The 288358-nt window shown below is 38.0% G+C and overlaps 1 protein-coding gene across 6 annotated transcripts; it reads left to right on the top strand.

Annotated features, from left to right (window-relative positions):
• The first annotated feature begins 58302 nt into the window (after nt 1-58302).
• tmem121aa (transmembrane protein 121Aa) lies at nt 58303-220324 on the top strand. 6 transcript variants are annotated; one of them, XM_015351160.2, is made up of 6 exons: nt 58303-58860; nt 180854-180949; nt 181567-181617; nt 196880-196999; nt 217244-217333; nt 217478-220324. In XM_015351160.2, the coding sequence occupies exon 6, from the start codon at nt 218349-218351 to the stop codon at nt 219285-219287; it is 939 nt and encodes a 312-aa protein (XP_015206646.1). In that variant the 5' UTR covers nt 58303-58860; nt 180854-180949; nt 181567-181617; nt 196880-196999; nt 217244-217333; nt 217478-218348; the 3' UTR covers nt 219288-220324. The 6 variants fall into 6 exon arrangements, with proteins under 6 accessions (XP_015206646.1, XP_015206642.1, XP_015206643.1 ...); XM_015351156.2 differs by lacking the exon at nt 217244-217333; XM_015351157.2 differs by lacking the exons at nt 181567-181617; nt 217244-217333.
• Nucleotides 220325-288358: the final 68034 nt, after the last annotated feature.

Genomic DNA, 288358 nt, shown 5'->3' on the forward strand with positions numbered 1-288358 from the left:
CTCGACTCTTAGAACAAAGGAAAGTTCTGGCACTCGGACACACTGGCCGTTCCGTGGTTGTCGGGGCTGAGTCTCAGGATGGTCAGGAGGCACGCTGCAAGAATGTCCTGCCCTTGGGAGCCTTCTGCTCCTGGGCCGTCCTGCCCTGGAATTCTCCTTTGAATTCCCTTTAGAACAGTCCACAGAATCCTCTCCAGAATCTTACTGAATCTTACTGAATCTCCCTGAATCTCTTTGTTGCCTGTTTTTACCTGGAGGAACTTCAGCTCATTGATTGGCTGAAAGTTCCATGGGCATCAGAGTCCCACGTGGGTTACTCGGCCCTACCAGTCCCTGATTGGTTGATCAAGGTGAGATATGAGTCACTTACTCCTGACACTTAGGAATGCAGTCCAGATGTCCATCTGGCACTCCCTAGACAGATAGGCGCCAATGGATGACCATTGATCATGATAGCCAGGCTTAGCTAACTGCATCCCCCTTTGGGAGCTGTCCTAGGAAACCTTATCAAAGGACCTTAAATCAGCCTGCATGAATAGTTTCTCTGTGGCTGCACTACAGAGATGAACAGAGAGATGAGGCCTAATTTGGGAAAGCTCTGAAACACTTAATTCTGCCTTATTATTAAGCCTCGCCGCTACACTGGGAAAGTGCTGGAGTGATGTTTGTTTGATGTGTTACAGTAAGGCCTACAGTTAGAACTATGACAGGGATACTGTAGGTGATGCTCAGTTGATCCACATACTGTAAATATCTGTATTTGTGAGTAGTAGAATTTACAGTACCTACCAAAAGAAGCACATGGAAAATCACATCTTAATACCTTTAATCTGACTCTAATTCTTAATCAACAATGTCTTTCATTCTATGAATTTTAAAATCCCTTTGACCCTCTTAAATATAATTTAATCCCTCTATAATTCGTGACAATTTAGTACTACACAAAATGCTAATGTTGATTGTTTTTTGTTTAAGTTTTATGGGGCTTTTAGTACAGTCCCTGATACTCCCTATAAGTAGGAGGCTTGTGAGTCTTGAGCACATGAAACTCACAATGGACAAAAAGCAACAGTGCCAAGAAATCTTATTTGTGCCATAAATCTTAGGACACAACCAGCAAAGAACTGCTTTAAAACAAACCAACACACAAATACAGCCATGAGTCCTTTTATATCCTAAAGTCTATATTTTCCCCATATGAGAATGTGGCTCTTAGCCCTCCACCAATTTGCTAATTGTATAAACAATGTACCTTATGCGAGCCTATTCATACAGTAGAAAATATAGGCCTTAATAGTTTTGAATGGTACAGTAGATCAGCTGAAACTACAATCCTCTGTACAGCTGGCCTCCCACAGTCCTGTTATGATTTATTACATGACCATTTCTCAATGTCTCAATGAGTCAATTGTGACAAACATTAAGATTTTACACTCAGCTGTGTACTCGTTGCAGACTAGTTAATGCAGTACTATCTAGAGAGCATCTATAGCTTTGAGCTGAATTGCAATGAAAAAATGTGTGGAACAAAGTTGGACACCAGCTAAGCTTGTGCTTTGTACAATGCTAAGGGCTCATCATTGCTGTTGTTTTAATTGGCACGAATTGCAGGAGGCTCCGAATTAGAACATTTCAATTAATTGTAAGTTAATATGTCGGCTATGGTAATGTAGAAGTATAACTTTGTCTTGAGTTTATATATACCATAACTGAACGTCCCTAACAATTTAATTTTAGAATGTAATTTATTAATTGCATTTATGCAAAAATATACCAGATAAAGGTATATAAATACTAATGCAATATTCAATTGCAATTATTCACAAAACAAATGAGTACAGTAGCTGCTTGTTTGACTTTAAACATGTATCATATTATAGCAGCTTTTATTTCCATTGATAAATTAAATAGATTCATACAGAGATCCTTTAGACAAATAACCAAATATGTACTGCTGTTCCAGTTTTAGGTACTGTATAGGCTACATTTGTGTCTGCAATACTATAAATGTGAGATTTATGCACTTTCAGGGGATGCATTTGTTTCACTTTATCTAAGAGTTTTTTTTTAATTCATGTTTGTGGATCTTCTTCATTTGAGGTATTATGTTAGGAAAGTAAGTTTTGGTATATCGATCAATGACTAACAAAGGCATGCACTGCTAATGTCCAATAGCATTAACAATTTTATATCATTAACAGTATTAGCAATAATATAAGGTGCTAGTACATAGGTGTGGATATCATCTACAAGTAAAAAACAAATTATATTTGCAGCTCTTAAAAGGTATACTTATGAGACTTCTGTAACAGATATTTTCAGGTCATTCCAGTTTATTGCTGTTCCTCTGACCTTGTGAGGTTTTGTAATTTTCAAACAGCATTTTGCTTGCCTCTCATTTGGTCTGTGTACCAGACCATTAAACCCAGCACCATCACTGTGGCAAGTGCAATCCTACACAACCTTAGATATTGGCTGGATGAGCCACCTGTTCCATCTCTGAAACTTTTGGCACATTCTGTCTTTTTCCATTATAATTGGACCACAGCCATATGACAGAGCAAAGACAGTATTTCAAGGAAGTGTAAATCATTTTTAAAAAGACGTCGCTATGATTTTTTAAAATTTAATGTACGTTTGCCTATACAATGTATACAATTTATTCTCTGTACCCCCAATTCCAGAATATCCCTGTTGCCACATAAGAACTCCAAGTGTAGGGTTCTATCACAATCGAAATACTAGAAATCTGTTAAACTGACACCCAGATGGGAAGGAACACATTTAAGACTTAAACCCTATTTAAATATATATTTCCTTAATTTCAGTTCTCTTCACTCCCACATATTAATAAACTTCATTATTAATAAATGCGGTATGACAGGCAAGAAATTTATTTAAATATTACAATAATTTTGCAAGCAAGGAATGCATAAATACAATTATGTAGTAACAATATTATTTCCTCTAACCTTTAGAGGGCGGCAGCTGTTACTTTGGGTTTGTTACCATTGAGAAAATATTTAGTATTAGTAAGTAGTAGTGTTTAGTAGCATTAAGGAGCTGGGAACTAATTTTAAAGGCCTCATTCATTGCAATTGGTCTTAAATTGACAAACTAGTTTAGCACAGAGCTGTGTGCTAACCACAGGATGAACTCCAGTTAGTACACTGCTTTCAGTTCTTTGATATTGACTCTACTGTATATGTTCATCTTTGTTTACACAAAGTCTTTTACCCAGGATTATGCTATGATGCTAGATGATATGTGTATACTGTATTTATCAACAACTTAATCCTCAGTGATGATGGGCTCAACTTCATTCAATCTAATGTAAACGTCATATGCATAATACAATGCATCTTCTCTTCTAGGTTCAATAGAAATATTTTCTTTTTAAAATATTCATATGCATTCCACATATATAGAGAACATCTATAGTGTTGGTTTGACTTCTAAAAACCCTCTTTCATCCCTTCCAGTGATGTCTCATTTTGTCAAATTACAAAGGTATACACTTTTTAGATATAGACATTTTCTTCTATCTTTCACCACATTCCTCCTAGTCTAGCTTCTTAATTTGAAGGTATATTTTGATCTAGTTAGTATCTGGGTGGTAAAATACAGTATACAGTACCTTGACTTCTTAAAATTGACATCACTGCACTAAAATCAAAATCCTGTCTTTTTTTATATATACAGTATCTGTGCCTATAACAGTGTGGAATTGATGCCTTTTCACTGGCGGTTTTTCGATACCTCTGGTTGAGGTAGAGAGCCGATAGTCACTCGGAATTTGTGTTTTTTCAGCCAGAAAGGAAATAATTAGTGGCAAGAATGTACTTGAGTGTGAAGATTTCTCCAGAGAAAAGGTGCTTCCACAGCCTTTCAGCTGGTGCCATGGTTCTGAGACAAAACCACAGGGAGATCACATGAGAATTTAACATAGGGTTTCTAATAAAGACCCCAGGTGTGTTGATATACATTCTCAAGTGGAATTAGATAGAGAGGGGACAGTGAGAGGGCCCCCTAGTGGTTTACAAAGCCTTTTACAGCTTCACCCCAGAGTTATGAAAGATTAATCTTCATGGTTGAATTGATGTTTGAAATTCACCACCTGAATAAGGAACCTTACAGAAACAGTAGTATTTATTTTGAAATGATGTGAATCACTATTATTGCATTCAGACAGAGGTCATTCAACTAATTGTCAAAAGTAATTTTGTGCACCTGAAATAATTTAGGTACTATATGTTGTAGAAAAGGGTTAATACTTATGTAATCAAAAAATAGTTTGTAATTTTCCTTTGTAGCTTTTACTATGTAGTTTTTGTTGACCTTAAAATTTTTCACCCATAAATGTTCAATTTTTCAATTTATTGGCAGAATGATTTTTCATTTTATTTTTTTATTTTCCTTTTTAAATTTCATGAAACAAAAATATGATTTCTTCTAAGCAAAGTTTCTTGCATTATGATTGACCAGAAGCTTTTCAGCTTTTCAGAGCAAGAATCTTTTAACTTCACAGGGCAGGACTGCCAGCAAGAAGTGTTAAACTTTTTATCAACAGTAAGTCATTCAATACGGATCAATGTAATAAGTCCATTACTTATTTGCAGAGAAAAGGGAGTAGCAGCTTTTAAACTCTTAGTGATTAACCCTATCTTGATGAAGCCTTTACAAAATCCATTAAATCTTCTGTAGCTATGTTAAAATATATCTGTACACACTAGTGTTGAGTTTTCATGAAACTTTCCTAACACCTGAGACTATTGTTTTTCTATGTTATAGTCATGTTATCATTCCACCAACATATAGGCATGGAAGAGAAGAGCTTGAGTAACCTAGGTAGAGTAGATCAAGGCTGAATAAAACATACCAAGGGCTGATAGCAACGTTAAAGTTTCTTGTCTCTGAATAAAAAAAAAATATCTTGCTATTCACAGTCATATTCTGCAGTACTGTGTAATACAGTGCCTTGCGAAAGTATTCCGCCCCCTTGAACTTTTCAACCTTTTGCCACATTTCAGGCTTCAAACATAAAGATATAAATTTTTTATTTTATGTGAAGAATCACCAACAAGTGGGACACAATTGTGAAGTGGAACGAAATCTATTGGATTTTTGAAACTTTTTTAACTAATAAAAAAATGAAAAGTGGGGCGTGCAAAATTATTCGGCCCCCTTGCGTTAATACTTTGTAGAGCCACCTTTTGCTGCGATTACAGCTGCAAGTCGCTTGGGGTATGTCTCTATCAGTTTTGCACATCGAGAGACTGAAATTCTTGCCCATTCTTCCTTGCAAAACAGCTCGAGCTCAATGAGGTTGGATGGAGAGCGTTTGTGAACAGCAGTTTTCAGCTCTTTCCACAGATTCTCGATTGGATTCAGGTCTGGACTTTGACTTGGCCATTCAAACACCTGGATACGTTTATTTGTGAACCATTCCTTTGTAGATTTTGCTGTATGTTTGGGATCATTGTCTTGTTGGAAGATAAATCTCCGTCCCAGTTTCAGGTCTTTTGCAGACTCCAACAGGTTTTCATCCAGAATGGTCCTGTATTTGGCTGCATCCATCTTCCCCTCAATTTTAACCATCTTCCCTGTCCCTGCTGAAGAAAAGCAGGCCCAAACCATGATGCTGCCACCACCATGTTTGACAGTGGGGATGGTGTGTTGAGGGTGATGAGCTGTGTTGCTTTTACTCCAAACATATCGTTTTGCATTGTGGCCAAAAAGTTCGATTTTGGTTTCATCTGACCAGAGCACCTTCTTCCACATGTTTGGGGTGTCTCCCAGGTGGCTTGTGGCAAACTTTAGACGAGACTTTTTATGGATATCTTTGAGAAATGGCTTTCTTCTTGCCACTCTTCCATAAAGGCCAGATTTGTGCAGTGTAAGACTGATTGTTGTCCTATGGACAGACTCTCCCACCTCAGCTGTAGTTCTCTGCAGTTCATCCAGAGTGATCATGGGCCTCTTGGCTGCATCTCTGATCAGTCTTCTCCTTGTCTGAGCTGAAAGTTTAGAGGGACGGCCAGGTCTTGGTAGATTTGCAGTGGTCTGATACTCCTTCCATTTCAAGATGATCGCTTGCACAGTGCTCCTTGGGATGTTTGAAGCTTGGGAAATCTTTTTGTATCCAAATCGGGCTTTAAACTTCTCCACAACAGTATTACGGACCTGCCTGGTGTGTTCCTTGGTCTTCATGATGCTCTCTGCGCTTTCAACAGAACCTTGAGACTATCACAGAGCAGGTGCATTTATACAGAGACTTGATTACACACAGGTGGATTCTATTTATCACCATCAGTCATTTAGGACAACATTGGATCATTCAGAGATCCTCGCTGAACTTCTGGAGTGAGTTTGCTGCACTGAAAGTAAAGGGGCCGAATAATTTTGCACGCCCCACTTTTCATTTTTTTATTAGTTAAAAAAGTTTCAAAAATCCAATAGATTTCGTTCCACTTCACAATTGTGTCCCACTTGTTGGTGATTCTTCACATAAAATAAAAAAATTATATCTTTATGTTTGAAGCCTGAAATGTGGCAAAAGGTTGAAAAGTTCAAGGGGGCCGAATACTTTCGCAAGGCACTGTATATCCCAGAAATCCCATTCTTTTGGGGACAAATATATATAGTATATGTATACATTATGTTAGGTCACTGGGAATAATGACAATCAAGAAATAAATACATCTGAGGATGTTTATTCAGTATTTAGGTATAGCAAAATTTGGCTTAACCTATTTGGCTGACAGCCAGCCCCCTGGTCATAAGAAAAAGACGCTATGAGAAACTGTAGTCAGGAGTTCACTAAGGGGTAGCTGCAGAGGCAGAATGAGGTAGAAGAAGGATGCATGACCTGAAAATTGACGAGGGAGGTATTTGCCTATGATACATATATAGCTTTTTATAAGTGTAATTACATTTATTTTAAATATAATGGCTTGGTTGTTATCATCCCTCCCTATCTTCAGTTAAGAACTTACATTTCAATCAGCTTTCTAAATTACATTTTCTACCTAATACACTTGAAAAGTGGAGACAATACATTTTTTTACATTCACATTCTTCTGTCTCCACAAAAGTGATGTTGATTAGTCCCAAGCTTTTCCTGCACCACAACCTGGACTCCATTGACCAATACTCCAAAGTGCATATCCCATTTACCTTTGAATTTCAAATGCAACCCTGGAAAATATTTTTTTAATAACATTTTCTTAACATTTAGGAAAAATAATCTCAAAATGTTCAACACGTGTAATTGCCTTTGGAAATCCAATATTTAAGCTTCGAGGAGATAATCTCTCAGGAAGAGAAAAATGAAGAATTTAACAAGCGATAAAAACAGACTTAAACACTTTAATCTTCTTTTGATAAAAAAGTAACCTACATTAATTTCTTATATCATATATTGAACTTGATTAATTCTTACAAAATGAGAGACCCCCACCTCTTTGGAGGCTCTTTTACAAGAATTTAGTTGGTCTGCTGGGTCATCAACAACTACAGTATTACAAAGACCGATTTAGTTCAGCAAACTACAATACAGCTATGAGGTTAAGAACCAAAGTCCAAAAGTAATTTAGCAATTCTAAATTGTAATCTGTTTCTGAAGGTCCAATATTTAAATCTACTCATCAAAAATCACACAGATTTAGAGAAAGACAGGGGTTTCAACACCAGTTACAAACTGACTATTTGATATCCATTAAATATGGTCTTTCCTGTGAGTTCCATGAGCGTTGGTTAGGAGAGGAAATATAAAAAAATACTCTTTGATATGGTAAACAGGGCTAATTATCTTTTTTTTAAACCAAGCAATGATGAAAGGAGGTTGTGAGCAGATACACAGGGGAAACTGGATTTCTGAGAATGGTATACATTTGCATCAAATGAGCTGCTGTTTGGAACAAGGAACTTGTCAGCAATAATGATCACAAAGCAGAGTGAAAGGCCTTCCTGTGGAATACTCCTTTGACTTTTCACAAGACAGCCAATGACAGATTGTAGAACACAGGGACTGGTCTCTGCCTCCCTGCTCTGAGTATTTGAATCCACATAGCCTTCCATGTACTTGTGACAGGTGACCCAATTACCTAATATTTCATCGTCATGCTCTCTGTCTTAACAGAAGGGAAAGAGAAAAAACAAATGACATTGCAGAGGATCAGCTGCCCTCTTTGAATCATAATCTCCTGAACATATTAATAAATTAAAAGAATGAAAACCTTAGAACTATGTAAACATTAAGCAGTGACAACCGCTTGTGATCAAGGCAAGAAATGATCTTTCACTCAGACACAAGACTCCATGACATCATGACATATTGTAGTGCCTCATGAGAATACTTCTGTCCAGAACTGTGTTTATTCCATATAATAGGAGCTTAACGACTAAGTCTGTGTAATTGATTTTTAAAAGTACGTAATTTAAGAAACAAATAAATATCTATAAAAGCAGGATGAAGTGCATAACTTATAGCTGTGTATTCTGTATACCTACTTTTCCATTGACTGACAGTTAAAAGTGCTCTTTGTACATTTCTTGTTAAGTATTTTCTGGAGCTTGAAGCCTTCATATCAATTAGTCTATTAGTTTTCTTGGTCTACCTCCCTTTCAGTTTTAATTGACATAATTAAACAGGCTGCATGGTCACACAATTATTAACGTATTGGTACAAAGGAAACATTTTTAACATTTACTTATAAGTCTGGCATTGTAGTATATACTGGTAGCTGGGATTTTGATATAAATTTAGTATTAAAATGGTTGGCTTATCTAGAAATTCAAAGCACAAATTGAACTGCTGTGAATAAAACACTGTGCTGTCTACTAGCAGAGGGAAGTGTTGACAGCAGTAGAGCTTCTTCCTGTTCCAAAAATGATTTCTACATTAAGAATGGTCTTCAGGCCTGTAATTTGTGATTGTGGAATATATGGAATATCATGAAAGGTTTCCTGCAGCTAAACCTTATCTGTGAAAACTGCCATGAAATTTAGCTCCTCCTTGAAAAAAAATGAATGCACTGGAGCTGCAGGGATTGAAAGAGGATAGAAGAACAGACAAAACCCACATTCATAGAACAATGTGCACCAAACCCTCCAAGTGCCAGAACTGAGACACTGACAGAGAGCACCCTAAAGAAAAATACATGAGGCTATCCAGACAGCCTCCCTAACATCACATCAGCTAACGTGAGCTCCATGCCAAGACTTGATCACAGACAGTCAAGATTTGGAAACTCGATGTAGCAGTTCTCAGGACTTTGATGTTTACAGAGATCCTGCCTATACCATGCATATGCAAAGTAATTTTAATGTTAAAATGTAAATATAACACTGTAATGAAAGTGTTCTTTCTGGACCCTATGCGGACGACACGATCCAGGGTAGAGTGGGGAAAACACGAGGAAAAAGTATGCAGGATACGGGGATGAAAACAGGGTGCATGTCCTTGGTACGCTGGTGTTCGGGGGAGTTGTGGCCGAGGCAAACAATCCAGGAAGAAGTCTAAAGGAGAATCCAAAAGAGGCAAAAGTCCAAAGCCGGGCGATCCATCCTAGACAGACGATTAAAAACAGGAACCGGGTCGGAACTGGCAGGGGAAATGGGAACAGAAAATAAAACCTTAATGGGGCCAGGCGCTTCCAGGTCCCTGACTCGCCTGGTGCGAAAACCAGAGCAGAGCCCGGATTAATGTCATAGTCTGGCTTTTAAGGGGGGCTGGAAGGAGGCTAGAACAAGTGGCAGGTGCACAAAATCAGGTCAGGAGTAAAAGAGCTGGAGCACCCTTAAGGGGGAGGGACTGCAATCGTGACAAACACAGGCTAAGGACATCGCTTGCAATAAATTGCTTATGCTTTGTCTTCACAAACCAGACAATGACCAGCTGTACAGACATCTATCCACTTCTCAGTCACCTCTTCAACAAATACAGAGTCGTGGTGAGCCAGACACACAAGCACTTACATAAGACAGAGGACAATCTATAGATATCAATTAACCTTGACTACTTAATTATATATTTTTACTGTAACATAGGGGGATGTGAGGAGATCTGATTCAAATATACTGTATGAAGCCTTCAAAGGCATTGAAAAGACACCCCAATGGACTTCTTCAGAATCAATAGTGAAACACCAGCAAGAGCACATTAGTAGACATTACATAATGTGGAAGTGCAACGGACTTCCATGGATGGCAAATTACATGAAGGGTTTTAGACATAAAGAACTACAGTATGCTAATCTGCTAGCCATGTCATAAATGCTGATACTGTGGCCAAGATAATGCTGGATGAATTTTTCAGATTATCAAAAAAAACATGGTACACTACTTGATCTAGTCTTAAATGTAACCTTTCTTGCATTCTTATATTCTTTAATATTTTTATCTTTAATGCTTCTTTAAAGTTAAATGATTTAACATTTAAATTTCTCTTTAAGCAAATAATTCTGATTTCCAAGTAACAACAGTCAAGACTAATATACACTGCTGCTATGTACCAGCTGTAATGGTACAAATGTATTAAACTTTTAAAACGTTATTTAATTTATCTTCCATCATTTTTGTAGAAAGTCAAATGTTTAAAAGGCAATAAAATTTCACAGATGTTCATGAATTGTCAAGAGACATAATTAGTATCAAGTTTATAAAACAAACTAAAACATTCATTAAGCTACCTTCAACAAACTGAACAAGACAGGCTAAATAGGATCATATTCTATTTAGCCTTTCATGTGTTCATAAATTTCCAATTAACCTGACAAGTACAAGATTACTATGTGGATTATTCAATCATTTAGAAAATTGTAAACTTTACAGCAGTTACTTAAAACATTGTTCAGAATTATTCAGTCCATTTAGGAAGTTAATTACATGTGAAAAGGTCCCTCAGAAATATTAAAGACATATGAATTCAAAACTGGGCCAGTCCTAATACCTGTTTAATAATTCAGTAATCCAATAAGGCAATATAACATGAAGTAGTTCCAAACATCAAAAGGTTTTAGAGAATATTAAAGAAAAGGTTCCAAATGTCAATATGGATTTAGAAAAGACATTTCAACATTACAAGAGTAATGGATACAGTGCATATACAATATATGTAAATGTGATATATTTAGATGTGAAAGCTTTCGATGAAGTTCCTCTTAAAAAGATGAATTCTCAAATTGCAGATAATAATAACATTGAGAATTGCTTGTGTTTTTTTCTATGTATTAATCATTTCTCAATCCAGAGCGCAGATAAGGGCTGAATGCTTAAATTAGGATCCCATTAAGTAGAATTAATAGAGTACCACAGGGATCTGTACTTGGACCACTGTTCCTAATTTACAGCCATGATCTAGATTCATGTATACAGCATCTAGTAAACTAGTCATGACCAATCTAGTTACAGACATGACCAAAATAGGAGGATTAGCAAATACTGTATATGCAGCAAATTAAATTCTACAAATATTTTGAAACAATTCAAGTCTGCACAAAACTCCTGGTCCCTTACAATAGACAGGTGGATGTATTAAAAACAAAATGGGAAATGCTAAAGTGGAAGAGACTACCCAAGATGTCATCAGCATGCAATTGTTGGCTTATATACTGTATACCCTGTTCAAATGTATGAATATACAGTAAGTTGATCTACCGGTAGCAGGTGCACCTGAAGCTGCAACACTCCAAGCACTGTATTGTTATAGCTGTGATCTGAATCTGAAGAAGAAAATAGACCATGGTAGGACCTGAGGCTAAGAGAAAAAAGAAAGTATCCATAACTAGACCCGATGCTGAAAAAGAGCACATAAGGACCTAAGATGAGCAAAGAGAACTGTAAGAACAACCTTAAGGCTTGTGAGAGAGGATTTATACTGAATGAAGACTAATGAGTGGAGGAGGATGCTGAACAAGTTATCAATCAAGTAAAGATATACTGTATATACAGTAGTATATAGTGAGACATTATTTCTGTTTTGGGATAAGCAGTTTTTCAAATGAAAACATACCAGTGGCATATTTATTCTTTTTGTTTGTTGTTTTATTTTTCCTCTTATTCTTGATTTACTTATAAACACGATTAAACTGCCTGACTGGCCCTGTATATGTCTATGCTAGCCCCCTCCTATTTTAGTACCAGTTTGATGTCCATGCCCTCAGCAACATTGTAATATTTAATTAAAATTGAGACCAAGGGATGGGATGTTATGTTAAAATTATATAATGCACTAGTAAGACCTCGTTTAGATTATTGTGTATAATTGTATTCATTCTTGCACTAGAATGAGTCCTGATTGTAAAGACAGGTTAAAGGAAGAGAAGCTTTTTAATCTTGAACGTATAAGGTCAATGGAGGACTTGATACAGAAGGTATAGTGAAACATGAACCAAACAAAAAAGGAAACTACGTAGAAGCACATTTAACTCTCAGAACAGGATACATTACTTGATACAAAAGGGCTGTGTGAGCATAGTAAAAGATATCCAGTCATGTTAATGATACAGTTTCTTGAAACGTATAGCGGAGTTACCCCAGTATCCTGGGGATTCATAAATCCCAATTTATGAATTGCTTTAATCAGTCTGTTTTCTGCCTTACTGATAGCTGATGTGTGGTGAGCGTTCTGGTACACTATCGCTGCTGTCACATTATCCAGGTGGTTGCTGCACATTGGTGGTGGTGGAAGGGAGTTCCCATTACCTGTAAAGTGCTTTGAGTGGAGTGTCCAGAAAAATGCTATAAACTCTAAGTATACTGTAAGCTATTATTAATAATTATTATAATTTACAAACTAATGGCCTGTAGGAAAGCAACTATTTTCTTTGGTTTATTTTCACTGGGAGTTTTTGTTTTCTACTCTTCCATGTCTACATGGCCACCTGTTGCTACAATGTTAATGGCTGTATAATTCTGTTAAGTCCTGTTATGGCACGTTGTTGTGACAGGCATTATAAGAAATGAATTGATTGATACCTGAGGCTAATACGTGAATTTTCAGAATCTTTTGTCTTTAATTGTTGTTTTATTTATATAGGTTGGTTAACAGGCACATTTTTGTAGTATGTGGATCAGCTACACCTATTTTTCTTTAGTTTTAGAAGTTTTTCCAGATCCAAAATGAACCATACTTGCAATGGCATAAGCTGAAGCATAGGGAGTTTTGTTTTACATGGCTCTTTGTTATAAGCTATATAAATCCATTTGGCTATCCAGATAATTGAATGTGGTTTATTTTGTGGGACCATGTGGAGGACTTGTACGCTGTGAACTATATTTTATTGTGCAAATTAAATTGTGAGTCTGGGCACAGCAGCTTAATGCTTTGCACTGTCCTTTTATTAAGAATGAAATCAATTCTAACAGCTGAACAGAGCATTTATCCATTATACACAATTTCTGACTCATTGCTTTTCATATGCATACAGTATGTTCAATGTTAAAAATATATTTTTGTATGTGTCACTGAATTGTTTTTTTCATCAAGCACAATTCAGTAGGGCTATCTTGTTCAGTATAAACGTGCTGTTATTTTTCCAGTTCTAATCTAAACTGTATTATCTGTTTTCTTGTATTTAATGTGGGCATTAAGTTTCGATTCTTAGGTATGGTTATTCAGTCAGAGCCATTTGTCACACGTGGAAAATAAAAACCCAATCATTGTTTAAGGAGTTGAGAGGATTTCAATATAGTACTTCTTTTTAAATTCAGTTTAACATTAATATAATGTAATATAATTAATAACATTAACATTAATAGATTCTGGAAACAAACAATGAAAATATACAATCTTAAACAACAATGACATCTAAGCACCTTAAAATTAACAATGAAAGTCAGTTGTAAAGCTGTTAACCATATTCTTTGTTATTTGTATAAGGCCTGTTTCATACAAGTGGAACCTTTTTTGAAAAGCCTAATTCTTTTATAGAAATCATCTTAGCAGTTTGTATATTCTTTTAACAAAGAAAATATTTGCCTTATATTTGTTTTAACAAGTCATACATAGTGGCTTTTCATCTACTTCATTAAACACCTGTGTCTTTAACAGGCACACAGAGGCAACTATTGACAATTTGTTAGTTCAGACAAAATCTAATCAAAGCAACACAGAGACATAATGCATTGAAAGGTTGGAACATATGAAAGATTTATTTGGTGTAATTCTCCTGGCTGAGGTAACAGCTGACTGTCTGTGAGGTTGACAGGAACCCTCCTTCAGAAGGAGTGAGCCATGGAGCGAGAACAAAGCACAATGGGGGTGTTCAGCAAGCAAGATATCTATAGTATGCATGTGATAGTGGGTGAGATTAGAATTCTGAGCTCATCTCAAACCTTTGTTTAAAAACATCATTTAAGTAGTTTGGCCAAATCCTAATTAATGTGAAGTAGGGATTAACTATATTGAGAGATTATATGACAAAGCATGGCTGGCTGAGGGGAACAGCAGCCTGTCAGTGAGGAGGAGGCTGATGGAACAGATTACAGGATGGCTAAACTTGTGATGTGGGTGGTGCTGTGGCTCTGTGGCTAAGGCTCTGCACCTGTGGCTGGAAACTTGCCAGTTTGTATCCTGCGGCTGTTAGAGGAATCCTACTCCATTTTTCCCCTGAGCAAGTCCCTTCACCCCAACTGCTCCAGGGGTGCTGTATAAATGACTGACCCTGTGCTCTGATCCCAAGCTTTTCTCCCTGTCAGAAACAGGAAGGAGACTCGGAGACCGCTTCAGAAAACACGTCAGGGCTGTGAAGATTAAAGATCTCTCCAAGCCCATTGTTTCTCATTTCACCTCTGACGGCCACGACCACTCTAATCTCTCCGTCTGTGTTCTCAAAGACAGTTTTCCGAAGTCATACATCAGAAAGACCACCGAAACCAAAATTATTCTGCAGCTAGGATCACACATTCTCCCTTCTCTTAACGACAGACTACTGTTCTTTTAAATTTTCTTAATTCATTGGAAGTTTAATTTCACACCTCTCTGCACCCATTCTGACTTCTGACTTCACACCTCTTGATTGGCCTCTCTTTCTGTCCCCTGCCTCTCACTCCTCCCTCCTCCCAACCTTTGTTCTCCCGCTACTTTACCTTTGCCTACTGCCTTGTCTCTCTCACACCTGAAGAAGGCTCCATGGCCGAAACGTTATGTTCTTTTTCTTCCTTTTTTCAGCATGGAATAAACCTATTACTTGTTCCTCTGCAGCCTACGCATGCTGACGCAGCTACCCACCTGAACTACTTCTCTCCCTGTCTGTGTGTCTCATGGAGAGCAAGTTGGGGTATGCAAAAAGACAAATTCAAGAAATTCTAATACATTCTAACATTCTAATATTCTAAAATTCTAATATTTCTAATACAAAAAATTGTATATGGCCAGTAAAGTGATCTTAATTATTTTTAATCTTAAAGCATTTGGATATACAGTATGCATGCGTTTGGAGGAGCACTGATGTAGAATTTAATGGAAGAGCTAGAGATTCAATGAAGGAGCTGCAGAAGATACAGTACTGTTCCAGTCCGAGAGGGGTACCAATGCTGATGACAGCATGGAGGGCTGATACTGAATTGGTGCCAGAACTTATAGACAAAAGTTCCATGATGAACTGAAGGAGCAGAGCGCCCCTCATTGGTGACATCTGAATCACAGAGCTAAACTTAATATATCTGGGGGGCAGACGTTTATACTTATTTTCTCAAATTCAATGAAATATAAATAAAATGGAAATAAAAATAACCCACTCTCTTTAAACCCTACTCATCATTACTACTTTAAGTTTCTAAGTTTCTACCTAAGGACCCCTACAGAATGGTCAATACTTTCTTCAATTGGGTGCCAAGATGTGGTGTGTAAATAAAATCTGAAACCTAGAAAAGGCTGGCTTTCCAGCAGAACTTTCATGTCACAGAGTGGAAAACTTAATACATTATTGCTTCCCTTTTCATATGCATTTTAAAATGTTAGAAAGTAAACTATCCTAATACCCTTAGGGGGGAGACAACAAACCGAAATGGGGTAATATTAGCCAGTATGAATGACAAAAAGTTCACCAGTCTAGTTAAGGAGAATGTTTAGGAAAATAAGATTGTTAAAGTCTATATTTAATAACCAAATGATCAGGAACTTAGTTTAACATCACATCAGGTCCAACTTTGCTTAGTATCTGACATCAGTGGTGTTATTTAATTTGTTATTAAAATTTCAATCATAACTTTTCTTATTAAAAGTTATTAAAAGTGGTGTCATTCACTATTCTTAGGACCCAGGAATTAGGACCTAGGTGTGAGTAATGTCTGTTTTTGCTCATTCAAACTGAATGTTGGCTATTCTTTGGGTCAATTAACTATAAAAGTGCAATTATCTTAAGTGTACTTGTATCCAAATCTACACGGTACAGGGCTGATGTGCAATTAATCAAGCTCTAAGAAAGGGTCATAAAATGCTCCTATAACTGTAATTATGCTAATAATCTGAAAATCACTATGGAATTTAAAAAATGTTCATGAATCTTTAAAGTTCCCCCAGTAATCAGTAATCCCATGGTCTGTGACCAGTGAAGTCCTTATGAGGTTTTGGCCTCTAGTATTTCAAAAAAACAAAGCCCTTTAAATTTGAACCATAACATTAGGTCCAGATGATCTATATACACCTAATCCTATTTCTTGGTATGCATATTTAAATAGCATATTAATATTTTCACTGTGTGAAGGACTGTTATCTGTTACGTTCCACATCCCTCCTCTAGAGGGCTTTCCTACATTTTTGTTATCGATTAGGTTCTATTATTTCCTGGTGTGTCTCGTTTGTATTTTGGTTTAAAAGCCTAGCGTCTCTTCAGTTCCTGCCTCAGCTTTGGAAGATGGATGTCTGAAGGCCCACCTACCACCAGGCCTGGAGATAGCCTGAGGGCATAGGCCTTCTCCTGGAGCCTGACCTCTGATCCATGTCCCTGTTCTTGTTTCCCCTTCCCAGGGATTTTAATTGTCTTCATCCCAGATGGACCTCTCGGATCCTGGATCTCTCAGACTGTTCCTCGACTACCACCCTGGATGTCCATTGGACTTGGTTGTTTTGATTTATTCCCCGTCCACTGGATCACAGACTGTCACAGCTCACTGTTCTCATTAAATGAACCCTCATGTGTCTATCCCTGATGTCCATCTCCAGCCCTTTCTAGATTAAACCGTCACGCATAGGGTCTTTACTGGACACTCCATGGGAGGCCGGCCCGGCTCCTGAAACATTATCCAATCCATCAGGGGTGGAGCTATGTTCACTCAATCCAGCCTTGCACCCTGTGCTTCCAGAATAGGCTTGTTTGCTATGCCTCTTACCAGGATAAATCTATGCGTTTGCCTTAACTGGTAATAACAATCTCGAGGATTAAAACATTAACCCAGTTCCACTCAAAAGAAAAGCTAATGTAAAGTACTGGTTTGCTCTGTATTTCCACACAGATTATGTGTTTTAAAAAAAACATATTTCTGGTCCTTTCCTTTTGAACCATGTCTAAAGATGGTTAATGTTTCTGAGGTATTTCTATTGGTGATATTCATTCTTCAATTTGGATCAAAATTCCCTGCATTGTAGGCTACAAGTAGACTTTTAAATCAACAAAAACCCTCCTGATGTGCAGGTCTGGAAGTGGCCAGAATTTAATGAAAAGCTCATCATCTTGCTAACAGGAATTTCTTTACATTTCCATAACTCAATAACACTCAACAGGAACTGACCTAAAATAAAGAGGGCAAGGACAAAACGGAAAACAAGATCCAGGATAGTTTGGGTATAACTGTGGAGCTAAAGCAGACCATCCAAAGAGCAAGCACTGAAAAGAGACTTAGCAACCAGTCTAGCTCTACGACTTTTGTAGGTTAGAGGCTGCATGGAGTCGCTGTTCTATAATGGGATTGAGGTCTCTGTCTGTATTGTCATGCCAGACAATCTGGCATCTCAATGGAGTACATGCATTAGGCAAATGAACTCAATACAGACCAGCAACCTGCCATGTCACAACACTTTAAGGGACTGCAAAATTAAAACACATGTCTGTATGTTATAAATTATCAAACGGTCAGTTTGTTTTACAGATGCAGCCATTCAAAGTGAGCGGTACAGACACGTACCGCAGGTAATTGGCTGCGGTGTTGCACATCATGACGCAAGATGACGCGGGGTACCGCGGTATGTGATTGGTTGACCGACTGGGGCACTCGTGGTCCGTTGGTCTGTCGTAGAAAGATTTACAGTACAGTAAACGTCTTTACTGTGCCCATTGTAGATATCGAATTTTACCACTGAAGGGAAATCTTAGTAGCTGAGCATAAAAAGAATAGGAGCATACTGTAACGCGTGTAAAGGCCATAAACGATATTAATTTAGGAACATAAACATACAGTACTGTATATGGCTGGTCTTGGTACTTTAAAGTAAAAAATACACACCAGTATTCCATTTCTCCCTAAACATTTTAAGCATCGAAATCTTTAACTAAAGAGATACCAGAGTCAACAAGCATACTTTTAGAATTTGATTAATAGGGAATATAATATGGAATCGCGTATCTAAAGAATTTAATAACGATATGATTATATTCGTGTACTGCAACAGGGCTGTGTAGGGCTGTTTCGCCTCCCTGTTCATGCGACTTCCCCTGTAGCCTACTGGTCTACATGCCTGACTAGCAACTCACAGGTTGTGTGTTCAAATCCAGCTGGTGCTGGACTTTTCTTTTAACAAACATTTCTTCGAAAAAATAGAATAGCGATATTATGGACAATCAATTGACTTTTATATTTCAAAATATCACAACATGATCGATTTTAAGTCATTTTTGATAACAATGAATAGTCACCTTCTTCCCTTCTGACAACGGTCCCTGCTTCTGCTTCCTGCTTCTATTGTGTGTGTGTGTGCAATAGAGTAAATTTTTATAGAGAAATGGAGGCTGGACAGTATGCGTTACAATATAAACATTTATATTGATTTAAATCGTGTTTTGATTTAACTCTCAAACGCGTGTTTAATTATGTGTTTTTTAATCATAATCAGGCTAATGCATTTCTACATTTCTGTATGAACCAGCTTAGAGGTACATACAGAAAGACAGCTTGTGTTTAAATTGAGTGTAAGGTAATTTATGCTTCTAAAGTCATGGTCAGCATTTATTATTGTACTGTGCTGTAAACTTGTTCTGTGCCTAGTCACATTATTTTATAGCGTATTTATAGCGTTATCAAATTTGGTGGCGCTGTGTGTTAGTTTCCTGACTCCCATGTTACATGGTCTGTGATTGAATCCCATGGAACTATGACTTTATTTTTTAACAAACATTTCTTTGAAAAAATGAAACGTTTCCTTTGGTCAGAGATTAAATAAAACCTCACTCGCACCAAACATATTGATATTTCTAAATATCACAACATGATCGAATTTAAGTCTTTCTAATAACAATGAATAGTCACCTATGCGTTACAAAATAAACATTTATATTGATTTAAATCGCATTTTGATTTAAATCGTAAACGCGTGTTTAAATATATGTGTTTAAAGGCGATATACCGTATAAAAGCACTGATTCTTATGGAGTGTGTTCCGCCGGAGATTCAAAAAAATTATTTTAAATAAGCTGATAAAGCTTAGACTAACTGTATTCTAAACTGTATTACAACAGAACATTGGACAATGCAACGTAAATTGCAAAAATGCACTTAGAATCTGTCCAAGCCCTCCTACAAAAATTATTTAAACTGCGACACTGATCATTCATCTCTAAATAAACTTTATTTTATATAGCGTTTTAAGTGGATAGGTAATTAGATTGCTCATAAACCTAATCGCTTTATCTACATAAACACAGCGTGATTGCTCTCTGAAAATGCTTTTCCTTTATATTTAGGCTCAGATTTCAACTATAGATCGTATTATTATAAACTTTCTTGGAAAAATGTATTTTATGTAAACCATGTTTGCTATTAATTCATTTAGGGCTAAAATACGTTCATTGTCTTCCAATCGAGTCAAGTTGACATAGGAAGCTTGCCACACCCGAACTGTTAAACCAACACATTAGCACGTCAAAGCCCATTGAGGGTATTTAGCCAGTATTGGCTTTAGTATTAGCCATACAGAACATTAAAGTGCCCCTTTTCCATTCGGCGGGTGCCTGAGCCGCCGTGTCCTATCTTCTGACAGTCGCTGTTGTGAATGTCTGTAGAGTGTATCTTATTTTTAGTACTATATTTTTGTATTATATTCCCTATTAATCAAACTCTAAGAGTATGTATCGGCTTGTCCCCTCCTCCCGCCCCTCTCTGTGTACAGTGGAACCTCCTGTCCAGCCAGCACATGTCCACAGACATTCACAACAGCGACGTATCATAAAACTAATAATAATAACTAATAATAGTTAAATTATTAGTTGTTTTTCAGGAAGTTAAAAAAAAACACTTGAATTACTTATCCAGTCTCTCGAAATAAAGTTATTTTTCAAGCAATGCAACAAACGTCGGGCAATGTGTTTTTTTTAATCCAACATTGACAGCCACATCTTAAATCTTGTCAGTCAGCTCTTTTTTTCTCTATTTGAATTGTGGTTTACACATCGCACGACTTTAAAAGCTAGAAAGACAGGTTTCGATTCACATTAGCTGGCGAGCCTTGTTAACAAAAAAACGAATAATAATGTAACATGCCACTGTTTGTTCATGAACAAAGTTAAACTGAGATTTCCTTAGATAAGCGATTAAAAGAAATAAAAAAAATTTGAATCCCTGGCAGAACACATTCCATAAGAATCAGCGCTTTTACAGTATATATCGCCTTTAAAGGTGGCTTCTCAAAACGCTTTACAGGATAAAAACAACAAGAACAGCAACAACAACAATATTGTATTCCATTGCACTTTGAAAACAAAGTAATAACTTAGCTATACGTGCAAACGTTTCATATGTTGCTGTTGTGAATGCCTGTGGAGTGTATCTTATTTGCCTTGAGTCCTGGTTATCTCTCTCCCCCTCCTCCCTCTCTCCCTCAATTCAATTCAATTCAATTCAAGGTGTTTTATTTGCATGACAGATGGGTACAATCAGTGTTGGGTATGTATATTTTGATATTTACACCCGGCGTGGCACCGAGGGAGCGTCTGCATTTATAACTTAGTTTTTAAAATTAGTCAAGCAATATTAAGCATCTCCTTTTACTTTTAAGTCCCTTAAATACATTGAGCACAGCTTTCTCACCACTTAAGATTGCTTTTTGATACCATCCTTACACAAAGCAGAAACTTTCCGATGACTTGTGGGAAAGATTACAGATTTTAATCGTCTTTAATTTTGTTACGTTATACGTTTTAGGAACGTTTCATCTAAATAAACACCACAAAACTATTCTCGATTGTATTTCTGAATGTTATGTTACACCCACAGTAGTTCACTGCTTTAAAAACATCGAATTAAGAAAGTTATGTGTAGCACTTTAGATCTTTTTTTCTGAACCAGGGAAAATCTGATCATGTTTCTCTATAAAAATAATAAAAGACTTTATTTTTATTGTTAGTGGGGTGTTAGTGGGGCCAGCAGGGGGCGCTCACCCTGTGGTCCATGTGGGTCCTAATGCCCCAGTATAGTGATGGGGACACTATACTGTAAACAAGCGCCGTCCTTCGGATGAGACGTAAAACCGAGGTCCTGACTCTCTGTGGTCATTAAAAATCCCAGGGCTCTTCTCGAAAAGAGTAGGGGTGTACCCCGGTGTCCTGGCCAAATTTCCAATTGGCCCTTACTAATCATGGCCTCCTAATAATCCCCCTCTATGAATTGGCTACATTACTCTGCTCTCCTCCCCACTGATAGCTGATGTGTGGTGAGCGTTCTGGCGCACTATGGCTGCCGTCACATCATCCAGGTGGATGCTGCACATTGGTGGTGGTGGAGGGGAGTCCCCATTACCTGTAAAGCGCTTTGAGTGGAGTGTCCAGAAAAGCGCTATATAAGTGTAAGCAATTATTATTATTATTATTATTATTATTTTACATATCACCTTTAAAAGTGGTAGTACCTTTTTTAGTACTATATTTTTGTATTATATTCCCTATTAATCAAACTCTAAGAGTATGTATCGGCTTCTCAGTCAGGTCTTTTTTCTCTATTTGAATTGTGGTTTACACATCGCACGACTTTAAAAGCTAGAAAGACAGGTTTCGATTCACATTAGCTGGCGAGCCTTGTTAACAAAAAAAAACAGACAATACCCATATAGGTGGAGGTCAAGCCAGAGAGAGAGTTTTTTACCCTCTGTCTAAAAACCCAAATAACCCGGGGCAGAGACTCCGGGGGGATCATTGCGTGGTACACTTAAGCGGAGCTCAATCAATTCTTATGGAATGTGTTTGCTTTCTTCTTTTTTTCAGCATGGAATAAACCTGTTACTTGATTCATATGGATGCCCGGTTCCGCCGGGGATTCAAAACATTTTTTTTTTAATCGGGTATCGAAGGGAATAGGCAGTATAACCCTGTTCATGCACAAACTGTGGCATGTGACATTGATTTGGGTGTCTCCTCTTGCCAGAAAGCTCTAAATTGCATTTTGAGCACGGTTTTTGACTTTTTTTTAATTGCATTTTGGGCGCGGACAGCACATACAAGGGTTAATGAACTGCGCCAAGAAATTTAAAATAGTATTCTTTAGGTGTGTGGGTAGGAGTGGACCGCAGCAGGCATAATCAGCAAACCAGGAAAACAAAGAACAGGACAGGTGAGATGTGTATCCAGAAAGCGAGTGATCAGAAAAAGGAAATGGTGTCTTTCCCTGGCATTAGCTTATCGGTATATTGTAAGTTTACCCTTACTTCCTGCGACTGGAAAAGAATTCGTGATCGGATCAACAAAATGCTTCGTAGAAGGAGGCGCTCTTTTCCTCTAGTCTAACAGTCTGTCCACAAACAAAACATTACTGTTAGACAAGAGGAATTGAAAAAAAACAATTTTGTCAATGGAAACAGGTGTGTGTGTCTCTCTCTGCTGGATGTCCCTCTCACTCTCTGCTGAATGAATAAAAGCATCTTATTAAAAAACGCATTTGCGTTTGTCTGGTATTTACTTTGGTCCCTTTTAACTGTTTTTCGATCTACTGTATTGCTTTGAGATGCCACTTTTAAAGGTGATATGTAAAATAAAGTTTTTTATTAATGTTATAGAGAAACATGATCAGATTTTCCCTGGTTCAGAAAAAAAGATCTAAAGTGCTACACATAACTTTCTTAATTCGATGTATTTAAAGCAGTGAACTACTGTAGGTGTAACATAACATTCAGAAATACAATCACGTATTTGACAAATAAAAACGATTACAATCTAATCCTTCCACGTTTGATCCCAAAATCCCAAGAAATATACATCTAAACGGGTAGAAAGCTATGCTGAAAGTTTATTAAGATACTTAGAAGACAAAGATACTGTATCAAGATACTGTAAGATTGGAACCTGACTATTCCAATCTTAAGTGGTGAGAAAGCTGTGCTCAATGTATTTAAGGGACTTAAAAGTAAAAGGAGATGCTTCATATTGCTTGACTAATTTTAAAAACTAAGTTATAAATGCAGACGCTCCCTCGGTGCCGCGCCGGGTGTAAATATCAAAATATACATACCCAACACTGATTGTACCCATCTGTCATGCAAATAAAACACCTTGAATTGAATTGAATTGAGGGAGAGAGGGAGGAGGGGGAGAGAGATAACCAGGACTCAAGGCAAATAAGATTGCCACTCCACAGGCATTCACAACAGCAACATATGAAACGTTTGCACATATAGTTAAGTTATTACTTGGTTTTCAAAGTGCAATGAAATACAATATTGTTGTTGTTGCTGTTCTTGTTTTTATCCTGCAAATCGTTTTGAGAAGCCACCTTTAAAGGCGATATATACTGTAAAAGCGTTGATTCTTATGGAATGTGTTCCGCCGGGGATTCACATTTTTTTAAATTTATTTTTTAATCGCGTATCTAAGGAAATCTCAGTTTAACTTTATTCATGAACAAACAGTGGCATGTTACATTATTATTCGTTTTTTTGTTATCAAGGCTCGCCAGCTAATGTGAATCGAAACCTATCTTTCTAGCTTTTAAAGTCGTGCGATGTGTAAACCACAATTCAACTAGAGAAAAAAAGAGCTGACTGACAAGATTTAAGATGTGGCTGTCAATGTTGGATTAAAAAAAACACATTGCCCGACGTTTGTTGCATTGCTTGAAAAATAACTTTATTTCGAGAGACTGGATAAGTAATTCAAGTGTTTTTTTTTTAACTTCCTGAAAAACAACTAATAATTTAACTATTATTAGTTATTATTATTATTAGTTTTATGATACGTCGCTGTTGTGAATGTCTGTGGACACGTGTTGGCTGGACAGGAGGCTCCACTGTACACAGAGAGGGGCGGGAGGAGGGGACAAGCCGATACATACTCTTAGAGTTTGATTAATAGGGAATATAATACAAAAATATAGTACTAAAAATAAGATACACTCTACAGACATTCACAACGGCGACTGTCAGAAGATAGGACACAGCGGCTCAGGCACCCGCTGAATGGAAAAGGGGCACTTTAATGTTCTGTATGGCTAATACTAAAGCCAATACTGGCTCAATACCCTCAATGGGCTTTGACGTGCTAATGCGTTGGTTTAACAGTCCGGGTGTGGCAAGCTTCCTATGTCAACTTGACTCGATTGGAAGACAATGAATGTATTTTAGCCCTAAATGAATTAATAGCAAACATGGTTTACATAAAATACATTTTTCCAAGAAAGTTTAGAATAATACGATCTATAGTTGAAATCTGAGCCTAAATATAAAGGAAAAGCATTTTCAGAGAGCAATCACACTGTGTTTATGTAGAAAAAGCGATTAAGTTTATGAGCAATCTAATTACCTATCCGCTTAAAATGCTATATAAAATAAAGTTTATTTAGAGATGAATGATCAGTGTCGCAGTTTAAATAATTTTTGTAGGAGGGCTTGGACAGATTCCAAGTGCATTTTTGCAATTTACATTGCATTGTCCAATGTTCTGTTGTAATACAGTTTAGAATACAGTTAGTTTAAGCTTTATCAGCTTAATTAAAATAATTTTTTTGAATCCCCGGCGGAACACACTCCATAAGAATCAGCGCTTTTATACAGTATATCGCCTTTAAACACATATATTTAAACACGCGTTTAAATCAAAACGCGATTCAAATCAATATAAATGTTTATTTTGTAACGCATAGGTGACTATTCATGGTTATTAAAAAGACTTAAATTCGATCATGTTGTGATATTTAGAAATATCAATTTGTTTGGTGCGAGTGAGGTTTTATTTAATCTCTGACCAAAGGAAACGTTTCATTTTTTCAAAGAAATGTTTGTTAAAAAATAAAGTCATAGTTCCATGGGATTCAATCACAGACCATGTGACATGGGAGTCAGGAAACTAACACACAGCGCCACCAGATTTGATAACACTATGAAAACGCTATAAAATAATGTGACTAGGCACAGAACAAGTTTACAGCACAGTACAATAATAAATGCTGACCATGACTTTAGAAGCATAAATTACCTTACACTCAATTTAAACACAAGCTGTCTTTCTGTATGAACCTCTAAGCTGGTTCATACAGAAATGTAGAAATGCATTAGCCTGATTATGATTAAAAAACACATAATTAAACACGCGTTTGAGAGTTAAATCAGAACACGATTTAAATCAATATAAAAGTTTATATTGTAACGCATACTGTCCAGCCTCCATTTCTCTATAAAAATTTACTCTATTGCACACACACACACAATAGAAGCAGGAAGCAGAAGAAGGGACCGTTGTCAGAAGGGAAGAAGGTGACTTTTCATTGTTATCAAAAATGACTTAAAATCGATAATGTTGTGATATTTTGTAATATAAAAGTCAATTGATTGTCCATAATATCGCTATTCTATTTTTTCGAAGAAATGTTTGTTAAAAGAAAAGTCCAGCACCAGCTGGATTTGAACACACAACCTGTGAGTTGTTAGTCAGGCACGTAGACCAGCAGGCTACAGGGGAACTCGCATGAAGAGGGAGGCGAAACAGCCCTACACAGCCCTGTCGCAGTACACGAATATAATCATATCGCTATTAAATTCTTTAGATACGCGATTCCATATTATATTAGCAGAAAAGCTTAAAACTACCACTTTTTCACACGCTATTTCACATGCTAGTTAAATACTTCGATGCTTAAAATCGTTAGGGAGAAATGGAATACCGGTGTGTATTTTTCCTTTAAAGTACCGATTCCTGGAATCTGACTGGCTGACACCCTTCTGAAGTGGTTCCATAAAATCTGGTATACGGAAAAGAAAGCGTTGATACATACAAGTATCTTTTAATACAGTCTATGCTGTGCTCTTGAGGACCCTTGTGATATTTTGAGCTATAGTTGAATAATAAGTGTCGCATTTTAAATCATTTTCGTAGTTAGAAATTATGAAACACCCTGTTAAAAGCAAGGAAGTTTTTATGCCCATTGAAGTAAAACAAAATGCCTGACAAAGTATAGCTTGGACAGATTCCAAGTGCTTGTACAAATGTGCTAAAGAAATTATACTTTGAGTATACAGCTTGTCCAAAGTCATCCATTATTAATACTATTAGTAATATCTTCGGTAAAGGCTTTGATGCATAAATATTTCTGATAAAGGTAGATTGTGTACTTTTGTCCAACTGAGCAATCTTGCTTTCATAAAATATACCAACATTTTAATGTCTGATGATTAACATGCTGTAATACACAGTTCAAAATATAAAGCTCAAATGCTGTACATGAGAAGTTAAGCTCCCCCTGGCGGTTTTACAAGGTGACGCCGGATAGTTTCCGGCAGAGCGTCAAATGACGCGCGATTAACCGCGTGACACTGCGTGATACCATGACACGCCCACCGGGGTATGCCGTGAAATACCCCACCCATTTTGAATGGCTGCATCTGTATATGTACTGTGGCATATTGCCAGCATAATCTCCTGCTGCACGATCTCCAAGGTGCAAGTCCAGGTTAAAAAAAAAAAACTCTCACAGAAAAGAGCCAGAGAGGTGCTTGAATTGACACCATTTAAAAAAAGTACCTTAGCTCATCATTATGGTAGTGATGTGTTAAATTATTTTGCTGCCATGAAAGCTCATCTGGGCAACTGTCAGTGGTGCAGGTCCCAGTCTTCATTGGACTCAAGTAATCTTTTAAAGCAGATGGAGATGGTGCCCCACAGCATTTCCTCAAGCAAAATGTGTCCTCGAGATAAAACAATTCCTTCCATCTGTTTCAATGTCTACTTGAGCATAGAAAGTGATAGCTGCATTCTCTGATTTTAGTGCAACTGCGAAACATAAGATAAACACAGGTGCAACAAATCCAAAGGAAACTTCTTTAAGAATTTAAATGGCTCCTAAGAGTCATTTAAGGAGATATAAACTTAAAGTTAAGCTATTATTTACTTCTGACAGCTTCCTCTTCACTTTTAACTGCTGTGATAATGAAAGGTCCATTATTATAAGGAAATCTCATGCAGCGTCACTTGAGCACATCTGATTCAGTATAGAAAATCTTTGCATTGTAGCATTGTATCTGCAAGTCCAGTGTAAGAAGCAGGTTTTTATCTTTTGACTCAGACTTCTGTTTATAATTTCAAGTGGGAAGAAAACGTTTACCAGATTTGGCAGCTTTTACATGGGAAACAACAGAAACATAAAATGTACCAATTCAAGTCAACCTTAACTCTGTCTGATCAGATCAAATGCAAATGCAAAATTTCATTAATTAAATAGACAGTAGCAAAATAAGTAGTTTTGTCTTCATAAAGAAAATAGCAAATATATTTTGGAAATCACCCAAGGAGTGTTTTGATACCATAATCAAAACAGTGGTATTTTTGTTTCCAGTTCCTTCTACATTATTTTTTTATCAGTGTTAAGAACTATAAATACATATAAAATACTTCTTCTTTATTCCAATATGTGAAGATGAAAATCATTAATGCTCCTCTGTTTCAGCTAAATCTTATCCCAACAATTATTGACTCAACTTTATAGTAGAGTACTGGCAGTGCAGGTTAATAAGGAAGAGGACTAAACCCTTTTCAGTTATAATTAATCTACTGTACCAGCATATTTTAAGGATTAAATTAGAGTAGCCAAATAAAACAAACATACAGTAAACATAGGAATATCACGTAAAACAGCTTGAAATAAAACTTAGGACCCTAGAGCTCCTGGCTCCTGTGAGGCAGAGGGGTAAATTGTGATCACACTGTTCATAAACACCACTGGTAATTGTTAGGGATTCGGTAAGAAAAACCGAAACCAATTAATGAACCCACTTGCAGGAGCTGATAAAGCCTAGCCGTGATCCAAAGAAAACAGTGGTCGAAGAAATGAGCCGAGAGTCCAGGGGAAGCCAGAGATCAAAACAGGGAGAGAGTTACCAAAGCCAGTCTGTAATCCGAAACCGAAGACGATAGAGCAATCCGAGAGTCCAGGGGAAGCCAGAGATCCAAAACAGGGAGTGAGTACCGAAGCCAAGCCGCGATCGGAAAAACCGTAGTCAAAAGGGGAAAAAAAAGTAGTCCGAAAACCAAGAAAGACACAAAGAGGAAGAAGGCGAAGCGTAACTAGGAAGCTCGAAAGGAAAACCAATACTGAGCGATGAGGTAGGAAAAGACTAGTGTTTAAGTACAAGATGAGACAGTGGTGTGGTGGTGAATATGTACACTGATAGGTAGACTAATGAAGTAAGACTACGCCTTCTTCTGCCTCTTCCGTTGCCGGGAGGCAGGGATCGTAACAGTAATATTTAGTAAAAAAATGAACTGAAGAAAATATAGGAGCTTTGCAAGACAACACTAGATAACTATTGTCAACATCATTAACAGTAAAAAAATTTGATGCAGTTTTGTTTCTGTAATTTAGCATTGTATCTAGCTAAGATTTGTGTTACTTTGGTTGATCTAATCAAGTGGTTGTTAGCTCAAGGTTACTTGAGTATGAAATGGAACATGTAAAGGTTTATTCCATGCTGAAAAGAGAAGCAACACAACATTTACTATGAACTGGAATTGTGATCTGATTATTGATCTTTGAATCTCCTCCAGCTATTTCTTTAAAGGTCTGAGAGACTCAGCTTCAACAATAGCACCCTGCCACTGTGTTTATTTAAATACCTAGGTCTCTCCTTCAAAAGTGTTTTTCACTGAACACAAATGGAGTCATAAGATGAAATCAAAACCCTTCTTTATAGTAAGGGAAAATATACAGTAAATAACTCTTAATTGAGGACTAGTTAAACTTCTTCATCTTCTTGTCATCTTCTTTTAAAATAGCCAGGCAGCTAAGCAGCTAGGATGGTCATATGCTCTATTTAACAGTTACACAACACCAGTTAAATGTAATCCTTCACAAAAAGTGCAATACAGTAAAGACTTTCTAGAAAAGAAAAATCAAGATTTTGGTTATTCAGGCATCCCCAAATGCATTGTACTGTACAGTAGTATGTACCCTATATTTAAAAGAATTCTGAACTCCATCTCTTCCCAGAATTCTATTCATTTAACATGAGTTACATTGCAGATACTTATCCATTCCCTTATCAGACCTATACAGGTTCCCTCTGGAGCTTGTTCAACAGAGTGCAGAAATTTCCTTCACCATCATGTTAGGTGTATGTCTTAACAAATTTCCTAGGCAATCACCTGTCTGACATTCAGAGGCTGAAGAACTGCCAACAGAGAGTCCTAGGAGTGAAAGATCAGTAATTTTCAAACCAAAAAGAGAACTTCTTACAGATATTAAAGTTAATTCTTGACAGATAGTGGTCTTCAAAATGTAATTTTAGCCAGCTGTCTCTAATCACACCTATTGACATATTGTACAAGTATCTATCCATTTTCTAATCACTTTATCTAATACAGGATCGCTGGAAAACCGGAGCCTAAACCTGCAAGTAACAGGCTCAAGGAAGGTTACACTATGGATGGGAGCCTAGTCCATTTTAGATTATACAAACATAAACTTGATAAACATATTCCAAATATTTGGTACCGGGTACCTGCTTGTACCCATTCCAATTCCAGAAACAAGGTTTAAACTCCCCCAGTGCATAATTTATATTGTGTGATGTATTTGTTATACTATTCTGTAATGGTTAATTCGCACTGTGTACTGTATATATCCTGTGCACACTGCCTCTGTTCCGGTGTACACTTGCTTAGTTTGCACAATCTTATTATCAATATTAGTATTATTACTCCAGTCTACTTTGATATTTCATTCCACTGTATACTTGTAAATGGCTGGAATCACAAATAAACTTGAACTTGAACTTGATATTTGATGAGAAGATGCATTAACAAAGAGAACAAGAGAACAATATCACCTTTTTAATAAAAATACAAGTTTTAAAGACTGATTTGAAGTGTTACCCACACTCTATGTGCAACTGTTTTCTAAATCTGTTTGAATTTCATATACAGGCAAACACATACTGTACTGTAACGTACAGTGTAAGTGATACTTTTTTAGAAATTAGATTTCAGTTTTATTTATAATATTATAACATGTCTACTCAGGCCTTTGAGAAAACAACATTGAAGATAAAAGGTTTTTTTCCCTTTGATGGAAGTGTTAAGCATTTTTTCATTTCATTCACAATTTCTACAATGTTACCCTACAGTACCTCATCACGGGATGGAAGACTATGTTTCTGTCAATAGATGAGTGAATACTAAAGGTGTTATGTCAGAAAATAACTGTTTTCAGCACTGTTTCAGTTTACAGAAATCATTCCAACCAAACACATTAATCATCTTTGATTTTTTCACCTCAGTCTAAAAATCTACTACAAAGCCCAGTGTCACGATCATAATCCCTCCTCTTAATTGTGCTCCTGCTCTTTCCCATTTTAGTTGATTTTGTGCACCTGCCTACTATCCAGCCCCTCCCTATTTAAGCCAGACGCTCCTACCATTCTGGGCTCAACTTTGGAATATGGACTCCTGGAAACCCGCCTACCAGCAGGTCGAGGAGGGACCTGATGGCATAGGCTTCACCATCAACCTGCCCAGTTCCTAGTTGTCTCCTCCCGTGTCTGTTTCACTCCCTTCCGGATTCTGCCGTCTGCATAGGGTCCTGATCTACGCTTCTTAACACCCATCTCTGATTCTGTATAGATTTTATATTCTATATACATTCTTAAGGAAAGATAAACCTAGAACACTTATATAAGCTTGAATCCAGCAGTTGTCCCAAGGATAATTCAAGTGGAGAACAGGTTACATGTGAAGGAGAAGTTGCAAAAGAAAGGCAAGATAATACTGTATGTTTAAAAGTAAGATACAGTAGTTAAATTCTTTTAAAAAATGCAAAAAGGGAATTATATTATAATAAAGAAAAGTATTTATTTCATTATTTGGAGGACAAAGAAAAAGATAAACAAATGGTATTATTCAGGAACAAAGAATTAAGAAAATAGAACTCAAAATTTTATCTGACCAGCCTTAATATAGTATATACAGTGAGGAAGAAATATATCATTCACCCTCCTTTTGAAATAATATTTGCTAATTAGTTTAGTTTAATATTACTACCAGTGTTAAATAAATGCAGTTTAAAAAAAAATGTTTAGATTATTATAAATGATTCATCCCATATGCAGTCTTCACATACATAAAGCCATCACATGATAGTATGGATGTACTTGATGATGTACTGTATGATCTTTTTATTACAATGAACCTGAAAACACCTCCACAAATACAGCTCACAAAAGCACACCATCAGATTGTTAAAGGCCATACGCTCTGTAGTGTTTATTCCCTGGGCTTTTTTCCACCTGAGCAGTATCAATTAACATCTTGTGCTGCTTTGTCAATGCTCTCAGAACAATAGAAATACAGCAGTACTTACACTACACTTTTCAATTGATAAAAAGACCAATATTTCACACTATTAACTTTTAGATACCTTAAATAACATTTTACTAAACCAGTAGGTCTCAACCATTCAAGAGGTATCTCTTGATACTGTATGTCAAATATCTCTTAGCCATTTTTGCTCTTACAACTTACTAACTCTTTTATTGTATTTTATTTTGTTTCCTTGTTAGTTTTCTAGTAATGCACCACAATGAAGCACACAGAATATTTCTCAAAGAGAAATCAAATCATTTGTAGTAAGTGAGCTTTGACTTAAACAATTCTAATACATTGTCTGTATTATACTGTATACCTGATATTAAATTCTGGACAACAGTTTTCTTGATCTGTGATTTATTTAATTTGACATTTAACCTGTTCTAATTTAATCTAATTCTGGATGAGCACTTCCTTGAGTACAGTCTCAGTAAAAGACAGGATCATTCTAGTAAAGGATATATGCTCTGTCTCACATTCAGAGAATGATGTGCTTAGAATTCTGTTTTTTCTTCTTGTTATCTACTAAGGCATGTTGTTACAGGGTCTGATACCCCATAATTTTTCAGCTTTTCAGACCCTTAAATCAATTAGGTACTTTTTACCAAATGAAATTGATGGCATTATTGACTTTCTGATGTCTGTATGTCTTATGTTCTTAAGTAAATATTTATGATAAAGAATCTTTAAAAATTCAGGTATAAAAAACATCATATCACAGTTCCTGATAGAAATCCACACAAATATATTTTCAAGCTGCAGATAAAAATTAATTATGGACTGCAATATTTCTGTGCTCTGTTACATACAGTATAATACCACACCTGAGAGTGAAAAGGCCATGATTAGCCATTGATACATGTGGTTACTATAAATGAAATTACTTGTGAATGTTTGTTGCAGTAACAATTCATGGATTACAACTGAAAAACTGAATTTGATTATACATCTGTAGTAAGTATACTGCTTATTGTCGGCTTTTAACTGTGTTTTGTTTTGCATTTCCTGGCTTTTGGACTTTTAGAATTCACCCCTATTTTTCCCCTGGATTCCCTTTGCCCCCCCAAGCACCTTCGTCATGCCCCCCTGTTCGTAGACCAGCCCAGTTACTCATCTCCTCCCCGTGTCTGTTCACTCCCTTCCAGATTGTGCTGTCTGCATAGGGTCCTGAAAGACGCATTCAGTATAGTGTGCCTTATGGCAGCATTTGTTTGGCAACACTTTTGGGGTTCAAAGGTGAAGTTAAGCTTTCTTATTGTTCTACAGAAGTTCATCATCTTTCCTTTTGGCATTACTGGATTTGTTTTAGAAAGATACAACATTGTGAAGCAATCAAAACATTTTTGTAATTTTATCCTTTAATTCACCAAAATGCCAATAAAGTGCTTGGCAGACAGCCATAGATGATTTAGAACAAGGTAATATTTCAAGATATTGGAGATTACTTTCATACTAAGAGAAAATTTGTATTAAATTTATATTCAGGACACATTTAAACATGACATTTCAAATTAAAATGTGTATGCCATCCAAAACCATTAAAACTTCAACCCCCTACTTGTAAAACTTTCTTTTAAATTATTTTTATTGAAATGATTTGATAATTTTGTTAATAACGCACATAGACAATAACATTGTAAACAATAAAATATGAAGGAAAAGACACAGACCTGCCATTAATTTTCAGTGTATTTGTAAGCACGGCAATGCTTTTGGTTATTTTTTCATCTGAAGTTTACCTCAATGTACCCACCTTACATTATGAGATCTAATAAAATTAGACTTCAAGGTGGTACCTTTTCATAATTTAAGATGGAGGATATTGCCACAATATTGCTGGAAAGGGCTGAAGGACTGTCAAGTGTGAACAAAATAATCATCCCTGGGAAACAGGAAGGAGACAAGACACGTTAAACAGACAAGAGAACAAATGAACCCACCATCCACCTAAGGTTAATGCTTTTACTAAATATCCTGTACATAGAATATTATATGTGAACCATTGATATTTTATCTATAATTTTATGTTGTGCCTCTCTGTAAATTCTACCTGTATATTGTAGTAGATCTTCAGAAGGCTGTTGGAGAAAAAGAAAAACATAAGAATTCAAAAAAGAATATGAACGAGGGGAATCCATCTAGCCAATTTGGTCCATTTGGCAGTTAGTAGTTTATTGATCCCAGGAGCTCTTCTAAAGTTTCTTGAAATATCAAAATCACATTAGAATAAAATTATTTTTTTTAGGATACATCACAGTTTGACCTTTTTTCAATTAAATCCTGAAGAAGATTTTTAACAGCTTGGGTCGGTGGGGTAAAAGTAAATGAAAAGGAAATTTAGATAAAGATTGAAACACCACAAACACTCAAATTATGCAGATTTAGTCAGAAAACCTAAGGAGACATGAATTTTGTTATAAACATCAGTCTCAATTTTCACACTTGCCTAATGATTTCACCTATAGTTACAAAACAAACCTTGTGTCACCACAACCGTAAGCAACCTTCAAAAATTTCCCATAAAAAAACATAACCTAATAAAACTTAGCAGAGGGTGTGGTTCTACTATTTTTTATAAGCAAAGGATACATAAATCATTACTCATTCACTCAGTTAAAGGGGAAATGTTTAATAACATAACTTTAAAATCTTTTATGTTGTATTCCCCATGTGGTTTAGTTTTACAGGTATTTGAAAAGTAAGAATGCAACTAAACTTTTTTTTTGCTTTTGAAAGGTGACAGTCTAGCTTTTGAATGGAACAGAGTCTGCCTCAGTGCCTAGTAAGGAATTCTAATTTAGCCAGACAAACAGGTTTACAAGCAGTCTTTTGCATTGATGGTGAGTTACAGTAAATGTTAATGCATCAGAACATGAAAGATTTTTCCTGATTGTTGTCTTACAACATAAAGATGGGCAATCCCAGGAAATGGAAGAAATGGAGGAGATGATCATCATCATGGGGCTTTTTACATTTTCTTTTTGTGTCGAAGTTCAAGGTTTGAAGAATGTGTTGTGGAAATCTCCCCTCTATCAGTGTTATTTCACTTGTAGCCTTTGTTAGAGGATGCATTGTAGTAATTTTGGTACCCTTCTGAAACCATTTTTAAGTGGTTCTCACTGTAAGAATCTGGAAAAAATAAGTCTGAACTTCACTGGGATTGTGACTTGATTGATTGTGCCTTTGTTTCTATCAGAACTGTGCTGTTGTTATAGTTATTATAAGACCAGATTGAGAATGTTTCCTTAATTCTAATAAGCCAGAAATCAAGTATTTTACTTTCAATAATATTGTACAAGCATGGTGCTATTCTAACTACATTCTACAAGAACTTTATAACATAATATCAGATGGAACACTACATAAACAGATAAGGAGAAAAGAACATTAAGCACATCAAAGCACAAAATGTCCCTGTTAATAAGTGCTTTGATCACGTAAATGATTCTGTTTCTGTCCTTGCTTTCACCTAAACAGGCATGGTTTGAAATAATAATTTGGAAGAAAATGTATTTATTCAGTAGAGCTCCTAAGTGTTTCAACCAGTGAGAGTGCTCTCTCAGTGTAAAGGTTGAGCCCTGCAATCCAGACCTCACCATGGGCCAAAAAGAAACTACTGTGACCTGCTGAGCACCTGCAGTCTTGCAGTAATACCAGCAAGAGACACACTGCTTCTCTAATTGGTGCCAAGTCTGCTGTCAGTCATTGTGGTTTGTAACATGTCAGATGATGAACAGCTCTGCGGGCTAGCATGTTGTTCTAGTACATCTGCATGTCTCACACTCTCCTGAGCAAGTACAGACATCGCTGGAATGCTGAGTATAAAAATAAAAAGGGACAAATATGTATTAGCTTTTGTAAAAATTAAATTATATTTACTGAGACAATTATGCACCTTTAAACTCATACTGTAGCTTTGATATCTTCAACCACCTGTTTTTTTATTTAATTCATGCGCACATGTGGAGATTTCCCTTTGCCCTAGTTCAATTTTCCAAAGCACAATTTCATTGTGGTTTACTATGTGCATTCTATTTTACAATGGTTTGACAGAACAAAATTGTAGAGGAGCACTATAATAATGTGAACAAACTATTATGTTTATAGTCTCAACATAATATTTCTTCTGAACATTTGATATTAAGTAATGTACACAGTACACTAACTATACTAATGATTGAATCCATTAACTCAGCATCTTCAGGTTTTAATACAACTTGTGCTCTCAACAAACTAAAATCTCATTTAAAGGATTTACTTCATTTGCCTTTTAATTGTTTCCATTCTTTATTACAAGTCTTTGCTTACAAAGCATGTGGGGCTACATACTGATTTCTATTGCACTCCACTAATTAAATCACACAACTGGAATGTTGCTCTCCTTTTCAGTCCATTCTGGTAACCATAACCCTATATATATATTCATATATAAGTTCAGTTTCACACACTTTTCATATTGATAATGTTGTAAGGATTTTTCCATAATTAGAATTTTCCAGAAAAAAGACCTGCCTTGCAAACATATCCCACCCCCTGAAAAATCCCCACATTTTGTTGCTGTTTGACCTTGTGATAATTACTTCTTGATATGTAAATTAATTATATTTTTAAAGTAATGAGAAGACTATCTTTTTTAGAGGTATTCAACCCTTTTGCAATGACAACCCTAGTTCAGTTCAGCTGCAAAGGAATAGTTTGAAAGGTCCAAAAACTAGTATAATGGTCCACGGTTCAGTACAGAGAAAAAAAAAATTTGGTGTAAATACAAGCAAATCCTAGAAACAAACCTTCCTGACTTTACAAAAATAAAGCATTTCTGCAGGACAATTATCTCAAGCACAAGTCTAAAACTACACTATAGTTGTCTAAACAGAGCAAAGTGAGCGTTCTTCAGTGACCCAATCACTGAATTAATTGAAATCCAGTAGAGAATTTTATGGTGAGACTTGATGATTGTGTTATCTCTAATGAATTTGTCAGAACTAGGTTAATTTTGGCATGAAGAATGGACAAAATTACACAATGCCACTGTGCAAAACAGGTAGACACCTATTTGGAAAAACATGACATCATAAATTACTGGCAAAGGTGTTTCCACCAAGTATACTGTACCTAAGCAATCAGTTAACTTAACTTTTTTATATCTTCTTCACAGGTTTTGCTGACATTCAGGTTTCTTCACTTACAGTAGTCTTCACTTTAATCTTTACAGTTTGGAATAAATGGTCATTTAAAAAAATTAGATGCATTATATTTAATTTATCATTGTATCATAGTAAGGGGTGAATACTTTGGCAAGCACTGTATAGTGTGTAATGTACATAGACCTTGTCCATTGTGCCAATTGAATCATTATAATTATATAACAGGTGTGAATGGGAAAAGATTTCTCCATTTTAAGCATGGAATGTTCATAATGCAGATAATCCTCAAATTATTGACTCCATGATCTTGCATTAACATTGTTTAAAATATGACTATAATGTGTGGATGTATGTTACAGACATAGTTTTTTCAAACAGTCAGTCCAGCTCCTCTTTTCTCTATTTAATAATAGATTTTTGGAAGGTGGTATACAAAATGATTACTAATTTTATTTTAGATTATCTAACTCCCTGCAACACCTCAACCCCCATTTTGCAGGAATGAGATGGGCTTATTATTTTTCCTCAAAATGTTGTTTAGTTCCCCTTATATTGTCTGTTGTCAATTAAACATGGCTGCTGTTCTGCAGGGCAAGTTAGCATTAGAATGGCAGCAGGCCTCTACTCCACCCAACTGTCTCTCAGTGCTGGTTGCCATGGTCACCCACTGACAGGAGACCAGATCACCTGGAGGCAATTACTGTGTTGCCACTCCAGGTGATTCAGCGATATTTAAGGACTGCTTGAACGAGTCTTCTCTGGGCTTCTGAATGCTTGTTCCCTAGCTTTGTTTGGATTTTTGAACCCTGTAAGCATTTCTGGATTTTGAACTCTAACTTCCCCCGTGGGTTACTGCCATGCTTCCCTGGACCTGAACCAAATGCCATTTAGACCACACCTCCTGGATTCCACTTTGTGCTTAGAGCTGTGCTTTGTCTCAGATTCCCCAGCTTTTGACCACCGCCTGCTCAACAACCAACTTTGTTGCCTTCCTAAGCCCCCAGCCTGGTACACCTCGATCACATCTATGGCTTTCTACTCCTGCCTGTGTGCAGCTCTGCACTGGGGCCTCTGTCAGTGCACTGCCTGCAGTTTCCCCAGGACTGATCTACCTTTCGCCCAGCAATTGGGTTCTTCTACAGTTTATAACTCCTGATCAGCTTAGTTTCACTGAGCAGCGGGATCATTACAGTGTGTAGCTGAATTATTGAGGCCTTTCAGTTTTTGACTGTTTTATACAATTCGATTCTGAAACAATTATTTTATGCAGTTGTGCTTTACATTTTTTTATTAATTTAAAACAAAAACACACCCTTCCTTGTTTTTATTCTTGCCTGTCATTTAAGTATTACATGCACCCATTAAAAACATGCTGATTTTTAGGATCTGGGTATTCACGTTTTTATTAATCTGCTGTTTTCATGGTTATGGGGTAAGAAGGTTATACTTTAAGAAAAGACTGCAGATTTTGACTAAACTAAATTTCCAAGAAAGCATTGGGGAATGATCTGCTGTCCTTTATCATCTTACCAATTAAAGGAAGACAATTGTTACGGTGACATTTAGAAAACAGAAAATGGAGGCTTCAGGTAGCCCTCTGCTCTTCTAAGGACTTTTTTCTTTCCAGCCTCAAGAAAATGTTGAACAGGGATATACAGTAAGTAAACATTCCCAGAGCTACTGGAATGGGAGAGACTGATGAATGGAAATGTTCTGTCATGCTCTGGTCCTTACAGAGGTGGTATATCCTAAAAGAGATCCTCAGGCCATTGATTGGACCATCAACTAGACAAAGAGAAGAAAAATGCTGAGTTTAAACTGAATCAAGGGCATACCAAACTAAATAGAGAGCTTAATGAGAAGAGACAACCCCTGCAGGCTACCTAGCAAAAAAGGAAGAGCCCAGAGACCAAAGTGATTGACTCTGAGACATGGATCAGCTTACTGCAGTTCAGTCAGGCTGAGACAGAGTGCACGTTGCTGAACTGTCTGATTGAACTGAGTGAACAGCTGAGGAAGTCCCACAGAACCCCTCCTTATATGATGAGGGATGTTGCAGAACATCAGCTGAAATGGTGCCAGAGGATGACAGTAGGCTCTTCAGATGCATTTCCCTCAGGGACTCATAGGAATGGTGAGAAAAACTATTTGCAGGAATTCAAGGAGAAAGCAAATGTTTTCTGTATAAACAATGAAGGAATGTTGAAGAACCTTTATAAAAATGTAGAGAGAAGTGAGGAAGACAGAGATACTGTAACTAAGACTGAAGACGTGGCACAGTTAAAAATGCTCATCAGAGCCAGAGGTTCAGCTAGAAGCCAAGCAGAATGAAGAGCTGGCTTTGGTCTGACAGTACCTGAGTGAAATGATGGAGCAGAAACAGGATGGAGAGGCAGCTGGAACTTGGAGAGATAGAAGCTCAGCGATTTACAGTTTCAGTTGAATCAAACCTTAGCAGGTTTGAATGCCACCCTGGAGGAACTGATTCTGACTTATCTGTTTTTAACTCATCTTGAATGCTTTACTTCAAATGATATTCCTACTTTATTCTCTAACTTTGATGTTTCTGAACCTCTTTGAAAATTCTTTTTCCAGGTTAACTGGCTTTAATCTCATTTAGTGACTGACATTGCTTTAGAGTGAGAAGCCATACCTGAAACACATACAAGAAAGAGTCAGGGAATAGATTTTGGATTATGATAGCCTTATCCACTGATTAGCACCTGTTTTTACATACCATGGCCCACTGAAAGGCCAGCATCATTAAGCTGTTAGGTAGTTGCACAGCTTTATCCCATACCTTAAGTGAATAGACAAAAAATAAATACAGATAAAACAAACACATGAGGAGATTTTACATGATGCAAAATTAATGCTCAAGAATTATTTTTAAAAATGCAGTAACTTTCTACATTTTTCCTCAAAGCTTCATAAATTCTATTAAAAAAATAGAAAATGGGCTTTTATTTTTTTTAAACTGTACAGACATAATATGTCAATATAAGGCAAATGAATGGAGACACATAGGATTTGCATATGTTTCCTTTATGCCCTAAATAAATGTGCTGGTGCAGCACTGTTTATTTTTGGTTCATTTGTAAAATATTCACAGCACATCATGCTGCTTGCCCTGTAATATGTAATTCTTTTTGAAGATGTTATTTGTTTGGTCTATCTGGAAAAAAAGTTTCCAGCATTTAATCCAATCACTCCCCACAACATAATGTGAACAACATTATTTTAAAACTCTCAAATTGTAATGACAAGGCTGATTATTATTCTTCGACTTAAGTATTAAGAAATATTTATTTCATTTATTTCTCCCCAACATTGTCTTATTTGCTGCTTCACTCAAGTCATCGGTTTGTACAAACTGTAAGCCATTCAAGACACTAAGTGGTATCCTTTCCTTCCTCTTCCTGATACCGACACAACCACCTTTGACACTGAGACAGTGAGAGATAGAGAGATCACTGTAGACATTGCATTAGTAATTTGTCTTTTTTCACATACTCCAGCTTGCCCTCCATGAGACATACAGAAGGGGAGAGAGAAGCTTTGGGTCAGGGCTCAGGGTCAGCCATTTATACGGCACCCCCGGAGCAGTTGTGGTTAAGGATCTTGCTCAGGGGCCCAACGGAGTAGGATTCCTCTGGCGGCCACAGGATACGAACCGTAAACCTGCCAGCCAAAGGCGCAGAACCATAGCCACTGAGCTGTCCACCCTAGCCACCTTTGGACACAGCTGCAACAAATGCCTCCTTAGCCATCTTTCAAATGTCTAAAAAATGGCCCAGCTAGTGTGTTGCTTGTGTTCATTGTTCACATTGGAAATCTCAAGAATTACTAAACATGGTTTAATAAAGTTTAGTAAATACATATTTACTTGCCCTTATGTATATGAAAGTTATGAGTACTGTATTTGAGTAGGAATGCATATGATACCAATTTAAAGTTCAAGGCTGAAAATAACAAGTGTGACATTATTTTGTTACAGCTTTAGGTGAATGAAAGTGCCTCTTAGATTTCAGATAAAGTTTCTAACACTTGGCAGAGTAAACACTTCTAACTTCAAAGCAGAGCAGTTGTTTGTTTAGATGTGAAGATCCTCTGATCAGAAACCACTTTAAAATTTACCATGGCATACCTAGGGAAGTTATGGATTAATGATCGTCAATGAGACACAATATAAAATCTTATTAAGAGAAAGAAAGATAAAACAACAAGAAAGAGAAAGAGACAAGAAAGGAGAATGGAGGAGTTAGAACTTGAAGCTTGCACCAGACATGAGCCTCTAATTCATGATCATCCAAATAGAACCTGTCTGGAGCTATTTGAAACTTGCTAGAGAGAGCTTGCTATTCTGTGTTTTTAGGGAACTTGGGGTTTCCTGGGTAAATGATGCCTCAGTTAGATACGTTTTTCCTGATAAGGATGCATTTTTATTTTGTGGTATCTGGGTTGCAGAGAGAGATTTATCTGCAGGTTGTATTGCAACTACTGAATGGTAACTACAGGGTCTGAGAGAATAGGATGGATATTTTCTCAACTTTCTGTTATATGTTTTCATTTTCAATTCACAACACTGTGCATTCCTAGAGCAATGAACGATTTCATTTAAATTTTTTTCTACAAAGCACCTATGCATATTTTATTTGGGAAAAATGATCTTCTTTTCTTAAGAAATAAGACATACAGTAAGAGCCTTTAGTTTTTTGCCCAGTGAGTTGAAGACAGTCTTTCTCCATTAACTTAAACTTTCATAAGTTCTTTGAACAATTCATTTTCTAATCCAGTACAGGCTCACACACAGACAGCAGACATGCACATACTGTACTGTACATACAGGTACACTAGAGCCAGTTTTCCCAGAAGTCATTTAATGTACCAGTAATGTACAGTCTTTGGACTGTGGGGGGAAACCAGAGCATTAAGAGGAAACCAACATGATCATACAAACTTCATTCAGATCACACTCCAGGAACTAAACCCTAGATTATAGAGGTGCGAGGCAGCAATGCTGACCACACTGTCACAGCTTTTTTGCTTGGAGTGGCAGGAGGAATGTCTTCAAATTTTGTAACTACTGTATACAAATCTATTGTCCATTGACCACAATAGTGTGTGCAGATCTGATGCAAGCCAAGAGACTTCTTTATTTTAATTATTTTCTCTGTTAACATTTTATCTAAATGTTAAGAAATATGAAAGTGTTCACAAGCTATATAGTATAAGAAGATGCTAGTTGAACAGCAATACATAAGACAGACAATAATGACTAGGCATTATACGGTATACATGTTTTTAATGGCCTAATAAGAAATATTCCTCTATAGAAAACTGATTTCTACCAAGCTAATTGTGGCTGGCACATATTCATGGTTCACTTTACTGTTCTGAAGTTTAGTTACTAGGGAACAGAAGATGAGTAATAGGAGCTGTTTAATAGTATATTATTTTTCCTTCATCTCCTCAGCAGTTAAAAAATTCCAAACTGGAATTGAATGCAGTTGCATGGTTTCTGAATGTATTTGTAGTCATGAATATACAAATATTAGTTATTTCGGAGCTAATAAATCAGAGAATAGGTCTATTTTCTTCTTCAATAAACATTCAAGTGCACTATGATCCTACATGTTCAGTTATCAGTGAGGTAGTTTAATATGCTTTCTAAAGGCGCTTATGATTTCATTAATCTCTCTATGGCTTTCAAGGACTTTGCAGGTTTGCTAATTGCAAGTGACTGGTGCAATAGATGATAAGGCACAAGAAGGCAACTGTTACGACCCCAAGTGTCTAGGGGTAAAGGGGTGTAACATTTAGGATAATTCTTTTGGAAGCAGGGGGATTCTGGTGAGGGACTAGGAAGCGTGATAACAAGGGTAAGGATCTAGAGTGGTGCCAAAGAAAAGAAAATAACACACAAAATGGAGCTGGCTAGGACAGTGAGGGAAAGCTAATCTGACTACAAAAGAAACTCCGAAACACACGGTCTTCGGCGTCTTCAACACCCTAGCTAACCTGCACTGACTACCCAAAACCATACAAGACAAACGGCACTCACCCGTACTAAACTAGTGTACTAATACAAAGTCAACTAAGTGTGTAAAGTGTACCCAACAACCTAAACTAACCTTATATACAAAAGTTCACACAAAAACACAAGTGAACAAGGAAGACAAATAAGGGAAAACAAGAGTAATAAACAGGAGCAGGGTACAAAAGAACACAAAAGTTGAAAATGTAACACTGGTACAAGGTAATGACAAAACAAGGATGAACACACAAACAAATGAAGGTACAAAGAAACTAACAAAAAAACAACAAAACAACAAAGCCAAAGCTATACGAAAATACACACACACAAAGCAAAACAAACCAATAAATGAAGCCGAAGCAATAACAAGAAGTGAAGCGAAGCGAAGCGATAACCAAAACCAAATGGGACCAAAGTCAAACAAAAGGCCTTTTCTTTCTGAAAGCCTCCATGTTATATAGTGAATAAGAGTGTTCTGATTGGCTGAGGGCTAATTAATGATGACAGCATACTGAAACAGTGGAGTGATGGTGAGCCAATGGGCAAGGGAGAACAATCAAGGGTCAGCAGTGTGGAACATAGAAAAAACACACACAGAACACACTGGGACGTAACAGCAACACTGAGACATGATACAGTATTTCTTGCATACAGAATGGCTAGTGTTTTTTTTTTTATTCTTGTAAAGCTCTGGGGTGCAGCTAGAGAAGACCCTGTCACCCATAGAATGTAGATGTTCTTGAGGACAGCTAGAAGACCAGAGTCAGATGGACAAAGGTGGGGAGTAGACAGATAATAAGCCATATACTGCAGGTACAGAATGAGGATGAGGAATTTGAAGTTGACTCGAAACCTGATAGGTAACCAGTGCAAGGACTTGAAAACAGGTGTAATGCATCCCTGATGGGATTCTCGCTGTCATATTCTGAACATATTGAAGATTGCTCAGTGTGGATTTAATTTCCCCAGTGAACAGGATGTGCATTTATTAATTCTAGGAAAAAAAAGCCTTTCTTAATTTCTCTAGTTCTTAGTTTCTCTAGTTCCCCTTTAAAATAAACTATTATCCCACAATGCAGAGTATTAAATGGCCAGTATTTACACATGATATTTGTGATTTAAAGAAATTAACACAAGCAACTTTTGGGGATTTAAGTGTTGGCTGAGTTATTGCAGGATAAAAGACTAGAGATGTTGGTAAGAAGAAGATAATTTTGGGAAAGCTAAGGAATACACTGATAACAAGAACACTTCCTAATGGGGTTAGGCATACTTTTGATGAAGATGATGAAGTTAACAGACTGTATGTTTACATAGATACTGAAATGAGGATTGTAGTTTAGATTTTGTGCAGTTACTAGTATTGAACTGTGTGTTGGATGCACATGAATTGAAGGAATGGGCAAACATAGCTGATGCGGATCCACAGAGCCAGCATATTAAGGTGTTTATAATTAGAGGTAATTTGTTTAAATAACTAGGTATGGATACTGATGTGCAAGAGAGGTGAAAAGGCCAGCACTATAAAATATTTTATTCTCAGTGAGATGCTGCCATTTCATAGTGGGTTTCTAACACTGTGTATAGTTCCATCTATTTCTAATCTCTTTATCCAGTACAGAGGATTTGGAGCCTATCCCAGTAAGCAACGGACACAAGGCAGAATACACCCTGGACATAGCGCCAGTCTATCACAGGACAGACAGACACAAACACACACACACCAGGGCCAGTTTTCCCATAAACCAATTAACTTACCAGTATGTTTTGGAGTGCGAGAGGGAGTCATATCACACATATGGAGAAAAACCATGTAACCCAGAGAGAACATGCAAACCCCACACACACAGGATGGCAGGAATTGAATCTAGGACCCCAGTGCTCCAAGATAGCAATGCTAACCACTTTGCCACCATTATAAATGGATGAATATCTTAGTTATCTTTCTAGTTCACAGGTTTGCATGCATAATTTAATTTTGAAAGGCGCTGAGACATCAGGTACTACTGTTGTATTTATGAAAAAGAAACAAAACAAAAAGCATACTAACAACTGTGCCATCCTACTCTTTAGTTAATACAATTTATTATTTATAAACAGTTAACATTGTTAGCAAAATATTTTGAATTATATTTAACCCTATTTCTTCTTTAGTTTTGTATTTAACTTATTATATGATAGTCAGATTTAATGTATATTTGAACAATGAGAATATATTTTTACAAGATGCGGGGGAAAGTGCAACAACTTATTACAGTGCTAAATTTAATATTGATTGCTAATAGTTTATGCTAACACCTAACTTTCTTAATTAGGTGTAATTAAAACAGTGAACTAAGTGTAACATACCATTCAGAAATACAATCGAGAATAGTTTTGTGGTGTTTGTATGGATGAAACGTTTCAAAAATATATAACGTAACAAAATTAAAGACGATTAAATTCTGTAATCTTTCCAATTGTAATGTCATTAGACAGAACAAGAAGTTTCTGCTTTGGCTAAGGATGGTATCAAAAAGTAGTCTAGGTGGTGAGAAAGCTGTGCTTAATGATAATTAAGTGACTTAAAAGTAAAAAGAGATGCTTCATATTGCTTGATTAATTTTAAAAACTAAGTTATAAATGCAGACGTGATCTCTGCCATAAGAGCTCCAGGCAGTAGAACGTTCGTTCTGTACTGCTGAGCTCCGCGCCTCCTCCCTCTCTCGGTGCCGCGCCCCTCTCTGACGGAGCGTAGTGGGCGGTACGCTATTTTCAGAGCCTCTGATTGGGAAAAAAAGACCTGCTGATGAGTTTCACACAACAGGAAGAGAAAAGAATGGGATTTTGTCTCTTCGAAACGTGTGTTGTCTTTATGAAATTCGTGTATTTTAAACGTTTAATTAAGAAGTAAAAACCTTACAGCGTACACAGAGATTCTGAGCTGATCACGAGGAAAAAAAATCACCCATTTTTCGCGCATAAAAAGTGGTTTTTAACTCTCGAAACCCATTTTTATAGGTTTTAAAGTCGTGCAATGTCTAAGTTAAGCAGGAACACATCATTATATCTCATTTTTTATTTCTTTTTAAAAAAATTTAAAAATCGTTTGCCCAGCCTACTGAAACAGTGGAGTGATGGTGAGCCAATGGGCAAGGGAGAACAATCAAGGGTCAGCAGTGTGGAACATAGAAAAAACACACACAGAACACACTGGGACGTAACAGCAACACTGAGACATGATACAGTATTTCTTGCATACAGAATGGCTAGTGTTTTTTTTTTTATTCTTGTAAACGAATGTATTATCCACAAGCGCTGGATAATCTATTGCGTGATACAGTGTTCACATTAAAACAAATTAAATGCAAAAATACAATGAAATGTTTTAATACAGATGGCAAAAAAGATCTGGAATTGGTGTTAACCACATAATTCATAGGTGATGGGCTGTTTAGATAGATCAGAAACAGGACATATGATAAAAATGTTTTTTATACAAGCTATATGATACAGGCTGATTGTCTCTGCTTATGCTAACAAACTGCAATGTCAAAATAATTTAAAAGAAGCTTGTCTCAATACCGCTGGACTTATGTTTTAAAATGGTTAATACCAATTCAGTATCACCAACATTCATCTATCTATTTTCAAACCCACTTTGTCGAGCTTAAATCAGCAAGAACAGGCACAAGGTAAGACCATAGGGATGCCATTCCTTTGCAGGGAACACATAGGTAGACAAACTACTCACACAGGGACCAGTTTTACAGAAGTCAATTAACCTAACGGTATGCTTTTGGATGTAGAAGGAAACTCGAGCACCTGGAGGAAACCCACACAAATAGTACAGGGAGCATATATAGTACAAACCCCATGCATACAGCACCCCAGGAATTGAACACAGGATCCTAGAGGTATGAGGCATCATTGCTAACCACTGTTTCATTGTGCCAACTGTATTACCATTCTTTTTTATCATTTTCAGAATTTTTAAAAATGTTTTTGCTGAAATTAATACAACCTCAATGACATTTAGAAGGGAAATGTCATTGTTGTATTTAATTTATTTTATAGTTTTTGTGCATGATTAAATGATTGTTTATTAATTTGATGCTGGTTTATAGCCTTTGACACACAATCTGATGAAAGTGGTCTCAGTATAGACCCTTTCTAATACTTCTGTCAAAATCAATGAATTACACCAGATATCCAGTTGTTGGTGGAGGTTCTTTGCATCTGGAAGGTGAACTATGGGTGGTCAGTAAGACTGAAAACCTTGCCTTCCCTGATATACAATATTTGGTGTCTTCATTCCACAGATTCAGCACTGAAGGGGAGATAACATTACAGTATGTCTGCCTATTACAGGCCCAATTGTATAATTTTAGAGTCAGGTTTTCAGTTCTAGTAGTATCTTCACAGAATCTACCACAAACATTCATCATACATCAGTACCTCAATAATTAATTTCAAACAACATTCTACATGCAATTTATCGCAATGTTACTCCTCACATTTGGATCAGTTTGGAATCAGTTTAACTGTAAGAGTAATGGGTTGTTATGGCATTAGAGAATATAATTAAAATAATTAATCTATAGTCAGTTATCTTGTTCTTAGGTTTTGCAAATTTAGTATAATGCCCAGATTAATTAACTAGGGTTTTAGTCATAAACTGGGTACAGAGGTGGAATTCATTTAAACATGAAGAATTCACATTAAGAGAAAAGAAAAAAACTTCCCCGTGTTATGGTCTAGTCATAAAATTCATGTAGAGGAGATGATAACAGTTTCTTTAGGTTACTTTAAAATTTGCTCCACTTTTTCACAAAGATACGAAATTGGTTTAGGACAGTTAACTTTCCATTATTTTTCCTTTAGAAAATCAGTAAAATAACACCATTGCTCTGTGTTTCCCTGATTTTGTATGACTGCTTTTTGACTTGAAAGGCACAATCTTAATATGCTATTTTTCAGCAGCCATTTTTATAATAGAGTGGTGACACGAAAACTAAATTCTGATGTTCTATGCACATTAACAAAAACAGTTGCTGTAAACTAGGCTGTACTAGCAGTGCACAAACAAGTTATCTAAAAAGGCAAAAACATTTCACTTCTTTCTCAAAAACAACTTGATGTGCATGATGCTCCTTAAACAAAACACTGAATCTATACAGTAGCTCATTCCAAACAACTCTTCTTCTCACTCTCTCAGCTCCAACTTCCCAAACCCTTGGGGACACAGTTTTAAATCCTGAGCTCCACCAATTCAATCATACAAAGATATCAGACAAGACAAGATATGAGAAAAGACCCTTAATGGAGAAGACTGTGTATCATGGATGCAGAGATAATTCAATCACACAAGAGTACAGAACACAAACACAAATAACACAATGTATTGGCCTGGAGTAATCAAAAGCTCACATTATATTAAATGCTCTGTTTACAAACCTCAGCTTCAATTGTGTTTTAAAATTAAAGCTTGTCTTTGTATTTCTGTTAGGATTCATGCATGTGTTGCATTTGTTTATGTAATGCAACTTCACTCTCACATCACTCATTTAGTGGAAATCCCATAGAGAAAAAGAAAACCTGAAATAATATGAAGACTGCAGAAATTTAATACCGCTTAGCTGGTATTTATTTAAATACTGTAGCTGGTTTTATTGATTGGCATGCTTATGCAAAAAAAAAACATTATACAGTAACAAGTTTTTATTTTGATTTGTAATCTTTGTGCATTAGTAGAATAGCAAAGTATTTATTACATTTGGCATGTTAAACCAATTTAAAGTATTTTTTTTCAAACTAGCTAGAGTCACACAAATGTAAATAATCTGTATCTTAAATAATAACAGATTAAACAGATCTGTATGTATTTTATAATATACTGTAGATTATTTCAAAAGGTAAAACACTTTAAAATCACTTAAAAATTGTATGGCTTTGCACATAGTATAAGAACTGGATCATTGAAAGAGCTAAGGTGCATTTTAATGGGCAAATGGTTTTGCTTGCCTTATTGTATAAATTCATAGAGCAGAGGTAGCAGTTTTATTATACTTCTATTGTCATATTGTGTATTTAGGTGGGTGTAATGAGGTGGCAGGAAGAAATCTGTACTATGCTAGTTGTTAAATTTGTTGAGAAAGCAATCTCTCCTTAGTAATCTAAAGGCCAGAATTCAAAGCTCTAAGACCTCTGAGCACAACCATAAGTTCAAATAGAAAATCCTATGATAGAACATTTAATTATTTTTTGGAAAAGGAGCTTAATGTCTGTACCTCCATGGGCAATCATTTAAAGATACCATCTGTAAAAATTGCTTTAGGATAAAACCTGACTCCTAAGAACCTTTTTCATTGAAAACAACACTATCACAAAATTACCAAGCAGCATACTTACTGAAATTTGAATTTTGAGAGTTTAGTTTAAGGTTACATAAAGCACCTGTACAGTATAGTTAATTTTATTCTGTATTTTTCCCCACAGATCAAGCTCTAGCACAGGTTTTCATTTGCATGGTTAGGTAAAAATAATAATGTAAAAATAAAGCATCATTATATAGCATCTTTAAACCTAATCATCTCAAATATGCACATTACCAAAAGGGAGTATGTTGTGTGTTTGCACATGAACAGTTCCTCTTTATGGTAAATTCTGTTTCTGCACTCTTACCATTCTGATGACTCACTGCATTACAGCCCTGAAGCTACAGAAAACAAAGTTTAAAAAATCTGCCTGTTTGCTTCTTAGGAAATAAGCTTTGTTTCAGGCAGACAGCATTGTCTTAGTCATTCTTCCATTTCAAAGTACTGTACTGAGGTGGCATGCAGCAATTACAAGCAGGAGAAGTCCAAATTGGTCCAAAGATAGTTTGATTACTTCTAGGCTATGGATCCAAGAATCCTCTGCACAAACATTATCATGAAAGAGACTCCAGCAGTGAATCAGATCCAAATTTCAGTTGCATTAGCTGGAAAAATTCTTGCCCCTGCGATAGAATTTGAAAACAATTATTTTTCCATTGACACAGAAAGATACAGTAGGTGGAATATACAGTAGCATGTCTATCAGTTGTTCCCCTTTTTCTTTTGTTAGGTAATGGCATCTTTAAACTAATCATTAAAGTAACAGAGAAGGATAAAAAATAGTTTTTAATTGAATGCAGCTCAAAATGAATCATTCCAGAAACATACTGTGATTAGACTCCAACTGATCAACTTTAAAGCAGGAATAAAATAGATTTTAAAATGCCTTATTGTGTATTGATGTCCTTTCCACACAATAATTGTAATCTGAATACATAAAGTATTCTATTAAGCCACAGATGTACTAGCTCTGTATATGCCTATGCTTTATACAGTATACCTCTGAACACTTCTAATGAAATGAGAGGATTGCATTTAAAACAGGGCATTATGGAAGGAACACATATAACCACTTTCCAGGCAGTAAATGCCTAAAAGCATTTCATGACATGTAAATTATGTAAAGGCCTAATTTGTGCTCAAAGATAATGCTGCACATTTGGGGAAGTAGCACAACAGCACTGTCTGATTTGTTTTGCCCTGTCTATGGTGATAAGGAAAGGCTAAACCATTCGTGCCTTTATGTTTTTACAGCTGTTTTACAGTATATGTGGTAATTGGTAAAACTTCTTTACTTAAAACATTGCCTTGGTCTTCTTCAGTTCTGAAAACAGTTTTGTGAAGCTCCGGTTGTCTATTTTCGAATGATAAAAGGTTTTCTGTAAAGCTTTTTTGGTTTTGTTGGTGTTGGTGTGTCTTAAGTAAAAATTGAATCCCTCTGGCGGTTCCACAGAACATTATGAGATACATTATGAGACACACTTCCTGTAAACAAGGAAGTACTTTTAATTTTTATCCTGAGACTATTTATACCATTCAAGGGGATTCTATTAATTTATGCTTTAACTACAAGTTTGTATTGCACGAGGATATTATATTAATCAATTATGATCAGAATGATAATAAGGTTCATTTCCTACTACCAGCATGGTGTTTGTAGGCTCTCCCTGTGCTTGGATGGGTTATCTTTAGGTGCTTCAGTTTCATCCCACTGCCACAGGCGTACATTAACTGGCTTCCTGGAAAATTGGCCTTGGTGTGAATATTTGCTCTTCAATAGACTGGCGTCCTATACAGGGTGTGTCCTGCCCTGCTCCTGTTACTTGCTGGGAAAGACTCTAACTCCCCTGCAATCCTGTATTGAACAACGTGGTTAGAAAATGGAGGGGTGATAATAAGGATAACAAGGATAAAAAAATAAATTATTTAAATTCATGAAGCTCTTGAAGTCCAAAAGGGCTTCACATAGAGAAAGGAATCCACTCTTGACACTGAAGTGTAGTTCCATCCTCAGTGATGCATAGGTGCCATTATGCACCAGCAGCCCCACTACACAGCAGATCCAGTACATAAAGTAAGAAGTTGTATCATCAATTAAATTAAAGCAGGCTCTAGAAACGTTAAATTGTGCAAGTTGAGATTCCAGATTTTCAGTATTAATGCATTTCTCCTTTATGAATCTTTATGTCATAGGATCACAACTTGTATTCCTGGAAGTTATGCAGGTAAAGCATTCATACAGTATAATGTATGTACTGTATTTGTAGACATACTGTAAAAAGTGTATCAAATGTAAGTGTATTAAATGTCTACTAAAATACTTTCTGCATTTTTGAATGTGGATGACAGGATATAAAGACTAAAATGAAAGCAGAAGGGAAATATTTTTAATATTTAACATGTTCAATAACATTACTATTACACTCTTGAGATTGTCAATGATCGTCTTTACATGTTCCTTTGCATCTCAGATGGTACAAAAAATATTTTTAAATATAAGTACATTTGAAAAGAATATTTATTTTTTAAGAGATCAAATACATTATTTTGAAAGATAAATGTGTCACGCCCTATGCAGCCAGAGGGCGCTCCTTCTCTGTCCTGTCCCTAGTTTCCGGTCTGCTGTCCTTCCTGTCCCTCTCTTTCCCTTGGGCTATATATTTCCGGGTCTTGCACTCTGTCCTTGCTCAGCATTGTGTCACGGACGTCCAAAGGGACTAACCGTGGGGAGCAGGAGAGCGGAAAAAGACCCATATGCGTAGCAGCGAGACGTGAAAAATGTCCGGGTTCATAGTGCAAAGAGTTCAGGAGTGCCGTATAGAAACCTATGCCCTCAGGGAGCGGACGTGGGGCGCCCTGGTGCTAGGCGGGTCTCAGGACATCCGAACGTCAATGCTGAGCCAGGACAGAGTGCAAGACCCGGAAATATATAGCCCAAGGGAAAGAGAGGGACAGGAAGGACAGCAGACCGGAAACTAGGGACAGGACAGAGAAGGAGCACCCTCTGGCTGCAGAGGGCGTGACACATTGACGTTTGGATGTCCTGAGACCCGCCTAGCACCAGGGCGCCCCACGTCCGCTCCCTGAGGGCATAGATTTCTATACGGCATTCCTGAACTCTTTGCACTAATGAGCCCGGGCCTTTTTCCCGTCTCGCCGCTACGCATTTGGGTCTTTTTCCGCTCTCCTGCTCTCCACGGTTAGTCCCTTTGGACGTACGTGACAAAATGAAATACATAACTATCAGGGTAACTGAGAAATTTGGAACATATTATGTTTTGAAACTACCAAAGCTACTGTACAGTATGTACAATATATATAAATACATATCTATAAATACAGCATTTCAGGGACCATTATTCAGTACCTAAAAAGAAAATTACATTTTTATACAGATGTCATGACTTCCTATTGTCTATATGTCTGTATGCCATCATTGGATGCATTTGCATTTTAAAGCAACGACTGGTCAAATGAAAACTACAGTAAGAGAAGTGTTAAAAGTCAGTGACCATCTGAAAGACCTTGTATTGCATATATGCAACAAATTTGTGACATTTTAAGCATGTAAGTTTTTTTTTCTCAATTTCATGAATCTCATGGGCTCAATAAGCAAGCCAAATTCATAGAATGTGTGACCTTTACAAAATGTAGAACCAGCAGATAATGACCCATTAGTATCAGCCACTTAATAATTACAAGGTTTGGATTATCACATAAAAGCAGCTATAATCAAAACAGAAACTTCTATTACTTCAGATAATTTTCTTGGTCATTACATCTAACACAATTGAAAGAATGTTACCCGGACCTCTTCCTTGCATTCTGTATTATACAGTACCTCCCACATAATAGTACAGTAAAAGATCAAATAATTAATAAAAAGTTGTGCTTTGACTTCAGTCATTAAAATTGCAAAACTATTCAGAGCAGGCCAGACTGTCAGTCTAAAAAACAATGAGCATTATAATGAGCTGCCACACTACGGAGCAGATCCGGGAATGAGCAAGAGATCTTTGGTGTGGAGCTGGTGTACCTTATCTGCTTTGCTCACAGTCACTGTAGGCACCAGGCCTATCAGAGTTATAAGTAGCTTTGAAAACATAAAGGCCCCTTTCAGTGAAAGCTGAGGACATTTTCCCTTTTACACAAAATACAGAAAGTTGCATTTCTTTTGAGAAATTAGGTCCTGTAGGAGCACTGCAGTATAAGCAGCTCTTGAAGGTATTATGTTTTGTTGAATCTTATGTCACTTCATTAAAATATCATAATGAGTTTTGCAAGATTTCTAAATATGCAAAGAACAAACTGTGACCATGAGCACTGCTACCAAAAGACATCAGTTAAACTCATATTGGCTGTTTATCTCCAACCTTAAGGTGTCTGAATGACTGTCAGTTTAGCTTCACTCTGGCTCAGACTCAGATAATGTAAATCATGGCAGCAAGACACATCCTATGGTAAGTGTTTGACATTTCTCAATAGCAGCATTTGATCTCAAGACACATGAATTAACACAGTTATAAATTATTCAAAAAGCTCCCCAGGACACCATGTTTTGCAGACACACCTTATATGGAAAGAGGTGGAAGATGACATTCAAGCTTTCAATTTCAATGTTTACCAGTAGGGTAACCATACAGATCTTTAAAGATAGTAACTCTAGTTCTCCCTCGTTAAAATTAATCAAATTAAATACTTTTTTATATTATTTCCATGTTGCATTTATTCCAGTAATTTAAATAAAGGCAACAAGTGCTTAATTGGACATGATGCACTAATCCTTAGTTTATCTGGTGTGAGACTGAACAATTATGAACACTGTATCATGTCCAGGAAACTAAAAATGAGGTTTGGTTAAGTAACTGAATTACCGTTTTCAATAAAGTCAGAAGAACCGTAGATTTGCACACCTCCTTTAAGTTTATCTTTAAAGCTAAAAAAGAAGAGAGCAACCTCTTCCATTATAGCTAGTGAACATTTTTGTGTGTGAAAAGATTAATCTATAATCTATAATTAGATTTTTAAAGAGATTCACAAAGAAAAATGAGTATTACAACATACACTCGAAATTATTTTTTTAGAAAGAACTTAAACTTCTGTCACACTATATATAAACTTGCTTTTCAAATACGGAGTTTAAAGAAAGAGCTCCACCACATTTCCTAATAACGTCTTTTGAAATCACTACTTAGCACTTAATTGAGTTGCTTGTCGCAAGCTTGGACTCCTTTCCACTTCTTTCATCGTCAGTTCTGCCGTTTCCTTCAAATGCTGATGAGCACAGAGAATTTCTTCTTCCCAATGTTTAGAGAAGAAAGTAACACAAAACAATGACATAATTAGATACATGAGCAGGGAGTTTAAATAAAGTGTAAGGCAAGCTTCTCAACCATGCTATACATTAAAATGGTCAGCAATTTGCTATCTATTGGATGTTTCAGTACCCTAAACTGAGGTAGCAGATTTGATTGATTAGTGTATTAATCAGTTATCCCTTTGGCTCTTATGATTGTTCTTTTCTTCATGCACCTTAAGAGGCTGTTCAGTCAAAATGTTTTTTTTCCTATTTCTACTTTCTAGTGTGGAATTAACCTATACATGTTTCTTTGCAACTCACACACTCACACAACTCCCCACTTAATCCCTTACTTGAAGATGGTGTGGAAAAGGGGAAAGGGGAAAGATACCTGTCCTTGCAACAGAGGAGAAAAAGGGTTAGGGTCTGTCGATTCCAAACAAACAAAAACACGGATGACACAAAATAATGAGAACAGCATAACCTTCATTCATCTCCTCCTGCTCATTATGAATCAAAACAGGACTTTGCTTTACTTACTTGGCACAGTTTCTTATAAAGCTGCATGGTTTCTTTTTTATGCTATGCACAGTTTTGTTTTGTAAAGGTTGAGTAAATTGTTTTGTTCATCCTCTCATTCTTCCTGTTTAAGACTGTCATAATTATAGAGTGGTTCTGTGGGATCCAACCATATTTATGCATTTCTCTATTTAATTTTGAATATTATGTGAGACTCTTTTCCTATAAGGCACTAGCTGAGAATAGGAAGTTTGTCATCCATTCAATGATAGTGGAAAAATAAAGCTTTGACCAGCAGGAGCATTTGCACTTGACTCTAAAATGAAAGCTGCTTAGCTCTAATCTGTGTATAAACAGTTCAATGTTGTTGCATGGATTCCAAAAGGTGCTGTTGAATGATTGAATATAGTTAATCTGGTCAGTCACTGCCATTTATTTAGTCAAAGTTTATCTAATCAGAGCATGGGATAGTGAAGTAAGTACAGTACTGTATGTATGAAGGCTGGTTTTATTTTTTGCATGCCAGCCCTGGCCAATGTTTTATTGCAAGATTATTCAAACCAGGGACAACCCTGGGCATAAGCGAACTAGGCAACTTCCTAGGGCCCTGAGTCAAATGTGAGCAAACAATTCCTTGTAGTGGCTCTTCCTGTTGCTGCTGTGGATTATCTTGTGGCCCTTCAGATTGGAATCTCTCGCAATGACAGCAGCAGGAGCAAAGAGGAAGCTCAAGGTTATTAAAACATACTGTACCTGAGGTAAAAAATATAGGCCGATTGATTTATAGAACTTTTTTTATAAAACTTTTCCATCTGCACAGCCTAACTGATTTCACTTAGCTTGTCATTGAGTGCTCTTGTTACTTATTTGCATACATATTTCTGTAATACCATTCTACAAAGGTTCTGGTGCAGTACTTTAATGTTATGATTTGCTTAATAGTTTGGAAGTAACAGAGATTCTGTTTATCATTATTTATCATTGTTAATGCTGTTTTTTGTTACTTTCAATGTTAAAATATGTTATATTTGCAAAATGCCTGCTTCCTGTTTTTGTTTATGTTATTTATTATGTGTTCTTCACAGCTAGGCGATAAACGTTTTCTAGCTATATAATTACTTTATTTTGTTGTTCTAAAAAAGAAAATTGTATTGGGAACTGATAATACTGTACTTGTGAGAGTACTTCAAATATGTAGAAACAGACCAACTTCATGCACCCCAGAAGTGAAGCCCCAAACTTGGATGAGGCATGATCGCAATTATAGTATGTGTCAGTCCCATTACATAACAAATCAAATGATGATGATGATGTTATCCGGTCAGTCGGATCCAACTCTCGGCAATTCTATAGGCCATCTCTCGCCATGCTTTCCGATCTTGGACTTTCCCTTTCAGCTGTTCTATACCTAAGCCAGTGTCCGTTTTGATGGCATCAAATAATGAAGTGTAACAATTGAACTAAGGGAGACGTTTAGGGAGTTCTGAAGGTGCAAGCCTAATGTAGAGTGCAGTCAGGACACCAGAGATAAACCTCCTGCCTTACTTGTTACAAGTGTCATGCAATCTTTAATGATGAAAAACTTATAACTATGGATTAAAGTCTCATCGAAAGGAGAGAACCTCCTGCAGCAAAGTGTCCCTAATTACAATAGTGGCACATATGTCTGGAAATGCTTATTCTAAAGGAAGAGCACCAATTACTAGTCTACAAAACACCATTGACAACAACCTGGTTTTCCTTATAGAACTCCCATTCTGGCACTGACCAGGCCCAGCCTTGACTTGTGTCAGAGGACTGACTAGATCAGGCTGTGTGGTGGCAATGTTGCTTATGGTCTATAATAATGGAATAGTCTGAAAGCTTTCCTCAATGGGATGTCACCCATTGCATATCATACATCTTATATTTACTCAAAGACTTGTGTGTGTATAGGAAAAGCTGCCCAGCTATGTTTTTAGCATGATACCCTGGTTTCATTCAGGAAATGGCTGCATGATATCCTAGCATCAGTTAGCTGATGAGCTGCATGGCCTCCTATTGTTTGTTACATTACTTTCCCAACACTGCTCCATTAATCACACAGTGTATGTTGAAATTGACATCTATCTAGGTGAACTGTCATGGATGAATTGGTGTTACATACAGTATAAAGTAAGTATATTTGCACATATACTTGATGGACTTTGAAGGACTAACAAGCTAAAACAAGTATCTATTTGGCATGAAGGGAGAGTAACATTAAATCAAGGAAGTTTAATCTAGCTCACTATAGCACGCCAGACTTAAGTGGCCACTGTACGGGTTACTTTGTTTAGATCGTTGCTGTAGTATTTAGTTGATTCTCTTATTTATGAAGGTATTTATTTTTTACGATTTAAATACTTTGCTCAAAGGATCTATGTGTGATTTGAGCTCACAACCTTTTAGTTACACCTTCAGAGTTGTTCCCTTTATTCCAAACAGCGTCTTGTAGAAATCATTGGATTTACTGCAAGGAGACTTAATTTGTATTTTGTCTTTGTGTAGACTCAAGAAATAAAGTGTTTTTTAGATTGAAAATTAAGGAGACAAATGCATTAAACATCACTTCGAATTAAGCTTGAATTATGTTTTTCTGAGTAAAATTAACGAATTCAATCTAACGGAACAGTCGGTGTTATACAAATGTTACCTTAAAGACCCAAATTATTTTTTTCCTTAGCGGGCGCAATTCATTCCAATATCGCATAACTAAGGGCACGATCCGCACTCTGCAGTATGTTATGATATCAATCTGCTTCTTCCAAATTAGAGCTATAGCTCTGGTGCCGATCTCGCCTTAATGTCGCTTATAATAGATTCTGTCTATAGGTAAGCTAATGTCATTGCACAGTCCCCTCATTGTCCGATCTCCCATAACTGCAACGGCGACTCTCTAGCACCACAGCATACCGCTTCAAACCCCGACCTTTCCCCCTGTGCCGAATCCCTGTCTCGCTGCTGAAGGGCTTCCCTTTTATGACAGCCCCCGGGTATGGTCCTCGCAAAGCTGTTTATTAGTAGCTTTAAAAAAGGTTTAAGCTACAGCTGTGGAGCGAGGAAGATAGAGAGCAAATAGTCTGACAGACTCTACATAAGCAAATTGCCAATAAATTATGCTTTCTTCTGAGAGGGCGGAGGAAGAACAAACGCAAGAGAGACGGAGAGAGAGAAGTTATGTGTTAAGAGTGCGCCGATGAAAAAAGGGAAAGGAAGCGAGAATGTGAATCGCAAACCCGGCCACAGGAAGGTGCACGTTGTCATTACAGTGCTTTGACGGGTTTAAAACGAATTTTTGGATTTGCTTTATTTACTTACCGCTGCTGATGTTTCCTTTGGTACTGGAGAGGCTGATGCGGACGTAGCGTCTTCTAACCCCTATCAACTGCGCTGGATTGCAACCCACATCTGCGTTTCGAAAAACCGGAATTTAAAAACACTTTCCAGTGCCTAATAAAGGAAAACGAGGTTTCAGCACCTTGGAGAGTATCTTGTTGGACAGGTAAGCATGCTACGTATGCTGGTGGCTTCATTTTGATCTTTAAGCCGAGGAATACAAGATCTGAAAGAAAAATATAAAAAAACAATTAGGGTCTTCTTTTTGTTCCTTATTTCTTTTTTTTTTGCGTCACTATTACACAAAACCTGTGATACGGATTACATTTCACTGTTTTCGATACGAGTAGTCTGTATCCTAAAGTGTGGTTTCGCTTTGTGTGTATCCGAAGGCTGCAGTTAAATTAATTTCAGCAGCAGCGACGTGCTTTCAAGTTTATGAACGGCAGCACTATTCCACGTTGGAATATAACTGATGAAACCTCTTAATCTTGATATATTATTTTTAAATAGTAGCTGGGAGAAAATATAAAACAAAACAAACTTTAAAGTTTATTTCGTTTTCGTATTTGGCAGCGTGATGTTGCTTAGCTTGGAATTGCCAAATGAGCGTTGTTTTTCTTGTCTTTAAAGCGTGAGTTTATTTCTTGTCAACGCCATGACTTTTGAAAATAGAAAAGAAAGTGTCCGCCACAAATGTCATTGTGGCGTGGTAGACGTACAGTAGTAGACCTTTCTTCTCGGAATGGAGAAAAGGCATTGTAATAACAATCATTTTAAAGAAATCCGTGGTTTATTCCCTTCTTAAAGATTAACACGGGCTGTCACAGTGAGCATTGAGATTTATGTAGCATGGGAGGAGAGATAGCGTTAGTACGGTTTGGTGTGAGGATATCTAACTTCTAATTATGAACAGCCTTTTGCTATTTATGGTATTTTATAGGATAGTCGTTCTTCTCTTTTAACTTGCTGCATTTGGTTTTCTGCCCACAAGCATTTTTCATCCTGCTTAGAAATCTTGACAAATACTGCAGCAACATTCGCAGACAGTTCGGGAACTTCAGATCTCTAAAAACAAGACGGAATAAAGCTCGGTCTCGCTCACATCACCATGAAACAAGTCTGTAGAAAACTTACAGGGCTCTTCTAAATATTGGCAGTTGGTTATCTATGAGCCCACCTGTCAGCCCATTATTTGTGTTTCCAAATGCTAAGCCGACGTTCCGTGTATCTCCGTTTCTGCTCTGCCTTTTTTGGATTCAATATATATACTGTATCTCTCTGTGAATGGCAAATGTCTCGTGAACGAGTGCTATTTTATAATCACTGAAAATATAAAAAGGAGTCTTTTGATTTTAATATACTGTAGGGGCAGCTATTCATGGATTTTCATTAATGGTAACTTGCAGGACACAGTTGAGGTGTCAATAAGCACATTGCTTGTAAACTGCTTTCTTTCAAATTGATCTAAAGTTTAAGAGTTCATTTTTGTTAACTTTAAACATCTCCATATCTCTGAAGATTTCACTTTTCCAAAATATATTTTTACATTTTTGTCTGTATAACCCCTTTCACTGACATACTTCAGATAAACATATTCTTAGACCCCAATCCTGCATCAAACATTGAATCAGATAAATCAATTGACCTGTCAGGCTTTCTTTTATTTCTTTTGAGAAACCCCTTTGCATCAAAGGTCTGTCTGCCCAAATACATTAATTTATTTCTTGAAATACCCATAACCATAGGTCCTTTGGTCATATGCAATGGTTTCACTTCTCAAAATATATGTGCACACACCATTGTACTGTATCTACAGTGCCAGTAATGGCAAGTGGTTATGCAGCAGAAGATGTACTGTAGATACTATACCTTGTAATGTAATTCCTATACATGTAAGTAGTACCAAACAGTTTAGTTAAAGCTCCCTGAAGTACTCTTAAATCCTCCAACCCCCACGCTGTTTTGCACTGAACTCTAAATACTGCTACCACTTGTCTTTTGCACTGAACTGAAAATATTGCCACTGCTGAATTTTGCACACAGCTGGTATCTAAATGCTGGCTAAAAATATTGCTGCTACCATGTTCTTGTCTCCAAGAATTAAGATGTAATTTTGTTATGTCATTTTCTATGTCAATGTTGTGTCAAGTGTTAAAGTACAGTATATCATTTGTCATGTCAGAAAAAACACAAGTAAGCATTTCTTTGTACAGTACTTAGGTACATACAGTACTGTATAACAATAAACGTGAACTTGAACCTGAAGTACTGCTCTCTATTACTACAGTATATTATTGAATTTATTGCATATGCATTGTATATGTAATCAATTATCAAGCAATCAAGCACTAGATAACTGAGCTGAAATATTCTCATGATGTTCTTCATCAGAAATCTCATGTACTTTTTCATAATAAACAGCAAAGCTGAAACCACAGGACACAAATGGAAACTACATGAAAATGCATTCAAAACTGAGAATGGGAGGGACTTCTTTTCTCAAAGGGTTGTGGGAGTATGGAACAAGCTACTCAACCATGCTGAAGAAGTGAATACCCTGGTTTTCTTTCATAATACGCTTGCAGAGATCCACAGATCAATTAGCTACTCATTACCAAACATGATTTACTGTATGCCATGTATGATGCATGGGAAAGAGAGCAGTGAAGAGAAGGGCTTTTACAAGTTGCATATAAAGAATAAGCATTTCAGCACTGCCTTTATTGCTTCATGCCAAAGTATTATTAAATGATAATAAACAGATTCCAGGGATTTTTTTCTTTGTTTTTATTCCATTAAATACAGAGCTTTTAAACTATAAAATAATTCTCATTCCATTCTAGTCAGACAGAAAATAACAGGCATTATGTACATTTATTTACATAGAATGAATTCACCATTCTAGCACACACATTCAGCTGTGTGTTTTTATATAGCACAATCTCCAGTCACAGGCATAGCTTCAACTGTAGGTATGTCATATGCGTATCATGCAACCTCTGCTGTGAGGCACACTTAGTTTTACAAAAAAGTGGGAGTATATCCCTAATACATTTACAAGGTTAAAGAGGAGAGATATTAAAATGTGCGAGGGTGCAAGCATTTTATGTTAAAAGTATGATAAAAGTAAATGGTATTATGAAAAGTGTTATATATGCCAGCAGCCATATCACTCTGCAACTCACAATTGGCAACCCACTGAAGCTAAGCAGGTGTGAGCCTGGTCAGTACCTGGATGGGAGACCTCCTGGGAAAAACTAAGGTTGCTGCTGGAAGAGGTGTTAGTGGGGCAGGCAGGGGACCTCACCCTGAGGTCCATGTGGGTCCTAATGCACCAGTATAGTGATGGGGACACTATACTGTAAACGGGTGCCGTCCTTCGGATGAGATGTAAAACTGAGGTCCTGACTCTTTGTGGTCATTAAAAATCCCAGGGTGTTTCTCAAAAAGAGTAGGGGTGTAACCCCAATGTCCTGGCCAAATTTCCCATTGGCCCTAACCAATCATGGCCTCCTAATAATCTATGAATTGGCTTCATCACCACTGATAGCTGGTGTGTGGTGAGCGTTCTGGTGCACTATGACTGCTGTTGTATCATCCAGGTGGATGCTGCACAGTGGTGGAGGGAGTCCCCATTACCTGTAAAGCACTTTGAGTGGATTGTCCAGAAAAGTGCTATATCAGTGTAAGCAATTATTATTATTATAGAAATCAGGGTACTGTAAATCTTGGCAAGTATAATAAAAGCATGGGCTTCCCATGAAAAAACTTCAGATTTACTATTGAACATTGTAATCTTCTTTTGTAAAAGACTGTTATACATTATTACGTTTGATCCTTCCTCCTTGGAGGTTCTGCAGTGGTATGGGAACTATGTGGGATTCCATGTACTTTTGTATCATTTGAAAGATCTGACATTTTCAGTAACTATGTAATATAGTATTTTTATAGTATTTTTTGGGAATTACATCTTTTATGTTCCTCAAAAGACCACTCCAGGAAATCTGGTTTCCATGACTCATTCAATTACCTTAATTAATACTGTTGTACCTAAGATATGCAGGTTAATATTTAATGGGTTACCCTATCAAATACCTTATAAAAGACCTGTTTATATAAAATCTTTTAGGTACCCATTCAATATCATTAATGTTTATCTGGCAGGACCTGGCTTTGTGAATCTTATAATGACTATTCCCAATAATACCTTTTATCAGTGTGTCTAGCAGCTGTAGTTGCCTATGTAATCATTCCATTCATTTACCAGTATACAGTAACATATCCAGGTTTTAGATAATAGTGAAATGTGGTGAAGGCCTTTGGACTTGTTTCAGGAGTCTGTGACATATTAGCTTTAAAAAGCTCACCAATGTCTGGTTGTTCATTTGCTTAAGTATTAGTGCAAAGCAAGCTCAAATCATATAACACCTCTGTTTTCAATGGTCAGCATTTGCATAAAATATGCAACACATAATAATTTCCACACTATCATCTCTGTTACTTCAGAACTCTTACTGAACAGAAAAAAGTTCCTTTTTGCCTCAGTATCTACATTTTTCCACATGTTTTTAAGCAATATTACTGTACTTCCCTTCTGATTTTTTGGTGCAAAAATGAATATTGTGCCTGAATGGGATCTTTCTTGCCAATCAATATACAGCTCCACATGTCCACGGAAAGCTCCGTATTATTTTTAGATTTATGTTTTGTGTGTTATAAATAAACTTGATTATCATATAAATCTAGACATAACCCATTTTACATCATTACCTTATTGTAACTAGGTTTCCCCCAGAGCAGAATAAAATTTCCCCTGAACTATCAAAGGTGATCAGAGTTCCATCATTTTCCTCCAGATAAATACTGTAACACCCGTGACCTGGTAGTCACCTCTGAGCTGTACTGTTCTGTCAGTGAGAGCTGTATTGCCCCTGCGATTAATGCTGACTCTTCAGGAGGCACTATGTCCTCTCAGTATATTAAGTGGCAAATGGCTTTGGCAGTGGATTTTTCATTACTCCTGTACTGATGATAGGATCAACCATAAAACAAACTGATAAAAGTCCATTATTGTTTTTGTTTTAAAATGTTGATACTAGAGATCCATAAGGAACAGTTTTACACTGTATGAATCAATATGCAAAAGAACCATGTGACTTTTTTAAAGTTAATTTACTTAATATCAATTGAATTACAAAACACATACTGTACCTTAACCCAAATCCTTCACTAAGAATTTAGATTAGGGGCTAATAGTTAATAGTGTGACATAATAGTGATTATAGCCAACCACTATTGAAGATTAATTGCATGCCGTTAACAAAACATAATCCTGACCATAGCTTGAATCATACTTCTAACCATAGCCCTGTCTCTAGAGCTGTGGTGGACAGTAATGTTTTTATGTTTTATTAAACTTTTTATCAAATCACTATTGACATCTCAATTTATTGTATATAGACAGTTATCAGATACCTAAGCTAATACCTAAGTGTTTACAATCCACCATCAAACTGTATCTTCTTACAGATCCTCCTTAAAGACCATGAAGTGTTTTAATGAAAAATAACCCTCATGTTAAAATAAATTGAATTGCTTATTTCAACAAAAAGAGTAACCTCTGTTTTTTTTTACTAATTTCCTCATCATTTTTCATGATGTGACAGTATACTTCTCTGTTGTGATCTTTGAAAAGACTGTTGTGCATTCATGGGCTTCTGTCAATTAAATGTGATCAGCTGACAGACAGATGTCATTGTTTCTGAGTATGATAATACTTTCTGTCAGCCTTTTTTTTAACACATAACCAATAATGGCACTAACACAGCTGCTATTTCTAAGAAAAATATTTTTTAAATGTGAACTTACTAAAATTAATTATCTGAAAGGAACATGACTACATAAATAAAACCTGTTTTCTACCTTTCAAAAGTAAGGAATAACATCCAAATAATCTAGTTTTTTGCCAATAACTTTCAAACAGCTGAATGAAGAAGTTTTACCTTACAAGAGCATATGCCACAGGTGTAAAACTGTAAACACAAAAAACAGCAACCAAGAAAATAAACTAAAATGGAAACTGAACTTCCTGACAATTCATTGATTTTTGTAGTTTGCACATTCTTCAGTGAAGGAAAGAAGATACAGTGATTGTTTTTAATTAGGTTATTTGGTACTTGTTTTTTTTCTGCACAATACTGCCCCAAGGCAAACTCAGACCCTGCAGTTGGCAACTGAAAGAAAAATTTGAAAGGAAAGTTAACAAGCTTATAAAGATTAATTAATAAATTTACAAGCAGATAAATGATGAATAATCTGGGCCTTTACAATAATGAGCTGGTATTACATGTTACAGGATCTGCAAGGTTAATATAATTGATTAATATAGCACCTGACAAAAAACAGTATACAATAGAATGTCCATGTAATTTCACTAAGTCCAACACACCACGTCAATGTATGTGAATCAATTAAATTATACAGTTACTGGTACTTTACAGGCATTTCTTTTGTAAGAAATAGGCCTCCTAACAATCCCCCTCTATGAATTGGCTACATTACTATGCTCTCTTCCCCACTGAAAGCTGATGTGTGGTGAGCGTTCTGGCGCACTATGGCTGCTGTCGCATCATCCAGGTGGATGCTGCACATTGGTGGTGGTGGAGGGGAGTCCCCATTACCTGTAAAGCGCTTTGAGTGGAGTGTCCAGAAAAGCGCTATATAAGTGCAAGCAAATATTATTAATAATTATTATTGTTTACATGACATGACTGTAATGTACTGGTTTATCATTAGGGGCAAGGCTGTCTTGGCAATCATGATGAGAGACCTTAGAAACTGGTGTTATTCCTCTACCTGAAGGATAGATAAATGGAGTTTCAGCTGGGGGCCGTCAGTGCTTTTTCTAGTTTCCTCTTTGGATTTACAAAATGTATACTTCGGGAGACAGGGGACCATTGCTCAATTAGGTCAAAATGTTGATACTTGTGTTGTGGAGATAAGAAGAAACAATACATGCATATTAAGCCTTCCAAAAACTATTACGGCAAGTGAAAGGCAAAACAAAGCTGTCTCTGTACTACATACTGTACTGTATCTGTGAATTAGCCCTGAAATAGCAGATTGGCATAAGCAAAGGTAATCTATACAAATGAAGATGAAGAGGCTTAAAATCTTCTCAGATGAAACACCTCTTAGCAGAATGCCCACCTCAGAAGTCTAGCATGAATCCCACTTAATCTGGGAATATGATGAGACTGTTGGGCCACAATCTAACACTGACATGGTGTCTCTCAAACTAACTGTCACGCCCTCTGCAGCCAGAGGGTGCTGCTTCTCTGTCCTGTCTCTCATTTCCGGTTCTTTGCTGTCCTTCCGGTGTTTCTCTCTCTCTGGGACTATATATTTCCGGGTCTTTCAGTCTGCCTGGGCTCAGCATTGAGGTTCACGTGTCCTGAGACCCGCTTAGCACCAGGTCGCCCCATGTCCGCTGCCTGAGGGCATAGGTTTCTATATAGCATTTCCTGAACAGCTGAGCCCAGGCTAACCCCCGTCTCACGGCTACGCATAGGGTCTTTTCGCTCTCCTGTCATTCCACGGTTCGTCCCTTCCAACATCTGTGACACTAACATTGCAGACATGGCTGGAACAGGGCATGGGTGACAGACTTTCAGACTTGCAGTACATAGGTATTTCTTAAGAATTATATTGAGACATGGACCTTGTGATCTCTTGCAACTGTTTTGCATTGAGCATACATTTGCTTGTAATGAGTATTCAGTGCTGATAGTGAGATACAAAACATACAATCACTGATATGGTACATGAGCCAACAAACATCAGATGATTAAATGTGAGAAAATATGTTATACAAAAGTATTCCAAACATGTACGAATTTTACTTAACTCCAAATGACGTACGGTGTATACACATTTTCAAAGTAAATATTTGAATAAATGTTATTTTCTTTGCAGTTTGTGCTGGCATTTCAATTTTTCTGTTTGTTCAGTTTGAGCCAGTTATGATTACAAATAACAAAAATGTGTCTACATTGTTAAAAATTCAACAGAATGGACAGCTTTGGAAGGAGTAAATACATAAGATTCTGTACTCCTGTTTTCATTTGAGTTCCTGTAGCGCTTCCTTTTGCACTTTTACATTTATATCACATGGTCTCCAAAAGTGACAGAATGCATGTCCTGTACCTGTTCCTTGTTACAGTATATGTAAGTACTATCATGATCAAAGTTTCATCACTTGACATCTAAACTGAACATAGTGATATAAATAGACCTCCAGCGAATGAATGTTTTCATTCTACATTCTGCTTCATTTGCTCTACATGTCAAATATACATCCCATCCTTACTTTCATTTTCCATATTCTGGGGCATCTGCAACTGTGCTCTGAAGTGGAAGTCAGCTCAATTTTATGGTACGAAGGAGAGAACTACTCAGGATATTCAACTTCTAGCAACAAAACAAGTTGCATGATTTCTCATGTGCAGGCTTGTGATTTCTCAAATTAATATCTGCAACAAAACAGAAGGGAAAATTTTACTTTACAAAAGCTGAACATCTGGAACTCTATTCTTGATTTTGGAATCCAAGTCACTCGCTTACACTACATGTTACAATTGAATGTAGATAGAATAAATGATTACTGGCCAGGGGGGTTTAGAAATCCCATGCTGGTCAGTAATAAAGGGAAAATGGCTTTGCGCCAGTCTGCGGAGAAGCCAGCTATCTGTATCTCAGGTGAGATACAGTGGAAAGAAAAAGGCTGGCACGGCAGAATGCCAAATCTTCAGTGAAACTGTTCAACTAAGTCTACTGTACCAACCAATATGAGGGAGCCACGGCTATTGGGAGAGCACATGAGAGCAGGAAAGAAAACTGCCTTGGACTGGATCGATGGGAAAAAGAGGCCAGTAGAGAAGGGTCCAGTATTGGATACAAAAGCTTGGATCTGCTATGCAGGGTGAAGACTAAAGAGGCAGTGCTGCAGGAGGAAGTACGGAGGAGCAGCACTGCAGGACATAGGATCAAGACTGGAAATGAGGAGCAACACAAGATGAGGGCAGAAGGAACAGGGCTGCAGGACAAAGACATGAGACGCAGCACTGTATGGTGAATACTTCAGTGGAATTTCATGGCAACCAGTGCAGGCTGATGACCGACAAGGAGTTCTGGAGCTCTGGACAACTGATGCTTTCCCTGAGGAATTTAGATATTTCAACAAAGGTGGGGGCCAGCAGAGGAAAGTCCAGAAAACCAGGGCAGAATCGACTGTATAGTATAGTAAAGGCTGCTTCAGTAAAGTGTGATGAGGGTAGTAGGTGAGGAGCCCTAGGGTTCAGGATAACAGACACTGCCCCTGACAGAAGTCGGGAAATTGACGAAGGTGGTAGCCAGCGGAGAAGAGTCCGAGGTCCCAGGGTGGATGAGTTGCCTGAATTCAGCCAGTGAGGAGAGTGTGGAAGGACAGTACTGCCTGGAACTAAGTAGGAAAAGGATAATTATGAAGCACAGTGAGAGAGTTGCATAGGCATTATAAAGGGAAAAGGAAATGAAATGCGAATGGGTAATTAAACCAGATCAGTTAAAAGGGGATCCAGTCAGAGCGGAAAGCCTGGAAAACCATGAGTCCTCGTGAAAATGCTCTGGTTTCCCAGGCAACTGAAAGACGCCGAAGGACAGCTGTCATAAACCCACTAACCCCATCACTGTTAACTCCTTTCATTCTTCCCCTTTCACCTTTGCTTTGGAAAGCTGAGGCATTGTTTGGTCAAAGGTTAGCATTCAACTGTCATATAAAATGAGTGAAATGTGATGTAGTTAAGTGATCCTCAATTCAGCAGGATTTATGTTTTTTTAAATCATCATCTGTTGTTGACCTAGAATAAGTATAATCCAATCCAGTTTAATCAATAAAAATTCCAACTGGGTAAACCTGAGCTCATTTGGAACAAAAAACACTATGCTGTTAACTAGAGTTGGAAATCCCTGTCATAGTTCAATGGTGGATGAGAAAAAGTTACTGTACATTCAGATTTTTAGCTTTCATTTTTTTATGGAATACTGATTGAGCTGCTTCTTGGTGCTTACAGATCTGGCAAAAAGAGCGTGGCAAAAAAAAACATGCAGTAAACTTAGTGAAATCTAAATATATCAGGCATACTGCTAAAGAAGTAACATTGTTTTGAAGTCATTTATAGCATGGATTTAATCTGCAACAGTGTAAATGCTTTCACATCGAAACAGCAAGATACTTTATTTTTGATCAAGATAAGTAGCATGCTATAATGGCAGAAACATTTTTTGCAAGATGCTGACATAAGACTCCTACTAAAAGTGCATTACAGCAGTCTGTTCTGAATTAAGTGAAAGCACAAATGAGTAACAACAGTGGTTGTAAATTGAAGTTCTTGCTTGGAAAGTTACCTGAGATGATAACAGATTAAGATTCAGAATCTGTGGACTTTGAAAGTCATTTCTGACAAAAGCAGACCATCACATCACAAAGCTCAAAAACATACCATCACATCTTAACGTAGTTAAATTGTCAAACTTTATTAGATTATTATTCTTTTGTCATGATGCTATCACAGGATTTTTGTATTTTAAAAGACATCAAATAGACCTTTGTTTAGTCAAAAATTGTATTTTTTTATTTAAAGAAAATTCAGAAAAAAAATAAAATACTGATAGTTTATTAACCCAATCCCAGAACTATAGGAAACTACATTGCAGACACAGAAATAAGGAATGGCATTGCACTTCTTCTACTTTCCATAAATAATTTGTAACAAAGGGCAGGTAGGAGGTATGGATCCTGTGCAGGACTCAGGAGAGAGAGCACCAGTCCAAATCGCTAAGCAAAAACGTATACCAGGAAGCAAGCAAGAAGGTCAGGAAACAAGAAAGAGAACCAGAGAGCAACAATCCAAAACCCAAGACAAAGTCGAAAACGAAGTGCAGGCTAAAAGATCAAAATCGAACGTAAACTAGTAACGATATAACGCGCACTTGGGAGCTCTAGGATAATCCGCAATAGTGAGTGGGAAGTGAGGAAAGAGGGGAACTAGAATAGTAACGAAAGTAAACGGTGATAGGTGTATTACTTGCGGCGTGAGTGTTTGTTAAACACGGCGCGCATGGGAATGCGAGACAGGACAGAGACGTATGTGGAATGCGTAACAGAACTATCATTTTTACACGATGCAATTAAATAGGGAAACTATTTTATAATCAACAAAATATCAGTTTATAAATTACTTTTCCAAACGTATTATTGCGATACTTACAAAATATAAGTGTATATAATTAAAATTTATTTATTTATAATATAAATAAATACACTAACAAAATGTATATTTAAATATAAATATAATATAACAAATGTAAAATATGTGTTTACATTTTACCTTTATGAAGAACCGTGGATTGCAAAACCCAAATTTAAAAATAATATTAAAAAATAGTCATACACTGATATTTCCGGAGTGAGTGGAGGACACAGACTTTAACTCCATTGGAGAGAATGAGGCAGGATAGATTTTATTTATTTCTTTAGAATTTTGTCCCTGGCACCAGAATTAAAAGACCTGTCGCTCATGGAAAGTAACAAGAATCTTTAATCTCTGCATTGAAAACAGGACTCCTTGAGATGATTTACACTAAAATATTATTTGCTTATATTGATGACTAGTGTTAGTGTTCTTGTTACAATGGTATGTCCTTCAGTTCAGTGTGCCTGAACCTGGCGGTTTTATGTTGCTTGTCAGATGATTAAATCCAGGCCTAGGCTTGCTGAGGTTCAGATAACTGATAATATCACGTTAAAGCATAGTGCAGCTACTGGAAATCCTAATGGGACAAAAGGTTCAACAATTCTGAGAAAAAGCCTAAAGTAGTCATCACTTGTACATTGCAACAGGCTAAGTTGTACTGTATATCCTTTTTTTAGAAAAGCAAGATACCAAAGGTACTGTATACTAGTACACAAAGGGGAGACTCTACAGTATGTAACATGACTCTGCATTACTTTAGGGCTTAGCTTTATCTGCCAGCTGTAATCTAATCATTCCGAAAGTATGGCATCTGTGAGTGCTGTCACCCATATGTCGCTTAAGTAAGAACAAATTGCCCATCTTTATTACTAAAGATGCCTGAGTGAATAAAACCAGGTGTTTTAACAAGTTCTTACATTTCTAGGAAGAACAGTAAATATCTGTGCTGCTATTTTATCTAATAGAAGTTTACACACTCTATCAAAGCGAATCACAAGGAAATTCTTATAACAAAGTAAACCTGTCTTGTGTTCTTAGTGAACAGTGAGAAAGAAAAAACACACAATTGTTATGTATACTGTTTACATAGCCATGAAAAAAAATGGAAATGCATGGAGAAATACAGTAATTTGCTCATGTCATTTTTTTAATGAGAATTTATGTGGCAATTATGATGCATTGATGTGCCTTGTATTACCTAACATTTCTGCTCTATGATCAAATGGTGAGACAACACTAAGGGAACCTTATTACATTGGTGACACTGTTCAGTACTGCTTTATGTAACTGGACCTACTCAGGGGTCTATACAGGACATTAGTCATTCTTACCTATAATACATTTATTTTTTCAAGTTTGTGGTTCAGTATTAGAATCAGTAATACATCATGCACTATAAATCTGTTTTTAAATATTTTATTTAAACTTAAAACAATAAGTGTATGCTTGGAAACAATATAACAACAGCAAACAATATTAGCTTGGAAATAATGAAAATACCCACCCCGCAGTACTTCGAAGAGATAGGCAAGCTAACAGACCTGATTACTCTAACATCTGGGAATGTAACAGCTTTATTAAAGGAGACAAGTAGAGCTACTGTTGTTACTTCAGATGAAGTTGTTCATTTTGTATTTTGCAGTTCTCTAGCATAATTGTATTTCAATGAGAGAATGTCAAAGAAAACTACCAGCTGCTGTGAAAGGGAAGTAACTGTGTGACAGCAGTACAGGAGTTCATTTTAATATGCTGGGAGATGGTGAAAATGTTTTGCAAAAAAAAAGACATCAAGCATGTTATAGATTTAGTATTCACACAGAAAAGTAACTAATTGTTTCTCCTGATTTTATAAAGGCAGTGACAGGGAGAAAAAAACAATGGTTTGTGATAGGTTGTCAAAGATAAAAGGAATATATGGATTCTTTAAAAGTGCACATATTTTGCACTAATATATGAAATGGAATGACATGTAAACAATATATTGAGATCCATTGTAACTATAGGACATGTTGCTGCTGCTCTAGAATTAACAGTTTATAGTTTCTCTGACTACTGCCTACTGAAATAATTTTATGTCTTATAAGATAAAAAAGGCATGTTAAATGCGTTAAAAGGAGCCTTTAAAGCAACTCAATGAAAGAGAGAAGGGTATTATAAACTTATAGGCTCATGTAATTGTCACGGATGTCAGAAGGGATGAACCATGGAATGGCAGGAGAGCGAAAAAAGACCCTATGCGTAGCAGCAGGACAAGGGTTAGCCCGGGCTCAGCTGTTTAGGAAATGGCGTATAGAAACCTATGCCCTAAGGCCACGGACAGGATGAGCAACCTGGTGCTAAGCGGGTCTCAGGACACCTGTGTTACGATCCCTGCCTCCCGGCAACGGAGGAGGCAGAAGTAGGCGTAGCCCCTATCCATCAAGTTCACCTAGCAGTTTTCCTATTCACCACCACACCCCCGTCTCATCCTACTTAAACACCTGTCTTTCCCTACCTCTTTGCTCAGTATTGGTTTCCCTTTCGAGCTTCCTGGTTGCGCTGCTCCTACTTCTACCCTGTGTTTGTCTTGGCTTTCGGTTTTCGTTTTTTTCCCTTTGGACTTCGGCTTTTCAGATCACGGCTTGGCTTCGTTACTTACAGTCGATTTCGGATCACTGGCTACCCCTGGATTATCGGATTGCTCTACTGTCTACGACTTCGGATCACGCTTCGGCTTCGGTAACTGATTCCCTTTTGGATCTCTGGCTTCCCCTGGACTCTCGGCTCGTTCCTTCGATTACGGCTTGCTTTTGGATCACGGCTTGGCTTTGTCAGCTCCTGCAAGTGGGTTCACTCACTGGTTTCGGTCCCTCTTACCGAATCCTTAACAACCTGAACCTCAATGCTTAGCGAGGAGCAGAGCAGACGCATGAAGTAAATAGGCTACACAACAAGACACACCAGAAAGACATGAATAATCACAAGGAACTAGGAACAGGCCAGAAGTAGGGTGCCCTTTAGGTGTACTGGGCGTGACAGTACCACCCCTCCCCTCTTCAAAGGCGGCTCCTGACGCCCAAAAAAGAGCTGCACAGCACTGGGGGGAGGAAAAACCTCTTTTAACTAAAAGGAAACCTCCGGGAGTCCATGACTGAGCGCTACCCCCTCCTCTGGGGTAAAAAACCTTTATTGAGTAGAGGAAGGGGGGGCCTGGACTGGGCTCCGGAGGAGCAAGACAAAAAACCAGGCCGAACATGTAAAAAGTCACTAACAACAAAAATAAATCCTGACAGAACAGGGGGACAAACAACACATAAGGTTATGGAAGCCCAGACCAGACTGCATGGGAACCTGGGACAGAGAGACTAGAGGGCATGGGAGCCCAGGACAGACAAAATACATAAAAAAAGTCACACACAACAAAAATAAAGCCTGACGGAACAGGGAGACAAACCACACATAAAGGCATGGAAACCCAGACCAGAGGGCATGGGAGCCCGGAGCTAGGGAGACCAGGGGGCGTGGGAGCCCGGAACACGGAAGCAGCAGGGGAGTGGGAGCCCAGGACAGAGACAGCAGTGGCGTGGGAGCCTGGGACAGAGGCAAAACACACAACAAATATAAAACCTGACAGAGCAGGGGAACAAACAACACGTGAAAGAAATAAGCCACAACAGATAGGGAGAGCAGGGGACATGGAAGCCCAGAACCAGGAGTAAAGAGAAAATAAAAATTACAAAAGCCAGGAAACAAAAATAAAAAAAGCCACTCTCGGGGTCTAGAGTAGGCTCAGCACTCTGTCACGGATATCGGAAGGGACAAACCGTGGAACGGCAGGAGAGCGAAAACAGACCCTATGCGTAGCGGCGGGACGGGGGTTAGCCTGGGCTCAGCTGTTCAGGAAATGCCATATAAAAACCTATGCCCTCAGGCCACAGACAGGCGGGTCTCAGGTCATCCGAACCTCAATGCTGAGTGAGGAGCAGAGCAGACAACGGAAGTGAATGGACTACACAACGAGACACTCCAGAATGACATGAATAATCACAGGGAACTAGGAACAGGCCAGAAGTAGAGTGCCCTCTAGGTATACTGAGCGTGACAGTAATAACACTTTCTACTTATTCAAGAAGAGATTTTCTCAATAACATTAGGGGTTGAAAAACTCGGTCTGCTGTATTTGTTCATTCATCCCAGGGTTGAATATTAATTATCTTTCTCTGTTTCCCAAAGCTGAAAAGCAGACCCATCTAAATAGAGTTCTAATTCCATTTAATCTATAAAGCTGAAGTAAGCATCTACAGATGCAGCCATTCAAAATGCGCGGTAAAAACCCGCGGTACAGTAACCTACTCGCAGGGCACCGCGGTAAGTGACGGACAGGGGCACTCGTGGTGCATTGGTTGGTAGTGAAAAGATTTAATCATTTAATGTCTTTACTGTGCACATTTTAATCTGCTTAGTTTTGAATATTTATATGGAATTTTACCACTAAAGGGAAATTTTAGTAGCTGAGCATAAAAAGAGGAGGAGCATAACGCATCTGAAGGTCATAAACGATATTAATTTAGGAACATAAACATTACTGTATGTACATAAACTGTACTGTGTATGGCTGGTCTTGATAGTTTAAAGAAAAAATACACACCAGTCTTCCATTTCTCCCTAAACATTTTAAGCATGAAAGTTTTATGAAACGGTACCCAAATATGTGATTGCTGTACAGAATGAATTTTAATTTTTAAAAATTATTTAACACGGAAATTAAGCTGTTTACATCTTCCGCCTGAGAACAGTCACCCGTTGCTACCCAACGCAGAAACACAGCCACTAACTAGCAAAGAGAGGACATTAGCTAGCCAATATGATAAAGAAATAAATGATTATTTTGTTTATTTCTTTTATACATTTATTTGAACATTTCCATCGATTGTACAAGCACTTGGAAACTGTCCAATCCCTAGTTCATCAGGCATTTTCTTTTACGCTGCGGGCATTCTCCTGGTCTGTGTCTTCTAGGATATAATGCCAGAAAACTCTTGTTTTTATGTCCACTATAAAAGACAATCTCCTTTGCTTTTAACCGAGTGTTTAATAATTTCCTAAAATGAAAATGGTTTACTTTATTTCCCTCACGGGATCAATAAAAGTATCTATCATCTGTCTAAACTATGGGACAGAATTCTGGGGTCTCCCCATACCAGAGATTATGGTAGGGCTTCAGAATGGTGATTGGCTGACACCATCTGACACCCCTCTGATTGGAGAAAAAAGACGTGCTGGTTTGCTATACATACAGTACTGTACCAGGAAGAGGAATTGTTTCTGTTCGAAACGTGTATTTTAAAAGTTAAAGAAGTAAAAACCTTACAGCGTACACAGATTTCGTCATCTTTGTCTTATGCATAATAATGTTCAACGCTCTGTCTAGCAAATTAATAATAAACTTTATTTTATATAGCGTTTTAAACGAATAAGTAATTAGATTGCTCATAAACCTAATCACTTGCTTTTTCTTTTTATTTAGGCTCAGATTTCAACTATAGATCGTATTATTAATAACCATGATAACAACCAACCAACAAAAACAACCATATAAACATAATACCAACCAAAAACATAGATAACGACCACAATACAAAATCAAATATATCAAACCATTATACTCTCGCAAATTCCCCCATTTAACATAATCCCGCCCCTTATGCAAAACCAAACCCTCCTCCCATCCCAGTTTATCCTCTTTATCATCCTCAAAATCTACCTCGATTTTCAATTTAAAGCATTACTGCTTACTGGGTTTTTGAGGGGGGAGGTGTCTTTCCCTGGAAATCTCGCCTGCTTCCACTTTACTCAACCCCCTCTCTGCCGGAGTGCTGGCTGTGACGAATTAAACCGGTTTCACAGGTATTTTCAAAGTAGGAAGTACAGTGTTAAGCGGTAGCTGGGCTCCTCCCTCAATAGAATCGCTTTAACATGCTAACGCGTTGGTTTAACAGTCCGGGAGTGGCAAGCTTCCAATGTCAACTCGACTCGATCGGAAGACAATGAACGTATTTTAGCCCTAAATGAATTAATAGCAAACATGGTTTACATAAAATACATTTTTCCAAGAAAGTTTATAATAATACGATCTATAGTTGAAATCTGAGCCTAAATATAAAGGAAAAGCATTTTCAGAGAGCAATCACGCTGTGTTTATGTAGAAAAAGCGATTAGGTTTATGAGCAATCTAATTACCTATTCGCTTAAAACGCTATATAAAATAAAGTTTATTTAGAGATGAATGATCAGTGTCACAGTTTAAATAATTTTTGTAGGAGGGCTTGGACAGATTCCAAGTGCATTTTTGCAATTTACATTGCAATTTAGAGCTTTCTGGCAAGAGGAGACACCCAAATTATAATGTAACATGCCACTGTTTGTGCATGAACAAAGTTATACTGCAATTTTCCTTAGATACGCGATTAAAAAAAATTTTTTTTGAATCCCCCGCGGAACACACTCCATAAGAATCCGCGCTTTTATACAGTATATCGCTTTTAAACACATATATTTAAACACGCGTTTACGATTTAAATCAAAACGCGATTCAAATCAATATAAATGTTTATTTTGTAACACATAGGTGACTATTCATTGTTATTAAAAAGACTTAAATTCGATCATGTTGTGATATTTAGAAATATAAATTTGTTTGGTGCGACTGAGGTTTTATTTAATCTCTGACCAAGGGAAACGTTTCATTTTTTCAAAGAAATGTTTGTTAAAAAATAAAGTCATAGTTCCATGGGATTCAATCACATTTATGCATTTTAGAAACGATTCATCCATACAAACACCACAAAACTATTCTCGATTGTATTTCTGAATGGTATGTTACACTTAGTTCACTGTTTTAAATACACCTAATTAAGAAAGTTAGGTGTTAGCATAAACTATTAGCAATCAATATTAAATTTAGCACTGTAATAAGTTGTTGCACTTTCCCCCGCATCTTGTAAAAATATATTCTCATTGTTCAAATATACATTAAATCTGACTATCATATAATAAGTTAAATACAAAACCAAAGAAGAAATAGGGTTAAATATAATTCAAAATATTTTGCTAACAATGTTAACTGTTTATAAATAATAAATTGTATTAACTAAAGAGTAGGATGGCACAGTTGTTAGTATGCTTTTTGTTTTGTTTCTTTTTCATAAATACAACAGTAGTACCTGATGTCTCAGCGCCTTTCAAAATTAAATTATGCATGCAAACCTGTGAACTAGAAAGATAACTAAGATATTCATCCATTTATAATGGTGGCAAAGTGGTTAGCATTGCTATCTTGGAGCACTGGGGTCCTAGATTCAATTCCTGCCATCCTGTGTGTGTGGGGTTTGCATGTTCTCTCTGGGTTACATGGTTTTTCTCCATATATGTGATATGACTCCCTCTCACACTCCAAAACATACTGGTAAGTTAATTGGTTTATGGGAAAACTGGCCCTGGTGTGTGTGTGTTTGTGTCTGTCTGTCCTGTGATAGACTGGCGCTATATCCAGGGTGTATTCTGCCTTGTGTCCGTTGCTTACTGGGATAGGCTCCAAATCCTCTGTACTGGATAAAGAGATTAGAAATAGATGGAACTATACACAGTATTAGAAACCCACTATGAAATGGCAGCATCTCACTGAGAATAAAATATTTTATAGTGCTGGCTTAAGGAAACAGCCTTTCCACCTCTCTTGCACATCAGTATCCATACCTAGTTATTTAAACAAATTGCCTCTAATTATAAACATCTTAATATGCTGGCTATGTGGATCCGCATCAGCTATGTTTGCCCATTCCTTCAATTCATGTGCATCCAACACACAGTTCAACGCTAGCAACTACACAAAATCTAAAATACAATCCTCATTTCAGTATCTATGTAAACATACAGTCTGTTAACTTCATCACCTTCATCAAAAGTATGCCTAACCCCATTAGGAAGTGTTCTTGTTATCAGTGTATTCCTTAGCTTTCCCAAAATTATCTTCTTCTTACCAACATCTCTAGTCTTTTATCCTGCAATAACTCAGCCAACACTTAAATCTCCAAAAGCTGCTTGTGTTAATTTCTTGAAATCACAAATATCATGTGTAAATACTGGCCATGTAATACTCTGCATTGTGGAATAATAGTTTATTTTAAAGGGAACTAGAGAAACTAAGAACTAGAGAAATCAAGAAAGGCTTTTTTTTTCTAGAATTAATAAATGCACATCCTGTTCACTGGGGAAATTAAATCCACACTGAGCAATCTTCAATATGTTCAGAATATGACAGCGAGAATCCTATCAGGGATGCATTACACCTGTTTTCAAGTCCTTGCATTGGTTATCTATCAGGTTTCGAGTCAACTTCAAAATCCTCATCCTCATTCAGTACCTACAGTATATGGCTTATTATCTGTCTACTCCCCACCTTTGTCCGTCTGACTCTGGTCTTCTAGCTGTCCTCAAGAACATCTACATTCTGTGGGTGACAAGGTCTTCTCTAGCTGCACCCCAGAGCTCTCAATTTGTATTCCCAGTGATATCAGTCACGTATCCTGAGTGATTAGATTTAAATCTAACCTCAGAACCTTTCTTTTCAGAAGACTTAGTGTCTGTATCTGCTTCATTTTCTAATTTTGGTAGCACCTCTAACTGCTTGTCTTTCTTATATGTATTTACTTTGTAATCTGTGGTCCTTTTATCTGTTTTTATATCTACTGTATTGCTTTGAGATGCCACTTTTAAAGGTGATATATAAAATAAAGTTTTTTTTATTATTGTTATAGAGAAACATGATCAGTTTTCCCTGGTTCAGATAAAAAAGATCTAAAGTATACTAGTTTGTCACTCTTCTCATTCCCTTTGTTAAATAACTTTTCATACTAATCTGATCAATCTAACTGCCTGTTTTCTGTGCTTTCTCTATCCTGCTAGATTTGCAATTATTCTGAAAATTTTCATCTTGAAATAACTCATTTCTAAATACCCTTTTCACTGTTAACATCTTGCAACTCTGCGACAAAATATACACTTAGCTCAACCTGACAGTTCATCCTGCTACCAACATTAAATAAAACAAATCTTAAGATTTCTATATTTATGTCTTTATTTAGTGGTTTCATTAGTGACAAAGGCTAAACTTTCTTGGAAAAATGTATTTTATGTGTTGTGGAAAAAACTGACTTGCTTTAACAAAGTATGTTTACAAATCCTTTCACCTGGCAATCTACCTGAATGCCCAACTATCTGAGAAGCCCTCCATGAAACCATGGTTGCTATTAATTCATTTAGGGCTCATTGACAGCATTGCTGTTTTTTATGCATGCTAATTTTCTGATTCCTCACTCTGTTTCATGTTTATAGATAAGACTTTATTGATTGCGAAGGGAAATTGATGTACATGTTCATGTACATGATGAACATGTTTGCATGTTCTTTTGTAACATACACCTTTTTGTGATTTTTTTGTATATCTAAGCAAGTGTTCCTGCATCCCTCTTCTGCACTATAGGCATGGCTTTTTTTCTGTTTGCTCCATTTCTAAAACTTTTTGCTCATGTGCATTTTTGTATTTTTTTACACCTCTAGCACTTTAACGTCCTGAATTTTCATTTGCCTTAATTTGTAGAATGAATTTGAGTTTTAGCCTTAACAATCTTAAGTTTTCACTATCTTTTGTTTCTTGTCCTACAACTGTTATTATTGATCACCGAATTATTGTACTTGACATGACTTCATTCAGCCTTTCCTGAACGTCTATGACAGGCAGAGAGAGTGCTGTTTCCGGTGCGATCTTTTGCAGCTGACATTTCACTGTTTTAAACGAACAAGAAATTAGATTGCTCATAAATCACTTATCCTATATAAATACAGCGTAATTGCCCTCTGAAAATCCTATTTTTCTTGTTCGTTTTAGAGACCTTGATTGAAACTGATTTTAGATGTCAGAAAGGATTTATTTTCTCTGTATTTCCTACATTGCTTTGTCGAGATTTTAACTTTATATTTAGGCTCAGATTTCAACTATAAACCGTACACTAATTAATAGCAGTAAATACTGATGTTTTGCTCACTCTTACCACAAAAATATATATGTTTTGTAGCTGGGATGAACTTTATTTCGTACGCGTAGCTACTACCATTCGGACACAAAGCGGTTAAAGATGGCAGCAAATCAGACACCCAGAGGGGGGGGTGGGGGGGGGGCGTCTTCTCGCCTCCATAACTAAAATGCCAAATAGGAGTGGCTTAAGCGACATACACAGTCGTGTAACTGACAGTTTGAGGTAGCCTATCGTGTAAATTTCGCTTTGTTGCTGATAGGTTAAGCTTTCGAAACTCTGCCCCAAAGTCATGTGACTGATTTTTCGCCCTGTTTTGTTGGTTAAACGCAATGATCACAAGCACCACCATGGTAACTGGGATGTGTAGTTTTTAATTCCGTTTGAATTATAACTGTACGTACTGTCTTCATATTTGGCCAGGGCTTTAAAGAGAAGGCGCGCCAAAAAATTTCGGTGCCGTCGTCTCCGCTTTAAAGGTACCCCCGTGCTGGAAGAATTTGACCTCGGAACGTTTGCCCAGCGTACTCCTAGGTACTGTAACTGTCGTGTGGATAGTTTCACAAGAATCAGACAAAGGTTTAAGCATCGCTTGTTCTAGATAAAACTGCAAAAAAAAAAACAACAACCCATAATGTACTTCTTTGCAGCTCTGTTGCCCAAATCATATATTCACAACATGAAATCTAGAAAATAATATTACGTAACCAAAATCCGCAATATGGAAACAGAACCTGTGTAATTGTTGATAGATGATGTACTCGTAACATTTTTACAAGACAAACTACAACATTTAAAAAATGACTTGTATGTACTTGATATCTCTAATCAATCCACGGCGACAAAGCACAAAAGAGTCCCAGCACAAAACGAAACTAAAACGCATACCGTTTCGCGCTTCTTATTAGTTGCTCAAAAGTAATTTGACCGTATGAAATGCATAATATAAACCTAGAAACATATACGTGAGCAGTATTTACGCACTGTAGTATCGGTGTTAAGACATACCTCTCAAATACTATAAATCAAGTTAAAAATATCTCAAGACCGATTCTGGTCATAATGAAACCATGTTTCGTGTATGTTTTCTTTAAAGTACCGAGACCAGCCATATACTGTGTGTTTATGTTCCAAAATTAATATCGTTTATGGCCTTCACACGCGTTGCAGTATGCTCCTATTCTTTTTATGCTCAGCTACTAAGATTTCCTTTCAGTGTTAAAATTAGATATGAATATTCAATACTTAAACGGGCACAGTTAAGACATTAAATATACATATACATACTGTATACAGTACAGTTTGCATACGGTAATATGTTTATGTTCCTAAATCAATCTCTTTTATGAGCATGTGAAAGGCATGGTGAATCACTGTACTTTGCATGATTGGAAACAAATGCATGATTGCGAAATGCTGTGGTGTTACTTTTACAAAGACGGTCAATGAAAAAAAGAATGTTGACCAGGGCAATACTTTGAGTTTACACTTACAGCTTGTCCAAGGTCATTCATTATTAATACTATTAGTAATATCTTCGTTAAAGACTGATGGCCACAGCTCAAACATGAGAGGTTGAGCTTTATTAGCTCCACCTTGCGGAAATTCCGGATACTATTATTTTGCTTGTCGTATTATAGGAGAATTTACGGTAACTAGCGGTATTTACCGGTAGCTTGCGGTAGACTGCGTACATCGTACCGGAAAATAATGCGGTATCGCCCGCGCATTTTGAATGGCTGCATCTGTATGGGGGAGAGGTACGTTTTTGTGAAATGTTTGTGGACTCTCCTTTATTGAATACTGTATCTTATGTTCAGTACCTAATGGCAGCAGCAGCAGAATGAATTCTGAACTCTACAGAATGTTTAAGCTGCTTTGTAGAAAAAAGGTGTCCCTACTTATTGGGTAGTATCCAATGTATCCAGATATCCCAAAACCCAATGGCAAATGCAACCCAGGTGTCTATAAGGAGAAAAAAATGCTGAGCCATGTTTGATTCCAACTGAGCTTGTAAAAACAGTTTTGAGTTTTGAGAACACCTAAAGTATAAGCAAGAATTCAAAGTGGCTGCAGCTAAAGCTTAGCAAAATAAAATAAAATAGTATGCAGAATTCAGAGAGCCATATGCAACCAAATTCAGAATCTTACTTCTATAAGTTTACCTACTTTAAGTCAAATTTACATTAAATAGTACTTATGAACCTTATGATTATTTGAAATTACTGGTTTGTACACAAAGTATGTTTTTGTTCCAATATGATCAGATGTGTGCATTGATTTACTCAAAAATTAAATGCATATAACATTGTACTTCCCATTCATAGTAATCTTATAAACACAATTACAAATTACATAACTATAAAGCAAAAAGTTGTGTTTTGACTTTGCTGTCTTAATACTTTTGGAGGGCACTACTGTATATATGCATATCGCAATAAGTAAAGTTGGTAGTTACTTAGTTTGCCTGGAAGTGAATCTTAAGCACCTGTAACAGAAACCTCCTGATTCACAAGAATTACAATATGGCAGCAAGTGACACACTTTGAGAATTGATCAAATTCCTCTTGCTTGGCATGGATTTATGCATCATATATCACTGTTCAGTTTAATTTCTAATAAGAAATTAATAGAGTGAAGTTGCAAAGTGTCACATAAATCTTTCAGGAAGATAATGTGCTAGTCCCCATTGACAGTTTAAATGTTTCTTTTTGATTTTGTATCATTAGCTTTTTTTTAAAATCAGCAAACTTAATTCAGAAGAAAATTAATTATTACTTTAGCTTTATCAGTGAAATACCATGTTCGAAAAAAAACAAACTAACAGCAAAAATAAATAAGTGGTTTTATGTTTTTGCTGCACATCTACACAGAGAATTTAATTCAATGTCTGCTTTCATAATACATACAGAATGAGCAGGATAGCAAACAACCCATCAGTTACCGTGGCTACAAGAAAATGTCTCACCCAGTACATCTGTGAGAGTTTGTGTATCTCAAAACATTTCCAACATACCTGTAGGTGTACCTTTCTGAAAAACCATATGGGAAAATAGATTCTGGAGATTCAAGACCTGAGATAAAAGAATATAATGGCATCATTCATAACAAAATTAGTACATTACTAGCACTTATTGTGGTTGAAAAATGTATATAGCCAGCATTAAACAGTAGCATTTTCCATCAGATTCTCCCAGTTGTAAAGAAGAAACTCTTATAAAAATAGTTTTCATGATCGATTTTTAGGGAAAAATAGATGATAGATTTTTTGCACTTACTGTACATGAGCCTCTTAGAAAACAGGATCTGAAGGTGGATTCTAAAGCCAGTGTTTTGACCATAGCCATAAAATGAATAAAAAGTGTTGAGTAAAATTCTTTGAGAGCTATCTTTTTAGAGTAAGTAAAATAAATGTAAATGAAAAGACATTATGGATAAACTGCAATCAAATCTCAGTGTTAAATTAAACTGGAAAATCATTTTTTTTATGTGACCTGTTTCTCAAGGCCCTGCTTGATGTCAGGGTTAGATAGAAGCAGAAACAGTTTTCCTCTAAGATTTCAGTGACCAGTTATAGTGGAAATCAACAATATAAATTGTATTTTCTTACCAGACAATCTTTAAAAAAAAATTCAAAATCTTTTGTAGTTTAGTGAATAATTATTTCAGCATATTCAGACACAATAATAAAACTAGCACGAAGAGAACAGATGGATAGTCTTGACCTCTCAGCTTCTACAGTTTGACCACATTAGATATTAGTTACTATAACACCATGTATTATGCAAAAAAACTTCAGTGCATCATTGTATGGTGAGATTTATGTATTGTTGGATGTGTACAACACACCCAAATTTTGTTAAAGAACCTGTACTTTAAGATTTAGCCTGAACTTTTTGTTTAGGAAAGGTGTTCTGCTTTCTGCTAAGTGCATGTCTTTGTGACTTTGTGAAAAACACATAACTAAAAATAATAAACCAAATAATTTGTCAAATGTTTCAATAATCTCATAGCATTTGTATCTTTGTGATCAAAATGCATAATGCCTTTTTTCAGGCATCAAGAAATTCTTCAGAAGTAAAGAAAATACTGTAGAATTCATCCTTAGAGGAAATTCTAATGGAAACTGATTAATTAATTTAATCTTTCTTCATCCAGAGACAAGCAAACATAAAAACATTTTTTAAAACAGTCTTTACTGAGAATGCTTTCAAATGTTCATAGTTTTCCTTTTATTATTTCTTTTTGTGTGATTGGAATGTTTTTTATCAGACTTAAATGATGATGTTTGATTATGGAAAATGAAAAAAAGTCTTTATGATTGTGTTATGATCACTGTCCTGTGGCACCTCTTGGCCCAGGGTTGACCTGGGAAACTGTCTCCTTCGCACAGGGGTTAATGGTTCTCCTGGGCTTCATGCTCTGAATGGATCCCCTTTTGGTATCTGTCTTTATAAGCAATTATATTTTCAGTTATTCAATTGCTGATTCTCTATTTAATTCCAAGGCACTGATTCGGCGGTGCTTCATTATTATTCATTTCTACTCCACTTTTCATACTGGTTGCAGTATTATTTCTATTTTCTCTCCATGTTTCTCCAGTCCACCAGACTGAAGCTGTGGTGGACTGAGCTATTCTGGGTAGTTATGCCGCCCTGGAATGCCAGACCCGTTTGTCCTGCTTTTCGTGGGAGCTCAGCAGCCAGAATCCACTCCCCAAAGCCGAGTGAGTGACAACCCAAGAGCCATGGCTTCCCAATCCCAGCTGAAGGGCTGAGCTTCCAGGGCTCTTTAATAGCTACCCTCGCTCTTCTTCACTAAAAACAACTCGTGCTTATAAAGCCCACTCTGTGACTCCTCCTGCACTGCAGCTCAAGCTTTAAGTCTTAACTTTGCCCTGCACTGTAGCTCTAGCTTCAAGTCTTTACTATGTCTTTGCTGCAGCTTCATAATCAAGCCTTCACTACACCTATGCTGCAGCTTCAATTTCAAGATTTAACTACGCCTGTGCTGCAGCTTCAGTTTCAAGTCATCACTCTGCTGCAGCTCCAGCTTCAAGTTTTGACTTCGCCCTGCACTGCTGCTCCAGCTTCAAGTCTGCACCTTGCCCTGTGTTGCAGCTTCAGTTTCAAGATTTCATTCTGCCTGTGATGCAGCTCCAGTTCCAAGTCCGCACTTCGCACTGCACTGCAGCTTCAGTTTCAAATTTTCCTTTTGACTTGCACTCTAGCTTTAGTTCCAAGATTTAACATCGCTCCACACTCTAGACTGCTCAGTGGCTCCTGGCCTTCACCCTCAAGCCCTGGATTCCCTTCGCTGGCCTCCTCTTCCCCAGCAGTTCTGACTGCTTCAGGAACAAGCTTCTCTCTGTGCAGTCATGCTTCTCTCTGCCTAGCAGTGTCATTCCTGTTCCATAGAGAGGCCTGCACTTTAGTCTTCTCTCTGACTGCCCTCATTCCTTCTACCTTTCTAGTTTCTCAGTGTTATTCTCCAGACCTTTAGGACTCTTTTTTCTTTCTCTAACCTTTGGATTGTTGGTCTTCATCACTTTTTCTATTGTGTCTTTTATTTTTCATACACATCAGTCTGCTTATTTGCGTGCCTGTACCCCAGGCTAATTAAGAGGACTACCCACCAGACCTGTGAGGTTTTCCTTTTTGGGGGGAAGCTCGACACTTGTTTCCTCCCCGAAGCCCAGGCTTTCTGATTCCAATTGTCAAGTTGAGGTTAGACTATGCCTCAGAGAACTGGTGCTCTTGCAAGAATTCTTGCCATGCCAGGCTTTTTTGCCTGGGATGTGGACAGTTGGCTTCTTTTCAGACTGTTTTATTTTTGCTCTGGGCTATTACCCCATTGGCCTGTAATCTAATAATTTATTATTCTATTATCACTCTTCCTTTCACTCCAATTTACCTCCATCCTGGAGCACTGGAGCTCCACCCAGTCGGGTCTATTTGGGAATTTCTGCCACTTTCAGGTTCCTTGTGCTTGGGTTTTGACAAATCATCACCTGTGCGGCTGTATCTTCTCACATTGTTACAAATTGAAATGAGTAATGTGTGTGTTTTATTTATATTCACCAAGTGTGGAACTGCATTTTGCTTTGTACATTTCTTTATGTTACATTTTAGCTCACAGCAGCAGCTCCTGTACTGTTCAGAGACAATGAATATTGGCACTCCTCTGACATGCCTGCTTATCAGAATTATTCCAGTTTTGGCATACTTCAAGCTCTGTGGTGCCTGAAAGGAGAGCTGCAAAATATTGGTGGATCAGCATATCTCTCACTACATGATAGTGACTTGACATGACTGCAAAACAGTGGTTTCCTGGGTAATGAGTTGGTGCATCAAGTAGATTAATCCCAAATTATCCCAATTGTGATATGAACAAAGCTCTAACTCACAATGCCTGGATCTTATTCTGAGTGAGCTACTTAAGTAGCTGAACCATTTAGGAGCCCAGAATCAAATACCTTAATTACTTCCTGCTATGTAGTCCTATCATCAGTAGCTACTAGTCATACACTGATGTCTAAAATACAGACTTTCACTGTTCTCCCAGTACCACACAATACAAGCCAATTACAAGCCAATTATATAAGCTGTATATTATTGCTTAGTCAATAATATACAGCTGCTTGTTTCAGAGATATATTTAAATAAGTAACTTTCTAGGAAGAAGATTAAATTTGTTTTTATAAGCAAATCGTGAGTAGTTAAATAAATATTAAGTCTGTAGTTTTCATATGTAAAGAAAACCAGTCATCCTTTCAGTTCTTAAGGAATAGATTTATGTTTTTTGTCCTAACACAAATCAGCATTTTTAAAATGCCTGATTGTCACTGCATAGCTAAAATACAATTTATTTGTATCAGTTGAGCATACATTATCTTCTTTTTACTTTTCACATTAATTGGGCAGACATTAATGCCCACTTTATTATGTTTTATAAGTTAATATTGCTTATTCTTTAGAGATCTGTATCATTAATAACCAAGTAGAGCCATCTGGCATGGGAAAGCATCAAAATTGTAATCAAACAAGCAAACAAGACTGCTACATACCAGTCTAACAATTTTTAAATGGTGGCTAATGAATAGAAGCATGGCTTTGATTTGAGTCTGCTTATGTACTTGTCACGTAGCAGTTCCTTCCGGGCCTATGCGGATGACGCGAACCAGAATAGTGAAGATACACGAGGGAGAAAGTCATGCAGGAAAGGGTCAGGATACAGGGGGGCGTGTCCAAGTGAGCTGGTGTCCTGGGGAAGTGAGTCCGGGCGAACAAACAAAGCCAAAGTCCAAACGGGGAATCCAAACGGGAGAGAAGAGTCCAAAGCCAGGAGATCCATCCATCCAGGGGTTAAAACCATGAGCCGGGTCGGGACCGGCGGGACCGGCGGGTCAGGGGATCAGGAACAGGAACAGAAAGTTAAAATCATAATGGAGCCAGGCACAGCATGACCCCGGGCTCTCACTATGCAGAAATCAATGAGGAACCAGGAGTGAGGTCAGCGTCTGGCTTTTAAGGGGGAGCGGGATTATGGAACAGGTGCAGACAATGGGAGGGAACAAGGAAGGGCTGGAGTGCCCTTAAGAGGAGGGGTTAGCGATTGTGACAGTACTAACATCAAGATGCTGAACAATCACCTTCATGAAATTTGGTGTTTGCATTAAATTTAAGATCTAATGTTATAAAACTTAGTCCACTGTTTCTCAACCTTTTCCATCACATAAATAACATCGCCCCACCTCTCACTACCCACTCATGAATTAATAATTCAAAGTACATTATTAATATTGTAGCTTTTACAGGTTCTTTTCAGGACAAAGGACCAGTGGAGACGCGATTAACAAACCAAGCGCTAGCTTTATTCATTAACAACCACACAAAACCAAACACAGGAGTACATGCACATGAGGAGACTGACGGAACACGTGCACATCTTTAGGGTGGTAATTACTTAACAACACGCTATACTTTTATAAGACTACACAGGGCACTAGAACTACTAGGACATTATTTACACAGGTAGGGTCAGCCGCTGGTCATTGTGCTGACCCTCAGACTCTCCCCGGCTACCACTCCCAGCATGCCCAGCCTTACTATGAGCGCCTAGGGGCGCTTCCTCCTCACCACCAGGCGAGGGCGTTACACTGCCCCCACCTGAAGCGTCTGGCGTCTCGCCGACGTTGAACACCCCCCTCAGGCTGTACTCATACTCGGCTAACTTCTGTGGAACCCTGCGTGAGCGGCCGCTGCGCTACGGTGACGGCTGGCGACCCACAGACGCCCCACTATCGGCCAGCTCCAGCCCCGGCTGCTCCTCAAGAGCATCCCCACAAGGCTCCTCCTCCCGGGCCTGGTAGGGGGCCAGGCGGTCTCGGTGCAGGACCACCACTCTCCCCCGTGTTCGCAACCATACACGGTAGCAGACCTCGCCCACCACCCCCAGTACCTCAGTGGGCCTCAGTGGGCTGCCGCAGGTCCTGCTCGTAGTCCGGTCCGGCCGGCGGTGCCGACCCATCTCCGGGCGGCGGGCCGAAGACCAGGTCCACCGGGGTTCGCATTTCCCGGCCCAGCATAAGTGAGGCCAGGGTGCACCCGGTGGATTCCTGGACCGCGGTTCTATACGCCCAGAGCACAAGGGGTAGGTGGCGGTCCCAGTCCCGTTGGTGCCGGGACACCAGGGTGGCCAGCTGGGTGGCGAGCGTCCGATTAAACCGCTCCACCAACCTGTCGCTCTGGGGATGCAGCGGTGTGGTCCGCGTCTTAATGATCCCCAGGCGCTGGCACACTCTGGCAAAGACCTGGGACTCGAAGTTATGCCCCTGGTCACTGTGTAACTCCTCCGCCACCCCCAGCCTGGCAAACATCCCCTCCAGCAGTGCATCGGCCACCGTGGGGGCACTCTGGTCCGGGAGGGCGTAGGCCTCCGGCCACTTCGTAAAATAGTCCATGGCCACCAAGACGTAGCGGTTCCCGCCCTCGGTGCGTGGAAACGGACCCAAAACGACCACCCCCGCCCACTCCATAGGAGCCCCCACCTGGTGTTGTGATTTTGTGATTGAGGGGGGCCCGAGAGCACTCGGGGGGGCCACACACACCGCACGTGTTCGGCAATACCGCTCCACGTCCTGGTGGCAAAGACCCCAATAAAAATGGCCTCGGAGACGCTGCAGGGTTTTTTTACTGCCGAAGTGCCCCACGCCCGGCTGGCCGTGCACTGCTTGGAGCACCGCCCCGCGGAGCGACCGTGGCACCACTAGCTGCCACCGTACCTCGCCACTGGAGGGTACCCGCCACCCCCGGCGCAGCACCCTGTCCTTTACCTCCAAGGCCTCCCACAGGGCGCAGAGAGCCTTAACGGACTTTGGGTGCGGGGCGAGCTCCTCTCTTGTAGGCCACACTCCTGCCCTCCAGCGGAGCACCGGCCCCACGTCAGGATCAGCTGCCTGACGCTGCGCCAGGTCTGACAGGCCCACCCCCAGCGGCCCCTCCCGGGCCGTGGCCGCGGTGCTTGCCTCCGCCACGGTGCGGACAGCCTCCTCACGCTGCTCCCGCCGGGCACAGTGGTGGCAGTCCACGGCCTCGCAGGGGGGCCGCGAGAGAGCGTCGGCATTGAGATGGCGAGACCCCGCACGGTGCACGACAGTGAAGTCGTACTCCTGCAGGATCTTTATCCTTCGCGCCATCTGTCCCTCCGGCTCCTTAAAGTGGAGCAGCCAGGTGAGGGACGCATGGTCGGTCCTCAGCCAGAACCGGGTCCCGAACAGGTACGGCCTGAAGTGGTGGACCGCCGCCATCACCGCCAGCAGTAGTTCCGTTCCGCCCTAGTCAAAGCCCGATTATAGTAGGCCACTACGCGCTCCCCATCTGGCCCCTCCTGCGCCAACACCACACCCACCCCCGAGTTACTCGCATCGGTATTGAGAACATATGGTAACCGCGTGTCGGGGTAGGCCAGCATGGGGGCCCCCACCAGAGCTTCACGCAACCGGCCGAAGGCCGTCTCACCGCCTGAGTCCCAGTCGAAATGGCGGCCCTTGTCGGTGAGGCGGTGCAGCGGGGCAGTGATGCTGGCAAAGTCCCGGACGAACCTCCGTTAGTACGAGGCCAACCCCAGTAAGCTGCGCAGCTCAGCGACGTTGCATGGAGTCGGCCAGCCCCTCACTGCGGCAACCTTACCTGGGTCGGTAGCCACCCCTCGCGGTCCAACAACATGTCCCAGGAAGGTCACTTCCCGCCGCAGGAGCTCGCATTTGCGGGGGTTGAGCCTCAGGCCAGCACGGCGGATGCAGGCCAGCACCGCCTTGAGGTTCATCAAGGCCTGGTCGAAACCCTGGGCATGAACCAGCAGATCGTCCAGATACAGCACACACTGGTTCCGTGGGACCGATGCCAGCACCCTCTCCATCAGCCTCTCAAACGTGGCTGGGGCATTGCACAGGACAAAAGGCATGACAGTAAACTGCCAGAGGCCCTGGCATGGAAAAGGCCGTCTTCGGGCGAGCATCGGGAGCAAGCGGTACCTGCCAGTAGCCGCAGCGGAGGTCCAGGGAGCTGAACCAGGTCAACCTGGTGATGTAGTCCAGGGCGTCATCTATCCTTGGCAGGGGATAGGAATCTTTCCTGGGGACCTCGTTCAGCTTGCGGTAGTTGACGCAGAACCTCCACAAGCCATCTTTTTTTTTTACCAGTACAGCTGGCGCCGACCACGGGCTCGCGGAGGGCTCAATGAACCCCGCTGCGGCCATCTCCCGGATCTTTTCCTCGGCGGCGGTCCGCTTGGCGTGAACCATGCATCCCGGTGGGATGCGGATGGGCCGAGCATTGCCGGTGTTGATCTCTTGTTGGACCAGGGCAGTGCAGGTGCAGTCCTCATCTCTCGCCGCACAGAGATCCTCGTTATGGGCGAGTAGCTCCTAGAGCCGCTGCCGCTGGTCCTGATCGAGGCCCTCGCAGCTCCGCTGGTAGAGGTCCTCAACGGCATGCCTCGCTTCCACGCAACGCTCGGCCCCCGCCGCCACCGCCTTGTCTGGCCCCCCGGCTGACTCTGGGGCAGGATCCGGCACTCTTGCTCCCCGGCTCGCAGGCCTGGACTGCCCCGGCGACTGGCGGCACCGCCACCGCCGCCGCCACTGCCTCTTTTTCTCCCAGCTCTGGCAAGCCCGTGTCCCTCGGTCTTCGCCGGGCCTGCCCTCCACCAGGTGAAGTCGCTCCCCTTGCCACACCAACTGCCGGCTCAAGTCCAAACTGGCCCCCACTTGCTGCAGCACTGTGAGGTGCTAACCATTATATCAGTGTGCAGCCCTAAAACTAAAATATAAATTTATTTTTCTTATTACATGACTTTTCCAAAATTTGTTGACACGGTACTGGCCACTGCACAGTGGCTGAGCAAAGCTGATATAGTCTACGCATATTAACTCTTTAAATGATCCTTGCGTTTGATCTTAAAACAAAGAGTGTGGGATACAAAAGTAAAAAAGCTACAGTAAAATAAAAACTGCATAAAAGCTGCACTTACCAAATTATTGATGTCAGTGATAGAGCTGCAATACAAGAAAATATATTTTGTTGCAGGACCAAACTCCATTTCTAAATACACTGTATCAATGAGCATACTATAACATACTGAAACACAGTAACACATGAATGTAGAAGCATTAATTGTCCCTGTATAATTTAAAACATTCTAGTCTAAATCCCATAAACTGTACCGGACAATAAAAATACCATATAGCAATTTTGACCAGGTTTCGGTTCAGGTTTAGTTCCAATTTAAAAAATAACAAAAAAGTTAAAAAGGTCATCCATGTTTTTAAAAATGGGAAAATATAAATGCACAGTAATCATTAGAAAGAAGTGAGTCAAAAATTGCACGTGCTGTACTGTACCTGTAGCACGTTTCCTGTCCTCCATGCAGGAAGTGTTCACCCCTTCCTTGTTCATCCAGTCCCTTTTACTGCGAAACAAGATTTTACAACATCTTTACGTCATTAAAGAGCACATTACTGTTATACAGTTCACTACCACACCACTAAAGTAAAAGATGCATTAAAACTACACATCGCAAAACTAAGGAAGAGATATAGTAAGATAAGCTCAGACTACCCATTGCAGTAAGTGTTCTCTTTCAAATAATACATTCAGTATCAGTTCTTTTTGGAGCTGCCATTGAGTTGTGAACTCACAAGTAAAGTCAAAATGTTTTCATGGATTGTACCAACCTTGATGATCTTGTACTAACAAACTAATGGCTTATCCATCCATCCAACCATCAAATTAATGGTCAAGTCAGATAGACAAAGCCTATGCTGCTAAGCAACAAGCACAAGTTAGAGTACATCTTGGACAGTACACACACCAGACCAGTTTTCACAGAAGCCAATTAACCTACAGTACCAGTATCTCTTTGGACTGTGGAAGAAAATCTCCAATGGATTGGGGAGACAATCCAGTACAAATACCTTGCAGATAATATCCCAGGTCCAAAATTGAATCCAGCACCCTAGTGTTGCGAGAGCATTTGCAAGACTACTGCACCACCGTACTGCCCTCTAATGGCATATATTTTATTGAGATTAAAATAAAAACTGTTTCTAAACCAACTGGACATTTACGAGAGCAACATCAAATACATCTTTATTGCATTCATTCATACACAGTCCATAAGTTTTCATTGTTAACACATGGCAGTACACATTTGCTGATGGAACTGCAACACTTTGACACTGACATACAGTAGCACTAACCAAACTTTCTGTTATACCATCAGCTACCTCTTTTGTTACTTCCTGTTAACAGAAACATGCAAAATGTAGACAATAGGCATGTAGGCAGTTTTCATCTCAAAGCCCTTTGCACATACTTCAGACACTCAAACCTTTGCCAAAACATGGGCATATCTTTATATAAACCTTAGTACATACATTTGCCCTTGAGAACATTAATGCGGCAGGCTTATGTTTCTAATACAGAAAACTAGCATCTTGTTTCTGGCATGCCTTTTGGATGCTTGTGTCTTTATAGAAGCAGCTCAGCTTGCGTTGTGTAGTCCCATAGGTGTCTGAAACTTGTCACTGCTGAGTTCACACGTACATTACCCATCACAATGCTTGCAGTGTGTTTCCCATGGCTGTCACAATTTGTGAAAGTTTTGTATATCATACAAAAGAAACTAATGCAGACCTTGTTCAACAACCTTAAAAAAACTGATGCAGCTTCAGCTGTGGTCTTTCAGACCCTTCCACAGCAGTATAGTACCCAAACAGGTCCTTAGCCATTTTGCTCATAAAAAGAGGTTCAATTAGAAAATAAAGAGCTGGTTCTTTCAAAGCCATGGATTTGAACAGTGTCATAATAATTATCTCTCTTTTCTTTTAACGGCACAACAAATTTGTCAAATGATTCTTCAAAGATGTTGGGTATTACAGTTTTTTTATGAGACTTGAGCAAAACATTTCTGAAATGAATACATCAAATTTATTACATGAAATGAAATCTAAAGCATGGCTATGTTTTCACAAGCCAGATGGGATTTGTATAGCTCTGATTGTAGATGACTTTTCTTCAGCTTGCCCCTTCAGTGGATTATTTTGTTGGTCTCCATCTGCTTCTCCAGAACAATTACATTTTAAATCTTCTTTATTTTTCTGCCTCTGTTTCCATTGCCAACTTTTACCAGATGTTTACAAAAACTCCTATTAATACTGACTTTGTGAAAAGTTGCTGAATGTTCCCGAGTCAGTTAGTGAAAGTTCATCATGAGTTTTACAAGAAACTGTAAATAACATTTTACACTTTTTTGTCCTCCCCTGAAACACACGACAGAAAGTTTCATTCAGTTCTTTAGTTTTCCTCTCAAAAGCAAACTGCTTTCCTAACTCTGATACTCACTAAACAGTACAGATAAAAACATATCCTACAAAGTTACAGTAGGTCCTTATATATATTTATTCACTGTATATTAGGACCTATATTATATAAAAAGTACTTTTAAAAAATTATAGCTCTGAAGCAGATTTCTTTGCGCACTTTAAATATCTATGTACCATTTTGTTACTGTAAGTATAGTCATGTATGGTACACAATACTTTTAAAATAGCATAGACAATTCCCTTGTTGTATAAATATATTTAACCATATACTGGATATATTTTGTAAATACATTTTTGCATGGAAGTCAGACTAATATCTTCATAGTGTATTAAAATTCTACATATTTTGTATTGGGTATATCAAAATATGTAAATTCACTTCATAGTATAAAATTCTTTAAGATAAAACATTGGGCTTTATTTAGAATGCTTGCCGAGCTGCCCTTATCTCATCCTGTCACAATGGCCAAACTCCAGAGGTCAAGCATTATTATTAATATTCTAAAATGAGGAAAATAGGGATATGTAGAGAATCAGAGGCAAAGGAAGGCAAGAGAACATTCAGAGGGCTCTTTCTCAATGAGAGGGCTCTTTCTTTATAGACCAGACACAACAAGTCCAGGCAATCTGAGCACTGAAATTTGCCCTGAAAACTGAAGCACAGTCTTCTTATGCAGGTCAGACATAAGACACTGTTGACTTATGTTGAGGAAATATTTATTTCTTGTTTTTGGTTTTCAGCAGGCTAAAGAAATCTATAAGTTGTTTAGTAATTGCTATTTGAAATAGGCAGAGTGGTTCCCTTTTGTTTAGCATCCAGTTTAATGAGTGTTTTAGTGCTGTGTAGAACATTTTTTTTTATAAGAAACAGGTTCCCTTTCTTTTTTTCTGTTTTCCTGGTTCTGTAGAAGGATGGGTCTTGGTACTCATATGCTTGTAAATATCTATAAATAATAGGTGTAAATGTAGTTTGTTGGTTTTTTTAAGTGAATGTTAATAAATATTTGTCAGGATTGCGGTCTAATTGATGTTTTTTTGTAATCCCACTGTGCTGGAGAACATACTGTAAGAAATATATGCTTAGAAGTGAAGGATCAAGTAAAAAGTTTATTCCATGCTGAAAAGAGAAGAAAATAAACACAACGTTTCGTCTGTGGAGTCTTCTTCGGGTGTGAGGCTAAGGAATTTTTACGGCTAACAGCCCCACTTCATCTTTATAAAAGCTCACCACAGCTGAAACATTGTTTCCTTTCTTCTCTTTTCAGCATGAAATAAACCTTTTACTTGTTCCTTTGCAGCCTACACATGCTGACACTGCTACCTACCTGAACTATTGTACGTGCTTAGAAGTGTTCTACTTGGTATTACTGGACAGACAGAGGTGGTGTAATTGTTAACTTCTATAAATTGCTTGCAAGACAAGCTGGTGTTAGGACCTGATATTTATATTTAGACTTTAATCTCTTTTATTTTATAATTCCTACTCCATAACTTGTTACAATGTAATGTACTAATATGAATGTAATGTACTGCACAAACATTCCCTATTTTGTCATACACATAAATGTTTTTCTAGGAAAATGTTAAAACAATATTACTTTTAAATTCAGATTGAAACTCTTGGTTTCAAAGAAATGACAATAAGACTATCAAACAGAAAATTAATAAAAATTATAAAAAATTATAAAAATTAATTATAAGTTAATGTTATACCTCATATATGTGTATGGTAATGGTAATGGTATCAATCACAATGAAAGACACTTCTCAAGGATATACATTATAGGAATACACCAGTATATATTCAAATTTAATTCATCTTTGCCAAAGAGGAGGGCTAACAGGAGGCAACCCCACATGTTCCTTTCCTCAATGGAAATCTATTCATGTTACAGACAGGAGGAGGCCATTCATACACTTTTGTTGGTAGCTTATTGATCCATATACCTCATCCAGTAGCTTTTTGATGGATCCCATGGTATTAGTGTTGTTAAGGCAGATTGTCTTAACATTCATGTTTACTTTAGAATTTTCACCAATTTTCTGTCCTAAATTCACACAATTACATTTTTTTTCTTGTTATAGTTTCCTTAAGTCTGGTATTTATTTTTCAGAATAAAAGAAAGCTACAAATTAGGGGAGGTGTCCTCCTTTTGTAGTTGATTGTAACTAAATGAACTAAGGATCTCATCCAGCTGTTGAGTTTTGAAAGAAAGTTTCAGCTTCCACAACACGGTGGAGTAGCTTGTCCAATGCTCTCACAACACTAACTTTGAGCAGAAAATAAGTTCATTTTTATGTAGTAGTTTATTTAATCAGATCATTCAATTGATGTCAAATTGTCATTTGCAATGACCTGGAAGGCCTTATACAGTAAGATGGTTACAGGAGCAATCAAAATGAGATACTGTTACTTGCTCAAGGGTACAAGAAGCAGCACCCCATGTGGGAATGAAGCCCATCACATCCTGGTTAAGAGGCAAGAGTCCTAATTAACACTTCACAGTGCTATCTATACTTCACCTCCAATTGCATGTGCTTATTTTATTTTTTAAATATATTTTTTCATAAAAAATGTAAAGATCTTACAGAATTATTATTTTGTATCTATTTAAATTACAATATCTGCTTTGAGACTATTTTAAGTTCGATGATGAGTTTGGTTCAAATTAATGATTTGAATGCAATAGAATAAAAAATGACTGGTCTCTACATCTTTTTGTTTTGCTGCCTTTCGTGTAGAACAGTATTATATACTGAGAGGCATTAAAACAAATGCATATCTAAAACAATTTTAATGCATTTTTAATGTTCTCTAAGTACACATTCAGTTTCCCTGTCTATTTGTGAAACATCATTTTATACTGCTTGCTGGAAGATATATGTTTATTTTGTCTAATATCCCTAATTTCTTTACTTAAAACTACATACACATGCTACTGTATTATCCAGTTGACATGATTGTTTGAGGTGATCCCCATCTCTACTACACTTCAGTTTTATTTATATTGTAATCAAGTCAGAGTCATTGTAGTTAAAAAATCTTAATTAAGGTGGAATCCTTTTAGTTAAGATGGAATCATGTTTAACCTAAGGCATGTTGTTTTGCTTATTCCTCAGTGAACATATTAATAAAATATTCATTAAGTATAACCTACTTTCTAGATGTTGAAAAAAAAGTACTTCAACAACATTAATAAGTATAATTTTAATCATTCATTTATCCTAATACTATATGATTGGTCTGTTGAATTCTGCAGTCCAGCGCTTTTTAGATGCAATTTAGTTTCTTGTGGAGTTAATTTATTCTAGATCAAGAGTGTAAAATTATGACTCTGGAGGCAGGTGTATCTCCAGGTTTTCTATGTTTCTTTAAAAAACTGACTTAAATTGGACCATTTAGGCCATTGGGTTGATTTAATTAATTCAGAGCTTAAATGAAAAACTGCAGACACATTGGCCCTCCATGACCAAGACCGGACATTCTTGCTGTACATACAGTAGATTGCAAAATGAATTTGAAATTAGACTTCCCATTCATGGTATTAAGCCTATTATTCTACCCTGCATACCTATCTCATCTGCAGCTACACCTTCTGGCTACAGATAAATAGTCTGAAGCCAGAAAATTGATTTTTGCTAATTCTTCCCTTTTAGTTTCTAAGGCTATTTAGCTTTTTAGCTTCTATCCCTGTTCAGCAGTCTGCTTCTATACATGCAGATACACCATCTGTTACTACAGATCCAGCCATTCAGAATGCGTGTAGGATAATGTATCACTTTGTGGTGTGTATGCTCCATCGCACCATATCACAATTTTTTTAATCTGTTTTTGGACTGCACTATTTTGTACAACCGCCAGGTGGTGCAGTAAATGCTTAATGTTGTATATGGAAGCATTTGGGCTATCTTCAGAGAATGCCTGGTTTTGAATCTGGTCAATGCTGAGCCCCTTGAGACAATATTTTTTCAATTACAGAATTTAAGCTATACAGTATGCTGTGTAGAATTTTAATGGAACGTCACGGTTCTGTACAAATTACAGAAAAGTGAACGCTGAAACTACACTAGACATTGTATGTACTGTTTAACTATAATCAAGGACCGATGCACTCTTCCCATTTGTTATAGGGCTTCTCCCTGGAAATTTGACACAGGAAGGGCATGGACAATGTTGTGTGGCTCTGGGGTAATTTTTCTGTAAGCTGAAGAGTTATAGTGAAGACACATTTAGTCTTGTCATTTCAGCTTGGAATTAACCTTTAGAGTGATCCTTTTGGCTATATTTTTTACATAGCCAGATGTATACAAATAGTTTATTATTATGGCTTGTTGTGAAGGTGATGTGCCTCTTTCAGGTTTACATCTGCATTAAGTATATCTAAATTTTGTCTTAATACAAATTTCAACAACAGGAAATTGGCAATTTAAACATACTGTACTTTAGTGGCTTTAAAACCATATGGAATCAATAAAATGGCAATAAATTAAATTATCAATTAAATTATATAATGAATATACAGTATATTTATACAATCACACTGTAGTTCATTGATCTGTATGCTACTCTTTCGGTACATCTGTGGATCTGAATTCATGGGAATCGCATGTGTGGAATGTTAGGAGACAAGACCCGGTGGGGGGCTTTTATTTGATTATACTATGAATAAGTCCCTGAGGCATACTGCCCAAGGTTTCAAAATGTAAAAAAAAAAACCTTTGATGAATTTCCATGAGAGAGATAGCTACCTTTTCAGAAGTCGTGTACTGCTTGCAAAGTAGCTGATTTTGACAGTTAATTTTGCTTAAAGAATTTAAGATCTGCCTGACTGTACCGTAGCTTTCATTTAATTGAGCAGAAAGTCATCTTGCTCTTACAAGCAGCTCTGTTAGCAGAGGTTGTGTTAATACAGTGCGCACTTTTGAATGGATTTTTATCGCCTTTGTCACCTTTGTCTGTCCGGGGGTTTTGGGTTGTATCCCTTCCTCAAATTAAAATCTGATACGTCCTCAGTAAACTTAGAGACTAAAACTCACTATCAAAACATCTGAAAGCCAAGATGGACATCACAATTGTCCATAATACAAACCATAATACCATAATACTCGTAATACTAAGGACCACTACAAACTAAAACAACTCCAAGTGCATGCGTGAGCCAAGGAAACAAGGAAAAAATATTGTCTCCATGAAACAGATCAAAGATCCCAAACAAGCCCCCTACTATAGCTACGGCAAGGTATAAGAGGGGAGATGATTTTTTTACAAGAAAATCAAAAATAAGAAACTATTAGAAATGCCTAACTTAGAAATTGCATGACTTTAAAAGCTAAACAATGGTTTTAGATAGTTAAACACCACTTATGATGCACGGAAAGTGGATGTTTTTTTTTCCTTCTGACCACCTTAAAATCTTTGTGAATGTTGTAAGTTAAAATAATTTTGCTAATGCAACACAAAACACATACACAAAAATATCCCATTCTTCTCTTAAAACCAGGAACTTAGCTAAAGCTGTATCAGTGACTACTGGGAATGTGTATTGATGGAGAGTGAAATTAATCCAGTTTCCCTTCCCCCTACTGTGAGGTGATAATGCACTAGCTGGCTGGCATGAAACAATCCCTCCTGGAGATGGTCTGGAGGTTCATTCATTCATATTATTTCTAACAGACTAATAATAATTCATATTATTACTAAAAGGGGAGAATGTGTTTTTTTTCTGTATGAAATGTGTATTGTGTTTACAAAATTAAAGTGTTTTAAGTATTTAAGTAAAAATAAAAAAACGTACGGTGTGCACAAAGATTCTAAGCTGATCACGAAGAAGAAAAAGCACCCATTTTTCCTGCATAAAAGGTGGTTTTTAACTATCTAAGTCTGTTTTTTATCATGCAATGTCCATTTTAGGCAGGGACAGGTTATTGTTTCTTATTTTTGATTTCTTTAAAAAAAATTAAAGCATCAGTTGTCTATTGTGCCATATAGTATTATGTTACATTTTTAATGTTTTTGAGAAACTTCAGAATGCTTTGACTGATGCATAACTGATAATAACAAATGTGGCATAATGGGTTCTTGCATTATGAACTTGTTTACTCCTGGGATCCACTTTATTCCAACTAAGGTTTCTAAAAATGCAACCAGGTACTAGAACTAGAGGCTCTGAAAATGTTCACAAATCGCCATCTTTAAAATGCTTGTGGTTTGAACATTCTGAGTCATTTTTCAAAGTAATTGACATCTGAAACATTGTGTCTCATAAACAGGCATTTCAATAAGAAAGCGAAGGTTATAAAAAACAGAGAAAACAAATTACCCTGAAAAAAATCCAAGAAGTGTGAAATGATTATTATTAATAAATTAATATTGTTAATAATGATCACATGCATTATTATAGTTTCATTGGTCTTTTTAATACCACTTTATTATTCTCGATTATAATTATTGCCCCCACTGGGATGAATTAACCGGTTAAACTGTTTTTTACTCCCACTGTTGACAGTATTTATGTTTGCTCATTCATGTTTTTATTAATATAATTACAAATGATATTAATGATATTCGGCTCCACAGCTGAAATGTTGTGTTTTCTTTCTTCTCTTTTCAGCATGGAATAAACCTATTACTTATTCCTTTGCAGCCTATGCATGTTGACGCAGCTACCCACCTGAAATAATAATATTTTATGTTTTAAAAAGGAATCTTTGTTTTTTAGAAGAAACACTTATGTCCTTAACAGGATTCAAACCCAGAGCTCTGAGGTCTGAGAGGCATGCACCAAACCCACTACACCAATGTGCTGGTTGGAAACATCTCGGCAACAGACAGGTCAAAATGTTTCCAAAGTAATCACGAGTGAATAAGTCAAAGAAATTGATGCAGATTTTCACAAAGAAAGTGGAATATGGTAATACTAACAGCTATCTAAATATATTAATTTAGATCCTTAAATTAATATCTTAATTAATTTCTTAAGTGATTCCATTTTAAATTCCCCATTAAGCAGATTCTAAAAAGTACATATTTTGCACTGCAATGACGACAGCAAGGATTCATAGAAAAGATTAAAACATTATAGCTTTTTATAAAGTACATAAACTTAATATAGTCAGAATGAGCAGGTCAAAACATTTAGAAAACAAATGACCAAGTTAAAGACTTTGATGTATAAAATGTTTCTGAAAAAAGTGGAATACTGTTTTTAAGCTACCACAACCAGCCATATACAGTACATTATGTATAATATATTTATGTTCCTAAATTAATATTATTTATGATGCTCAGAGATGTTATGCTCCTGTAATTTTTATACTCAACTACAGAAAAATTCCCTTTAATTGTAAAATTCCATATTAAGTGGATTTAAACATGTACAGCAGAGATTAAATAAAGCATTCGTTTCACTACCATCTGATGCACCACAAGTGGCACCTGTCGATCATCTTTGGCTAGTAAATCACGTCGCAGTAAAGTGCAGCCCCAATTCCACGTTAGGTGGTTTTTGTCTGTTACCACATCTTTATTAGTAGTTTTAGTTTATTTAGTTGACACTTTATGCGGAGGCACCTTATGTTCAGAATGATCAATTAACTACAAAAGCTAAAAAAGTGCAACTCAGAGGGGTATAAAATAATACAAAATCAATAAATAATAATGCAACATAATATAAAAACTGAAAAATACAAGATACAGAAATTGCAATAACAGAAATAACCCTTGAAGCTCTGTTTTTAGTAAGCAAAACAAAAATCCTTAGAATATACAATAGATAAAGAAAATGCATCAATACATGGATGATTGTAAAGGTATAATTTGAGAAGATTTGTATTTGAAGGTGCCAGTAGGCCATCAGAAATGCAGGTCAGATATTTTTAGATGTCTGGTTTCAGGTGTGAAAGGGAGAAAAATGAGGAACATCTAAGAAACTAGCATAATTTAGAGAAAACAATAGAGAATGTATAAGGAAAGGGGAAGAACTGGAATTAGTAGGATGTAGGGAGATGAAGAGAATAGTAGGCAAAGACAAACTTAAATCGAATGCAATCAATATTAGCTATATCAATATTAGCTGGTTGTGTGAGAAATACACAGAAAAGGGCTGGAGGAATATCTCCCAATATTTCCAAGTATCAGTTATAATAAACTCTCATAAAATTATAATAATCATAATTATTATACCATAATTATACATGTTGTGTTTAATGTTTTATCTATCCACTGTATATCTTTCCAGCTCTTCATTAATTGATTTATAGAATAATTAATTTAGCATGGGTATAAAGAGAGGTCTGCTTTGAACTGAAAGTGCAGTTTTTACTTCTTATGGAAGTGTTTTACACAGTGTATGTGATACCAGTCTGTGTATCACTCATTGCTAACCTATTGAGACAGCTGTAAGGGATCAACAATTTATTAAACAAGCTTAGGATGTCTTATTCATTGTATGTCTGCAGTCTTATTTCACAAACCAATACCTCAGTAAAAAGATCGAATTAAGAAGTAGTTTAATTAAGTGTTCATTTAAACTAATTAATGAAATGCTGTTTCAGTAATCTTATATTAACTACACAAGCTTGTGGTGACTTATCTTATGTAGGATTTAGAATGTAATTGAAATTAGCAGCAAGTCTGACTCATTAATCTCTAAACATCAGAAAAGCAACCGGTTTAGAGGGAATCCATAAGATGTAACTGCTTACAATAGCAATGTGCTTTCAGTAAATTAAGCCTTTGCTTAAAACACATCTTGCTTTTTTGGGCTTTCATACCTGTTGTTACTATATTCAAAGGTTTGCATTTCTGTATTCTAATGGCAGTGCCTTCTTGTTGGTTCAAATAGGAATAGGATATGTATTGCTCCAGAAAACTGAAATAACAAAAAGTCTCTAGTCACTGCAAATGGCTATGAGATAACTCTACAGACCCTCATAATCAATCCACCTGAAGATTACTGTAATTACAATAAATAATTGTAATATAAATAAAACTATATCGTTATTAATTTCTTTAGATACGGGATTCCATATTATATTCCCTTTTAATCAAATTCTAAAAGTATGCTTTGAAGAAAGATGTGAAGACGGGGGTTTGAATTTAATCCTTTCTGTATGGGGTTTAAACTTCTAAGTCACAAGCTGGGGTTTATGGCAGGAAAGGGGGTTAACTGATAAGGATTGCAGATGCAAGCTAGGAACCCCCCTGGGTGTAATCTTAAACTGACCATTTGTCCAGAACATCGTAAACTGGCCAAATACCATGAACCCCCCTCTTTACCATCAGACCGAGTGACGTCAGAAACAGAGAAGAAGACTCTATATAACCCAAAAGTTTGAAACAGTACTGGGAACAATACTTCGGTTTTGTTGTTTCTTGCGGGAAACAAGACTTCGGCTTTATTGTTCCTTGCATGCAATAAACTCATCTGTTTTACTTCATCTCGGGATCAAGAACCTTATTCTTTCTGTTACAACAGCTTGTTGACTCCGGTATCTCATTAGTTAAAGACTTCGATGCTTAAAATGTTTAGGGAGGAATAGAATACTGGTGTGTATTTTTTCTTTAAAGTACAGAGACCAGCCATATACTGTATGTTTATCTTCTTCTTCTTCTTCTTCTTCTTTTTCTTCTTCTTTTTCACAGCCTTAGTCCCAGACTGTCCTGGGGTCAGCTGCTTTGGTTGCTCTTCTCCACTTGTCTCTGTCGAGCACATCTTCCTCACTCACTTCACATACCTCCATATCTTTTCTCACACAATCTATCCATCCCTTTCTAGGCCTGCCTCTTCTTCTGTTACCTTCCACCTCAAATTCCATTACCCTCTTTGTTACTTCCTCAACGTCCCTCCTCATGATATCGCATCTTCTCAACCACATCCACCACCCTACATCGTCTACGGATTTCTTCATTTCTGATCTTATCCTTCATTGAAATCTGTAGAATCCATCTCAACATCATTTCAGTTCTTCTCATCAAGTTCTCTTCCCTCTTTCCAACTGCCAAGCATTCAGCGCCATATAGTACAGGTTTAATCACAGTCTTGTACATTTTGCACTTTAATTTTCTAGGAATTTTCCTGTCACAGATTATTCCAGTTATTTCTCTCCACTTGTTCCATCCAGCTTTCACTCTTTGTTTTACTGCCTCCAGTGTTTCTCCTCCCTTTACCAGTTTTGATCCAAGGTATTTAAAGCCATCAACTTGTTTCAGTTTTCCTCCATTTATCTCCTCAACATTGGTCATAGTATCTCCTCTTCTCTCCATTACCATTATTTCAGATTTTTCTGCATTCATTTTCAGTCCACCCTTTTCCAGACTCCTCTGCCATTTAAACACTTTCTCCTGTAGTTCTACTTCTGAATCTGCCATCAGTGCCACATCATCAGCAAAGATGAGTTCCCAAGGCACTTTTGTTCTTACCCCCTCTGTCAGTGTGTCAATAATGTTTATGAAAAGGAAGGGACTTAGTGCTGATCCTTGGTGTACTCCAACTGTGATTTCAAACTCTTTTGTCTCTCCCCGTTGTGTTATCATCTTCGTAGTTGCATCTCTATAGGTTGCTTGAACTAACTTCACCATGCTTTCTGGTACTCCTTTCTTCCTCAAGCACCAATACACCACCTCTCTGGGCACACGGTCATATGCCTTCTCCAAGTCCAGAAAGGCCACATACAGCTTTTTCCCTTTCTCTAGTGTCTTCTCCTGTAACTGTCTCATCACAAAAATGGCATCTGTTGTGCTTTTCCCCACTGAGAATCCAAATTGTGAGTTGTGGATCCTGACTATCCTCCTGAGTCTCTTTGTCCAGAATTTTTTCCAGGATTTTCAATCCATGTTCCAGAAGTTTTATTCCTCTATAGTTTTTACACTCCACTGGGTCTCCTTTCTCCTTGTAGATGGTAACCATACTGTTTTTTGTCCATTCTTATGGAATTCTCTCCTCCTTTGCAATATTGTTTAGCAATCTCGTCAGCCACTGAATCCCCTCTTCATCGAGGTTCTTAAAGTGTTCTGCTGCTATTCCTGATGGTCCAGTTGCTTTGCCCACTTTCATCTCTTTGATAGCTTCTGTCACTTCCTTTACTGACATTTCTTGGATTGGTCCACACACTACGTCTGCCTCCACTAGTTTCTCCCTCTCATTTTCTGCATTTAACAGATTTTTGAAGTACTCCAGCCATCTTTGCTTGATCTGTTCTTCTTTAATCAAGACTCTGCCTTCTCCATCTTTGAGTACTGCCACCCGGATAATATATTTTTTCTGTCTCGCTCTATGTTTAGCAATCTTGTAGATTTGGTCCTATCCTTCCTTTGTTTCAAGTTTCTCATACCATTCTTTCCAGGCTCTTTCCTTTGCTCTTGCTACACTTCTTTTTGCTACCTTTTTTAGTCTCTTATATTCTTGTAATTCCCCAGTGCCATCTTTCAGTGCCTTGTATGCTTTTTTCTTTTCCTTCAGTGTTTCCTGAACTTCCATATCCCATTCATTTTCCCTCGGTCTGCCTCCTCTTGTCTTTCCACAAACCCTGGTAGCAGCCTCTTCTAGGATGTGCCTCATCTCAGTCCACTCTTCTTCAACTGAAGGCTCCTCTGTTTCCTCTGTGTTGTTTTTCATTTCTCTCACCAGCCTGTTGAAATCTATTTTGTTTTCTCTCAGTTTCCACACTTTTGTTTGTGCTGGGTGTTTCCTCTGCCTTATTCTTCGCTCCTTCAATATTGTGATGTCCATCACCAGTAGCCTGTGTTGTCTGGTAACAGCCTCATAGGGCATGACTTTAGCATCTTGGACTTTCACTCTATCAATTCTTCTCACTAATATGTAGTCTATTTGGGTATCATGGCCTCCACTCCTGTATGTCACCTTTTGCTCATAATTCTTCGTGAACCCTGTTCGTGAACAATTCAAGAGCTTGGAGTGTTTCTAGTAGCCTTCCTCCTTCTTCATTTCTCTCTCCTAGCCCTCTCTGACCATGTTCATCTGGATAATCTGGGCATTTCTCTCCTAAATGTGCATTGAAGTCTCCTCCAATTACCACCATTACATTTCCTGGGATTCTGCTAACCACTTCTTCAAGATCTTCCAAGAAGCTATCCTTTTCCTCCTGTGGTCTTCCTACCTGTGGTGCATATACAGAGATGATATTCCAACCCACTCTCAAAAGCCACCTGTACATTGATAATCCTGTCTGAGTGTCTAACCACCCTCACTATCTTGTCTGCTAGGTCTTTGCAAACTATCACACCCACTCCATTCATTTTTGTACTCTTTCCAGCGTATAGAATCTTGTATCCCTCTCCTAGGTGTCTTGATCTGTTTCCTTTCCTCTTGGTTTCTTGCACACACAAGATCTCCACTTTTCTCCTTGCCATAGTTTCAACCAATTCTCTCCCTCTCCCTGTCATGGTACCAACATTCCAAGTCCCCACTCTCATTGACTTAACATTCCTTCCAGGCCCCTTCACCTTGTTTCTTTTCTGTAGCCCCCACTCTACAGTTTTCCCCACAGTAGCATAATTTCCATTAGTACCCTGTTGGGACACAGCACTAATGGCGGCCGTTGTTAACCCGTTATTAAACCGGTATGTGCTTTGTGTTCTTTGCAACCGTGGTTTTGGCAAGATGGTTTACATCGGATGCCCTTCCTGACACAACCCTTTTAGTCGCCTCTTACGACAGGCAGGGATACCCAGGAGGTATTCTGATTCCCCTCCCGAGGGATATATACTGTATGTTTATGTTCCAAAATTAATATCGTTTATGGCCTTCACACGCGTTACAGTATGCTCCTATTCTTTTTATGCTCAGCTACTAAGATTTCCCTTCAGTGGTAAAATTCCATATAAATATTCAATACTACAACGGGCACAGTAAAGACGTTTACTGTAAATCTTTCTACAACAGACCAATGGACCACGAGTGCCCCTGTCGTTCAACCAATCATGTACCACGGTACCGCGCGTCGTCGCGCGTTACAATGCGCGACACCGTAGCCAATTACCTCCGGTACGTGTCTGTACAGCGCACTTTGAATGGCTGCATCTGTATGTGTACTACAGTATAAAGTACTGTATACACGTATCAAACATTGTACTGTTGCAGAAATTGTATTGACTGCATAATGGGTACAACCTGTGCAGTATAAACAAGTAAAGGTTAATTCCACACTGAAAAATAGAAAGGAGAAACACACAATTTTGTGGAATTAACCTTATTCCTTCGTAGCCAGCACACACCATCACAGTTGCCACTTGAACACCCTTACGTATTGTTATAGCTATTGGAAGTGACTGTTGAGGTGTCATAATCAAAGGGACAATGGTCAGCACCTGCTTCAAACCAAGTACATGACAGATTCTAAGATTCATTGATCAAACAAATGATAAGGCCTGCATTGGTTTTTCACCTTATCTAATTCAATTCTTGGTAAATCATTAAAAATGTCATCAATAATCCATGAAAACAGGATAAAACACAGGAAGTAGAGATAAAGAGAGACAATAAAAAGAAAGACAGAGTAGAGAGGGAAAAGTACACAGAGAAAGAAGAAGTGTCAGCAAGAGCTCCTTGCTCACCCTTAAAGACCCGTTTTGAGTTACGTAACCTTGTTGAGAGAATTTGTCATTCTGTTTTATTGCTAAACTCTGATTTATATGTACTGTACAATGTACCTCTCGGTTAAAAATGACTTCTGGTTTTTGAATGCATTTTAACAAATAGCAGATAGATTTCTAGAGAAAGATTTAACTGTACAGTAGGTTGTATTTTGTGACCTGTGTAGGTGTTATGGAGGATTTATATTTGGTAGTAGTCTGGGGTTTACTGGTTGGTCAGGACATTGACCTCTGGGGCACCTTCTTTGTAAATGTGTTAATAGCATACTGTAACTTGTATGTTGAAAGTTTATACTGTCTGTTGTTTGTTGTTAAGTTGTTGTTAAATATTTGTTTAATCTAATGTGCCTAATTAATATTATTTTCACCAAACCTGTGCCAGAGAAAGAAGAATTTAGGAGCCTCTCAATCATACTGTACCAAGTGCTCAGGTATATTCTTGGCATATATTTTAGAACTTGGGGGGGAGGGTATGATTATGTAATTTACTTATTGATTAATCCATTCATTTTATTTCTGATATTCTCTATTTTCTAACTTTTAATTTGTAACAGTATAAATCACTTATTACCCACAATGCATGAAGATGGCATTAATACATTATCAGTTTAATGATTAATTGCATGGTTATAACATGAACTTATAACATGAATTGCACTCTATAATGCATTATCTGATGTTACTAAATAAATATTGTTTTTAAAAAAGCAGGTATGACATATTTAATAAAATTATTTCTTAATTGTGTTTTATTGTAATTACAGTAATCTTCAGGTGGATTGATTATGAGGGTCTGTAGAGTTATCTCATAGCCATTTGCAGTGACTAGAGACTTTTTGTTATTTCAGTTTTCTGGAGCAATACATATCCTATTCCTATTTGAACCAACAAGAAGGCACTGCCATTAGAATACAGAAATGCAAACCTTTGAATATAGTAACAACAGGTATGAAAGCCCAAAAAAGCAAGATGTGTTTTAAGCAAAGGCTTAATTTACTGAAAGCACATTGCTATTGTAAGCAGTTACATCTTATGGATTCCCTCTAAACCGGTTGCTTTTCTGATGTTTAGAGATTAATGAGTCAGACTTGCTGCTAATTTCAATTACATTCTAAATCCTACATAAGATAAGTCACCACAAGCTTGTGTAGTTAATATAAGATTACTGAAACAGCATTTCATTAATTAGTTTAAATGAACAACACAAGAATAGTACATGCTGTACATTGTCTGTTGATGTTTCTGTAGTGCTTTTTCAGCACTCTGCATGTGACCTTGCTGGTGGTGCAGTGGGTTAGGTTCCTGACTCCCATATCACACGGGCTTTGATTGAATCCCACTGTGGGACCATGACTTTTTTTTTAACAAACATTTCTTTGAAAAAATGAAACGTTTCCCTTGGTCAGAGATTAAATAAAAGCTCACTTGCACCAAACAAATTTATATTTCTAAATATCACAACATGATCGAATTTAAGTCATTTTAATAACAATGAATAGTCACCTAGGCGTTACAATATAAACATTTATATTGATTTAAATTGCGTTTTGATTTAAATCGCAAATGCAAGTTTAAATATATGTGTTTTTTGATTCACAATCAGACAAATGCAACATAAATTGCATATCTTTGTCTTCTAAGTATATTAATAAACTTTCAGCATAACTTTCTCCCCATTTAGATTTATTTTTCTTGGGATCTTGGGATCAAACGTGGAAAGATTAGATTGTAATCGTTTTTAATTTTTAAATATGTTGCGGAGTTAAAGAAAGTTAAAGCCTTGATTTTATATATCACCTTTAAAAGTGTAATCTCAAAGCAAAGCAAATACCCAACAGCGATTGTACTCATCTGTCATGCTAATAAAGCACCTTGAATTGAATTGAATTGAGGGAGAGAATGGGGGAGGGCGAGCGAGAGAACCAGGACAGACAGGCAAATAAGATACAGTCCACAGACATTCACAACAGCAACATATCATAAAACGTTTGCACATATAGTTAAGTTATTACTTGGTTTTCAAAGTGCAATGAAATATAATATTGTTGTTCCATGCTGAAAAAAAGAAGAAAGAGAACACAACGTTTCGGCCGTGGAGCCTTCTTCAGGTGTGAGAGAGACAGGGCAGTAAGCAAAGGTAAAGTAGCGGGAGAACAAAGGTTGGGAGGGAGGAGGAGTGAGAGGCGGGAGCAGGGGACAGAAAGAGAGGCCAGTCAAGAGGTGTGAAGCCAGAATGGGTGCAGAGAGGTGTGAAATGAAACTTCTAATTAATGGAGAAAATTTAAAAGAACAGTAATCTGTCGTTAAGGGAAGGGAGAATGTGTGATCCTAGCTGCAGAATAATTTTAGTTTCGGTGGTCTTTCTGATGTATGAGTTTGGAAAACCGTCTTTGAGACCACAGACGGAGAGATTAGAGTGGTCGTGGCCGTCAGAGGTGAAATGAGAAACAATGGGCTTGGAGAGATCTTTAATTTGCACAGCCCTGACGTGTTCTCTGTAGCGGTCTCCGAGTCTCCTTCCTGTTTCTCCAATGTAGATGGCTGGGCATTTACTGCAAGAGATACAGTAAATAAGGTTGCTGGAGGTACAAGATGCTGTCTGGGTGATCCGGAATTGTCCTGAGGGGCCTTGAATGAGTGTGGTGGTGGCTGTGTACTTGCAGGTGATACAGCGAGCTCTGTTGCAAGGGAAAGTGCCTGGTGTGGATGGTTGTTGAGGGCGGTCAAGGGAGCTGTGAACAAGGAGGTTACGCAGATTAGGTGGTCGGCGGTATGAGATGATAGGGCAATCAGAAAAGAGGGCCCCAATGGAGGGATCATCCTGTAGGATGGAAAAGTTCTGGTTAATGGTCCTGGGGATAGGAAGTGTTTTAGGGTGGTAAGGAAGCACCAAAGGAATGCGGCTGTTACGGCGGGAGTTTCTGATCGGGTTGATGGTCCGGGGGGTGTTTTTGGCTCGGGCAAGGGCCCTGTCAATCACACTGCTGGGGTATCCTCTGTTGATGAAAAATGAGTACATTTCGAGGGCTTGGTTCTCGAAGTCGATGTCGTCGCTGCATAGTCGTCGTAACCTAAGGTACTGTGAAAAAGGAAGAGAGTTTTTAGTGTGGTTGGGGTGAAATGAGCTGTACAGGAGGTAGCTGTGTGAATCCGTGGGTTTGTAATAAACTGAAGTGGACAGTCGGGGGTAGCTGATAGACAAGTGGATGTCTAGAAACGGAAGAGTGGTGGAAGATATGTTAACTGTATATTTGAGGGATGGGTGGAAGTTGGTGAAATGGTGCAGGAAGAATTCAAGTTGATCATTGGAGCATGTGGCGGCACCGACGCAGTCATCAATATATCGTTTGTAGAGGTCAGGGACATAGCCAGTGTAGGAGGCGAAGAAGCGTTCTTCTACCCAGCCGACAAAAATGTTGGCATAGCTGGGTCCCATTCTGGTGCCCATGGCAACTCCACTGACCTGTTGGTAAAAAAGATTATTGAAAGAGAATGCGTTCAGTGTGAGGACCAATTCTGCAAGGCGTACCAGGGTGTGGGTGGGTGGATCAAGCATTGTGCGTTTGTCCAGCGTGTGCTTGAGGGCTGTAAGGCCATCATTATGGGGAATGACGGTGTACAGAGATGTGATGTCCATGGTAAAAATGTGGCATTCGGTACCCTGAAATTGGAAATCATTGAAAAGTTGGAGTGCGTGGTTGGTGTCTTTGATGTATGAGGGAAGATCTTCAACCAGCAGTCTTGTGAGGCTGTCGAGAAAGGCTGAGATGTAAGTAGTTGGACAGTTACATGCTGATACGATGGGGTGTCCGGGGGTGTCCGGTTTGTGGATTTTGGGGAGGAGGTAAAATTGAGATACCTGTGGATGTTCCATGATGAGCCGGTTCGCCTCCTGGGGGAGCTCGTTACTGCTGATAAGAAGGGAAATGGTGGATACCACTTCCTTTTGGTAGTCAGTGGTAGGGTCCTGTTGGAGAGGGAGGTAGGCATAAGTGTCAGTTAGTTGTCTAGAGGCTTCAAAGATATATAGATCCTTACGCCACACCACAACAGCACCTCCTTTGTCCGCTGGTTTGATAATGATATCATCCCTGTTGCGGAGAGACTGGAGCACCTGATTTTCTCCTTGGGTGAGCTCCACATCTGGGTACAGCTCCACATATATCCATCTCCTTGGGTACAGCTCCACATCTGAAAGACAAGCTCTCCTACTTGGATATCTACAACCAGGTATCCATAACCATAAGGTTTTAGGAAAGGACAGTTTGTCTGGTAATCCACAAGGAACTTATCGCTATACCTGCCCTCCAAGACGCTCATCCCCAGGTACATTGGTCCCTTCTGGATTTTCTCTGGGTTCACCCCAGTCACATATCATCTCATGCTTCCTTCCACCTTCAGAATCCACCCGTCATTTCATGTCTCTCTCCTGAAACCCTTCCACCGTTTGCCTCTGGCTGCTCCCCAATGTCAACCACTGCCCCCATGTCTTATCCAGAAGCACCCAGCATATACGGTCAACAAGATTCTGGACTCCAGATGGCACTGTGTTACCCTTCAGTATCTAACTGACTGGGAGGGTTATTGACCTGAGGAGAGATCCTGGGTTCCCCACTCTAATCAATAATTTTTACAGAGACTTTCCTGATCGACCTTCTCGGGCGTCGGAAGCTTCCCCTGAGGGGAAGGGTACTGTCGCATCCACCAGTCATCAGAGATCTATCTACAAATGAGCTAACCAATTTCAGCAGCTGACTAATCACAACAAGCACCGCCGCACATGGTAACCATCACCGCCTGTTGTGCCGTTTTCACTCAACTGTATTTCACATCATATAAACCCTCAGAACTCTCTGCTTTTCACTTGGTATTGATTTCTCCCCTCGAGAGCTCCTACCTCGCCCTTTTGGAAAATCCTTTCGAATGACCTCTTTTGGCTTTGACCACGAACTCGTCTGATGATTTGGATTGGACACCTGTGTTTTTGCTGCTTCTACTCTCTCTCTCGTCTGCATAGGATCATTCTACTTCCTCACTTACAGTTTACAGGATTCCTTACAGTATCTGCTAGTGAGAAAGAGCATGAGCTGCAGCATTAGAAAATCAGGGGAGGTATTGAGCTCTGATAAGGAAGTTATGGGTAACAGAGTTCAGGTGACACAGAGAAGGAGGCTTGAAATTAGATGAAAAATAGGAGTATTTTCCATAATTGATCAAATTACCAAATGGTGTATTTGTTATCATGATGGAGCATAATTCATTTTCCCATCCACTTGTGTCCCAGTAGGTGGGCAGCAGCAACAATAGGGTCAAGCTTCAGAAGGGCAGAGGATCATACAGTATATGGGGAGAGAGCTCTTGGATTTGAGAGGGCCACGAACTACAAAACGATTGCACATTGAAAATGGCTGCAAAACTGATGGTGGAAGCATTAATGCAGAGTTAAAGATTGTGAGAGGAAGATCACCAATTGATGTAAAACATAGAGAGGTTGTTCCAATGGCAGAGTAAAAGACCACATCCTGATATCCTTTAGACATCAGGTTATATAGCAACATGGGAATTGAGAGACCTGATGGTTATAGAAAGATTAAGACATGAAAGATGTACCTTAAGGTATAATACGGATAGCATAATTAAAATGTCCAATCAAGGAAAGTAAGTTGCATTTAGTGATAAAATTCAAAATATAAAAGTAAGAGATGAGGGAACAGGAGGAAGGCGGGCTTCAAATTTAACTGTTTAACTGTATCAGGTAATGCCTAAAAATTCCAGAGTGGTGAGATTTGTTGAAGCAAGTGTGGCGAATCAGATGGCGGAGAGTTGAGAAAAAAAAATAATTCAGGAAGTGGAGGAGAAAAGGTACTTGGTAGATGTTAAGCAAAATCCTACAGGGAGCTTACAAGAAAGTGTCGAAGATCATAGGGCTGCTGTAGCAACTAAAGGTGAGCCATGAAGCAAAATAATATCGTCCCATTGCATTACCAATAGATGACGAAGAGATGGGTGGATAGACAGGACGTTGAAAGTGTCTGAAATATCTGCTTTGGCTAGCTAGGCAGCACAGCCTGCCAATTTGTTGCATCGTATGGCATCCTGGATAGTAATGTAGTGGATAAAGAACTGATCAGGCAGCATTATAGAATGAACGCTGCTGACAGAACAGCCTCTAGGGGCAGAAAGGTCAATGATAAGATGTTTCTTGCCGGAAAGCTTAAAGTAGCAATGCCAATTGGGTTGTTCTGGTATGACAAGAGAGGAGGCTCTAGGAAGGGACTAAAGAGAAAACCATTTAGGAATTCAGCTTGAATCAAGTCAGCTCAACAGTAGTGGAACAAAGGTTGGGAGAAGAACAGGACGAAGTTGGAATTGAAGAGAGACAAGTAGAAAATCCAGAGGTCATCTAGAGAGCAGTTGACAAAAGGGTAGTCTGGATGATCCTGAAGGGTGTGTTCCAGGACAGTAATACAAGTATGTGTATGGACTTAGAAGAGAGTAGATAATTATTCAAACAGGACAGATGAGTCTAAAGTTGACATCACCACAGAAATTAAGAATGTGCAGATAAAAATATACCTTAGCTGAACAGGAGGAATAGTATGAAATTACAATTATTACAAATCTGCTTAGACCTAAAGAATTTAATCATCTGAACAGAAGTTGGATAAGAAGGTTGAAGTGGAGGAAGAGACAGAATTTGGTAGAGTGGGCTGTAGAGGTGCACATCTTGCAATTATGAGATCATTAAGATTTTGGTGGAAAAGGTGAGTAGTGGGAGAGGACCAGTCAACAATATGATTATGTGCAGGAAGGATAGCCACAGCATTTGCTGAAAAAGCGTTGTATTATTCATTAAATAAAGAACCACCATTCAGTAAAATCATCAATACGTCCCAATCAATATGTTCTAATTTCTGGTGCCTGAGAGGGTAGATAGAACATATGGCATCTCTGAAAATAGATTTAAAATAAATTTGCCAAGGGTTAAACCTTTGAGTAGACACAAATGACACAATTTTAGAGTAACAGCTAGATTTCCACAGTCCAACACATGGTGATAAATACATTTAAACCTGGCTAAGGGCTCTGAATCTAACACAATATAACACAAGATTGATATCTTTACTTCTGAGAATCTGGCAGCGCAAATGAGGAGCAAGTGTATGACAGTGGACCATAGCTGAATGCTGAGAGCCTGAGACTATAGCTGTGCTGAGAGTGAAATCTGATTCAGCAGTACAGTATATCGGAATTCACCCTCAACACAGCTAAAATGGGGGCAAGAAGACAGGAGGGGCTGAAGCAGGAGGTGGAGCTCAATGGAGGGAGCTTTCATGGTTAAGCCGACAGGAATTAATGTTGGCTACAGAACAAGAAAGGGGTTCGAAATCTGAGAAATTTGAGGAGAAATGTCATCAACTAGAGAGCTTGGTGGCTGTAAAGCAGGAGGAGGCAGAATCATAGAGGCTAGAGAAGCAGGAGGAGCTGTCTATTTTGCAGAAGGTAGAACTGGAGAAACTGTAGCTGAGAGAGAAGGATTGAGAACTGGTTCAGACTACAGTAGATCAGGGGAGGGCATACTTTTTTGTCCCAAGGGCCACATAAAATTTTGAAACTGTATAGTGGGCCACTTCAGGCTGCTGTTACAGATAGCCTATGCCCTATATAAGTTTAGAATCTAACATAGGCTTATTAGTTCAAGGATAATGATAACCTGAGAGAAAAAAAAATATATAAAAAAATTAAAATTGAATAAAACTTGATGTTCAACTCACAAGCCAAGTCTTCACCGATTACCTCGACTGGACAGGTAACTGTTCTGCGTGATAAACGTATTTTTATCAATTTTGTTCTTGCTATCTGGACAAAGAACATTTATGGTTTCTATCATACACTCCTTCAAAAGCTCCCCTTCAGAGAGCAGCTTGCTTTGTTTAGCAATTTTATATGCAGGTACTATAGGAAGCTTGTCTTTGTGCTGGCCTCTTAGATAGTAGAAAGGCGGAAAAATACATTTTGCTGAGCCTGTAAACTAACAGCTAGTTTAGAAGCTCTATTAGCCCACGACTTGCATGGCAGATTACTAGCAAAGCAAACTTTACTTACAAATTAAACATATAGCCTTTGTTCCAACCTTTGTGAAAAAGTATTTTGCAGTCCATTCTTTGTTGAACACTCTGCATTCACTGTCAACTTTCTGCTTCTTCAATCCCCTCATTTTGGCGCAAGATTATAAATTTGAAAATGAAATGATGGGTCAAAATAAAAACAAAGTTGATCCAATTTTTATTATTTTGATCATTTTCAAAACCAATAGGCTTAATCAAAATAGTAAAAATACTTGACAACACATTTTACTGAAATTATTTGAATGTGCAAACAATTTGAAACATTTTAAAATAATCAAAATCTTTGTAAAATGCAAATAAAATGACTAAATAAAAATGTTGAAATCTAATATCAATGTTTTTTAAAAAGGGGGGAGAAATACAATGTATTTTTGTTTGTGCCTTTTAATTGGTAGGTGGGCTTGTATTATTAACATAATTCACCAAAAATACTGAGTAGTATTTTTTAAATGGAATGTGCATATCCTTCTCAACATTTAGTCTTGATCTGAACTTGGATTAGATAACCTCAAGTGCTGAAAATCCAGCTTCACAAAGGCAGGATATTGTAAAGAGAAGCAGAACTCACAGAGCTCTGTTGCTTATTCCTTGGTTCTCCAATATTATTTGTTTTTTTGCATTGTGCTACTCGTTATGCTACTTTGTATGATGAAAAAAGAACTTTGATGGGGACTGTAGTTTGGTTAGAAAAAGCAGCTTTCTGTTAATTCATTAAACTTGTGTGAAAAATACTCACAAGGTTTACTTATCAAACTACTGTGAACAGTTTCCAAATGCTGTTTCAATTTATTGGGGAGCATGCTCTCAGCAGACAACACACTGAGGACATTTTTCAGTGTCCACAATTGTGTATGTGAAACCAAAATTCAAGAAACTATCTTCATACTTTCTGTATTAGTGTTTTCATTACTTTAGATCTAGTCTCCGTGTCCTTCACATTTTTTTACTCATATTTAAAAACCTCTCAATTGTGATTGTGCAACAAAAAACTCACTCATGATCTCACTCACAAAATGACGACTAATGGAAACATGAAACACCAAAGCCACGGTCAACTGGTAAGCTGCTAACAGACTGCCGACTGTGACCAATGTCATGTGACACAATTTAGCTAGGTAGCGCACGATTAGTACATTCTGTGTGCACGAACAGCGGGTTTTGCTCGTAATAAAATTTTTGACTGCCAATACTTGAGACACCCCTGACCGACAGGTGGCGCAATGCACAGTTTGGAATCACTGTGGTAAAATTTCTGTGCGCCATCTAACAGCACAAATAATGAAATGTAAGAAAAAATGGGATAAAAAAATGTGGAATATGGTGAATATTGACTAATTTATTTTTTATCTCAAGCGCCGGTTAAAACTGGCTGGTGTGCCGTAGTTTGCCCACAGGTGGACTAGATGGAGTCGCATAAAAGCAGAAAAAGGCCTAAACAGTCCAACTGAGGTGGAATAGGGATAGACATGTTGAAAAGTGAGCTTGAAACAAGTCATGATATCTTTATTTTTGCAACAGAGATTAAAGCGGTCAAATCTTGGAGACTGAATAGGGGAAGCAGAAATGTCCAGTGAGGGAGGTGGATTAAGTTGAATCCTGGGAGGTTGATGGGCAAAACAGCAGAAAAGGAACACTGAGGAGAATCTCCAAGGTCCTTCAGAAGCTGAAGACCGTTGGATGATGACAGAGAGATAGACATTGAGCCATTTGATGTCTGGCACTCAGAACTCAAGAGACTTGAACTCAAAACTTTATATACGAGTGTTAGTGTGGATACAGTTTAAATAGAAAAAAGAAAACTGAATGATAGAGGAAGGGAAGGAGTGCCCCCAAACATCTCCCAAACTTTCACCTGTCAGTTTCCATTTAAACGGAAGGCTTGCACAAGCTGGAAGTGCAGTGTAAGCAGAGCTAGGCAGATTAACACAGAAAGATTTAAACACTATGCTGGATACCAATCAGCAATGAAGCAAGCCTAGAGGCATGTATTAGTCATCCATAGTGAACACAAACAATAATAAGGAGAAGAATCAAATTAGTTTGGCAACTAAAGAGTCAAGAACATGACAAGTATAATTCAGCGCTAAGAGATCACACGTGTTGTTTTAAATCAATGAGACCTGAATGGCTGCCGAAGTGTGGCAATATATAAGTACAGTATACTGTATATGCTGCCCTACAAATATGCATGAATCCATTTTCTAATTGCTTCTTCCAATTTAGTTTGAACACAGAGCTCCAGTGCTATGAGGCACCACTATGCCAACCTCCCTATGAACATGTCAGACAACATTAGAGAATACAAAGTATACAAATAAAGTTACCAAGCAGTGGTGTGATGACTAACTCAGAGGTGTAAATTAATTTTATTCAGTTTTGTAAATATTTGTTTTTGAAGTTGAAGAGCAATGAGTAGAATTACCAGACACTGTACAAGGTACTCATAGCTCAATGTTTCTTCACTATACCTTGAAAACAAAACAGTTAAAAGCCAGTGCAAGGACGGGGAATAAAAACTAAAATTAAAAATTAACGGGACCAGGTGCTCCAAGTCCTGGACTCGGCCGGTTCAGGACGCCGATAGGAGGCCTATGCCCTCAAGCTGCAGACGTAGAGCAACTTGGTGGTAGGCGGGCCTCTGGGCGTCCATGTTCCAATGCAGAGCCCGGAACAGAGTGAGTGTCTGGCTTTTAAGGTGGGCAGGAACAGGGAGCAGGTGCACAAAATCAACTAAAATGTGAAAGAGCCTGAACGACCTTAAGGGGGAGGGATTACAATCGTGACACCTTGTGCAATAAAGATGGTACTGTAGGTACTGTAAGATATCATAAAACATCATCTGTGAAGTGGAGACTTCACAAGGTTTTAGGCATCAGAAACTATTTAGAAACATCAGAAAGAAATGGGAAACTTCCCATTTGTAACAGGTGGATGCTGCACATTGGTGGTGGTGGAGGGGAGTCCCCATTACCTGTAAAGCGCTTTGAGTGGAGTGTCCAGAAAAGCACTATATAAGTGTAAGCAATTATTATTATTATTATTTAGGCTTTTGTATAGAGCAAAGTATCAAGATTTTTTGATGGGGAATCACTCCAACCAACAAAGGGTTCAGCATATTGACTAAAATAGTTCAAATTCATTACCCATGTTAGAAATGTATAAAGAGGATACAGCTAAGACATTTAGAAGACAGCTAATCATAACCACCAATGTGAACGTTTTACTGAGGATCCATTAACGTCTTTATGTACAGTATGCTTTTTGGCATCCTTCATGACTTATACACTTGTGACTTCTACTGCTGAAGGAGTACTCAGTTACATCATTAGTGAGTTAACTGGGCACTGGTGATGAGGTGATCTAAAAAGCAGAATGTCAAGCCTGGTGAAAATCAAAGAAAATCAATGGTTAACTATTTATTAAGAGAGCAGTGATATGCTGAAGTGTGGACAAATATAAGCTCTGCTATTGCTGTTAATATAAACTACTGTTACAGTAGAAGGTAAGGAGGAAGTGTCTCTAAAAGTAAAGTTTACATAAAGTTACATAAAGTTTACCTTGGTAATTAAGTTCTGAGTAAATTATTAAGTGTAATTCAACAGTCCAGAAAGACACCATAGAAGATCAGATCAAGACAGAGAAAAGAGGCAGAAAAAAAGAGAGAGGAGACAGGAGGAGAGAACTCCAACTGGAGCAAATGTACCTTGCTAAAGAGCATGCTACTCTGTGCTTTTAAGGGAACTTGGATTTGCTGAGTGAAGAATACCTTGGTTAAAAATGGCCTTTCCTGTTGAGTGTGTGCATTTTTAGAATAGGGAGACAGGCTCACATTTTTTGTGGCAAGAGGGTGTGCAGAGAGAGATTTAAGATTGTATTGCATTTACTTTAGAAGGCTCCTTATCTCCTGTTTTGGCCTCTGTAGGTATTTTTCTGGGTAACAATCTGGGCTTTTCTGGGTAGTCTAGATGTAGGTCTCTGAAACACCTTGACTGTAAGCTTGGAGAGAAACTTTAAATATTGTTTAACCAGTTATGACTGAATTATTGCTCTTTTCACCAAAACTGTGCCAGAGAATAAAGGATTCACATGTCTGTAATTAAACTGACCACTTGGGTACAGTCTAGTGAAATAATAATAATTTATTAATAATAATTGCTTACACTTAAATAGCACTTTTCTGGAAATTCCAGTCAAAGCGCTTTACAGATAATCGGGACTCCCCTCCACCTCCGCCGATGTGCAGCCCTCACCTGGTTAATGCATTAGCAGCCATAGTGCGCCAGAACGCTCACCACACATCAGCTATTAGTGGAGAGGAGAACAGAGTAATGAAGCCAATTCATTGATGGGGATTATTAGGAGGACATGATTGGTAAGAGCCTTTGGGACATTTGGCCAGGACACCAGGGTCACAGCCCTACTGTTTTTGAAAAATACCCTGGGATTTTTAATGACCAGAAAATCAGGACCTTGGTTTTACGTCTCATTTTTTACAGTACAGTGTCCCCATCACTATACTGGCGCATGAGGACCCACATGGACCACAGTTGCAGGTTGATATGGCCGCTGGAACTTTACTTACAATCAATTTGGTTATGATAATTAATTTTACTTATTGACTAATCTGCTTGGTCAGTTCCTGTTATTCACCATTTTCATAACTTCCCATTTGTAACAGTATAATGTTACAGGCTAATGTATGTGCAAATGCCAGCAGCCATATCACCCTGAAACTCACAACTGGCATCCCACTGAAGCTAAGCAGGTGTGAGCCTGGTCAGTACCTGGATGGGAGACCTCCTGGGAAAAACTTAGGTTGCTGCTGGAAAAAGGTATTAGAGAGGCCAGCAGGGGGTGCTCACCCTGTGGTCCATGTGGGTCCTAATGCCCCAGTATAGTGATGGGGACACTATACTGTAAACAAGTGCCGTCCTTCGGATGAGATGTAAAACCGAGGTCCTGACTCTCTGTGGTCATTAAAAATCCCAGGACGTTTCTTGATGAAAAGAAACCCTGGCGTCCTGGCAAAATTTCCCATTGGCCCTTACCAATCATGGCCCCCTAATAATCCCCATCTATGAATTGGCTTCATTACTTTGCTCACCTCCCCGCTGATGTGTGGTGAGCGTTCTGGTGCACTATGGCTGCTGTCAGGTGGATGCTGCACATTGTTGGTGGTGGAGGGTAGTCCCCATTAACTGTAAAGCGCTTTGAGTGGAGTGTCCAGAAAAGCGCTATGTAAATGTAAGCAATTATTATAATTATTAAATGGAGGGGTCTAAGAATCTAGACACAACGATTATACCTAACTTTATTTCCACTTCCAGACCAAAGGATGTTTACTTTGTTGTGCTGGTTGTGAGAAACCCTGATCAAAAGAAACTTCTGGTATAACCTAGTTAATTATATTCGTGGTAAATGATTGTCAATTAACAGTCCAGAAAGAGACCAAGATCATATCAATAGAGAGAAAAGAGAAGGAAAAAAGGGATAAAGAAGGTCAGACCACACAAGAAAGAGGGGACAGAAACAGACATACAGTAACTTGAGTCCCTTCATCATGATCATCTGAAAAAACCCAATTTGAGCTAAGTACTGTAATTGAATCTTGCTAAGAGAGTTTGCTATTCTGTAGCTTTTAGGGAACTTGGATTTCCTGAGTGAAGAATCACTCAGTTTAAAACTGCCTTTCCTGCTGAGTGGGTGCATTTTAGAATTCGGAGATAGGCTCCCATTTATTTTGTGGCATCCAGGTTAGAGAGAGATTTAATCATAGGTTGTATTCTATTTAGTTTAGAAAGCAGCTTATCTCTTATTTGGCCTATGAAGGCATTAAGAGTCAAATACTTGATAGCAGCCTGGGATTTCCAGTTTGGTCTACATGTACAGTAGCTCTCCGAAACGTCTTGTCTGTAAGCTTATAACTACAGTAACATGTTGAATGTTTATGTTGTTTGTAGTGTATGTATGTCATAAATAATATTTAATAAATATTGTAATATTTATTATTTATCTTTGCCTTAATATAAATAGTCAATAAATATTTAACTAAGTGTGCCTGAATTATTACTCTTTTCACCAAAGCTTTGCCAGAGAACAAAGAATTCAAGTACCTTTATTGTAACTATACCAACCACTAGAGTATATTCTTGGCAGAAATCTTTACAAGTTGGGGGTAATGCTAATTTATTTTACTAATTGACTAATCCTCTTAGTCATTCCCTGATTTTCTCAATTTTTCTAACTACACATTTTTATCAATAGTAAATATATAAAATAGAGTAAACTGTAGCACTACCAGTTCCAGTGCATGAAAATACCAGGTGGTATTGACCTCCACATCAACTTTCAGCAGATGGCAAAACAATCAGTCACAGCCCACATTTCCAAACAGTGGCCCAGTGCTCATAAATGTTCATAAATGGAACAGATTTAGAACATCTGGGGGTGTGGTACAAAATGATATGATAATTATGTACAACAACAGATCCATCAATAATGAAGTCCAAGTATGAAGGCCTGGGCAGGAGGGTCTAGTTGCTACAGAATTCCACTGCAGTGACTTTGGCAACATGGCTGCATAACAATACTGTGATGAAGTCGTAGAAATTTTGCTTTGTACTTATTCCATTGACTCATACTGATCTAACATTTCAACACATACCGAAGAGATAAACCCACTATCTAATATTTAATAATATCTCCACCTGTTCTTCTAAAAAGGATTTCTTCATAATTGCATGTGAATGTTACACTGTAGATGCCCCACTCAATTTGGCTAACTCAAGGTCTATTGTAACTTGATAAATTTATTGTAAATTTATAGGATGAGATGGGATTTGTAGAAAAGACAATAGGTACACCTTTAATCTGCCTTTACAAGATGAATGAGCCATTTTCTGCAAGATACAATCTGTAACTTGATGAAATGCATGTTTTGCAGATGTATAGATTATAGTCTTTCAAATATTGGCTACTTGCCTAGAAAAACCTAGAAATCAAGGTCAAGGAACTGGTATTTTCACCGTCGACCTCTCCCCCACTCATTGATAACAAATGTTAATTACCACAATTAATTTTCCTCTGTATTGTGATGTCTGTTCAATAAAAAGTCACTGTGCTTGATAATGAAAGATTTTTTTTGCTGATCACTTGTAACTACAGCAAATTAAATTTATTTTCATGTTCAGTTTAGTTTTATCCAACCTAGTGTTAAATATATTGAATTTAAATTTGAAAGGTTGTCGTAATCCCAATACTTCATTCAATGTTTCATCAAGTAAAATTGTATTATTCCTCAGAGAAATTACACGTGACAGGATTGAGGTGGTAAACAGTAGATCTCTCTACTCCACACAGAAACATGATGAAAGTGTCATGATTGTAGTCCCTCCTCCTTAAGGGTGCTCCGGCTCTTTTCACTTTGGACTTATTCTGTGCACCTGCCCCTTGTTCCAGCCTCCTTCCTGTTCCCCTTAAAAGCCAGACACTCAGTCAGTTCTGCACTCTGCATCTGATTTAAGTAATGTGCGAGCCTGGGTCCGGATGAGCCTGGCTCCGTCATGGTTTTAAGTCTTTGTTCCTGTTCCCCTTGCCAGTTCCGACCCAGTTCCTAATTTTATCTCCAGGATGGATCACCTGGCCATGGACTCTAGCTTGTTTTTGGATTCCCTGTCTGGATTATTTTTGGATTGTTTGCCTCGGCCACACATCTCCATGCACCAGTGGACTTTGGATACGCCCCCCTGTTTTCATCCCCGTATTCCTGGATGACTATTTCCCTAGTGTTTCCTCACAATTCTTTTGTGTCGTCTGCATAGGGTCCGGAAAGAACTGATCATTACAGAAAGAATATAGAAAGACTGTAACAACATGACCAGCCTTTGTATGGATCAATAGAGCACACCATGACTTACATTATGGCCAGACAGGTCAAGTTCTATATCTATAAATCTTTTGTAAAATATCTAACGAATCATATTTATAGTGAGATCCCAGGGTGGACTTTCTTTATACAGTATAGGGGTCCTCTCTGAAATTCATCCTTCAATTCTCTGGTTCTGTATTTCATGCATTCGAAGAACCTTTGCAACTATTCATTAATTTCCCTGTCACTGTAATTTGTATATTATATACAGATTTGTAAGGGATAGATTATATAATTTATATGTGAAGATACAGTATATAGTGTATAATACAAATGTTAGCATTAAATCTTGTTTGATTCTGACTAATCAGTTGTAAACTTAATTACAGTATGTATTGCAGTAGATGGTATAAATCCAAGTATAGCAAATTTTGAGCAGTCAAAAAGGAAATTCAGTTAGATATAATAATAATAAACTTTATTTGATATAGCGCCTTTAAAGGTGGCTTCTCAAAGTGCTTTACAGGATGACAATAACAATAAATAAGAAGAATTCAAAAGATAAGACACAATTACAATTACAACAATACAACAATAACAATAGAGGAGACCGTGGAAGGTGGTACTAAGAAGAGCAGAGGGGTGAAGAATGGAACCAGTTAAGTAAAGGCTTTTCTGAAGAAGAAAGTTTTGAGTCTGGATTTGAAGGAGTTTAGAGAAGGTGACTCTCTGATACCTTTGGGCAAAGAGTTCCAGAGCTTGGGGGCATAGCAGGAGAAGGCCCTGTCGCCCATACAATGTAGACGGGCTTGGGGGACAGTAAGGAGGGCAGAATTTGAAGAGTGGAGGTGGGGAGTAGGGCGATAATAGTTCAGACAGGTATTGAGGTGTCAAACCATGTAGAGCCTTATAGGTGAGCATGAGGATTTTAAAGTCTACGCGAAATGTGACTGGAAGCCAGTACAAGGACTCCAGGATAGGAGTAATGTGAACACTTGCACTAGACCTGGTCAGCATTCTGGCTGCTGAATTTTGGACATACTGCAGTTTGTTCAGAATAGATTTAGATACCCCAGCGAGTAGAGCATTGCAGTAGTCAATTCGAGAGAACACAAATATGTTGATCAGCTTTTCAGCCACAGTTAATAATAGCATAGGGCGTAGTCTTGCGATATTTCTAAGGTGAAAAAAAGATGTTTTGACAGTATGCTGTACATGTGGGTCGAATGTTAAGCCAGAATCGAATATAACCCCAAGGTTTTTCAATTTTGATTGAAGCTCAAGTACAGAGCCATCTACAGATAGGGTTACAGGACTGGCTTTATGAAGTTGATGGGGGGTGCCAATAAGCATGACTTCAGTCTTGTCACAGTTAAGATGAAGGAAGTTTTGAGTCATCCAAATTTTTATGTCAGAGATGCAATTAGATAGAATAGAGACAGCCACATCAGTGTCAGGTTTGGTATGGATGTATATTTGAGTATCGTCAGCGTAAAAATGAAAGCTGAGGCCATGTGATCTTAAAAGCTGACCAAGTGGGAACATGTAAATGGTGAAGAGCAAGGGGCCCAGTATTGAGCCCTGGGGGACACCAGACTTGACAAGACCAAGTACTGGAATAAAGTGGTGGGAATGAGATCTAAAATAGATGTGGTGGGTTTCATATGCATAACTAGTTTGTTTAGGGATGCTGAGTCAAGAAGAGAGAAGCTGGAGAGACGGGAACCAGAGAAGTTGGATGAGGAGGGAGGAGGTATGGAAATGATATCCGTAGTGGAGAGAATGTGATGTCGGATGTTGTCAATCTTAGAACTAAAGAAATCTAAGAATGTGTTGCAAAGTTGTGATGAGGCAGGTAATTTGGTAGGGCAGTTTGGCTTGAGTAGTCTGTTGATGGTGGAGAAAAGATGTCTGGGGTTGTTTTGGTGATTTTCAATGATGTGAGAGAAGTAGGTTGATCTAGCAGACTCTATGGTAACCTTATAATCAGATAAGTAATCTCTCCAGGCCTGATAATGGACATTTAGGCCGGAATGACACCACCTACGCTCAAGTTTGCAAGAGGCTGCCTTCATGAATCGTAGATGGTCATTGTACCAGGGTGCAGGGCGAGAGAAGGAGATGGTTCGAGTTTTCAAAGGAGCAAAGGTGTCGAGGGTAGATACAAGAGCATTGTCAAGTAACTGTATTTTGTCCTCTAGAGGGTCAGAGGAAGAGAAACAGGATAAGGAGGCCAGAACAGAATTTGCAAACCTTGGGTGATCAATTGATCGCCAGTTGCGGAAATTTACAGAGCGTGAGGGGGAAGTGTTAGAAACAGGTAATTCCAGATTGAAGAGAATGACTAAGTGGTCAGAGAGGCCTAGATCAAGGGGAGAGCAGTGGGAGACAAAGGAGTCATTTGCAATAATTAGATCTAAGGTGTGTCCTTTGTTATGTGTAGGGGTACAAACGAACTGAGTAAGGTCAAAGCATCCCAAAAGAGAAAGGAAGTCTTTAGCCAGACTGGAAGAGCTTGAATCAATGTGTATATTAAAGTCCCCTAGAATAAGGATCCTTTTAAACTTAAGGGATAAGAATGAGAGAAAATCTGCAAACTCACCTAAGAAGACTCCACTGGGTTTGGGTGGTCTATAAACTGTGGCAATAATAGTAGATTGGGGGATAGAAACATTTAAAACAAGACACTCAAAAGGAGAGGGAGGAGGTATAGTTATAGGACTTAGACTGTAAAAAAGGTTGTAAATAACAATGATGCCCCCGCCTCTGCCTGAAAGACGCGGAAGGTCAAACAAACCATATCCAGGAGGAACTAGTTGGTTGAACAGGAGTCCACCGTTTTGTTTGTGCCATGTTTCGGTTAAACACAGAAGGTCCAGTTGTTTTTCTTTGATTATGTCACATAAAAGAAGAGCCTTGCTGTTAGCGGAGCGGGTATTGAGTAGCGCTGATCTGGCCAGTCTCGGGGATGCATGGGGAAGCGGAGTGCGGTCCAGGTGCGGTAGTGAGAGGAGATTTTTTAGATCGGCGCCGGTACATGATGGATTTACAGACGTGCGCTGAAAGGCAGGGATAGAGACTCCGCAGGCAGACGAACAAAAAAACGGCGTCCTGTGCTGCGATGGATGTAGCTAGTCGGTCGTAAAATCCCAGTAAAACGGCAGTAATCGAATGTGTCTTTGACCAGGAAGTAGCTTTGTTGTAGTTGAAGAAGTTGCAGTGCAGTGTACTTCAGAGACATGATTGATGAATCGAGACGGGAAGGAAATCCAGAGAAGGCGGTAGCAAGTGGTGAAGGTCTTCAGTTGATTAAATTCACGATGCAGTGGAAGTCGCATTTGTGAATTTGTAACGTGGAGCGGATAACGTGAAGTGGATGAAACTAGATAAATTAGAAATCATTGTAGTCGAGGAGAAAAAGGGAAAAAAAACACAAATAAGTAGATAAAAATGAAAAACTGGTGAGAGGAGCGGCAGCCAAATGCGCCAGCGTTCCCTCTCGACAGGAACCGGAATGCCAAAGCGAAGCATTGTCAGGGTGGTATGGAGGCTAAGCAGTGCTCTTAGATATTGGGTTTGATTATAGACTGGGGTTCCTTTTGTGTAGAGTTTGCATATTTGTCTTATATTCACATGATTATTCTTTAGGTGCTTTAGTGTTTTTCATCTTCCAAAAAAATGCCAACTAAGTTAACTGGTGTCTTTAAATTCTGTGGGTTAACTGGTGTCTTTAAATTCAATGGATTGCCATTCTGTCCAATGTAACCCATCTGTCTTAAATTTGTTCCATGTTGTCACTTATACGAATAAGTGAATATGTGATAATAATTGGCTTTTAAAAAAAGCCAAATAAACTGCTTTCCCTGTAATGTTTTCATGTAAGACAATTTGGGATTTTAGTGATCTTGTACCAAGGCCCCAACTCCAGAATCTAATGCACTATTTAGATCAACCAATTTCTTTCTCTGCACTCTTCTGTATAGGTCCCTCACTTTTCCTCAGGTGGCTTGTGTTCATTAAGAATCTTGACATAACCATGTGGATTTTTGCACGCACGATTAAAAAAAGGCAGAGATAAGGAATGAATCTTGTAGGATCTGACAGCTACTTAATGTTCACATAATTCTGCCTGCTGTAAGAAAAAGAAGTGACAAATGGAGAGGTACCAGGAAGATTACAATGAGATTGCACAAATTCAGTTTACATGGAGCAGATATGATTTCACATGTAAAATGAATACAGAGAACAATTAGAAGGAATTTACAAGAATTATAATTATTGTCTTTCATGAAAAAATACTGCCTCTGACACTGAATAAGCATTCCACATTAGGGCAACATGTATCACTATATTAGTTAAGTTATTTTGATCCTACACTAACTTATATTTCCCTAAATTATTGGTTTAAATAAGTTTTATTAATGATTCATTATGCATGTGTTCCCTTACTTTTGATTAAAGCAGAGCTTGTGCTCCTTTTATATCCTTCCTTTTGTTAATTTACTGTATAGCTGCTTTGTATTATAAAAGAAAAGAAATTTGCTTCAGGGACTTAGTTTTGTTTCAGTTTAAAAATAACTTCACAAGGAAATGCTAATGAACATTTATTATCTTCTGAGCTGTTAACCACAACCAAAAGATTTAAAAGATTTAATGCAGCTTTTTTCAAGTGCATTATTGTAGATCTTACATGTATAGTAAGTCAGAGATGGGAGCTGATATTTTCAGGTTTGCTATCTATTTTTTATTTTGTTTCTTTTTGCTTTCCACAGTTTTGTGTTACGAAATTCTCCTTTTTTGTGGGGGGAGGGGGGAGTGACTGAAATAAGTTATTATGATCAGGAAACAAAAAATACCTATTTACTTATTTTCTGTTTTCTCCAAAATCCCTATCCTCTATGTCTCTCACAGAGGGCCCCATGAAGCACATTAGATGTGTACAGTGGTACTGTATTTATTGGAAGTCCTAAAGCTTCAGTAGTGTCTTCTGGTGCTCCCTATCCTCTTTAATCCTCCATTCTTTGACCCTCTAGACACGTGGCAATGGAAAGTTGCAGATATATTATTGAATTATTTATTATTGAAATAATTGAGATTCCACTGATTATCTTATTGTAACGAACAGTTCTTTCCGGACCCTATGCGGACGACACAGTCCGACGCAGTGGGGAAACACTAGGGAAACGTCATGCAGGAAAACGGGGCTGAAGACAAGGGGGCGTGTCCAAGGTGCGCTGGTGCACGGGGGAGGTGTGGCCGAGGCGAACAATCCGAGAGTAATCCTTAGGGAAAATCCAAAACGCAAGGGTAAGTCCAAAACCAGGAGATCCATCAGAGGAAGGAATTAAAAACCACGAAGGCCGGGTCGGAACCGGCGGACGGGGAACAGGAACGGGAACAGAGGTTAAAACCTTAACGAGACCAGGCGCTTCCTGGTCCCGGACTCGCACGATATGGAAATCAGATGCAGAGCCCGGATGAGCGTCAGCGCCTGGCTTTTAAGGTGGGCTGGGAATAGGGAGCAGGTGCATAGAATAAAGTCTTGAGTGATGGGGCTGGAGCACCCTTAAGTAGGGGGAACTAATATCGTGACACTTATTCTGAGAGCATCTGCAGAGACAGATACAGTATACTGAATAAAGTTAGTATTGTATGCTCCATTTTTCAGAAGACTGAAAACTGCCATATGGAGATGAACAAAAATTAGATCTCCTTTATGTGCTTCCAGTAGCATTTCAAAAAGCCTAAAACACAACTCTGCCTAATGTACAGCCTGAAGTTTTTCTTAAAATAAGCATTAGATAATGTGCATGTTGTCTTGTTTCACCAGACTGAGGTTTTAGTACAGTACATTCAGTCTGTTAAGCACCCATAAATTCAAATGCACCCTTCTCGCAATTTAAATCACCTAAGAATGCATTGATCAGGGATATTGTGAATGGAAATATGGAATACCTATATATTTTTTTGCAGGAAGATCTCCTCTGTAGGGTATTACAGAGCAGAGTGAACAACTTTCTCTCATCCTAATTTCCCAAATTTCTCCAGAAGGTACATGACCACATGCAAAAAGCTTCACATTTTTTCTATTGTTTTAAAGACCTGTTGTAATCCCATTTTTGAGGCTTTGCTGAGCTTATTTGTGCAGTGGTAAACTACTTTCTTTTGTAAAACACATCCAAGCATTCTATTTTCCTCCACTAGATACCTGTGCTCCATTGTGTTTCCCTGTCTTGCATTTTTTTTATGGTGCTGATTACAAGTCTGTCAACTGAAGTACAGTATCAATGCCATCTCTTTGATAGAGCTGGGGAAGCATTGTTAGGTTTAAAAGCTCATCCATTAGAAAGCAGGTCAGAAAGCATACATTTCATATGCTGAGGAATTTATGCCTCAGGCTGACCCTTGGTTACTTCATTCATTAAAGCTGAACATAATGTTAGGAGAGGTCATGAACACCTGGAACATGAAGTACAGACCTAGAAAAAGAATGTTAACCTTTACTCTTTATTATAAATGACATTGCATACAAAATAAGGGACAAAAAGACATTTGTTTTAAATATGCAGTATGAAGAATTGCTGCCACAACTACTGATAATAGGTTTATTTCAATGCCTGTGCAATCTGTGGAGGAATGAAACCTTTTCATGATCGTCCACTTTTGCAATATTTTATTTCCTTTATTTTATCAAATAATTTGCAAAATTGCTTTACTAAATGCAAAAAATATCCTTTTCTATGACATTTCTTTGGGAAAGTTGAACCTATTGACAACTTTAGAATCAACAGTAAAGCACAATACCAGGGGACATGAATAGGAACTACAAGGAAGTGCATTTAAAACTGAGAAAGGGAAAATAGAGGCACATCATTACACAAAGGGTTGTGGGAGTCACAATTGGGAACACGCTACATAGTTGTGTTATTGATTTGAATGCCATTGCTTCTTTCAAGAACAGGCTAGAATCAATCCTCAGATCAATCAGCTACTAAAAACCAAATGTACTGAATGTTCTTATGACCTAGATCAAGGATGAACACTGCAAATGAAAGAAGAGACTAAATGTAGGGTATAATACCTATATTTAATTAAAATATTTTATAAAAAGTATTTTATAATAAAAATGGATGAAAGAATTTCACCCATTGCTTGTATGCTTCCAATTTTATATTACATTTCAGTTGCTCTTCAACATTTTAAAAATGCAGTCATTTTTCATTTTCAGTTTTTTAAATTTTAGCTGATGATGCAAACAGCAGTAAAATTAGATATAATCTGAACATATTAAATACAAATACTACTGTACAACACAGCATGAAAGGCTTTGAAAATTGGTATGTTTAGTGTTGTCACTAAATTGATTTTGTCCTCTATCACTATGTTATAGTATTTGCCTGAATTGTGAACAAAAAAACAATGTTCTTTAATCTTGTGTGATTGCTTTAAAGACATTGGATTTTGCTTTGTAACTAGAAGAATTAATTATTCTTATGTGTTAATGTCTGCTCTACAGATAAGATTCATTGAACATAAAATTTTGTTCCAATTAAAATTATTCTTTGGCCAAAATGCTCTGCCCACTAATGAACCATCACTCGGGTACAGACAATTACTAGGGAGAATCTGGAAATCATGGTAAAAATGTTCTCATGCAAAATAGTATGAAATCATATAATGCATGTAAATGCTGAAATGTAATGGCCCAGTAATGAGCCCCAAGGAACACCAAACTTAATGAGTCCAATTTCAGACCTAAATCTGCCAAGAGAGACAAAGTGACAGCAATCAATGAGGTAAGACTTGAACTATTGAAGAGCAGTGTCAGAAACTCCAGACAGTCTCATGACAAGAAATAAAGATATCATGGTTTACAGTGTCAAACGTAGCATGGAGATCCAGAAGAATGACAATAGCAAGAGAACCCGAATCAGAAACTATTAGAAGATCGTTAGTGATTTTGACCAGGGCAGCTTCTGTGCTGTGAAGTTGTCGGAATTGGAGGGGTTTGACTCTGTTTACTCTGCTTATGACTCAGTTTACTGATGGATGCAGAGTCAAGAAGAGACGTTAGGCAAGCAGGGAGGAGGAAGTGACGTATTGTGGAGAGGATGTTGTCGATCTTGGAGCTGAAGCAATCAAAAAATGTGTTGCAAAGTCCGATGAGGCAGGTAATCTGGTAGGGCAGTTTGACTTAAGCAGTCTGTAAATGGTGGAGGAAAGGTGTCTAAGGTTGTTATGGTTATTTTCAATGATATGAGAGAAGTAGCTGGATCTAACAGACTCCATTGTATCCTTCCTTATATTCAGAGAAGCAATCTTTCCAAGCCTGATAATGTACATTTAAGCCTGAAAGACGCCACCTACTGTACATTCAAGTTTCTGGGAGGATGCCTTTATTGATTGCAGATGGTCGGTGTACCAAGGGAAGGAGCGAGAAAAAGATGGTTCAAGTTTCTAGAGGAGCAAAGGTGTCAAGGGTAGATAAGGGAGCAATATTAAGCAACTGCATTTTGTCCTCAGAGGTAGAGAAACAAGATAAGGAGTATAGAACGGAATTTGTGAACCTAGGCTGATCAAGTGATCACAGTTGCGAAAAATTACAGAACATGAGAGGGAAGTGTTAGAAACAGGTCATTCCAGATTAAAGAGAATAGCTAAGTGATCAGAGAGGACTAGTTCAAGAGAAAAGAAGTGAGAAACAAAAGAGTCATTGCAATGGTTAAATCAAGGGTGTATCTGAGTTAGATCAAATCATTCTCAAAGAGCTAGAAAATCCTTAGTTAAATTGGAAGACCGTGAGTCAATATTAAAGTCACCAAGAATAGGATCCTCTTAAATCTGAGGCATTAAAATGAAAGTAAATCAGAAAACTCACTTAAAAAGGCTTCTTTAGGTTTGGGTGGTCTATAGACTGTGGCAATGATGACAGAGTGGGGAACGGGGACATTTAAAACAAGACACTCAAAAGAAGAGAGCAGAGCTACAGTAAAAGGATTTAAATTGTTAACTCTACCTGAGAGACGATGGAGGTCAAACAAACTGTGCCCCAGAGGGACAGGAGAACATCATTTTGTTTGTGCCAGGTTTCGGTTAAGCACAGAAAATTTCAATTAAATTAAATTTTAATTAAATACATAATACTTATTATAGTTTTTTTTCTATAATAAGATCCCATATGAGAAGAGCCTCACTGTTCATGGGCAGGGTGTTTAGTAGTGCTGATCTTGCCAGTCTCGGGAAGTCAGGGGGCAGAAGAGAGGGTTCCAGGCATGGTAACATTGGCACCGATGTGGGATGGTCTTGCAGCCTTGCGCTGAGAGACAGGGATAGTGACTCTACAGGTGAGTGAAGGAAAGAAACTGCTTCCTGTGCTGCAGTTATTGTAATTTGTCATTTGTATTGTAATTGCATTGGTTGCAGGATCCCAATATCATGGCATTAATCATACATGTGCCAGCAACCATATTACCCTGCAACTCACGACTGGCAACCCACTGAAGCTAAGCTGGTGTGAGCCTGGTCAGTACCTGGATGTGTGACCTCCTGGGAAAAGTTAAAGTTGCTGCTGGAAGAGGTGTTAGTGGGGCCAGCAGGGTGCACTCACCCTGCGGTCCATGTGGGTCCTAATGCCCCACTATAGTGACAGGAATACTATACTGTAAAAAGGAAACGTCCTTTGGATGAGACAGAAAACTGAGGTCCTGACTCTCTGTGGTCATTAAAAATCCCAGGGCATTTCTCAAAAACAGTAGGGGTGTAACTTTGTAGCAGCTCACAACTGTCAACACACTGAAACTGGCCAGTACCTGGATGGGAGACCTCCTGGGAAAAACTAAGGTTGTAGTGGGGCCAGCAGGGGGCACTCACCCTGCATTCCGTGTGGGTCCTAATGTCCCAGTAGAGTGACAGGGACAATATACTGTAAAAAGGCACCATCCTTTGGATGAGACAGAAAACTGAAGTCCTGACTCTCTGTGGTCATTAAAAATCCCAGGGCATTTCTCAAAAACAATAGGGGTGTAACTTTGGCATCCTGGCCAAATTTCCCATTGGCCCTTACCAATCATGGCCTCCTAATAATTACCATCTATGAATTGGCTGCATCACTCTGTTCTCCTCTCCACTAATAGCTGATGTGTGGAGAGCGTTCTGGCGCACTATGGCTGCCGTCGCATCATCCAGGTGGATGCTGCACATTGGTGGTGGTGTAGGGGAGCCCCCATTACCTGTAAAGCACTTTGAGTGAAGTTTCCAGAAAAAGTGTTATATAAGTGTAAGCAAATATTCTTATTATTATGTTTTTTTCCAGGAAATAATTCTATTTCAGTGGCAGTAGTTGCAGTGAGGAGATTAGACATTAGACATTTTTGTGGAATCTGTAACAATGCAACTAAAACCAGGCAGGAAATGTGTTGACATCAAAACAATAGCAGTTTGCTAGAGAGGGCCAGAAATCCATTTCTAAATCAGTACTTGGCATATTGTGCCCCTTGGAACAGAGATACAAATCTCACAAATGTGCTAGATGACCTGCAAGAGGTTATGTCGAAGCAAAGCACTACATCTTTGACTGACCATAACAAGTTACCATGTGACTTCCAACACATGCATGTTGCACTTGCAGGAGAATAGGATTATTTGATTGCAGAGAGCATGTGTAGACAGGTGAAAACTGTGTAGACAGGGTCTCAGGACATCCGAACGTCAATGCTGAGCGAGGACAGAGTGCAAGACCCGGAAATATATAGCCCAAGGGAAAGAGAGGGACAGGAAGGACAGCAGACCGGAAACTAGGGACAGGACAGAGAAGGAGCGCCCTCTGGCTGCAGAGGGCGTGACAGTACCCCCCCCTTCATGGGCGGCTCCTGACGCCCATACAAATAAATGAGCTGCCCAGCACTGGGGGGAGGAAAAACCTCATTTAACTGAAAGGAAACCTCCAGGAATCCACGGCTGAGAGCTACCCCTTCCTCCGGGGTATAAACCTTTATTGGGTGGAGGAAGGGGGGGTAGAGAATAGCTCCGGAGACTAAAAACAAAAAAGTACACAAGCACAAACATAACAGACAAAAACCTGGGAAAGACCAGGGAGACAAACCACACAAAACAGGTAGGAACCAAAGTTCCGAGACACAGAGAGCAGGGGGGACCAAAAAGGAGGGGAAACCAGAAAGAAAAAAAAACCCAGAACAAAAGGCAAAAAAACACAAAAACCCCGGGGAAAAATACCGCAGACTGGGCAAATGGCACGTTCACATTCTAATGCTGATATCGGAGTGGACAACCTGAGGAAAGCCAGACCGAAGTCTGCTCACACACACAGATGCCCAGAGTGATATCCAGCGAAAAGAATGGAGGAACGGCAGAAAGCTAACCATTCTATCACTGATATCGGAGAGAGCAAGACCAGGAAGAGCCAGCCACGAGAACCCGCTCCAGACACAGAAGCTCGGAGTGATATCCAGTAATAAGAATAGGAAAGCCAGCTCAGCATTCAATCACTGATATCGGAGTGATCTACCCGAGGAAAGCCAGGTGCAGGACCCGCTCACAGGCACGGAAGATCGGAGTGATATCCAGTGATTAGAATAGAGGAACTGAAAAAAAAAACAGCCCAGAGAACAAGAAAAAAAAACTGAGGCAAGACAAAAAAAAGTGCCGCTCGCGGGGTAAGTAGGTGGCTCAGCATTCTGTCACGGACGTCCAAAGGGACTAACCGTGGGGAGCAGGAGAGCAGAAAAAGACCCATATGCATAGCGGCGAGACGGGAAAAAGGCCCGGGCTCATTAGTGCAAAGAGTTCAGGAATGGCGTATAGAAACCTATGCCCTCAGGGAGTGGACGTGGGGCGCCCTGGTGCTAGGCGGGTCTCAGGACATCCGAACGTCAATGCTGAGCGAGGACAGAGTGCAAGACCCGGAAATATATAGCCCAAGGGAAAGAGAGGGACAGGAAGGAAAGCAGACCGGAAACTAGGGACAGGACAGAGAAGGAGCGCCCTCTGGCTGCAGAGGGCGTGACATATACAATGTTAATGCCAGGCTGGATACTCCATACATTCATTTTCAGAGTCTCTTTATCTATGTAAGGATCAAGACAACTTGGAGGGTATCCCAAAAGCATACAACACAAGGTAGGATGACAACCTGGATAGGCAGACAGGTCATTCTAGTGTATACAAGCACATAGGGACTTTAGAAATACCATTTAGCTTATTCTTCACATCTTTGGTAAAATTCAAAAGCATGTGAAGAAAGCCAATGCAAATGTGTGCTTGCAAGAACGTGCAGGCACCAAGAGCTATGAGGCGGCAATGCAAATTATTACATGCCACCTATTACATGATACTGATAATATTTTTACATTTATGGAAAGATATTTGACCACTGTCTCATCATAAAACACTATGATTGCTATCTTCATTACATGTGTACAATTAGCAATAATTATACAATCAAGAAAATAGTCAATATCTTTAACATTGTGTGAGCAGTATATAATATTTTTTCTTTAAGAAAGCTATTCAAAATATAAACTAGCTCTTACTATTGTTACTGTATATAAAAGACTGTTGTTGCCACAATGTTTAATGTCTCGTCACAGTTTCAAATAACACTGCAGATCATTTTACTGTTGAGGTTCAAAGCAATCCTTAACATCCAAAAATGTTAAGCAAGATGAAGGTATTTATTTCAGAATTACACCTCACCACAGAAAAGCAAACCATGTTAAAGTTTAATAGCAATAATCTTTAAACAGAATATCATTTCTGACTATGAATACTCAAACAAACAAAGCATTATCATATAAGAAGTAGCAAGTGTGTGTAATTGTATTCATTGTTGAAAGTGCTTTTTTGATTCTATTTGTCTTACAAATTAGAGTGTTCTTTCCTATCCTTATTATTCTATTGAATTCCATTCTATTTAGGAAATGGTACATAGGGTTCTTTATGTGGTCATGTTACCTCTGTCTTATTAATACGTTAATATTTTTTAATATTTTCTATTGTAGCTTTTTCTTCACATGACCCTATTCAACTACATTCTCCATCTTTGTGCTCTAGGATTGTGCACGTGATCTGCACATGATCTTTGTGCACATGATCTTTGTTTTACCAATGTATTTCTTTAAATAGTCTTTTAAAGGAGCTGTCATGTTCTTATTTAGCACTCTGGCCATGAACATAAACTGACGATTTTTTTATTGTGCACAGTAGGAGTGCATTTGATCATGGATGTGTCTTCCCAGCATGCCCATGAATTCTAATCTGATGATCAGGGTTCAAATACCAAAATAGATCTGCATTGTCTTTGAAAATATCAATATTTATAAAGGCCTTTCTGTGGCTGTGATGAAAAGAAAGAGCTGAGGACTGGGTAAAGATGTATTCTTATTTTTAATCACAGATTAAACTAAAGCCAGATCAGAGTTTTCCATGGTGTTCCCTGAAGGTTAACCAAACAAATAACATGGCTGCTCTTCCTTGTTTGGAACAGTGTTGGAGGGCTGAAGCTAGTTGGTTCTGTGAGATTACCATTGGTCTTGGGGTGGGTTTACATTTGGGACCCTGCTTCCTGAATCATAGAGGTGCAAAATGGCTAAATTCTTTGGCAATGGCAAAATGTCCCCTTCTTTAGATATCTTAAAAGTGATTTTCTGTAATTTTAGGTTCTTGTATTGTTTCAGATTAACCTTTCAGATGAAAAAAAAAATAAACATGGAAATGATCTGCATTAATGAGTAGAAATAATATGCCTAATAACCTTATGTCTATCTATAAAAATATGCTACTTAAAGAAACCTAAGCTATAAATGTTCTGCTATGCACCATGTAAAAGGAAATACAAAAAGGATACAAAGCTATACTAATTCCTATGTGATGGTGCAGGAAAATGGTCAGCCTTTGATTTCACTAATTGACACAGGAAGATCTTGGTCTTTGACTGTCACATTACAGGGTCATACTGATTATACACATGTAACTCATATTATATTTGCACATGGGGATGAAAGAATGTTGTCGACATAGCCATCACCCTAGGTGAGGTTTAACCTCTGTTCAAGAGGTCATATAGTTACAATATTTCTGTTTTCTTAAACCACATTGGATGTCAATCTGTATGTCAAGCAGCATCTACCTGCAAAGCTGTGTGCTTTGGACAATTTCATACTGCTATATGACAGTACATTTTTTATCTCTGATGAACCTGTTGTACTGAACATGTTCTTATCTGAACAATGTGCAGACACATTTCTCCTATATACTATATTTCACACAATGTTGTATGGAGTAAAGGAATTTACCAGCCAACCAAATGACCTGTAGCTATTGTGGTTTTGAGTTTTTTTTTTTGTTTTGGAGCCTTTAGGTAGCTTAGCTGTCTGGCTATTTATAGAGGGGATAGTGTAAGAGATTGATGGGGGTGAAAACATGGGGAAAAAAAGATATTGGCTTTGGAGTGGATTTGCAGTCCATAGATTCTACTCTAGCGGGATACAGAAGGCAGAAGGCAGAAAAATATGCAAAAATGATCCTGCATTTTTCTAAGATAGATGAGAAAATCCATACAGTGACAGCTTTCCACTCTCCTTCAAGCCCTCAATACCATGACAGAAGTGATCTGAGAGTTGGACAAATGCAATTTGTGCTTCATATAGGATGGAGAATAGCCACAGTGCATCCATATGCCTTTAGGGATATGAAAATGCAAACCTGAATGAAATGCTACATAAGGCTCCCAAAAGTCCAGGGCTGGAAAGCCAGAAGCCTCGTAACATGCTCTAGTAGAAAGGAGAGATGAAAGATGACGGGGAAGAGGAGGGGCAGTTAGAAACATTAGAGTAGCACAGGAATGATTATCTTATGGAAATGCATGAGGCCAACTAAAGGAAGAAAAATAATAAAATATGTTACCTACTGTATAAGTCTACAGTGTTAAAGAAATAACAGATATAAGTAGGTCCTTCCCCCAAAGAAATGTGACTTTGGGTCCAAGCTACCATTCTCAACACGCATAAAATGAGAAGACAGAAAAACTCGAACAAACCGCCGTCCTTGGAACTGTTGATCCCAGGGGTGAGGAAGGAGCTGCACCAGTGTACTGACAGTCCCCAGCAGTGAGGGAGGACCAAGGGTCATGGCCTGAATTTACAGAGAAAGAGGGATGACAGTTGCCTTTGCCACCATTGCCTGAGCTTCCTAAGGATGAAAGGACTGGTGAAAGGTCACCACTCTTGTCAGAAAAAGAGAAGGATATTCCCATACCTGAAGAGGATCAGATAGTATACAAATATTGGCCACTGCTGCCTTATGAAAATACCTGTAAACCTATAAAAATAGTCCACCTATAGAAAATGCAAAGGTTTCAGAACGTGGTGTACAATAATTATACACCATATGGGGACCCATATCAGAGTAGATTCTAATTGTCACACTTAACAATCTTAAGTTCCAGTGTCTATATACAGTACATACTGTACTGTAGTATTATATTAGACTTAATTTTGTCTTTGCATTTTAATATCTGAAATTTCCGTAATCTTGTAAAGATGATGGTTGTGCACCTAATTTAATTCTTAAGTTTTCCCACCAGAACTGTGGAAGTGTGATCAGAAATATCACAATATAATGAATCTGTCATGAGCTGATCTATATTCAGTACCTCTCATGTGTTAACTGTTACAAGAGTAGTGTGCTGAAGTTCAGTGATGAGAGAGAGCAGAGTAGAAGTGAGTTAATAAGTGCAACAATACAGAGCAGTGGTGAGGATTCCCAACTACTGTACATGGACAGCTACAGTACTTTGATGCTGTTTTGGTACCCTTGAGCATGGTGTTTCACTCAAATTACTCTCCTAAATACCTAAATTACTCTCTTGGTGTAAAGGACACAAGGTTCAGAGCATCTGAATATGATCTCTTTGATTGAAAGCTGCAGAAATCTTTTTCTAATTTATACACCTTGAAGAAATACTGAATTTATCGTTTAATTTTACTGAATTTCTTGTCAGGCAAGTCATGAGAAATCTTTGTGAATTCCTATAATCCCTGAAACAGTAAAGTGACTTATATGACTTCATAATAATATTTGCTTACACTTATATCTCGCTTTTCTGGACACTCCACTCCAAGTGCTTTACAGGTAATGGGGACTATCCTCCACCACCACCAATGTGCAGCATCCACCTGGTTGATTCGACGGCAGCCATAGTGCGCCCGAACGCTCACCACACACCAGCTATCAGTGGGGAGGAGAACAGAGTGATAAAGCCAATTTATAGATGGGGATTATAAGGAGGCCACGATTGGTAAGGGCCAATGGGAAATTTGGCCAGGACCCCAGGGTTACATCCCTACTGTTTTTGAAAAACGCCTTGGAATTTTTAATGACCACAGAGAGTCAGGACCTCAGTTTTCTGTCTCATCCAAAGGATGGTGCCTTTTTACAGTATATTGTCCCTGTCACTCTACTGGGACATTAGGACCCACACGGAATGCAGGGTGAGTGCCCCCTGCTGGCCCCACTACAACCTTAGTTTTTCCCAGGAGGTCTCCCATCCAGGTACTGGCCAGTTTCAGTGTGTTGCCAGTTGTGAGCTGCTAGCAATAAACTAAGTTCATAAGTAACAGCTTGGAACAGTGTTGGTTCACTGCAATAATATATTTGTGGCTCAAACACTTCTGCCTTTTTTATTAAGTAAAATAACTCATCATTTCTCTTATCTGATGTAATAATTGGAAAAAATACCAATATGTTTTGTTTTTACTTTCTTGGAGATGGTGGGGTCTCCCCTCAGGTATTAATCTTTTCTTACAAATTTCTCCCCACAATATTTACAGATTATTTCCTTTTTTAGGGAAGGTGGTGGTGGGAGGCTATCCCTTCCCACTATTTTCTATGTTTCTGGAAGATGTGCGGTAATCTCAAATACTGCTGAAAATCATTAGATACAAATGTATGCAGTTTTGAAAAAGGGCATGGCAAATTCATTATACATTTACAGTACATAGTAGGTTACTTCTTTCACAATTGAACAGTTCGAGCTGCAGTGTCAATACTAGTTTAGGCCATTAAATGAGGGAGGTTCTGCATTTGCAGAAGGTTATGAGAAGAATCAAATTTAAATGACTGCAAAATGATTCCTCTATAAAAAGGTTAATCACTCAGAAATATTTTCTATGCAGGTTTAGAATAACTGGTAATGTCTGGTGGTGCATCAATGTTTTTAGTGATAAAAGTCTTGGAGGGACTACATTGACACTGAAAGGAAAGTCTCGAGGTGTGGCTAAATAGTTAAAGTATCTATGCTCTGATTTGGGATTGATGTTAGCAAAGCTATAGTACAGTGTGTCAGGAGAGATAATCTTGCTTGTTTAAGGTATGGCTCTGGATCCTTTTGAGTTTGTAAAAAACTAGATAGATAAATTTAAAGCAGGAACTTATGAAAGCATGAACCAGCAATTCTGCATGCTTCCTCTTGTTATTAGGCAAAGGACAGCAGTTCCAGTCACAGGATTATGATAACCATATGAAAGATCACTTCTTAAGAAAGGGACATCAGAATAAAAGTGCTGTGAAAGGCCATCCTTCATATTCGAGGCTATCAGCACTCTCACAGTTTTGTCTGAGTTTGGATGGCCATTCATGAATTGATTTAAGTTAAGCCGGAATCACACTACACTACTTTTCCTAGGATTTTCAGTCGTAGCCTTCACTTACATAGTCGTAAGAAAATCACAGCGAGTTGTAGAGAGTTGCAGTGCGCGCCCATTACCATCAGTTATTGTGACACCCCCAACGACTCAGTCATAGCGTACTTAACAGCCCCTACGACTCTCTGCGACTCACTATGATAAAAACAAACTTGTTTGATTTTCTAATAGCGAGTCGCAAGTCGTAGGGGTGAGCTCTTGTGTCTGTGACAGTCATCAGCCAATGAGCGCTCAACCGGAAGTACAATGCATACAATGCGGCTGCAAGGAAAGAAGGAAAGCGAGTGTTTTGGACTGTGCAAGTGGAGGAGAGGCTTGTTGAACTTTGGAGCCAGCACAGATGTCTGTTCGATGTTTTGTGTTTGTTGTTTCATGTTTGTTGTTTATTTACTTTTGTATGGTGCTCCTCATTGATTGGCTGCCAAAATGAGGCGATCTCACGGTACTTTTAGCGGCGCAATACGAGATTTGGAACCATGATGAAAAGTTGTGATTCCTTGTTGTATAATCTGACACCCTCTAGGACAGAAAAGGCAGCGAGATTCAGCAACTGCAGTCGTTAAATTTGACATGCTCTCCAACTAGAAGTCGTGTCGAGTTATGTAATGTCACGCCGGCTTTAAACAGTCTGAGACTCTTGGTTATATAATATTTATATTTGCTAAAAACAAAAAGTAGCACAAATGCCCTGAATAGTTAGAATTCCAGGACAGAAAATTAGGGTGCACTGCATGAAATAGTTACGAATTGCTCATTTAACTGAAACAAAATGATACTGCAGAAAAGACAGACCAAAGTAAGGATTTCTCCGAAAGGTTAATATGCAACTGTAGGTGTTTTAACAATCATTCATGATTAATTATATCAAATGCAGCATCTGTAGCTCTCATCAGTGGACCTTGGAAAATAACTATATTTTAAAGGAGGCTTCTTGACTTTTATTTTTTAATAAAGGAACAAAAAATAAAAGTCTTCTCAAAAGCATAACGCTTGTAACGCTTACGGCCGACAGGCACTGTGTAAGAGCCGGCGTACCAGAACAGGTGACGTCACCGCCCTTCCCAGTGATAGCAGGACTACAGCTACTAGCTCACGGGGCTGGGTCGCTGCAGAGTGACGCGGGAGTCCCGGGTTCGAGCCCCCGACGGTGGGGGGGCGTTACAATATGAATGCTAATACAACATAAATCAAAAACTGCTTTTGAGAAGGTGGCTACCACCACTCAACAGCTCACAAAGTGAACCCCCTGCATAAACTCCAACCTCTGCTTCTCACTGACACACCCCTACTCTATATACTGCATATATATATATAACACACTTATATAACCATACAAACCATATGACCAAAAATAGATTAATGGAGTGTAGTTATCCTCTCACGAGGCACCAGTAAATGTAGGGCTTTGTGCATAACTGGGACAATTATTAATTGTAGCAGTACTGTAAGTCACAAAATGATTCTTGTGATGGTATTAGAATCCAACCTTGCAGGATAACACAAACAATGCACACACACGGTTACTAATACACGAAATACATTTATTGATACATAAAATGTGCATATATACATAACAGATCTTATCGTGAGGGTTAGCAGAATACAACAGGTATATATTCAATCACGAAGAGTTACAAATACTAAGAGGGACATACGTTCAGCATATCATTCATTTAAACCGTTTCGTAAAGGAACTTGGTTACAACTTCTACACTAGATAATCAAAACAAGTATATCACTCATAGGAATTAAATTGATATCAACTCAGGTTGAGCTAACAATTTAATTCTCGAGCGGTCATGCAGAATGTTGAATACTCATCCAATCTGTGGGGATTCAGATCTCCTGCAGACACAAAGAAGCAGTGGCAAGCTTGTTGCTATCCAACCGGCGCTCGGTGTGGCTTGCGACGTGGTGGGAGAAAAGAAGTGACTGCGGGTCCCAGCAGATCAGGAAGAAGACCGGTTCGTTCCTGATGAAGCACTAGTTCCTGAATACTGATTCAGCTATCCACAGTTCTGACCTGTTCACAAGGCTTGCTGCTGATGCTAACCTCGGGTGGATCCTTTGGTTACGCGCTGGCAACCTCCGTCCTCGACTCTTAGAACAAAGGAAAGTCCTGCACTCGGACTGCACTCGTGGTGGTCTGGACTGGGTCTGAGGATGTTCAGGAGGAGCCCTGAGGCTGCATGTCCAGCAGGCGCGCTGAGAATGTTCTGGTCCTGGGAACTGTTTTACAGGCGCTCTGTGTTGCCTGTTTTGCCTGGAGGAAATGCAGGTCGTTCATTGGTTGAAAGTTTCATGGGCATCAGAGACCCACGTGGTGTTAACCTGCCCCACCAGTTCCTGATTGGCTGATGATGAGTAACCATTCTCTCTGACCTTAGAGTTGTAAACAAAGTTTGAATCAGACTCTCCCTTGGAATCTCAGACCTTAAGGTGCCAGATAACCATTTGTTAAGGTTGCTGGAGAATCTCAGGAATCGGGGATCTGTTCCTTATCAGGACACTATCAGGACAATCAGCTAGAAAATTGTAGATTAATTGTAAACCAAATGGAATGGCCTCTCTGTATCAAGCACCACTGAGATGAAAGAGAGAGAGACTGGCAAGGGAGCAGAAAACGTAATTCCTGTATTTTAATAAGCCTTGCCGCTACAGGAGGTTATTACAGACTCCCAACAAAATAGCCTCAGTACTGTTACCAGAACAAAACCCCTAATTTTTTCATGATTCTAGCAGGTTTGAGGAGTTGAGCTGAGAGCTGGTTGGCAACAACTTTTTCTAGTACTTTAGTAAGTGAAGGAAGATAGGAAAAGGGATGTCTATGGCTTTGGATAAGATATGGTAATTTTGTCCCAGAAGGTTTCTAATTTTTTAGCACTTTCACAAACAGTAGTGGGTCTATTGGTGTTGTGTCTGTATTTTTTATGGATCTCTATCTTGAGACATGACATGCCAATTCAATCACTGGTTTAGGATAAGCATGGGAACTTTTGGATACTGTATCTCCTTATAATATTGCATACCACCCCTGGTGGGTCAACACCATAAAGTGAAATGTTTGCCTTGTTTTCAGTGAAACAAAAATATTACAAAAGTCCCTTCGTATAAAAACAGCAAAATATTTATCTGAAGTAAGCCGATATCTCATGCACTATTACACATTTTAAAAGTCAATGTGTAAAAAATTGCATTAAAATAACATTACAAAAGCAAAGCCTTGCTGAAATATAGAAAACTAAAATACCTCATCATAAGCCTGCGTAAATCAAGAATGTGCACTTACTGTACAAAGGCGGTAAGACTCAGACTAACCTGCTGTAATTTGGCTGCCCTAATAGGAAAAACAAGTTATCATTCAATAAATTAATCTCTGACCATTCAGAGATTTAGAAGAGGTTTATACCTTGCTATAATACAGCTTGAGGCAAAAAAACTTGCAAAAGTTCACACAAATGTTCTTTTGTCTCTGCCTGTCAATCAAGCGAAGATCAAAGACCCTTGCCCTCTTGTTTCTGCTTTTTATCACCTTTCCTCCTTCAAGCTAGAAAGTTTGTTTTTACAGCCTAAAATAACTTTTAAATAAAAAATAGAACTCTTATTTTTCTCTTAATAATTTTATCATCATTTTATTTTGGAAGCTAATCATGCCATGACCTGGCTTTACAATACCTTATAAAGATTTTTTTGTTCTATCTGCTTCAGAGTTTTTTCCAGTAGTAGAAGACATATTAAAGAAGCATAGGAAAAACATTGTGCCTTTTTATGTGATATTTTTGTGATACTTATGTAGCGGCGAGGCTTATTAATAAGAAAGAATTAAGTGTTCTAAGCCTTCCCAAATGAGGCCCATTTCTCTGTTCATCTCTGTGGTGCAGCCACAGAGAAACTATTCATGCAGGCTGATTTAAGGTTTCCTTTGATAAGGACAGCTCCCAAAGGGGGATGCACTTAGCTAAGTCTGGCTATCATGATCAATGGTCATCCATTGGCGCCTATCTGTCTAGGGAGTGCCAGATGGACATCTGGACTGCATTCCTAAGTGTCAGGAGTAAGTGACTCATATCTCACCTTGATCAACCAATCAGGGACTGGTAGGGCCAAGTAACCCACGTGGGACTCTGATGCCCATGGAACTTTCAGCCAATCAACGAGCTGAAGTTCCTCCAGGTAAAATCAGGCAACACAGAGAGCCTGAGAGATTCAGTAAGATTCAGAGGGGGATTCTGTGAGAATTCTGTGAAGTTTTCTAAAGGGAATTCAAAGGAGAATTCCAGGGCAGGACGGCCCAGGAGCAGAAGGCTCCCAAGGGCAGGACATTCTCGCAGAGTGCCTCCATGACCATCCTGAGACTCAGCCCGGACAACCACGGAACGGCCAGTGTGTCCGAGTGCCAGAACTTTCCTTTGTTCTAAGAGTCTAGAGCGGAGGTTGCCAGAGAGTAACCAGAGGATCCACCCGAGGTTAGCACCAGCAGCAGGCCTCGTGAACAGATTGGAACTGTGGACAGCTGAATCACTATTCAGAACTAGCTCTTCATCAGGAACGAACCGGTCCTCTTCCTGACTTGCTTGGACCCACAGTCATCTTTTCTCCTGTGCTCAAACTTCGCTAGTGAAAGCCAACACTAACTAGCCGGTCAGTGAGCATCAGCAGCGCCCTGTCGCAAGCTGCACAGCAACAAGCCTGCAACTGTTTCTTTGTGCCCGCAGGAGATCTGAATCCCCAGAGATTGGATGAGTATTCAACTTCAATGCATTACAGCTCGAGAATTCAATTGTTATCCCAACCAGTTGATATCAATTTAATTCCTAAGAGTTATGTACTTGTTTTGAGTATCTAATGTAGAAGTTATAACCAAGTTCATTTACGAAACGGTCTAACTGAATGATATACTGAACGTATGTCCTCTTGATATGTGTAACACTTTGTAACTGATTGAATATATATCTTTTGTATTCTGATAACCCTCTCGATAAGATATGCTAGGTTTATATGCATATTTTATGTATTAATAAATGTATCCTCATGTATTAGTACCTGTGTGTGTGCGTTGTTTGAGTTATGTCGCATGGTTGGATTCTAAAGCCATCAAAAGAATCAACTTTGTGATTTACTGCTACAATTGATAATTGTTCCAGTAAATGCCCAAACCCTACAGAACTGGTGCCTTCAGAGAGCCACTACATTTAATTTTGCTATGGCAACATTACATATTTGGTGTCCCTGAATGGCTATGAATGATTACACTTACTTTTGAAGACAAAAAGGAAAAAAAATATTTCTTTATCTTCTTTTCTTTTGGATATTTCTTTTTAGTGTATGTACTAAGTAAGATAAAAAAATTAGGTTTAAGCTCTGAAGCTCAAGGGGTTAAATTGAATCCTGATATGCACTATAAATGCTTGACCTGTTTTTAAAATACTGTACATTATAAGTATACAGATCCAGCCACTCAGACTGAGTGGGGATACGTTAGTAGTCTGCAGTTCATTGGCTTTGGGGTACCACAGCTTTTTTAAAGCGCCCAGTTGTGGGGCTGCACAAGTTTGTAAAACTGCCAGGTGGAGCAGTGAAAGTTTAACGTGGCATGTGTATTTGGGCTGTCGCCAGAAAATGCCTGTTTTTTTTTATCCCAATCAATGGTGAGGAACAATTTTTTTCCAGTTATAGAATTGAAATTTTATACTATTTAGACTTTTATTAATTTTAAACTGTGTATTACAGCATGTTAAATATTGAACTAATTAAAAAGTAAATATATTTTATAAAAGCAAGATTGCTCAGTTGGCTATATAAAAGAGTCTATTATTATACTGTAGCTTGTGAACGTGATGTGCCTCTTTCAGGTTTACATCCACATAGAGAAAATCCAATGGTAAATTTTGGTAGTGAAAAATAAAAACAGTAGTATAACATAATACATACCAAATGAACACACAGTAGACGATAGTGGTAGCTAAATATAAAAAGTACACAATAGTGTTCCATATTTTATGCATTAAAGTCTTTAACTTGGTGACTTACGATGGGTGAAGGTTTTATCATGCTTGTTCTAACATTATAAAGTTTTCATACTGTACTTCATAAAAAGTTATAATGTTTTATCCTTTTTTAAGAATACATATTAAAAACACCCCTTGCTGTTATTTAAACACCACTTGTTGTACTTTTTATGTACAGCACAGTATATAAACTTTTTTATATTTAGCTACCACTACCATCTACAGTGTGTACATTAGGTATGTATTGCATTATACTACTGTTTTTATTTTCCTCTATCAAAATTGACCTTTGGATTTTCTCTTTGTGGATGTAAACCTGAAAAAGGCACATCACATTCACAAGCTACAGTATAATAATAAACTCTTTATTAAGCCACTGAACTCCAAACTACTACTGCAGTAGCATTCTGAATGGCTGGATCTGTATACTGTATATCTGTATATCAACTGCACTGTTAAAGTCTTAGTCTTTTTATATTGTTGAACCCTTTACACTTGATGTGTTTCTTTAGATAATTCTACGTAACTCTTCTACTGAAGTTTTAGCCATTTTGTTGACAGTGTATAGATTATCCTGATTGGTATCCTATAGCACAGAAGTAATCTTTTATGTTTATGGATGTGTATAGAGGTACAAATGATGTTAAGTATACTTGACAGTTAACCAATTCAATCTGATTAGTGAATGCAATCAATGAGGCTTCTGCTATGCTTTGTATTAGCTACTCATCCATAGTTTATCATAAATTGTTTTGGTCATGTTTTTAAAGATTCTGATCAATGTGAATTAAAAATTGCTAATAAAAAACTAAGTTTATAAGCTCCCAAAATAAGCTGCCTGTATTAAGAAAGTTGTAATAGTAGAATACTAGAATACACTAGTGGAAGTTTTAAGTAATGTATTGATGCTGCTAACATACAGATGCAGCCATTCAAAACAAGCAGACAATACCGCATTATTTTGCGGTGCCCTTGACGCGGTATACCGCAAATTACGGTATTAATACCATATATTCTCACATAGAACTGCATGCTTCCGCATGATAACGCAGGTAAAAATAATAGTATCCGGAATTTCCGCAAGGTGGAGCTAATAAATCTCTACCTCTCATGTTTGAGCTGTCGCCATCAAAGATTTTACCAAAGATATTACTAAAAGTATTTATACTGAATGACCTTGGACAAGCTGTAAACTCAGTATTGCCCTGGTCCACATTCTTTTTTTCATTTACCGTCTTTGTAAAAGTAACACCACAGAATTTCGTTGATCCAATCACGCATTTGTTTCCAATCATGCAAAGTACAGTAATTTTTTAGATTCTCCGATTCACCATGCCTTTCACATGCTCATAAAAGATATTGATTTAGGAACATAAACATATTACTGTATGCAAAACTGTACTGTATACAGTATGTATATGTATATTTAATGTCTTTACTGTGCCCGTTTAAGTACTGAATATTCATATGGAATTTTACCACTGAAGGGAAATCTTAGTAGCTGAGCATAAAAAAATAGGAGCATAATGTGTGTGAAGACCATAAACGATATTAATTTTGGAACATAAACATACAGTATTACATTATGTAAACTGTATATGGCTGGTCTTGGTACTTTAAAGAAAAAATACACACCAGTATTCCATATTTCCCTAAACATTTTAAGCATCGAAGTCTTTTACTAACGTGAAATAACGTGTATAAAAAGTGGTAGTTTTATACTTTTCTGCAAATACGTTCGATACCGGAGTCAACAAGCATACTTTTAGAATTGATTAAAAATTGATTAATAGGGAATATAATATGGAATCACGTATCTAAATAAATTAATAACGATATAATTATATTCATGTACTGCAACACAAGAATAGTATATGCTGTACAATGTCTGTTGATACTGTTTGTGTAGGGCTGTTTCACCACTCCTCATGTGACCTTGTGGGTGGTCCTGTTGTCTAGGTGCCCAACTACTAAACCACGGGTTGTGTGTTCAAATCCAGCTGGTGCTGTGACTTATTTTAACAAACATTTCTTTGAAAAAATAGAATAGCAATTAATTGACAATAAATATAGAAAAGCACATATTAAATTTGGGAAATTTGGTTTCTGTCAAAGCGCAATTAAATCTATAACTTGATTCTTATGGCCGCCTGGTTCCGCCAGGGATTAAAAGAAATAACAGTATAACTATGTTCATGCACAAACAGTAGCATGTTACATTATTAGTTTGGGTGTCTCCTCTTGCCAGAAAGCTCTAAATTGCATTTTGAGTGCGGTTTTTGACTTTTTTTTAAATTACAACCCATAAATAAAGCTGATACTGTTTAGACTTTTAATTATTTTAAACTGTATTACAGCAGCACAATGCACAATGCAACATAAATCGCTACCTTTGTCTTCTGCGTAATAATTTTCAGAAATAAGAAATTAGATTGAATTAAATAAGAAATTAGACTAATCACTTATTCTACATAAACACAGCGTAAGTGCTGAAAATGCTCTTTTTCTTGTTCGTTTTGGAGAACTTGTTCGAAACTGATTTGAGATGTCAGAACAGATTTATTTTCTGTGTATTTCTGTGTGTACATTTCCTACATTGCTTCATTTGTCGAGATTTGTATTTAGGTTCAGGATTTCAACTATAAATCGTACACTAATAACTAGCAGTAAATACTGATGTTTTGCTCCCTCTTACCACAAAAATATATATGTATTGTAGCTGGAATGAACTTTTTTTCGTACATGTCTCTACCTACTGTGACTCGAACAGGCACCCAGAGGTGGGGGGTGCGTCTTTCCGCCACCATAACTAAAATGCCAAATAGGAGTGGCACATGGTGGTTTTCATCACTCTCTGCGGGAGTGCTGGCTGTGATGAATTAAACCGGTTTCACAGATATTTTCAAAGTAGAAGGGTTTAGCAAAGTCATGTACCATAAAAGTATGGTAGTTAAAAACCATCAATACTTTCGCTTGGGTTTAAATAAAGTCGATGTTTTCTCTTTTGGGTAGTCTTGACTATTTAGCCATGAATATATAATAGACTGTCATTAAACAACCTTATGTTTATTCATCTTCCTTGTTATGCACAGTGGGAATGGAAATGTAATGGAATTAATTGAATCACAGAGATCTCTCTGGTCCGGGCGCGGGAGAGCCGGCTGGCAGGTGGTGACGGACAAGAAAATAAAGGCAGCTTTTAACTGCAAATGTTTTTGTGTCTGTCATCATTACACTATCATTCTGTCCATAAAAAACCTATTTATATGTGACGTTTCAGAACACCTATCTGTTTTCTTCCTAGCACAATTTATGTGCTAAATGTGATTAAATTAATTCTCATTACATTACCATTAGCAAGTTAAAACAAATTGTGTCGAAAAGCCGGGCGTAACAATTGTTTCCTTTTTCTGATCACTCACTGTTTGGATACTCGTCTCACCTGCCCTGTTCTTTGTTTACTTGTTATTTGCTGTGTATGTCTGCTGTGATCTACTCCTGCCCTAACACCTAAAGAAGACTATTTTATATTTCTTTATGCGGTCCATAGTGCAATTAACCCTTGCTAATACATTTGCGGCCTTTTCAAAGTCTGTGCTGTCCTTTGACAGCGAGATGATCTCTGGTTCTTTGACAAAACAAGGCTCGCCAGATAATGTGAAAATGACATGAATCGAAACCTGTTTTTATAGCTTTTAAAGTCGTGCGATGTGTATGCAGGAACACATCATTATATTTTATATATGAAAATATACATAATATAGCTCCCAAACAAACGCAAACGTGTTTTTAATAAACTGTTTTTATTCATTTAACTCGCATAACTCACATTCCGGAGTGCCCCCCGCCCCGTCTAAAAATTTCAGGAAGACTAAGGAAGTATTAAAGAAGTTGTCATCTGTTGTTGATGCTCTGTGAGCTCGGTGACTTTTAGAACGCTTGTTATCCCAAGTTATTTGAATCACCACAATTCAAATAGAGATAAAAGAGCGGACTGACAAGATTTAAGATGTGGCTGTCAATGCCAACACATTGCCCGACGTTAGTTACATTGCTTGAAAAATAATTTTATTTTGAGAGACTGGATAAGTAATTTAAGTGTTTTTTTAACTTCCTGAAAAACAAGTAGTAATTTAACAATACAGTATGTGCAAATGTTTTATATGTCGCTGTTGTGAATGTCTGTGGAGTGTATCTTATTAGCCTGTCCTGACTGGTGGAGTTCATCCAGCTGTCTGGATATCTTGGTCAAATATTCGGCTAGTGTGTATTGTCTGTTTAGGGTTCTGTAGCATTCCACACAGTTGGGCAGCTTGTTCCCCCCTCCTGCCCCTCTCTGTTTACAGTAGAGCCTCCTATCCTGGCTGGTGGAGCTCATATAGCTGTGTCTAGAGAGAATCCAGGGTATCAGCTTCAACCGCACGGCTGGGCAGCTTGTTCCCCCCTCCCGCCCCTCTCTGTGTACACTAGAGCCTTCTCTGCACACGGAGGATGTTTCTACAGATCTCCATGTGCAGAGTTTCTGTGGGGTGTTTGTCCCATTGAGTGTACTCCTGGTCTGTGAGGGGAACCCACACTTCACTGCCGTATAGGGCAATGGGTTGGACTACACTTTCAAATATTTGGAGCCAGATTCTTGTTGGTGGATTGATGTTGAAGAGCCTCCTTCTTATTGAGTAGAAAGCCCTGAGTGCCTACTCCCTCAGTGCCTTCACTGCCAGGTCAAAACTTCCAGATGGGCTGATGGTATATGTGATACAGTACAGTATGTGATATACTGAGATATGTGTTGCTGGATGAGTGCTCCAATGTGTTGTTGTTAAGTGTGAATTTGTACCTGTTTCCCTGAGGTCTGGCTTTTTTCTGGAAAACCATAACTCTGGTCTTGTTCAGATTGACTGTCAGCGCCCAGGTCTGACAGTGCTGCTCCAGCAGTGCCAGGTTCTGCCGTAGCCCCTGTTCTGTGGGCGACAGCAGGACCAGGTCATCTGCATATAGCAGGAACTTGATTTCTGTGTCGTGTAGTGTGAGACCAGGAGCCGCAGACTGTTCCAACATTCCTGCTAAAACGTTGATATAGATATTAAACTGTGTTGGGCTCAGGCGGTCTCCCGACTTCAGCAAAAGGAACCTGTCTTTCATTAGAAGACAATGAACACATTCTAACCGTACATGAGAATATAGCATAGATACACCAAGGGATTGGGTGAGTTCCCATCACAAAAAAAACTGTGAGCCTGCACTACAGTGACCATCGTACGGTATGGAGACAAGACCTTTTACACAACATTTACAACATACCTGACAGAAAGGTTTAGGGAACTTAACAGGTTTTAAGGCTTTCTGTGTTTCCCTTCCAAAGTTCAGAGAGGACATTGAGGGTTTCCTGGATTTCGCTGGTTATTTAGATTTATTAATTCCATCACCACCACTGGCCGTGGGGCCATGGGGTGAGACAGGGCTGCAGCCTGAGGGCACCTGCCACCCCCGGCGCAGCACCCCTCACCTCCAAGGCCTCCCACAGTGCACAGAGTGCCTTCAGACTTCGGGTAGGGGCAAGCTTATCTCACTGTCCTGGGAGTCAGCTCTGGCATGCTTTCCCCGACACCCGCAGCTCCGACAGGCCCAGGCGATGCCCGCTGCTGCCACCTCCGCTTCCTGCTCCGGTCAGCCCACACACCCCGGATAACTCCTGCCCCGCCCACCATGAGACTGATTAGTTCCCCCTGCCCCACCAACTCTCGCCAGACCAATTCAAGGCAACTACCCACTTGCTGCAACCAGTCTAACCCCAGGATACAGTCCTCGTGGACTGGGGCAAGGTAGAAGGGGTGTTTCACCCTCGCAGCCCTGGGGTGAGGGCCCTGGGGGTCCGGCTGCCTCGGTGCCCGGCAGGACACCAGGCTGCAGCAGGGTGATGGTCGAACCGGTGTCGAAGAGGGCCTGGCAGGTCTGTCCTCGATGAGGCAGGGAAGAAATAAGCCCCGGCTGTGGCCAACCCTTCCCACAGCAGGCGGGGTGAAGCACTATTTCTGGCTTTCCAGAGCAGGGGTAGCATCGCTCAAGGGTGGCCTTCCCCCCTTTAGGCTGCCCCGCTCCCATTTCCCAACAACCTCCGGAGTCCCCTGGGATCCAGCGCCTAGCACTCCCGGGCGATGTGCCCCCTCTCCCCACAGCGGTGCTAGATGACCAGCTGTCTTCCCTCCCCCAGCATCGTCGCACTGGCCGTCTCCTCCTCCCCATCTGATTCCCCGTGCGCCCCTCCATTGGTGCCCACCAGTCTCCTTGAATACAGCATCAGCCTGCTCAGCCAGAGCCAGGGCCTACCATAATCTCTGGTATAGGGACACCCCAGAATTTTGTCGCATTTTCATTTTAAGAAATTATGAAACACTTGGTTAAAAGCAAGGGATACCAAGACCAGCCATATACAGTACAGTTTACATACAGTAATATGTTTATGTTCCTAAATTAACATCGTTTATGACCTTCAGATGCATTATGCTCCTCTTCTTTTTATGCTCAGCTACTAAAATTTCCCTGTAGTGGTAAAATTCCATATAAATATTCAGTACTAAGCGGATTTAAACATGCACAGTAAAGAGATTCAATGATTAAATTTTTTTACTACCGACCAATGCACCACGAGTGCCCCTGTCTGTAATTTTTGCCAGCCAATCACTTACCGCAGTAGACTGCGGTGGCTTGTGGGTAGTTGCATACGGTACGGGTTTGTACCGTGCATTTTGACGGCTGCATCTGTAAATCTTTCTACGACCGACCAACGCACCACGAGTGCCCCTGTCGCGTTCCGCAGTATGACGTGTTACGACACGAGATGACGTAACCAAATGCGCGTGGTACGTGTTTGTGCCGTGCACTTGGAATGGCTGCATCTGTACATATAATGTGCCTCCTGATTGTGTCTAAGAATCTAAGACTTTTGTACAGTACAGCAGTCAATTTTATTTAATTTGCTTATACTGTATCTAAATTTCCCTTTGTACCCAATGTAAAACTTTGCACATTGTAAGTCACCTTTGATAGGGGCATTTGCTAAGCAGATACTGTAATATATATGGATGTGTTTTTTAACATATATACTGTAAGTGAATTGTTGTGCTGGGACGTGTTAAGGAAATGAATGAGCACATGGACATAGTACTTGTTACCTAGGGAGGAGGTGGACTGCAACTCTAGTAATTTCTTGAAAGCATCCTGGGTGGGTGCAGCATGATCTAGCCTTGTCTAACATTATTACGCTACTGTATGTAATATCTGTCTTTTTGACAATGAATGTCTCCCCAGTGCCCTACTCCAACATATGGAAGCCCATTTCTGCAAGGGAGTAAAAAAAATGCGCTATGGTATCTCGCAATTGCGACTTAAAAACTCAGAATTGCGACTTCATATCTCAGAATTGCAACTTAAAAACTCAGAATTAGTTCGTGCCTCACTGCATTGGCTCGAACCCAGGTCTTGCCAGCTGACCTAAAGACCTTCTTTTTTATGTAAAAAAGGACATATAAGTTTCAGCTTTTATAATTGTGAATTCCTCTGGATTTGAAGTGTCTATTTCTGTATCTTTTTCATATTCTATGTTTTTGTATTTCTGGTGTATTTATAGTATTCCATCTGGGTACTATGGAAGCCTCACTGGCAAAAATGGGATTCCATAAAAATCAGTCTAATTAATTTGATTTTTATCAGGGCACTGTACAAGACAAGTCTTCAGGCCTATAGATCCTATGATCCTGTACGATTTATGAATATAGTGTAATGGAATTGCCTACATACAGGTTGTATGATCTGGTTGCAGTGTGGTGACGGCACCGTCCTCCCCTGTGCATAACAGGGATGCTAGCCGCTGGGGCTAAAGAAAGTGTTCTTTAGGTCAGCTGGCAAGACCTGAGTTCTGTCACGCCCTCTGCAGCCAGAGGGCGCTCCTTCTCTGTCCTGTCTCTTGTTTCCGATGCTTTGCTGTCCTTCCAGTGTTTCTCTCCCTCTGGGGCTATATATTTCTGGGACTTTCATTTGCCTTGGCTCAGCATTGACTTTCGGATGTCCTGAAACCTGCCTAGCACCAGGTCGCCCCACGCCCGCTACCTGAGGGCATGGGTTTCTATACAGCATTTCCTGAGCAGCTGAGCCCGGGCTAACCCCCATCTCGCCGCTACGCATAGGGTCTTTTCACTCTCCTTTCATTCCACGGTTCGTCCTTTCCGACATCCGTGACAGGTTCGAGCCAAAGCAGTGAGGCACGAACTAGGGTGGGAGCGGCGAGGGCACAAGCCCTACAACCCGAATCTGCTACAATAACAAAAGGACAGACAATGAAATGTGGGCTATTTTGAAGTCGCAAATGTAAGATAAGAAGTCTTACTTGCGAGATATAAAGTCGTTATTCTGAGTTTTTAAGTCACAATTCTGAGATATGAAGTCGCAATTCTGAGTTTTCAAGTCATAATTTTGAGATACTAAGTCGCAATTGCGAGATATCATAGCGCGTTTTTGTTTTACTCCCTGGCGGAAACGGGCTTCCATACCAACAATCCAGTCTAACAAGTCAAAAGAAATACTTATAAACTCTGAAGCTGCGTGACTTTCCTTTCTGTTTTGCTGAGGATAGAGTTTCTCCTTAAATGGCAACAATTCTTTATGGTATACTTCAAAGATAAAAAATAAAAAATTTCATTTAACAAGTCTGTTTACTTAAAGGATTCCCAGTTTCTGTATTTACAAGTTCAAATGTAACAGCCCTCCTCACATGAATCAAACAATTGCACAACTGTATTTTTTGTTAACCTTTCAGTGTCTACTTTCATTGTGGGGAATATCTAAAATTTTACTTTGACCAAATACATTAAGTCCTGTAGTTAGCACAGACTCCAAATTTATATAAGGTGTCTGAACATACTGTACATTTACAAAATTGACAAATGCAACAATAAACAGCACAAGAGATCTTATTTTAGAAATCCTGCATATTCTACACTAAACTATTCTCTTTAGCTAACTACTATCAAATACCCAATCTCCAGCTGACACTGGATTGACCCTTTACAAACCCCAAACATTACTAATCACAGCCCATGCGAAAATGTGGACTTAACCACTATCAATAATATCCTGAACTAATTATCACCTGCTGTGCCTTATTCCAAGTAATGATGGCCTCTAGTGCTACGTCGGTCTTTAAGGTATTTTTTACAATAGTGTTGTCTGTATCTCCTTAAGTTTAAATTATTTCCTACAATATCAGAATCACCTTTACTTGCCGAGTATTGTATATTTCATGTATAAGGAATTTATTTAGTGTACTTGCTGCTGCAAAAACTACAGTCCATATGTAACTATATATTTGCACATTCTGTATCAATACCAAAAAAAAAACAGAAAAAACAGTTTGGTACAAATGGATCATCATTTTCTATTGAAAAAATAATATTTAAGCAGGTAACAGAGAACCCACTCCCAGCCTGACAGAAATGAAAATGTCACTACGGACATTACTGATGTAAATTATGAAGGTACTCAGAGAAGACTATGGAGAACACTTTTTAACACTCAAATACTGCTAGGAATTTTTATTACCTTTGCATATCAGATCACTTTTTTGGCCATATACTGTATAATTTGTTTTGTATTAGGAATTTGGCTTTTCACATACCCCAACTTGTTCTGCATGAGACACACAGACAGGGAGAGAGGCTTGGGTTCAGAACGCAGGGTCAGCCATTTATATGGCGTCCCTGGAGCAGTTGGGGTTAAGGACCTTGCTCAGAGGCCCAATGGAGAAGGATTCCTCTACAAGCCATGGGATATGAACGGGCAACCTTCCAGCCACAGATGCAGATCCATAGCCACAGAGCCATAGCCCATTGATAAAAATGTAATTAGGTAATCATTGACTGTTGTCATATTAAATGGTAAAATTGTCAGTATGGTAACGTTTGCCATGTTAAAATATGCTAAAGGCTATTAGCTATTGGCGGTATATAAAACAAAGTGTTCTGAGAAATACAAACTAGAACTTGGTTGATACCCTTAAAAGCTCTACAAACCTGTAAACAGCATACAGAGAGACCTTTTTGGGGTGATTATGAGGATAGTAATAAGAGGAGAGTTTACTAAGTGTCTTTGAGATATATTTTGGTTTCTCTTTTTCTGATTATATGAGACCACATTTTGAAAAACAAAAAAATGGCTTTACAATTGAACTACTTACAGTTGTAGAAATTTGCTACTATTAATAATTTTATATTACATACAAAATTTCAACTTCCCAAGAAATGTTTGATTATTAAAGGATATGACACATAAAATGCCTCTGTAACTAAATTACCTCAGGTATATTGAAAAATGCAAAGCAAGTCAATAGGAACTTTTGACATTGATTCACTAAAATATAAATCCACTTAATAAGGTTTAAATATACAGGTTACGAAGTGTTACTTTTCACATAGAAATAAGAAACTGGAGTCATCCAATCCTTAACACAGAATTAACTTTCCATAGTGCTTGGTAGTTACCTAAATATAATCATTCAGGTGGGTAGCTGCGTCAGCATACGTAGGCTGCAAAGGAACAAGTAATAGGTTTATTCCATGCTAAAAAAAAGAAGAAAGAGAACACAACCTTTCGGCCGTAGAGCCTTCGGCACACCTGAAGAAGGCTCCACGGCCGAAACGCTGTGTTCTCTTTCTTCTTTTTTTCAGCATGGAATAAACCTATTACTTGTTCCTAAATATAATCAGCTACTGTACAGTATGTCCCTGGGTTCTCTTTGTTCAGTAGTATCCGTTAGTAATGTTTTCTCCCCTCTCTCACTCTGACCATATATTACCTAATCTGCCAGTTTTGGCTAATCATATATTCCCCAGCTACAGTATCTCTTTACTTAATGACAGTCTCAAGCTTGAATAATTCCCCACCATTTTTTCCATGTTTTGATCCCTGTTTTCACTAACTAGTGTTATGGAGCTGTCTGTTATATTGTAATATTGTTTTCTGTGTAAGCTTTCATAAAAATGAACATGAACATGTGTGGACTTTAAAGTAGTTCACTAAGCTAGTTTTTTCTCTGCTCTCATCTCCACTGTCTCAAGCTATACTGATCCTCAGTCTGATTTCGCTTTCTTTCTGTCACTCTCTTGTAAGTGAATACTCAAGATTTTGTGTCCTTTTTTTGGCCAATGCAACTATACAGATTTCACCTGACCTGCCATCTATTCCCATTTTTTCACATATAAGTGTGACTTTAACCTGTGATTGTCTCCTGTATACAATTATCTGGCTACTTTAAATATTTCCCCTCCAAGCCAAAACTTCTTTCCTTGTAGTTCTTCATTCTTGTTTGGATTTTGTTTGAGAAAATGTGTGAAAATAACTGTCACAATAATACTACAGGAGAGTGTGGTTCTTCATGTTCTTTGAGCCATTATACTGCCAATGAATTTTATAATGATCATCTTTACAAATTATGTCCACATATGTTTACTATTTAAAGTTATTAATTTAACTTTTGTTCTCTTTTCTGTTAAAAGAAGCAAAAGCACTATCACACCTTGTTAGAGAAAAGCCTTCAGAGGAGAGCACAGATTGCTATGCACTCTGCCTGATTCACACCTTGTATAACTAGTGATAACAATAGTACAGTATATGTGGAAATGTCCCATGCCTATTTCCTTTGCCAGGCCAACTGTCAAACGAAACCTAGAGTACAACTGTACAGTATATGATCCTTTTTCTTGGCCTCTTATAGTGATATACAGTAATGCAGGGTCTAGGGTGTAGTGTGCTCTCTGAAGGCACCAGTTCTGTAGGGTTTGAGCATTTACTGGGACAATTATTAATTGTAGCAGTAAATCACAAAATTGAATCTTTTAATGGCCTTAGAATCCAACCATGCGATATAACTCAAACAATGCACACACACAGGTACTAATACACAAGAATACATTATCTTATCGAGAGGGTTATCAGAATACAAAAGGTATATATTCAATCAGTTATGAAAAGTTACCTATATCAAGAGGACATACGTTCAGTATATCATTCATTTAGACCATTTTGTAAATGCACTTGGTTAAAACTTCTACATTGGACACTCAAAACAAGTACATAACTCTTAGGAATTAAATTGATATCAACTGGTTGGGATAACAATTGAATTCTCGAGCTGTAATGCATTGAAGTTGAATACTCATCCAATCTCTGGGGATTCAGATCTCCTGCGGGCACAAAGAAACAGTTGCAGGCTGTTGCTGTCCAATCCGCGCTCTCTGGCTGCGTGCCAGGCTGCGCTGTGCGGCTTGTGACGGTGCGCTGCTGATGCTCACTGACCGGCTAGTTAGTTTTGGCTGAAACTAGCAAGAGTTTGTGCACGGGAGAAAAGATGACTGTGGGTCCCAGCAAGTCAGGAAGAAGACCGGTTCGTTCCTGATGAAGCGCTAGTTCTGAATAGTGATTCAGCTGTCCACAGTTCCGACCTGTCCATGAGGCTTGCTGCTGGTGCTAACCTCGGGTGGATCGTCTGGTTACTCTCTGGCAACCTCCGCTCTCGACTCTTAGAACAAAGGAAAGTTCTGGCACTCGGACACACTGGCCTTTCCGTGGTTGTCCGGGCTGAGTCTCAGAATGGTCAGGAGGCGCACCGCGAGAATGTCCTGCCCTTGGGAGCCTACTTGCTCCTGGGCCGTCCTGCCCTGGAATTGTCTCGCACCCCTGGAATTCTCCTTAGAATTCTCTTACTGGAAAAGTCCGAATAGTTCTCCCGGCCCTCTGTGTTGCCTGTTTTTACCTGGAGGAACTTCAGCACATTCAGTGGCTGAAATTTCCATGGGCATCAGAGTCCCACATGGGTTACTTGGCCCTACCAGTCCCTGATTGGTTGATCAAGGTGAGATATGAGTCACTTACTCCTGACACTTAGGAATGCAGTCCAGATGTCCATCTGGCACTCCCTAGACAGATAGGCACCAATGGATGACCATTGATCATGATAGCCAGGCTTAGCTAAGTGCATCCCCATTTGGGAGCTGTCCCTTATCAAAAGAAAACATCTTTAAATCAGCCTGCGTGAATAGCTTCTCTGTGGCTGCACCACAGAAATGAAGAGAGAGATGGGGCCTCATTTAGGAAAGCACAGCAACACTTAATTCTGTCTTATTAATAAGCATTGCCACTACAAGGGTATGAAAAAGTTTATACCCCTTGTAACCCTGCTAAGTTGAAATTTGCAATCCTTTGGGTACAGTTGTGATGGCTAACACTACAACTGCCATAAAGCTATGGTTCTATTAGATAGCAAACTAATACATACAGTACTGTGACAGCTATTTACTTGGAATGGTTTTCTTCTCCTTTTGTTTTGCTTGCTATACACGGAAGTGTTACTGAAGGAAACTAAAACCTCTGAGAAAACTTTGGAATCCTGGTCACAAGAAAACTACTGTCTGAAAGGCAACTGGAACATTTGGTGGTTTCCAGTAAATAAATAAACAGTATTAACCACCTCCTTTCAGAGGACAAACAATATCAGCTGTACACTTGGTACCCCAAAGTCAAAGATTTTGTCCATTCAGCCTTTATGAAGGAATATAATTGGACTTTGAATTAAGTGAAAAGAGCCAGTTTGTTGTCACCACCAATCCTGAAGTATCAGATTTAAGTGGGGAGCATCATCAGCATGGGCTGCAAAGGAGCAAGTAGAGGTCAATCCCATGCTGAAAAATAAAGAGAAGATACATTTAATTTCAGTTACGGAGCCTTCTTGTGAACATCTGAAAAACAATGAAAAACATCCACAGGCAAAACAATGTTTTTTCTTCTTTTTACATTACTGCACTGAATATAAACTACCTCTATTTCTTCTTATATATATATGCAGTGCATTTCATACAATGTTGTGACAGCACAGTCAAATCTATTATTTTGGCTTTACAGTTAAACAAATTGTATTACGATCATTAAATCAATAGGAATGATACATACAATATAATACATTAAACATTTTTACCTTGTGTGATCATGGAGTAAAAGTGGAATCTCATCGTTTACACCTTAAGAAAACAGCTGGCTTAAAGGAAGAGTAAAGCAATTTACTAGTTTTCAGCCAGACTATCCGTACTTCCGTTATATTCTTTAATGTTCAGTGCCCTTCATTCTCTACACTCTAAATGGATTTATTAGTTTGATAAGTCCATTTCCCAAAATAGCTAAAGTATCTGAAAGTCTATTACTAAGTAAGATTATAAAGCAAGCACAACCTAATCTTTTCTGGATAGTGACAATTGGTTTATATTTATTTGGTTTTATTTTGTGTCTTATCAAAAGTACATTTGATACATGGGGATATCCTAAGCTGATACTCCATCAGAATGTGAGGGCAGATAACACTAAAATTTTGACTTCTGTGAAATTTGTTCTGCATCTGTAGCTTGTACTACACACAACTATACACTCATCTCAGTTTGCTCTTAGTCGAAACATTTGTACTTTAACCCAACCTGATTCTCTTTGACAGCATCACTCCACAAAAGCAGATAAGCAACCCACTACTCTGGTTTGGATGGATGGATGTTTGCCCGTTATGCCTTCCAGCATGTAGGGGCAGCAACATCCTGTTGCTGTTACTGTAATATTAGTGTTTTTTAAGCCTTCTGCCCAACCTCCAACATGGAGGACCTGGCGCCTGACATTGGACACAAGCCCACTACCCTGAGAATATGAGTCTTATGCTCTACCAGCAGAGCTAGTTGGGGCCCTACTCTGGTTTAGATAAAGTCTAAATATCATTTCTCAGAGGCAGTCTTTAACTGCGTATTCCCCATAATTGATAAATCAATAGAATGTAAATACACAGAGCTAATTTCACAGGGGATAAGGACTCACAATTTCTTTTAATGTTGCAGTGCTTCATGCTAATTGTAATCAAGTAAACTGCACCATCTCACAGTCTCAAATGTAGTTGACAAGTACAATCTTAGGATCTGTTTTCAAATTAAATATTCTGGAGCTGTCAAATTCTATCCTACATTTTAAGAAAACACTCTGCTTCTTCTGTAACCAAAAGAGAATTATGCTTTGCTTCCACTAAGATTGTTATTTGAGCAAAAGACTAAGACTGTAAGAATTGTTATAGATGAATAGAATCACAAAGTAAATATAATTCATTTCATTTCAGTGAAAAAATAAAAGAAATAAAAAACACATAAAGTGGCTGAACCAGTAAAGACGTTTGCTTAAAGTAAAGGTTGAGCAATGTGGCCCAAACATTTTCATGACAATTCTGTCATGCCCGGGCTGGAGCTATCTTATGTACTCCTGTTGCCCCTGGCAATAGCAACATTCCCATGAGCTCTCAAACTGCCATTCAAAATAGATCAGGACACCTTTCAATCAAACCAGAACTTTTTCAATCAGGCTCCCAATATAGTTCCCAATCTCATTAATTAGACTCCTTAATTCAAACAGCCGTATCATTCTTCCATCATTAGAGCCTTAGTATTGTCCCGCCCTCTGCATCCAGAGGGTGCTCCTACTCTGTCCTGTCCCTAGTTTCCTGTGCTTTGCTGTCCTTCTGGTGTCTCTTTGTCTTGGGCTATATATTTCTGGGTCACTCATTCCTCTTTGCTCAGCATTGACGTTCGGATGTCCTGAGACCCACCTAGAACCAGGTCGCCCCACGTCTGCTGCCTGAGGGCATAGGTTTCTATTCGACTCCTGAACTGCTGAGCCAGGGCTAACCCCTGTCCCGCCGCTAACGCATAGAGTCTTTTTCTGCTCTCCTGCCATTCCACGGCTCGTCCCTTCCGACATCCATGACAAATACTTATGCAAGTATTTTCTTCTCTTTTCCTAGTAATCTACTACATTCTGTTCCCTTGTTTTCCTATGCAACTATCTGGTTCATATGTTTTTTCCTTGTCCTTGCCTTTTTGTTTTTTCTTTTTTTTAATTTTTACTTTTTATATTGGCTGGAAGCTTCCCTTTTCTTTTTCCAAATAGACAGATCTAAACAGAATCTTTCCTCCTCCTGTCTGCATCACATCTCCCTTTAAGTACTGGTCTTTCCATTCCCCGCTTCTATAGAAATATTTTTTGCAGTGCACTGAGAACTGCACTTGTGCTTCAGCCAATCATCATGCCGCAGCACACCTTACAAGCGGCTCCAGTATAACAGAATTACTGTGCTACAAGAAAGATCTCCAACGGAATCATCATGCTGCACCAGACCTTACGAGCGGCCCCAGTATAACAAAATGACTGTGCTACAAGAAAGATTTCCAAACAGACACAGAGAAATGGCTGGAATTTTGTCTCATCGTAAAGCTGCCCTGCATCAGCAAGAAGAGAGAAATTCTGAAATGAGTAGCATGCTGGATGTCATGAGACAAATGAGGGAGATGATGCAGACAATCTCCGCACTGTCAGTACCTCCTACTTTTCAACCCTGATAATTCCTCTGGATACTCATCTGAGGGAATGTTGCCAAGAGAAAGGTTAACTTGGGTGAAAAAATCCCAGCCACAAAAACCTTCCCTTCATTGATCACCTCTTCCCAAAAGAACTCAGGAACAGACCACCTAACAACTGAGGAATTGATCGAGCTCAGGAAGATGGCCTGTCTCCAGAAGAAAGGAGCATAAACAGGAAGATCTCTGTGCTTACATGGGGCAAAATGTCATCAGCTGAGGAACTGTCCGACTCTTCAGAAAACATGTCCATCTAGTAGAAGAGAAGTGTCTATGGTGTAGGGCAACTAAATCTCCTCTCAGCTCCACCAGACTCACTCTAGCCCAAATGACAAGCAGAGGCTTTCATTGACTCTGGCGTAGTGGGGGAATTTCATAGACATATCAACAACACGAAAACTCCAAATACCCCTTAAACCCTGTATTCCAGGCCTGGCGATCCAATACATAGACAGGTCCACGATAAAGATGGTAAGGCTGAAAACCAAACCACTCAGGCTAATTGGGGGAGTATTACATAAATAAATCATTGAACTATTGTGTTTCAGATCTCCTCGCTGCCTACTCATCATCAGATTCCCATGATTAAAGAAACATAATCCCATTCAGGACTGGACTACCCAGCAACTAACCTTCTGGGGATAAAACTGCCAAATAAACTGCTTGGCATTCGAACCCCTAATAGGAGCTCTGGTAATAGATCTGTCCAGTCTGCCTAAACACTATCAAGACTAATTTTTAAATGTAAAAATTGATGTTTTAAAAAAAAGTCTTAAAGTCGTCCACCATACTGTGAATAAGATTGTCTTATTCTTGACCCCAGAATCCAAAGCCATTAAAGACTACATTAAAGAAAACCTTAAAAGAGGCTTCATCTGAAACTCACCACCACCTGCGGCAGCTGTTTTTTTTCTGCCCAAAGACATAGCCACTGCATTGATTACACGGGGTGAAATAAAATCACTCAAAATAACAGGTACCCCCTTCCATTACTATCATCTCTCTTAAAAAAGGGCCAGCCAGGTGACCATCTTTTCAAAGATCAGCCTACGGGGGGCATATACTGTAACTTGATGTGGAACTTGATCACCTGGAAGGAGGCAAGCAGAGGAGGGCTTTTAACAACCAATCAGGACACTATGAATACCTACTTATGCTTTTTGGATCATGTAATTACTCAGTCGGTTTTCAAAATTGTAATTACACATTTTGGACAAATTTGTGGTGGCTTAATTCGACAATATTTTGACTTTTTCTCATAATTCCCAAGAATACATTCAACGAGTTCGGCAGGTCTTCCAACTCCATCAGGAAAACCACCTATATGCAAAATTAGTTTTTTTTTTTACATATCTGTGATAGTTTCTTGGGACATATCTTTCTGGACTTCAGATGGATCCCCATTAGGGGCCAAATTAAGGGAAATTGAATCCCTTGATTTGGCCCCTAATGGGGATCCATCTGAAGTCCAGAACAACAGGCTTTTGAAGCCCAGAACAACAGGCTTTTGAAGAGCTGAAGTAGTTTAATTCAGCCCTTTTGCTCCTACGACAGAATCCTTCCCAGCCCTTTGAAGCAGATGTAGACGCCTCAGAAATAAGTGTTAGAGTGATGCTGCGCCAAAGCCTAGGATCTCCCATCCAAACTCCATCTATGCGTCTACGTCGCCAAAAAATTGTCCCCAGAAGAGCAAAACTATGGCATTGGTGACAGTGACCTTCTTGCAATAAAAAATGGCCCTAGAGGAATGGATACACCTGCTGGACGAAGTGCACCATCTGTTCATGGTATATACTGACCACAAGGATCTGGAATATCTTCCGGTGGATAAATGCTTACACCCTCGACAGAAGCAGTGGTTCCTTTTCTATCCCTGGTTCAATTTTACGATCTCATGTAGAGCAGGAAGCAAAAAAGTTAAGACCAGTGCTCTATTACCATTGATTCAATTGATGTTTCAGCATGATTGTGGCCCTATCACCCTGTCCTGATTGAATTATTGAAGTAACACTGTTAGAAGTCAACCAAAAGGTCACTGCAGCCCACTCCACTAGCTATGTAAAAAGTTCTGCCTAAAAATATATCCTGACACAAACCAGAAGGACATCTTTCAATAGGGTAATCTAGAAATGTGCCCATCTCTGATCGACTGTGGCAGCACATCTCCTTGGATTTCACTACTGTTTTCCCTGTTTTTAGGGGTATTCTGTAATTTCAACTGGTTTTCCAAAGCCAACCACTTCATAACTCTGCCTGAATGGCTGAAATTTAAATTGAATAGGCGTTCTGGTTCTATGGATTCCCATGTATGTAACCCCAATTTGTTTTCTGATTCTAGGATGCCTTTTGTCAAAAACTGAAATACAAGTTGATCTTTCATCAGGATACCACCTGGAGACCAACAGCTAAACCAAATGGGTGAATCAGGGCCTCAAAACATATCTGTGCTGACATGTATCGACATTTCAGGATGATTGGGAACCCCTTTTTCCTTGGGCCTGGTTTTCTCAAAATACTTTGGTGAATACCTTCAGAGGGAAATCTCCATTTGAATGGCAGTATGGGTTTCAACCTCCTCTCCTTGTACTATTGGCACAATCGACAAATGTACCAAGCAGCTAGAGACCTGGAGGGAGTTCGGAGGGTTATACAGTAAGTGCAGCAACAAGAGAAGGCAGCCAACTGTCGTTGGTGAGATGCTCCACCTCTTGCCAGGGCAACGGCTTTTGACCAGACATCTTTGACTCAGACTGCCCTCTTGTAAGATGGCCCATATAAAAAATTATATTGGCCCATATAAAATCCTAGAAGGTGTGAATTCTATCACTTAAGGCTAGCCCTTCTGCGCTCCCTTGGGCAAAAAGCATCCTCAGCATTCCATATATCCTTTTTAATACCCAGACTGACCATTACAAATATAACTACCACAACTCCACCTGTGGAAAATTTTGAAGAGCTTGACCCAAAACAAACAGTCCAACCCTGTTTGCAGGATTTGGTCCACTGGTAGGAAAGACAGCCCGAAGAGCAAACCCGGGTCCCTGCCTGGCACTTGAATTGCCCTTGGTTGATCTGGGGATTCCACTCCCAATTCCCCTCTCACCCTTGAGATCCATCCAGAGATTGCCTGTGCTGGAACTGACTCACGTCCAATCAGGCACCAATCTATTTCCCAATCTAATTTATTAGGCACCTTACTTAAGACACTTCAAACCACTGTATCGTTACTCTGTCCTTTTCCTTGCCTTTTTGTTTTTTCCTCTTTTTAAAATTATTTTTACAACGCCGACTCGCCAGCCTCTTCCCACTTTTTATTTCGGTTGGGAGCCTCACTTAAGTTTTTTCAAATAGACAGATCTAAACAGACTGTCTTTCCACCCTGTCTGCATTAAATCTCCTTTTTAATTACTGGTCTTGCCATTTGCTGCTTTTATAGACATGTCCTTACTGCATGAAGAACTGCACTTGGGCTTTGACCAATCATCATGCTGCAGCACATTTTACCAGCAGGTGCAGTATAACATATTCTGGATTATGTTATTAGCTGACTTTAGCAGGGATTTCCTTAAACAGTGGCACACAACTGTACTTTGTTGTGGCTGGGGAACATCAGTGCAGTAAGGGCATCCTTATAGTATCCAAATAGTGACTACTGTGACTTGCTGGGCACCTGTAAGATTGCAATGTTATTGAGGCTATTGTCAGTCCCCCAATCAATACTATCCCTCCTGTGGGTACTGCAGGAAGGTGTAGGATGAAAGCTACTCATTTCTATCTTGCTAGTAAAAGGTCAGTTCTAAAGGGTGGCTGTGTAGGAGTGCATGTAAAAGGTAAAAATAGCAATTAAGACTCCCAGATAAACACAACTGATATTGTCACTTAGAGCACCACTTAAGCTATATGGCCCAGAGTGTCCTGATTTGAAGCCTGGGCCCTGACAGGAGCTGATCTGGGACTTCCTAAGCAGCACACAACTGGTAGAGGGCTGCTGTCTCCCCTGCAAGGTAATATGGAGCAGATCTGTAAGAGGGAAAGAACAAGAACTTCAATACCATTTTAATACCTTTAGCCGTAACTAAAGTTAACCACAACTTTTTTTCTCCTCATAATCATAATTGTAACAAATTGTCATGTTTCACTTCCTTGCATAACAATCATGATGTTCTCATCCAAAGGTTTTTTTTTTTATTTTGAAACTTTGGCTGGTACACTGTGATCTTTCACCCGAAGAAGGCTCCAAAGCTGAAACATTGTGTTTTATTTCTTCTGTTTTCAGCATGGAATTGAAATTACTTTATAGAATATGTAGTCTATTTTACATAATAATATAAAAATACAATAACAAGCTAAAAAAATAGAGATTACACTAAGTTATCCAGATCATATTTTATGGCACTCAAAAGCCCATGTATAAACTGAACAACTAAATTTAGTCCCCAGTGTTTTCGTGTTAATTTTTTTAGAATAGTCCTAGAAAAGGATCCATATGTTTAGTGCTGATTTAATTCTAAAAATCTAAATGGCAATATTTTTTTCTTCATGTAATTAATATCAAATATTGATACATATGCAGCTTCTATCATAAAACTATGGAAAAGGTAGATTTAATTTCCTTATATGACAGATAATGTAAGAAGTTTGCACCATAAATTAAGTAAACCTTTGTTACCACTACTGTACAATCCTTTTGGAAGACATACACAAAACAGTGTTTAGCAATAACACAGCTTCATTGTAAAACCACTTTATAGTCCAGTGACAACAGGAATTTTGGTCTGCAACATTCTCAATAAGAAATTTTCAGCTAGAAAGTGTGAAATTCTGAAAGTGGTTCCAATAATGTGTAATTACTCATAACAAAGTGAGTCCTTCTTCTGCAGTTTTATGTATGTAGTGATTCAGCACTTGTCTTTTTAATAAACTCCAGATTAATCATTTCATATTCCTTTGGCCAACACATATGGCTTATGTAAAAATAACATCATATTTATTTCCATCATATACTCATGGAAAATATGAAACCAGAACAGTACTCGAAAGCATTTTACCTGTATATTATATATACTGTACATGTTTGTGCTCAGTGGTTTATTGGTTTGGTACTGTAGGTATGAAAGAAACTGCAGGTTTGCAATTATGTAGCACAATGGTACTCTCAGTCACACACTACATGCAACATTTCAGAGGAGTTTCAGAGTAGGATTGTACCAAATGTACAGTGCCTTGCGAAAGTATTCGGCCCCCTTGAACTTTTCAACCTTTTGCCACATTTCAGGCTTCAAACATAAAGATATACATTTTTTATTTTATGTGAAGAATCACCAACAAGTGGGACACAATTGTGAAGTGGAACGAAATCTATTGGATTTTTGAAACTTTTTTAACTAATAAAAAAATGAAAAGTGGGGCGTGCAAAATTATTCGGCCCCCTTGCGTTAATACTTTGTAGAGCCACCTTTTGCTGCGATTACAGCTGCAAGTCGCTTGGGGTATGTCTCTATCAGTTTTGCACATCGAGAGACTGAAATTCTTGCCCATTCTTCCTTGCAAAACAGCTCGAGCTCAGTGAGGTTGGATGGAGAGTGTTTGTGAACAGCAGTTTTCAGCTCTTTCCACAGATTCTCGATTGGATTCAGGTCTGGACTTTGACTTGGCCATTCAAACACCTGGATACGTTTATTTGTGAACCATTCCTTTGTAGATTTTGCTGTATGTTTGGGATCATTGTCTTGTTGGAAGATAAATCTCCGTCCCAGTTTCAGGTCTTTTGCAGACTCCAACAGGTTTTCATCCAGAATGATCCTGTATTTGGCTGCATCCATCTTCCCCTCAATTTTAACCATCTTCCCTGTCCCTGCTGAAGAAAAGCAGGCCCAAACCATGATGCTGCCACCACCATGTTTGACAGTGGGGATGGTGTGTTGAGGGTGATGAGCTGTGTTGCTTTTACGCCAAACATATCGTTTTGCATTGTGGCCAAAAAGTTCGATTTTGGTTTCATCTGACCAGAGCACCTTCTTCCACATGTTTGGGGTGTCTCCCAGGTGGCTTGTGGCAAACTTTAGACGAGACTTTTTATGGATATCTTTGAGAAATGGCTTTCTTCTTGCCACTCTTCCATAAAGGCCAGATTTGTGCAGTGTAAGACTGATTGTTGTCCTATGGACAGACTCTCCCACCTCAGCTGTAGTTCTCTGCAGTTCATCCAGAGTGATCATGGGCCTCTTGGCTGCATCTCTGATCAGTCTTCTCCTTGTCTGAGCTGAAAGTTTAGAGGGACGGCCAGGTCTTGGTAGATTTGCAGTGGTCTGATACTCCTTCCATTTCAAGATGATCGCTTGCACAGTGCTCCTTGGGATGTTTGAAGCTTGGGAAATCTTTTTGTATCCAAATCCGGCTTTAAACTTCTCCACAACAGTATTACGGACCTGCCTGGTGTGTTCCTTGGTCTTCATGATGCTCTCTGCGCTTTCAACAGAACCTTGAGACTATCACAGAGCAGGTGCATTTATACAGAGACTTGATTACACACAGGTGGATTCTATTTATCACCATCAGTCATTTAGGACAACATTGGATCATTCAGAGATCCTCGCTGAACTTCTGGAGTGAGTTTGCTGCACTGAAAGTAAAGGGGCCGAATAATTTTGCACGCCCCACTTTTCATTTTTTTATTAGTTAAAAAAGTTTCAAAAATCCAATAGATTTCGTTCCACTTCACAATTGTGTCCCACTTGTTGGTGATTCTTCACATAAAATAAAAAAATTATATCTTTATGTTTGAAGCCTGAAATGTGGCAAAAGGTTGAAAAGTTCAAGGGGGGCGAATACTTTCGCAAGGCACTGTAAATGTCTCTGGATACAATATGTTATTTACTGTTATAGAAGTTCTGAAACATGTTAAATTCTAATACCACACTTCTATATCTCCTAGATATAAATACTTGTTGATTGCTCAAACTGTATGCACATCTTTTCTTGGCATTTCGGTCTCATCGGAGACATCGAAATTACAGGCTTTGCATAAACCCATAAAGGAAAAAAAATGGTTATTACTGGACAGTTTAAAAAATAATTGACTCTGAAATAAGATAGACAACCCAGCACTTAACTTTGAAGTGGAATGCAACAGTGGAAAATAATTTATAAGAAACTAGAAACATTTAAATTCATTACAGTCCTGTTCAACAAATGTTCACAGCTCCTTCACCTGCTTCTTCATAATGCAACTGCTTAATAATTAAGACACAAAGCAAACTGCCAACATTGCAATGTGTGTCTTTATTTTATACTGTATCTAATAAGCTAATGTAGCTGCTGCCCCTCCAAAGATTATTTTATTAGCAGACATTTAAACTATTTCAGGAATTGAATGTTTTCAGACTTTTCCTAAGTGGGAAAACTTTGGGTGATACATTTGCTTCTACTACATTCACACCACTTCCAAAGTCTTGCCAACAGAAATGTAATAAAAAAGACAAGAGGAATAAAAAATGAAAAGAGGTAGTAGGTTACAGGAGCTCTAACTCTGGGTTACCATTCAGCATCATGGTCACATGACCTTCTATAAAATTTTTGAAAAAATAGAGTAGCCACAAGACCTATAGAAGGGAATCAGAAACAATCAGATATTTAATCACCAAACACCAGAATATTCAGACAGCGTAGGTTCTGGGGAAGAACCAAGGGGAAAGATACAGGATTTTACTTTTCAGTAATTTTTCCAAGCATGCTCAGCTTTCATGTTTTGTTTATTTATTCTGTATGTATTCGTAGCTAAACTTGATGGAATTTGCTCTATCCAGAAGATTTTTAACTGGATCATCAGCATTTATCTGCTTGCATCTTGATAAATACAAATAGAACAAAACATAAATTATGAAAGTAAAACACAGGGTTATTTTCTTTTGTAATGTGATTAAACAATTCATATAATAGTAGTTATTAAATATTTGAATAACTAAAGAAAACACACTAACTGAATGTAAAGGATGTAAATGATGCATAGTACCAAAAACTGGCTTCAACATAAAATGAGTAGGAATTTTGATAGAATGCAATTCAAACTATATTTTAACAGAGTAGCATCTTGCTAAAATTACAAAACTATGAATAAGTCAAATGAATGCCTTTTTTCATTCATATCTTGAGGTACAGGACTTTTTCATTGAATAATTTTAATATACAACAAGAAACACACAAAAAAGCATAAACACACACAATAAAAAAGTAAAAGGGGCACTTTAAAACGTTCCTAAGAAAAGGTCATTCTTCTGTTGTCTGGGGTTTTGTGCCAGCAAAATGTATTCTAGCCACACACAGAAGAATATCTGCAATTGAACACAGTCATAGATATATAGTGGACATAATATATTTTTTCTTTTTTTCATAAGACTGATATTTAACTAAACCCTTCAGAAAAGGTAATTGTGTCTTATGCTGAATCACAATTTGAATTCATCACTTTGAAGAACCAGTTATGGATTGAGTGAAATAGCCACGACAATCCAATCGGACAATCCAATCTGTATATTAGTTACATACTGTATTCCCAAAAGCTGTATTACAGGACACTTCCAAAATAGTTTTGTATAGTAGGTGCAGAAAAAACAACAGAGAGTGCATTTGTAACATAGATGATTTGCTCTTATCAACCTTCACCTCTATTTAATATAAAATGCAGAAGGTTTTTGTCCGAAAAATAATTTTGAAACAATCCCCATTTTGTCTTAAATATCTGTGATGTTTAGTTATTTATGTGTGCATTACAATGTGCACTCTCTGGTTTAATAGTTACTGAAATCTTATTTTAGCTCTGCTTGGTCAGAGAATTCCATTTAACAAATGAATGAGACAACATGATGCAAATAGTAATGAATGGTGAGTTATAATGAAGGATTTACTGTACAATAAGAAGACCTGGTGGTACTCAAAGCTTTCATCTGCTTAGATGAGGTAGAGAGATGTGAAGGTAGGGAAGGTGGGAGATTGAGCAAAGACATTACAGAATCTGAGCATATTAAAACACACAATGACAACAGTCATGTGATGCAGGACACTTTATTGCAGTCGATTTTTTGGATCTTACAAATCTTACAATCATTCTAATGAAATGCCCACCCACTCACGTTACAACTAACCTCTATCAGGAATCTTCGGCTGACCCAATCACTAACAACAGGAAACCCAACTGTGTAAACAACACTAATCAACACTATATTACCAGTAATAAAAAGATTAACTGGTCACCATCTGGTTAGCTTATTTTAACATTATTTTAAGTCATACAGTCCTTTCCAACTCTCTTCCAAAAATCATATGCCAATCATATTGGAAATATGTGGTGGGCAGTACAAAATGCTGGGAGTGAACTGGAAGAGTAGCTTGACACAGAAGTAATGATTGCTGGAATAGATGGAATGGATGATGACATATTCTAAGGAAAACACCCAAAAATAAGATCAAATATCAGCTATGTTCATGGATGAAAGCTAGGAGGGGGAAGAGTCCAGACACATTTTTGTTTTGCACTTTCAGTAACCTAACATGAAAAAGTTGAAGAGAAAGTATTACAGCCTTTACTTGTGATACAGACCCCTGGTTGTGCTGAATAAAGGCACTGCCCTGAAAAGAATATCATGGCATTGATTCATGTTAAAAGCCAAATAGTACTGTTTATTATGCACAGGTTATCTTGGAAACAGTGACCCCATCTTACTAGGTGTCTCTTAAAAGCTAGATAAATATACGCTAGGCAAAACCTTTTTCTTATGGTGATGAAGAATCTGGGAACTTCCATTGATTCATTTATCTGAACAAAATAGCAGGAGGCTAGGCAATGATACTGGAGTCTAGAATACTGATTATCTCTAAAGCAAGGCACAGAATACAGAATTCCTATAATAATACTTCAATTTAGCCCAGATCTTTCTCTGAATTTTGGACTTTGTTTCTGCCAGCTGGAGAGAATAATGAGGTAATCGAAATTGGGTACACTTGGTTAATTCATTAATAGAACAGTTGTATTCCTGTTCTCTACCATTTTACATGTAACAGAAGTTGTGACTCTGTGAATAAAACAGGTCCAGTTAAAAAAATATGCAAATAAATGCTGAATGCAAAAATCACAGTAGAGTTCATATTCCCATTCCTCTAAGCAACTTTATTTATATGTAGCTATTTATTTTTCTGTTGAAGAGTTAAAGTGAAAAGGACTGCAGAGGAAAGACTTTTGTCATCCCTGTCATAAAGATGCACATTCCCTAGTGCTTGTGACTGTTCATAAGAAAACAGCAGATTGTGTGTGACAAATAGGGAGAGACTGAGTGTGAAGATGAGCTAACTTGCAGAGGCAAAGCCAGAGTGCATGTTGATCAAATTTTGAGGCCTGATTAAATGGGACACTAAGCACTTTCATTCTATATCTTTGCAAGCTCTGCACTCATATTTTTCTCATTTGAAGAGATACAGAATTATAAAATGAGATGAAATGTGGCTAGCTTCTTAAACACGGCGAGGCAGAGGAAGCCAAGAGAATTTGAATAAGGTGTGAAGAAACAGATACTCTGCCCGTTTGACTTTGGGAGTTGAACAGTTTATTTGGAGTGGTATAACAATAGTAATTAAAAAAGAAATTGACACTCAAAATTAAATTATAATTTTATGATGCACACATTAAACATTGAAAACACCAGCTGGAGTTTTATGTGTGATACCTGAATTGTGGGATAAAATGATAAGAAGATATCATGCAAATGATTGTAATGTACTCAACATACAATAATTATACTAAGGCCTGTAAACCTCATGCTTTAGTATTTGGGAATGAATGTCTACCAGCAAAAATCCTCTAGACTGAAACCTGCACCTGTTTTCTTCAGTCAATATTTTTTCATTGTTCATGTGTGATTCTATAGTACCTTTGCATTTTAGCTATTAAAAAGCGTTAAGACAAAAAAAGTAAAAGAAACATGATATTAAGGAATATGCTAATTTTAAGAATGTGGTTGGTAATGGGACTTTTATGCAAAAGTAAAACTATAATCTTTTTGGCTTAGAAAGAAAAATGTGTCTTTGTCCAGGGAAAGGTTTGAGACATACACCAAATCACAGAAGCATCACTAGAATCATTATTTTAAATCCTTAACAGTTCTGAAATATATATGAATTTAATTTCATTCCAGGTATTGAAAACTTCTGTATTTGAAATGGAGCCTTGGATAGAGCTAATAACGTACAGTATATTAAAGAAACTCTATTTACGTTTTTGAAGCAGGTGGCTTTTCTCCTGAAGTCTGAATTATCAAAAATGATTTGTAATCTTACTGAAAAGCTCCAATAGCTGATATTTAACTAAACCCTCCAGAAAAGGTAATTGTGTCTTATGCTGAATCACAATTTGAATTTATCACTTTGAAGAACCAGTTATAGATTGAGTGAAATAGCCACAACAATCCAATCGAACAATCCAATCGGTATATTAGTTACATACTGTATTCCCAAAAGCTGTATTACAGGACACTTCCAAAATAGTTTTGTGTAGTAGGTGCAGAGAAAACAACAGAGAGTGCATTTGTAACACAGATGATTTGCTCTTATCAACCTTCACCTCTATTTAATATAAAATGCAGAAGGTTTTTGTCTGAAAAATAATTTTGAAACAATCCCCATTTTGTCTTAAATATCTGTGATGTTTAGTTATTTATGTGTGCATTACAATGTGCACTCTCTGGTTTAATAGTTACTGAAATCTTATTTTAGCTCTGCTGGGTCAGAGAATTCCATTTAACAAATGAATGAGACAACATGATGCAAATAGTAATGAATGGTGAGTTATAATGAAGGATTTACTGTACAATAAGAAGACCTGGTGGTACTCAAAGCTGTCATCTGCTTAGATGAAGTAGAGAGATGTGAAGGTAGGGAAGGTGGGAGATTGAGCAAAGACATTACAGAATCTGAGCATATTAAAACACACAATGACAACAGTCATGTGATGCAGGACACTTTATTGCAGTCGATTTTTTGGATCTTACAAACAAATCATTCTAATGAAATGCCCACCCACTCACGTTACCACTAACCTCTATCAGGAGTCTTCGCCATTGAAAACATAGAATAGAATATTTTAAAAAGTGTCACAGCCACCAATTTTATATCTTTTAATTTTACACTTATGGCCTCTTAAGCTTACAATCCCATTGAATGTAAAAAAATAATATTTTATACTGTGATGCAGTACATTGATGAATAAAAGTTTATGATAATTATGAGAGTTAGAGAGGTTACCATGATAGCCTTGTTTATTAGAAACCAGTCTTTTCTAAAATATTGAAGTGTTTATATTTACCAAATCAGTGTTTTTGAGGTGTAGTGGTATACAGTATGAAATATAAAATATAAATATCTGAGCATAAGTGTCTATACTTAATACAGTAATTGCACCCCTAGTTTAAGGGGCTAAGTAGAATCAGACGGTTAAATACTTTGGTAACAAGATTTTTATAATGGTCAGAATTATTAAGGCTTTACCATACCGGTTAGTGAAACATGACACACCAAAATAAAAAGATTTTGGAGTGTTTTGTGACCATCCTGGTCACTAAAACAAAAGAATAACATTTAAGAAATTGCACGTCTCTCTCACTGGCTAATGTCAGTTTTCATAACCACAGGGAAAAGACTAAAAACAAATGGTTTTCATTGGAGGATAGTCAGGAAGAAACTATTGTTCTTTTAAAAAAACATTACCGCCTATCTAAGGTTAGCCAAAGAACACCTGTTTGATCCATTAAGCTAATGGAAACATGTTCTCTGGACAGACAATTCCAAACGTTGAGCTTTTTGGCCATAATAAGAAATATTTTGTATGGAGAAAACCAAACACTGCTTTCCAAAAAAAAAGAGAAAAAAACATCCTAACTGTCACACATGGTGGTGGGAGTATAATGGTTTGGGGCTGCTTTGGTACCTTGGGCCTAGAGCTTGCCATGACTGAAGGAACCATGAAATTGTCATTGTATTAGCATATTCTGGAGGAAAATGTCAGGCAATCGATTCATCAGCTGAAGTAGAGCTAAACGTGAATCATGCAGCAAGACATAGACTTCCAAGGAGATCTACAACAGAAAGACTGAAGAAGAACAAATTTCACATTTTCCAAAACAAAGTCTGGACATTAATCCCATTGAAATGTTATGGCAGGCCCTGAAGTAAGCACTTCATGCAAGGATACCCCCAAATTACTTTAAGCAGTTCTTAAAGGAACAATGGGTCCAAATTCATAAAAGCTGATGTACTGTACCCTAAGTGGCTGAGAAACAATTACAGTAAATGTCTCGGTGAAGTTATTGCTGCTCAAAACGTCCCACCAGCTACTGAATATAGAGATTCAGTAATACAGTATATAGTAATATTCACTTGAGAATATTTTACTAATCTTTTCCATTTTGTTTAACTATCCCTAATATATATTTTCTGTCTTTATGTTTATTTATGTTTGGAACAATTATAGAGGGTTCAAGAGAACTTTTTCTCTGCACTGTAAAAAACACCCTCAGTACTTTATGGAACAGGGACATACTGTACATATGATGTGGGAAACCTGGGATGTGGTTGTGTTTTGGGAAGAGTTTCTATCTGCCATTTTGGGGAAAAGTATCTTGTGTTTCTTTTGTTCAATGATGACTCATCTCTACAGTAGATGTACTGTATCTGAGCAGCAAAAGCAGACTGACTTGCATAATGACTGATTGGCATTACTGCTGTTGATAGGATGGTCACTCAGCAATAATAATATATTATTGCAAGTGATCTTGTTTAAAAAGTTGGGCTTATGAAACCACTCCCAAAAATAAGAGAAAAGGGCATTTTCTGCTGAAGTTTCACATAAGCAAAGGAAGAAAGAGGAGGTGGATAACAAAAGTACCCACAATGAGAAGATGACCTGATCATTTAGGAGCAATGATAACAACTCAAATGCACAATTCCTCTGTCCCTAATGTGCAGTACAATTCAAAGGATATTACAGTCAATAGACCATACCGTAAGTGTTTTCCTCCTTACTCATGATTTATCTGACCAGGCAAACTCCCAAGGAAGAAATCCAGATGGGATTCTACAGAGGAATTACCACAGAACCTCCCTCAGTTCCTTCACATATACTGTCACTGAAAGGTTATAAAATCTATGTTCCTATTTTCCTACCCTGCAATAGACATTGTTATGTTCCACAATCAAATGTATGCTATATGTTTCCTAATACTAGCACCAAAACAATTGAAAAATGAAACTGGATAAAGATAAAGATTCTTCTTTTTTGCTCATTATGAAACAACAAATCACATCTTACTGGATTTAACAGTGAATGAGTCAGCAGTAAACTGAATCACATGAAAATGCATTTTTTGTGTACACCTGAGGTAATGCCTATCTTGTGTAGGTCCAATAAGTATCAAATGATGAACTTAATGAAATGATGAAAAATCACCCCTTTTCTTATCCTTTCCTCTGCTATAGTGTCACAGAGTCAGCTGGAGCCTAACCCAGCAAGCAATGTGCATAAAGTGAGATACACCCTGAATGGGATCCCAGTCTACACACAGTGCACAAACAGATAAAAACACATACTGCACCAGGGCAGACTTCCCCAGAATCCAGTTAACCTACAACTTTTTAATGTTGAGTCAAGTCTGAATTCAAACATTCAAGGTCCTGAGTCTGAATTTTCATTTCATTTTCTAACTGAACTGAATCTGGTTCAGTGTGATTTGGCCAGTGAAAGATCCAGTTTAATGTGAATAGATTATCTTTAATGTACAGTAATTGCTTATACTTCTTTGTGGTGCAATGAACCTTGGAAAACTCATATTGGTATTCACTGCAGTGTTTCTATTAAAACAAAGTATGATATCCCATCACATAAAACACAGCTTAAGCAACATTTTAATATATTACCCTATAGGTTTGTGAGTTTTACCAAAACAGATAGAATATACTGTATTCTGTATATAAGCAATACATTAAGTAATGAAGACATAAACTGCTTAATTGCTTCTCCAGAGTTACATAGACCTATTCAGTCACCCTTTGATACTGTTGATACTGGACCTAGAGACTGTCTTTTAGGAATCTCTTTAGTCTCTTTTAGTCCTTTACATTTTCTATGTTAAGTTTCACCAACTCGCAACAGAACAACACAAATCCCAGAGTGTATGTAAATCAGACAATATCTAGGTCATCAAGGAATGTGGCTTGCCATTTGTTTCATGAACTTTCAATTACAAAATAATCTATTAAACATAATACAGAAACTAAAAAAGGAAGTTATTCTAAAATGATTCCAAATCGATAGTTAATAATAACATTTAATAATAACAGTCTAATGACTCATTCACAATATAATAATAAATTATACTTATTTACAAGCTGCTTACATTTCTCTTCAGAACTCATTAAAGATGTAGTGTTCTCTACAGCATAGGTACAGTACTAGAAATTATTATGGAAACATGGGGAAAAACCCCATGTTTCCATATTAAAAATGATACACATTAAATGTTTTGGATAAAGGTATTTTGGGTTACTGTAATATATTGCCATAATACAGACCTATATAATTTGTTGTCAGACCAATAATCAGTTAGCAAGAAATCTGGCATGGTAAGCATATGGAATTAAAAGTTTTAGCTAATAAAAGCCTATCAATACATTACCATCCAATATTTAGTTTTAAGGCATGTTTTAGTGTTTTTGAAACTAGTGCTGGTGACAATTGATTTTGTAGAGGAAGAAAGGTCTCCAAAAAATGGTATTGAGTTCCTTAGATTAATTTCTTGATGTGATGTGAGATCTTACATATGAGTTTGCTACAAGTACAAGTTTGCATTTATTTGCATTTATATATTATTTAAGAAATTAGAAATGCAAATTGATGTCAAATGGTCACAATTGACCTGCAGCTGCATGGAAACCTTGGCTCAGAAGAGGCAACAAATCAAAAAGCCGGAAATGGGGGAAGTAATAAAACAACTGAATTATCAAACCTGCAAAATAGTATTCTTTACAAACGAAGCTGACTTCCAACTGTTTAGTGGCAGATCCACTGAAGCACAATGGTGTAGGGTAATTATATAACACATATAAGACATATTTGAAATTCGTTGGAAGATCACTTTACCTTAATTTTATTTTAAATATTGTTTTTATGTTAGTGTATGTTTAGTACATTCATGTGAAAAATGTTATGTACAACTATACACAACCACTGTAATTTCTTAATACACAAGAATAAGGAAACATCACAGATATTAGAGGAACTGAAAAAGTAGTGCTTTGAAGTGCAAATGCATTTTCTGCACATGTCTTGCAGGATTGGTGTCTTGGGTTACAAATATCATACTACCCCCAAAAGTCAAATGCACGGGGTGATCTCTCCTCCACGGTTTGCGCTTTGTTCAGAATGTCAAACGAGATCATATGTGTTTCCCTCTAACTTTTTAATTAATTAACAGAAACATGCCTATTTAACATGCTCTATTTAATCTGCTTCTTGTACATACAGTACATATATGGTGAAAGCTGGCTAGGATTGAAATGGGATCATGATATTTGCACTGACCTTGCATTTCACCTCTGCATTTAATGTAGTATTTTATAAAGTGATATCTTATATACTGTATACACATCTGCCACCAACCACAATATGTATGTAAAAGCCTTGATTACAAATCAAGTATGGCAATGAGAAATTAGTTCACCAAATAAATTAAAGGGAAACATTAAGGAGTCCCCACTGTACTAGTTCTCAACTTAGTCTAGAATTAATACACAAGTGTTAACACTCAAATCTTGTTTGATTTGAGAACATTTAGAACTCTTATATTTTACAGTTGTATTATGTGTAAAAAGGTGTAAAATAGATTAGAGAATCATACTCTATCCTACATTTTTTTCATTCATCCAATTCAAAGTCATGAGGTAGAACCAGGACATGATACCATTCCATTGTAGGGCACACACAGAAACAAATAAACATGCACCCACTTACTGTATATCAGGGTAAATTTTCCCATAACCAAATGTCACGAAATGTCTTTCAGGACCCTATGCCGACGGCAAAATCCAGAGGGGAGTGAGACAAAAACAGGGAAAAAGGACTAGGATCGGGGCTGGAAGAACAGGGGGGCATGTCCAAGGTGCGCCGGTGTTTTGGGGGGGACGTGGTCCAAGGCAAAGAAGTCCGAAAGGTGTTCATTAGGAATTCCATGTGGAGGCAAATGTCCAGAACCGGGTGGTTCATCAGTGATGAAGACAGACGAAGTTAAAAGCCGGAGCAGGATCCGGCAAAGGGTCGGCGGAATAAAAAAGGGTAACGGGGCCAGGTGCTCCAAGCCCCGGACCCAGATGGTCAGTATGCCGTTGCGAAGCCTATGCCATCGATCCCCTCCTGGGCTTGCTGGTAGGTGGGCTTCCCGGCATCCATCTTCCAAAGCTGAGCCTAGATTGGTAGAAGCATCTGGCTTTTAAAGGGGAGACTTGAACAGGAGGCAGGTGCAGGAGATCAAGTAAACGAGGAAGGGCTGAAGCATCCTTAAGAGGAGGGCTTTACAACCCAATTAACCTATCAGTATGTTTTTGGACTGTTAAAGGAAACCAGAGCCCAGAGAAAACTCAAACGCAGGGAGAACTTACAAACTCCACACAGATAGCACCCCAGGTCTGGAATTGAACGAATGCCCCTAGTTCAGTGAGTTAGCAATGCTAACAGCCACACCACTGTGACACCCACAAATCTTTTTTGTCTTTTGGGAAGAAAGGAAGCACACAGAAATAAGATCGTGACGACTGGATATATTTCAATCCTGTAAGTTTTCATTATTTATTGTTTTAACATTAGCATAGGGTGAAAGGCCAAATACATACTAAAGCATATATAGTAATCAATCATTTATGCACTGTGTTTGTGTAATATCTGACTTGCACATTTTACTTTCTACATTTTTCACCAGACAAAATTTGTTGATTGTTTTTTCAATATGCTCAAAAAACTTCAAGTCTAAGATGAAAAGGGTAATGAAATAAATGCTTTCTTGGCTAAAATGGGCCCTTGAAAAATGACTCAGCTGGAGCCAGACAGTAATTCCAGTAAATATTTCTTCTGCATATTTATTACATCACAGTGCTTTTGCTCAAATGACAATTCTTGCCTTTGGAGCCCTGCCTAGCTGACCTGCTCTCTGCACTTTGTATCTTCATTGAAGTGAGTTTGACAATTCTCAGGATAATCTAGAGTAGCTCCTTCCAACTGTTACTCAGCATCCAATTGAAGTGAATAATAACTCAGAGATTCACTGAAGTACAGGATTTTTTTACCTTCAACACGTGCCTGAAAAACCTCAACAGTATTTTCTGAGGAAATTACCAAAGTTATGTACACCTAATGCACCATATTTCTTAAGAATAAAAGAATGTTTATACCACACCAGGGAGACAATTGTTGTTAGAACCTGTGAAGTTGTAGAGAGATGGGTGCTTCTCTCAATGTTGTTTAAAGTGTAAGACCCACAAGCAATTCAGAAATAAAACCTCCTGTACTATTAACTGTCACCACATGTTTTATGTTCACAGTTCCCTTGGACTGCCATAGTTAAGGATGAGGTCCTCAGTGTGGAACAATAGAAAGGTCTTTAGTAAAAAAATAAGTTCTATACTATATAAAAGTACTTTTGGATCCTCTTAGACTTGATATAAAATTGTTAAAAGCTCCACACCTATCCTGTGATATTACACCTTTGATGAACAGTTTCATGTTAGGTTTATTTTCAATAAGATGTTCCACAGATCAAAACAATGAATGTGGACGTTTCAATAAAATCAATCATTTCAAATCAATCAAATCTTCAATCCTTCATCAAAGTCATAACTAAAAACTTGGAAAAAAATAAAAATATGATTCAGTTAGAAATTGTAGGACAGTGTCACAGCAAGGTTACCAAGGATTATCAAGGTTACCAATTATTTTGCAGGAGTTTTGTGAATTTACTGGGACAATTTATTTATTGTAACAGTAAACTGCAAGGTGGTTCTTTATAGCTATTAGGGAATCAAACGTTAGAACAATCAGCAATACACACACATGGGTTAAAATCCACTAAATACATTTATTAATGCATAAAAGTGTGCATATAAAAACATATGGCAGATCTTATTGTATTCCCAAGATATAGAATATACAGCATATAATCACGAAGAGATATAAAACAAAGAAATATGCATTTAGTATACCATTCGCTATACTATTTCATTAATCAGTCTCATACTAATACTAATTCTATATTAGATACTAATAAGTAGATACATTACTTATACGAATTCAATCGATATCAACCTGTGTTAAGATACAATTGAATTCTCAATCGACAATGTAGAATATTGGATTTACTTATCCAGTATGAATTTATATCTCCCGGCACGAACAGCAAAGAACAGCTGACTGGTGCTTGGAGTTGCGGGGAGATGGAGGGAGAGACATCTGCTGCTGTGGTGTAAGACAGCATTGCTTTCCAAGTACCTCTCTAGTTAGCACCCGGACTGAACTATGGAATCTCTCTGTGCACAAAGCAGTGACTGTGTCAGTCAAAGAAAGTCACTCTTTGGGGGAAGAAACTTAGTTTGCTTCCGGCTTAGTGGCTACTTCTGAATAAGGTATTCAGATGTCGACAAGGGTCCAGCCATATGCTCCGTTGATCAGGCGGCGTCCACGGCAGTTTGCTGGCATTCAAATTGGTCTGTGCTTCCTCTGGCTCAGTGCTTGGACCAAAATTAGTCCCACATTCAGACAACAGTGCTGGCAGTCACAAGTTTAAGTCAGAGAGCGCAAGAGTGGACGGAGGAGCAAGGTTGCGAGTTCTGCATTGTCTTTTAACAAGAACACATTCAAGCAGTGATTGGTCAAGAGTATGGTGGGCATTTAAGACCCACGTGCCCTTCAGGTTCCTGATTGGTTGGTCAACTTGAGGAATGACTGACCATGACCTCTAACCCTAGGACCATAAACCGAGTGTTTGTAGGGTCCAAGTTGCTCTGACCAGGCATCCTGGTGCCAGGAGTAGGCCATCAATTATAATAGCTTGCCTGTTGCCTCCCAATCCTTATCAGAAACACAACATTCCTAAGCAATGAGCACATGAGTGGCTTCTCTGTGGCTGGATCACAGAGATGAGAGAGAGGCATCACTAGGAAGGTACAGCAACACTTAATTCTGTCTTATTAATAAGCATACCCGCTACAATGAAGAGGTTTAGAATTCTTAAAATAAAGTTTCTTAGCTTTGATAATATCTAGCTGCAGGAAATATAGTTAAATCTTAAATTAATTTATTGTCCCTTGCTGTAAATCATTGTATTTGTGCTGTAAGCCCCCTATTTTAGCTTTTTATTTGCTCCAGAAGACACCCAGCACTTTCCATGGGAAAATGGAAGTAGTGCGGCTTTTTTTTGTTAAATACCACCAGTACATATAGAAAACATCACCCAGCTCTGTGTTACAGGCAAGGTTTAATTGGGGACAGACACTGAAGCCTTAAAGCCATTCTAGACCAATACAGTATATATCAAAGTTATTCTATGAGGAATAGGAAAGAAAACTCCTGCCATTAGAGACTGTAGTTAAAGTACATGAAACAAGCTGTTTGGGCACATGTTCAGAGTAAAATCCCATCAGAAGCATCTATCCATTAGCTGCACATTTGTTTATGCATTTTTCATTGTTTTCATATTTTAGCTGTAACTATAAACATTGCAGATTTCATATAACGCTTTCTAAATCAGATGCTACATTTAGCTAGTTAAAGAGTGGTTCCTTGGAAATGTGAAAATGGACACAGGTAAATAGCCTGTGTGATCCCTTTGTGATGTAACATTGTTACTTTGTGTAAAATACTAACTATACATGTTATACAAATATATACAACACCGATACATTGAGAGTGATAATAACTGTAGTTCTCCCTGTATAACTGTGGTTTAAGGTATTGTAATAATATTTAGAAAAAATGCAGTAACAAGATGTGATTGAAGCATACTGTACCTTGCTTAAAAGCAACTAGCAAATAAATTCCAAAACTGGAATTTTAATATTTACTGATGCGTTTACTCTAATCCTAATACTTTTTCTGTTTGTCATACACTCTTCCCTTCATGGGTGGCACAGTAGTACAGCAAAAATTGAAGGTTTGTTGGAAGAAGAAGGGAAAATAAGTTAGGGGGAAGAAAAGTGCTTTATTTGACAATTTATTTATCTTATTGCATAACAGGTGTTAGAAGTACAAGTGGAATGGTGCTTTTGGTAAACCTTTTCAAACCTGGCATCAGGACTACCATTGCTTCTGTTGTCTTAATCCTTTCTTAAGTTTAATTCACTATAAATGCAAAATATTACATCTGAACTCCCCTCTGTAGGGTTTTGTGCATTAACAGGAACATCCACAGATTATTTTTATTTATACCTTTTTATAAAGAGTCACATTTTACTCTACAATACTGAATGAATACTTTCGAATCTTCCTAGCCATGCAACAAGGGCCTGCAAGAACAGGAGTATATTGGTTTCATTCTAAATTTTTTGTCCCAGGTCTGAATTGTATAAGTGTTTATCATTGAATTGTCCTCAGTAACTCTTAAAACGGCCTATAATGGAAGAAAACTATTAGATATTTTGTAAAGCAAAGTATTCTACAAGCAATACCAATCATTACTGATCTGAGAACTCAGAGTTTGTTAAGTATGAGTAAGTATATTTCTTAAATATATTACATATATTATAGACATTCACTGTAATTTCACTGGTTTCAATGGCAAATATTTCTTTTAATATTGTTGTGCTTCATCACTGAATGTTTTACAGCATAATTATGGTGTAACATTTTCTTTTACAGTACAGCTACTGTATGTATTTCAGCATAAGCCACTTGTCCTTGCAGAGAAATAAAAGAAATGCATCCTTCATTACTTTATTCAGACCTTTACTTTATATGTCATACATAAAGAGGTCTTTAATATTGTTGGTCAAGGAAGATAGGGAGAGGCAACTTTATTTTATTAAAGTTTTTCTTTGGTAAGTTGTTCTTGTTCTCCAGTTTTACAAATGTATTGATATGGTGGTTTTTAGAAATAGTTTTCTCCATCTTGCCATCAAAGACATTCTCCTGGATTGCTCTACCACAGCATCAACAACATATTCTGACCTATAGCTCAGAAGAGCATTTAATTGTAGATAATTTTGAAATCACAAAGAAAATGGACACCCAATCAAAAAGTACATTATACTGTAAATATAGACAAAGACAAGGTATACAGCATACAATGGAAGGTCTAGGAAGGGAAGACATGGGCAGTATAGGGGTTTTCACAGTAGGCACGAAGCTGAGGTTGTGATTGATAGTCTTCACCAGATGTGTAAGGGTGCTGGAGAATAGGGACTTGTTTGTTGGGAATGTTGGATAGAAATAATAAAAAAAATCCTTCTTTAGGTCATTTCAATGAAATGCTATTTTTATGGAATTAATTTGCAGTTCATCTATAAGAGAGGAGAGACATGAAGATATTAGTCCTTTACACAGTGTAATAATAACTTTAGTGATTTGAGAAAGCCTAAACAAGCTGATGCAGTGGTAAAGTTGAATGGTACTGCAAGGCAGCTGATTAATAGGATGCTGTGGAATTGTGACCCAAAGAATCTTGTCTGTAATTGAATAGTTTGGTGTCACAGCAGCAGATCTGAAGATCCATGGTAAAAGAATTTCAAGAAGAAGATGTGGCAGCAAAAGGAGATTAGAACCAATGATTGTAAGAACAGTGGTTGGTGCATACAGTACTTCACACATAAGAAAAAATGAGCAAGAGCAAGGAGAGGGACTAAGTGTGATTTCTTCTAACAGGAAGTGATTTTTTGGAGGATTACAAGTTACAGCAGCAGAGGTGAAGGGAAACTTACTGTCATTATTCCTGAAGTTTCATTTAAGACTAGCAAAAATTAGTTAAAATCACCCATGCCTTATCAGAAAACTGTTTATTCCTTGTGCAGTAAGTGTTGCAACTTTGCATCCTGGAGCTTGTCTTGGAATGATACTGTAGAAACTATAACGTGTATGGGACAATAGTGTATTGGAGGCTACATACAGTACACGGGGTTAATTTAGAGACATAAATTAATCTCGCCAGAATATTTTTGGAAGGTGGTAGGAAATTGACTTGGTGAGAACATGTAAACACAGTCTGGAACGAAACCCAGAATCCAAGTATTGTGAATCAGTAGCGTGAATCACCATGCCACTGCCTAGGTTCTGTAATTAATTGGTCCATGAAAAATCTCAAGAAAGTTTAAAGTGCTTGCCAGTGTCCATAGCAAAACTGAAAGGGACATCTGATGCAGGGATCTATTACTCTGATCCTGAATAACCCCAGTCCAACAGGTGTGTTCAATTAAATAATTTAGAAATAATTTGTAACAAAAATAAGAATATCCTTCAGCCCTCAAGAACCAGCAATTATTTAAATATTTCTTGATTTATTGATCAATTACTTAAACTAGTGGAATTAATCTTTAAATAAGAGGTACAATAGAGTGATAATTTGGATTAGGATTGTCCAGGACAGGCAAATCCTTGATTCAATCAGATGCAGTTTTGTAAAGTTGAAAAAAAATTCTTTAACTGTGCAGCACATTTGACATTATGTCTCTGATTTTAATCTCTGGATACAACTTGAAAAAGTGATTACATGCCAAATGCAAATCCCCTCCAGGAAACTAAAGACAGATAGCTGATAAATCAGTGAACACTAGTTAAAGTTTCTTAGAGATGTGACTGTAAATATGGTTTATACAGTATGCTGTAGGAAAAACAAAATAACTTAAGCTGGAAAGCTGTGGAATAAAATACCCTCTGCAGATTCACAAGCAGCATAAGTTAAAAGTAATGAGTATTCTTTAGCCCAGTTTCTGTTGATATATTAATTAAATCTTGATTATTTATGAAATTGAAAAAGCAACATTTCTGTTGATCAATGAGTTTGCGTTCCACTACTGACCACTACTGTGCAAAAAGATATTGCTCACTTCCCATAGGCATGCAGGTACTTTATTGACTCAGCCAGGTTCTCATTCCTCATTTATTCCTCCAACACCCTTTTATTAATGCACAAACACTTCTGTAGGCTGCTGTCTTGTTCTAAAAGACAGATATGTAGTATACTAAACGAAGATATGGATTAGATTAAGAGATACAAAATTATTTAATAAATTTGTCATCTGTGATTTAAAAACAATGATACAGAAGTCTCAATAATCAATAATATTATAGTAACAACAACTAATTATTAAATTAATTATTAGATTCTCATATGTACTGTATACAGTATATGATTTATTTGTGCATATGTGGAAGTCAGTATGTTTGTTTTTTCATCAGTTTGGATTTAATGACTATGTCCTATTTTTCTTTAAACATGCGCATACTTTCTACAACTGAATGTAGCTCTAAAAACAACAAAGCATGTATTACAGTTCATGCTCTGTCCTTGATTAAGCTCTATAGTGGAAAACAAATGTACATTAATTAAATCCTGGTTTAATCATATTATACAGTATCTCTCACCAGGAAGACTTTGGTGTGACATTCAAGGCTCTTCAATGTCATTAATTTTTTTTTCTCCTCCATTTTGGATAACAACCACAATCTTGAAACAATGTAAGAAAAGGTTATTATCCAATGATAACAATGATCCCATTAATTCCTTCACCTTAGAAAGCCTTTTTGGATGAGTTTATCAGTTACAATTTTCAAAATACATTAAGCAGTACAACCTAAATGTTAAAAATTGATTTTCCTAACATGGACTCTGCCACTTCCACTCCTTTTAAAGTACTTACTTCATCTCTTGCCTCCCTCTGTCTACATCTGTCCATGCTCTACTCAGCCAGAACAAACTGCTTTCACCTGAGAAACAAAATGGAGATCTACGCCACCCTCTGTCATTGACTCTAATCCTCCCTTGTTCTTTTCTTCAGCTCCTGTCTCTGCCAAATATTCCTATTACGAATCAAACATTCAGTATTGTACTAACAATATGCAGACATTCTATCACGCCCCGCACTCACCCTTGCAAACCCCATTAAAGTCCCAAACCCACCATTTCACACTCTCATTTCTAACTAAACCCATCACATTCTCACAGGCACCAGATTCCTCAGATTCGCACTCCTGAACCCATTATCCAACCATGTTCCTCTCCCTTCAGTATTTAAAGTTTCCTCACACACCAAACCCTGCTCACTATTGTAAAGCCTCTTAGAGTTTTCTAGTGCGCATTGTTTTCTTGTCGGCTTTCTCGGTTTTTGGATTTGACTTTTGCCTTTTGATCTCTCCTTTTGGGTTACAATTTTGGATTGTTTGCCTCTGCATCCCACAGAGCCCATGTCTACGCACAGGATCCTTGGAGAACTACCTGCCAGATCCCTGACACATTCTCCTTCATATCCCTTCTCAGTTCCTCCCTTTCCCTTACTCTGTCTTGATTGATGGCTTTGCTTTCTTCTTCAATGACATCACCTACATCCTTATCTCCCACACTCTACTCACTCCCCACATTTCCAGTCCTTCACTGAATCCTCCCTCTTTCTTCTTCTTCAGACTCCTATCTGATCCTTTTACTACTGTACTTATATCCTTCATTCTCTATCAGGCTGTTTTCTGTTTTCTTTTAAACAAGACCCCATTACACATCTCTTCAGAAATATTGCTCTATTGCTCTTCTCCACTTTCACTTTAAAAACTTTGAACAAGCAGCACATTATCCACTCTATTAGATAACTGGTGATTTTCAGTTATTGATGCCCTTCAATCAGTTCTTGCTACTTCCCTCTCATCTGCTTTAATCCTTTTTGAATATTCTGCTGCATTTGACCTATGGATCACACTATGATTAGTCAAGACCCATAGAATGTCTGGCACCACATATGCTTATTTCTCCAGTAAACACAATCACTGTCTATTGGTGCCTGTCGCTCTCTGTGCCTCATTTACTCTTCACTCTTTCCCTCAAGGCTCTGTGCTCTGTTCCCAAATGTTCTCCTTTTACACTACTGATCGACTTACTCCAAAGTCTTTTCACAGCCCTTCTATGCAAATGATGCCAAATTCTCATGTCTCCTCCCGTATTAATGTCTGTCTCTCAATTATCGCCTCCTGAATGTAGTTCCATAATCTCAAAGTGAACATCTTTTTAAACTCAACCAAAACTGAATTTCAGTTTTAGATTTCTCTAAATTGGTTTCCCTTTTTTCTTTTCCTCTTCTCCTTGTGTTGATCTCTCCACCCTCAGCCTTCATCTACCAGATTATTTTCCTCATCTTCTTTCCCTCACCTACAGGGCCTACTCTATCTCATCCCAGGCTTCACACTAGTAGAATGAATTACCTGTTGAAATCAGAACTGCTCAGTCGCTGACCACATTTCAACCTCTCCTCCAGACTCATCTGTTTTTACTGCAACTGTGATTTCTCTCATGCTGTCATGAACTTGTAACACCAACCAATACAGCACATTGCTTAGCTGCAATCGTGCTTCACTGTAATCAATGATTTTTCATCTACATATCATTTACCACTTAATGGATTTTTTTTACTCTATGCAGCTTGAGAATTGCAATGTTTTTATCACTTTTGATTTTAACTTAGTATTTATATTGTATTTGAATGATTTTGTTCTGTAATTACTGATTTTGTTCTGTAATTGGATAAAGGCATCTGCTAAAAAATACAATTATAATATGAAAATGGGATAAATGTATTACATATCCATACAGTACAGCTGCTGTGTAAAGACTTTACTGAAGACAGCAGATAATGAAACAAGAGAGTTGCGTGTTTAACCTGGAATTTAAAAGAGGGCAATTAAAATTAATTGTGCAAGAGATAATACCCCACTTCGATAACCTTTTCACAGTCTCTTTTCACAGCATGAACCATAGAGATTTGATTGCAATTAAAATAAATAAGTAATGTTCTTTAATATTGTACTGAATTCTACTGGAACCAATGTATTGCAATTCAACAAAAAGCGAATCAGCTGGTAACTGTATATGTTTTAGATTGTGCTACCTTAAGCATAGTTTTTCTTTTTCAGTTGGATCAATCATGTATCCTACTTAATTAATCTCTGGGCCATATGGTCAACAGGGTTTCACGAGGAATGTCAACGCCCCAAAATCGAAGCGTAATGAACTATTGTGGAGTGACTATTTGGGTTAACCCACTTGGCTGAGGGCCGACCTCCTGGCCGTAGGACGAGGAGGCCAGGACCCCCCCCGCAAGGTAACCAAGGGGTAGCTGCAGAGGTGGAGTTGGAGTGGAGGTACTGTAGAATGCAAAAAAGTCACACGCGAGGGAGAGAGATATCGCATTTGCTATTTATAGTGTTCGGTGGAGGAAGAACGAAGGCTGGGAATGATTGAGCGTGGTTGTTGTCATCCCTCCTGAACTTTAGTTAAATAAACTCTATTAAATGTCATGGTAACAGTTAAAACATAAAAAAAAATATGGCTCAGTGATGACACTAAACCAATCCCGAATAAATGCACTAGTCAGGAAAAATGTCTAAGAAAGAAACAAATGTTTATTTAATTAACAAAGAAACAGATCATTAAATTATCACAGCAAGATTATTATGTACTTTTTGTGAGACAAAAATATCAATTAAACAAATAACTATGATGCATTGTCTGTATACCAGACCAAGTTTATCTGAAACAATTTTTAGCAAGGCCCTGTAGATCATGGCAAAGACACAAAAGTGCATAGTGTAGTTACTGTTTGTGCTGACCACTATCAAATGTGAAAGGGAAGTCCTGAAAGAGTAAAGTGGCAATTAGACAGCTGGCTCAATTTAGAAGCCTACCAAGCTTCAAAATCAAAAGAGATTGATGGTGGTGGGGGCACTGTGGATCAGTGCTTAGGATTCTGGATTTTTTATATTTGTGAGCAGATACTGTATATCACTCAGAATTGGTAACCGTAGGTCCTAATTCCCAGATGTAGTAATGGAGACACTATACTAGTATAAAAACAGGGAGCCATTCTTCAGATGAGGTGTAAAACTGAGGTTCCAAATCTCTGTGGTCATTAAAAATCCCAGGACATTTAGAAAAAAAATGTAGGGGTTTTATACCGTTGTCCTGGACACATTTTCTCTCTTGCCTTTACCACCTATCCTGACTTCTTAATAATTCCTGTCTATAAATTGACTTCATTACTCTTTCCCTTTCCCTTCCCCACTTACAGGTGTGTTATGAGCATACTGGCATACTTTGGCTGCTGTCACATCATCCAGGTGGATGCTGCACATTGGTGGTGGTGGATGGGAGTCCCTATTACCTATAAAGCGCTTTGAGTGGAGTGTGCAGAAAAGAAAGAACTATATAAGTGTAAGAAATTAATGAATAATGAAAGATGAAAGATTAACTGGAAGGTTGTGGGTACACCAAGTGAGACACTACCGTTGTACCCTTAAGCAAGGTACTTAGATTGTTAAAATGAAATACCTAACTGTATAAATGGGTGTAGATGTAAGTATAAAATGCATTAGCCAAATAAATTAGTAGTAATAGATGGGGATGGCTGTCAAGTACGTTTTGTATTTTATCTTCTGCCATTTCCTAAAGATGATCTCCTAAACATGGTTCGGTTCTCCTACATGCTGACCTGGAGATATTCCTTTTATGATAGCTACATTACAAAAGTAAAGATAATTTATTTGAAAGTGACAAAAGCACCTAGCAGTCATTTGCATTGGCTAAGTAATTAGCAGCTGAGTTTGTTTGCCCGCATTGTAAGAAATTTAAAGCTTCAATGCTACATGGGTAAGGGTACCTGACAAAAAGAAAAAATGAAACAGTATACTGTATAAAATAATTATAATGTTGTAAATTCAGTGGACTTTTTCCAGAGTTGTCTGCTTAATTTCAGAGGTAACACTATACTGCTGAGTTGCCTCACTCTCGCTGCAAACTAAAGCCCCTATGTCCCACAGGAGATTCACAGCTTTTACAGTATATTTAAAAGAAATTAGTAATGTGAACTTTGAGCACTTATTATTATAAAATAATTATTAACTAATTTATAAAGTGCCTTTAAAAGTAGCTTCTCAAACAGCTTTATAGTAACAAAAAAGGAGAGGAGCTAACAGAATTATAAAAAATAAAACAAGGGTTTAGAATGCAGTTGAAGATGCAAAGAGTTAGAAACAGACACCAATTAAATAAAGGCCTTCCTGAAAAAGGTAACTATCTGATATCCCTGGGGATATAATTCTTTGGGTTGTAACAGCAGAAGGCCCTGTACCGTACTGTAGATATGTGGGGGATAAACAGGACACCAGTCAGATAAACAAAGGTAGCCAGGTGGGAAGCAGGAAAATAACAAGTCAGACTGGTATGGAGGTGCCAAGCCATGTAGAACTAGGCATGCAGGGAGTAAGTGTAGTAGTAACATGCGTTGTGGAGAGCTGCCAGATATTGTCAATCTGCAACTGTCAATTGTCAGTCCTGCTGGGATTTGGAACTTCTCAGCCCTCAGAGCCACACCAAATCCAATGCCAATATACTACTGTAATTCCACAATGCCAAAACACTGGTCCTCTGGCCAATGGAGACTTCAATAGCTTTCTTAGTAGTGTAGTAGGCCTGTAGATGGAACTCTTCCTTCTCCACTACAATTTCTAAACCACAGCCCCAGTATGGTGAGTGGGGATACTGTGCTGTATCAGGTGCTATTGTTCAGATGTGACATTTAAACGAAGTGCTGACTGCTTGGCCATTAGAGATCCATTGTCATTGTTTCCAGTCTGGAATTTGTACAATCTGGCATCCCTAAGTTCCCATATATTCATTAGGTGAAGCAATTTCTCTCTCATTTATCTGTTGTGCTTTATGGCCAAACATCACCCAGGTGGGTCCTGCAGTTGAATGGGTTCTGCAGCCAATGTGTGGATGAAGTGTGTCCCTTCTCATATAGAAAAGTGCTTTGAAAACCTTTAAGACGAAAGTGGTATAAACAGTAAATACCAAAAATGATACCTGATAATCAGACTGACTTCATTTCACAACCTTTTCTAGGCAAAGACAAAGTTCAAGCAGCTACTGGAGAGTGACAATTAATTTGTAATGAGGCGTGAATGAAATTACTTCTAAATGTCTGAGGTGTGGTAACTTTACTATAATAGAATTTACTGTTGAGAATAAATTTGTCCTAATACATTATTTTCATAGTTATTTTTTAACATTAATACAATGCAGAACCGACTGTTATAAAACTGAATCTTTGTTAAGCTTTCTGTACTGTATATTGCTTATTTTGGTGAATAATTCCCTTAATGAATACAGTCTGACTAACCATTTGAACATGTATCCCACAAGTATTGAAACGCTTATAAAATTGTTTTTTTAAGGGATTGTCTTTTTCAGTTTTAAAATTTGAATTGCTGGGCAAGACTTGAAAAATACCAAGTTGTTCTTTTTTTGACATTTGTAAATAAACTATTCAGTATGTGATACATAACTTAACAGCTTTCAAAAGGCAGGGTCATGCTATTACACTACTGGCAGGTAGTTTTGTCTGGATTATGTAGGCACATAGTAACACATAGGGGCCTGATGTGTGGTTTGGAATCTTTTACAGACAGATTCAACACAAAAAAACAAAAATAAAAGAGTGGGAAAAACTGAAAACCTACAGTGCTATTAGACTGCAAAACTGAAAACTATCAAAAATAAATACGGCTCAATCTTTAGAGCCCAAAATATGATAATATACTGTAAATAATATAATTAGTGTTCTGTCTATAGTTGAGCAGCTGAGCTGCTTACCAACACAAACTCTTTGTTAAGGTTGAATGCAAAAGGTTTACACCAAGTTCATGTTCCTTAACCATTCCTAAGTCGATGACTATTCTTGTTTTTCCTGCAAAGATCTAGATGTTTCCATATCAATACTTTTGCTTATTTTCAATTGGGAGCAAAATGTTTTCTTACCACAATAGTATTGAAAAGACAAACAAAAGCCAGGTCTTCTTCTATTTATACCTGCCTCAGGCATCTCTTCTAGGTGTGCCTGGTTTACCTTAAAAGAATTTCCTACTTTAGTCTTACAACCATAATTAAAACCATTATTTATGGTAGAAGCTTCATAAAACCAAAGTAAGCTACTGTATTAATCTTCTGTGAAGTGTTTAAAAAAAAATAATGAAAGTGTAAAATTAACAGGCCACCACAAACTTTCATAAAATGAATAAATGACTACTAAGAATTAATTATATTATTTGGCTTCCTAATTATTTTTATGACCATTTTTTTTGCTTACAAGTAAATCCATGTACTGCCAATACAATTACTTCCTACTTATTGGTATCTTTTAAATGTGACCATGTCCCTGTTTTTTTCACTTTACTGTAGTCACATTCTCTCAAAATAGTATATAAAAAGAAATTTTATTTTCTCAAAATGATCCCCCTTTTAATAATGTGCAAACAAAAGTATTTACTGTATGTCTGTGAATTTAATAAGATAAGAAATATTACTCTCGAGAGCAGGAAATCTAACTTAGCTTGCTTATTTGGTTTACTAGTATACATGTATTATTGATTCAAGGATTACATTCTCCTGTTTCATTTAGAATGCCTGGCAATCAGCTTCCACAGGATGGCTGGGCAGTTTGTTCCAGACCTCCACAATACTTTGTGTACAGAAGTGCCTTCTGATGGCAGTCCTAATAATTCCAGTCAACACAACCATCATTGATTATAGTTTTGAAGCATTCTTCTTTTCTTCAATATTGGATGCCTTTTGTGAATTGTTATCTACTTCCCATTCCTTTTTATTTAATCACAGCCTGAGATTATGAAATGGTGAAAAAATTAATACAGTGGAAATGTGAGATACAGATCATACCTGAGAAAACACACCAGTGTGACCTCTACAAATAGGTATTTGCTTAAAAACAATTGTTCTTCCACCTTTATTTGACATTGCTATCTATTGTTCATCATGTACTGAAAGTATTTCATATGCACAGTTTAAACTGTACACAGAGTATCTTTATCATTCTCCAACTGTGCCTTACAACAACTCTTAAAAATTAACTAGGTTTATTATGCACTATTTCAGGCCTCGGGGCACACATATTTACTTTTGTGCAAATCCTTTATCTTTCATGTGCTTTCATGTATGCTCAATGTGCACCAAATTAAGGATTTATAAACAATTAAACATAAACATAATAATGATGTAATAAATAATAACAGTAGACTTTTAGAGCTTTTATTAAGACTTTTCTAAAATTTGCAAAATATCATTACTTAAACTCCTTATTAGTTTTAAAATGCCATTTTGGAGAATTTATTTTCAGTTACCATTTTGTCTTTGGAGAGTCACAGGTGACCCAGAGCCTGACCTGAAATGACTCAAAGCAGGACAAAACTCTGGATTTGATACCAGTCCATTGCAGAATCCATGCATTTGGCTCACAAACAGGGAACAATTTAGATTTGTAGATTTCTCTGGACAGTATGTCTTTAGACTTCTGAAGCTAGACCACCCAGGGAAAACCTATGAGGACAGGGGGAGCTCATGCAGATTCCATATAGAAGACACTCCGCCAAGAACCCAAGAACTGTGAGGCTACAGTACTAACCACCATGCAACCATGCTGCCTACAGTTTTTTCAATTACTTAAAGATATGCAAATGTGTCCATCTGCAGAGCCGTGGATTAATGATGTTATAGCAGCAAGACATAATATAACACTGAATTATTTTTTGTTATTAAATATTTCTAATAATCTTTCTGTTGGGTTGACAAAACAATAACCCTAGTAGCTTAGGGCTCTGCATATTGTATAGCATTCGGAACGCAGGTGATAGCAACCTCTCCGATAAGCATCATACCCTGAGGCTCTAACACAAACCAGAACGTCATAAAACATGCTCTCATCCATGTCCATGCTGTTACTTTTAATGATAAATGCTCAGCTGAGATGTGAAGCTTCTCTGTCACTGCACGTCTTGATAATGTTTCTAGCTGCAGGTCATGGTCAATCATCCAAGTAACCAACCAATGTGAATCCTGCTGAGTTGAGAAGGACATTACCACTGATGATGTCACAACCAATCAACAGAGATGATTATCATACTTTAAAAGGTATTGTAAGACCATACACCATACACTTTGCTCACTTTCTCTGACATGAATTATTTTCTTTGCGATCCCTAAGTGAATTAACAGCCATTTATATAAAGGCATTGTTGGTTTACTGTTTTTTTCATGTTTTGTGGTTGTATTAATTATTGAATAATGTACATTTTGAATCTGTGAAAAGGTATTGACTTAAAACACTCTTACATTTTACTGTTACACTGTTTTATTGTACAAGTAAATTCATTCATCACATCAGTACGAGGTTTACATACAGTACAGTAGGTAACTACAGTTTGTCTTGATGTAGCTCTGGTGGAATTACCGGCATTTCCCCACAACCAAAAAGAGATGTCACAGTGGTGAATACATACAGGCTTCTGCCATACTTAACATTTTAGCAAAGAGTAGTCATACTGATTGATTCTGCTCAAATGCGGAAGTTAATTAGAAAACCTGTTCAGGCAGGTTCTCCCCATTTCTCCTCTGACAGACACTCTCAAACTTCCTTAACACAATAGCTCTCCTTGTAGATGTGGTTGGCTGCTTCCTGTAGTTTTACAGCTGTGAAAGCAGCTGGACGTTTCTTATTCTACAAGGCTGAAGTCCAGTGACAAATCCTTTCTATGTACTGTAAGTGTGGGAAACAAAAGTGTCTAAGTGAAACAATGCCAATTTGGATTTGTCCTGGACAAAAACTAAACTGGGTCTTTGTACTAAGTGTAAGCATTTGTTAATGCTTACACTTAGTCTGCCTTTTTTCTGTAAATGAAACTCTTTAATAAACATTTCTCTAATCTTTGAGGAAGACCAACATTTGAGCAAACACATCATAAAAACAATAATAGGAAAAATGTGGGGGAATGATATCCTGTTTTTTTGCCCCCCCCCAAAAAAAAATAGTGATATTTTTATCCAATTTAATTTAACATTTCATAGAAATGGAATAGAAATGGAAACATTGAAAGATTTGCCTGAATTCAGAAGTCTGTATTGATTTTGTGATGTTAGCAAAGGAGGCAAAGGTATTTTTGAAAAATGTGCTGGCCTGCAATTGTAAGACATTAGTTGTTACCAAGTCTGGGCTGAAACATTTATTAGATAGTGATGAATGCAATGGATTGTTGTCAGAGCTGATGTGGGCTAACCTGCCTCTGGTGCACCTCAACAGAGGCACTAGAATCAGTAATGTGACTACTGTAAGCTGCTTGTGTCTGACAGAGAACTGTGGATGCTCTTTAATTATCTTGTACGTACTGTAATACTCTAAGGGGACAGCGAAGAATAATTGGTTTCTCAATGTCTTGTTCAACATTTGTAGAGAATGTTTTGAGAGGTTAGCAAGCCCTCTTCATCTCTTCATTGCTACTGTATTGTCACACTTTTATCCACTGACTGGGAAAAAGTTTTGTGCACATGCATTATCTGTTTTAGTTTTCTCATGTTTTCCATATATTTTAATGTTAAATTCTGATTGGCCTTATTCCTACAGTGATATGAAAACGAAAGTACACCACTTATGATTCTATGGTTTTACATACGGTATTAAGACATATCTGACCTTCATCTAGTCCTCATCAAGTCCTAACAGTAGATAAATCGAATCTTATGTGACAGAGAACACAAACAAATTTCACTTTGTCACTTTGTCATTTTTAATTTAGTTAAAATTTTAAAGGATAGCAGCTTATACAGAACAGTATGTCTAGCCACTGTACTGAGGCATTGGTTTGGATATTGAGTTCTAGAAGGAAGAGTGTCACCTACTGGTCCACCAGCACCACTTGCAGTAGCAATATAGGTTTCCTTGGAGGTCACCGATCCCAATACTGACTAGGCCCAGCCTTGTCTGGCTTCTAAGAGCCAAAAAGATCAGGCTATAAGATGGTAAAGATGCTGTAGTTGCCATATTAGGCTCTAAACTACAGAACTTAAACCCAACCTTATCTCCTTGCCCAATAGGAAGGAAACTTTGTAATTGTGAAAGCATGATAATGTTTACTTGCAACATCTTCAGTTAATGAAAGCGTCTCCCTAAAATATATTTTACACATGGTCATAGCAATGGGAAAGACCTGATTACTGTTTGATTATATCATCCAAATCAAGGAGACTGATGTATAAAACCTGTGATGAGGCCATACATATTTTTCTATGAAGAAAAGCATGTCATTCTAAGCAGTAAAATGAGTGAAAATCAATGGTCCTTGAAGTACATATATCACCACTTGATGAATCACTTATATGAGAATTTAAAAAGAAGTACTGTACCATGGTTTTTAAGGTGTTTCTTAAATTAAATGGTCAGTTCAGGAAGAGAAATCTCAATCTGAGTCAAGAGATTAATATGACTTTTTAACTAAAGATGGACCTAAGAACAGTCAGAAGAATGCAAAGTGTGCCAATGCTAGGTTCATAAGTATTTGGAATTGTGTCCTTGTCTGTGGTGGGTTTGATTTTTTTGATTGCACAACTAGTCCTCTCTTTCAGCTATAAGATCTTCTATTATGGGTGACCAAATCACATCTCCACAGGATGCACAGGTATTATAATTATCATTAGGCCAAGGCCCAATAAAATTATTAACTTTTAAGTTGTTCTTACCACATATAATCTGCTTTTTAACATACAGAAACTTAAGACACACACAACAGACAACATAGTTTAGTTTTTCAGCTCTTATAATATCCAATATTATCAAGAATATTGGGAAAATTGACTTTATTACTGTATCTTTAATATCTTTAAGTATTTCAGAAAGGGTTTTTTTTTTCAAAATCATTCGTTTTTATGATACTTAATACACAAAATCTGCTGAATGCTTTCTTAGTGGCTGTCTATAATATTTTCTCTTACCTTATGAAAAGCCATAAACACTTTGGGACTTTTTACATAAATAGTTCAGTGAGTACATGCAGAACAAAATGTTTACATTTTAAATAGTGTGCAGATGGGTTTGTTAATTGTTTTGAGTACAATTGTTCCTTGGTATACTAAAATAATAAGCTTAAGTCACCTTTCAGAATAATGCCAGGTGACTGTTAATCATTTCAGTTTACTAAAAATTACCAAAATCAATTCATTAGGAATCTGTACAAACTGCCATTCAAATATATATTATTTTAACTAAAACAATGAATCTGTGTGGGATAAGCCAAAACTTGGTACAAGGTACAGTAGATGTTCACCATTTTCAGACTACAGTTGCTACAGCATGAGAAATGCCAGGAAGAAATAACTGGCATGGTGGTGAAAGCATGCTGATGTGGGGACTCTTTCCCTTTTAAACAATAAAACCTTATAGTGTGAAATAACAATGTGGATGGTTGAGTAAGATTCTATATGTTACTATATCAGATATTGTGATGCTTCGTGCGTGGCCATAATTTAAGGATGTAATCCAGGCGGGCCCGTGTTGACAGACATGTCCATTACAGTCTGTTAGGGAACGTTTGTTATTGTTACAAATAGTGGGTTATGAAAATAAAGAATATAGACTAAGCAGGTTAGTCAATAATTAAATTAAATAACCATAACCATCAAATGGTTAGATTTTAACTAGATACTTGAGTGATTGAGTATAATGCCTACGAATGCTAAAACCAACAGACGTCTGTAAACCCAGATGCTACAAAGTGAATGTGAAACCTATCTTCTTGTTCTAAAAAATGCACACTAACCAGGAGAGGCCATTTTAACCAGGGAATTCTTCATACCAATAATCAGTTTCCTTAAAAGAACCAAATGGCATGGTCTCCTCACAAGATTCAAATGCTTGACTCAAACGTGGTGTTTATGAATGACCCGGACAAGGACCTCTCACCTTCTGTCCTACTGGTTCTTCTTGTGTCCTCCCCTCCTGTATCTGGCTGTTTTATACTGTGTTTCTGGACTATTGATTGACCCTTAATCAGTTAAGAAGTTCGAGTAGGTTGCTGCTTCAGAGTATTTATATTTTTATATTTCAGTGCAGGCTGCAAAGGAACAAGTTAAGGTTTATTCCATGATGAAAGGAATGGAAAAGAGACACAAAATTTCACCCATGGAGCCTTCTTCAAGCATACACCATTAGGAATAAACCTTTACCTGTTCCTTTACTTAATCGTTTACCCAGATCGTAATTAACCAAGGTAAACCAGATGAGTGATTTGATCAATGTTTCTCACACCCAAAACAACTAAGTAACCACCATAGTTCTCTCCATGCTTTGAAGCTCCAGGTGATAACCATTGTATCTAGATTGGTAAAGAACCTTCAATAGTCACTTACCATACTGTAGCTGTAACACTATGTTTATTCTCTTATACTTGCACTCTCTTCCAAAAGAAGCGCTCTTAATCTCCCCCCATAGGGGTATCTGGGATGAAGAGTGTCACCTCTGGGATGAAACATGTCACATCGATTTCTCACACTCACTCAATTTGAGCTTGATTACATATTAAGACCATGGAGCCCTCTGCTAGCAGTCCTGTATTCATCACATGCCTTTTCACTCTATACTCTCCCATGCCTCAGTCCTGTCCATGACCTCCTCAAATCAAATCCAATCAAATCAAAGTTAATTTATCAAATGCACAACAATACAGCGTGCAGCAGTAGTTGCTGGCAATGAAATGTCTTTTCTGCGAGCTCACAAAAATCACAAGAATCCCAGAAATCACACAAACACAAAAATCACAAAATTGAGGTTATGAAAATAAGGTTACATAATAATAGATGTAATAGAAACGGAATAAAACTCAATATGAGTAGAGCTGCTATGGGTCCATGGTGTATGCAATATATACAAGTAGTGAGGATATGCTGAATACAGTGAAAACTGTGTGTCCATGTAGCCATTACAGGTGATTTGCTAAAGGAGCTGCAGGTTGGCTATTTATCAGTCTTATTGCCTGGAGGTAGAAGCTGTTCTGTAGTCTGTTGGACTTGGACCGAATGCTCTGGTGCCGTTTACCAGACGGTAGAAGGGAAAACAGTTTGTGACTGGGATGACTGGGGTCCTTGAGAATGGACCTGGCCTTCTTCAGACATCTAGGTGAGTAGAAATCCTGGATGTTTGGTAGCTCACAGCCGGTAATGAGCTGCACTGACTTCACCACCCTCTGCAGTACCTTGCAATCCCGGGCAGAGCAGTTCCCATACCAGGCAGTGATGCAACCAGTCAGGATGCTCTCAATAGTGCACCTGTAGAAGTTGGCCTGGATATGTGATGGCATGCCAAACCTCTTTAGCCTACGGAGAAAGAATAGGCGCTGCCGTGCTGTTTTGACCACGGTGTTGGTGTGGTGGGTCCAGGTTAAGTCCTCTGAGATGTTAACTCCCAGGAACTTAAAACTGCTGACCATCTCCACTGCAGTCCCACTGATGTAGATAGGTGTGTGATCTCCTCCCTGGTGTTTTCTATAGTCCGAGGTCACCCTGAAGTCCTAGAAGCCCCTCAGTCTTAAAGACCTGTTGCTGCTCACGTCCCTAGCCCTCACTCACAAATTCAGGCATTGGAACATGTACAGCTGCCTTTCAGACTAGTCTCTTGTGGGAAGCAGCAATGGAATCTCGCTCAATTTGGTTGCTCCCATTTGGCCAGATGCACTCTTACCATCTTTTTTACCTTACATGTTAACTTGTCAACATGGCAACAGCCGAAGCTTTTACTGTTTGGAAGCCTTCCTCCACACCATGATAGCACTTTTACTAGGAGCTTCTTTGCTTCTTGATGACTCTTTCTCTGTCTACGAGCCTTCCTGCTCCTAGACACCACACACTGAGTCCAGTCCTACTCAATGGACATCTACCCCTTCCTGAAGTAACTTATTTCCTGCTCCATGATATTAATTTCACAGAGCCTCCTTGCTCCTTGTGCTAACTTACAACTTTGCTGCTGATTTCTTGGTTAATCTGCCAGTCAACCCCCATATTTTCCACCCTCCATATTGCAGTGTTACACCCTTAGAGTCAGACCAGAGGCCAGTAGCAGGACATCGTGTCCTCCATGTGTAGAGTTAGGGTCACATTGCTATACCTCAGCACTCTGGTCTTTACACACTAGTTCACATTTACCACATAAACTCTCACATGACTGGCTTCTAATAAAATAGCCCTGTTTCCTCGTACTTTTAGAAAAGTGTTACGATCCCTGCCTCCCGGCAACGGAAGAGGCAGAAGAAGGCGTAGCCTTACTCCATCAGTCGACCTATCAGTTTTCTTATTCACCACCACACCCGTCTCATCCTGTACTTAAACACCTGTCTTTGCCTACCTCCTCGCTCAGTATTGGTTTTCCTTTCGAGCTTCCTAGTTGCGCTACTCCTTCTTCTGCATTGTGTCATTTTTGGTTTTCGGATTACGGTTTTTCCCCCTTTGACGACGGTTTTTCGGATCATGGCTTGGCTTCGGTACTCACGCTCTGTTTTGGATCTTTGGCTTCCCCTGGACTCTCGGCTCGTTTCTTCCACTACGGCTTTCTTTGGATCATGGCTAGGTTTTGTCAGCTCCTGCATGTGGGTTCATTCACTGGTTTCGGTTTCTCGTACCGAATCCGTAACAAAAAGGCTGTCTTCCTTTCTGCTCACTCTCCTTCCAGGCCATCTTTTCCATTACCAGATTCCCTCGGGCTCCTCATTCTAAATACTTGCCCTTTTGTGAGTAACGTCTACACAAGGGGCACCAGTGCTTTTGTGATTGTTTTTCTAAACCTAACCCCAGAAGGGGCAGATGCATATAATACACCACATAGAAAGATGCAGCCTGGCTAACCTACCATCTTTCACATATTGACCACTCTCACATACAGTATAGAGCTAGCTCACTGACAGGATAGAGCCTGCACTCTCACCACAGAATTTGACACCACACAACTGTACTCCTTCAGCTTTATTCAGACACTCTTATTGCCATTCTTCAGTCTGAGCTATAGTAGGTGGACACCTATTTAAAGCTCTTATTTATCTGAAACAATGAAAAGAAAAATTAAACAAAACATTGTAGTTTCAAACTTGTACAACATTCTTGACATTAACTAATAGACATCCAATTGTGTATATTCTGCCTTTTACACATGAATGACTTTCCTTTCCAGTAAACTCTGAATCACAACCTTCTAGGACAAAATGCCTAAGTGCGCAATTTAATCAATATGCAAAACAGTCTACAAGTACTGTACGTATTTCCATTTTGAACACACCATGAAGTTGGTTCTCATTCCTTTTTCCTCCTTACATATGCAAAATTATAGTCAGATTTGATGGCGTGATTTACAATATATAATCTGTGCTTTCCTCTTATTGCCTTTGGTATTTGATGCATGACCTTCAATGTGGTATATTCCTTGTATGATACTTTGTTGTCTTGTGATTAGTATTTGACTTGCTAAGTATTGTTGTAGAAAATAGAATTTGTTTTTTAATTTGGAAGCATGTGAGAAATATATATGCTGTATTTCACACAGACTTAAATATTGTATATCTCTCATGTCAAATACAGAATTCCTTTGCATAATTTATTTTGCTTATGAATCAAAATTAATGTAGCACATGATTGGAATGCTGCATTATCTACTGTACATGGAGTTTGTATGTTTTCTGCATATTCTTGTGGGTTTCCTCCAGGTGCTCTGGTTTCTAATCATAGTTCAAAGACATACTGGGAGATTAACTGATTTCTGGAAAAACTGGCCCTAATGTGAGTTTGTACATTTCTGTACTTGTCTGTTTGTGTTTGTATGTGCCTTATGATGGACTGGCATCCCATTGAAGGTGTATCCCATCCAGCTCCAGCTGACACTCTTGCCCTCTAGTCACTTCAAATACCACCAGTGACTTAGAACTCAGTCAGAATGAGAATCAGCGGGCACAGAGTTTCCCCAGGACCAGGGTTGGAAACTCCCTGCCTAGAGAAGAGGTTATTATATTATGGGCTGCAACCCATAGTGGGTTTTGAGGATATTTCTAGTACACAGGAGGTTACACTGGTTAAAGTGGAAGTTATGACTCCAAGGGTACTACAGTATGTAGGAGTTACCAGTACATTCACAAAACAAAGGGCAAGGTCTGGTTTCGCTTCCACTGCAGGGAATTATAATATCATTTTAATTAGTAGTCTATATATATATATTTAAATATTATATACTGTATAATGATTTTTTGCAGTGGAATGGAAAAAGCAACCCATACAGCTGGCTTTACAGCATTAAGAGCTTTTGGTTTGAGCTTCTTCACACATCAAGGGTTATAAAAGGAGCATGACCTATCCCCCGCTTCCCCGACTGTAAGGAAACAATGGAAACACAAAGGCATGAGACACTCCATTCAGTGTTACATCAAAAAACTTAAGATGAAATAGAAGCTACATGAGAAAGTTCTTCAACAACTTTGGTCAAGCCAAATGAATATAAAAACTATAATAATGTCAACTAATTCAAATTAAGAGATAAGGGCAGCAAAAACAGATCATGTATATACATACATTTTAGATTATAATAATTAAAAATGGCTATTTCTGTTTAAGGACATTTTAAAATTACCCTAGTCTCTCTAAGCATTCTGGATATTGTTAGTTTGTTCATTTTAATACTTCATTTTTTAATATTATTTTAATATTTAACATACTGTGATGTAAAAAAATAGTTTTAAAATAATGTTTTATATATTGTACTTTACTGTACACTATATATTGTACAAAAACTGTTTATATTTTATTATTGGAGAAAGAGTATTATGCCTTAGGGACAATTTGTTGAAAGGAACAGAAAAGAGACACCTTTGGCATGGAGCCTTCGTCAGATTAACTTGAAAAAGAACACCTGAAGAATGCTCCACAGCTGAAACGTTGTGTTTAGTTGCCATGAATAGTTATAGTTTGCAACCATGGCCATCCCGGATGTTGTTGAAAAATACTCCTACAGTACCTGAAGAGCCTGGGGCCCTGTTATTGAGTTATGATTCTTTATCACCTCAAGTCTTCATTCCTAGTTTTCCCCCTAGCTTGTTTGGTAACCTGTATCTCAGATTTCACCTTGGCTTTGTTGTCTGCAAAAGCTTGCTATCTACTCGTGTTTACCAGCCTTTGGATTTGGATTCAAACTAGATTTTGAGTACCAGATTTCCCCTGTCTCTCTGAACTACTGTATGTCTATCTGCATGCTTGGTACAGTACATGCAGCTCACTAGTCAGCAAGTAGCCTGCCTCGCATCTCCACAGTGCACATCCTCAGCTCAAATTCCAGTAACACACAGCTCTGGGCTGCTTGTGGGTTTCCTACTCTACCACCTTTCATGCAGCACATGGGTTCTTTTACTTTCCTTGATTGTGCTACTATAGCAGCAGTTTTGCAACCCATGTACTAGTACTCATGTAACTGATTTTTGCTTCAGTTGAGCTTTAACTTGAAGACCAATAAACAAACAGATTAATTAAAGACTTTGATTACCACTGGTGAGTTATAGCTCAGTGGGAATAAAAAATCAGCAGGCACACTGTTTTCATCTGAGTAGCACATCATTAGAGAAGAGGCAACTCAAGTAAATAACTGGAGATTCAATTCTTAAAAATGTGTATCTTTTATATTTGAGTGACATTCAGTATAATTTACTTTTTGATTGTGAAGGTACAATGGTTTTGAGCCAGAAAAATGTATTCTATTGTTTTGTAAATTAGTTATGTAGGTGAGACCTGTAAACAATGATTAGTCCTTTATTAAGCCATTAAGTCATATGAATCATACTGTACAATAGCATTTAATTTACGATCTGTATTTTATAGATTTCAGGGAATAAGTAAAGGTTTATTCCCTGCTGAAGAGAAGAAAAAAAACACAAGGGTTTCGGATGTGGAGCCTTCTTCAAGTGATATATATACTATAGATACTGTATCTACAGTTTTATCAGTGAATGAATAATTATTTTGATTCCTCTGTTATGGGCACTTTTTATAAAATCAAGTGCTCATAAAGTTATTAAACTTATTCAAAGAACTGGATTGCATGAACTCGACAATGATCCCAATTATATATGAAATTTGCAACATATATAAGTGGGATCATTAGGAATATATTCCTATGGACAGTAACAGTGAATATGGAACAAATGCTGCTCTGTGCTCATCCACACATACAAGGTCTTATGGACTGGTTTTATTGATATAATTTAGCACTTGCTGCTATGTACTGTTGTTGTGCATAGGACTTTGTACCCATATCTCCAACTTTCATTGCTCCATAGAGACATTTTTCATAATGCAGTTTAAAAAGTCCTGAATATTGAATGTGCTTGTTTAGGGCTCATTATTGAGAACTGACTTACAGTTTATTTGATTGTTCTTTTTATTAAATAGTGGATGACACTGCCTCTAAAAAAGTACAGTGCTAAAACAGCATATGATCTACAAGAATAAAGACATCTAAGATATTTCATTTGCACAACTTAGGGAAACATCCACGAGCAAATTAATAATGAAAAAAACAAATTTACACATATTAATCCTTATTACTTTATCTGCAGAATTGCATGTTAATAGCCTACAAACAGCATACTTCAGCCTGCTGTGTTGGATGAAGAAACAAAATTACAATTACAATTAAAAAAACAATAATACAAACAATGACAGAGAAAACCGTTGATATTCAATAGAACAGTTAATTTTAGCTCTTCACAGAGTAAACTACATCGTGTGAATGGTCCCCGTTAAACTTAAAAAATATATTAATTTATTCCTGATTCAGAGGACAATGCTGGACAGTCTAAGAAACTCATTTGCACTCCAGCGGTCAAAGTAGAATAGTCTTCATTTCTATCAGTTTTCAAGCCAAGGCTTCAAATGAGTGTAGGGCACAGCAATAAAGTGAGCTTTGTAATGAATTGCAAGCTATTAATTTTTAAATTTTAAAACTGAATTGTACACTTTGTAGCCTGAATTTCTATGATACAGTATGTGATATAAATTACACAATGAGCTGTAAGGAACATACAGTGTAGTAGCAACCTCTCATCCACTTGTCTTACAGCACATCATTTCTATTTTAACATTTTCTGTGTTTCAGAGGTTTTCGTGCTGCTCAAAAGTAATTATTTGTTTCATTATTACTTCTGAAAATAATTGGTTGCTATGGATGGTAACAACCTTAAACTACAAGAATAAGATATTATCTATTGTGAAACACAAATGCAAGTCACATTGATTTCATACAGCTCAGAAGGCGATAATGGCAATTCATTTAATTATTTTACAGCCTCTCACATTATCCTTTCAAATGCATACTTTTTGTAATTCTGTTTTAAAAGAGTAATAAATACAGCAGTTTTAAAATGTGAAATGGACTACAAGGCCAAATTTGGTGACAGACATTTTTTATATTCAATTGCAAATGTTTGAAACATACAGTACACAATTATTAAATTTATTTATGGGAGATTTCGGTAATTATACCATTTCTACATTCTGTTTTTTCTCTAGCAAGGTCAATCTTTCATATACTCCAAATGTAGTCTTATTTTTGTCACATGAAGCTGCTTTTCAGATGTCACCTATTTTTTCTGCTGAATATGGTTTATGGGGAATTCTGAGACTGAGTTAGGATCAGATATGCCTTGTTATTCCTTCCATTTAACCACAGGAATGGTGAATGTATGATTCACATTTTATGAAAGAGTAATTCAGGGACCACTCTTAAACTATTTCAAGAAATATTTTAAAAATACAGAACTTCATTTCATCTCAATGGAAAGCCAGAGGAAATGTTCTGATTTCCAGATCCTGAAGCCCTGGGAGTGAGTGTCAAAACAAAATCTATTTTTGTTTACCTTTTATCTCCTCTTAACAGTGATTTTATTTATGTCTTTTATTTTATTAAATCCAGGCTGACCTAAGAGCAATTAGACATTATCAGTCAGAATACCTCAACCATAACCTAGCTATTCAGGCCCAAAAATATTGTTTTTGAAAAATCCTTAAGGTTGTGGGGTGGCATGATAGTGCAGTGGTTAGCATTGCTGCCTTGTAGTTTTGAGGTTCTGGGTTCAATTCCTGTGGTTCTAACTGTGTGGAGAGATTATATAGCCTTGTCCTTTTTGCAGTTTTCATTTTTTAACTAAAACCTAACTGCCATGTGAATGTGATACTTTTTATTTTAAAGACACAGGAAAAGAAGAAGTCTGTGTGCAAATTGTGTTCACTGGACATCGATATTAAACATAAACAAACAACTAAAATTAATCTGTCTATGTGCTGATGTATTAATTAAATCAATTGTGTCTTTCCTATTTCTAGGGAAAGGCAGGTTAATCTTGTTAACTTAATATATCCCACAGCACAATACAGTAAGTTTAAATCATTTCAACAGTTAAAAATGATTCTTATAATTAATAAGTTTTGCCCTTTTCGGTAAGATGCTTCAGGCAACATGGCTCCCAGGAACATCTATGAATTTAGTAAGAATTTTGAGTCCGTATTTGTTTGTTCAGGAATCATTCTTTGTATTTTCCATTACATTGACTATACTGTTACTTCATTTTTGTAAAGTTCTTACTTATTTTCTTCACTGTTTTTTTGTGAGTGCACTGTATGTTGCAATTCTGTGTTTTATGCCGTTTTAATCTCACTTCCTTGGTTTCTTATTTTTCTATTTTGTATAATTCATATTTTTTTTAATATGATTTATTATTAATTGTGTTTGTATTATTTGTGTTCTGTTTGTGCGGAGTTTGCATGCATGTTCATGTTTGCATGTTCTCCAAGGCCCAAGGTTTCTTTCCATCTTCAAATGGCATGTTGGATATGTTGTTTAATGTCTCTACATTGTTCCTATGAGAGTGGGTGTAAATATGTGTGTGGATGCCCCGCAATTAATTAACATTACATTTAGGGTGATATCCTGCCTTGCCCGACTAGGAAATGTTGTAAAACAATAGTTTTTGCAGAGGTGTTTTAAGTTCTTTGTGGTATATGTGGTGTTACGTTAAGATCAAATTGTTGTGTAGGTGCTAGTGAGAACAAAGCAGTGTAGATATATTTAGATAGACTTGAAGAATGTGTGCAAGAGTGAAAAGTTTGTCTAAGTGTCACTTTCATACTTTCACTGATAAAAGAGCCATTGTGGGATAAAACCTGGCATACAGTACATACAGTACCACCATAATCTCAAACCTGCCAGCATGTTACCTTAGTTTTTCATTTTTTGAGTAGTCTGTCTTTCTTCATTCAAACACCCTTCAGATTCCTTGTTTCCCTCATGGGGAAATTGGAACCGTCTTACTCCATTCAGGTTTCTCTTCTATTGGTTTAATTTAAAGTTTCTAGATTTCTTCTCTAACTTTCCAATCTGTTCTCATTAGTCACTATGCACTGCACAAACTCATCACATTAATTACATCCTTTCACCAATTCGTCACTCTCCATTTTCATTAAACACCAGGCATTGGAGTTTTCAACCTAATCTAACTCCACGGTGCCCAATTCTTAATCAGGCACTTTCAATCACAATCTTCATTACTTACCACTTTTCCACCCCTTCCTTTGCTCTTTTTTCACCAAGCAACAGATATTCAGTATTACCAGTAACTTTTCATCATTAACAATACAACTGATCCTGTTTGGCCAGGGACACCCATCAAAACCCAAAACGTAGCCTGCAGAGCTATTCAGATCTTTGACTTCAAGTTGCCCAGTACAATCACCCTTACAATCAGAAGTCAGTAGACCAAGGAAGCCAGCACGGAAATCTGGAATACAAGAATACAAGCAACCTGGTTACTTGTATTATCATGCTAGTATGTTACGCATTTTACAGAGAATTGTTTTGTAGATTCTATAGAAAGTGTAGAATGTGTTAATATCCTTGGCAGGCAGAATTGAAGAACATTTTCCCCAAAGTGTTTCTGTAGATTTTTAATTTTTTTAGCCTGAAACAAAAACAATTTACCAACCTTCAAAATTAGATAACTAGGACAGTTAAATTCAGATGAAGTAGAGACCTACTGTAACTGACACACAGCCCCATGAGTTCTAAGGAAGCAGAACAGGACAATCTCCTGAACGCAATTACCCAATTATCAATGGCAATAATCTCCTACAGTACATCATGTTTTTCTTTTTCATCTGACCTCAGCACCTTTGAACAGACTTCTACTGCATGTCTACAGTTTTTGCCCATACAGTTTGACTTCTGACAGCCCAGTTCATTTATTTTTTCTTTGAACCCACACTCTTTTCCATTTTTTGACAGCTCATTCTGACAAAGCTTTTTGTTTCCTGTAGTCCCTGAGAGAGTTCTGAAGATCATAATATAAAGTCTTTCATGAAAAGAAGTTGTAAGTGTTTGTCATTGATGTTTCTGAGCCTTCCTTTCAATCACTGAAACATTTGCTTGTATAGGATTTCTTCTCTGTGGACCTTTTTAAGGAAGTGTGGATGAGTAGTATCTATAGCATTTCATTAGTTTTGCTTTTATAAACTATGAGTCTGCCAGAAGGAGAGAATCTGAACCCTTGATGCTTTAGTAGCTTCCTTATTTATAGTATTTTTGTATTCTTGAGCAATGTGCCTATGCTGAATTGAAAACATAGGCACATTACTTAATGTTTTTCCACTAATACAGATACAAATGATAATCCAGTATATACCATTTTATGAGGTGCGTAATAATTGAATAAAGAGTGGTGAGCCAGAAAAGCTGTAGTCGTGCGTTCTGTCATTTAAAGAAGAATTTCAAATCCATGTCCTTCTTATAGGCTAAAAACTCTGGCTACTTCTAAAAATGAAAAACATGAGTCAAAACAAAACCATTAAAATCTCATTGGTTTTATAAATGTTTTGATTCCATACATTGGGAAGTATAATAATTTTCATCCTAGATCATTCGTTCATTAATTTATACATGATCTTGCTTTTCTGATCAGTATTCTTTTATTCAATTTTTAAAATGCACTTTAAAGAAAATCATATTTAATTATGTTTTCATCCTTGATTTTTCAGCTCATGCTGTTAAAGCACACCAAAGTCTAGAACAAATAGTAAATAATGATTTAACTACCTGATTCCAGCAGATAGAATTGCAATGGGATTACAAATCAATTTCATACATTTGAATTCTGAATGTGGACAGCATGATGGTGGGGTGGTTAGAATTGCTGCCTAGAAGATGATTCTGGGTTTGATTTTTTTCTCAGACCTCTTTCTCTTGGGGTTGATACTATATGTGGAGTTATTACTAGAGAGATACTAGCACTGGTGTTTTCATCTTTGAAGGTTTGAATAGTACAACATGGATTACAGTGACAAGATGCCTTTTGTAGTGTGCTATTAGGTTAAAGCACTGGTGTTTTCCTCCGTGGAAGTTTTGGATGGTAGAGCATAGATTTTGCCACGACTATAGTCCCCCCTCCTTAAGGGTGCTCCAGCCCTATCACTCAAGACTTTATTCTGTGCACCTGTTTCCCATTCCCAGCCCACCTTAAAAGCCAGGCGCTGACGCTCATCCGGGCTCTGCTCTGGTTTCCGTACCGTGCGAGTCTGGGACCTGGAAGCGCCTGGTCCCGTTAAGGTTTTAACCTCTGTTCCCGTTCCTGTTCCCCGTTCGCCGGTTCCGACCCGGCCTTCGTGGTTTTTATCTTGTTCTGATGGATCTTCTGGTTTTGGACTTTCTCGTGTGTTTTTGGATATTCCCTAGGACTACCCTTGGATTGTTCGCCTCGGCCACACCTCCCCTGTGCACCAGCGCACCTTGGACACGACCCCCTGTCTTCTGCCCCGTATTCCTGCATGACGTTTCCCTAGTGTTTCCCCACTCCGTCGGACTGTGTCGTCTGCATAGGGTCCGGAAAGAACTGTTCGTTACAAGATTATAATAAAAAAACATTACTTGTAGTGTGTTATGAGATACTTGCACTGGTGTCTTCTTTTGGAGGTTTTGGATTGTGGAGCATGGATTACACTGAGAAGATGTCACTTATAATGTTCTATGAGGATATAAACTGGTGCCTTACTCTGTGGACTTTTCTGTGTCTCATTCATGTTTCATTCTCTAATTCTCACAATATGACACAGGACTCACTACGATGACAGGTCAATGATAACAAAAGAAAGGAATCCTGAATATTGTTTATTTGTACATTTTTATACTATATATCATGGGAAAAAACCTTGCAAAATAATCATCAATACATCAGAAGCAATAATATGCAGAATTTGAATCAGAATCATAATCATCTAGAAGTCTATATATGGAAAACTGTTATGTACCGTAGCATTTGATTTTTAAAACAAATTTAAAATGACAGGCAATATATATATATATTTAATAATGACATTAAAGGGTTGTAGGAGGTTGGGGGTTTTAAGAGTCACCTTAGACTACTCAGCCATCCTGATGAGGGATTAACTAGTCAAAGTCTTCAAATGAGTAAAAGACAGATCTTTTTTAAAATTTGTCCTGACTTGCACACATGTGGAAGTGAATGAACATTTTGCATTCTAATACTTTCCAATAATAATATTATTTTTTTTCACTGCATTGCAATTGTCATTTTTGGAAACCCTTTATTTTACTGGTGTAATAACTGCATAATTTCTAAGTACAATTCTGATGGTAATTCACAATGATTTGGTTAATATTAACATTTCTAGTACTATTCTATTATAATGACAGTGGTCATAATATAACTTAATGATGACATGGTAATTATGCCGACTAAAAAGAAAAAAAAATCTGGACATTCCAGTACAAATTTCAACACTGTGGAAATACAAGTAGTTTTTGCATTTTCTCTGTAACTACACTTAGAGTAAAACAAGCTTTTCAAATATTTAATTATTGCATGATTGTTTTAGCACTATGAAATCATTTGATACATTTTTTCTGTGTAAATTGGATAGATGGCAACAAAGTCAATATTTATATTCCTATTTTTATAGTAACTAGACAATACATTTAAAATATTAGCAGCATATTTAATGTATTATATGTGCAATGTGTATTAAAATGGTTTAGATTAAAAATAATATTTACATACTGAACATGTGTTCCAACCATTTTGCTGTGGTATGCTCTGTCTTAGATAACATCAAACAACAATGATACCTATAAGATAAATTAATAATTAATAAAGTATTAATAGTTCTGTGTGATTATATAACTACCATAAAAATTGTTGTTCTACAAATATTTATATAACACATATATCAATTCCCAATATTGAAAATAATAAATAAATTACTCCAGATTTCTATGTATTGTCAAGTTGTTGAATTAACAGATTTATTCATACACTAGATGACATTTACAGATAAAATAGTATGCCTGTCTTAAAAAAATCTTAAATTCGCAAAATGTTATACTATGCTCTCTATAGCATTGCACAGAGGAAATGTCATATTTGTCATATGTGTCAGCTTAGAATTAATAAAAAAACATAGGCATCACTAGGAACATAAAATTTACTAATCCTGTAGTTAGTAATTCGGAAGTCCTTTCACATAGATTACACTGACAAGATACCACCTAGCAGAATAACTCTGGGCAGAATCACTCCAGTTCCTTCATACCCTTTGATTTTCATATGCAGTCATATTGAGTTTGAACTACAAAGGCCTGAAGATTGAAATGGTGTGTCAAGAACATTTATTTGGTGTATAGTTATTTAATTTGTCATTGTAGGTGCACACTTTGGATCATTGTCATGCTGGAATGTTCCTTTTTGGTCAAGCCTGGGTTTCTTAGCTGAGGGAACCAAGTGTTTATCAAAAACGTCCTTGATTATAATTTGCCCTCTGTGAACAAAGATCCAGAACATATACTGTAGATGCAAAGCACGCACAAAACCTAATATATTAGCCCCCCTCCCTCTATATTTCACTGTGGGTGTGAGTGTTTTCTCAACCTGAGCTTTACATTTTTATGCCAAACACAACAGTGATACTGATGAATATATAGAATAATCTCTTTTTTTTTCATCTCACCATAAGCTATTGTTCCAGTTATCTTCAGATATTTTGGAAATAATTGAGTAATTCTAGGCTTAACCTCAGAACTGGCCTCTTCCTTACAGCCAGACCATGAAAGCTGCTTTAATATAGGCAATGCCAAGTAGTAGTTTTCAACATTTTGGATCCTGAAGATGCCAAATGGTGTTGGAAGTGTCTGCTTTTTTTAATTGATGTTTAACTTCTAACCTACTTGCCTCACGGCCTCTTACTTTTGCTAGTATTCCAAGTAGCCTTAAGTTTCTTAATAACAGATATTAAAGTGAAGTTGTTAGATTCGGATTTTAGATCATTATACATCCACCCCCCAACTTGTGCGGTCCAATAGCCATCTATGTGTAGTCTTCAGAGAGCTCTTTGACCTTCACTGTGATAATGCACAATCCTGCTGAGAATCTTCTGTGCATCTTGAAAACAGTAAAAGGACTTGACTTGCACAACATACTGTATGTAACAAAGGTACAGGTAAAGGTACAAAATATTTTAATTGTAAAATCAAAAATGATCAAAAATGAAAAGTGGAAAAATCTTGTTTACTGAATTATAATACTTTGTAAAAGATTTTGCATTTGTATCACATTATTTTTGCAGTAATTATAGATTTGGGCCTTCTTGGGTATGTGTATATTTGCACATGAGCTTTTGGGGATTTTTGCCCATTCTTTGTGGAATTTGCTAAAGCCCTGTCAACTGGTTAGGGAACGTTGAGGAACCACAATCTTCAAGTCCTTCAAGTTAGACAGGTTATTTGATCTCAATCTGTAGTTCTGTCAAGGTTTTCATTTGGTTCTTGGTCATGTCTTGGCCTAATTCGTCAGTTTGCGAGGATGGCCTAGTCTAGGAAGTTCCTATTCTTTCCATTTCCTAAGGATGGATCTAATTGTGATCCTAGGAATTTTCAAAACACTAAATATGTTTTTTTATGCTTCCTGAGATCTATAACTCCTCATGATTCTATCACAGAGTTGTATCCACAACTCCTTTGTCTTAATGTTAGAGTTTCTGCTCTGATATGTACTATAAACTGAGTGATCTTATATACACAGTTCTATTTCTCCTGAAATTGTGCCAACCAATTGAAATGATCCAGGGTTCAAGTTATCATTCAAGTTTGAAAGTGACATATAATTAATTTGAGATTGCAATAAATTGCATTACCACTGAGACACAGGAGAGAAGAAATCACAACAATTGAAGCGAAAGTCTGCTGAATACCAGAAGAGGGAGACATAAAAGATGAAACCAAGATCAATTCAATCCCTCTGACACCCTTGTCAAAATGCAATCAAGAGGATATCACCTGAAGCTGATGCTCATGAGCTGTCAGATATATCAGCAGCTCAAAGGAGTTTCCAGATGTTTGAGCCACAACCCCACCAACAATAATTCAGATGAAGCACGTCTTTCCTAGCAAAAGGACTCCAGCACTCTGTTCCGCACCCAACACGTTAAGAAAAAGCTGGCGATAGTCACTTTGAAGTTAAACATCACACTCGATCACATTGTGAAATTGAGGGAAAACCTCTTCCAAGGATGAAAGGAGGGTGGTAATCCCAGGACTACAGCTGTCTGAATAGTGAAGCTCTGCCCTGGGAGTCGCAAATTCAAAAGGAGTTCAGGATGCCACCTGGAGCTACCGGATACTCCTTTGAGCTGCGGATATGCCTGCCAGCTCAGCAGCATCATCTGGATCATCTGCATCATCATGTGATTGCATTCTCAGGCAGGTGTCAGAGAGCTTGAATTGATTTTGGTTTTATCTTGTCTGTTACCCTATTCCAGTGACCAGAAGAGTTTCACTTCAATCGTTGTGATTTCTTCTCTGTCTTAGTGGTAATGGAATGGAAGCCTCTGGAAATATACAGTGCCTCAGAAAGTATTTACCTCTTTTTATTTTTGTTCAGAGTTTATATTACTAACTCAAATTAACTCATTTATATATAACTTTCAAACTTGAATAATGACCCTTGAACCCAGTACAGTTTCACCTCGATTATTGTGATTTTTTCTCTGATGTGTCACATCACAGAGTTTTTTTATTATAAATTTGTTTTTCTTGTTTTATTTCAAGGAATATTTAGAGGTGTGAACAAATTTAACCATTGTTTTATGTAATTAATTAGCTGGAATTAAATTAAATAGATATATATGATAATTATATTATATATGATACTTTTTCCGCAGTAACACAGCAATTGAGGAGCAAAACATAGTAATGACAGACATTTCCTAATGAGCTATATGACTTTAATGAAATAAAAAATAGAGGCTTTTCCCTTTCAGTACGGAGCTCCTTCTAACCAACAGTGATGATGCAAACCACAAAGTGATCAGCATGCAGACACAGTGACGAGTTCCTGATTTAAATATGAGGTGTGTGTGTGTTACCCCTGCTTTCTGACAGTCTGCTCAATCCACGTTCAATGTTGAGAGAGAGGCCCAGCTGAAAGGGCTGGGTGGCTGTCACTTTCTGACTTATAGTTGTGTTTGCGCTGATTTTCCTTTTTCTCTCCCTAGATTGCACTTCGAAGTGGAGTAAACCGAGCCAAGCAGCACTGGAAAAAGGATGCATTTTCACGGATGACATGTTCAGAGGGGAGATGGCAAGAAGATGGAGATCTGTGCTGTCATGTCTCCAGGGTCTTCATGATAAATGGCCTTTAGCTTTCCACTTGCAGCTCCGTTATTCCCAGTTTGATTTATTAGATCCCCTGCATTAGCCTGGCTGTTTGCCACTCTCATCTTCCTAATCACCATATCAGGATATCTCCAGCCATTTCCTCTGCATTCAATTAAAATCTTTCTAAGCAGTGATCATTGCAAACATTATATAAATTAGCAGTCTATTTTACGGAACTTACAACTACTGCCTGCATTGGCCAACTTATGTACATATTTTTGAATGATAACAGCTTTTCAAATAGTTTTTTTGAGAAACCAAGCTGGTTTGAAAGTAAAAGCCAAAATTATGCTATGATAACATTTTAAGAGTCTGTAAAAGGGTGACTTTAGCTTTTAAGACTAAGAGGGTTCATGGAATTGCAATGAATGAGATTTTCTTCAACATCATTGTTCAAACTATTCTTAGGAGAATCATCTGCTATGATTGCCAAAAACTTAACTTTTGCATTTTTTTCAGCCTGTAAGCACATGCATATATTTTTACTTTGTATGTGGACTCTCAATAATGAAATTCTTCAATTGCTTTGTGTATAGAGTAAGGCATTTCATGATACATGAAGTTATCTCATCTGTGTAGGCAATCTGGAAGTATCAATGGCAAAAACACTGTCTTTCTCACCTCATAAATCTGTGCATTAAAAAACACACCTATCCATTAAAGTACAAAAGGAAAAAACAACCAGAACTATTGAAAGGGAACATCACCATGGTGTTGCCACCTCCAGACAAACGTCATGTGTGTCTCACAACAATTGTCATCATGACCAGCATGGCCTTCATGGATGCCTACCTTGTGGAGCAGAACCAGGGACCCCGAAAGATAGGGGTGTGTATAATTGTTCTGGTGGGAGACATTTGCTTCCTTATTGTACTGCGATATGTGGCTGTGTGGGTTGGAGCAGAGGTGAAGACAGCTAAGAGAGGATATGCCATGATTCTTTGGTTCCTTTATATCTTTGTCCTGGAAATCAAACTGTACTTTATCTTTCAGAACTACAAAGCAGACAAACGAAATTTGGAAACGGTTGCCCGCAAAGCTTTGACACTTTTGCTTTCAATATGTGTGCCTGGGCTTTACCTAATTCTGGTGGCTCTAGACAGCATGGAGTATGTAAGAACTTTCAGGAAGAAGGAGGATCTGCGAGGGCGTCTCTTTTGGGTGGCGTTAGACCTCCTGGACATCTTAGACATTCAGGCCAACTTGTGGGAGCCACACAAGACAGGGCTCCCCATCTGGGCTGAGGGACTAATGTTTTTCTACTGCTACATCCTCCTTCTCATTCTGCCCTGTGTGTCACTCAGTGAAATCAGCATGCAAGGAGAGCACATCTCTCCACAGAAAATGATGCTGTATCCAGTCCTCAGCTTAGTAACCATTAACATTGTCACTATCTTCATTCGGGCCATTAACATGGTGCTGTTCCAGGACAGCCGTGTCTCCACCATCTTTATTGGCAAGAATATTGTGGCCATAGCAACTAAGGCCTGCACTTTCCTGGAGTACAAAAGGCAGGTGAAGGAGTTCCCCCAGAATGCTATCGCTCTGGAACTGCAGCAGAACTCCATTTCTCACAACCAGACACTGCCCAACACAACAGCCATGCCCCATGAACAGTCACCTACCCGCGAGATTGTTGACACATGACAACAGCAGTACATGTAGTTCAGTACACCAACAATGGTGGTATTTTGAGTTTCTTCAAGATAATCTCCTAAAAGGTATCAATAATAAAAGAAAAACATTATCCAAGCCTTTCAACCTTATCCCCTCAACTGCAGACAGGCAACACAGAGAGGACACCAGAGTGACTGGACTTAAGAAAATGAACCCCTGCAAATTGATGTCACTCTGAGAGATATCACTATTGCATCTCAGGAAGACTACAACAATGTTGCATTGACTACTCCTTGAGGGAAGTATTTCTGAACTACTGTTTTTGTTCTTCTTGTGTTCTGAGCACCAAACAGAGCCTGGTATTAAAAAAGACACTGTTACCTTGGTTTTAGCAAGCCACAGACAGTTTGATTAAACTTATTTTTTATGTTTCATGGGGAAATTAACTTTTTTACATACAAAAAAGGAAAAAAAATACAGATTTTTTTAATCTAGCAATTTCTCTCTTTATTTGGTAGTACAGTTAACAGTGTATCTTTCACTTCCCTTGGGTTGTGTCTGTATTAAGCTATACCAGTGCAGCAGGGCCAGGAGGCTTGAGAAAAAAAATAAAATTATCTATGTTTATAGATTCCCTGGATTTTCTTGTTATGGGAGGTGGGAACCATTGTCCTGGTGTAGCTCCATTGAGTATAATGTTTAATGACCAAATGTTTAACTTAATCTGATGTTTCCCAAAGCTCAATTCAATCTTGCTTTATGTGAAAAGTGTGGTCAGAACAATCCTTCAAATTTGTGCCCTAGCTCCTGCGTGTATTTTGTATGTGTGTAAGCATATATATATTTGTGTGTACTGTATATATATATGTATAAACAGTACACACAGAGCCATGTAAGGATTAATTAATATATTTTCTAAGATTGCAGTCATAACATTTATGGTAAAAAAAGTTATTAATCCACCTGACTGGCAGATATACCAATTCTTATTCAGATTGTTGTGGTTCTGATTTTTTTCAGTGGGGAGGTATTTCAATGCTCTGTTTTAATAAATTACATGAAAAATGTGCCGGTTTTATTTGTTTACCTTTAAAAAACATGTTTGATGCATTTTAATGATCTACAGGTCTTACAGACCTACAGTAAATGTTTTTGTAATTCATATCGATGACTAATCAGGTCTGTCTGGTGTGTCTAAGCAAATAAAAGGTCAGACAAAACCACTGACCCAATAAAATAAGCATCTGTGGAATCAGAACTTAAAGATATGTAATTATCTAAAACATTTTTTATACAAGATGATGAAAAGAAAAAACTAATGGTCTGATAACTACCCTATCAAAAAAATGCATGTCTGTTAAATGTCTTAATTTTCAGTTAATGTAGTTTGTTCCTGTTATTGTAAACTAAAGATTTGTAATTTTCAAAACAAACTAAAGAACAACAATGAAAACAATCCAACAGAAAATCATTACATTCTGAGAAGCTGAACAAAAAATATGAACCAAGGAAAGATAAGATAAATTACTTGCTTGGATCTGGATTTTTCATCCCAAAAGATCCCAAAGCCCAGCTGGAGAAATGAGGAACTGATTAAACCAGTTAAATAAAGGGGAACATTAGGGAGATCAGACTGTACAAACCCAAAATAGAAGTTAGCAATGAATCTGGAGTAAACATCCCCAGAGTATATGCAAAAAGAAAAAAAGAGATGAAGGTGGGCCTATCCACCATACAGTTTATCATATTTCCTTGAGGTGAAACCCCGTGGTCATTTCCCTGACAAAATACTGTATGTTCAGTGGGGTCATCCGGGATCTTAAAGTCTACTGTTCAAGGAGGTTCTTTAAAGTTTCTGATACAGCAGGATAGAAGAGACAGAGGAACCTCTCTTATTATTTATTTTATTTGCCTCTTCCTAATATGATCCTTGAGTTAAGGCTGATTTGGGAACCATTTCTCTTAGAAGGCAAAATGGAATTTGCATGGAATGGAATCCAGAAGCTAAAACCAAGATAAATATGAGTTTATGGAGCAGATGGAGCACTTAAATATACATCTGAATCCTGGCAGAAGCAAAGAAGAGCGAAACTCATATATTTTGAGTTCATAGTCAAATGGGTTTTGAGGTAATACAGTAAGTATCACATATAATGACATCAAACTAGTAATAAACATAATAACACAAGTGCCCTTTGGTTGTTTCTTTTTTCTTATTTTGAATGTGTTTTGTTTAGCAGTTACTCTTATAATAGCCTCTGTTCAAGACTTGATTCCTTATTGTGAATTATTTTGATTGCTCTTTTTGTACTATTTGCATGTCTTTTTTGTAATGCAGTGATCAGGACTATGCTAGATAACCATTACAAAATGCCATCTTCACACTTCTAATATTCTAATTCTAACCAATGGAAAAGAGGTCTGACCTCATACATATATAAACCATTGATTTATCTTCTTGAGGAGGAAGTTGTATTTATTTATTGGATAAGTTCCTTCCATAATTAAATAATTTTAGCACTATCCCCAAATCTTTTACCTTAAAAAAGCAGTTTGATAGCATAAAAACTTCTTTCTGGTATTACAGTATAATGCAAATTTTGCTTTATTCATTATTTGTCTTGTGTAATGTCTTAATGTCTAGCAATTAAATGAAAATGCCATACTATTTACAGCATACAGTGTGTGACTAATTGGATGGAGGAACTAGAAAACCATTTACTGTTTCAATTGAATCAATCATATGTACAGTATAAGTCACCAGACTTAGCCAGTAGAAGAAATTAGCGGGCTCCTTTAGAAAGTAAAAGAGACTATGGTATATGTTGCTCCCCTGGATCATGCTTTATAGCTGAAGTAGGGTCAAATTTGGTATAGAGAAGGGTAAATAGTTTTTTAATTTTTGATTGCCGTCCCATAGTTCTTCAAGCTGTACAAAGTACTTATCTTCATCATGGAAAATGATAATTTTGATGTTTTAGATCAGAAAATTAAAAGAGAAAAGGTAGAAAATATGGTATTTATACCATATTTCTCATCAAGTTACTACCAAATTATTGGTCTCCATCCCATCAAGCTTAATCTGGAAGCCTTGTTAATTGCTATATGCCATGTCCTGACATTTTCTTTCATATGACCAACACTCTACATTTTCTCTAAACTTAAATCTTTTATTTCCTTATAGTGATAAAAAACACAAGACTCTGTTCTTATTACATAAAGCATACAGTATGTGCTTAACTTCACCTTAAATTACTACTGTATGTGCTCTGATATTTTCTTAGCATGCCTGTGTGTTTGGTGTTCCCATACAAAACACCTTGCTGAAGGGAAACACAAAGACCACAGGGTCACATTTTCAACAGCTTAAGCTACTGAACTTGCTGCCTAAATGTTTGTAAGAATTTCATTAATGTGCTGATCTGTTTCTCCATGTAAAAATAAATTAAATTTGAAAAAAAGGCATTAGCCAGAGATCTGCTGGCAATTTGAAAAATGGCTTGAGGAAAGCAATCTAGCATTCCTCTATTTGGGATTCATTTTAAGTTACAAATATTGCGTTCTCCGAAAATAAAGTGTTTGCTGATCCTTAGCCCAGACATTCATCATTGCCCTGTTATAGTTACACTGCATCACTTCTTAAGTGCAGTAATCATGGCCTTTTCCTGAGGAACTGTGGAGTCATTTGGGACTAGTGAATGCTTTACGTTCTGAAGCAAAATTGCTTTTTCCCTTTCACAGACCAGATTCCATTTACTAGCAGTAGCTCCAACTCCTGTCATACTTGGCCAGACTAAGAGGAACGTGATTCATGAATTCAAAGTATTGAAAGGTATGAAATATGTCAACTTCTTCAAGATAAGAAGCTTCAAAATCAACCCCAAATTAGAAAATGTAGGTTTAGGTGCATTCAAGACAAAAAACAGGAGATACTTCATGTACCGTACTTGAAACTGTCTTTTTGGGATCCATTAAGAAATGGACACCTGGAATTCACAGACCATTAAGTTACTAGCAACCAAAAGACCTGCTGTTATTAGTAATCTTTCTTATAAGAGAACCTTATGGTTAAATATGAAACAATGAACTGATCTTGAATAGACATTATCAATTTTAATATTGCCTTTTTGGGCTATCAGTTTGAGATGCAGTGATTACTTATTTCTTTGATTACTGTGAAAGCATGCAACTGCTATTCACATTATAGAATGTGGCAATAGATTAAAAATTAAGAATGAAGAATGGAAAGGATTCCTGCTGAATCAGCCTGAGATTAAATAGGGTGGTGTTCAATTATCTCCACCAGCTAGAGAGGAGAGAACAAATTAGAGGCTAAGCAACTGAAACATCAGTTGTAGAGCAATGTCACTGCTGTAGAGAAAACAGCAGATTGTGGGTCACGTATTATCCAATTATTAAGTAACCTTAGGAATGTATAATGCGCATTAGTAATTAAATGAGAACCTTATTATTTACTTTGCCTAATATTATTGCACTTTGAGTACTGTTTTAGAAATAAATGGGTCAGTATATGTTGTAAATATATCCTATCAGTTCTACAGCTACTAAGGAGCAGTGTTTCAAACAGAATTCTCAGTGGCTTCTTTAGAATACAAGCGTGACTGTTCTAATGGAGAATTCAGAATTTGTCAGAAGGGATGCAATAAGCTCAATGTGATCAATTCAGCTCTACTGCATTGTTCATAAATATGTGCTCCATTTTCTAATGTAATAGTTCTCCTGTTTTGCATCAGGATAAACAACAAATTCCAAGAATTCCGAAAGAACATGATAAAGAAACTGGTGTCATGTCCAGAAATTGGATAGTTTGAAAGCACCAGAGGAGGGTACCAGAATAATATGAGTGATGGCAGAGTTAAACCTTAGAGTGTCAGCAGTCTGTGAATTGAAACAGGCCACGAAAATACATCAAAGCAAGCAGAAAAAATGTGAGATGACATGGAAACACAAAGACATTAACTAGGCCATCATAAAGTGGGACATACTAGAATTGTGCCGTTTTTACAGGTTGTTAAACTGTCAATGTAGATTTACTTCTTCAAGAATAGTCTTCTCAATGAGCAGCTCTGCCCAGAAGTAGATCTTCTAAACCACACAAATGGTATGTACAAAAGAAGGACCAGTCAAATGTTATTCACATTTCAAAATTAGTCTAGATTTTTAGTAAGATATTATTCACATGTAGATAACACTGATGATCTTAAAAATGTTTCCTCTACAAGTATTTCTGAACTAGAAAATTAAAAATTAAAATCAAAATTAAAAATTATTTCAAAATCTGTTAAAAGTGTCATTTTTGTTAGTTTAATAAGATTAAATAAAGTGAATGACACTTTAAGTTACAAGTCACCCACATTCAAGATAAAACAAGAACATACACAGGCACAATCAGTGACATTAACTGATAAAAGTGCAATATCTTGGCTGTCTCACATTTTGGACCAATTTTTATATTTGTTCTAAAATTGCAGGAAAATTACAGTAACTCAGAAGCAGAAAAATAACAGAAAATCAATACATTTCAGAGATTTCATGAGCCTCATATTAAAAGATTGCTCTGGTTGATGAGTGACCTTTTTAATATTTATCTTCACACACACTGAGCCCCAGTGCTATGGAGATCAGAACCTCCCTACACCAATGTATGTTATGTGTACACTTCTAAACCGAATGTCATATATTACAATTTCAATGGGTCTCGAAAAGATCAGTTCATCCACACACAACCAGACTGTTCTGCACATTCTGTTTATGAATAGTATATAGCCTGGATTGATATAACCCAACCCTTTACAACATACAGAATATTAAAGATCAACATGCAAAATATGCGTGTGTGTTATTTGGAACAGAGCAAGCTGCAACTAAAGAGTGGGTGATTATGAATAAATATCAAGGTTATTTTATGCAGAGACATTGTTTATTTCATTGTCTTTTTTTGTCTAAGAGAAGGTAATTGTGACTCATAAAGCCACCAGAATAAAGGCTGCAATAGAATATTTTTTGTCTGGTCCCTTATTGCTGCAAGGAGATTGTTTGATTCATATGTGTTATGTTTCTGTGCAAGGAGGGCTTGTTATAGTCAAGTCCATTAAATCTCAACATTTTAAACTGTCACAAAAGCACTTCTGAAAATCATTAAATTCCAATAGTTAACTGTGAAAGCTTGAATATATGTTGCTTCTAAAGGGTACTATCATTTGTTTTGTTTTTTTATATTCCCCGGATCAATAATCAGATATCTATATCTTTAATTAATAATAAGTGCTACAATTAGACGTGCACTTCTGTTTAGCATTTGTGCTTTCTTTTGAATCTACTGTATATTTCTACTTAGCTGGAGTAGAAAAAACAAAATTTTTCAGGGTGTGAAAATAAAGCATTTCCCAACCAAAAGGTTGTGGGAATGTGGAACAAACTTTCCAACCATTTTGTTGAAAGCAATACCTTGGCTTCTTTCAAGAAATAACTGGGTGAGATCTTTGGGTACTTTAACTACCAAACAGGCTTGATGTACCTTTTCTAAACATTCTATGTTTAGAATGATCACGTTTAGACTTTCCTTCGCTAATTTGAATAATTAGTAATTCATTATTCAATTCCCAGTTCTCTCCATTTATAACCAAAGCCCTGCTTCACTGGCACTATGTCATTGTGCATTTAACCACTTTTCTGTTCACATCTATGCTTTGGTTCTCTGTTTTTATTTATTTCACCCAGTCCTGTCTGCACTTGCCTGTTCTCCAGTGGATCCACCCTTGATCCTGAAGCCCGTCTGCATCCCTGTCTTTGGTTCTCAATACCAGGATTCTGCTCCAAAGTCAAATTCTCATTCTCCCTTGGGGTCCAGGAACAGGTTTCCATTCCAAGACCAAGATACCCAAGTGTCCCCCATTATTCCTCTGAGCTTGGCATAGGACTGAGGCTGAGTCTGCCCAATTATTGTCGACTGGCTGGTTCACCAGGGCTGAGATCTCCAGGCTGGACACTGACGATCATTACACTTTTGCCGCTGACTCTGTTCCAGTTTCACCCAACTCGACATCAGGATTTCATTCAGCACTGCATCTTCTGAACCTGACTACACGGCCACTCCAGACCTCAACCCTGGATTCCTGGGACTCTTCTCTGCTCTCTTTTTCTCCATGCAGCCCCTTTTGCTACTTACCAACAGTTCACTTCTGTTGAGTCCTGCCCTTGCACTCACTTTAGTTTTTCTTTTCTCTGACTCCTTCCCTACCACCTTTTGGGGAAGCTTCCTCTCTATGGTTGGGGCTTTTTCCTCTTGCTCATCATTCCATTTCTCAGGCTATCTGGGTCTGTGTCCTGTGGAATCTCCTTTTTCTGTCCAGAGTGTCAGCCTGTGGGCTTGCCGGCCTGTACCCCTGGCTACTTGGAGGCTACCTCCCGGATCTGACCCCCTATCCTTCAAGGGACTTGGTGCCCCATTCTGTCTTGGAGCCAAGGCTCCCAGATTCCAGTCGGCAGGCTAACATAGGGCTAGCGCTTTGTTGTCCCAGCCTCTCTCATTGGTCGCCAGGGATGCAGACAGCTAGCATCTGCCAGACTGTTGCGCCTCATCTTTTTATTTGCTCACCGACTGGGACCTTCTTTGCTCTGCTGGCCAGTTCGTTTTAAGTTTTTTTCCGTTTACATTACTCTCTGGCCTGGGCTGATTAAGCCCAACCAGTAATCAATTAGTAGTTCAGGTGGGTAGCTGCGTCAGCATGCGTAGGCTGCAAAGGAACAAGTAATAAGTTTATTCCATGCTGAAAAAAAGAAGAAAGAAAACACAACGTTTCGGCCATGGAGCCTTCTTCAGGTGTGAGAAAGACAAGGCAGTGAGCAAAGGTGATGTAGCGGGACAACAAAGGCTGGGAGAGAGGTGGAGCGGGAGGCGGGAGGAGGGGACAGAAAGAGAGGCCAATCAAGAGGTGTGAAGTCAGAATAGACGTAGAGAGGTGTGAAATGAAACCTCCAATGAATGGAGAAAATTTAGAAGAAAAGTAGTCTGTCCTTAAGAGAAGGGGGAAGATGTGATCCTAGCTGAAGGATAATTTTGGTTTCTGTACTCTTTCTGATGTATGAGTTCGTAAAACCGTCTTTGAGAACACAGACGGAGAGATTAGAATGGTCATGGCCGTTATAGTGTTCTTACGACTCTCTCATTTGTTACTGTAAGACAGCAGGCCTGAAGGTTGTCTTAAACAAACAAAACCCATATTTATACCAATCAAAGACATCTTGGTTTTAAGAATTAAAAAAATCAAGGGGTTAAGGCTCAAGACACCCAAAACCCAATGGAAAACACTTGAAAAGTGCAGCCCATTGTAATATCTGAAAACCAAAAAAATAATAAAGTTATAGAATGATTTAAAGATGCACTACGCCTCATAGAGTGCTCATTGGCTGGTACCAAAACAACACTATCCAGGGTATTGTAGGCTGTTGGAATCTTCCCAATTGGCTGATTGGCCAAGTAATCAGAATGCCAGTCAATTGGTAGATCTGGCAGCTCTGACATTTCCATAGACACCAACCTGCTAGATTTATAATCTTTACAAAGCTTTGTAAAACGTTGCTTTTAATTGGAATGTACAGTATTCAGCAAAGAAAGGAAATTTTAAGGAAAGATATTATCGTGCCTTCTAAAATTTGACTATTTCTACTGCTTCGTCCGCTTCTTTTTTGCTGTCAGTTTCTTCTTAGACCATATGGCCTATTGCATTATTCATTAAGGGCATCTGCAGTTTTTTTAAAGTATTGTATGAAAAACTTTTTTGTGGTTTAAATTTTACTGATAACCCAAATTACCATTTTGTTATACAGGGGAGTGTCCAGAACTGAAATTCATTTCTGTTTCTGAAGTAGTATTTTTTAGGCTGCCGAATTTTGCCAATGAAGAGAAAATGTTTCTTGCTTTCTAGCTTGAGGAAGAATATACTTGTATTGAGGAACAGAGGGCTGAAACAGTTTCACTGCCTGGGAGATGGGTCCCCTCTTCAGGGACTCACCAAGGGCCCAGCAATTCTTGGCTTGTGTTTAGCAATTGTCAGCTAATAACACAGTTTACAGTGTGAAGTGTAGTCAACTCCATGTCTCTTTCTTTAGAACAGGGATGTCCACAGATGGTCTTAGGGGACAGTTTGCAGGTATTTGTCTTTATAAAAAGCAACATGTGCAGTCTTGGGAGAAGATACTTAATTGCAACAGTTAAGCCAGCAACCAGCTTTTTGTATCTCTTTAAGGTGGAATGAAAACACGCAGAAGCACCAGACCATGATAGAACACCCCTGCTGGAGACAGATAGAATGAGAATACTACAGGATCCCATAGTCCTATGGCCTTACTGCTGAATTGCTCCTATGAGTTTTCTTAGTGGGACCTCAGCACTGCTCTTTTGGTCAGGAAGGCTTCCCTATTCTGATATTTTCTGCACCAGAAAGAATTATAGAAAACCTACTGAGGAGTGGATTCCAAAGTGTTGTAGGACATTAGCTATGATAGGTTTTTGAACTACTGTATGTTCTCTACTCATAACAAAAATGTTCTCTCTCTGGGTGGGTATTAAATAAATTGAAAGGAGCATGAAGGCCTATCAGGACCTTTAATTAAGAGCCGAAATTTAGCGTCCTTTTATAAATTTACTCAAGTGGAATCTTAAATTATAAAATTATGATGGGTTTTTGTCTCTGGCATTTGTTGCTTTAAGATGGCTACTGTAGGTCAAAATTCCCTTTCAGCCAACTTGCCACAGTAGGTAGGCTTCTTCTTATGTTCATAGAGTGAACTAAATTTTGCTAAAAGTTGGATTTCCTTTTTAACTCTCTTCTTATTTCTTTGAAATAAGTAGTCAACATATTGGTGACAAAATAAAACATTTCTTCTTTTATGTTTTTGCTTTTACTTTAATGGAATCTGATGTGAACAGACTTTAATCCTGACCACTGAACATTACAATATCACTTTAAAACCATCTTAGAATGCTTTATGCCAGAGTGCACTGGAAAATATCCACTAGAATGAAAAGGTTTAGAAATGTAAGATCTTAGTAAATTGAATTACCTGTTTTCTCATTTCTCACTTGACTAAGATTTGTTTTCCTTGTAAACCAAGACAGATCTAAAAACATTCCAAAAAGCAAATTATATAAGGTAAAACAGTGTGAAGTAAGACCTCGGGCTCATGCTATCATCATAGACACTTCTGAGCAACTGTGCAGTTCATAATAATGACCGACAAACCACATGTTGAAAGACAGGTCGCTAGCTAAAGGGAGTTTGAATGATCTTGAGAATAACATCTACCTTCTTCAATTCCTGGCTAGTGGTGCTGTGGTGATATTTGTTGGACAGCATTAGTACTGGAGCTATGGAAGAGTGGGTGGACTAGGCTTAGATTGAATTTAAATCATCAGCAATGTAGGAAAGGTGCCGGCCATAATGTCAAAGCTATAAGAAATGCATATTGTAGTATTATTACATCATCTGACTATTTGATTTCTGCACAATCAACTAAAAAATGAAAGCAGCAATGTACACAAAAGACAAGAAAGATCACAATGCAAATTAATATTTCATGAGAATCTGATGTAACTTTCAGGTTGAACTGGTACAATAAGCTTTTGTTTTGTTCACTTGAACAACAATCTGACAGGTGGAGGCAATTATGTAATAATGAGTGTAGTTTCATATTGGTCACCCTCTGTTTAAATGTGCCAGTTATTCACTCCCAGGGATTTGCCCCTGCTAGTTGCAAGATGGCTTCCTCTACCTTTATATTAATGAAGCTAAAATCCTTACTTTGGTGGCAGATGTTCAAGAAGCTAAATCAGTCATTATATTCAGAAGTACAACCTTCAAAAAATATATTATCATCTTAGAGGTCTTGGAGTGGGCCATACAGTATACTAAACTGAAGATGATTAGTATGAGAGACAGACCTACAGTTACATGTTTCGGTAACTTGTATTACAAACGCACAATTTCATTCATTTTTTTGTTAGGAAGACAAATAAATTTAGGAATGTCACTAAATTTGTAGTGACACTGTGATTAACACAGTAATTCTATATTTTATAAATATTATAAAGCATTGAACTACAACTTATTATCTGTAAAGCTACAGTAGTGCTCCAGAATAGCATCATGAAGTTGATGACTATAATATTTGTGTTTTGTGTATACAGTACAGTATGTCAGTATTTACAGGTTACTGTATATGTAATGTAGTTTTGTGTCATATGTTATGCTGTAGTAAACCTCTGTTACATCCCAGTTGACATGCCCCTCTACAAGAGGGACTGAATGCAGACTAAGAGATTATCCATATTTTTTACTTTACACAGGCTTTAGAGAGTAAGATTTAAAATGGTGAGGAACCTGTTAAATACTCATTAATTGCAAGATAAGATCATCTGCCATTCCCTGCACATTCAATCTGAGTTTGTACAGCTTGTCATTGATACTGTGATCAGGGGTGTTGTTTATTTGCCCTGATCAGGTTGATAACTCAGTGTTCAATGCAGGGAAACTTTAAACTGCTTGCAGGTTCATCTTACCATCCACCAGTGGTTCCATATTGTAAATCTTTTCATTCTATGGCTATCTATCATCACACAAAACTATGATTTCTTCCTAAATCTGAATGTTTTTTGTAATTAAAAATACAATATTTTTCAGCTCATCCCTTAAACTAAAAACCACAGTAATGAATGGATGCTTAGCTTACATTAACAGATAATGAAGAACAGATGTTGCATAAATGTATACTGTACATGGTACAAATATGCACAGCTAAGCCAACTATTTTTAGCAATGACAGAGACTGTCAAAGGGTTGATTTACACATGAATATTAAATATGACACTAGTAATGAACATTTTATGAAGTTATAATATAAAATCTTTCAAGCTGTATTTACTGTATTTTGTCATCATTCTAACAAATGATTGGTCTTTTTTGTACCTCTGCAGATCATTATTTATGTGCATCCCAGGAAATCATAAAAATATTAAAAAATGTAAGAATGTATAAGAATATGTAAGAACATAAGAAATGTTACAAATTAGAGGAGCTTGTTTCACCCATCTTTCATGTACAGTATTTAATAAGGATAGTGTGCAATAGTGAAAGAAACACCTTGTCTTACATTTCTACCTGGATTTTTCAGTTTCTTCACAAAAGGCAAGACACCTTGTTAGTAGTTAACCAGCTAATTTAATTAATGTGTTGCCTGTAGGAGTGAAAAAGCATACTGACAGACTCTCCTGTTCCAGTTTCATGTTTTGAAATATATATTATCTGTCTTAGCCAACTTTGGTTTGGGCTTCAACATACTTTTGCACTGCCCCCAAAATACCACTTTTCAAGATATGACAATCCTAGGAGGAAATCCTTTAAACTGTTTGCAGTTTCACATAACCAACCACCACTGGCTCCAAATTGCAAATCCTTTAATTCTATGGCTACTTCTCATTACACAAAACAATGATTTCTTCAAAAAACATTAAATATTCTTTAATTCGTTTATTAAGAATGGAATATTATCTAGCTCTAAAACATCACTCATTTAACTTTCTTAAACTAGAAGACATTAAGTTCTCTGAAAATTAAATTTAAAATCAAATGCTTTGAGAACATGTTTCCAAAATCTGGGGAATCTTAACATAACAATACTGAGGAAATCATCTGGATTTCCGACTAATCAGATACATTGAAGGGGTTAATTGGATGTGCCTGGTAAGACTGTTCATAAATTATCAGAATGCAAATAATGTCGTACTAACTCCTTCATTCACAATTGCTTTAGAAATATGTAACCAAAAGCTGACCAGCAGTGAAAGTTAGCTGCCATATTTGACAATGAGAATCCTTAGGCCAATTATTACAGTACCACTGTTTGAATTCAAGTTTTGATCTCTATGCAAAAGGCATTTTCTTTTATTCCAGACTCAGACATAAATCTCTTGCCATTTCTATCACAATGCAACAATAAAACACATTTGTGAATGCCATTTCTGTTAAGGGAACACACAACCTGATGCAAAATAATGCCAGGTCTTGAGCCAAAAATCTTCATCTTCAATAGTCTTCCAAGGTAACGTTCTGGAATGGTGTTGCAAACCGGTAGAAAGAATGTTTCTAAATGAAGCAAATTTGTCTTTATTCATTTACTCTGCACATACCAAAACATACTATTATACAGTAGCAAATGCAGTTGCTGAATTTGGTTGGTAAAATTTAAGTGGAAAAATAACCTTAGAGGCAATAAAGGTAATGTTGTAACTCAGAACTATACAATTTCATTACAGTAAAGCCAGGGGTTCACCTTGTGTGAAGCCTATGCTAAGTGTCTCATGCATAAATCATTTGCTCTCTGCATCAGTAAATTAATTGCAGTCTATCCATATGTAATGAGGTCGTCGAAACACATTTTGTTTCCACCTATGATTTATTTTCCAGCTGTGGGTTTATTTAATTTTCTATTTCAATTACAAATGCAGTCCATTGTGCATGTGATATTAATCAAAAGCAACGTAGGGTCCACTGTGTTTTATCAAAACCCCAGCTCCCAGTTTTAACAATTCCACTAGAAAGGCTAAAGGTGGCACACAGCTATACTTAATTGAGTGACTCCAACTTGTACCATATTACACTTACTCAACTACCCGACATGAGAATGACTGTTTATCTTGATCAAATTAAAGTTTATATATTTTTCTTTAGGTCTCTAACCATAATAAACTGAAATCTAAAGAAACAAATAAGAACACAATGTATTAGTTTAATTGTCCTGGAAACATGATGTAAGGGCCCTCAATACACTACATCATGGCGGAGCGGTGCCTCTGTGGTTAAGGCTGTGCGACTGTGGCTGGAAGGTTGGCAATTCGTATCCCACACCTGGCAGAGGATTTCTACTCCGTTGGGCCCCTGAGAAAGGCCCTTAACCCCAGCTGCTCCAGGGGTGCCATATAAATGGCTGATCCTGTGCTCTGACCCCAAGCTTCTCTCCCTGTTTGTGTGTGTGTCATGGAGAGCAAGTTGGGGTATGCAAAAAGACAAATTCCTAATACAAGATGTTGTATATGGCTAAAGAAGTGTTCGTATCTATATATCTTTTACTCAGAGACAGAATGACTATGTAAATGTCCTATTTTGCTTCTGTTCATGCACTAGAACAAATAGCCCCGTAACATCACAAAACACAGATTTTGCCACTCAGAAAGAGAAATCATCTGTTACCCATTTTGTATTCCACAAAACATGTTTTCTGTGGAGTTCCTGTAGATCTTAGTAGTAATACCATTAACATATACTGTAAGATGTCAGTAAAACTCCATAATTTCATGAGACATCTAGAGACAGGGTGGGTTTTTAAATTTCCCTTAAAAATGTCAGGATATGACTTGCATGTCATGATGTGACTTTCATTTCCCAAACAACAACATACAAATGGCTGAGTGCTGAAGACAGACTGGGTTTAGTCAACCAGGGCTTTCTTGGCTCTCCGCAACACAGTAACACTTGTAGCCTTTCAGAGGCTTGCAGGCTTTCAGTCCTGAGGGTGAGGGACATTCCTCCCTCCCAGTTAAATAAGGCAGGATGGAAGAGTCTGCCTGCCCTTTGCCATTCTCCTCTGTATAATGCCAACTGTGAGCTAAGACATAAAGAACTCACAATTGGCAATAAAAATCAGGTTTTCTATAAAAAATGTAATTGTCACATCTAAATTATAAAACAAGGAAACAGTTCTAATTTCAAGTTATACATTTGATCAATATTATATGAATGATCAATTAAAAATAGTGATCAAAACTCTGTTCTATTATCAGGCCAAAGGAGTATTTTGATGTAGTATAGTATGTTTGAAGGCAATTAAAGACCATTGTGCAACAGGGCAAAGACAGTTCTTTGTAGCCTACAAGGTGGCAATATTCTGTAGTCATGAGTAAAGTCAAAATTAAATGCAGACTATTTAAGTCCTGCATAGTTTTTTTCTTTAGCAAAGCATCATTAGAATTTCTGCACTAGGTTTCATCTACGAATCAGCAGTCAGCGTTTCCCAGTGGAGTCATTCCTGCTTTCTTCCAGTTCTCTGGCTGCTTGAAATCCTCCTGTTGTCTGTCTGCCCCCATTCCTCTGCCTACCTAGATTTTCCCCATCACTTGCCTGCTTCCTGAACCACTCAGACTTCACTGTGTCTGTTGCTGTTGTAGAGGTTTGATGGGTTTACTGAGACAATTATTAATTGTAGCAGTAATCACGAGGTTGTTCGTTGTGGCTTTTAGAAATTCAATCGTCAGAACAACTAACAACGCACACACACGGGTTCAATACACGAGATACGTTTATTAATATAAATTGTGCACCAAACATATACTAGTCTGCTTGGATATGAGTGGCAGACCTTACTGTGAGGGTTATCAATATACAAGGTATATAATCTCGAAGAGATGCAAACACAAAGAGATACACAACAGAGAATATATGTCAATATATATTGTTCAGTTACCAAATCGCTAATCAGTGTTATTACCCACTGTTACTCTAAACTCGGAAGTAAATACATTACTCATGAATTAAATTGATAACAACTTGTGTTGAGGGACAATTGAATTCTCGAGACGCAATGTAGAACATGGGGTTTACCTATCCACTGTGTATGGATTTGGAATTTCCCTGCACGAACACCAAACCAGCTGACAGGCTCTGTTGCAGCCTCTGTTCCAGCGGTTGTCCAATGTGCGTTGTCCCGGCGTCCTCTGGCTACCGGCCAACCAGTCGAGGTGCAGCTCGGAGTAGGACGGGCGGAGGAATCTGACTGCGGCGCGCAGGGCAGTCGTTGCTCCGAGGGGATCTACCAGCAGTCCGGCAGGCTAGTAGAAAGTCTCTATGCACAGAGTGTGACCGCGAGTCCTCACAAGTCACTCTTTTGCCTGGGAAGAAGCTGGTTCGTTCCCGGTCCAGCACTGCTTCTGAATAAGCTATTCAGCTTGTCGACGAGGGTCCAACTGTAGGCTGCCGTTGATCAAGCGGAGCATTCATGTTGGTGGAATTCTGAGTATGTACGGGATCCTCAGCCTTACGCTTAGAACTAAGTCCAAGTCCCTTTTGCAGACAACAGCAGTTGTCAAGTGATTGTCTCTGAGCATGCGTGAAAATGGCCAAGGAGAGCCCCGATCTGAGCTTGCGCTCCCTTTTTGACCAAGACACAGATGTGTGCTGATTGGTTGAGAGTTTGTCGGGCATTGGAGACCCACGTGGTATTACCACGCCCTGCCAGTCCCTGATTGGTTGGTCAAGGTGAGATATGAGTCACTTAATTCTTGACCCTTAGGAATGCAGTCCAGATGTCCATTCGGCACTCCCTAGACAAATAGGCGCCAATGGATGACCATTGATCATGATAGCCAGGCTTAGCTAAGTGCATCCCCGTCTGGGAGCTGTTCCTTATCAAAAGAAAACATCTTAAATCAGCCTGCATGAATACTTTCTCTGTGGCTGCACCACAGAGATGGAGGGTGAGATGGGGCCTCATTTAGGAAAGCATACCAACGCTTTATTCTGTCTTATTAACAAGCATTGCCGCTGTACTGTGCTTCCCTGACCTGATCCTGCATGCTGGGTGTGGCTGTGCTGCATGGTCTCTGGTCTCTGTGTGGTGTCAGAGTCACATTTCTCTGTGGGATCTGTGCTGTGACTGCCTGCTTTTGGTACTTACAGATGCAGCCATTCAAAATGGGTGAGGTATTTCGCGGCATACCCCGGTGGGCGTGTCGCGGTTTCACGCAGTTCATGTGTCACGTGACTAACTATCCGGTGTCGCCTTGTAAAACCGCCAGGGGGAGCTTAACCTCTCATGTACAGAATTTGAGCCTTTAATTTTGAACTGTGTATTACAGCATGTTAATCATCAGTCATTAAAATGTTGGTATATTTTATGAAAGCAAGATTGCTCAGTTGGACAAAAGTACACAACCTACCTTTATCAGAAATATTTATGCATCAAAGCCTTTACTGAAGATATTACTAATAGTATTAATAATGGATGACTTTGGACAAGCTGTATACTCAAAGTATAATTTCTTTAGCACATTTGTAGAAGCACTTGGAATCTGTCCAAGCCATACGGTGAGGTGCGCTGACAGCTGTGTGGTGTGGTGCAGTTGTGGCCCGGCACGGTGAGGTGCGCAGGCAGCTGTGTGATGCAGTGGTGGCCGGGCACGGTGAGGTGCGCAGGCAGCTGTGTGATGCAGTGGTGGCCGGGCACGGTGAGGTGCGCTTGCAGCTGTGTGATGCAGTGGTGGCCGGGCACGGTGAGGTGCGCTGGCAGGTGGGTGATGCAGTGGTGGCCTGGCAGCGTGAGGTGCGCTGGCAGCTGTGTGGTGTGACGCAGTGGTGGCCTGGCACGGTGAGGTGCCCTGGCAGCTGTATGATGCAGTGGTGGCCTGGCACGTTGAGGTGCGCTTGCAGCTATGTGACGCAGTGGTGGCCTGGCACGGTGAGGTTCACTGGCATATAATTAATATATTTCCATGGATATAATACAACTGTTATTATTGATCACCGAATTATTGTACTTGACATGACTTCATTCAGCCTTTCTTGAACGTCTATGACAGGCAGAAAGAGTGCTGTTTCTGGTGCGATCTTTTGCAGCTGACATTTCACTGTTTTAAACGAACACCACTGCGTCACATAGCTGCAAGCGCACCTCACCGTGCCAGGCCACTACTGCATCATACAGCTGCCAGGGCACCTCACCGTGTCAGGCCACCACTGCGTAACACCACATAGCTGCCAGCACACCTCACCATGCCAGGCCATCACTGCGTCACACCACACAGCTGCCAGCGCATGTAACCATGCCAGGCCACCACTGCGACACACCACACAGCTGCCAACGCACTTCACCGTGCCAGGCCACCACTGCGTCACACCACACAGCTGCCAGCGCACCTCACCGTGCCAGGCCACCACTGCATCACCCAGCTGCCAGCGCACCTCACCGTGCCAGGCCACCACTGCGTCACAACACACAGCTGCCAGTTCACCTCTACATACCCGACCACCACTGCATCACACAGCTGCCAGCGCACCTCACCGTGCCAGGCCACCACTGCGTCACATAGCTGCAAGCGCACCTCACCGTGCCAGGCCACCACTGCATCATACAGCTGCCAGGGCACCTCACCGTGTCAGGCCACCACTGCGTCACACATATTTCAGCGCCATATATTTCATGGATATTATGGAATATAATGGATGGATATCTTAGTTATCTTTCTAGTTCACAGGTTTGCATGCATAATTTAATTTTGAAAGCCACTGAGACATCAGGTACTACTGTTGTATTTATGAAAAAGAAACAAAACAAAAAACATACTAACAACTGTGCCATCCTACTCCTTAGTTAATACAATTTATTATTCATAAACAGTTAACATTGTTAGCAAAATATTTTGAATTATATTTAACCCTATTTTTTCTTTAGTTTTGTATTTAACTTATTATATGATAGTCAGACTTAATGTATATTTGAACAATGAAAATATATTTTTACAAGATTTTACATTAAGCACTTAAAATTAATATGGTTAATAATAGTAAACTGTAACATGCTGTAACAAGATCGGTTAAACTGCAAAGAAAATGCTTTCAGAGAAAATGTTTCAGGTGTGAAGAACATAGATCTCCAATGCAATTTCAACCAAACCTGTTCCCACACACCCTGCCCCCACTACCATTAGAATATACACAAAGCACTGAAATCTTTCGAGCTAATGATCAGGTGACCCGAGAGAGAGCGAGAGAAACACCAAGGGGTGCGGAACCAGGGAACTATTTACATGGAAAACGGGCGATCTCCCAAGACTGTCCGCCCGTTTCACTGTTACCTGGATACCTCTTTATTTAGAACTCACTAACACTGATTTTTAGTTTAGAAGGATTCAAGTAGGGTTTTAGATGAAAGGCAGCGACCTTAATCAAGCCCAAATCATAATTGAACCCATTCAGAGCCTACATTACATTTTAACATTTCATTCTGAGCAGAAGACCCTCACACCTGAAGAACGGGGAGGTTTCAATCACAGAGCATGTGACATGGGAGTCAGGAAACTAACACACAGTGCCACCGGATTTGATAACGCTATAAAAATGCTATAAAATAATGTGACTTGGCACAGAACAAGTTTACAGCACAGTACAAAAATAAATGCTGACCATGACTTTAGAAGCATAAATTGCCTTACACTCAATTAAAACACAAGCTGTCTTTAGCCCTCTAAGCTGGTTCATACAGAAATGTAGAGATCCAGGCTCAGAACACACAGCTTCATTAGCGAATACATATGCAGGACAACTAGAGAAGACATTTTACAGAGGATGGATTTTTAGAAACATCCCATCAGTGACATCACTGAAGTCAACTCCTAGGTACTGTAACTGTCCTGTGGATAGTTTCACAAGAATCAGACAAAGGTTTAAGCATCGCTTGTTCTAGATAAAACTGCAAAAAAAACCAACAACAACCAATAATGTACTTCTTTGCGGCTCTGTTTGCCCAAATCATATATTCACAACGTGAAATCTAGAAAATAATATTACGTAACCAAAATCCACAATATGGAAACAGAACCTGTGTAATTGTTGATAGATGATGTACTTGTAACATATTTTCAAGACGAACTACAACATTTAAAAAATGATTTGTATGTACTTGATATCTCTAATCAATCCACGGGTCCCAGCACAAAACGAAACTAAAACGCATACCGTTTCGCACTTCTTATTAGTTGCTCAAAAGTAATTTGACCGTATGAAATGCATAATATAAACCTAGAAACATATACGTGAGCAGTACTTAAGCACTGTAGTATCGGTGTTAAGACATACCTCTCAAATACTGTAAATCAAGTTAAAAATATCTCAAGACCGATTCTGGTCATAATGAAACCATGTTTCGTGTATGTTTTCTTTATCATCTTGAAATAACTCATTTCTAAATACCTTTTTCACTGTTAACATCTTGCAGCAACTCTGCGACAAAATATACACTCTGACAGTTCATCCTGCTACCAACATTAAATAAAACAAATCTTAAGATTTCTATATTTATGTCTTTATTTAGTGGTTTCATTAGTGACAAAGGCTAAACTTTCTTGGAAAAATGTATTTTATGTGTTGCGGAAAAAACTGACTTGCTTTAACAAAATATGTTTACAAATCCTTTCACCTGGCATTTTCGTAGTTAGAAATTATGGAACGCTCTGTTAAAAGCAAGGGAGTTTTTATGTCCGTTGCAGTTCTTTTGCAACATGAATATAATTATATCGTTATTAATTTCTTGAGATACGTGATTCCATATTATATTCCCTTTTAATCAAATTCTAAAAGTATGCTTGTTGACTCCGGTATCACGTTAGTTAAAGACTTCGAAGCTTACAATGTTTAGGGAGAAATGGAATACTGGTGTGTATTTTTTTCTTTAAAGTACCAAGACCAGCTATATACTGTATGTTTATGTTCCAAAATTAATATCGTTTATGGCCTTCACACGCGTTACAGTATGCTCCTATTCTTTTTATGCTCATCTACTAAGATTTCCCTTCAGTGGTAAAATTCAATATCTACAACGGGCACAGTAAAGACGTTTACAGTAAGTCTTTCTACGACAGACCAACGGACCACGAGTGCCCCTGTCACGCACCGCCATATTTTGCGTCATCGCGTGTCACGATGCACGACGCCGTAGCCAATTACCTCCGGTACGTGTCTGTACCGTGCACTTTGAATGGCTCCATCTGTACACTTCTGTCCCCCTGGCATTCGTGTTGCAATTCACTTTCTCCATAGTGAGCGTGAAGCAGTCCTGTTCCACTGGTGCCCATATCTCACTGCATTTCTCCTGGTACTGGTGAAGACTGCTGCTGCATCAGTGTTGCAGCTGTGGTGTGGTGGTGTTCCTGGCTGGGAGCTTGGTAGCTCAGCCTCTTAGCCCTGCCTCCAGATTACTTCACAGCTTCCTGCCTTGGTGGTTCATTACTTCATCACCTCAGCACTCCTACAGTACCTGCCAGCCTGCTCACCACCCAGACAGAATCCTATGGAGTCTGCCTGGGCCTGTAACCCCTCCTGCCTTTCCTATGAGCTGAGCTGCCCCTGGAACTCTGATTCCGGTCTTCACTGTGCACGCAGTTTGTCTTTGTCCCTTGTTGTCCACCCTCACAGTGTGGGCTTAGCTCAACCTGGCCATTTATTGTAATGCAGTAATTGTAATATGAATCGTAATAAGCTTTTATGTAGTATACATCCAAGGGAATTGTTAAACATTGCAAAAGAGACATGGGAGCACAGTCCAACCATATATTTCAATGTCAATGAACATCTGTCCTAGAATTTCAGATTCAACAGGAGCCCTGTTGTTAAAGAATATTTCAGGCAGAGAAATATCCTACAATAAATCTTAGTCACAGATTTTCAGACCAGGAAGAGAATATTCATTTTAATTTTCATGGTTGTGAACCCTATGAAGTGATTGAATTCATTGATTGACTTTCAAAATGAGCATATCAGGGAGAAGAAAGAGCACATTTCACTTTGGAATCATAGTTGCTATAGACATACAGTAGCACCTTTCATATTTCTCACTCCACACCAAGCACAATGATAAAATAGTTAACATTCTGTCTGGCCAACAACAACAGGGAGTACACTGACTTGTATTGAAGTTCAGGGATGTTTTTATCAGTCTTTCCAGAGAAAATAGATGTGGTTAAAGACATAATAAAGGAACCAAGGAAAAGTGTTATTGAGGAATCTCTAGTACAGAAATGGACTAGCACAATTGTACTCATTCTAGAGACTGATGTCTCTGTCTGGCTTTGTAATGATTACTGAACACTGAATATTTTATCCAGGTTTGATGCTTTTCTACTACAACAAATTTAAACTAGTAACTATTTAATCTATTACTCACAAATTTCTTCTAATGGATCAAGCAGAAGAAAAGACAGTCAAGAAAATGCCTACAGACAATGAAACTGAATGATTAAGACCTGAGTTCTTGTACTGTGGAATTTTGATATGCTACTAGTTTATATTCTCATAAGAGAAAGCTTGTATCAGTTCCTCTCCACTACACTTCCAATAAACACACTCTTTAAGAGGAGTAGATTAAAACACTTAAGTGTTACTCAATCTGTTTTAATTACACTCTGCAAGGACTGGGCAGAGCATTTCTCTGCTCCTGACAGTATATCACACACTATTAATAAACACTCTGCAGACAACCATTAAAATTAATATTTGCTGTGGTCAAAAAAGAGCCAATAGATATTTATCTCTTTAATAAATGTCTTTCCCCTCCCGAACTGTTGGGAGCTATCAAGGAGTGACTAATTAAACATTTTACTGCTTTTTTATCCCTTTACTATTTTGTGGATCTGTAATGGGGCATCACTCAAATGTGAACACTCAGCGCTACTGCCGGAATCTGCTTCCACAGCATTTCTGACCATGATCTGCAAGGAAACTGGTCGAAAGTGAGTCTAAAATAAGGTGCAATCAATGGAGAAAATGAATAGGCTGTGTGATACTGAAAAGACAGCTTCAGTCTTTCTATCCCAGCCCTGAGTGCAGCCTGACACCAAGTGGAATTTCAGTATGTATTGGGTCTTAATTTGAATGAAGAAAAAAGTGGTTTTATATCATATGGAGTTTGTAAATTTTGGTTGGTAGTGTGATGTTGTTGTCGGGCAACATTCTTTTCTTCTGCTTTTCTTTGGTAGTTTTGTAGCTCCCCTATTTATCACCTTGGCAGGCTCCCCACCACCTTACAAGTTCTCTCTTTAGGATTCCAGGATCTTCTCCTGAAGAATTGGGTTGTCCAAAGTATTGTAACACCCCCTAGATCCGTCCATCCATTATCTAACCACTTAATCTCGTTCAGGGTCACTGTGGAGCAAGAGCCTATCTTAGCAAGCAATGAGGGCAAGATGAGAAAAACCCTGGACAGGATACTAATATATCTCAGTGCACACACAGACATGAACATGCACACACTCAGACCAGGGCAATTTTCTCAGGAACAAGTTTACACACCAGTATGTTCCATGGACTGTGGAATGAAACTGGAAAACTCAAAGAAAACCCTCTCTAACATGGGGAAAACATACCAACGTCACACAGATAGCAACCCGAAATATAACTTGGGACCCCAGCACAGCAAGGCAGCAACGTTATCCACTACTACACCACTGTGCCACCTCAGTTGAACACATCACCATATTATATTGATCCTTGAGGTAAGTGCATTGCAGTATTTTTTAGGAACTCTTAGAAAGTATGAAAAACTGCAAGATGAAATTACAGTAAATGGAGATTAATATACAGTAAATCAATTCCTGAGTGCCGGTTACTGGATCTCAAAGTCAAATCCTACAGAAAAATTAGTAGTTATTCCTTGTTCTGTTTAATGAGTCATTCCATTTTTAAGTTATTAGCATATTTCAGTCTCAGTAATCTGTAACAATTCAGTACTTTACAAATCTTGCAATAGCTGTGATTCTACAAAAAAAGGCTATAATGAGTTTTTGCTGTGCTAGTATTCTTGCAAAAAGAATACAAATCATAACAGGGTCCAAACATGCTAATTGGAATTATCAAAATAATATAAGTGTGTTTGTTTCGTGTTTTTTTATTAAGATATGTGTTTTGCTAGAGTGCTATCTAATGTTTTGTAGTAAAAGCATTGAATCAGCACTTAATACAGTATTCTGATTATGTGTTTTCATTTTAATTTAGTCACATTTATTAAATTAGTCACATTAAATTATGCTATACAGTACCCCTATTGGCTGCATGCTGTCATGTGCAATGTTGAGATTTTCCTGAGATTGGTCAAGACATATGAATATAAATTAAGGATTTTCCTTTTTACATCCAGACAGGTACATACTGTACAGTACAAACATGGGTTAACAAACAGCTCAGAAGTAGTAGTTAGAACTATTGACAGGAAGGTGTGATATCCCCTAAGGGACTTTACCCAGCCTGCCCTGTAGATACAGGATTGTTATGCAATTCTTCCAAGGGTTTTATTGCTGTATTCAATTATTTTTTGGAGCTATAAGAATTTGTATTTTAGTATTTTTGATTAATTAAATGTACCTTCTCACTCAATAAGAGGAGTCTCATGTATGAACAAGAATTTTAAAGGCGAGAATTAATAGAGTAAAACATTTCTTGAAGGGTATAACTTTGTGTTCTGCAAATGTGCAACAGTATCAATAGTGACATGAATCAGGAAGAAGTAATTGAAGTCCTTCAGGGATGAAGGATTTTCTGGTGCTTGTTCGTTCTCTAGTATTAATTACATAATTGTCAATTCACTTGTTAAGTAAGTTTGAAGTAATTGTTCGCAAGGAATACAAAAATCCAAGAATTACGTTTATTGAAGTGTTCTAGATTTAGTAAATTTGGCTTAACCCACTTGGCTGAGGGTCAAACTACAGAACTCACCAAAGGACAAGGAGGCTGGGATACCCAAAAAGAACCAAGCAAGACCCCAAACTACCAATTCAGAACTAAAGAAATAGTTTGGAGAAGGTGTGAGAAACATTCTGTAACAAACAGATAAAAATTGGGAGATATTCCTTGGGAAATGGAGAGCTGGAGATAACAGAGTACAGGTTCATAAAGACTGATGTAGGATTGCATTTTGAGATGATATACATTATTGTATATATGGTAGATGCAAGTGCTGAACAACTGATTTGTTTTGCTTTTCATTAAGGCAAAAATACTAGTGTATCTATGGACAAGTGTCACAACTGCCAGTCATCAGAGATCGACCCACAAACAACCTAACCAGTTCCAGCAGCGGACTAATCACAACAAGCACCGCCGCACGTGTTAAACCACCCACTGTACAATTCTGCACTCAGCTCTATTTAAACCCTCAGAACTCGCTACTCTGTGCTCGGTACTGATTTCTCTCCTAGAGAGTTCCTACCTCGCCCCTTTTGAAAACCTTTTTTGCACGACAACATTTGGCTTTTTGGACTTACCTTTGCTCTTGACCACAAACTCGCATGTTGATTTGGATTGGACACCTGTGTTGTTTCTGCCTCTACTCTCTCTTTCGTCTGCATAGAATCCTCTTACTTCATCACTTGGATACGTTACAATAAGATACTGATATCTTATAAGCAAAACTGAGAAGAAGAATCAAAAGATGTTGAAGAAGCAGTGAATCTTTTATAGCAGTTTAAGTAATCAATGAAGTCTAGCAGGAAGAAGGATTCAAGAGTACTATCTATTTACAGGGAGTGGAAGCAGCCCTGACTGTATGTATGACTGTACTGTATGTATACAGTTGGCAAGAATATCTGCTGTAAGCAATAACCTTTTAGAAGCAGATTGATTTGCTGATGAAATATGAACTCAAGGTAATCCATAAATTATGGATTATGACAACTGAATTCTTCTCAAGTGTACTTAAATTGTAGATACACTTGTGTAAGGTGGTGTAAGGAGGAGATTTAAGATGCAGGTTTAAGAAGATATAAAATAATTGACATGCCCTGGGATATAGTTGATGAGACCCAATAAGGAGTTCCTTTTAGCTGACAGGTAGGTAGAAAGATGCAATGGTTATGCTTGTGATGATGTCAGGAGATTTAAATATCTGTGGATGATCCTGAGGAATTCAAGAACTACAGAGGAACGAGATGTTTTATCAAAAGCAAGAGGAATCCAAATTAAAAAAAATATCAAGGTGGGTGAAGCTTTAATGGGGTGATTAAAGCTTCCTCAGCAGCCCTCGGTCTCCACAGAAACTGGCCACATTCAAATAAGGAGTGGAACATCTCCTGGGGTTGTGAGGACTCACACTGAACCTGATGTGGGATGTCGGATGTACCCAAGTCTGAGGATTTGGCATCAGGGACAGCAGGAACCAAAAGATTAAAACCAAGGGCTGAAGGCACAGATGATGTCAGACCTGAGGTGGATGGGATGGTGTGGACAAAGGTAGAATATCTGTTGGAGAGAAAAGACATACTGTAAAGCTATAAATTATAAGGATTAAAGATTTGATATAGATTTAGACCTGGGGTCAGTAGGTTAGGAATTTGTAGGAAATTTGGGATTTTGAGCAAAAAGATTAATTTGCTGTCTTGAAGAAGGCCACTGAGTCATTTTGGACACTAAGGGGTAGAGAAAATTGTAGAATGCATGCTGGCTGAACTTTTGGGTTCTGGACAGACCTCTGGGTGAGGAGGCAGCATCAGAAGCAGCAGGGGCTAAAACCAAAGTCACCATGATTTTGGGTTGTATACAGTAGGTACCCTTGGACAGAGGTAGAAGAAAGAGTGGAAACTGAGTTAAGTAACATGGAGAAAGGAGGCAAACCCAGGGCCTGAAACTCAATAAATTGAGGTTTTGGAAAAAATAAGAGTATGGCAAGAATGACCCGCTGGTAAGCAGGTTTCCAGGTGTCCATCTCCCAATGCTTAAATTGCACCAGGCTTAAATAAGGAGAGGCAGGATTGGGGGCAGGTGCACATAATTAGCAAAATAAGAAGGAGCCGGCGCACCCTTTAGAGGAGGGATTACAAACGTGACACTAAGCAGCTATGGATTAGGAGGTTTGTTCTTGTGACTGGTGTTCATTCTCAATTGACAATAAAAGCAACACTTAATTTAAGAGTAATTAAATGTGGACATTACTGGGATAGGAGCCCTTGTCATGTTTACATGATAGGTGAATGAACACATAGGCCCAATCTATTGAACCCCATTTGCTAAGTTACTTATATTAAAATAATTCCTGTCTGCCTTTTTGTGTCATCTGATTGGTGTGTGAGAAAAATGTATATTAACTGACTCTTAAGATGTGATTCAGATGCATGTTAAGTTACCCTTGAGAAAAAGGCCGATTTATGACAGCTGATCGTTCTCTATTTGCAAGTTACCGGTTGCACAGACTGACTAAGACAAATTACTGATAAAGGGGATATTATCTGGTGAGGAGGCTCAGGAGGGTGTCTCTGTCCTACCACATCAATTAAGGCAGACTGAAAATAAATGAACAATTCATTCCACTGCTAGCCCTTACCGTCAGTATCACAAAAAGGGTGTACCCTTGATTGAAAACAAGATAATGATGAGTGATGAATGGTAAAACATGATAATGTTCTATAGGACTCCTTCTGGGTAAAAGTAAATATGCAGAGCAAAGAGACAAAGTGAAACAAACCAAATGAGTTTTCCTCTGTGGTTTCCTCTCTGTCTTTTCTCTGAATGTCACAAGAAATTCACTCTCTGACTGAAAGGCAATAGTAGTTTCTAGTCTTACTAGTTGTGTAATTAAATTATTCTGTATACCTTGACAGAGTTGTTGGCTGTATATTGACTCCGCAGTTCAACTCAACCATGTACAGTAGCTTCTTGCTTATTTTGAAGGTTCTTTATTTTAGGCGGCAGCATTAACTCTAAGAGTGAAGAGCTGTGTTGTATATGAAGACCTATTTCAACTTCATGTTGGATGTTATTTTAAAGAGGGAAACTTTAGTTGTACTAAGGATATGACAGATCATTTTAATTAGATCTCTCAAAGGCAACATCCAGACTTCAGTCAGACTGAACTGATTAAATATCAGCAGCTTCTTATTGGATGGTTGGTTCTTTGACTTTGCATTGTAACACACAAACTTGAACATGCTGTAGATAATTATCAATTCATTGGCCTGCATCACATGTGAGATATTTTAAAAATAATTATAAATTGCATGAACCCCAAGGTGGTTACTGCCCCACATTTCCATAGAAAAGCATTTTATTTAGAAATCTCGGTGATTTCTTTGACTCTTAGCTACCCTTCTTAAAATCTACGATCTGAAACTATGTTTCAGCCTGGTAATTGACACCCTGCCCTGTGTGCTAAATGAATTATTATTGAACAAATGCATGTAAAAATCAATTTCTAACATATTGAAAAAACATACACATACAGTGATCCTTACTAGATTTGATGGAAGAGATGTATTCTCTTGTATTCTCTTGTAATGCCACCACATTACATACCATACCAGAGTAAAGGAGCAGCCCCTGGGTCATGAGAAGAACCCAGGTGTAGGGCAAATTAGACAAGAACGCAGGCATAGGCAGGTTTGCTAAACAGGCAGGCAAAACTGTCCAAATTCGTAATCAGAAACAAAATGAGATTTGAAGGCAAATAGACATACTGTAGAGCACAAAGAGAAATCCACAAACAGAGCTGAGGCAAGCAAAGAAAGTTCAGTACCAACTAACTCACAGTTCAAAAGCACCAAGGGAAAATCCAGGAGGCAAGGGGAGGCATGGTTAAGAATCCAGTAAGTTGTGCAAACAGAGAACACAATAATAAAGAATGAAACTAGGATTCAAAGCAAAGCTCCAGTTTGAGAATAGAAGCACAAATTATGTAAAGGTATATCTACAGTCTGATTTACCTGAGATAAGAGTTGTTGTAAATTGCACCGAGGTGGAACGGACTGTCATGAAATCATGACACCCAGCTGACAGATGGGATGAGACTCCACCAATTGCCATAGTAATGCTTAATGAAGATCCGAGGGGGTTCAAACATGACATTCTCTATCCAAATATTTATTTTCATAAAATTGGCTTAATAATATCTTACATTTATATAGAAGTTCTCAGGCTAAATGATCCCATAGCAATTCATCAGGAGCAGGGGATCCACTTCATTCACCACAGAACTGCTACCCCCACTTGAGTGACACACAGCAGCCATTATTTTCCAGCAGCCCCACTACACACTTACACATCCCTCAACACTGCAGTCAACAGAAGCAGGTTCAAAAGAAGTTATGGAGAAAACTATTTTAAATGACAGTGAAATAAAAGTAGGCAAAATTTTAACTGACCAGCGCTTCATAATGTAAATGTATTATGATAGCACCAGTACTAAAATTCAGCATTTAGGCACAATCTTGAAGAACAATGTAAAGGACATTGTACACAAAATCACATTAAATAGATACAGTACATATATCTTAAACATTTATAATCTTAAGGAGCAGGATAGTAGTATTTACTGACAGACACTTTATTTTAAAAGAATTGCAAGCAATTTACAGGATACATAAAGACCCACCCACTGAGAAAGCTTTTTCTAGAACACAGCATAATTTAAAACCTTCTGGTGCATAATGTATACCAGTATAAAATTACAAATTCATGAAGTAGTCTTTAAGGGCAGAGATTGCAAAGGGTGCAGTGGAACCTGTCCTACACTAAACAACTTTTTGCAGTATGAGAACATCAGACAGATGAAGTAACAACTAAATAACTGTATTTTGTTTTAGAATAATATGTGTTTTTAATTGCTTATTCTTTATTCAAAAGTGAACATTAAGACATATTTAAGCTACAGAAATGCAGTGGATAAAATTCACTGCTTGTACAGTACAGTCTGTACAGCTAACACTGACTGAGGGCAAAAAAAAAATAATGTGTTTATCTTGTTTGCAGTCCATTACTCTATTTTCATTTTTTTTTTCTTTTATTCAAGAGCAACACTTTATAGGCTATAAATCGTGGCTTTCGTGGATCATTAAGGAAAATCATGAACATGAGCATCATTGCAGAAAACACAAGTTAAACTGCAGCCCCTGGTAATTAATGCAGCACCTGACCCTGGTCAGTGGACCACATGCCTAGTGACCAGGTTTACATAAGTTGCTGCCACGGAATCTAATATAAGGAATCTAATATTATATCATATAATATAATTAAAAATTCAAAATGATTTGAAACAGACAATGAATGAATGAATACAGTAAGGATTCCATTTTAGTCCTGTAGAGCAAACCTTCCCCTCCAACAGAGAATTCTAAGCTGTAACCATTGCTATCAAACTGTTGCTGTATCAACTCAGGATGTTTTATCCATTTCTACCACTAGGTGATACTGGCATATTTGGTTTTTATGGCATGAATTGACAATACAGGACTGTTTTAGAATCCTTTAACTGGGTAAATCAGTTGATAAAGTTTCATTAACATAACTTAGAGAGCACTCTTTTATACAGCAGGAAATGAATTATAAATTATAGTAAAGCATTTCTTTGTAAAATACTTATTAATAACACTTCTAAAAGAAGTGATTCATTGGGATGTTGGAGGACCCCTGGGTGTCCTCAGTAACTGTCCATTGGAAATATTGCTTTATTGTAAAGAGTGTATCAAACAATAATATGTATTTGATCAATTCTTCAGTCAAAAATATCAGACCCATTAAGGTACAGTACTGTAATAGCCATGAAGAAAACAGGACAACTTTCACAGCAGAAAAAATCAAAACAGCTTTGGTTAAAAAATTATGTGAATGCCCCTCTGTCTTAAGGGAAAGCAGCATAATGCTGTTTCTACTGACTTTTATTTAATAGCCACGGTGATGTATTTAGTAGTTGAGTATTTTCAGAACAGCTCTCTGCTTGGCCTCCAAATTAACACTATTGGTTGCTTGTGTGAACTACTTCCTTGCCCCCGGGGACTTTCCTTTATCGATTAGTAACTATTAACAATGTTTATGAGGTGCTCTCATTCTAAATTATTGCACTTAAATCACCCTGCCTTTCCTCCTAAAACTAGATTGGACACTTGCCATGTCTAGGCACTGGGTCTGTTCTACTTTAGATTCAAATGTTTTTGCAATTTGGACTCACCAGGAACATATTGTTACAGTACTGTATCTCTCCCACTACATCTGACGTAAGCTGCTTATGTAGTAAACTGATGAACATTACAAGACAAATCTATTTAAACCCCTCACGTTTGCTTTATTTTTATACATGTTTCTTTACCAAGAAAGCTCTGCTGCTGAGTGAATTTATCATAGGTCAAACTAATTTTCTTAATCTGACTGAAATTTGGCATCATAATTTATTTCCTATTAAAGCAGACTGTCTTCTGGTTACATTAAAAAACTCACTGCATTGGTGGTGCTGCTGGTCTGAGCAGGTATGAATTAATTTATTTTTTTTCTCTTCTTATTTGTCTGTAGTACAATTTATGTCAATTATCAATGTGTGACATCAATTTATGTGTTACATTTGATAGGATTTTAGTTATGGGGCATTTTAATACTGATCTCAATATTCTCCTTTGACTATTACATTTTTAGCTCTTTTGTATTGTTTTGGTCTTCAAAATCAATGTCCCCACTCATTTTGTAAATAGCCACATTATGTGATAATCGTAAATTATTATTTTATTATTGATGGGTGAAAAACATATTCCACACGGGGTTAATGAAGGGTATGTCTGCTTTATAAAAGACATGCAAAGACCTAGTACTGGCTGGGTTTTTAAGGGTTCTAAGAAACAGTTTCAGAGTATTCTTGTTTAGTTGTTGCACAATAAGTATTCCTTCACTATACTTCTTAAGTAATTTTCAATGTGTTCAGAATCCTTGAGCCACAATACACAGAATGGGATCTGACACACTATTCTAAAAATTAAGGAAATATTTACTAATTAAATCCAAAAATAATGATTTACAAAATAAATCCTACAGTCTGCTGCTATCTTCAGAATTCAGAAATTCCTAATATTCATCCCTGGTGTTAACATCATACAGTAATCAATCCAAGCACATTAGGCTAAACTAAATACAATCAAATCTGCCTAATACTTAATCAAATGCTAGCCCAGTAATATAAGGTGTAGCAACAGGCTCTCTCTTTATGATTGATCAATTGGTAATTAGAAAATGAAACAATTTCCCCTTGTTTCCCTTTAATTTATTGTGTCATCATGAACAGCAATCCATTACATCTCCTTAAAAAATCTCATACTCACAGCCTTGTTGTAATTACATCTGCTTCAGATATCCCTGAGTAATAATTTCTCACCACACTGGTTGAGAGATAGAGTGCTGAGTCTGCTTATATTAAAACTGACCTATTCTTTACAAGCAGGGGGATGGCATTTACTGTAGATGGATATGACAATCAGTTTGAAGGTTGGATTATCAGAGCCTTCATCAAAATGCTAATTGCATATTAAAAAAACAAAACATCATTAAAAATAGAGGCTTATCTGGTTAGTGTATTTTAGGTTCTTTCTTCTATGAAAATCTTGGATGGTGATCAGCTTTAAAAATTTTCATAGTTTACAGTATACTACACGAGGGTTAAGTGATGTCTTTTGTGTACTTGCTGTGTGATAGGCTGTATACTCTGTGTGGATTTTTTCTGGGTGTTCTGGTGTCCTCCATCTGACTAGGTTAATTGCTGTCTCTGAGCTGTCTGTATGTACAGTGCTGTACTGTACAGTCCTGTGGTGGACCGTGTACAGTGTGATCATCCATTTATTTTCACATTGCAAGCTTTTACTGTAAACAATGAAGTACTGGATTGGAGACTAACACACTTGTCACTGACAGCATTTGATGATCATAGACACAAGGCAACCTGAGGAGACACTGGGTGTGATGAATTTCAACTTTGATCTCCCAGTACATATCAAGAATTTTAGTCATGGGAAGACCTACAGTAGATGAAAACAGCAATCTTCGTGGTTTTCTGTCCTTTGCTACATATTTGGAAACATTTTTATTAGCATTACAATGTTTTCTATACTCAGACTACCAGACTTACTCCAGCATATTAATGTGCCTAATTTAACTTTGCCTTTAACCTACTCTGACCATTGCCTACCACACATTGCCTTCAGTACCACAAAACATATGAATTTCATTACATCTATTTGTTATTTCAAGTGTGCTTTTTGCATAGGTTTGAGAAGTTTAGGTGAATAAAAATAATTTTTAATAAGGTGAATGTATTATAAAATCCTAAATTAAATGATTAACCTTGTGTACTCTACTACTGCACTGTATATAGAGGCTGACAAATACATCCATAGTGCATATCTGTATGGATACAGCCCATAACAGAGTGAGCGTCTGGCTTTTAAGGCGGGCTGGATAGGAGGCTGGAACATGAAGCAGGTGCAAAAAATCAAGTCAGAAGTGAAAAGAGCCAGAGCGCCCTTAAGGGGGAGGGACTATATGCAGCAGGTAAGGATTTCAGAGCCTCCAAATGACCTCTTAGCAATTAAACTCAATTCTATTTCTGGCTGTCTATATATATGTCACGATCGTTACTCCTCCTCTTAAGGGCGCTCCAGCCCCTCCTCGTTCTGTCCCATTAACCACACCTGTTCTTTATTCCGGCCCCTCTTCTGTTCCACTTTATAAGCCAGATGCAGCTGTCATCCGGGGCTTCTCATTGATTTCCGCATCGGGAAATCAGTTCCTGATTCCCCTCCCTTCACCAGTCCTGACCCGGTTCATGGTTTTAACCCCTGGATGGATCGCCTGGTTAAGGACTTTTGCTTTTGTCTTGGATTCCCCGTTTGGGCTTTACATGGATTGTTTGCCTCGGTCACACCTCCCCTGATCACCTGCACTCCCCGGACGCGCCCCCTGTCTCCAGACCCTTCTCCTACATGACTATTTTTCCCCTTGTATCCTCACAATTCTGGATCGTGTCGTCCGCATAGGGCCCGGAAAGAACCGGATCGTGACAATATAGTGTGGCTGATCCATATAACGGGTGAAAAGCAAGTATTTGAAACTAACACTGTTTTTCAAGGGCAATAATTAAAAAAGAATTATAGCCACTGTATTGTTACAGAGCTTCACACTACTATCTAAAGTTCCCACTGTCTTGGTTGACCCTTTAACTGCCAGTAGGGGGGCCCTGGAGAGAGGCAGAGACAATTGACTTATTATGAAAGGTAATTACTGTAGCCTTTTGAGAATGGAAATGGAAAATGAGGAATCAAGATAAAAAATGAATAATCATATCACAGGCCACAAGATCACAGATGTGCAAATTAACCACATTTCCTTTCCTTTAGTTCAGAAAATATCTAACTAATAGAAACCTTAAAGTCTTTTGTGGCAGGTCAGCTATTCTTGAGTCCGTCATGGATTAATGAAACTAAAATTCTTCCATCCATATATCCAAGCATGTATTTTCTAACCGCTTCCACTAATTCAGGGTTGAGGTGGAGCCGGAGCCTCTTCCAGAAATCACCACATCACCTCCACTTCCAGTGCCGGATGGCCAAAACAAATGGTGGCCCTTGCGCCCTTTTCCCCATGGGCCTTTCTGGCCTGAAAAGGGACATACCTACAGTACCAAACCCCCCTCATAGTTGTCACTGTTCAAGACTGAAAAGTTTCAACCCCTGAAACTTCTCAGTGCAAGACATTCCCTTAAGTCCCAGAAGGTATCTGGTTAATGTTCTCTAAATTCATATTGTAAAGTTGCAACATCTTTTCTATAATGATTGACCAAAACTGAGCACAATATTTTAAAGAGTGTCCCAATAGTGCTTCATAACATTTTGTCATAACATCCCTTCATTTAAATTCTACATTTTTAACGATATATTCTAACATTTTATTTGCCTTTTCATTTACTTCCCCACATTTTTTGGAAGATGACCATTTCATAAGTATCCACTTTTAACTCGTGTTTCCCATTTTGTATTTGTAATTTAGATTGGTATTACCTGCATGCAAAATCCTTCACTTGTTTACATTAAACTTTATTGCCAGGTGTTTGTCCAGTTTTTAACTTTATCTACCGTAAATATTTTGGAATTTCATTTGCTGGTTCTACTGTTTGCTAACCCTCCTAATTTGGCATAATTTGCAATGTTGACTACTGTACTATCTACACCAGAATCTAGACCATTGATACCAAATAGGAAGAACAGTTGCTGTAGTGCATATCCCCATGGTACTCCACAAATAGATCACTCCAAGTAGCTGTACTGTACTTATTCAAGCATATACTGTACATGACTCTGCTGGTGGTCTGTGATCCATGTGACTCACACCAGAGCCTATTGTGATGTCTCCAGTTACAAGTCTTGTTTACCTTGTGCATTTGCCCTATCTTTGCTGGACTCAGGACTTTAATTACGCTTTGCTACAGTACAGTATACAGTATGTATTGTAACAGTGCAGGAGTGGAAGGAGTGGCGAGCACCAGTATGAGTCGACGCCCCTTCTGAGGGGGCAGAGGCACAGGTGTGAGGTTAGCAAAAACCCCAAAAAAACACAAAAAGGGTAAAAACAAAAAATGCCAAAAAGAAAAATGTGCCGCTTTGCACAGTGGCGTCAAGGCAGGACTTACCCTATCTAATGGGTTCTAGCCTAGGAAAAAGAACCGCAGTATCCAGACTGGACTTAACCTACTTAACGGGAACTGGTCTCGTAGAAAGGGAGCGCAAGGCCAAAACAAAAACTAAAAACTCAATCTGTCCCAGTGGAAGATACATGGCAAGAAAGGGTTGGAAAAAGATCAGCCTGCCCAATTGGAGATACTGTACTGTACATGGTGAGACAGGAGAAAAGAAAAAGAAAAGAAAATGAAGAAAAACAGTGGCCTTACTCTCTTCTCAATCCCCTCTGTCATTGGAAGGTTCTCCCCTTGCAGGGGTGCCCTTGTCCCTCCGGGGAGGTGTTCAGTGTGTCTTAAAGGGGCCCCACAGCTGTGGCTCCTCATTAATCAGCCAGGGCAGCTATGGTTGCTAAGGCAAGGTGTCACCCTTAATCCTGGGGTCACACAGAATACAGCCTCACATAAAACTATAGTTTCCAGCACCTTTGAGAAAGAAAAAAATATTGCAGTTCCCATTCTATTCCAATGGATATATACTGTAGCAGCAATGCACAAGTGGATTGAGTTCTCCTGATGTTTGTTGGATTTCAGTTTGTTAGGGTACCCTCTGCTTCCTGCGTAACTGTGACCTCTCATGGCTGCAGGTGAATAGAAGATTATCATGTTATTAGATCAATCACCTCTAACTGGTATCAATTTGATTGTTTGGATTGTGGGTCTTGCAAGGTAAAAAATGGAGAATAGTTCAAAAAAGACATTTTCTGCAGTATTCTTACATCGCTTTTATACTCACACAAGAGTCTTACCATTAAGCCATGCCGATGTGATAACTGGCAATTTTAAAAATGCATTATTCAAGAAATAATCTCAAAAAGCGTAGTACATCCAGAACTGTACCCCTCAAGTGTTGACCAAGTTTAAAAAAATCCAAACATATTTTTAATGTGCTGAAACATCTGCACTAGCTATCAGTCTCTTAAGGGATAGACTTTAAAGTTCTCTTGTTTACCAATCAGGTGTTGCATGTTCTGTCTGCTTTGGATAATACCTTCAAGACTTACTATCTCCACCCATCCCCATTCTTTCACTTCATTAAGATGGCTCTAGGTTCCTCAAAATAAAAGGATTTCACATCATACATTAGGTGATGGAGCTTTTTCATCAGCAGCCCCTTGACTTTGTGTGACCATTGTGGTTCCACGCGGGCTCATGCCCTCCACCAACCCTTTTGTCCTGCAAAACCTAGAGCGCGAACCCGGGTCTCTGGCATAACGCAACAGGGAACCAGCCACATGAGCTAAAGGAGACCAACCTCAGCCCAGGCAGCTGAGGTCCCTGCTACGCAGAGGGAGGGTGATGATGTCACCATATCCGAACTAGCTCCGCTACACTCTCCCCTGCTGACTTCGCCTTGGCGAAGGATACTCCCATCTGGGTCACAGCACCAATGTGACTGTCACGGTTCCGCCACCCGTTTCGTCCCGCAACACCTGGAGCATGAACCCAGAACTCTGGCATAAAGCAACAGGGAACCAGCCAAATGAGCTAAAGGAGACCTCCCTCGGCACAGGCAGCATTTACTTACTTTTTTCATGAGTTTCAAATAACTTCATTTTATCTGTTCTGATTCAGAACTGCTTTGTAAATGCCTAAAATCCATATTTATTATTTCACAGAGAGAAATAAACTTAATTAAATATCTCTTTTAATAGTTTTCATCCATAAAATGAAAGATGTACTGTATAACACGTGCTTTAATTGTTTAGCTTGTAATAATCATTCAGTTCAACATACGGTTTATTACAGTAAGTATATGAAACCCCAGAGACAATTTATGCTGAAAAAGGTCTGCACAACCACTTTATTAGCCATATACAATTTCTTGTAGTAGGAATTTGTCTTTTCACATACCCCACCTTGCTCTCCATGAGACACAGACATGGAGAGAAGTTTAGGGTCAGAGCACAGTATCAGCCATTGTACAGTGTCCCTGGAGCAGTTGGGGTTAAGGGCTTTCCTCAGGGGCCCAACAGAGTAGGATTCCTCTGCCAGCCAAAGGGATTTGAACCAGCAACGTTCAGGCCCCAGCCACAGATCCTTAGCCACAGAACCACCACTCCACCCCATTTTTTTGTTTTATTTTCAAGTTTAAAATGTCAATCATTTAACATGTTTTACAATCAGCAGTGGAAAGATGCAAAGATGGATGACACTAGACATCTCTTATTAGACTAGACATTTTAAAAAAACCTGTCACAGGTACAGTAAGTCCCACCTTCTATGAATAATCCTCACTCACTAATGTATAAATATTGAACTTTAAACCCTACTTTTCAATATTTGTTGTTCAGCATTCTTTCAACTGTTCCATCGTCATTTCTATTGCAGCAGACCCATTTAATTAATTTCATTGATGGAAAGGGATGGGGTAACAATCTAGATTACTTCAAGCCAAACAGAATAAAGTAAAATTATTTTCTACTGTAAATACCTCATTTGATAAACTTACACACTGTATGCTTAATTGCATTGCCCCCATTTGAGCATTTACTCTTTATATGAACGCTCTGTTTCCTATAAGCCAATTTTCAATCCAAACTCACACATTTCTCCAAATGCCTGCCACCTGTAATTTGAAAATCAATCTTTTATGAGGAACTTAAAGACATTCTAAAATCTACAAACACCATATCATAAGCACTCTGTGTGCCCTTTACTTCTGGTGCTTGTTCAAAAACCTCAAGATCTACCTTTTCTAAATCCAAGTTGACTATCCACAAGGATCATATATCCAACATACTGTAGGTGATCTAATGATTGTTTCCTTAACTCTACATTTTAACAGATGTCAGATTTATTGATTTATAATTCTTTGTTTCATCTTTTCACTTTTTATGGATGAACTGAGGTGGGGGAAAGTGTGAGCCTAGTTTTAGGATACTTTGCAAATGCCTTTTGGGAACAGATGTATTTGAATTCCTGTGATGTTTTATTACATGCTGATAGAGATATTTATATATTTAGTTCATCACTTTATTTCTTTGTGTCCAATACATTTGCCCCTGTGTCCATACTGAATTGCTCTGGAAATCACTTCCACAATTGCTGGCTGTTCAGCAGAAGTTTAAACTTCTCTTATGTGATAACAGAAATAATTAAAAATAAATAATTTATGTCCATTATAAATTGATTTTTAAATGTTTTAAGAAGTAGATAGATCTAGCTTCCCCTTTTAAGCAAACAGTAGATGAAACAAAGTGTAGTGTACCATGGCATAAATCAATCATTCTTGCAATCTCTATTTTCCCTCTATTTCCAAAAAAAACAGTACCAAGATGTCAAAGTTGGAGAATAAACTGTTTAAATACAATACCTTATCAGGAGTGCTGGTTATATGGTTTAACCAAAAGCTTACTTATTTTTACTCTTCTACTGAAGACTTTCTTTTTTAATTATAGAAACATGAGGTTCTTTGCTGACTGTGTCTATCTAGAAATGTTTAATTCAATTTTAATCATAGTACCAAACCCAATAAATGAATTTCCTTCTAGGTTATCAGTGTTGTATGACATGTTAATTAAGCCAGGGCTAACATAGTCATCAGAGCTGTATGACATTAATTAATTAGTTGGGAAGCAATTAGCTTTGAATTCTATACTTTCAAGGATGATTGGTAATTTATCTCTATTACATTCACAGGACAATTTTCAAAGCATTTTGCTTCAGCGCAGATTTTGCTCCATTTTTCTGTCTTCAAACAGTGTCCATTTAAACCCCCAAATCCACCCATAAATGTTCTAATTACTTTATCTAATACAAGGTTGCAGTAGAGCCAGAGCCTATCCCAGCAAGCAATTGCTCTGGATGGGAAGACAATCCATCATGACACACACACACCAGGGTTTTCCCAGAAGCCACTTACCCAACAGTATGTCTTTGGATTGTGGCAGGACACTGGAGCATCAAGGGGAAACCAGTGCATTCACTTGAGGAACATAAAAACTCCACTCAGATAGCACTCCAGGTCTAGAATTGAACCCAGGGTCCAAGTACTACTAAGCAGCCATGCTAACCACTGCACTATTGTGTCACCCTAAACCCTAAACCCCAAAATGATTTTTGAAAAACAAGTGAAAAACACTAAATGTATTGCATCAATCCAATCTGGTTGCTTGTGCAGGTAGTTTGAGGCTGGAGAAGGCTGCTCAAGCTCATAAACTGGTCATGCCCATTTTTCAGACTCAAGGTGAAAAGGAGTGAAGTGGGGACTTTTCCCACATTGTATTTAGGAGAAAGGGGAAAAGGTAAGCCTTAAACGGAAAAGGGCAAAAAGTAATGGAACTGTCCACTATGTTTGTTTGTGCTGTAAATACTGACGTCTATTTGTACTGTGATGCTGTGAGGTGCACAGCCCCTGAAAGATGGTGCTTCTCCTGAAGCATAATTCAGATACTTTTGCCCGCACCAAGATGACCACTGAAAAACACACATCCACAATAGCATCTTTCTGGAACAAGGAACAGCTGCTTTCCTTTTTCCAGCCTATATAAATCAACCATTGAACAGCTAGTGAGTTGCAAATACCCACTTAATGGACAGTTTAAACTGCGCTCTAGTTAAAGAAGACAAGATGCTTTATCTCACTGGTAAACTGTGTTACTGTCTGTTATTCAGGTAGAAAAAAAAGGGTAGTTAAGAGTTCAAGAAAGAACACACATTTTTATATGTTTTTTATTGTATTTTTTGCTTTTTTTTGTTTACAAAAAGAACACCATTAAAACTATCAATCTGTCTCAGGGCATGTCTGTATGTTAAGACTTGTTCATTTTCTGTGTCCTATGGTATACAGTAGTAACTATGCCCACTGCAGTATTGCAGTACATTGTTACTGGCTGATGCACTTAGGAGTGATATCGAGTGCACTATTAAGTAATTTAAAAGCATCTGTTCTCAACAGCTATGTAAACTGTATATATCGTTTGACAACCTAAAGCTGAAAATGTGTCTGTATGCTAATTAATGTAATATGCACAGTTCAGGTGCCTTTGACAGCTGAGGTGCCCAGTTCTGGTCTTTGGGGGGTACTGTATTTGTAGCATTCATTACAACTCAGACCTTAACGGCCCAGTTCCACAAATAACCAGTTTAATTGGATCAGTTTAACAGCCTTAACCTGTACTTAAAGAATTGTTGATTTGAAAAGACCCCCTTGATATTAGGGATTAAGGATGGACATCCCTGCTTGATAGCATATTATTAATAAGCCTTTGCTTTTACTTTTTAGTGATAGCAAGGAAGTGACAAACCTGAAGTTAGAAGTTCCCAATATATATACACAACAACACAAAGCTAATTAGTATGGAAAAATAGACAAAAAGAAAGGTCAGATGTGAAAACCAAATGCTGGATTCCATGGCCCTTTACTGTACTACTGCATAGCTGCTGCTGGCGTGAATAGTTGGTTGGTTTCGACACCATGTTGAATGGCACCTTGGTGGCAAAGTCAGGGGATGCTTGCATTTGACTTCTTACAGTATATGTTGTTATAATATAGAAGATTCAGCAGCTTATTTCTTTTCTTGCCTGATTTATTATTTATTATGCTTTCAACTTCAGGTACACTAAAGTATTTCAAACTGTTTACATTAAACCTATTTTTTAAGAATTCTCCTACATTTCATTACAGTTCTCACATTGAGTCATTCCTCTGTTACTATAAAAGTAGATCACTATCACCTACCTCCAAGAAGCAAATATAAAAACACCTAACAATAATCAAATTATTGTTTGATACATTGATACTGTTCTTTCTGCATTTGATCTTCTGTATTAATTTTAACAGAAAATATTATATATTATGTCTTTAGCTTACATAATAATTGATGGTTGCAATCCACTTATAGCATAACTTAACATGCATGTGGGTCTGTAGTCACAACAGGCAAAGTGGAGGCCTCATTTTGTAAGACTGCATATAATAGAAGCTGGAAATAAATAAAAATTCTATGTCTCAAAACACCACAACTGTACGTATTTGCTACAATGAAGCTCCTATGTATTTTGCTGTGTCTGACGGATTGCTACTGAGCTTGCTTTTCTACACAAATTGCTGTTTAATATAAGTACTGTAAATACCTTTTCCTATTTTAAATGCCATTTATAGATAAAAGTGAAGGAATTGCAATATCACTAAGAACAGTAATTACAGTATGTATATAAAGTAGATTATTGTGTAGTTTTGCAAATCCTGATTAGAACTGATTTGAATTATCTAATTCACATTACCTGGTCTAGGAGTATATCTAATCTTCATATGGGCAGCCCTTAGTGTTTAATATTATTTTGTAGATTTGTTAAATACTTTTTAATATTTTTTCTTATTTTTGTTAATCTGTTTAACAACAAACCACCATAAAAAGGGAGAGATAATAGGGCGAATAGGAAGAATGTTACAGAAACCACCATATATTGAAGATTGGAAATCTGACAAAATTCAGCCAGACACATTTTGCAGAAATGTGAAAGCATCACCCAGTGAGCTATGCCATCAACACCCATTGAGCTGTCCTGCCATCACCCAGTGAAAAACTATGTCATCACACAATGAGCTGCTCTATCATCATCCAGTGACCAATTATGTCATCGCACAGTGAGTTGCCCTGTCATCACCTACTGTAGTGAGCAACTCTGTCTAGTGAACTGCTCTTTCAGCACCGAGTCAGCTGATCTGTCATTACCCAATTAATTGCCCACTCATCATCTAGAGAGCTGTCCTGTCATCACCTAGTGAGCAACTCTGTAATTACTCAGTGAGCTATCCTTTCAGAAACTACACCACTGCAAATTAATAGGCTCTTCTGAAACATATATTTGATTTAGAATGGTGGCTAATATGTTTCGTTGAATCTCTTCACTTAAAGTTCATCACAGTTTGACTCAACATCTTAGTCCATCTATCTCCCATATCACACCTGAAAGACATTGGTGCCTTTTCTGATTCAGAAAGAAATGCTTTTTGCCCTTGGTGTGCATTGGTCTTTTCTGTTAATAGGTTTTACATGAGGTCACATTTTACTGAGTACATACAGAATCTTGCATGCTGGTGACATTAATGCAATGTGCTGTCTTTAAATCAATTGATTCATTGTGACCTACAGTATTGTTTCTTTGTGAGCATGAATTGTCTGCTCACAGTAAAATAAGCAAGACACCCAAGTGCTCACTTCATGTAAGATTATTTTGTTGTGTTTCTGATTTTTTCAATTAATCTAGTGGTAGATTTTTAAAAAGAAAATTGTGTTTAAATTCTAAAGTGTTTCATTAAGCACTGTATTCCTTAGAAAGTGTCATATTTCCTTACTTATATTGTTGTCTTATTTACAAGCCTCTTTAATGATTATACTACATGTTTTGATTTAAATTAGATTAAAATGTGATTTAGAACTTTATTGTGGCTGACATGTACTATACTGTATTTTCAACATCAAGGATATCCAGAGCAAAGTGTCATTCTGTTTCTATCCCCCCAATTCACTTTGGTCACAGATGTATCTGTCTCTGGTGTTACAGTATTCACCTCTAGGCTGTGTTCACTCAGTATGTAATTTGTCAGAACTTTTCTGTCTTCTATATCAGGCATGTACAGCGTATCATTATGATAAAAAAACTACCAAGAATATGTCTCCATCTACAGTCATCTTGGTGTGAGTAGAAAATAACTTTTTTTTATTCCTAAACACTGTCTTGCTGTAGAGTACATGCATAATTTATTTGATAGAAACAAGAATCTACCTGAAGGTATCAGATTTCCTTCCAAACCACTTTGGTGACCTGGATGTTGGAGGCTAGATGATCTCACATCTTCTGGATTAGTGGCCTAACAATCAAACTCCAGACTCGGTAGTTTGTTCTACATATCCACAGCCATTCTACCACTTATCAGATCTGAATTTAGCTACTCTTAATTTGCTTTGGTTTAATCATAATTTCACTAATCATTGTTTAATCATTACTTCAGAATGTCAGAATGATGTACCAGTATACCTCAATCAGAAGCACTAACAGGTCATAAAAGTCAGTTATTTTAATCTACCCACTTAAAACTTACAGTATCTTACGATACTTGTACCATTCAGCATACTCTACTCTATACATTCTGTGGAAAGTACAGTAGTAACCAGAACCATGAGAACATAAAAAAGTTTACAAAGGAGGGGAAGCCTATCTAGTTCTTTTGGTTTTTAGTAGCTTATTGATCCAACTGTATACAGCTGAATCGTAATGTTGTTTTTTTTATTTTCTGAGCATGTCTTGAAGCAATCATACAAGCTTTTGTATATATTCATAATTATTTATATTTATAACTAATGATCATAACTAAAATGCACTGTTTGAAGTTTCTAATATAGCTGGTTTATTTAAACCAGCTACTGTATAAGCTTGTTGTAATAGTTTTTATTAATCTAAGGTAGGCAGGTGAAAGACAGTATATATAAGATTCTTTGTTAACTTTTTTTGTCAAAGTAGGGTTTGTCATTTTTTAAATACCAGCTGCCATTTATTTTTCTATCAATCACTTGATCTTTTCAGTAGCCTGCTCAGCAGTTCGTGCCAGCTATTGCTCTAGTCATGATATATTAGAAAGTGGGTTTATTTTCATCACAGATCTTAAGCATAAATCACTGATTTCTCATATTTATGGGCCTCTGGAGAAATTGCCAAAAAAAAGATGGCTATTCTAGCTGAACTTAAAACCACTGAGTTTTACACAAGGGCTGCTTTTCATTGTATCTTAAAGTAACAAAGATGTCAAATGCCTTCAATTTGTAGTGAGATGCAATAGAGTGCAACCTAGGGTTAGAGGTGTGTAATAATTGATATAACCCATTATAACACTGTTAATAACATTAATGTATTGTGTATAGATGTAAATAATAATAATTGCTGACACTTACATAGCGCTTTTCTGGACACTCCACCACCACCAGTGTGCAGCCATAGTGCACCACTATACTCACCACACATCAGCTATCAGTGGGGAGGAGAACAGAGTAATGCAGCCAGTTCATAGATGGGGATTATTAGGAGGCCATGATTGGTAAGGGCCAATGTGAAATTTGGCCAGGACACCGGGGTTACACCCTCTTTTCCAGAAACACCCTGGTTTTTTTTGATGACCACAGAGAGTAAGGACCTTGGTTTTACATCTCATCCAAAGGACTGTACCATTTTACAGTATAGTGTCCCCATCACTATACTGGAGTATTAAGACCCACACAGACCACAGGGTGAGCACCCCCTGTTGGCCCCACTAACACCTCTTCCAGCAGCAACCAGGAGTCTCCAATTCAGGTACTGACCAAGCTCACACCTGCTTAGCTTCAGTGGGTTGCATTTGTGAGTTGCAGGATGATATGTCTGCTGGCATATAAATATATTGGTACTATATACATTTTTATAAGATATAAATAATATCTAAATCTATAGAAACCTTATATTAAGTGATCTCATATTTCTTGCTGGATGGAATATGTAACATTGATTTTGAAAATGGAATATAGACACAAGTTCTGTTTCCAAATACTTAAGTCTCAGGTTCCAAACAAGGCTTAGAGTGACCATTATACAGTTTATTCTCCACATTTTCCACCAAGGCTACTACTAATAATTAAAACTACTGTACATTAGGACTATTCTTTCACATAAACGAGAGAAGGCCATTTACCCCATCTAGCTCTTTTGTTGGTTTGGAAGCTAATTGAACTAGAACCTGAACAATCCATTTCTTAAAATAAGCCAGAATATCAGTTTCAACATCATGGTTTGGTGACTTCTTCAAAATCCTGTTTTTGTTTATCTTGTTTGGTATTCACAATGTACATAATGTTCTAATGCAGTCAGTATTATAAATTGTACAATTTTAACATTAAGTCCCTTAGTTTAATTTAATTTATTCATACATATTGTAATATTATACAACACATAAACAAAAACTGTTTTCTATTATATTGCCTCCCCCTCATCATGTGGAGGAGGAAAATAATATGTAAACACAAGTACCTAAGTCTTTCCATCTGTTACTATCTCATTATCCAAAATCCACTATGCAGTTTTTGAGTAAAAAACTTGAAAGATTTCTCAAAAAGAACTGTGTTAAGAATAACTATTAAGGAAATGTTTCCACCTAGTGTCATGTTCGTGCAATTGCCTGTCAAGGCATTTGTCATAACTGGGTTTTTAGTTGTTAATGCCTTCTTAATTTTACAGCATTTTAATTACAAGTGAGGCTGATATTAAGTTTGGAAGTACAATACATAGTTGGATACAATTGTTTTAGCTCCCTGGTAAAGTATATGAAATACCTTAAACTAGAATTTATTTTAATTTACTGTATATACTGTAGAGTTTTTTTCTCTAATGAACACAAAATTCTTTCCATACCGTAGGTGACCCTCTTCATCCACCACTGATGTGTAGAACTCCACTTGCTGATGATACACTACAATCATTTTGTGAAAAATTATTTCACCAAACAATATTATTTTTACCAACCGTTCATGAGCAGGTCAAATTGTGATCTCACACTTCCACTCTCCAACATAAAAAAAAATGCTTGCTGGCTGGACACAAAATCTTTGCTAGCTGCTTAACCTCCACTCACCCTTTCACCCTTGCCTCTCTGGTTCATTCCTTGTAAAAGAGGAGGTGATGTTGATCTTTGGTCAGCACTGCAATTTTTGCTACCAGGCAAGTTAACGCCATGGTATTAAGTACACTATTTCATTTTTTGTTTGCTCATTTTGCCATTGTTACAATAAAACCAAAGTCATAACATAACATAACAAAACATAACATAACATAACATAACATAACATAACATGACCCTAGGTAGTCCAGTGTCACCCCCTCTGAAGCCAGAGGGCGCTCTTACTCTGTTCTGTCCCTAGTTTCCCGTGCTTTGCTCTCCTTCCGGTGTCTCTCTCTCTGGGGCTATATATTTCCGGGTCACTTATTCTGCTTCACTCAGCATTGACGTTCGGATGTCCTGAGACCCGCCTAGCACCAGGTCGCCGCTCCGTCCGTGACCTGAGGGCATAGGTTTCTATACGCCAGTTCTAGAACTCTTTGCACTGCTGAGCCCGGGCTAACTCCCTGTTCTGCCGCTTCGCATAGGGTCTTTTTCCGCTCTCCTGCCATTCCATGGTTCATCCCTTCCGACATCCATGACAACCAGATTATGCAAGTGTAAAATGAAATTATCTAAAACTCTTACTCATTCAAATAGTGTCACTGGTTCATTAATAATTATGTCACAAGAACAATACAGTACTTCTAAAGAACAGCATTATTTTACTTTACACATGCAAGTGTTTGTTGTTTACTAATAGATCAACATTCCCTTTCAATCAATAACAATGATAAGTTAAATACATAAGACATGTTACAAACGAGAGTAGACCATTCATCTGCAGTATCCAGTCTATTCCACCTCAACAATGCAAAAGCTACAAATACGATCAACATTCAGACAAACAATCAAAAATTACACCACCACCCTACTCCAACAAACTGTACATGGAGTGACCCTTGATAGGGAGCACTTAAAGTCAACAGCAAGGAAGGTCAAAACGAGGAACAATCTCATCTCCAAATCTGGTACAACATCAGGCGCTGACACTACCACCCTGAGACCTCAGCCCTTGCTCTTGTCTGGTCAGGATCATCCCATAGTCACAGAGTAGATGTTGCCATCATTCAGGCATCATCACTGGAACCCTGAGCTCCACCACTTCTCCTGTTCCCTGTTCTAGAGACCATCAATCCTCCACACATTCAATGACTTGCAATAACCCACAAAATGCTTAAAAAGCTTCACCTTCCACTGCACAAGAATATATTGAATCCAGCTAAGATACATCTGCCTTCAAAAAAGCCAATGCAGGCTCCACTTGGCCTCAAGAATGTGAATCACTGGACTTAACAAACAAGCACTTCATCACATGCCCGGCCCAACACACTCCCAGTTTTCATCTTCTAAGAAAAAAAAGCAATTGATACTAAACTGCTTTTGGACTGGGCATGGCCCATGTCTTGCCAACCTCTATAGATGAGGAGTTAAGGCCTAAGCTGGAACAAAGGCCAAAAATCACAGGTGTCTTCCAGCAACAACACTGTTTTAGAAAAAAGCGCCAAAATATTTATTGAATGTGTTGAGTATACAGCGTAATGTTACAATTAAAGTAAATATTCATTGCAATGAGGGTCCTCTGACTTGACTTCAATACAAGTAAACACCTTCATGCAAACATTTTATACAGATCCAGCCATTCAAAATGTGCAGGGTACGCTGCGTCAAAACGCGGTAGGCGTGTGCATCATAACGCATCTTACCGCATCATACCAGGTGTTATGATAATAGTATCCAGAATTACCTTGTAAAACCACCTGGTGGAGCTAATAAAGCTTAATGTCTCATGTATAGCATTTGAGCTGTCGCCAGAAAATGCCCGGTTTTGAATCCCAGTCACTGCTGAGGGAAACTCTTTTTCCAATTAAGAATTTAAGTTGTATACTCCATAGACTTTTAATAATTTTAAACTGTATTACAACATGTTAATAATTAAACATTAAAAAGTCAGTATATTTTTTAAAAGCAAGATTGTTCAGTTGGACAGAAGTACACAACCTTCAACCTTCATCATATACTTTATGATGCAGAAAATACTTTAATTATGCAGAAATATTTTATTTTATTTAGTCTTTACGGAAGATATTACTAATAGTATAAATAATGAATGACCTTGGACGGGCTGTAAGCTCAAAGCTATTACTGTAACCTTTTACTGTAAAGCTATTACTGTGGTCCACTTTCTCTGTAACCTTTTGCATCAGTTTAACTGTTGCGACATGAAAATACTTTATTTTTTCATTGACAAAAAGTAACACCAGTGCTGCACAGACTGTTAAACCAGAGGAAAAGAGCGCTTCTTTCTTTGAAGCATTTCGTTGATCCGATCACGTATTAGTTTCCAATCATGCAAAGTAAGTTTTGAGAATCTCTGATTCACCATGCCTATAATGGTTTCCTGGAGATTGCTCATAACATAAACAATATTAATTTAGGAACATAAACATACAGTATCATGAAAATTGTGTATGGCTGGTATTGGTAGTGAAGAAAGATGTGAAGATGGGGGTTTGAATTTAATCCTTTCTGTAGGAGGTTTAGACTTCTAAGTCACAAGCTGGGGTTTATGGCAGGAAAGGGAGTTAACTGATAAGGATTGCAGATGCAAGCTAGGAACCCCCCTGGGTGTAATCTTAAACTGACCATTTGTCCAGAACATCGTAAACTGGCCAAATACCATGAACCCCCCTCTTTACCATCAGACCGAGTGACGTCAGAAACGGAGAAGAAAACACTATATAACCCAAAAATTTGTACCAGTACGGGGAACAATACTTCGGTTTTGTTGTTTCTTGCGGGAAACAAGACTTCGGCTTTATTGTTCCTTGCATGCAATAAACTCATCTGTTTTACTTCATCTCGGGATCAAGAACCTTATTTCTTCTGTTACAACAGTAGTTTAAATAAAAAATACACAGTAGTATTTTCACTTTCTTCCTAAACATTTTAAGCATCAAGGTCTTTCATTCAGTTATTTTGGAAAAGTTTTTACGTGCTCCTTCTGACTATATTAAGTTTATATACCTCATAAAAAGTTATAATGTTTTAACTGTTTCTGTAAATAATTACACGTTAATTAATCGTTATCGCAGTAAAAAAAATGCATTCTTTTTAAAATTTGATTATTAGAGAATATAATATGGAATCGCATATCTAAAGAAATGAATAATGATATAATTATCCATTTTAGAATTACTTTATCCAATACAGGGTTTCAAAGGAGCTGAACCTTACAAAGGTACAAAGGGTACAAGTCAAGATTTTTGATTGTTATAAACTGGCACAGATTATGCCATTTTTCCAAACTTCTTTCCTCTGAATAACACCATTGTATTTTTGATGTTATAGACTCATACATAAACTGCAGTGCTCCACAGAGTCCTGTTAATCACAGTTTAATGCTGGATTCAGGATAAGTGGAAGAATACAGTTGACTATACAGTATGTAATGGACATCCACAGTAAATAAGATTAAGCATTATGATCCAAACATCCTGAACTGTAAGGACACACAAACCAAAGAGCTACTTTAATAGTTGTTCTGATTGACTAACTGCACAAACTGCAATACTTCAAAGCAAACTCTTCAGTATTTATAGGTATATTTAATGAAGTGAATGTTCTAAGAAAACAACTTGGAAGATTTTAAAATACTGTATATGTCTAACTGAGAAAATAAGTAGGTTTGTTGTTTTATAGACCCCTCAGGTTTGATGCCCTGGTGTGTTGGAACTGAAAAGACGAGAGCATTATTTTAAAGACAGCATGCTGCTGTTCTCATTAGTTGACTGATTAATCCACAGAGGAAACTATGCCTGCCATCATTTGCTCTCCATTACCACATTGTTAAGTTGAAGGGTACTGTACGTGTTTGCCCTGTGAGGAAAGGATCAGGTTTATGTGAGAGAAATAATCTGATCTGTGATGACTGACTCCAGGAGGGGGTGAAAATGAAAGTGCTTTATGCATGACAAAGCCTGCAAGTGGTGTTTAGTTTCATCTTACAGATGTGAACACAGGATGTTTGACATAAATGAGCAGAGGTGATATCTGACAGAGGAGAAAGTGATAATTGCTTTAAATTACTATTCATATTAGTAATTAGCTTACTTTGAAGGGATGGTGAGTAATTCTCATGTGCTTCCACTAAAGTCTGTGCACAGTAAATGACACAATAAATTAAAAAAATGTGTTTAATAATAAAACATTTTCTTTTAAGAAAACAAATGTTTGCTGAAACCACCTTTGGTGTCTTGTTTTGTTCTTTCTAGATCACAGTAACCATTATTTTCTTGAATACTGCCTTAGGGAACAGAAGTGGAATTCTCTTACAAGCAAAACCTACAGTATAGCTGTTACATTGCATACCAGCAAGTAAAAGAAAATAGATGGACCCTACGCAGGTGACAAGATAACAAGGAAGCTGTTAATGGGATGATCAGAAATAGTTGTCAAAAGGGAAAATAAAAAGGTCCAAAAGCCAGAAAAAGCAACAAATCTTCAATTTCCAAAACAAGTTCCAGGAATCAAGGTCAAGTAGGCTATCCAAAAATCCATAAACAAGGAAGCAGTCAGGTTACAAGAAGGCTCTGATGTAAAGCTCATGAGGTACAACCCAATACTGAGCATGGTAGAAACAGACAGCAGGGTTTAAATAGACTGAAGAGGGGCCTGGATAACCTACCCCTCCCCAGAGTGGATGAAGTAGGCCGTAACCGTGCAGGTGTCCTGGATGTGGCTCGATGCTGGTACTGTAACAATAGCCCTACAAGTTCTTAAAATGCTCTTTTTATTTAGAAAAAAAATGATTTATGTTATTGTGACAACATATTTTGTCACAATGTGGCTGTTAAATTATTATGAATGATACAGTATTATTGTGATAAAAACAATCCAACCATAGTTGTGAACAGTCCCAGTCCAACAGCTATTAAAGGTAGCCTTTAGGCCATCAATTTGTAAAAGCCCACATCAACACTGGACACAACTCCATTGGGTAAGTATTGTAAGGGTAGTTAAGAGTAGGCAAGTGGGGCTACTCACAGCACAAAACTATATCGGGCAAGGTCCAAGGTTCGAGGTACTTTCAAAACAAAATTTACAGTGGGTGCTTGTTTAAATGGTTGGATGGAGGAATAGAAGAATGTGCAGCTGGCAGCTGGCAGTGAGTGTAGAGCTATTCGACCTTTTGTGTGAGAGGATGTTGAATTATGAACCATTCTAGCAGCCTGAGACAGCCAATTAGGAAGAGAGAACCCATGCTGACAGTCCTACAAAATGTGAAGGCCAACCTCATTTTGCTCAACACTTAGGAAGTGAATAATAATTGTTATTATTACATTATTTATATATTCAGGTGGGTAGCTGCGTCAGCATGCATAGGCTGCAAAGGAACAAGTAATAGGTTTATTCCATGCTGAAAAAAAGAAGTAAGAAAACACGTTTCGGCCGTGGAGTCTTCTTCAGTTGTGAGCTGAAGAACCCTCACACCCGAAGAAGGCTCCACGGCCGAAAAGTTGTTTCTTTCTTCTTTTTTTCAGCATGGAATAAACCTATTAGTTGTTCCTTATCTATATATGAACTTATTAGTGATTTCCTTCACTACTCATACTGTACAGTAACACAGAATGTTTGATTTTTAATTAAATACAGAATTATTAGTAACTGCATATAAATAGTAATTAGAACATTTTATTTAAGGTTGTAATTGTAATTTGTATTATATACATATATAAAGTGGAGTAAAATATATCAAAATATATCATATTTAAAAGTAAATCAAAGTCACGTACTGCACAGTTAACAGTGTTCTTTAAGGAAATCACACTTTCTCTATAACAACGATCTAATAATTGCAATGAAGTGTTTTTGATTTATAATATGCTGTTTAAGTGTGTTTCTTAGAAATGTTGTACAAGGCTTTGTTCAGCCTTTTTATTCATATGCTGTAGATTAATTTTGAAAGATTTTTGAAAGATACTATAAGTAATATATGTATGTTATATTGACATTTTATTGATTTGATAAATTACAGTGTTAAATATTATAATAATATTCATAAAAGTAGAAATTATATGGCTGAATCAATATAAACATGAAATGTATATATTTATCCAGATTTATCCAAATGTATACATTTCTAATAGATTATGTACTTAGATTACAAGATTATCACTTGTTGTTCTCACTTGTTGTGAGGATTTTTCTTCTTAAAAAGCTTTAACTAGCACGTTATGATTCTTTGAATGTGTCCATATTTCCATAAATATTGAAGTAACCATTTTAGTTTATTGAATTGAAGTTATATTGCAATAGTTTATCAATGTATCCTTTTTAAATAAACAGGCAATTCAAAGAACGTTTAAAGATTCAAACTTGTAATTTGAGCGAACCTTAAAAAGATTAGAATGAGCAACTTTCTGCATTGAAAGACCATTGTTATGTTATTTCTTGCAAAGTAAATACAGTGCATAACTTTAAAAAGTGAGAAAATTGGATTATACAGTATGTTTTGTTATAAACACTATGTACTAAGTTGATCTTAGTAGTTAATAAATATGTTAAACAAAACTGGAAATGCTGCTGTATCACTGCTGATTGTATTATCAAGCTATTTCAATATAGTATAGTTCCTTCCAGGTGGCTCCCAAGTCCACTCATCCAGCTTCCCAAATGTGTACTGGGGGTAATAGGCTGGCCAGAGCACGATGCTGAGCACATCACCTCCATTTCCAGTGTTGGATGGTCAAGAAAAATGAATTTCCCCCCTATCTATCTATTTCGGCCAGCAGCCATAACACCTTGCAACGTACAACTGACAACCCACTGATGCTGAGGGGCAGTCCTCTGGGAAGGAGCTGTGGCTCTGTGAGTAAGGATCTGTGCCTGTGCCTGCGGGTGGAAGGTTTCTGGTTCATATCCAATGGCTGGCAGAGGAATCCTACTCCGTTGGTCCCCTGAGCAAAGCCTTAACCCCAACTTCTACAGGGGCGCTGTACAAATTTCTGACCCTGTGCTCTGACCCCAGGTTTCTCTCCCTGTCTGTATCTTTCATGGAGAGCAAGTTGGGGTATACAAAAAGACAGATTCCTAATATAAGATGTTGTACAGTATAAGGCCAATGAAGTGATCTTATTTTATCTAAGCAGGAGTGAGCCTGGCCAGCACTTGTATGGGAGACCTCCTGGGAATAACCAAGGTTGCTGCTGGAAGTAGTGTTAATTGGGCCAGTAGGGGGTGCTTACCTACTTCCCCAATATAGCAACAGAGATAGTAGCTGTCTTGTAGCCTACTGGTCTAGGTGCGTGACTACCAACTGGCAGGTTGTGTGTTCGAATCCAGCTGGTGCTGGACTTCTTTCAGGGCGGAGAGGTGGCTCTGGGGCTAAGGATCTGCGCCTGTGACTGGAAGGTTACCAGTTCAAATCCCGTGGCCGGCAGAGGAATCCTACTCTGTTGGGCCCCTGAGCAAGGCCCTTAACCCCAACTGCTCCAGGGGCGCCGTACAATGGCAGACCCTGCGCTCTGACCCCAAGCTTCTCTCCCTGTCTGTGTCTCCATGGAGAAAAAGCTGGGGTATGCAAAAAGATGAATTCCTAATGCAAGAAATTGTATAGGGCTAATAAAGAAACATTATTATTAAAAAGGTGCCATCCTTTGGATGACATTTAAAACTATGGTTCTGATTCTCTGTGGTCATTAAAAATCCCAGAGCGTTTCTTAAAAAGAGTAGAGGTGTTACCCTAGTGTCCTGGCTAAATTTCCCGTTGGCCTTTACCAATCATGGCCTCTTAATAATCCCCGCCTATGAATTGGCTTCATCACTCTGTTCTCCTCCCTACCAATAGCTGGTGTGTGATGAGCATACAGTGTGCACTATAACTGCCATTGCATCATCCAGGTGGGCGATACACATTGGTGGTGGTGGAGGGGAGTCCCTATTAAGCACTTTGAGTGGAGTGTCCAGAAAAGTGCTATGTAAGTGTAGGGAATTATTATTATTATTAGTAGTAGTAGTAGTAGTAGTAATAATAATAATAATGAATATGACACTCACCATATCCCTCTTTGTGGAGAATTTTGCTCTACACTCACACAATACACCAGGAATGAGACTTCACAGACTTTTCTGCATGCAGATTCAAGCCATCAGCCACAAGTCTCTCCAGTACCAAATGGAGGGCTTGGATTATGCATTTGAAAGAGCTACTGATATACTGTAGCAACTCAGATCGCACTTCAAAACACATTGCCACTACAAAATGACTTTGCTGTGCTATGTCTGACGATTTTCCTTGGCAAGTTAAGACTCTTTGAGCAGTGAACTGGGCAAGATGCTGTCTGCATGGAGTTTATATGTTATCCCCATGTTCAGTTGGGTTTCCTCGGAGTGCTCCAGTTTCCATACACAGTCTAAATTAATACTGATAGGTTAATTCGTTTCTGAGAAAAAATATGTATGTGAGTGCCCTGTGATGGACTGGTGTCTCATCCATGTTGTATGTTGTATTGCATGCATTGCTTCCTGGGATTGGCTCCAGCTCGACCCCAAATGCATTTCCATTATGGTGCAGCACAGGGTATCAGGGATCCTTCTGTAGCCTGAAGCTGACAGTAATTCCTCTCCTCTGGGATGTCCGAGTTAGCACTGATCTGCGCTGTGACAATGTCTGTGCACATGGGTGACTGCATGTTCTAGATAGATAGATAGATAGATAGATAGATAGATAGATAGATAGATAGATAGATAGATAGATAGATAGATAGATAGATAGATAGATAGATAGATAGATAGATAGATAGATAGATAGATAGATAGATAGATAGATACTGCGCAAGAAAACCTTCACCTCCTTACATTGCAGAACATGTAAACCATTAGCTATTCTGTGGCTAGGACCACAGACAGGGGCCTCAATGAGGTATCTACAGCAACACTTAGGTCTGTGGATTACTATTAAGCATTGCTGTTACAACAATAATCTCCAGATTCCAAGAAATTATTATCTCAGGACTCTTTCTAGTGCTATAAAATTCTTATTGTGATAAGGTGACCAAAACAGAATAAATGTTTATTTAGTTTTGAATGGCCTTCCAATAGTGTAAATTAAAAACTGTTAAATTATTGTGTTCACCGTATTTCCTTCACTGTATACTGTAAATTCTTATTATTAAAATTGGCCTTTGTTTTTAAGACATACCTGTATTTATGATCTGTAAACCATAATTCTAATTCGCAAGGAGAATGTACCGAGTTGCATACCGAGGTTTACAGGCAATGCAAGCTAAATCATTTGAAGTGAAGCAAAATAATCATTCTGCAGCAGGACTGAACCTTGGCAATGGGAGTAAATATTACATTCATGAATTGCAATGAGCATACAAAATGCTGAGATACACAAGAAAATATATTTTCTCATAAAGGATAACATCTAAATCTCTGATTGCCGTGGGATTTTCTGAATAGCAAATACCAACAGCCAAACCATGGTAGTTTTCCAGCTGCAAATTCTCCAGTGTCAATTAAGTCTACAGGGAAGACTCACACAAAGAGGGAGAACTATTTGTGAGTTGCTGAATGTAATTCCTTGAGTCCTCTCTCATTCATGCAACTCACTCTTCATTTCTCATCTTCCTAACAAGACGTACTGGGTAGGATAATTGGTGTATCTAAATTGTCTGTGTGTGTCCCATGGGAGGAACTGCCATCCTGTCCAAGGTGTAGTTTCACCTGGGCTTCTAAGATAGGCTCTAGGTTGCCGCGATTCTTACCAGGACCCTTGAAAGTTAAGGGGCTTACAGAAAGACACTGTATATCATGGGGGTCAGATGTAATGATCAGATTACACTTTGTTTAGACACCCCCAAAAAATGCTTTGGTCTCTCCATCATTTTCTAAAAGCCAGGCTTCAGACTAAGAAGTACATGGAGGTCTAGAGATGGTAATACTTTTATGCACATTATTTATTTTTAAAAATTGCTGCAGGTTGCTGCAACTATGTTTTACCCAAAGATACTTCTGTCTTTGTCTCCAACTCTCAGGTGAAAAGCTTCATACTACGCTTTTAATTAGCTTTGGTGGATATTCCTTAAAACCTGAACAGCTTGATCACCCTTGATCACCATGGCCCATTCCACATGTGCAAGGAGCTCATCAGTACCATCTCTAACAAGATCAGGCTGGGCTTATCGGACCTGAGAGAATAGTGAAGCAACACATCACAAAGAGCACACAAGCCCTCATCGACCCCCTGCAATTTTCATACAGGGAAAGGAGGGGTGTAGATGATGCAATACATAAGGTGGGTGCTAGACTTCCTAACTAACAGGTCTCAACAGGTCAAATTGGGGAAATGTTTATCTGACATGTGCTACACATCAGTTGGATCAATACAGGGCTGTGTCTTGTCCCCTCTGCTGTACATTTTGTACACTAATGATTGCATAAGCAAACACACGGATAGACATCTCATTAAGTTTTCTGATGACACAGCCCTGGTCAGTTTTATCAAAGGACACAGAATACCATCATGGGCCCATTCAAAATGAATTTACTTACTGGTGCAATGAGTTCTCCCTAAAGTTAAATGTTTCAAAAACAAAGAAAATGGTTATTGATTTTAGGAAAAATACCACACTCCCTCAACCTACTATAATTGATGGTCAGCCTGTTGAAATTGTCGATAACTATAAATACTTGGGACTGGTCATTGACAAAAACCTAAAATGGGACAAATGTTGTGACCAACAAAAAGACCAACAGAGACTCTTCTTTCTTAGGAACTCAGCCACTTTTAGGTAGATAAAATTATTCTAACAGTTTTCTACAAATCATTAATTGAAAGTGTCTTAACATACTGCTTCACTTGCTGGTTCGGCAACATAAGTACCAGTAATTGTAATAGGCTGGGTAAATTAGTGAATATAAGTGGCAGAATAATCGGGAATAATCAAATCAACTTAAGTAACCTGCACAAACAGAGGGTGATTAAGAAAGCCAAAAGCATCATGGAGTGTGTGTCTCACCCCCTCCATTGCGAATTCATACTTCCCCCATCTGGGAGATGCCTCTGTGCCCCCAGGTGTAAAACCAACAGACTCAGGAAATCTTATCAAAGTTTTTTTTTAATCAAATGCACAACAATACAGCGTGCAGCACTAGTTGCTGGCAATGAAATGTCTTTTCTGCGAGCTCACAAAAATCACAAGAATAAAAAAAATCACAAAATTAAGGTTACAAAAATAAAGGTTGCATAATAATAGATAATAATGTAATAGAAATTGAATAAAACTCAATATGAATAGAGCTCCTACGTGTCCATTGTGTATGCAATATATTATGTCCAATTAATGCAGTATGCTGAATACTATGAAAACTGTATGTCCATGTAGCCATTATGGGTGGTTTGCTAAAGGAGCTGCAGGTTGGTTGTTAAGCAGTCTTATTGTCTGGAGGTAGAATCTATTCCGTAATCTGTTGGACTTTGACCGAATGCTTTTTTACCAGACAGTAGGAGAGAAAACACTTTGTGACTGGGATGACTTGGGTCCTTAAAAATGGACCTGGCCTTCTTCAGACATCTAGCTGAGTAGATATCCTGGATGTTTGGTAGCTCAAAGCCGGTAATGAGCTGCGCTGACTTCACCACCCTCTGCAGTACTTTGCGATCCCGGACGGAGCAGCTCCCATACCAGGCAGTGATGAAGTTGGCCTGGATATAGGACGGCATGCCTACGGAGAAAGAATAGGCTGCCATGCTGTTTTGACCACAGTGTTGGTGTGGTGAGTCCAGGAAAAGTCCTCAGCAGAACTTAAAACTGCTGACCCTCTCCACTGCAGTCCCAGATGATATACAGATGCAGAAATTCAAAATGCATGGTACAAACCCATACTGCAGGCATCTAAGCATGTGCCACCACGCCGTACAGCAGTATTTGATTAGCTAGCCAAAATGACCGACAGGGGCACTCGTGGTGCATTGGTCAGTAGTGAAAGATTTAATCATTTAATCTCTTTACTGTGCACCTTTTAATCCGCTTAGTATTGAATATTTATATGGAATTTTACCACTAAAGGGAAATTTTAGTAGCTGAGCATAACAAGAACAGGAGTATAACGCATCTGAAGGTCATGATATTAATTTAGGAACATAAACATATTATGTAAACTATATATTGCTGGTCTTGGTATTTTAAAGAAAAAATACATACCAGTATTCCATTTCTCGCTTAACATTTTAAGCATCAAAGATAGATACTTTTGATGTATCTATCAAAGTCTTACATGTGGCTATTTCAGAAACTTTTTTACGTGCTCCTTGCTCCTTCTGATCATGTTACTGTACGTTTATACAGTAAACAGTACTTTGTGAGAAAAGTGATAGTTTTAAGCTTTTCTGCAAATACGCTCGATACCGGTGTAAACAGAAGCATACTTTTAGAATTTGATTAATAGGGAATATAATATGGAATCGATATCTAATATCTAAAGAAATTAATAACAGTATAACTATATTCATGTACTGTTGCACAAACAGTAGTATAAGACTTTCAATTGATATATGCTTGTCACATGACTGCCTCAGTGGTGTGATAGCTTAAGTAACTGATTTATAATCCTGAGGCTGTGTGTTCAAACCCAGCTGTTACCATCAGTTTTCTTTTAACAAACAAACATTTCTTTGAAAAACTAAAATAACAAATATTATTGGCATTATATTGACATTTTTTATACTTCTAAATATCACAACATGTTCGTACTGTACAGGTATGTACACAGCGGTACTGCAGGTGCTGTGCTGCGCGGTTATCGCATCTCTCTCTCTGTGTCTACATTGTTTGTAAACAAACCAGTTTCACAGGCCTGATCAGACCGATGACTGATGTATCGTCCGCAAACTTAATGATGGACTTTGACTTATGCCTGGCAACACAATCATTGGTAAATAAGGTGTAGAGGATCTTTCATTCCCACTGCAATTACACTCTTAAACAATGCAAAGTAACTACCTTGTCTCTAGTTTCTTATCTCCTGTAACACTACTGTATCCCCTCTTCCCTTTTGGTGATGTTTATTTGTCATTGTGTTGTGTTTGTACTGTAAAACAAATATCCCCTAGGGAACAACAAAGCTTGAATTGAATTGAATTGAACTGAAATTAAATTGAATTGAACCCCGCACACTATTTAAACCCTGAAGAACCATTATATAAGTGTAAGCAATTATTATTATTCCTCAGGACTCTGACATTGAGTTGATTAACAAGTGTGTGTTTGTTCTTTGTTTTAGGTTTCTAGGAGTTACTTTACAGTTTTTTCCCATTCACAGCCTTCTGGTTCCTGTGTGCAATGCTACCACTCACTAACTATCTATCATCCCCTTCTTTCTTCAGCCCAGATGCGACTGCTTCCCCTGCGCGTCTCAGCTACCTGTCGTTTTCCTTTCTGCTTCCCATTACTGCATTGTTATCACCCAATCACCTTATAAAATCTGCACTCTACACAAAAATTTGAGTTTGGAGTGGAGTGGCAGAGCGATGTCAGAGAACACATTGTGGGAAGCAATTTCAGGAGTAATACAGTGAGAAGCAACTGGCTATCCAAATCAGTATAGTCTACTTTGTGTATAATAATAGGAACTCGAATGTAGAGAACCTACTTCTATTACGTGGAACAATCACACAATCTTCAGAAAATGTTCCAAAAAATTTTCGAAAGATTCAAATGAATAATAATGGTGATATTCTGTGAAACCAGAACCATGTTGCAGGCTCAATGTCATAGAAATGTTCTGGCACAACACAGTTTAAATAGCCAGATTAAATTAGTCACTTGTGCCTCATTACTGAGATACTGTATCAATCAGTGATATCAAGCAATGACTCTGATACATTACTCAGGCAGGTGTTGAAATGGGGGTATGATGAATGTCACCTTTATTCCATATGCTCCTTTGGTGTAATTTCTGGTTGCTCTCTTTGAGGTGTTACACTTTTAAATAGATACAGTATGGTGTTTTGTGTGAGAGAAGGTAGGTTTCTTTTTCAATGTTCTCAGTTTTTTTGTTTTGCCTGTGGCTTCTTCCTGTTTCCAACATGCATATGCTGAAAATAACAGCTTTTCTAACAGCTTTTTTTTCACATATTATAAAATTATCCTGCAGATTGCAGGCCATTTTTTCCCCATTTTGCACCTTTCTGATATGAGCTGTGCTGTAAGCTCTTCTAAATGATGTAAATGCCATAATTGCCATATGACATAAATCCCTATTTACCCAGTGTGTGGCCAACAGACTGTGACATGTTGTGAGAAACATTATTTGTGTAGTTTGGAAAATTAATCAAACATAGAGCATAATATTGTCTAACTTTAAATTGGCAAACTGGAGAAATAAATAAGTACATAATATGCTAAATAAAAAGAAAATTCTAACTTATCCTGGTTTCTTTAGTATTAAGTGGACAGAGAGTATGTGGCACCTCCTTAGATGGACAGATAATCACCAGTCTGTCACAGGTTTATCCCCAGCAATTGGGATATTTCGTATTAAACATATTCCATACTGTGCTCAAAGGTACACCAACAACAAACTCTCCACTTCAGGGTTTTGAACCCCAACTATGACTCCATATTGTGCCTATAATATACAAATAAATAAAATGCCCTATTACTGCGCTTTATTTAAGGTACATGTTCTGGAAACATAAATTATGTAAATTAACAGAAATGGGCAGATTGTAATTGCTGTGTATACTTTTGTGTGTACTGCTGTGTTTTTTTTTCTATTTTTTTTCCAACCTAGAAAATTAAGTATGGGTTTTATTAAAGCATCTAATTAATCTTCCAATTTCTTGTGCAAGAAACATATTCCATTCTATTTACTGTATAGACACAAAATTGTTCTTTATGTCTGTTAAACATCTGGTTTTGTCTAAAATGCAGAAATAGTTTACTTTTCATATTAACAGCTGCTAAGGATGGCTAGTGATCTTGTCCATTGGTACAGTATGATGTGTCCTAATGTGCCTTTGGTCATTGTGGGATAAAAAAGGGTTTCCCACACTACCTTGATGTAACATCAGATCAATGCAGGTCCAATTCTTTGAGGTTGTTAAAGCTGGATTATATCATTTTCGTACATTTTAGTACTTTCTCTACTAAAACTTTTACCTCCATCAACTTCCTATACTATTTCCTCCATGTTTCACATTAAGAGTAGTATGTGAAAAATTCTCCTTGCATTAGCAGCAATCATGAAGTTAATTGTGGAAGATATTGATTGACTGCTACCAAAGTTTATGGACCATTAACTAAGATTCATCAGGTTGCTTGACCATGCAATTAAAAGTGGATAAGTTCTGTTGTGGTAAATGGCTCACGTACTATTTAATTATTTTTGAAAATATTATACAATTACAAAATAATTCAGTTTTGCTCTTCATCATGTAGTGCATAGGCCTGATTTCTCAGTATTTGGGAAATTATATGAATGATTGTGAAGACAGTAAGGGATTGCTATTATTTTCTTTGCTATGCTTGTACAGTACGTGAATGAATCAACATAAACCAACAGCTTTATATTCAGATTTGAACTGAAGCAAAGCCTGTCAATACCATCATCCAGAATACCTGCAGTAACTGTAATTTAAATTAAATGGAAGAATGTGCGAAACTCCCATATTCCCTTTTTGCACAAACATAGCACTTGTCACCTACACCATTAAATACTTGGTACAGAGTATAAAACACACATCTTTCTAATTGCAATACAATAACATTTTGTTTCCGGTTCACATTTTTATCTGAACAATACTGTACTTGAACAAAAACAGTTTGTAGTGGGCTTGATGACTCATTAAGACATTCTGTCTTCTTTTTTGGGTAGGAATTTAATAAAATCATTAGAAAATGAAAAGGGCCTTCTTTTTATAAATAAATCACCACACAGCTGCATTCAAAGTAGAAGAATGGGTTTTAGGTTGTAGAAAAGATTACATCAAACATAAAATATTTTTTCACATACACACAGTGACACCCTCTTCTTTTCAAAACCACATTTCCCCTGGACTAGATAGATGTGTTTCTTTGCACAGTGCTGTTGAAATAAGCCTTTTTTGCTTTCACTGCTAAACCTTCCTTCTGGATGTCAATGCCAGCCAATTACTTTGATCAGTCAGTTTTTTTGATGTGGCATACTGAAGTGTGTAAACTAAGTAGATGGTGTTGAATGCTTCCACATTCAGTTGTGTTGGTCAAATTTTAATCCACACACTGGGATTAGAGGTTACAGTTATCTCAGTATGCCTTGAGCCAACTTTGTGTTTTCATTGGATGTCTTAGCCTGACAGCATGCCCTGGGAAACCTTAAAAAAATTGTTCTTGAGAGATATAGATTACTTTTTTCAGTTTTGTTGCTTTAGCCTGAATACATAAATAAACTGTACATTTTAAGGATAAAGAATATTTTACAATAAAAGAAGCAAAATTTAAACATGAGCGTAAAATAGCAGGACAACATACTACAGTAAATATGTTGTCTTTGATAAGAACAAGATTTGATAAGGCATCAGAAGTAAACTAATAAGGAAGTGGATTTTCAAAGACTCAAGCCATTTCCTCAGTTGTTTCCCTCCTTTCATCGTCACCTGACATATTTGCACATTTATAAATACTTTATAGGTGCTGATGGGAGTGTGCACTGCATTATGTCATTTGTCAGCTTGTAATTTTATTCTATTCCTCGAGGATAATAATTCTAAATAAGATATTAGTATGTATTAGCTGCTAATCTGCAGCCACATTCCAAAACTTCCCATATACTCTTCCTCTGCTCCCTACGTGGTTTAATGGTTTCATGTTTAAAAGAAATGGACAATCATTTAATAGCTTCAGAGTTTTACAGTTGTCTAGCATCAGTTCAAACTTTGAAAGCTGTCCACAGCCATTTCACAGAAAGAAGAATGCACTGCAGCATAAGTAATATTAATATGAATATATTGTAATATTATATAGCATACTGTAGCTGAAACCAGTAGTTTGTAGAAGACTCTAGGAAGGCTTTAATCCAGCAGACAAAGACATTACAATAAGAACCTCAGGATGGTAACAAATCAGAGGTGGCTATTTAGCATATCTAATTCTTTTGAGCAAAGACATGGCTTGGCAGCTTTTTAAATACTACCACAACCCTTGACTGTAAAGATATATACGTACACTACAGTGTTTAAAATCGATGTGGATACCACTTGTCAGAACATCATACACTATTTTTGAAACTTGCGGTAGAGTGCAGTGTCCATTGACAAGACATTTTCAGGGGATTGTTGATGTACTGTAACACTTTAAAGGGGGTAACATTTGTTAATATTGCAACTAGAATTGGTAAAAAAAATTGAATCACCACACTCCTTTTGTTTTAGAGTGGTTATTTTCAGTAACGCATTTTCTGAACAGCTAAAATAAAGATTTGCTCTGTGCACAGAATGTGCAATGTGATATCAATCAAGAGAATTGCATAGAACAAAGGATATTCCAATTCATTGTATTCTTTTCAACACAGAACAGTTTCAGCAAGTGACTTGTAGCTACATTCATCTGTTGACTTCCCAACAATACTGTATGCAATTAATGCATTTAATAATATAAATAGCTGATACGATGTTAACTTGTACACTTGGAAAAGCACACACAGTTAGCAACTGAATAATAAAAATGTGTCAACTCGCCCAGCCACTGAAACAGAAAAGGCAAAACAAAAAAGACTAAGTATTGGCTGATAAATTATGTCGTTGTTGATTAGATGAACCCAATTTAAAAGGACAGTCAACCTCTTTGAGAAGAGCATTTACTGGACAATATGTATACTGTAGTAGACAGGATTAGATGTTTTTTTTTCTAATTTTGGTTTCTTTTAAAGTGAGAGAGATTGGGTTTTTTTTCTTCATTTTGTGTCTTCACCTTTCCCTTTTGTATACTTTTATTTCTGAGCTTAAAACAAACTTTTTAACTTATCTGGTACATGTGGATTACGTTAGTTATGTTACATCTCTTATTTCCCCTAGACTTCAGTTATTTCAGAAAATAGGTCATACATCCCCTTTCCATTTTCTTTTTTTTTTGTTGTTGTTGTTTGTTGTTGTGAGTGTATCTTCTTTCCAGGCTGGCCCCTGTGATACCCCACAGCAGTGTGATTTCAGGAAACTCAATGCCATTTTCCAATCTGATTTGTATGTAGTACCTCAACTAGAACTGAACTTTTGGGACAATTATCTTCATCTCCATATTTATTCAACAGTTTTAGTTCACCTTATTGATAGCAGACATTCAAACAGTGTGTTGTCTCTGTAGTGGTTTTGATGGGTTTACTGAGACAATTATTAATTGTAGCAGTAATCACGAGGTTGTTCGTTGGGGCTTTTAGAAAATCAATCGTCAGAACAACTAACAACGCACACACACGGGTTCAATACACGGGATACATTTATTAATATAACTGTGCAACAAACATATACTAGTCTGCCTGGATACGAGCAGCAGACCTTACGGTGAGGGTTATCAATATACAAGGTATATAATCTTGAAGAGATGCAAACACAAAGAGATACACAACAGAGAATATATGTCAATATATATCGTTCGGTTACCAAATCGGTAATCAGTGTTATTACCCACTGTTACTCTAAACTCGGAAGTAAATACATTACTCATGAATTAAATTGATAACAACTTGTGTTGAGGTACAATTGAATTCTCGAGACGCAATGTAGAACATGGGGTTTACTTATCCACTGTGTTGGGATTTGGAATTCCCGGCACGAACACCAAACCAGCTGACAGGCTCTGTTGCAGCCTCTGTTGCAGCGGTTGTCCAATGGGCATTGTGACGGCTTCCTCTGGCTACCGGCCAACCAGTCGAGGTGCAGCTCGGAGTAGGACGGGCGGAGGAATCTAACTGTTGCTCCGAGGGGATCTACCAGCAGTCCGGCTGGCTAGTAGAAAGTCTCTATGCACAGAGTGTGACCGCGAGTCCTCACAAGTCACTCTTTTGCCTGGGAAGAAACTGGTTCGTTCCCGGTCCAGCGCTGCTTCTGAATAAGCTATTCAGGTTGTCGACGAGGGTCCAACTGTAGGCTGCCGTTGATCAAGCGGAGCATTCACGTTGGTAGAATTCTGAGTACGTACGGGTTCCTCGGCCTCGCGCTTTGAACAAAGTCCAAGTCCTTTTGCAGACAACAGCAGTTGTCACGTGATTGTCTCTGAGGATGCGCGAAAATGGCCAAGGAGAGCCCAGAACTGAGCTTGCGCTCCCTTTTTGATCAAGACCCAGATGTGTGCTGATTGGTTGAGAGTTTGGCGGGCATTGGAGACCCACGTGGTATTACCACGCCCTGCCAGTCCCTGATTGGTTGGTCAAGGTGAGATATAAGTCACTTACTCTTGACACTTAGGAATGCAGTCCAGATGTCCATTCGACACTCCCTAGACTGATCGGCGCCAATGGATGAACATTGATCATGATAGCCAGGCTCAGCTAATTGCATCCCCGTCTGGGAGCTTGTTTCTTATCACAAGAAAACACTCTTAAATCAGCTTGCATGAATTCTTTCTCTGTGGCTGCACCACAGAGATGGAGGGTGAGATGGGGCCTCTTTTAGGAGCATACCAACGCTTAATTCTGTCTTATTAACAAGCATTGCCGCTACATCTCTATCAGCATGGACCCGTAAGCCATAACATAATAACAATGAATAATGAATAACAAATGATTTTTTGCAAAATTGCATTAGATAATTTGTACCCTCTTTGCCCATTTGATCATGTTTAATTCACATAATTATGGAGTCGGTAACAAATGTTTGTTTAGATGTATTCACATTTTTACTGTATCTGAGGTTGGTGTCTAACTGCTGTGTAATTTAGAACAGAAGCTTTAAAGACTATTAAAATTAAATCATAATTGCTTGATGCATGTACTTTTCAGCTTACCTTTGTAATGTTTCCATAGCCAAAATGTAAATGTAGTGGCTCTCTGAAGGCACCAGTTCTGTAGGGTTTGGGCATTTACTGGGACAATTATTAATTGTAGCAGTAAATCACAAAATTGATTCTTTTGATGGCTTTAGAATCCAACCATGCGATACAACTCAAACAACGCACACACACAGGTACTAATATACGAGGATACATTTATTAATACATAGAATATGCATATAAACCTAACAGATCTTAGCGAGAGGGTTATCAGAATACAAAAGGTATATATTCAATCAGTTACAAAGTGTTACACATATCAAGAGGACATACGTTCAGTATATCATTCATTTAGACCGTTTCATAAATGAACTTGGTTATAACTCCTACATTAGATACTCGAAACATAACTCTTAGAAATTAAATTGATATCAACTGGTTTGGATAACAATTGAATTCTCGAGCTGTAATGCATTGAAGTTGAATACTCATCCAATCTCTGGGGATTCAGATCTCCTGCGGGCACAAAGAAACAGTTGCAGGCTGTTGCTGTCCAATCCGCGCTCTCTGGCTCGGTGCCAGGCTGTGCTGTGCGGCTTGCGACAGTGCGCTGCTGATGCTCACTGACCGGCTAGTTAGTGTTGGCTTTAACTAGCACAGTTTGTGCACAGGAGAAAAGTTGACTGTGGGTCCCAGCAAGTCAGGAAGAGGACCGGTTCGTTCCTGATGAAGAGCTAGTCCTGAATAGTGATTCAGCTGTCCACAGTTCCGACCTGTTCACGAGGCCTGCTGCTGGTGCTAACCTCGGGTGGATCCTCTGGTTACTCTCTGGCAACATCCGCTCTCGACTCTTAGAACAAAGGAAAGTTCTGGCACTCGGATACACTGGCTGTTCCATGGTTGTCCGGGCTGAGTCTCAGGATGGTCAGGAGGCGCGCTGCGAGAATGTCCTGCCCTTGGGAGCCTTCTGCTCCTGGGCCGTCCTGCCCTGGAATTCTCCTTTGAATTCCCTTTAGAAAAGTCCACAGAATTCTCCACTGAATCTTACTGAAACTCTTCTGAATCTCTCAGGCTCTCTGTGTTGCCTGTTTTTACCTGGAGGAACTTCAGCTCATTGATTGGCTGAAAGTTCCATGGGCATCAGAGTCCCACGTGGGTTACTCGGCCCTACCAGTCCCTGATTGGTTGATCAAGGTGAGATATGAGTCACTTACTCCTGACACTTAGGAATGCAGTCCAGATGTCCATCTGGCCCTCCCTAGACAGACAGGCACCAATGGATGACCATTGATCATGATAGCCAGGCTTAGCTAAGTGCATCCCCCTTTGGGAGCTGTCCAAGGAAACCTTATCAAAGGAACCTTACATCAGCCTGCATGAATAGTTTCTCTGTGGCTGCACCACAGAGATGAACAGAGAAATGGGGCCTAATTTGGGAAAGCTCCGAAACACTTAATTCTTTCTTATTAATAAGCCTCGCCGCTACACCTTTAATAGCTCCAATTGAATAACAAGCTGCACCTTTCTAATATAGTGGTATAAAGTCTTTTGAAAGGGTAAAAATCCTTAGATTGTTCAGCCTGCAGCAGTGTATTTTGAAGGTCTGCCGGGAAACACAGGTTTCTAAAGTGAAGGAAAGAAAAAATATAGCACAACACCTACATTAAACTGACATAAAATGGCACTAAATAATAAATGGAGAAATATTTATTTTAGCAGTGCCAAATAAATGTTTTAAATCCTGCTGTTCATAAGTCCGTTTGATTATTACAGAACACATACAGTGCATTTCACTGCTGATTGCATGGGGTCCAGTACAAGTGATGACAGTCAGGATTTCCTTGAAACCTCACTATAGGTACTATGCTTCTAATTAATCTTGCAGATTTTTACTCCTATTAAGGAAAGTTGGAGCAACATACAGCACATTTCATTTAATCTTTTCAGGGCTTGTGGAATCATTTTCCCTTTCAGCAGTGAACTTGCTCTCAGTGTGTGGGTAGCAGTTTACTGTTACTAAGAGTCTCTACTGGCTTTATACCTGTGTTTTTTAAAGAAATCTCCAACCTGGAGGAAATCCTAGCATGTATACAGTATTTTTTAATGAAGTGACGAGTTTGTGGGTGTGTTAGGCTACTATGGAAACTGACAGTATTGCTAGGATTGTCTGTTCAAAGAAATGAACAGTGGATTAACTGACCAGCCAATAAGTAATGCATTGTCAACTGAAATGTGCAGTATAAATAAATGGATACAATAAGCCTTTGTGTTCTTCTGCATTTCTCACAGAGAATACTAATCACCAAAAAGCAGCTATCAAGCAGCTATCAATTTTCTGCACACTTTCAGACTTAACTTTGCAGCCAGTTTATTTTTCTTGTTGGTCTCGGGAGTCTTGCTCATCCCTTTGTGGTAGATGAATCACATGCCTTCTCTTTTTGCATATGTTTCCAGTTTTGACTCAGAACCTTTATCCACGACTGCATGCAATGAAAAGCCTGTGATGCCCTCTGTGAATATCATCAGTATTAAGTTATTGCTTTCTGGCTAACCAATTAGATTGCAGTAAATTGTTCCACTAATGTTGAAAACCTTGTAGCCTTGTAAGAAATTAGTCAGTTCTTTCTAACACAATTAAATTACTTGTTTAACTAATCAAAGAATTAGATATTTACTTATCTTTGGTGAATTATAACAGTTGAGTGAAACCCTGTGGATTGTGACTCTCCAGTACCAGGGTTGGAAAAACTTCTGCATATCAACCATTACACTTCTCCCATCACCTGTTGATACCAATGTGCACCTGTTTTGTGTGTTTGTGTACAGAGAGGCGTGCGCTCTGTTTCCCCTGGAGAGACAGCGTGGGGGATCTCTTGTAATACACTAGCTGCTCTGGTCATTTGAGCTATCTTGATACAGCAGTAACAAAACCTGAACCCTTCAATAAATGTGGTCTGTAAATACTGATATGCACATTACCAGAGGGAATTTTATACTGAAGACCATTAGAATATTTTTCTTGTGAAATGTCACTTTCAACAGCCAGTTGTGGGTGGAACACACAACTCATTAGCACTCCTCTGGTCTGAATTGTTTAAATTAAGAACTGCAACTTCACTAGTATCATGTTATTAATTAGTCTGACATTAAGATGCTACCTTTATTTTTTCATAATATCACAAAATGTCAGTTTAATTAGGACAACA

The sequence above is a fragment of the Lepisosteus oculatus genome, chromosome 8 (assembly GCF_040954835.1).
Source record: "Lepisosteus oculatus isolate fLepOcu1 chromosome 8, fLepOcu1.hap2, whole genome shotgun sequence".
NCBI lineage: Eukaryota > Metazoa > Chordata > Actinopteri > Semionotiformes > Lepisosteidae > Lepisosteus > Lepisosteus oculatus.

Bases quoted from the DNA above. Each gene is read 5' to 3' on its own strand.
- tmem121aa (XM_015351160.2), top strand. From the start codon at position 218,349: ATGGTGTTGCCACCTCCAGACAAACGTCATGTGTGTCTCACAACAATT.